Below are 238,613 nucleotides of genomic sequence, written 5' to 3'. Positions count from 1 at the left end.
CCCTAGTGACTCACTTTGTTTTGGTCAGTTCCCTACTCAACCCCCAAAGTCCGTGCACAAGGAGGGGGACACCTCCAGACCACGACAAGGTGCGACCGCTAAAGGAACCCCCAAATTTACCCCTGGAATTCCCTTCCCATGTGAAGATTTAGCACCACGTCCGGGCGCACGAGTTCAGGATCCACTGCTGGGTTCACACTGTCGTCGGTTTCGAGGAAGACCCGCCTTTCTGCACAGAGGAGGCCGAGGCCCGGGAGTCCTGGGACAGCAGACAGTAGAGCTGGGGGGCGGGAGGGGTTGTCCACCACACTGGAAGGCCCGGAGCCCCCTCCGGAGGCCGAGCTGGTCTCTCTTCCAGGAGGAGGAAGTGTGCCCGCGCCGCCCCGGGCTCTTTTCGGAAACAGCGGAGGAACAGGCGCACGTGCCCGTGACCACGCGTCCGCGCAGCACCAGAGCGGGGGCCAAGCCAGTCATGCAGGTCAAGGCAGCGCTCCAGCGGAAACGCGTGACCCTGGCCGGCAGGGCCCTTCCTCTGTCTTCCCCAGCCCAAACGGAAAGAGCAATGTCAGAGCCTAGAGCAGTTTCACAAGGTATCGGTCAGCATTTGAAAAGGCACTCAACTCACTTAAGAGAAAAGTGACACAGCAAAGATGTCCCCAAGATAAGGCTTTAAATGTTGAAATAACTATGCGTGGGGGCTTAGTTGCTCAGTCTTGTCCGCCTCTTTGCGACCCCATGGACTGTAGCCCACCAGGCTCCTCTGTCCATGGGATTCTCCATACTGCAATGGAGAATACAGAAGACTAGAGTGGGTTTCCATTTCCTTCTCCAAGGGATCTTCTCCACCCAGGGATCCAACCCACGTCTCCTGCATCGCAGGCAAATTCTTTACCAGCTGAGCCACCAGGGAAGCCCTCACATAGCTATTTGGATTTATAATGAAGCCCCAGCTCTTGTGCTGCCTTCACCACAAATTACCCGAAAATTTGTCTTCTTTTAAGTAGCCAAGCCCCACTTCCTCTCTGAACCTGTGACTACTCAACAGGGTGATGGGTGACTGCTCTTTTCCTAAAGCATCTGAACTTCCTGCAAGCACCTTTTGGTCCACTGAGTCATTCATTCACTCAAGTTTCTACCATAAGAGCCACTGTGTTAGGGTCAGCTTAATGTTTAGTCTTCAATTAAATTGTAAGCTTAAGGTTAAGAACCATACCTCTTTTTCTCCTTACTAAGCACATACTCTTTTTTCTTTTTAATATGTATTTATTTATTTGGCTGTGTCAGGTCTTAGTTGCATCATGCGGAATCTTCGTTGCGGGGCACAGACTCTCTGGTTGTGGCATGCAGGCTCGGTAGTTGGCCCCCATCACCACCACGTTCTCCTTGCTTTGCCCCATAATGCAACTTGTCTGCTACAAACTCCAGCCGTGTGGAATTGTTTGGCCTCACTTGCCTTCAGTAATACAGGGAGGGCAGATGGGCCTGGGGGGTGGAGGGAGCCCCACTGCTCCTAGGGGGTCCTCCTGCTCTGCAGCCACAGAACACCCTGTCTCCCCCACTTGGGCCATGTTGGACCCCAATGTAACAGCCATCTCCTGGCTTCTATTCAATCCGTGACTTTTTCCTGGCTCCTTAGATTCCCCAGCAGGAGTCAAATCAGTTCAGTTCAGTTCAGTTGCTCAGTCATGTCCAACTGTTTGCAACCCCATGGACTGTAGCACACCAGGCCTCCCAGTCCATCACCAACTCCCAGAGTTTACTCAAACTCACGTTCATCGCGTCATGAGGGATGCCACCCAACCATCTCATCCTCTGTCATCCCCTTCTCCTCCTGCCTTCAATCTTTCCCAGCATCAGGGTCTTTTCCAGTGAGTCAGCTCTTCACATTAGGTGGCCAAAGTACTGGAGTTTCAGCTTCAACATCAGTCCTTCCAATGAATATTCAGGGCTGATTTCCTTTAGGATGGACTGGTTGGATCTCCTTGCAGTCCAAGGGACTCAAGAGTCTTCTCCAACACCACAGTTCAAAAGGAGTCAAATACTCATCCTCTATCTCCCAACCCTCAGTTCTCTGAGTGGTCTCTTTCAGTCCACTTTTCTTTCTGTCCACCCACAGTCCTCGTGGCAGGTAGAAGAGCACGGATGGCTTCTCACCCCCACCCCCACCATCCCTCCTCCGCCTCCTTTGAGTTCAGCTCCCATCCTTTACTCCAAGGCTAGTTAAGGAACCAAAGTTCTCAACTCTCCTGACAGCTTACTCTGGAAAAAGTGATCTGTGGTGAGGATTAGGGTTAGTTAGCAATTCACCTTTATAGATCCAATGTCTGATGTCTTAGAGTACTTACTGTAATTCCCAACGTAACATCTTGCTATGAAGACCACAGTTACAGGTCAGCATCAGAAAGGCTCAGTGGTACCACGGTCAACAATGGGGGCTCCAGAGTTGGCCTGCAAGAGCTTCCGTCTCAGATTCTCCATTCCATACTGTGTGATCTGGACCAGTTAATTCATTCCTCAAAACTTAATTTCTTTTTCTTTTTTTTGCCACACTGTGTGACTTGTGGGATATTGCTTCTCTGACCAGGGATTGAACCTGTGCCCTTGGCAGTGAGAACATAGAGTCCTATGTTCAGACCACTGGACTACCAGGGAAATCCAAAACTTGATTTCTTCCCTAGTAGAATGGGCACGATAAGAGCTCCCTCTGAAGGTGGTTACTGTATTCATTGATGTAATGCCTTGTAAAACACAGTCAGTGTCGGCTGACATGTGTCCACACAGTTCTCCATGGCAGGTCTGCTGTGTGCTTTCCCCATGACCCTCAGAGCCTCCTTGCAGAGCTGGGACGTCATTCTCCCCTCACCCCAACTGAGCACCCGGGACTCCCAGAGGCTGAGGGAGATACTGAGAATCTTGGATCAGAACTTTTCTTTCCAGTTAAGCTGCCCTGAGTTTTACATTTATCCTAAGATTGAATAATGTTTCTCAAAAGATTGGAAATTTGAATTTCAACTCTGAATTTATAACCTCAGGAACAGTCTCCAGGAACATCCAAAGGAATTGCAAGATCCTAGCAAAAAAAGTACCTCAAAATTAAAGATTCCTCTCTATTTCCATAAATCACGTTTATACCCATGGTCCCACGAGGCCTAGGAAAGCTTAAACTATGCTATATTATCCATACTATATAGCATGTGTAATATATTGAAACTGTTATTTTAACAAGGAGTCAGCATTTTAGAAGCTAGAATTTCAAAATATACCCTAGATAATTCTTTTTCCTTTTCTCCACCTGTTAAACTGCATTAGTTCATTTTCACCAATAATAGAGGGCTGACTTTATACAGGACCTAGAGCAAGTAATGAGCCATTTCACACCTTTGTGTAAGTGAGAAAAAGGCGCTTCCTCCTCAGGACACTATATTCCCATCTGCTTAAGATTGCTGTGCTATATTGATTTTTTAGAATAAGATTATTTTATTGCCATCTTCTGGGAAATCATTTTTATTATTATATTTCCTGCTTATTTAACTTATATACAGAGTACATCATGAGAAATGCTGGGCTGGATGAAGCACAAGCTGGAATCAAGATTGCTAGGAGAAATATAAACAACCTCAGATATGCAGATGATACCACCCTTATGGCAGAAAGTGAAGAACTGAAGAGCCTCTTGATGAAAGTGAAAGAGGAGAGTGAAAAAGTTGGCTTAAAGCTCAACATTCAGAAAACTAAGATCATGGCATCTGGTCCCATCACTTCATGACAAATAGATGGGGAAACAGTGGAAACAATGGCTGACTTTATTTTGGGGGGCTCCAAAATCACTGCAGATGGTGACTGCAGCCATGAAATTAAAAGAGGCTTACTCCTTGGAAGGAAAGTTATGAACAACCTAGACAGCATATTAAAAAGCAGAGATATTAGTTTGTCAACAAAGGTCTGTCTAGTCAAGGCTATGGTTTTTCCAGTAGTCATGTATGGATGTGAGAGTTGGACTATAAAGAAAGCTGAGCACCAAAGAATTGATGCTTTTGAACTGTGGCGTTGGAGAAGACTCTTGAGGGTCCCTTGGACTGCAAGGAGATCCAACCAGTCCATCCTGAAGGAAATTAGTCCTGGGTGTTCATTGGAAGGACTGATGTTGAAGCTGAAACTCCAATACTTTGGCCACCTGATGTGAAGAGCTGACTCTTTTGAAAAGACCCTGATGCTGGGAAAGATTGAGGGCGGGAGGAGAAGGGGACAACAGAGGATGAGATGGTTAGATGCCATCACTGACTCAATGGATATGAGTTTAGGTAAACTCCGGGAGTTCGTGATGGACAGAGAGGCCTAGTGTGCTGCGGTTCATGGGGTCGCAAAGAGTCGGACACAACTGAGCAACTGAACTGAACTGACTGAACTGATAAGCACCAAATCTATGATACCCAATATATGATGTATGCCCCTCTCGTGCAGTGCCCAACCTGTACAATCATATGTGACAGAGGCTGTGAGGAGTAAAACATCGTCTAGGGAAATTCATGTACTTGAATGTAGCTCTGTCTGGATAGATTGTAACTCCTTGTCAGAAAGGTAGGATTTCATAACCATTATAATCACTATGACTTGTTTCCAAATGATTTCTGAGTTTACCCAGAGAAGATGTCATTCAGGGATTTTATCTTTGTCTGGGCTCAGGATTCTGGGGGTGGCAGGAGGCTCAGAAAGCTGAAGATAAGGGGCTCAATCAATTAGGACCCTCACCCTGAGTGACCCTTGACTTTACTGGGGTTTTAGAGAAAGTCCTTTGATCTCTGTTCCAAAGGCATTACTGGATAGACACATTTGCAATAAAAACAGATTCCTCTTGCCTTTTGGCTCAGTTCAACAATTCTGTGTACAAGCCACCTCAAAGAGACAAAAGCCTGGGAATTACCTAGTGGTCCAGTGGTTAGGACTCAGAGCTCCCACTGCCCTGTCCTAGGTTCATTCTCTGATCAGGGAACTAAGATCCCACAAGCCGAATGGCTTAAAAAAAAAAAAAAAAATCTTCCGCAAATCACTCCCACTTCCCCCTGGAATTAAACAAACTCACCCAAAACATGAACCAAATGAATGTGATGACTAACAATGTTTCTGTGAAGTGATATCTGTTCTTCACACGGAGAATTTTGAAGAGCACACGTCAATACAACAGTAATTCATTTCTCAACATTATGTATTGTATTGTTATAGATATTTAGCAGAGTTTACTGACCAGGTCACTGATGATTCTTTAGGCCATGTTCTGGGCTTACAAACATCTGTAGATTATTCCAGTTGTTCCTGGTGGTGCGTCAGGTGAGTTTAATGATCTCTGCATCCTGTACAGGTACAGAGTCTATGGGCAGGTACTCCTGTGATGATGGAAAAGTTCTGCACTTGTGTCTCCAGTACACACCTGCTGAATGCAGCCAATGAGACTAAGGAACTAAACTTTATATTTGATTTAATTTTCATTTTAAATAGTCACCAGCAGCTACTGGTTACCATCTTAGTGCTGTTTACACATCCTGCTCCATCTTCCAGGAATGCTTTATTTCTCAAGACTCTCCTACACCTGAATGAATGAATGAATGAATGAAAGAATGAGCAAATGTTACTATTAAACCCTGAACACAACTGACACAGAGCAATGAAAATATTTATGCTGACAATAGAAAGCACTTAATTTCACTGTTTCAGGTCATTAAATATCCTTGTACAATATTCTAAAGGAGTTTTGGTTATTTGAGCATACTTGGGTTTGTGTGTGTGTGTGTGTGTGTGTGTGTGTGTGTGTGTGTGTGATTTTGGATGAGAGAATGAGTGTTTATTTTGGATTGGATAAAAAGTTATAGGTTTTTTTCCAAGCCACGTTCCACCTTCACTGATCCTACTTTGGAGCTAGAAAGCTAAATTCCCGCCTGTTATTATGAAACTGACTTAATTACGGAGTCATGCAAGTAGAAAAAAATCGACATGTTCTACCAGGGTGTGGCTTTTTATGAGCAAGTTGTTATGCAAGCAGAAAGGTAAAGTCAAGGCGAAGGGTATTTGCTTTGCACACATGCTGCACAAGCTGCCCTTTGAGAGCAAGGCCTTGGTGAAGCCTGAGCATCTTGGGTGCATGGTGCGTGTGGCTCCAGCAAGGGCTTTCTGAAGAGACCTTTTCACCCTGGTCCGCTTTGCTCCAAGCTCAGCCTGGACCACGGGGGCAGCGATCAGAGGCACCTCAGTTTGCCTTTAACTAGTTTCCATCCATAAATGTTGTCTGAACATTTATTAGTATTTTTCCACTTTTTTCTGTCTGCCCCACTCCCCCGTGTTAATCAACAATCTCCTTTCACACTGAACACAGATTTGTTACCTTAAATCTAGGGCACTCTACCGACTTAAAAGTGAGAGATTCATGTAAAGGAAAATCTTATTTTTGAATTTAAATATTCATTAATACTAAGGAAATTTCCCTTAACAATAGTTATGTAGTTATTATATACAATTATATATATATATATATATACATACACACAAACACACACACACACATATATATATAGTTAGATGTGTGAGTGTGTGTGTAAGCAGCTTCAGTTGTGTCCAACTCTTTGTGACCCTACGGACTGTAGCCCATCAGGCTCCTCTGTCCATGGGATTCTCCAGGCAAGAATACTGGAATGGGTTGTCATGCTCTCCTTCAGGAGATCTTGCCGACCCAGGGATTGAACCCACATCTCTTATGTCTCCTACATTAGCTGGCAAGTTCTTTACCACTAGCACCACCTGAGAGGCCCCATAGTTACATAGGTATTCTTAATAATGTCATGGTTATTGGCAGTAATTATATTCAGTATAACTGGATGTGAATTATTAAATGTGTTTGAACTCAGATAAACAAGCTTTATGGGTTAGATGAAAGAATGTGCATGTCCGAATATTTTATAGAGGCTGTCTGCAATCCTTTACAAATAAATATTTTTATCTGAGTATTTTTTTTAACTTCTAATTTTCTTTTTATACCACTTATTACTATACCACTTCCGTATTCTCACCTTGAGAACCCCATGAACTGTATGAAAAGGCAAAAAGATAGGACACTGAAAGATGAACTCCCCAGGTCGGTAGGTGCCCAATATGCTACTGGAGATTAGTGGAGAAATAACTCCAGAAAGAATGAAGGGATGGAGCCAAAGCAAAAACAACACCCAGTTGTAGATGTGACTGGTGATGGAAGCAAGGTCCGATGCTGTAAAGGGCAATATTGCATAGGAACCTGGAATGTTAGGTCCATGAACCAAGGCAAATTGGAAGTGTTCAAATAGGAGATGGCAAGAGTGAACGTTGACATTCTAGGAATCAGTGAACTAAAATGAGCTGGAATGGGTGAATTTAACTCAGATGATCATTATATCTACTACTGTGGGCAGGAATCCCTTAGAAGAAATGGAGTAACCATCATAGTCAACAAAAGAGTCTGACATGTAGTTCAGTTCAGTTCAGTTCAGTCGTTCAGTCATGTCCAACTCTTTGCGACCCCATGAATTGCAGCACGCCAGGCCTCCCTGTCCATCACCAACTCCCATGGTTTATCCAAACTCACGTCCATTGAGTAGGTGATGCCATCCAGCCATCTCATCCTCTGTCATCCCCTCTCCTCCTGCTCCCAATCCCTCCCAGCATCAGGGTCTTTTCCAATGAGTCAACTGTTTGCATGAGGTGGCCAAAGTATTGGAGTTTTAGCTTCAGCATCAGTCCTTTCAATGAACACCCAGGACTGATCTCCTTTAGGATACTGAAATTCAGTACTTGGATGCAATCTCAAAAATGACAGAATGATCTCTGTTCGTTTCCAAGACAAACCATTCAATATCACGGTAATCCAGGTCTACACCCTGAATAGTAACACTGAAGAAGCTGAAGTTGAACAGTTCTATGAAGACCTACAAGATCTTTTAGAACTAACACCCAAAAAAGATGTCCTTTTCATTATAGGGGACTGAAATGCAAAAGTAGGAAGTCAAGAAACACCTGGAGTAACAGGCAAATTTGAACTTGGAGTATAGAATGAAGCAGGGCAAAGGCTAATAGAGTTCTGCCAAAAGAACGTAGTGGTCATAGCAAACACCCTCTTCCAATAACACAAGAGAAGACTACACATGGACATCACCAGATGGTCAACACTGAAATCAGATTGATTATATTCTTTGCAGCCAAAGATGGAGAAGCTCTATCCAGTCAGCAAAAACAAGACCAGAGCTGACTGGCTCAGATCAAGAACTCCTTATTGCCAAATTCAGACTTAAACTGAAGAAAGTGGGGAAAACTACTAGACCATTCAGGTATGACCTAAATCAAATCCCTTATGATTTTACAGTGGAAGTGAGAAATAGATTCACAGGACTAGATCTGATAGAGTGCCTGGTGAACTATGGACGGAGGTTCATGACATTGTACAGGAGACAGGGAGCAAGACAATCCCCATGAAAAAGAAATGCAAAAAAGAAAAATGGCTGTCTGAGGATGCCTTACAAATAGCTGTGAAAAGAAGAGAAGCAAAAAGCAAAGGAGAAAAGGAAAGATATACCTATTTGAACGCAGAGTCCCAAAGAATAGCAAGGAGAGATAAAAAAGCCTTCCTCAGTGATCACTGCAAAGAAATAGAGTAAAACAATAGAATGGGAAAGACTAGAGATCTCTTCAAGAAAATTAGAGACACCAAGGGAACATTTCATGCAAAGATAGGCTCAGTAAAGGACAGAAATGTGGAGAGGGAAATGGCAACCCACTCCAGTATTCTTGCCTGGAAAAGTTCATGGACAGAGGAGCCTGGCGGGCTGCAGTCCATGGGATTACATGACTGAGCATGTGTGCACGAGGGTGGAGGGAGATGGGTTGGTAGCAACAAAGTGGTAGAACTAAAAAAAAAAAAAAAAAAAACACAGGACAGAAATGGTATGGACCTAACAGAAGCAGATGATATTAAGAAGAGGTGGCAAGAATACACAGAAGGACTGTACAAAAAAGATCTTCATGACCCAGATAATCACAATGGTGTGATCACTCACCTAAAGCCAGACATCCTGGAATGTGAAATTAAGTGGGCCTTAGGAAGCATCACTATGAACAAAGCTAGTGGAGGTGATGGAATTCCAGTTGAGCTATTTCAAATCCTAAAAGATGATGCTGTGAAAGTGCTGCACTCAATATGTCAGCAAATTGGGAAAACTCAGCAGTGGCCACAGGACTGGAAAATGTCAGTTTTCATTCCAATCCCAAAGAAAGGCAATCCCAAAGAATGCTCCAATGACCACACAGTTGCACTCATCTCACATGCTAGTAAAGTAATGCTCCAAATTCTCCAAGCCAGGCTTCAACAGTACATGAACCGTGAACTTCCAGATGTTCAAGCTGGTTTTAGAAAAGGCAGAGGAACCAGAGATCAAATCACCAACATCCACTGGAGCATCGAAAAAGCAAGAGTTCCAGAAAAACATCTATTTCTGCTTTATTGACTATGCCAAAGCCTTTGACTGTATGGATCACAATAAACTGTGGAAAATTCTCAAAGAGATGGGAATACCAGACCACCTGACCTGCCTCCTGAGAAATGTGTATGCAGGTCAGGAAGCAATAGTTAGAACTGGACATGGAACAACAGACTGGTTCCAAATAGGAAAAGGAGTATGTCAAGGCTATATATCGTCACCCTGCTTATTTAACTTATATGCAGAGTACATCATGAGAAATTCTGGGCTGGATGAATCACAAGCTGGAATAAAGATTGCTGGGAGAAATATCAATAATCTCAGAAATATCAATAACCCCTATGGCAGAAAGTGAAGAAGAACTTAAGAGCCTCTTGATGAAAGTGAAAGAGGAGAGTGAAAAAGTTGGCTTAAAACTCAACATTCAGAAAATAAGATCATGGCATCCGGTCCCATCACTTCATGGCAAATAGATGGCGAAACAGTGGAAACAGTGACAGACTTTATTTTGGGGGCTCCAAAATCACTGCAGATGGTGATTGCAGCCATGAAATTAAAAGATGCTTACTCTTTGAAAGGAAAGTTATGACCAACCTAGATAGCATATTAGAAAGCAGAGACGTTACTTTGCCAACAGAGGTCTGTCTAGTCAAGGCTATGGTTTTTCCAGTAGTCATGTATGGATGTGAAAGTTGGACTATAAAGAAAGCTGAGCGCCGAAGAATTGATGCTTTTGAACTGTGGTTTTGGAGATGACTCTTGAGAGTCCCTTGGACTGCAAGGAGATCCAACTAGTCCATCCTAAAGGAAATCAGTCCTGGATGTTCATTGAAAGGACTGATGTTGAAGCTGAAACTCCAATACTATGGCCACCTGATGTGAAGAGCTGACTCATTGGAAAAGACCCTGATGCTGGGAAAGATTGAAGGCAGGAGGAGTAGGGGATGACAGAGGATGAGGTGGTTGGATGGCATCACCAATGTGATGGACATGAGTTTGGGTGAACTCTGGGAACTGGTGATCTGCAGGGAATCCTGGCTGCTGTGGATCATGGGGTCGCAAAGAATCGGACACGACTGAGGGACCGAACTGAACTGAATTTTCTTTTTATAGTTGAAAAACTAAGGGAAGAAAAACAAATCTACATATCCATGGAGGATACCAAGAAATATAGGGCCTGGCCCCTGTTGATGGAAATAGTGAGTGTGATAGTCGTTCAGTCACATCCAACTCTTTGCAACTCCATGGACTGGAGCCCACTGGGCTCCTCTGTCCATGGAATTCTCCAGGCAAGAATACTGGAATAGGTTGCCATTTCCTTCTCCACCCCACCCCTGTTTGATGAAAATAATCAATAAACAATTTATAATAGGAACAGAAAAGAGCTTTATTTAAGCCAAGCTGGAAGACTGTAGCCTAGGAAACACAGATTCAAGAAGCACCTGTGGGCAGGCAACGGTTATAGGTACAACCTGAAGTGTCTCACGCTGCCTTGTATATTACCTCTTGATATCAACCAGTTAACGAGCCTGGTTTCTGTGGTGTGAATGGACAGAGGGTAATTCACAGTCCGATGTCCATTTATTTTAGAACAGATTGAAATTATTGGCAGGTTCAAGTTAATTTGTAACTCGCAAGTAAGAAATCTTTTGAGCCTGAGCACAAAACGTCCGCCCAGAATTTAGGGTCTAACAATCCTCCCCAAAGGCCCTGAGGTTGACTTCTCTGGCCTTGGCTGGTGCCAGTGAGAGAAGCAGTGCTTTCCATGTTAAGAAATAACACTGAGGTGGCTCTGGAGGGAGGCAGCATAGGACATTCAATGCAGCATGTGCAAAATTAGGCCTACTCAATCCTTCTCTTGCACATTTCAACCCAAAGAGAACCCTGGTAAGACGTCCTGTGGAGTATAGGTCACTAATATGTCTTACAAACAGTAAAAGATTTAAAAGAGTACATGGAACTTCAGTGACTGTATTTTCATGACAGTGAGTGGTGACTAGCCTCTTCGTTGTCGTAGCTCAGTCGTGTCTGGCTCTTTGTGACCCCATGGACTGTAGCCTACGAGGCTCCTCCGCCCATGGGATTTTCCAGGCAAGAGTATGGGAGTGGGTTGCCATTTACTTCTCCAGGGGATCTTCCCGACCCAGGGATTGAACCTGGGTCTCCTGCATTGCAGGCAGACGTTTTACCCTCTAAGCCACCAGGGAAGCCTCCCTTAACATGTATTAAAAAGGATGATAAGCTTTATTGGTCATGTTGTTAGCCTCAGGAAAGACTTGGTCTCAGTTATTTAAAAGATGAGGATAAAAAACTTTGATTTACATTTTCAGGCTAATTGGCTTCTAGCTTTTACGGTTAAAGAAATTGCCATGATAATTTTAAATATTTAACAGGCAATCACTGCATTTCATGGTATTTTTCTGGGCAGAAGAGGTGAAAGGTCTTCACAGTGCCTAATAAATTACTTATTAGATAAACGAAGTGTTGCCAAGCTGGAGTGGGAACCCAGTGGTGATAACACCTGGGGTGTACTTAAATAAACTTTTATGAATAAACAGTAACTATAAAACTGTTATGAGGGACTTCCCTGGTGGTCCAATGGTTAAGAATCCACCTTATAATGCAGGGGTCACAGGTTTGATCCCTAGGCCGGGAGGATCCCACATGCTGCAAAGCACCTAAGCCCATGTGCCACAGCTGCTTAAGCCTGCACACCTAGAGCCTATGCTCCGCAACAAGAGAAGCCACCACGATGAGAAGCCAGCACCCCGCAACTAGAGAGTAGCTTCCTCTTGCTTCAGCTAGAGAAATCCCATGCAGCAATGAAGACCCAGAACAGCCAAAAAATAAATTAAATAAATATGTGAATTAAAAAAAAAAAAACTGTTATGAGCTCTGATACTGGCAGATCCACAGGGCCTCACATACACCAGGTGTTATGGACCAAATCCTGTCCCCCAAATTCAAATGTGGAAGCTCCACCCCCAGGATCCCAGAATGGGACAGTATTTGGAGACAGGGCCTTTAAGGAGGGATTAAGATAGGCCTAAAAGGAGGCCCTGAGCACAGGACTTAATCCAATCTGACTGGTGTCCTCATTTTATTTACTTATTTATATTTTGGGCACACAGTGCAGCCTGTGGGATCTTAGTTCCCTAACCAGGGATCAAACCTGTGCCTCCAAACCTGTGCCTCCTCAATTGTGAGCACAGAGTCTTAACCACTGGACCACCAAAGAATTCCTAGCATTTGACTTAAAAACAGCCAACTTGTGTTCTCATCTTTGACTAAGTGGGGAGGCAGATAAAGGACAGGATGATTAGAAATGGTCCACAGGGGCTGGGACGAAACCAGGGCCCAGTGGGAAAGCAGGACACGCCAGAGCCCAGAGCACAGCTGTGTGACCACGCGTCCACCCACAAGAAGGCAGCTCTCACGGTACTGAGTCAGCAGGAACCCACAGCAGCAGACTAAGTGGGGTGGCCAACTTGTCCTGCTTTTCCTGGGATTTTCCTAGCTTGACACTCGAAAATTCCACATAGGTCCTGAGCAGATGGTGAGGGCAGGTCACGGCTTTAGCCACTCACTTCTGGGGGATGGTTTTGGCTGGGCCTTACTGCCTGATCTGCTGTTGTTTTTCCAAACCTTGCTCCTTAGCTTCTCTGACAATTCCGAGTCACCTGATACCTTTCCAAAAAATTCCTTTTCTGCTTCAGTTAGCAACAATTGATTTTTCTTGGCTGCAACAAAGAATCCTGAGTCCTGACCCCTGAAGGGCCTTAGACTTTGTTCACAGGTCAAGGCCAGGAGGGACAGAGGGCTCCAGAAGGTTCTGAGCAGAGAGGGATGTGATCAGATTTTCACTGCAGGATGATCACGTAGGCTTACACTGTGGAGAACAGATGGAGTGACAGCGAGAGAAGATGGGAGTGAGGAGGCAGTGGGAAGAGTCAGGGGTAAGGAAACTGGGCAGCACGAGATGGCTACCTGGCTTCCAGGTGGGAGGGGACGGACACGAGAATCTGTTCTCTCTGGAGCTTATATTTTAGTAACACAAGTTATGTGACCTTAGTATGTTGTCTGGCGACGTAGGCATGTGCTTAATAAGTAGTAGGGCTTCCCTCCTAGTTCAGTTGGTAAAGAATCTGCCTGCAATGCAGGAGACATGGGTTCGATTCCTGGATCGGGAAGATCCCCTGGAGAAGGAAATGGCAACCCACTCCAGTATTCTTGCCTGGAGAACCCCGTGGACAGAGGAACCTTGTGGGCTACAGTCCATGGGGTCTCAAGAGTTGGACACGAGTGAGTGACTTTCACTACTACTATTACTATTACTAAGTAGTAGCTTCATTACAACATTTGAAACGAAAGATGATCCTGTACACCCTGGCAAGTAATGGTATCCTGCTTAAAGGGTGACCAAGTTGAAAAGAACTTGAATTTGTTTCTGATTTAAAACAAAACAAAGACAACTGAGGGAGCTGGAAATTTACAGCCGGGAGATCTAAAGACACAATGAAAATGGAAACACAGAGACTTGAGGGCTCTGCAGTGTTCAGCAATTAATTCACCAAACATGCCATGAGCAGCGGCTTGAGCCAGGCATGGATACTCTTAAGAGCGCCTCCTAGCTGATGAGCTAAGCGGGAGCGTGACTGCAGCAGAAAGCACCAGCTCAGGGACAGGACCTTACTGTTCACTTACTGTTCAGCGAGAGCCTGGACTTCATGCCCCCTCGGCCCACTCGCCTCCCGAGTCCCAAGGGGGTAGGCCAGTGCTGCTGCACAGGCAGTGAGTTTGTGTCACTGCTAAAGGACCCTAAACGGAGGAAACCTCGGTCATGTGATGAACTACAGGCCAGCACAGGGCTCAGCGTTTGCCCTGGAGGCAGACATGGTCTCTACTGTGCCAGAGAGTACAACCTGCCTTTTGCACTGGAGGGAGGCCATGATCTCAGTCTTCCAGTGCATGCATGTGTGGGTGCTCAGTCGTATCCAACTCGTCGCGACCTCATGGGCTCCTCTGTCCATAAGATTCGCCAGGCAAGAATACTGGGATGGGTTGCCATTTACCTCTCCAGGGGATTGTCCTAACTCAGGGAACAAACCTGCATTTCCCTGCATTGCAGGCGGGTCCTTTATCACTCTGCCTATCTGGGAAGCCCTTCCTGTACAAAATTCTTTCAAAATATAGCCTCCATAGAGACCGAGTAGGAGAGAAATGACGTTAAGGCATCCACTCTGAGGTTATGGGAGCAGCTGGAGGCCCAGGGCAGAGCTGATGTTGTGGCTGAGTCTGAAGTTGACTGGAAGCAGGACTCCCACATTGCCTGGAGATGTCAGTCTTTCCTCGTAGGCCTTTCAACTGATTGGATGAGGCCCACCCACATTATGGAGGATAATCTGCTTTACTCAAAGTCTACTGACCTAACTGCCAGCACACCTAAAATACACCTTCACAGCAACAACTTGACTGGTGTTTGACAAAAAACTGGGTACCACGGTCCAGCTGAAAATTACATTAACCATCACAATGGTCCAGAACAGAAACAAGACATTCGTGGAGAACTGTCTCCCTACATGTACTTAAAGTCTGTTGTTGCTCAGTCGGTCAGTTGTGTCTGACTCTTTGTGACCCCATTGACTGCAGCACACCAGGCTCCTCTGTTCTCCACCATCTCCTGGAGCTAGCTCAAACTCATTTATTGAGACGGTGATGCCATCCAACCATCTCATCCTCCACTCCCTGCTTCTCCTTTTGCCCTCAATCTTTCCCAGCATCAGGGTCTTTTTCAATGAGTTGGCTCTTCCCATCAGGTGGCTAAAGTATTGGAGCTTCAGCTTCAGCATCAGTCCTTCCAACGATTATTCAGGGTTGATTTCCTTTAGGATTGACTGTTTGATCTTCTTGCAGTCCAAGGGACTCTCAAGAGTCTTCTCCAGCACAATTCAAACTTTAAAACTTAAAGTTTAAAAATCACTAATTACTGGTGTCTTTAGACGCCTTCTTGCGATTTATTTTAAAATGTAGGAGAAACTTTAATGATGTGAACCAGTTATGAAGTCCACTCCTCATTCTCTTGCTGAGCATCACACTGAGGTGATGGCCTTGGGCCGACTCAGGCCACCCCCGAGGTGTCCAGGGCAGGAATACACAAGACAGGACCACGACGTGCGGGAGGCCCCGAGAGCCTCCCGGGCTCCAGCTGGACGCAAGGGGAACCGAGGGGTGGGGCTGGGGGTGGGTCCAGACAGCCAGCGCGGCCTTGAAGCTCTCCCAGGGCTCACAGGCTAGTGCCGCAGCCACCGGAGCTATTCACAGCAACTAGCACCACCCGCCGGTGACCGGCCCTCCAGCTGAGTTCATTAGGATCTAGAGGACTGTGGCTTCCTTGCCTTCCGGTACCCCGTGCCCGATTCCACCATCCCCGCCGCCTCGCTAGGACCGCCTCTGTGCGGCCCCTCCTCCTGCCCGCTTCCACGCGACCGGCCCCGCCCCGCCCCTCAGGCCCCGCCCCGCCCTCCAGGCCTATTTCTCTCTAAAGGCTCGGTCCCGCCCTCTCGCGGAGCACTGTGGGAGCGGCTTCCTTGGTTTCGCGCGTGGCAACCCCGCGGACGCGCCGCTCTCTGAAGAGTCCAGCCAAGGCCGCACCCGCCCCGCCGCGCTCGCGGTCGCCCTCCTCCACTCGCGGCGAGGTAGGGGAGGGCCCCGGGGCGGCGCGGGTGCCAGGCGCCCTCTGAGAGGGCCGTGGGGGGTGGGACGCGGTAGAGGGCTCTGCCCTTCCCTCCCGCGCGGCCCTAAACCCCTCACCGCGAGTTCGTGACGGGAAGCACCGAAATCCCCGGGAAGGCTTGGCGGGTGAGGGAGGCGCGAGTTCGGGCTTCCCTCACAGAGGTGGGCGTCCCCGGGCTGAAGTCGGCCCCCGCCTCTAGGCAGCGGGCTGTCTGGTGTCGACCCCGGGGTGCAGGAGGCCGCGGGTCGGGAAGGGGACCCCGGGGGGACTTCCCGTGCTGAGTCCGGGAGGCGCCGTCCGAGAGCAGCCTTTGCACCGGGCCTTGGTGGAGCTCGACCGCCTCACCTGGGCGCCTCACCTTTCCCCACTCAAATTCTCTGCGTTTGTTCCCACCGTGTCGGTTTAGGCCGAGTTTCTCATAGATGAACTTTTTTGGTCTGGTTAGTCCAGAAGAAAGGATCTCCAGTTGTAAAGCAGCTAGTTTTGCTGACAGACATGTCAACTAAATTGACTTAAGTGGAGCTTGTAATCAGGAGGTTCTCCTTGTGCACAGTGGTCCTCAACGTGTGGTCCGTGGACCATATCAGCATCAGCAACACCTGATTAGAAACTTGTTAGAACTTCACTCTCCAAGGAATGAGGGTGATGACTCCCACCAGTGAATAAGATACTGATGAAGGCAGGGAATGGCAATCTTATTTTAAGAAGTCCGTGGGTTTCTGGCAAATGCTAACCTTTGTGAACCCCTGGTTTCACATTACCTGACCTAAAGCTTGTAAGTTAAAATTTTTTATATATCTTCTGTCATTGACTTAATACTTTCCGGAGGTATTTTGGAATGAACATTTGTATATGATTGACATTTGCTCTTGTGAATTTTCATCTCCAAAAAGTAATGCAAAGTTAACTAAAAAGACCTAAATCTAGGACTTCTCTGGTGGCCCAGTGGTTAAGACTCTGTCCACCAAATGTAGGGGGCATGGGGGAACTGAGACCCACATGCCCCGCCTTTTAGCTTGAAAAAAAAAAAAAAGAAAAGAAAAATTCCCTAAAGCTAGGAGCTAAAGCCATGAAACCTTTAGAAGAAAACAAGTGTAAGTCTTCTTGAACTTGGATTAGGCAGTGGTTTTTTAGCTCTAACACCTAAAGCACAACCAACCAAAGAATTATGTGTGTGCACGTGCGCGCTCGGTACTGTCCGTCTCTTTGCGACCCATAGACTGTAGCCCGCCAGGCTCTGTCCATGGGATTTTCCAGGCAAGAATATGGAGTGGGTTGCCATTTCCTCATCCTGGGGATCTTCCCGACCCAGGGATCGAACCTGCATCTTCTGCGTTGGCAGGTTGATTCTTAGCGTATCACTGTGCCACCTGGGAAAGCCCATCATTGAAATTAAAAAGTTTTGTGCTTCAAAGGACAAGAAGGTGGAAAGACAGTGCACAGAATGGGAGAAAATATTTGCTAATTGTTTCTCTGACAAGGTCTAATATCAAGAATATATAGGGATTCTTTTTTTTCTTCTTCTTTTTTTTTTTTTTTGCGTGCCACAAGACTTGGTTTGTGGGACCAGGGAGTGAAGCCCCATGGCAGTGAATGTGCAGGGTCCTAACCACTGGACTGCCAGGGTACTCCCAAGGAATTCTTTTTTTTTAATTTAAGGATAATTGCTTTACAGAATTTTGTCATTTTCTGTCAAACCTCAACATGAATCAGATCAAAAAACCAATTTTTAAAAATGGGCAAAGCATCTGAACAGACAAAAAGTTAAACATAATGTTGCCACATGACCCAGCAATTCCATTCCTGTGTGTGTGTGTATGTGTGTACATATATATATACACACACACATACAGACACACTCAATAGAATTGAAAATACACGTCTACACTAAAGCTTGTACAGATAATTCTATAAAGCAATTATCCTTCATTTGAAAAATTAAAAAAAAAAATGCACAGAACTAAAGAATGCACAAGCTAAAGAATGCACAACTAAAAAATGCACTAAAGAACTAAAGCATGTTCATTGTTTATACTGCAGTAGTTTTTTTTTTGTTTGTTTTGGGGCTCCACTATGGGGCTTGTGGGATCTTAGTTCATCCTGGAATGCGAAGTCAAGTTGGCCTTAGGAAGCATCACTACGAACAAAGCTAGTGGAGGTGATGGAATTCCAGTTGAGCTATTTCAAATCCTAAAAGATGATGCTGTGAAAGTGCTGCACTCAATATGTCAGCAAATTTGGAAAACTCAGCAGTGGCCACAGGACTGGAAAAGGTCAGTTTTCATTCCAATCCCAAAGAAAGGCAATGCCAAAGAATGTTCAAAGTGAAAGTGAAAGTCTCTCAGTCATGTCCGACTCTTTGCGACCCCATGAGCTTAGTCCATGGAATTCTCCAGGCCAGAATACTGGAGTGGGTAGCCTTTTCCTTCTCCAGGGGATCTTCCTAACCCAGGGATCGAACCCAGGTCTCCCACTTTACAGGTGGATTCTTGTACAGCTGAGCCACAAGGTCTCCCACTTTACAGGTGGACTCTTGTACAGCTGAGCCACAAGGGAAGCCCAAGAATACTGGGGTGGGTAGCCTATCCCTTCTCCAGGGGATCCGCCCAACCCAGGAATTGAACTGGGGTCTCCTACATTGCAGGCGAATTCTAGAGTGTTCCGACTACCGCACAGTTGCACTCATCTCACACACTAGCAAAGTAATGCTCAACATTCTCCAAGCCAGGCTTCAGTAATACGCGAACCATGAACTTCCAGATGTACAAACTGGATTTAGAAAAGGCAGAGGAACCAGAGATCAAATTTCCAACATCAGCTGGATCATCAAAAAAGCAAGAGAATTCCAGAAAAACATCTATTTCTGCTTTATTGACTATGCAAAAGCCTTTGACTGTGTGGATCACAACAAACTGTGGAAAATTCTTCAAGAGATGGGAATTCCAGACCACCTGACCTGGCCCCTGAGAAATCTGTATGCAGGTCAAGAAGCAACAGCTCGAACTGGACATGGAGCAACAGACTGGTTCCAAATCAGGAAAGGAGTACATCAAGTCTGTATATTGTCATCCTGCTTATTTAACTTATATGCAGAGTACATCATGAGAAATGCTGTACTGGCTGAAGCACAAGCTGGAATCAAGATTGCCAAGAGAAATATCCATTACCTCAGATATGCAAATGACACCACTCTTATGGCAGAAAGTGAAGAGGAACTAAAAAGCCTCTTGATGAAAGTGAAAGAGGAGAATGATAAAGCTGGCTTAAAACTCAGCATTCAGAAAACTAAGATCATGGCATCTGGTCCCATCACCTCATGGCAAGTAAATGGGGAAACAATGGAAACAGTGACAGACTTTATTTTTGGGGGTTCCAAAATCACTGCAGGTGGTGACTGCAGTCATGAAATTAAAAGATGCTTGCTCCTTGGAAGAAAAGTTAGGACCAACCTAGACAGCATATTAAAAAGCAGAGAAATTACTTTGCCAACAAAGGTCTGTCTAGTCAAAGCTATGGTTTTTCCAGTAGTCATGTATGGATGTGAAAGTTGGACTATAAAGAAAATTGAGTGCCAAAGAACTGATGCTTTTGAGCTGTGGTGTTGGAGAAGACTCTTGAGAGTCTCTTGGACTGCAAGGAGATCCAACCAGTCCAACCTAAAGGAAATCAGTCCTGAATATTCATTGGAAGGACTGATGCTGAAGCTGAAACTCCAATACTTTGGCCACCTGATGTGAAGAACTGACTCATTGGAAAAGACCCTGATGCTGGGAAAGATTGAAATCAGGAGGAGAAGGGGATGATGGAGGATGATATGGCTGGTGGCATCACCAACTCAATGGGCATGAATTTGAGTAAACTCAAGAAGTTGGTGATGGACAGGGAGGCTTGGTGTGCTGCAGTCCATGGGGTCGCAAAGAGTCAGACATGACCGAGCGACTCAACTCAACTCAACTATGGGGCTAGTGGGATCTTAGTTCATCCACCAGGGATTGAATCCAGGCCCTCCGCAGTGACAGCACCAAGTCCTAACCACTGAAATGCCAGGGAATTCCCTTGGTTTTGTTTTTAGATTCCACAGATAAGTGAGATCATGCAGTTTTTGTCTTTCTCTATATGGCTTAATTTTGCTCAGCATAGTGCCTTCTCGGTTTCCCAGGTGGTGCCGTCGTAAAGAATCTGCCTGCCAATGCAGGAGATGCAGTTTTGATCCCTAGGTCGGGAAGATGCCCTGGAGAAGGAAATGGTAACCCACCCCAGTATTCCTGCCTGGGAAATCCCATGGACAGAGGAACCCAGCGGGCTCCAGTCCATGGGGTTGCAAAATAATAGGATACTACTTAGTGACTAAACAACAATGCCATATAGATCCATCCATAATCATAATGGCAACATTTCCTTTCGGGGGCTGAATAGTAGTCCATTGTGTGTGTGCACCTGTGTTTGTGTGTGTATCACATTTTCTTTATCCAGTCATCCATCGATAGACACTTAGGTTGTTTCCATATCTTACTTGTTAGTAATGATACAGCAAACATAGTGGTGCAGATACTTTTTTGAGTTACTGTTTTCATTTGTTTCAGATAAATACCCAGAAGTGGAATTGCTAGATTGTTCAGTAACTGTATTTTTAATTTTTTAGGAACCTCCATACTGTTCTCCATAGTGGCTTCATCAGCTTATAGTCCTACCAACAGTGCACAATGGTTTCCTTTTCTTCACATCCTCATCAATGCTTCTATTGTTTTTTACAGTAGCATTCTAACCAGTGTGAGGTGCTATCTCCTTGTATTTTTTATTTTATTTCCCTGATGATTAGTGAGGTTGAGCATCTTTTCATCTTTTCATAACTATCTGTATTGTCTGATTTGGAAAAATGTATATTTAGGTCCTCTGCTCATTTTTTAAAATATTGTATTTATTTTTGGTTGTCCTGGGTCTTTGTTACTGTATGAGGGCTTTCTCTAGCTGTGAGCCCCAGGGGCTGCTCTTTGTTGTGTTGCATGGGCTTCTTATTGTAGCTTCTTTGTTGTGGAGCACAGGCTCTGAGCTCACCAGCTTCAGTAGTTGTGGCACATGGGCTCAGTAGTTGTGGTTCAAAGGCTTTATAGCACAGGCTCCATGGCATGTGAGATCTTCCCAGACTAGGGATCAAACCCTTGTCCCCTGCATTGACAGGCGAATTCTTAACCACTGGATTACCAGGGAAGTCCCCTCTGCCCATTTTTTTTTTTTCCATTTATTTTTATTAGTTGGAGGCTAATTACAATATTGTAGTATTTTTGCCATACACTGACATGAATCAGCCATGGATTTACATGTGTTCCCCATCCTGAACCCCCCCTCCCACCTCCCTCCCCATCCCATCCCTCTGGGTCATCCCAGTGCACCAGCCCCGAGCACTTGTTTCATGCATCCAACCTGGACTGGCAATCTGTTTCACACTTAATAGTATACATGTTTCAATGCTGTTCTCTTAGATCATCCCACCCTCGCCTTCTCCCATAGAGTCCAGAAGTCTGTTCTATACATCTGTGTCTCTTTTTCTGTCTTGCATATAGGGTTATCATTACCATCTTTCTAAATTCCGTATATATGTGTTAGCATACTGTATTGGTGTTTATCTTTCTGGCTTACTTTACTCTGTATAATGGGCTCCAGTTTTATCCATCTCATAAGAATTGATTCAAATGTATTCTTTTTAATGGTTGAGTAATATTCCATTGTGTATATGTACCACAGCTTTCTTATCCATTTGTCTGCTGATGGGCATCTATGTTGCTTCCATGTCCTAGCTATTATGAACAGTGCTGCGATGAACATTGGGGTGCACGTGTCTCTTTCAGATCTGGTTTCCTCGGTGTGTATGCCCAGGAGTGGGATTGGTGGGCCATATGGCAGTTCTATTTCCAGTTTTTTAAGAAATCTCCACACTGTTCTCCCTAGTGGCTGTACTAGTTTGCATTCTCACTAACAGTGTAAGAGGGTTCCCTTTTCTCCACACCCTCTCCAGCATTTATTGCTTGTAGACTTTTGGATAGCAGCCATCCTGACTGGTGTGTAATGGTACCTCATTGTGGTTTTGATTTGCATTTCTCTGATAATGAGTGATGTTGAGCATCTTTCCATGTATTTGTTAGCCATCTGTATGTCTTCTTTGGAGAAATGTCTGTTTAGATCTTTGGCCCATTTTTTGATTGGGTTGCCCATTTTTTAATTGAGTTTTTGTTGTTGTTGAGTTACATGAGTTCTTTATGTATTTTGGATATTAACCCCTTATCAGATACATGATTTGCAAATATTTCTCCCAATAACCTTTTCATTTTGTTGATTCTTTCATTTGCTGTGCAGAAACTTTTAAGTTTGATTTAATCCCACTTACCTATTTTTAGTTTTGTTGTCATTTCTTTTGGTGTCAATTCCAGAAAAGATATCATCAAAACTGATGTCAAGGCACTTATCATATATGTTTAGAAGTTTTATGGTTTCAAGTCTTATGCTCATTTTGCATTGATTTTTGTATATGGTATAAGGTAGGGGCCCAGATACATTTTTTTGCATGTGGCTGTCCAGTTTTCCCAACACCATTTGTCAAAGAGACTGTCCTTTCTCCATTGTTTATTTTTGGGTCCCTTGTCATAAATTAATCAATATTAAATGCTCACATTTATTGGGCCCTCTCTGTCCTGTTCCATTGACTTGTGTGTCTGTTTTGATACCTAGTTTTAAGAATTTGACACGAAAAATGTTTAAGCCATAAACATATGTAGACATAAATTTGACCAGAAAGGTTGTTAATAGTTACGCTTTATTTCAATTAAAAATTATTTATTTCAAGAATATATTTACAACAGTGATTTTTCACAGGTACAAATGATGCAAAATGTACATCTGGCCCCAGAAACAGATGAAGATGATCTTTATTCTGGCTATAATGACTACAATCCAACCTATGATACTGAGGTAAAAAAAAAAAAATTGTTTTATTGGTTTTTACTTTGGTCTTTGCTAACCAGCTGGTTTGTGAAAATTTTGGATTTGACAGTTCTGCTATATTATGCTTTAGATTAAGTTAAGTTGATTAAAAGCCTAGAAAAGTGCTATTACTGAAGACTGTACTAAATTCTACCAATAGTAATAATCGCAGCAGAAGGGAAAAGCATAGAGATATGAAAAAATGTTATGGAAAAGAATTAGGATCAATTATATTCTTGTATTCTTTTACACTAGTTACCTGAATATGTATGTTAAAAGACTTAGATCCCTTGAGGTGCCTAAAATCGGGTTTTCACTGCTCTAAATTTGAAATGTCATGTAGAGTTACTTTTCTTCTTTGAATTAAATTATACAAGTATTTTATAGAAAAACTAGAGAATAAAAATAAAAAATTAAAATAATTGAAACTGTCACCACCCAGAGATAAACATCAACTAAGTTACAGTGCTTAATGCTAAATGTTTCCCTATGCAGAAATATATGTGTGTATATATATATATATGTACACCATATGTCTATATGTTTTTGGAGAAAATGGTATCATACTATGTGTACTGTTTTGTAACCTGCTTTTTTCCTTTTATGAATGTTCATTTATGTCAACAAGCCTATATCTGCTTAATATTTAGTGGTATAGTAGTTATAGGATGAAATTGTTATTAAGACAATTATTTGATTATTTTAAATCTGTCTACATTGTGAGAATTACAGTTTCCAAATTGTAAAAGAGAAAAACCAGAAGAAGCTGCTTTATAAATTTACCTTGAATTAGTGTGTGAAACAATTTAAGGATGAAGTATGTAAGCATTAATTTTCTTGTTAGTGTGTGAGAATCAAATATTAGCATTCAGAGGACTTTAATTTAAGAACTTACATTCTATTCTCGAGTTTCTCACGTGACTTTCAGTCATTTTTGAATTTTTTCCCTCTGGAGAAGAATGATGGTTTGTGAATTTGAGACCTAGGAAGCAAGAAGAGAAAATAGAAACTATTCATTTACTCTGTATGAAATAAAAATCTAGGAGATATTATTTATCATAGAACATTTGAAAAATAGAGAAGATTAGAGAAAAAAATAAAACGACAAATACTGTTACCTGGTGATGACCTGTATGTAGCAGGTCATAGCACCGATGTTTTGCTGTGTTCCTTGTCTTTTTATATAGATAGGTGTGTCCCTCCCTATATATTTAATACAAATATCTGTATACATGGATATGACTATAGAGACTAGTTTTTAAAAATATGTATTAAAACATGGGCATTTTCCTAAGTTAGTGTTAATTATGAAAACCATTAAATCTTTCCCTTTCTCCCAGTTGTAAAAGTTACATGTATAAAAATATATGTACCCATTGTTGGAAAACAAAATTGTCCATAATTCCACCACTCAGAAATAACTGCTGCTAATGACCATTATATTTACTACTGTGGGCAGGAATCCCTTAGAAGAATGGAGTAGCCATCATAGTCAACAAAAGAGTCTGAAATGTAGTACTTGGATGCAATCTCAAAAATGACAGAATGATCTCTGTTCATTTCCAAGGCAAACCATTCAATATCACGGTAATCCAAGCCTATGCCCCAACCAGTAACGCTGAAGAAACTGAAGCTGAACGGTTCTATGAAGACCTACAAGACCTTTTAGAACAAAAAAGACGTCCTTTTCATTATAGGGGACTGGAATGCAAAAGTAGGAAGTCAAGAAACACCTGGAGTAACAGGCAAATTTGGCCTTGGAGTATGGAATGAAGCAGGGCAAAGGCTAATAGAGTTTTGCCAAGAGAACACACTAGTCATAGCAAACACCCTCTTCCAACAACACAAGAGAAGACTCTACACATGGACATCACCAGATGGTCAACACCAAAATCAGATTGATTATATTCTTTGCAGCCAAAGATGGAGAAGCTCTATCCAGTCAGCAAAAACAAGACTGGGAGCTGACTGTGGCTTAGATCACGAACTCCTTACTGCCAAATTCAGACTTAAACTGAAGAAAGTAGGGAAAACCACTAGACCATTCAGATATGACCTAAATCAAATCCCTTATGACTATACAGTGGAAGTAAGAAATAAATTTAAGGGCCTAGATCTGATAGAGTGCCTGATGAACTATGGACAGAGGTTCGTGACATTGTACAGGAGATAGGGATCAAGACCATCCCCATGGAAAAGAAATGCAAAAAGGCAAAATGGTTGTCTGAGGAGGCCTTACAAATAGCTGTGAAAAGAAGAGAAGCGAAAAGCAAAGGAGAAAAGGAAAGATATTCCCATTTGAATGCAGAGTTCCAAAGAATAGCAAGGAGAGATAAGAAAGCCTTCCTCAGTGATCAGTGCAAAGAAATAGAGGAAAACAACAGAATGAGAAAGACTAGAGATCTCGTCAAGAAAATTAGAGACACCAAGGGAATATTTCATGCAAAGATGGGCTCAATAAAGGACAGAAATGGTATGGACCTAACAGAAGCAGATGATATTAAGAAGAGGTGGCAAGAATACACAGAAGGACTGTACAAAAAAGATCTTCATGACCCAGATAATCACAATGGTGTGATCACTCACCTAGAGCCAGACATCCTGGAATGTGAAGTCAAGTGGGCCTTAGAAAGCATCACTACGAACAAAGCTAGTGGAGGTGATGGAATTCCAGTTGAGCTATTTCAAATCCTGAGAGATGATGCTGTGAAGGTGCTGCTTTTAGTATGCCAGCAAATTTGGAAAACTCAGCAGTGGCCACAGGACTGGAAAAGGTCAGTTTTCATTCCAATCCCAAAGAAAGGCAATCCCAAAGAATGCTCAAACTACCACACAATTGCACTTATCTCACACGCTAGTAAAGTAATGCTCCAAATTCTCCCAAGCCTGGCTTCAGTAATACGTGAACCATGAACTTCCAGATGTTCAAGCTAGTTTTAGGAAAGGCAGAGGAACCGGAGATCAAATTGCCGACATCAGCTGGATCATAGAAAAAGCAAGAGAGTTCCATGAAAACATCTATTTCTGCTTTATTGACTATGCCAAAGCCTTTGACTGTGTGGATCACAATAAACTATGGAAAATTCTGAAAGAGATGGGAATACCAGACCACCTGACCCACCTCTTCAGAAACCTATATGCAGGTCAGGAAGCAACAGTTAGAACTGGACATGGACCAACAGACTGGTTCCAAATAGGAAAAGGAGTACGTCAAGGCTGTATATTGTTACCCTGCTTATTTAACTTATATGCAGAGTACATCATGAGAAACGCTGGGCTGGAAGAAGCACAAGCTGGAATCAAGATTGCTGGGAGAAATATCAATAACCTCAGATATGCAGATAACACCACCCTTATGGCAAAAAGTGAAGAGGAACTAAAAAGTCTCTTGATGAAAGTGAAAGAAGGGAGTAAAAAAGTTGGCTTAAAGTGCAACATTCCAAAAACTAAGATCATGACATCTGGTCCCATCACTTCATGAGAAATAGATGGGGAAACAGTGGATGCAGTGTCAGACTTTATTTTTTTGGGCTCCAAAATCACTGCAGATGGTGATTGCAGCCATGAAATTAAAAGATGCTTACTCCTTGGAAGGAAATTTATGACCAACCTAGATAGCATATTAAAAAGCAGAACCATTACTTTGCCAACAAAGGTCTGTCTAGTCAAGGCTATGGTTTTTCCAGTGGTCATGTATTGTGAGAGTTGGACTATGAAGAAAGCTGAGCGCCAAAAAATTGATGCTTTTGAACTGTGGTGTTGGAGAAGACTCTTGAGAGTCCCTTGGACTGCAAGGAGATCCAACCAGTCCATCCTAAAGGAGATCAGTCCTGGGTGTTCATTGGAAGGACTGATGCTGAAGCTGAAACTCCAATACTTTGGCCACCTCATGCGAAGAGTTGACTCATTGGAAAAGACCCTGATGTTGGGAGGGATTGGGAGCAGGAGGAGAAGGGGACGACAGAGGATGAGATGGCTGGATGGCATCACCGACTCGATAGACATGAGTTTGAATAAACTCCGGGAGTTTGTGATGGACAGGGAGGCCTGGCATGCTGCGATTCATAGGGTCGCAAAGAGTCAGACATGACTGAGTAACTGAACTGACTGACTGACTGAATGTTTTGTTTGTCTTTCCTTCATGCATATACACAGAATTTTCTTTTAGAATGTTTGGAACTGAACTGACCTTTACTTTTCTGTTTGCTTACCTATTTTCGGCTATGTCATAAACAATATCTCATGATACTAAAAATTTAAATATAGTTTTAACGGCTGCATACTACTGACTATATACAGTTGATTACTTTCTTACTATAGAATAGTTATTTATAGTTTTCTGCCCCATTAATAACAATAACACAGTGAACAATTTTATGCATAAGTAATTTTTTACCTTGTGATCAAACATTTCTTGGGTAGAGTCCCACAAGTGCAATTAGTGGATCATCATGATCATTTTTAATAATATCAGATAAACTTCCTAACTCTTCAGGTCATCACATCGTGGCTTCATTATCTATTAATAACTTGAAGCAAATATTCAGAATATCATATACAAAAGTAAATTATACAGTAAAATAAAAATTTGGTTTGCTCTTGGTTTCCTTTTATTTTAATTAATTGGAATAAGTTAATATATAACTGAATTACTTGAAACAGTTGCTAAGGTGTTCATAGATTGTGCAAATTGTTAATCAAATCATGAACAAAGGAAAAGAAATTACAAAAGTTGTGTTAGTTTGGTATTTGTAATTGGAGAATTTGTTGATAGGTTTTAGTTTATCATTTAGTTAGACTTCTTTGAGTTGATTAATTGAATTTTACTAGTAATATAGGAATATTAGACTTTTTTTTCCTAAAAGATGTCCCAAGGGAGCCCTTAGCTTGACTCAGGAAAGTTGCCTGGTTTCTATGGCTGAGTGAGATTTGTGTACTTACTTCATTTTTTTTTTTTTCTTTTGACGGGACTCAGCCGTACATATACATGTATCCATTCTCCCCCCTCAACCCCTCTCCCATCCAGGCTGCCACATAACATTGAGCAGAGTTCCATGTGCTACACAGTAGGGCCTTGTTGATTATACATTTTAAATAGAGCAGTGTTGTACTTACTTCATTTTATGTAGTTGATATGGAAGGTTATAAAGATTATTTGAAGTAAAACTAAAGAATGCTTGTGCATAATCATGTTTAAAGTACATTGTATTTTGTTCATGTGTAAAGTACATCCTGGTTATAAAACCATGTTGTCTCCAGGGTTTTAAAAAGCTAATTGATACTAACTATTTTTTTTTAGTGTATTGTTTATTTTTTAGTAATCGGCAAATATATTTCTGTGGGAAGTAGACTGAAGTGAGTCAGAGGCGAGTGTGAGAAGTGTGCACTAATGTGTATAGAGGGCTGGACTCAGAGCTTATGGTTGAAGGAACCAGAGGCAAAGGTTGGTTACACTGGCAGTTGGAAAATAGCATTTTGTCTTGGAAACCTGGGGGCCCTGGTAACTTGCCCCTGACTAATGTGACTTTCCTCAGGTTCCTGAGGGAGAATGTGAGCACGGGTCAGGAATCAGCAAAGCACAGTAATGTTTTATGTCAGCTGAGCCTTTGGTTCCAAACATGACAGGTTGGACCCAGTGGAGCCTCGGCTGGCTCCAGTCTGGGTCTCAGACTTTACCTCTCCCTGAGATGAAAAACCATTTTCACTTGGGAGATGAGACAAGAGAGTTTGCCCAATTTCTGGGAGAGGATGCAGCTTTTTCTGTCCTCAGCTTCTCAGGTAAGGTTAGTAGCCATGGCCCAAGATATGGAAGAAGAGAGGAGGGGGAAAGGAGGGGGTGATTCTCTGTTCTTGCTGCTCCAGTCACTTGGAAGAGAGAGACAAGAAAGACTTGATCTTGGGACCAGGCATGCTGACAGTACCCATTGAGCCAGTATCCAGTGACATGTCTTTGCACTTTACTAGATTGTCAGTGCTCCTCTCCCCAAGGGAGAGAGGGCCTTCGGTATTTCTTGTCCTGTGAAGGGCAAGTTGAGGACAGGAGTCCTTGAGCCGTACCTGGATGTCAGCAGATGAAGAAAGATGGATCCTAAAGGATCCTGAACACCAAACAGTAGTAGCTAAACATTTTTTAAAATTTGTCACCTCACATTGAATGTTAAATTTGCCTTTTTGTTTTAGGAATTGGAGAATGACACAGCCTTTCAGCAAGCTGTGAGAACTAGTCATGGCAGAAGACCTCCAGTAAGTGAATTTTTTTTGTTATGGTAAAAAAAAAAACAACAAAGCTTACCCTGTTCATTGTTTTTACACATTGGGAGTACACATTGTACTCATTGTACACGTTGTACACATTGGGAGTGCTAAATTAATTCCCATTGTTGTGAAACAGACCCCTAGAACTTTCCATTTTCCCAAACTGAGGCTCTGTCCTCGCTGAACAACGTCCTCCAGCTGCTGGCCACATTTCTACTCTTTATCTTTATGTTTTTGCCTGTTCTAGGTGCCTCATGTAAGTGGAATTGAACAGTTATTTCACTCAGCATAACGTCTTCAAGGTTCATCCATGGTATAGCAGGTGTCAGGGTTTCCTTCCTTTTTAAGGCTGAATGACATTTCATTGTCTGAATGGACCACATCTTGTTCTGCACACACTTGGGTTGCTTCCACCTTTTGGCTGTTGTGAGCAGCACTGCCATGAACTTGGGGACACAAATATTGTGAGGCCCTGTTTTCAGGGTGTATATCTGGAAGTGGGGTTGCTGGATTGTATGGTAGTTCTGCTGACAGTGCACACAGGCTCCAGTTCCTCTACCCCTCACTAACACTTGTTATTTTCTACTTTTTAATAGTAGCAGTTTTAATGGGTATGAGATGGTTCCCATTGTGGTCTTGATTTGCATTTCTCCAATTATTAGTGATGTTATCTTTTCATATACTTTTTGGCCATTTGTATATGATCTTGAAGAAATGTCTGTTCAAATGTTTTACCCATTTTTAAGCTGGGTTATTTAATGTTTTCTTGTTGAGTTGTAGGAGTTCTTTATTGGATATATGCTTTGCAGATATTTTCTCCATTCTGTAGGTAGCTGTTTTTTATTCTGTTGATTGGATCCTTTAACTCACAAAGGGCTATTTGCTTGATGTGGTCCCATTTGTCTGTTTTTGCTTATGTTGCCTGTGCTTTTTGATGTCATATCCAGGAAATCATTGCTAAGTCCAATGCCATGAAGTTGTCCTCTGTTATTTTCTAGCAGTTTTATAGTCTTTTAGGTTTTAGGTCTTATGTTTGGGCCTTTAATCTACTTTGAGTTCATTTTTGAATGCTCTATAAGACTAAGGGTCCAATTTCATTGTTTTGTGTGAGGATATCCAGTATTCTCAGCGCCGTTTGGGAGAGACTGACCTTCCCCCGTTGTGTGTTCTTGATACCCTTGTTGAAAGCCATTCCTTCCACTGGTTTCTTATGCCAGCACCACATTGTTTCCAGTGCAATAGCGTTGTAATATGTTTTGAAATCAGCAGATAGGAGTCCCCCAACTTAGATCTTTTTCAAAATTTTTTAGCTCTCCAGGGTCTCTTAAGATTCAAATGATTTTAGGTTGGATTTTTCCATTTCTTAAAAAAAAAAGATGACATTGGGATTTTGGTAGAGATTGCATTGAATCTGTGTGTTGCTTTGAGTAATATAGATACCTTTTTTTTAAGTAATTTATTTATATCTGGCTGTGTTGGGTCTTTGTTGCTGCACATGTGCTTTCTCTAGGTGCAGTGTGTGGGCTTCTAATTGTGGTGGCTTCTCTTGTGGATTGTGGGCTCTAGGGCATGCGGGCTTCAGTAGTTGTGGCTCATGGGCTTAGTTGCCCCGGGGCATGTGGGTTCTTCCCTGACCAAGGATCGAACCCGTGTCCCCTGCATTAGTAGGCAGATTCTTTTTTTTTTTAAATCCAGAATATATTTTGAAAACTTTTACACTGATACCAAAGCAAGGCAAAGACACTACAAGAAAATTACAAATATCCTTTATGAATACTGACCTAGAAATCCTGAACAAAATACAAGCAAACCAAAGCAGTGTTTTACAACGGTTATACACTATGACCAAGTGGGATTTATTCCTGGAATTTGAGAACGGGTCAACAGACAAAAATTAATCAGTGTGATATGTCACCTTAATAGAATGAAGGGGTAAAAACCCAAATCATCTCAATTGATGCAATAAAAGAACTTGACAAAATCCCACATCCTTTCACAATAAAAATACATAATGAACTAGAAATAGAAGGAAACTCACTATGATAAAGGCTATATAAGAAAACCCCACTGCTAACAACATATTTGGTGGTAAAAGACCAAAAGCTTTTCCCCTAGAATTAGGAATAATGCCCACTTTTGCCACTTCCAATCAATTATAGGGCGGGTGTATTCTTAACCACTGGACCACCAGGGAAGTTCAGTATAGATACCTTAACAATATTAAGGTTTACAGCCTTGAATACAGGATGCCTTTCCATTTATTTCTTTTTCAGTTTCTTATAGCAATGTTTTATAGTTTACAGTATATTCAGTAAGTTAATTTTAAAGTAATATAGATCAAAGAGCTTTTATGCTCTTGAGAATATAATATTATTATTTATGTAAGACACTGCAATATGTTTACCCAAAACATTATTTTTAAAAATTTGTCTTTATAATTTTTAATGTTATGTAAATATTGATCTTTGAAAACACTGGGGCTAAAGTTGCAAATTACACCTCCCTTGGATTAATGACTGTCTGGTAATCCTCCACCAGTGCGTACATGGCTAGAGTGATTGTTTTCAGTGTTATTAGGAAAGTTTTTATATGTCACACAGAGAATAGACTTCTGCCTTTCATTGTGCATAAATTCTACTGAGCATCTTTTGTAGTTGAAAATAAACAATGTTGGCACCAGGTAAAGCGAGAAGTACAGAAAGTTCTATGCCTAATGTTCTGCCCACCCATGGCTCCAGAGCAGTGGTTCTCAGTGCCCACTTGCCCCCCTGCCCTGGCACATGTTTGCCCTGGAGATATTTTTAGTTCTCATAACTTGGACCAGTGCCAGCATCTCGGAGGCAGCAGGCCACCCCACAGTAAGTTACCTAAAAGAGGCCGGCAGTGCCAGGTCAACAGGCTCTTAGGGAGTGAATCCCCTGCTATAGATGGCGTGTCCTCCCGCCTGCCCTCCCTCCCTCTGTCAGAGCCTCTTTCCTCCCACCACACTTAACTGTTCAGCAATAATGAAAGGTCCACATTAAACCACTTCCGGTGGGAAGGACCTTGCCCATCACATTTGTGGGGTTCCCTCCTCGAAGTTAGCACAGCCGTCCACAGGACTGTCCTCACTTATAATTCTAGCTGCAGCCACCTTCAGCATCTGTAAGTTTCTGAAAAGACTCAAAGAACTCACTGAAAGCTATTATACTTAATGGTTTATTTCAGGAGAAGGATACAGATTAAATCTGCTGAGAGAAGAGAGACCTGGGGCAGAGTCTGGGAGGTCAGACGTGGGGGGGTCTGGTTGTCCTTTCCCTGTGGAGCCCTGGGTGGCTTTAACCCACCCTGGGCCCTCTGTGTGGTACTTGTAGAGCCGGCAAGGAGGCCCTCCCATGGCTGATGTCCAAGGTGTTTATGGGGCTCCATCACACACTGTCCTTGTGGCTGCCCATTGGTCTCTAGCCCCTCATGGAGCTTCAAGGTAATATATCTGGGAGTTAGACTGTCTGGTGGCCAAAGCCCACCAGGGAAACAGGGATGTATCAGGCAGGACATTACAGGGACATACAGATCACCTCCCGGTAGTGAAGGGCAAAGCCAGTACTCTCTTTGGGTGAAGTCAGCTCTTGACTACACATTCCATAAGCTGTATTTTGATTTTAAGGTTACCTTCATTATGGAAAGGAAAACTATAGATTAAGTTCTTGCACTTGGCTAATGACAAGACTGTAACCTTTTTGAAGAGGTAAACTGTCTTATTTATTGATCTTTTCTTTGTTTGCAGTGGGTACTCCACAGATCTTTATATCACAACTTAGTGAATAAGTGAAAGTCTTCAGTTTAGTGATTTGGTATATCAACAAGTGATAATGTCTCCAAGCTGGCCCTTCATTGATGTTTAGAAATTAACTTCAGAGTCATGTTATAGACAGGAAACAAGGCTGGGAGGAGAGGTCTCACAGTTACCTGTAACCAGGACAGAAAGGAGGTCTGCACCCCTTTGAATGATATTGTCATCACACCCTACTTACTGTATTAAATGGGAAAAAACTGTGCAACTTTTATAGGAGAGGCCCTGGGCTCATTTAAGAGGGATAAAATTCCAGCTAGCTCCAGAGAAGAGTAAAGTGGACACAGAAATGACAGGGCATATTATAATTTGTGTTTTAAAAAGAGTATAAATTGCTCTGGGACCACAAAGATAAGTTCTTTATCCCTAGTTGGGACAGTCAGGAGATAAATGTACAGTTGAATATTTAAGGATGTGTGCAGTTAAGATCAGCCTTGAGGTATGTTGAGGAAAGGCACTGTGGGTGAGGGTGCAGGGTAAGTAAGGAGCGAGGTGACACAGGATCCAGTCTTTCTAAGAGATCAATCCAGTGCCAAGAGTAAAAATCAGAAGAACAGATCTAGTCATTAGTGAGTGATTAAAAAGAAAAATAGTCTCTTTCCTTCAGTTTGTTCTCACAGAAAATTTTTGCTGGGAACTATATCCTTCCTTTTCATGTTTTTCCAAGACCTGTTATCTGTCAGTTTGGTCAAGTTTGTTAATGATTTTGTTCAAATGTTCAGTATTTTTATTGATTTTTTTTGGGGGGGGGACGCAGGAATTGCAGTTCTATTATTATCAATGAGAAAAATAGATTGTACACTATGACTGTGAATTTATTTGTTTAGGTTTTTGTTTTATGTATTTGTAGTAAAAACATTTAGAATTGTTATATTTTTATGTTGAGTCTTTTATTGTTATGAAATGTCCTTCTAGCTCTAGTAGTGCTGTGTGTCTGTTTTGTCAGGTGTTAGTACATTGCCGTAGAACCCAGGTTCTCTTTTGTCTAGTGCTTGCATTGTATGTCTTCCCCATTTTTTCGCTTCCAGCTTTCTCATATCTGTGTATTTGAGATATATTTCTTAGAGAAATATGTTTTATTAGCAATATGAATAGAATTCTGTTTTTGTTTAAATATTGTCAGATAATCTTATTCTTTTAGTGAAGTATTTCATCTGCTTACATTTAATGAAATTGGTTTCATTTGTTGTCTTAGTATTTGCTTTTTGTTTTTTCCTTTTTCCTTTGTTTTATTTCTCTCCTTTCTTACCTTTTTTTGTTTGATTTTTATTACATTTCTCCCTCTGTTCTCTTGGGAGTTTACATTCCTTGACCATTCTTTTAGTGTTTTAGTAAAGATTACAATACTCATCTTTTAACTTATCAGTCTAGTATAATTTACTATTTTACTACTTTCTGGACAATGCCAAATTTTTACATTATTTTCAGTTATCTATTTTCCGTAGTTTTCAGTTCTGTACTGAAATTGTCAATCTTATCTTTTGATTCACTGAACATGTTGAGCATGCTGGTCAGAGCCTGTGTTTGATGTTTCTTTCCATCATATGATTCTCCTTCTGCATGTCTTTCCATTTTGTTTCTCTTGGATTTTGATTAGGGACCCTTGCTCCTATGTGTTTGGTTGTTTTAGATTGGATGCCAGACATTGTAAGTGAAACATTTTAGAGATAATTTAAGGCATGTGTCTGTGCTGTCTAGAATGATAACCACTAGCCATGTTGTAGCTATTTACATCTAAATCATTAAAAAGTAAGTAAAAATTTTAAATCCAGATGCTACTGCCTGAGCTACATTTCAAATGCTCAACAGCCACGTGACTGCCTTATCAGGGCAGGTATCTTTTACTGGAGAGAATTTACTTTTGTGTATGGCTGCAGAGATGCTTGGAACACTGAATCACCTCAACCCAGTTGAATGTGAAACGTTTCTAAATTGGGCTCAGGTCTTACACAGGCTGATTGACCTTCCAGTCTGAGTGAAGCCTTGTGAGATCACAGTCTGAAGTTTGGAGGAGTCCCAGGGCTACCCCCTCAGCAGACCCCCTCTAGGGTTTGTCTGTTCAGCCCAGTGCGTCTATGAAAAGCTCCATGATCAACTATGGCTACAATTTTGTGATCAACATGCTTTGTATCTTTATTTCAGAGATGAGAACATTTATGTTCAGAGAGGTAAAGTAAACGCAGTAAGTAGAGGGAGAGCTGAGTCTCAAACCCAGGGTCCCTGACTCCAGATTCAGCGTCTGTTGTTAGACCCAGTGTCTGGTGGTGATAATCATGCAGAATTAATAGTAGGTGTGTCCATTGGAGACTCCTGTATCCCACTGACCCACAGGTCACTCTAAAGTTCTTTTCTCCTTTCAGATGAGTTCCAGAATAGACCTCCTTCTCAGTACTTAAAATACTCCAGCACCTTAATATTTAGAATAATTTAAAAGAAATTATTCTAAATGTTATATAAATATTTCCCTATTGATAAGTTTGTATTTTCCATTTATTTTCCAGTTTTCTATTATATAACTTAATCTGAATTCTATTAACTATTTTTTTTTTCCTCCCCAAGATAACTGCTAAAATACCAAGCACAGCAGTTTCTAGACCCGTAGCTACTGGATATGGGGTATGTTTTCTTAAGCTGAAGATATGAAGATACTTTTCTCATATATAAGTTCACTTTAGGCAGTTTTAAATAAGTCTGTCTACCTTTCAGCTCGTGATCCAGATGTATTTTCCATTTTGAATAGTGAGGAATATTATTAATTGTTGATAAATAACTTTGAATATTCTAGTCATTTTGGTTGTAAATAAAATGTTTTACTATCTTTTCCTGTCTGTAAACATTGTGTTTGTTGATTTTCATTTTCTGTATCATATAACCAAGTGTCATGTGTATTACATTCGTATATTTTGTGTGAAGTTAGTGTTATATAAATGTAATGTTTATAATTTCTAAAAATTTACTAAGTAATACATGAGAAAATAAAATTGAAGAAAAATTTAAGAGGCATATATAATTGGATCTTGCTTTTATTTGAGATCTTTGGAGGAAAGATGCTATATAAAAATCCATAAAATCTTTTAAATCTTGCCCAAATTATAAACAATTTGGATATTTTCATTTATGCTAAACAATAGAGAAATGGGAGAAAAATGAAGGAATAGGTGAAATAGCATTTCCTAGTCTTTCTGATAATATTTCATAGGGGTCGTAAAGATGGCTTCAGAACCTAGAGGTCCTGGGCACTGGCCTTCCAGTTATCCCCTTCCTACAGACTGAGAGAGTGGCCTTAACGTTGTATCGTATGAAACATCCGTTTATTAATCAGAGCAGGTATCACTCACGAGTTTGGTTTTGGTGATGTTTTAGAACAGGAGTCAGCGAGCCTTTCTATGAAGAGCCAGACGGTTTAGGCTCTGGGGGACCCAGCTGTGCATCTGTGGAGAGGCAGCCACAGACAGTATGCAGACGAAGGGAGTGGCTCTGTCCCATACAAGGGCCGAGGGATGTAGTTTGCTGATGCCTGTTTTAGAGTTTTATTGTTTGATCCTATATCCTCGGGAGATAAATGAAAAAAAATTAGGTTTACTTGCCAGTAGAATGAAGGGAAAAAAAGTTATAAAGAAACTCTTATACCTTGGTTTATAAAATTAAGTGTAGAAGTATTTTGGAATCATTAAAATGATTAAAACTTAGTTTTTTGTTCACTAGTCCAAGACCTCCCTGGCGTCGTCAATGGGAAGACCGATGACAGGGGCTATTCAGGTATCCCCATATGTGGGTTTGCATCTTGGGCCTTTCTTGTGACTTAGAATATTATTACCAAAGTGTTTTTTAAAGATGTTACTTACATAGTGACCCTGATTCTTTTAAACTGTGAGCTGAAATTTGAACTGCTTGAAATCTTTGGCGGCAGTCTCTGGGTTTATCACTATTTACTCAGGTCTCAGGTGAAATCCCACAGAGGAATGGACATAGGCCTTCTAGTTTGTCTATAGGATGGACTCTGGGACCCGTTTCTCCTGTGCTGTCATTTCCAATGGTTTCTATGGTTTCTCTCATAGGCCTACAGGAGACCAGCCCAAAGTAGGGAGTAGCCAGCCACTAAGCTATATAAGGTACTACTGAAAAACCATGAGAGTGTTTTTCTTTTCAAACTAGGAGTAAGTCCAGTTTGATTAAAGAATTGAAATTTTATAGGACAATGCACAAGTTCAGACAGGTTGACACATGAGGAGGCAGAAGTGAGGAACAGTAGGGAGGGATTATAAACCTCTGTCCAAGACTGGGGCTTTATTAAGATGTGTGTCATGTGCAGAACTGTAAATAAGAGGTAGATCATACATAAGAACACTTTTTAAATGATTCTTGTTTTCCTAAGGATGGAGTTACTAGACCCATGACAGCAGTGAGAGCCGCTGGCTTTACCAAGGGAGCTTTGAGAGGTTTGTTACATTATTTCAGCTATTAATTTTTTTTCAAATCTTTTAATTTTTAAAATGTTTTTGTATGTATAAATATATTACCATTTTAAATAAAACTTAACATGTCATTGATTATTTTAGGGTTAGGGTCAGGAAAGGAAAAGGGTGGTGGGAGTGTTCTGTGTCCCAGTTGAGGTATAGTCACACTGCATGTCATGTTAGATCACGCCGTGCTGCACACTAAAAATTTGTCTGTGAGTTAGAGCTAAAGAATCAAAGGTGAAAATAGTATTTAAATGGATGATAAGTTAAATAATAATTTTAAAATAAAACTACTGTGACAAAATTAATGTTTATAATACCAATAATGAAAATTAAAAAGCCAATACCAGGTTGTTAATCCCATGATTGACAGTTTAGAAGTCATAACAAGGATAGATGACTGTGGGGAGAAATAAGTACTAAGAGTATTTATTTTTGTTTTTATATGGTAATGCAGTTTTATTTACATGGTTTTATGATGACTGAAGTGACTTAGCAGCAGCATGAGTGGTAAAAATCTTACCAGTTTCTTGATATAAAGAATACTCATGTAAGCATAAAAAAGGTCCATTCCATTTAATAAATAGGTGAATTAGATAGTGTGTGCAGGGTTTCACAGTTCCTCCAATTGTGTGGATGCACATTGAACGTGATCTCTTGACTGTTGTGTCCCAGGTTCTGCGTTTGACCCCCTTGGACAGTCACGGGGCCCCGCACCACCCCTGGAGGCCAGGAGTGAAGACAGGTATGCGGGTCCTGTGCTGCTTTGCTGTGGTGGTTGCATGTCTTCAGTTTTTACTTCTCGAATACATAATCCTTACGTATTTTGAAAGTTTGTGTCAGCAGAATAGTAATCAAAGCATTGTCCTAGCATCTAGGAAGAGACTCATGTCTAAGAAAGGCAGCCCCATGTATCTGTGCAGTTTTACTGGAGCACATTGAAGGCGTGTCTCATTTTTATGGGTGCCAGTATTGATTCTCCTGAAGGCCAAGTGTGGTTGTGTGTGTGATAGATATTCTTATTTTAAAAGCATACTTCAAGGAAAAAAATTAAGAAAATGTTTGTTATATTGAGAAATTTAATTTTTTATAGTATTAGTTTCATGCTGGTACAGAGTAGCTAAAAGTACAGCGTAAAATCAGCTGTGTAGCATGTACTGATACCTGAGCACTGTGAATCTATACATTTTACAAATAACATCAGCCAGCGCTCACAGTGTGCTCACCACGTGCCCAGTGCTATGCACATGTGTCTCTAGAAGACCAAGCCCTGTGTCCTCTGTTCAGTGAGAGTGGAGCGTGGAGAGCGAGCTGGGTCCTACAAGGACGTGTGGGACTGAGATTGGAACCCAGGCTGTCTGCTTCCAAGGCTCATGTCTTTAAATTGGAATCCTTAAACCCAGTATTTGGGGTGTTATATAAATTAATTTCCCTTTTTGACTAATAAGGAACTTCTATAGAAATTCATTTTACTTTGTATGCTAGTTAGTGACAGCAAGTTTGCTAATAAATATTAGTTTATTTAAATATGTCATTTAGGAGCTTTTCAGCTGCTGACAGCAGAAAGCATCAGGAAAAACACAAGATTGTTGATTATCTCCCATAACATGAAGTCTGGAGGATGGTTAGCTGCTCTGTAACCTCACGCTGGTCCAGCTTCTCTCTGATTCTCTTGGCTTTTCTCAAGGACTGCCTGTCCTCATGATTCCAAGAGGGTCATGGGAGTCTGGAACCTTCGTGTAGTCATTAACACCTAGACTCAGAAGATGCCCAGTCTCAGGTCCCCTTTGAGAAGCAAAGGCCTTTCTGGGAGATGTCTGCCCTGGGAAGACGTGTCTTTGTTTCTCATTGGCCAGAATCTCAGCACAGGTGTCTGATGGAACCAGATGTTTGACTGGAGAGGGAGACTCTTCTGTAGCCTGGCTTCCGAGCACACGGTGGTAGGCGGGTGCAGGTACCTGTGGAGGGTATCCAGCAGGGTCTGCACACAGGATTCATTCTCCTGGCATCTGGTGGGGATGGGTCAGTTACTGCCACTGTCCTCATGGAGTTCTCTTACAGGTTTTAAATTTTTATATTGACATTTTAGGCTTAAAAGTAACACTCTTTAAGTACTGTTTAAAGACATTTATTAAAGTGTTTCAGACAACTTGAAAATAGAGTTCTGTACTTGGATTCTGAACTTTCTAACCTTTACAAAACCACCGTCTATTGTGTTCATTTACTCAGAATTTTGGAGATCTCTATAATAAAATTTGTTGCCTTAATCCCAGGTTTTACTGAAGAATTTGATTTTATAGACCTAATTTGTTCCTGTGTTCTTTTTAAAAGTCCGTTTGTAGAGAATTAGGAGAATTGATGTTTATTCTGACGTATTTGTAGTAGAAGTTTGTTTAGGCAGTGATGTACATACAGAATGTTGTGGTACCTTGTTGGAAGAAAGTGATAATGAAACAACATTGATGCTGGTTTGAAATGTGATTGGTTTGGAGATACTTCGTGTGCTACTGATGGAGTCAAGATTTTTTAAAATTCTTTACCTTGTTAGAAGTCTCTGTGGGGAGTTCCCTATTGTGGTCCAGTGATTAGGACTCCGGGCTTTTACTAACGTGGTCTGGATTCCGTCCTTGGTTATCCCAAAAGCAGTGCTCCTCGGCCAAAAAATAAAAAAAACTCTGGTATCTATTTGGTAGTAAATCATAATAATTTTTCTCTTTTTTATGGGGGCTTCAGTTATTCCACCATTGATAAAGTTTTCATTTGCCATAGGATCCACTTCCCTTCAGGAATGGTATTAACAATATGATAGCATGGACCCTAGAGTTACCTTATTTGTGTTCAAACCTTGGCTCTGTAACTTACCAGATGTATGATCTCAGGCATAATACTTAGCTTTCTTTCTTTCTTTTTTGGGCCTCTCCACACCACTTATGGGATCTCAGTTCCCCAACCAGAGACTGAACCTGAGCCTCCTGCAGTGGAAGCATGCAGAGTCCTAACTACTGGACTGCCAGTACTTAACTTTGTAAACCTCAGTTTCCCTGTCAGTGAAATTAAATAATGATAGTACTTGTATCAAATATTTTTATGAAGATTAAGTGACATAATTAGGGTAAAGCATTTAGCTCAAAATTAAATTACACTTATGCTGAAAAAAACATTAACTATATTTACTATTATTATGAATATATACTGTAGTTATTAAAAACAGTGGTATATTTATTGTTCATTGCCATTTATGTATTTGTCTTGTCTGTGACCTACTTTTAAAGTTAATGAGCACATGATGGACTATGTTAAAAGTAAGTTAAATTTCATACATTTTATTAGTGGTTGAATGATTCAGAATATACTTGGTTTTTTCTTTAACAGTCCAGAAGAAAAGATCAGACAATTAGAGAAGAAAGTAAATGAGTTGGTAGAAGAAAGCTGTATTGCTAACAGTTGTGGAGACTTAAAATTGGTAAGTCCATAAACTGATTAAGATTCAAGATCATGAAGTGTGTGAGTATGTATCTGCTTTTGTATATGCACCCATACATGCACACATCTAGATAAATATTTTCATTTTGCTGTGGACTGGCCTTGGAGTTTTCACTGAAATAATTATTTTGAGAGCCTACAGTTTTAACTCTGCTTCATGAACTCTGATGTCAAAACAGTTGGCTGATTTTGTAATTTTTCTCTTTGGTCATTTAAGGAGGGGAGAGAATTCTGATCTATAAGTTGACTAAGTTTTGCAGCCTGGTGGATTACTGGATTGATGCACAGCCTGCTGCAGGCAGAGCTACTGTGATCCACAAAAACAGTACTAAGGGCTTTTTTTCTTATTTAAGCCTCACTGCCCTAAAATATTTTGTCCTAAGTAAAACTGCAAACTCATGATTTGCTTTCTGGGACTCCAACTCTGTGGCTTTTTTTTTTTTTCTCTTAGGTGCTTTGTTCACATTACTTTGATCATCACACCACATAAATACAGTTTCTGTGACTTAATTATCAGATTAAGGCATTAATGGGACTGGTCAGTCTCTCCGTGAAAATCAGTTAAAGGTTCTTAATGTTCTGAGTAAAATCTTAGTGAAACTGAGGATCTGTTGTCCTATTGGGTAGCAGTTATCCATGGCTTATCTGTACTTTGAGCATCCCAGAAACCAAACAAACTCACCTAAATTCCTGTCTCATGAGATTGAATTAAAACACCAAAGATTCAGGAGCTGAAAGGAATAAAGAAGTAGAGGGGCATGCAGTGAAAGTTTTAGTCGCTCAGTCATGTTGGATTCTTTGTGACCCCATGGACTGTAGCCTGCCAGGCTCCTCTATCCATGGAATTCTCCAGGCAAGAATACTGAAGTGGGTTGCCATTTCCTCCTCCAGGGGATCTTCCCGACCCAGGGATTGAACTTAGATCTCCTACATTGTAGGCAGATTCTTTATTGGCCGGGCCACCAGGGAAGCCCTAATGGTGGTAGGTCAGACATGTAAGTAGGCATGGTCAGACCTAAAGTTGGTAGGAGGAGAGGTGATGAGAAACTCAGTGTGGGCAGGTATGCTCCAGGTATTAGCCCCCACCCTGTGCTTCCCCTTCTTTTCCAGAGAAGACACATGGACTTTCCATGAGGGATGAGAGCTCACGGTTAAACAAACAGGAGGGGAGTTTATGGTAGGGGCGCTCAGAGCACTCAGGAAGTAGGGGTAATGCATCTGCAGGTGCCTCTGATGCACCAAGAGCTATGTGAGTTTGCAAAGGAGTTGACACCCTGTACACTTGGTTTCAGGCCTTGGAAAAGGCAAAAGATGCAGGCAGAAAGGAGAGAGTCCTGGTGAGGCAACGAGAACAAGTTACAAGGCCAGAGAACATCAACTTGGATTTAACTTACTCAGTAAGTACAAAGTGCCTGTTGAATACAGTTATCTTGGTGAGAATTTATAGATTCCAGAAGTCTTTTTTCTTTGTTGTTTTCTCTTGTTCCTTAAGTCTTACTGGACTTAAGGTGCCCAGAATTCGGTTAATAATGCTCTTCAGTTAATGGGACCACTCTCATCTTTGGTCTGTACAGTGATCTTCTTTAGTTAGTCATTTTAAATAATGCAGTAAATACTAGTAAACCTTCCAGCTAAGGACTCCTGAAAATTACTAATATTTGGACTCTATTCATTGTGGTTACTTTGACAAGATTCCTTTTGTTTTGTTTTGAGGTATAATTGTGATTCAATGCTCTGTTAATTTCAGCTATTCAATCTGATATTTGTATATATTGTGAAATGATCACCACAAAAAGTCTAGTGAACATCTGTCAACAACATAGTTAGATAATGAGGTTTGAATGTGGACTTTTTGGTCTGTGATTTTAGAGAGCTTCAAACTAGATTAATAAGACAGTGTTTTGTGAGGATAGTAGGGAAAAAAAAAACAGCTAGTTTCTAGCAAAATTTATTCAATTCTGAAAAGACACTTCTTTCTATATATACTGATGTTTAAAAGGGTGTATTTTCAGTAGGAGAAATCTTCATATGCTAAACAAGTGGAAAAAAGGACATTGAAACTTGGAGGAAGAAGAATTTAGACATTTACTATTTATAGTTAATATTTTTAGATTCCATAGAATCTTTAGATATGGGAATAATTTACAATGATCATCTTTTTCCTTTCGGAACATACTTTACTGTAGCTCAATTATTTAAATTATAAATTTGCATATAGAGCAGCAATACTCTACAAATTAAGGTTTAAGATATTTCCACATGATGTTTATGTTTTCAAAGAGAATTTGTTCCACTATCTTCCTTACTCTTTTTATTACCAGCAATACTAACAATACACATATATTCTTTGTGGGTCTTCCTGAGATTAAAGGATAGCAAAGCCATTGACCAGAAAGAATACATGGAAAATTAGGTGGAATTTAGAGGATAGCTCCACCTGTCCTAATGTTTTGGTTCATGATGGAATGCAAGATACTCTCTGTGGACTTCATTTCTTAATGGTTTGGGAGTCTTCATAGAGGCAACTAACATTTTTATAGTATTTTATAGTATTTTAATCTCTAGAAAGATAGGCAAAAGGGACCTAAGATGATCATTATATATTTCTTTGCAATATTTTTTCCTTAGGTGCTTTTCAACTTGGCCAGTCAGTATTCAGCTAATGAGATGTATGCTGAAGCACTAAACACGTATCAAGTTATAGTGAAAAATAAGATGTTTAGCAATGCAGGTAGGTGTGTGTAGTTAGTTTTTCTGATAAGTATAGTTCTTTTGTAGTGTTAGTTTACAGTTTCCTCAGTTATTCTTATGAAATTATCTAAGCAAGTTAAATTTGTGATAGTGTCCTGCTTAAAGGATATGAAAATTCACACAAATACAAATGAAAAAATATAGTTTGTATAAGATATATTGCCTAATAGTAAATGAAGACTATGTTCTGTATCACAAGTAGAATTAGCCATAGTAACCCCATGGAACATGTTGCCTTGTAGAATTTATCCACAAGAGATTGTTGTTTATATTTAGCATTTATACTGTATACTTTTTGGTCTCATAGAAAAAGTGAAAGAAATAGGATATTACATATTCATTAATTTTTTTAAAATTAGGACGGTTGAAAGTGAATATGGGAAATATTTATTTAAAGCAAAGAAATTATTCCAAAGCCATTAAATTCTACCGAATGGCCTTAGATCAAATTCCAAGTGTCCATAAAGAAATGAGGTAAGTTTGTAAAATTTGTCATTCTTCAGAAACAAAGTCACTCTTCTGACATGTTGCCAGTGGACTGAGTGCTGTGTGGTATGGGTACATGAGAGGGGTTAGATTTTTCTTATAGGTGTAGTGTTTAGGTCTGACCCTTGCATGCATTTGTATGATGGAAGCTAAAGGTTAAAGGCATAATACGTGATCAGTTGGAATAAAACAGAGCTAATGGGCCTGTATAGGAAATAACCCTCCAGCCATTAGCACTGTAATACAACTTACTGCCCACACCAAATCAGACAGCAGTTGTTTAGAACATAGCAGACTCCAGAGTGCGAGACAGGATACTTAATTCCTTACATTCTTACCGGAGCTCGAGAAGGAAATAGTGGAGGAAGGGTTACTGTTGACTCTTAGAAGAGGTGGACAGGGGAGGTGCTGGGGTATTTCCTATTATAATATTTTAAGAGCAGAAACAGTAAGTTATCTTAGTCTGGTATAACTAGGGGAACTTAGGTTTCTAGGATATTTACTGTTCATAATTTCTCCTGGGCATGGTGCAATTCCCTTGAGAAAGTTAATTTATTTGTAAATGCCACTTTTCGCGGACATTTGTTTTCGAATTATGCAACATATCTCACTATCATCAGCAGTTATCTAACTTATAGAACATAGTGCCCTTGAGGTACTTTTAACCCAGGTGAGACCAAGAATTTAAACATTTTAGAAAAAGATAGTATTATATAGTAAATAGTAAGTGCTTAACAATCCACAGTCAAGAGGTAGTATGATAATTAAGTTGCAGGAATAATTACTGAGAATAGGAATTCTCAGGAAAGGTCAGAAAAGGCTTAGTGAAGGAGGTACACTTGAGTTGGTTACTGAAGTGAACACAGAGATGACATTCCAGACAAAAGGACACTGAGAAAAGGCTGAGAAACACCATGGTCTGATGGTCAGAGAATTATGAATAAAGAGATTTAGTTGAAATGGGATTATATTACGTAGTGGTTGGAAATAAGGTAGAATAGCTGTCATCAAATATAGACAATGATCAGTGCTGAGGAAGATGCAGAGAAATGAGAGTCCTTATGCACTGAGGATATAAAATAGCACAGACACTTTGGAAAATAATAAGGTTGTTTTTTAAAAAAATTAAATGCAAATTTACTATACGGCCAATTCCACTGTTAGGTATATAACCAAGAGAAGTGAAAACATATATCGTCACAAAGGATTGTACATGAGTGTTTGTAGCAGCATTATTCATAATATCCAAAAAGTAGAAGCAGTCCAAGTATCTATCATGTAATCAATGGATGGAAGGTGGTATAGCTGCACTGTAGGATACTATTCAGCAATGAAAAAGGAGTGACATTCTCTTACATGCTGTTATATGGAGGAAGCTCAAAAATTATGCTAATTGAATGAAGGCACAGAATATCACATGTTGTGTAACTCCATTCATATGCAATGTCTAGAAAGGCAAGTCCAGTCCAGAGAGCAGAAAGGAAATTAGCGTTTGCCTGGGGCTAGAGGCTAGACTGAGGAGTGATTGCAGGTGGGCACAGGTGTTCTTTCTAGGGAGATGGAAATGACTTAGAGTGTGATTGTGGTTTCACAACTGTGTTAGTACAGCAATAGTCATTGAATCACATACTTAAAGCAAGTGAATTTTATAATGTGTAAAATAAACCTCAGTAAATCTTTAACAAAACAAAAAGTAACATGGCAAAGAAAAGGAGGAAATTATTTGTGGAATAACTTGATTGCCAGCTGGGGAGTTCAAACTTTTAAAGGGAGTCCATGTGTTTTTTCAGGATTAAAATTATGCAGAACATTGGAGTCACATTTATTAAAACTGGCCAGTATTCGGATGCCATCTCTTCTTTTGAGCACATCATGAGTATGGCTCCAAATCTGAAGGCAGGCTTCAATCTGATTCTTAGTTACTTTGCCATTGGAGATCGAGAAAAAATGAAGAAGTCATTCCAAAAACTGATTGCTGTTCCACTAGAAATTGACGAAGATGATAAATACATTTCGCCAAGCGTGAGTATGAAGAAGACTCTTATGTAGCCAGTTCCTAATTAGCTGTGCTTCTCTGTCTCCAGAAGTGATGAAGTTGGGGTGAATGACTTCAGGTTTCTGCCAGTCCTATATTAATATGTTTTATCATTTTCATTTGTTATTTAGATTAGGTTGACAACAGAACTATTGAAATAGGGCTGGAGATTATGATTTAAACAGACTGCACAATTTTACTCAAAAAACAAAAGGGAGAATCTTATGAAAAATTATCATTCCTTAATGTTATCTTATGTGAAGTTAAATCATGTGAAATTGTCCATGTTGATAGATCGTGATGGTATAGTAATGTCGATTTCATAAAAGGAACCTTCTAGATTTTCTTGATGGATTACAAGGGAATGGCAGTGTGGTGGTCGGCCCCACTGCTCAGTATTTATTCTCCTTGTCCTTTGTTTTTAAAATAGCACTAATTACAACAGCCTGCTGTATAGGGTTGTGAGGATCCAATGAGGGAATGCATGTGAAATGCTTAATCCTGGAACATAGTAAGTGCTGGGTAGATGTTACTTATCATACATAACTTTCATATTGAGAAAAAATAATGTATGTTGTGAAAGAAAGCCGTGTCTTCAGTAGAAAGTAGAGGTCAATGTAGGGTCATACTAAATCACTGATGTCATTAAGGCAATTACATGTGACTTAGGCTTCCACCCATTTGTACTGACAACCATGGCTTCCGTATTCTTGGTCCTATGCTTTCCAGCCTGACCTTGTGTCAGCTGCTAGAATCTGCATTAGTTCAGTGAAGAGTGTGACAGGTCATCAGAAGGAAGAAAGTTCTGCTTTACATGAGAAAAACAGTTCAGAAAGACTCACTCGCTCTCTACTGTGTACAGTGTGGCCTAGTGCTGAGGCTGATTAGCCACCCAGTTCTCAGTGTTTACTTCTGATTCCCTCACTTTCCCCCCAGGATGACCCACATACTAATTTAGTGATTGAAGCTATAAAAAATGATCATCTGAGACAAATGGAACGTGAAAGGTAATATTTTGGGCACTTAATGATTAAATATGGTCTTCTCTAAGAGACTTGAATGTGCATTCTGATTATTCCTTTCAAAACTTGTTGTGTTCAGTATATTTCTAGAATAGTGCTGTTTCACCATTTCTGTCTTTACTGAATTCTGTTTTCTCCTTCAAAATAATCTCAGTCCTCATGTTAATCGCAGTTATTTTTACTCAGTTTCTCTGTTTCTCTGTAGTTTGCTTTCCCTCTGCATCTGGTGCAGTATTAGGACTTTGTTCATATTACCTTTGTTTAAATATATCTCTGTATTTTTATCCTGCCCAATTAAATTACAGCTCCCAGAGACAAAATTCTTTCTCTTTATATCTTTTCTTCCTTTCTCCAGTATGGTACCTAGTCTCTGTCAAGTATGGCTTGAACATTCTAATATTGAGTATGCATCAGGCATCTTAGGAGTTATATCACATGAGAGAAGGCTCAGTTTTTTTAAATTGTGATACAATACACATAACGTAAAATTTATCTCAACCATGGTAGATAATTCTTCATTTCAAAGATAATGTTAAGTATTGGAACATTCACATTGATTTGTGACTGGTGTTCAGAAGTCTTCACCTTCCACACTGCAGCTCAGTACCCACTGCACAACTCCGCCCACCAACTTCTGCCTACCCCCCAGTCCCTGACAGCCACCACTCTGCTGTCTGTTATATGAAATCCACTGCTCTGGGGACCTCATCTGAGTGGAATCACGGTATTTGTTCGTTTATGACTGGCTTTTCATCTGTGCTTAGCATGTGACAGGATTTCCTTCATTTTTAAGGCTGAATAATATTCCATTGTATGTATACATGCATGCTAAGTCGCTTTAGTAGTGTCCGACTCTATATGACCCTCTTGACTGTAGCCCTCCAAGTTCCTCTGTCTGTGGAGATTCTCCAGGCAAGAATACTGGAGAGGGTTGCCATGCCCTCCTCCACGGGATCTTCCTGACCCAGGGATCGAACCTATGTCCCTTAGGTCTCCTGCATTGGCAGGCAGGTTCTTTCCCACTAGCGCCACCTGGGAAGCCCTGTGTATGGAGAGCCCTCAATCTTTAGGAGTTAGTTTAACAGTAAAAATTAAGCTTATCCTTCTGGGAAGATGGAGTAGATATACTTTTCCATGTTCGTCCCACTAAGTACAAGTAAAAACCCTGGGAATTGTATATAAAGCAAAGTGAGAAGAAATGTGGAGACAAGAGGGCAGATGAGCAGGGGCCTTGGTGACTTGAAGAGCAGCCTGACAGTGATCCCCTCATGCTTCCCAGACTGGGAGCTGAATAAATAGGGAGTCAGGAAGCCACGGGCTGCATTTTTTAAAAAGCCTGCTTTCTTTAGCCAAAGGACAAGATGAGGGTCAGAGCAGGCTATGGGGAATGTGGGCATCTCCCTTTATCTGCAAGTGATGAGGTGATATCTCTTCTCTGCCAGCTGGAGTGGTGTCAAGAAAGACAGCTAAAACAGAAGATTTCAATAAAATTCAGTCTTTTTATTTTCTACCTATTATTTTTTTCCCAAATAAAATACAAAAGCATTTGCCTCTTTAAAATACATCACTTCCCAAATCCTTAAAGGTGAAAGTAGTATAGAAGATCCTGAATGAACATTATTTTATTTTTAACTTTTTATTGAAACATAGTTGATTTACTCTCTGTATATTGATAAATAAACACTCCGCATTCCCCTTTGTTTTCTATGCCTATGAGTCTGTTTTGTAAATAAGTTCATTTGTATCATTTTTTTAGATTCCGCATATAAACTGCATATTTGACTTAGTATGTTCATCTCTAGGTCCATCCTTGTTGCTGCACATGACATTATTTCATTCTTTTTTATGGCTGAGTAATATTCCATCATCATATATATACCAAAAATGTTAAAATTTCTTTCTTTTTTTTTGTCTGTGCTGCAGCTTGCAGGAGGTATCAGTTCCCTGATCCAGGGATTGAATGCAGACCATGGCAGTGAAAACCCAGAACCCTAACCACTAGGTTGCCAGGGAACTCCTCAAAATGTCCAAGTTTTGATCAATAATCACTCACCATACCAAGAACCAGGAAGATCTCAGTGAAAAAAGACAGTCCATAGATGCCAACACTGAAACGACAGAAATGTTAGAATTATTTGACAAATTTTAAAGCAACCATGATGAAAATGCTTCAATGAGCAATTATGAACATGCTTAAAATTAGAGCATACATCTGCACAATCACTTAACAAATGTTCATAGTAGCCATCCAAGAAGGGAAGCAACCCAAATGTTCACAACAGGAATGGATAAAAAATTGGTCCATCCATACAATAAAATATTATTTAGCCATAAAATGAATGAAATACTGACATATGCTACAGTACACATAAATCTGACTCCATTTGTATGAAAGGTGAATATTAGGCAGCTCTGTAGAGACGTGTAGCAGTTCAGTTCTAATATTTACCATAGCTTCTTCAGTGGCGGTTTTCACTCTTTGACTTCCCCAGATGGTGCAAGTCCCAGAGCTTCAGCTGCCGAGTCCTGTGTCTGTCTGCTGCGTCCCTTCCTCCCCCTTCCACTCCCTGCTTTCTTTCTTTCATCCGAGGCATCACAGACCAAAAACTGCTGATCTCACAGGTCGTCATTGCCTTCTAATCCCGTTTCCTGGTTGTGGTTTTCAACCTGATTTGTAAACAGATTGCTAGCACAGCTGCCGGTAGACAGTGTTTATGCTTGTTATTGTTGTTCAGTCGCTAGGTCGGTGACTCTTTGCAACCCCATAAACTGCAGCACCAGGCTTCCCTGTCCTTCCCACCTCCTGGAGTTTGCTCAAACTCGTGTCCATTAAGTCAGTGATGCCATGCAACCATCTCATTTTCTGTCGCCCCCTTTTCCTCCTGACCTCAATCCTTCCCAGCATCAGGGTCTTTTCCTATCAGTCAGCTTTTCGCATCAGCTGGCCAAAGTATTGGAGCATTAGCATCAGTCCATCCATGAATATTCAGGGTTGATTTCCTTTAGGATTAACTGGTTTGATCTCCTTGCAGTCCGAGGGACTCGAGAGTCTTCTCCAACACAACAGTTCAAAAGCATCAATTCTTGGTGCTCAGCCTTCTTTATGGTCCTACTCTCGCATCCGTACACAATTACTGTAAAAACCACAGCTTTGACTAGATTGACCTTTGTTGGCAAAGTGATATCTCTGCTTTTTAATACGCTGTCTATGCTTATTATAGCTTTTCTTCCAAGGAGCAGTTCAGTTCAGCTCAGTTGTGTCCAACTCTTTGCAACCCCATGGACTGCAGCACGCAAAGCCTCCCTGTCCATCACCAACTCCTGGAACTTACTCAAACTCATGTCCATCGAGTTGGTGATGCCATCCAACTATCTCATCCTCTGTTGGCCCCTTCTCCTCCTGCCTTCAATCTTTCCCAGCATCAGGGTCTTTTCCAGTGAGTCAGTTCTTCCCATCAGTTGGCCAAAAGTATTGGAGTTTCAGCTTCAGCATCAGTCCTTTCAGTGAACATCCAGGACTGATTTCCTTTAGGATGGACTGGTTGGATCTCCTTGTAGTCCAAGGGACTCTTAAGAGTCTTCTTTAACACCACAGTTCAAAAGCATCAATTCTTCAGTGCTCAACTTACTCTCACATCCATACACAACTACTGGAAAAACCATAGCTTTGACTAGACGGACCTTTGTTGACAAAGTAATGTCTCTGCTTTTTAATATGCTGTCTAGATTGGTCATAGCTTTTCTTCCAAGGAACAAGTATCTTTTAATTTCATGGCTGCAGTCACCATCTGCAGTGATTTTGGAGCCCAAGAAAATAGTCTGTCACTGTTTCCATTGTTTCCCATCTTATTTGCTATGAAGTGATGGGACCAGGTGCCGTGATCTTAGTTTTCTGGATGTTGAGTTTTAAGCCAGCTTTTTCACTCTGCTCTTTCACTTTCATCAAGAGGCTCTTTAGTTCTTCTTCATTTTCTGCCATAAGGGTGGTATCATCTGCATATCTGAGGTTGTTGATATTTCTCCTGGCAATCTTGATTCCAGCTTGTGCTTCATCTAGCTCAGCATTTCTCATGATGTACTCTGCATATAAGTTAAATAATCATGGTGACAATATACAGCCTTGATGTACTTCTTTCCCTATTTGGAACCAGTCTGCTGTTCCATGTCCAGTTCTGTTGCTTCTTGACCTGCATACAGGATTCTCTGGAGGCAGGTAAGGTGGTCTAGTATTCCCATCTCTTAAGAATTTTCCATGGTTTGTTGTGATCTATACAGTCAACGGCTTTAGCATAGTCATTGAAGCAGAAGTAGATTTTTTTTTGGAATTCTCTTGCTTTTTCTGTGATCCACCAGATGTTGGTGATTTGATCTCTGGTTCGTCTGCCTTTTCTAAACCCAGCTTGTACATCTGGAAGTTCTCTGTTCATGTACTGCTGAAGCCTAGCTTGAAGGACTTTGAGCATATTCTTGCTGTCATGTGAGATGAGTGCAATTGTGCAGTAATTTGAACATTCTTTGGCATTGCCTTTCTTTGGATTTGGAATGAAAACTGACCTTTTCCAGTCCAGTGGTCACTGCTGAGTTTTCCAAATGTGCTGGCATATTGAGTGAACACTTTTTTTTTTTTTTTTAGTTCTACCACTTTATTGCTACCAACCCATCTCCCTCCACCCTCGTGCACACATGCTCAGTCATGTAATCCCATGGACTGCAGCCCGCCAGGCTCCTCTGTCCATGGACTTTTCCAGGCAAGAATACTGGAGTGGGTTGCCATTTCCTTCTCCTGAGTGAACACTTTAATAGCATCATCTTTTAGGATTTAAAATAGCTCATCTGGAATTCTATTACCTCTACTACCGTTCTTCATAGTAATGCTTCCTAAGGCCCACTTGACTTCACACTCCAGGATGTTTGGCTCTAGGCAAGTGACCACACCATTGTGGTTATCCTGGTCATTAATACCTTTTTTGTGTAGTTCTTCTGTGTATTCTCGTCACCTCTTCTTAGTCTCTTCTGCTTCTGTTGGGTCCTTGCCATTTCTGTCCTTTATTGTGCCTATTTTTGCATGAAATATTCCCCTAGTATCTCCAGTTTTCTTGAAGAGATCTTTGGTCTTTCCTATTCTATTGTTTTCGTCTATTTCTTTGATTCTTCACTGAAGAAGGCTTTCTTATTTCTCCTTGCTAGTCTTTGGAGCACTGCATTCACATGGGTATATCTTTCCCTTACTTTTTTGCCTTTCATTTCTCTTCTTTTGTCAGCTATTTGTAAGGCTTCCTCAGACAACACTTTGCCTTTTTGCATTTCTTTTTCTTGGGGATAGTTTTGGTCATCCCATCCTATATAATATACGAACCTCCATCCATAGTTCTTCAGGCTGTCTTCCTACCAAATCGAATCCCTTGAATCTGTTTGTCATCTCCACTGTATAATCATAAGTGATTTGATTTAGGTCATAAGCTAGAGGTTTCCCCTACTTTCTTCAATTTAAGCCTGAATTTTGCAGTAAGGAGCTGATGATCTGAGCCACAGTCAGCTAACTCCTGGTCTTGTTTTTGCTGACTGTATATAGCTTCTCCATCTTCAGCTGCAAATAATTTGACCATCTGATGATGTCCATGTCTAGACTCGTCTCTTGTGTTGTTGGAAAAGGATGTTTGCTATGACCAGTGCATTCTCTTGGCAAAACTCTGTTAGTCTTTGCCCTGCTTCATTTTGTACTCCAAGGCCAACCTTGCCTGTTGCTCTAGGTTTCTCTTGACTTCCTACTTTTGCGTTCCAGTTCCCTGTGATGAAAAGGACATCTTTTTTTGGTATTTGTTCTGGAAGGTCTTGTAGGTCTTCTTAGAACCATTCAACTTCGGCTTCTTCAGCATTACTGTTTGGGGCACAGACTTGGATTACTGTGATATCGAATGGTTTGCCTTGGAAATGAGCCAAGATGATTCTGTCGTTCTTGAGATTGCCCCCAAGTACTGCATTTTGGACTCTTATGTTGACTATGAGGGCCACTGTATTTCTTCTAAAGGATTCTTGCCCACAGTAGTAGATATAATGGTCACTGATTAAATTCACCCATTCCCATCCTTTTTAGTTCACTGATTCCTAAGATGTCGGTGTTCACTCTTGCCATCTCCTGCTTGACCACATCCAATTTACCTTGATTCATAGGTGTAACATTCCAGCTTCCTATGCAGTATTGTTCTTTACAGCATCAGATTCTAGTTTCACTACCAGACACATCCACAGCTGATCAGTGTTTCCGCTTTTGCCCAGCTGCTTCATTCTTTCTAGAGCTGTTTCTCTGCTCTTCCCCAGTGGCATAAGTTTATATTTTAAGGAGTAAGTTGAAACTTTTTATACCATATTTCTAAATAAAACTGTTTTGTTTTTTTGATGTAGAAAAGCCATGGCAGAAAAGTATATCATGACAGCTGCAAAGCTCATTGCTCCTGTAATTGAAACATCCTTTGCTGTAGGTTATGACTGGTAAGAGAGAAATTTACTGTGACTGAATGGACATGGTGTTTTCTTTTATTGATTTAAAATTTTGTTATTAGAAAAATGAATAAATAATTACAAATAGTGATTTCTTCTTATGAAGTAAATCATATTATATGGTAAATTAGCATAGGACACTCTAAAAGTTATAACATTTTTAAAATTTATGTATTTATTTATTTGGCTGCACCAGGTCTTAGTTGGGTACAAGGGGTCTTTAGCTGCGGTATGCGAACTCTTAGTTGTAGCATGTGGGGTCTAGTTCCCTGACCAGGTGTCTAACCCACGCCCCCTGCCTTGGGAGTGCATAGTCTTAACCACTGTACCACCTGGGAAGTCGCCTAAAATAACCTTTTTTATGCTTTATTTTATAGGTGTGTTGAAGTTGTGAAAGCCTCTCAGTATGTAGAGCTGGCAAATGATCTGGAAATAAACAAAGCAATTACATACCTGAGACAAAAGGACTTTAATCAAGTAAGTTTAAAAAAAAGTGTTTAGATGCACAGGGACTGCCCCCCCACAGCCCCCCAGGCCCCGCTAGCTCTGACAGCCTAGTGTTTGGATAGGTCTGAATACAATCAGCCACGGAGAGGGGACCCTGGTTGGAGTGGGTGAGATGGAGCTCTGCTGGCCCGGCCAGTTGTCACTGTCCCCTCTGGGTCTGCTCGGCTCGTGCACTGGCTCTCATTTCATGAATAAAACCAGAAAAAAAAAGTGTTTAGATGGAATTTCATGTTAACTGATCAAAGTGATATTGTTATGAAACTCTTTTCTAGAATACTATTACCTGTGATTATTCTGAAGTCTGAAGTAGAGTAATATTTTTATTTCTAAACATAATTTCCTTTAACAATGCTGTGTTTTTAATTTTGACCTGTTACTTCTGTTTCTTTCTTTTTTTGCCATGCTAGGCAACTTGCAGGGATTTAGTTCCTGACCAGGAATGGAGCCATGCCTCCAACAGTGGAAGCACAGAGTCGTAATCAGTGGACCGCTAGGGAGGTCCCAGTGGTCATGTTTATATCAGAGAAAGAATTCCATTAGAGCTACATATGGACAGGGTGAAGGCCAGTGGTGGTAGATGAACACATTCAGGAAAGCTGAAGCCTGTAGCTTCAGACAGTATCAGCCAGGAAAAGAAATGAAAACAGAGATTTATCTGTTTTCCTAATGAGGGCAGGAGGAGAAGAGGGAAATAGAGGATGAGATGGTTGGATGACATCTCCAACTGAATGGACATGAGTTTGAGTAAACTGCGGGAGATAGTGAAGGACAGGGAAGCCTGGTATGCTGCAGTTCATGGGGCCACAAAGAGTTGGACATGACTTAGCAACTGAATAGCCACAACAATTCTTCTTGGAGAGGAAAAAAAAAAACCCAAACTAACACTGTTTATTTTCATTATTTATTTTTCCACTTACAGCTAAATTTTATTAAGTGAACTTTTATCAGTTTCATTTATAAATATGTTTATATTATTTTACTTTTAAAAACAAATGTTGGAGACATTCATAAAACATGTAAAGAACATTATGAAAACTGCCTACTTCAGAGCCAAAAATACCTGAGAATGTTCCTTTTATTAGAATTTAATTATTTAGTCTTTTCAGAATATTATAGAATCTTAGAATATGAAATATGTTTTTATTCTGTCCGTGTTTTTAAGTGGATGTTGGAGGTTCTAAATACTTTTGTAAATTATTCTAAGTCTGACATCCCTTGTGTCCTGCTTGGTCGGGACATCTCAGATTTGCAGAGGGTTAAGAACGTGCTTTAAAGTCTTCTTGCTGCAGAGTGTAGTCACATTTGGATCTGCAGCAGGTCACTTTGTAATGCTCCAGAATTGCTTCCTGTCCCACTTTTGAGGCTGCTCAGCTGTGTCTCCTTTCCTGGGGCTGCAATCGTGTCTGTCCCTCTCTTCACCTCCATCCACAGGGCCCTCATGTTTTAAGAATGTTTCTCAGCTTTTTCTTCCTCTGTGCTTATTTAGGCTCAGTGTTTGCTGAGTCTTGGCTTCAAATTCTGTTGCCTCAGTAGCTCTCCAGTGCCCTCAAAAGTATTTTTAGTGAGTTATCTGACTTTTCTAATTGTTCTCTGAGAGAAGATGGTCTTCTTCAGGTAAACACTGACTACATCACAGGCTCACAGAATCAGTGTCACTGCTCCCTCAGCCAAATCTAATCTGCTGTGGACCCACCAGTTGTGTTCGTAACATCCCTATTTCTTGTTGTTGTTCAGTCGCTCACTTGTGTCCGACTCTTTGCAACCCCATGGACTGCAGCACGCCAGGCTTCCCTGTCCTTCCCCATTTCCTGGAGCTTGCTGAAATTCAGGTCCACTGAGTCAGTGATACCATCCAACCATGTCATCCTTTGTCGCCCCCTTCTCCTGCCTTCAATCTTTCCCAGCATCAGCGTCTTTTCCATTGAGTCAGCTCTTCACATCAGGTGGCCAAAGTATTGGAGCTTCAGCTTCAGCATCAGTCCTTCCAGTGAATATTCAGGGTTGATTTCCTTTAGGATTGACTGGTTTGATCTCTTTGCAGTCAAGGGACTCTTAAGAGTCTTCTCCAACACCGAAGTTTGAAAGCATCAATTCTTTGGTGCTCAGCCTTCTTTATAGTCCAACTCTCACATCCATACATGACTACAGGAAAAACCATAGCTTTGACTATATGGACTTTTGTTGGCAAAGTAGTGTCTTTACATTTTAGTACTCTGTCTAGGTATGTCATAGCTTTTCTTCCAAGGAGCTTTTACTTTGATGGCTGCAGTCACCGTCTGCAGTGATTTTGGAGCCCAAGAAAATAAAGTCTGTCACTGATTCCATTGTTTCCCCATCTGTTTGCTGTGAAGTGAGGGACCTTTGTGAAATTTTAAGTGTTTCTAGTTTGTCCTTTTTCACAAGTCCTGACAATCACTGACCTCCTGACCTGTCACCTGTTCTCCTTAACACACTAGCCACCCCTGGCCTTTCCAGGTCCTCTCTCCAGGTACGCTAATCTTGTCCCCTACTTCAGTCTAAGTGCTGTCATGTTACCAGGGTAACAACTTGCAGATTTTTCATTTCTAGGCTGTGGAGACCTTAAAAATGTTTGAAAAAAAGGACAGTAGAGTGAAGAGTGCAGCTGCGACCAACCTCTCTTTCCTGTATTACTTGGTGAGTTTTGCTCTTCGCAAGCATGTATTGGAGCCGTGTATTTTTATGCTGGTGCCAAGGTGAGGCTCTGGAAAAGCTGGGGGACTGTGACACCAGGGCGAGGTCAGGGGTGCTGGACTGGCTTTGTGGACAGGAGGGCGAGGGCTGTCCTGGAATGAGGACCTTGGAACTGATCCCAGCTGGGACGTCAGGATGAGAGATGGACTTGGCTGGTTGTCTCTTGGAGGTTTAAGCTTTGATAATAGATTCCGTGGACAGGAGGACCATCTCCCCCAGGTTCATATTTGCAGCCCTCATACCCCGTGTGATGGTATTTGGAGGTGGGGACTTAGGTTTAGCCAAGGCTGTGAGGGGATTTGCGCCTTTATTAGAAGAGGAGGAGACCAGAGCCCTGCCCTCAGAGGACACAGCAAGTGGGCACCTGCAGGTCTGGACATGGCCCTTGTTGGACACCAGGCCTGCTGGCCCCTCGATCCTTGCCCTCCAGTCTCCAGAACCGTGAGAGTGACTGTTGTTGAAGGCCCAGCTCTGGTATGAAGACAGCATCTGTGTGTCCAGGGAGCAAGTGGGGCACAGGATACAGAGTGGGGACCAAGGAGGCCAGAGTGCCAGTCAGATGGAGACAGGAGAGGAGAAGCTCACAGCCTGACGACTCTGATTGGTGGGAGGCACGAAGGGAAGTAGGAGTCTTGAGAGTAGAGAGCCAGTGCAGGAGAACAGAGATCCCGGGCTGGAGGTGGGAGTCCTACAGGGGCAGAGAGGGGAGAGGCAGGGCTTGGCCTTCATACCATCACTTGACGCCTCAGCTGACCCTGAGGACCTTTCCTGCTGCGGTAGGTCTGGGCCTTTGTACCTGCAGCTGCTCCCAGGAGGGGCCCTTGCCCGCCCCAGGGTCATGAGCGGGCTGACAGCAAGGCTGGAACCTGGCGTTCCCAGCTGTTCCTGGACGTGTCTCCGCTGCAGTCAGTCCATTAGATTTAGAAAATCTTCAGTGGACTTTGTGAAGATGATTTACTTTCTGACCAGAGTTTTATCAGGTTGGATGAGTGTGCAGGAGGAGACCAAGAAAAACTTACAAGGAGGAGGAGAACTGAGTGGTCAGCCAAGCAGAGCCACTGCAGCCTCTGACCAGTGACTCACTGCTCCTGGTTCTGTGGGAGTGTTTGAGCATTGTGACCAGTCTGGGGTGTCATGTGGGTGACATAGTCCAAGGTATGTGGCTTGTGTCCAGTGTGGGGTCTGTTGCTGTATAATAAGACTTGGTGCTTGAAGTCACCAAGGCCCCCTCACATCCTGCCTGAAGGGCCTGGATTTATCTGGTGCCCCATCACCTGAGGCTGGGAGGTGCTGCCTCCATCTCACAGCTCTGCTTGCTCGTCTGCCAGGGTCCCTGAGAGCAGAGGCTGCTGTCCGCATGGAGTTTGTTGTCTTGTTGGGAAAGGTTTGGAGAGGAGGATGTGAAGGCTACGGTTGTCCTCGAGGCCATTCTTAAGTCTTGCTCTCCCTTCTCCCCTCCCCTCCCCTCCTGCTGTGTGCAGCTGCCCTCCCTCCCGTGACCCTGAGGTCATCCAGCCACAGTATCAGGCTCAAAGCCATTTCCAGCCTCCACTCATGGCTCATGGCCTCTCTGCAGCAGCCCCTCACAGCTCTTCCTGCAGCATAGTCCAGGAGACAGTGTTGCATGTTTCAGTGTGTTTGGCAGCAGCACCCGGCTGATAGGTACTGATTCATGAATTACAGTGCAGGGTCCCCACTGATTCTCATATGTGTGTGCTCAGGGCAGCGCCGCTCTCAATAACCATAAGTGGCTAGAAACACCCCAATGCCCATCAGCTTGGTGGAGACGTCCCTGGGATGCAGCTGCCCCCTCTGTGGTTCACTGCCCAGCCTGGCACAGATCCGGGTCATGTTCATCAGCAGGAGGAAGAATTGGACTTTGTGGCAAGGAGCGAGTGAGGACAGCCTGGGGCCCAGGGGCGTCTCCACTCCAGCCTTGCAGCTGGAAACCTGGAAGAACCTTCACTGGGGTGGGGGAGGGTGGTGCTGCCTCACATCCTGGAGCCCCATAGCCGCTGGACAAGAACCACAGGGGAGGGGAGGTGGGAAGCTGGGTCCCTCCCTCAGCCAAGACGACAAGGCACCACCAGTTATGTGAGAGGCCTGCACGGGGCAGCTGAAGGACAGCCGTGTCCGCATCAGGCAGTGACAGAGTGACACTGGGGATGCAGCGGAGGCCGTGGACTGTGGTGATGCGGGGATCCTTGGGCCATGCAGCCAGGGTGGTGGTGGGGACAGTGGTGCCTTGGTAGCTGTGTGGGTGTTGTAGGCCTAGGGCGCTCACACCTTCCATCCGTGGTGACGGGAGATGGAGCCACTGACTTCTGAGTGGTGGGGTGTTCAGACCATGACTGTGGAGAAGTCATTCATAAGAAACTTCTTGATGATTAAAACCCCTCTGTAGGATGAGTCTGGCAAGACCAGGATATATAAAATGTGTGTTTCTCCTATATGTAATTTCAGAAAGTCCATTTATCATGTCTGTAATCTCAGAAGAGTCAGAAAAGGTGTGAAGAGCTTCAGGTAATTTGTGCATTTGGTACTTTATTTAGGAAAATGAATTTGCACAAGCCAGTAGCTATGCAGATTTAGCTGTGAACTCTGACAGATATAATCCGTCGGCTCTTACTAATAAAGGGAATACAGTCTTTGCAAATGGAGACTATGAGAAGGCAGCTGAGTTCTATAAAGAGGCTCTAAGAAATGACTGTTCTTGCACTGAAGCGCTTTATAACATTGGTGAGTAAAATGGGAAAGTTGCCCTTTTTTTTTCCACCCTCCTGGACTGGGGCTGGGTAAGAGGAGCCAGCAGGGAGGAATGAGCAGTTTTAGTGGCACAGGCAGACAGTAAAGCTGCATGTGAAGGAAGGGGCGTAGATAGGAGAGGGGCGAGTATAGACCCCTTGGGGCAGGAGGTCGCTCACCAGGCACCTGTTTTAGCTTCTTCATGCATTTAAATGTGTCTGCTAGTCCATTGCCTGAAGGAGCTTTATTAGTTCTTCTGTGAAAAGGAATTTTTCTATGTTTTATGTAGTCATATTTGGCTTCTGAAAACTTGTGGCTTATTTGTTTATTGCTTTATGAAGCCCTTCCCCACCTCAAGATTACAAAATCATTTTCCTCTGTTTTCTTTTCATACTTTGATAGCTTTGTTTTTTCTGTTTTGCAAATAAATTATGAATTTATTCGAAAAAGGAAAAAATTCAGGAGAGGACTCTCGATTTTTCATCATGCGTGGTCACTTGTCCTGGCACCTTTATAATTTGTCCCTTAGTTGTCCTCAACTTCAAATGCCCACTGACTGAATTCTGTAACCCAGCTCATTTCTGAACTGTTTGTTATGGCCCTTTCTATCTGTTTCTCATTCCTGTCCCACCCCCCATTTTAAATTATGAAAGCTTTGGGCTTGTTTTGGTGTCTGCCAAACATCAATGGAATTTCCTGTCTTCTCTCCCTTTTTAACAAATTGTGTTCATTTTTATTTTGTCTTCTGGATGAATATTTACCTATGTTTAAATACTCATTCTGTTACTTTGAGAAAATTACTACCAGTGCTAGTATTTATAATTTATGTTTTTTCTTTTCCTTCTTTTCAAGGCCTTACCTATAAGAAGCTAAACCGGCTTGATGAAGCTTTGGACTGTTTCCTGAAACTTCATGCAATCCTAAGAAACAGCGCCCAAGTCCTTTACCAGATAGCAAATGTGTATCTTCCTTAAGGACGGTTTCATTAATTCACTCAGCTGGTGACTGAGTACCACTTACTAGATAAGCTTAACCAATGAAGTAATTGATGGGGATATATTTTAAAATCTAGCTATCAGTTTAATATGTGATGAAAATATTATTTGAGTGATCCTGTTTTAAACGGTCGTGTGCATTATAGGAGGAATTATTTAGAAGTGGCAGCTATTATTAATCTTTAGAAATAATAATTGAAATAATTGGGTGTCATGTCAGGTCCACACAGCTGTTCATTAAGCATAAATTAGACCCTTCAGGGGGCTCCATGGTCGCCCAGTGGTTAGGACTGTGTGCTGTCACTGCCAGGCCCTAGATTTGATTCCTGGCCAGGAAACTTAAGATCCTGCAACCTGTGCATCATGCCAAATAATCAGAAATAATAATGTTTTACATATTGTCTCCTGTTCTTCCGGTAGGGTAGATAAAATTTTTTGGCTAAAAAATTTTAGTTGTAGAGCAGATAGTGTTTGTTACTTCTTTTAGCCTTTTTTGTTTTGTTGAGTTCTTTTCTCCTGAGATGTCAGTGTTATGACCTGCTGGTGTCTGGTTCCTGATCAGTTTGGGTCCAGACAAACAATTGATGTGTTTGAGGCTATTTGAATACATTTCCTTGTTTTTATGTTTTTCTTGTTGTGTCATGTTTGTCATCATTAAAAACAGAAGACTTATTTTTCAGTGAAACTTTGGATTGAAATATTTTCATTAAGGTAGCTATTACAAAATAATTAGTCAGTAGTCCATAAGTATTGGTATGAATAAATTATTTTAATGTATGCAGAGGATTTACAAGGCACAGAGCTACAAAAAGCTGTCTTGGGCTTGTACTACAGTACAATTAGAGAAAAACTCATCGGAAAGTACACAGAAACCATTCTTTTAAAATATTGCTCATGTTAAGAGACGGTGAATAATTGAACACAGCATTCACGTTTCTTTGTTAAGAACAAATTTTGGATAAGATGTACTGTTAATTCTTGTACAAATGTGGTGGCGATCTTAGTGGGTAGTAATGAAGAAGGAAAAGCAAGGTGTACACAGGGACAGAAGTGCTGTTTCCAGTGAGACCCCATTTTTCATCCTCATCCCTGAAGAAAACCTGGAGTAAACAGTGTTACGTAGCACATTAGTATAGACTAAGAAACATTTTTATTGAAATGTTGGCTTTAGGTTTGCTTCTTGATCAATGAATTTAGAAAAATTATGTTATCCTTAATTGAAATTGTCTAAGGTATGAGTTAATGGAAGATCCCAGTCAAGCTATGGAATGGCTGATGCAGCTGATCAGCGTTGTTCCCACTGACTCCAGGGCCCTGTCTAAACTGGGAGGGCTGTACGACAGCGAGGGGGATAAGTCCCAAGCGTTCCAGTACTACTACGAGGTGGGTGTGCAGTCTTGCCTTCCTTCCATGAGTTGTTTTAAAGAAGACAGCAGACCTTTTAAGTTTTAAAAATTAGAAATGCTTATTAGCTTTTAAATGAATAATGATTTAAAATAAAGCATCTGTGGAATATAAAGTTAGTTTTTGATTGATTTTAATAAAAAATAAAAATAAAAAGTTCAAATTCATTTTTCTCCTGAAGGATGATTTCATTCCTTTTGAGTCTATTACGTATTTAATTTGACTCAGGCTGTGTATCAGTACATCAAAAAGATGTTTATAGATAACTGAAAAATGTGTCAAGCGAATCTTAAGTTCTCCAAATCTTGTGTACTTTCAAAGGTTGTACAGTGCTTCTGACAGCTGGTGTGTTTTAATTAAGACATGTCACACTGGATAAATTACTCTGGCCAGTGGGTAAATGCTACAGACTGAACCGTTGTTGACTAGTTCACTCTCCAGTCGTATAGGTATTTCCCGTCCAACATTGAGGTCATCGAGTGGCTTGGGGCCTATTACATTGACACCCAGTTTTGTGAAAAAGCCATTCAGTACTTTGAAAGAGCTTCACTTATACAGTAAGTAACTGTTGTGATTTTGTGTTTAGTTAAATGCCTGAAATCTGATAGACGTGCTGTGCTCCTGAACAGTTGTAGAGAACATTCATGCGTCATTTCCATTTTCTGTGTTTCATTTGACTCAGTCTTTATTGTGATAAATATATTTCCTTTTTATGCACAAGTTTAAAAAAAAACTTCTTTAAGGTACTTTGTGTATTTTTCACATCTCAGCAAGCAACTATTATTTCTTTATCAGTTAGAAAATGACTATCTCAGTCCAAGGGCAGAGTTTAATTTCTGAAAGAGCCCTAATAGAAATGTTTCACTTGTCTCAATTTATAATTGATATACATTATACAGTTCAGTGTCATATCTTTTTGCCTTTTCATACTGTTTGTGGGGTTCTTAAGGCAAGAACACTGAAGTGGTTTGCCATTGCCTTCTCCATATATTATATATTAAGAATGAAACTTTTAAAGATGGCTTTAAGTTCATATCAGAATGTTCTGTACATGTCTGATTCAAAAATAATTGGGTTATATCATGTTCTGTTTTGTATTTGGCCTAATTGAATTTTAATGTTAAATGTGGGGAAAGTGGAGGTGGGGGACAAGGTGGGGAGGGAGTGGTTATGAGGATAAAATAAATAAGACACGATGCCATATTGTGCAGCACAGGGAATATAGCCTATATTTTAGAACAACTTTAAATGGAGTCATTTGAATCACTATGTTGTACACTTGAAACTAATACTGTAAATCAACTACATATTTTATTTGGAAAAATAAAGTGAGGAGAGCATTAAATTGTTCCCTAGTCTTTTATTTTGTCAAATTTTTTCTTAGAAATTTTTAATAGTAGTCTTTAGAAATCCTGGTCATGTTTATTTTAGAAAAAAAATTCATTTAATTCTTTTTAAGGGGATAAAAAAAAGATGAGTAGAATTATTTTTTACTTTCTTTTTAGTAGAAGTCTAATTGTTCAAATACAAGGTCAAAAATTGCCTTTAGGTACTAAATTTGCAAGCCTAAAGCTCAGTTTCCAAGCCTGAGGTACTAAGCCAAAGAACTGGCAAAGGTTTAATATAGAATGCTGAGAACTTTACCCAGATTGGTGAGCTTTATTCTTACAGCTAAATAAAGGTGTGAATTAGGTTGAAGGACTCTGAATCTAAATTTCCTCATATAAATATGGCAGATGATGGTGAAGGACATTATATATATGCTGTTTTTAATAACAAAGATGATCTAATCATATGTCAAAAAGTAATCAGAAGATAGTACAGGTAGGTGGCTTTATAAAGCTGTTTGACCACAGATTATTTTTGTTTCATCTAATTTCATCTGATTTATTTCTTTTATAGGCCTACACAAGTGAAATGGCAGCTGATGGTAGCTAGTTGTTTTAGAAGAAGTGGTAAATGCTCTTATTCATTTTAATATATGTTGCTTCTTTCTGTCATTTAGGTCATTATGTATAAACATGTGTTCTGATTTTGTGTACTAATTAATATTAACTTTTTATAAGCACACATATTTGAGGCATTATATGAAAGACACAGTGGTTGCCACAATAAAGAAAAATGTTATGTTCCTGTTGGCAGTACAACCTCGCTGTGTACACACATTTTATTACATCAGTTGCCTGAACTCACAGAACGCCCGTCTGTGAAGTGTATGTGTGAGGTCCTCTGGTCTGAGCTCTGATGTGTAGGTCAGGAGAAGAGAAGCTGCCTCAGCTAACCCAGCAAACCCGAGCTGGACGCTCCTACTTCACCTCGGTCATTCCCACCAGACTCTGAGGCTTGCAGGGCTGCCCTCTTGTACACGGAGGCCAACACAGGGCCAAAGCTATTTCCTGAGATTTTCCCAAACATCTTTGATCCAAAATTCACTTTTTTAATTCTTTGCTGATATGTGAAGCTAAATTACTTTATTACAAAATAAAATGCCTTCTATAAACTTCTTAATGTTTCAAAATAAAAACTGCAAAACAAGTTATTTTTCATCTTTTCCAGGTGAATGACATTGCAATTAGTCTCTCAAATTATTTTAAGAAGTAGAACTAAGTTTCAGCCATCACTGGTTTACATCTGCTTTTACCCCTTTTTCAAGTTTATCTGTCCATTTTCTTCCAGAGGTTGTATTAAGAATGGTTACTTATGCTTGTGGCAAGCATGAAAGTCATTCTTCTAAACCAATGAAGTGGTGCCAGCATATGGAATTTAAATCAGTCCTTTGCTGAATCCTCTGAATTTCTGTAATTGCTTGTATGTTTGTTTTCTCTTACTTATAGGTAACTACCAGAAAGCATTAGACACTTACAAAGATATTCACAGAAAATTTCCAGAAAATGTAGAATGTAAGTGGGACTACAGTTTATAACTTGTGAGGGTATAGGTTCTCACATTTTATGTCTAAAGGTATAATAATTACCTTTGCTACAGTAGCTGCATATGTAGATACCAACCTATAATTTGTGGTACATGTATTCAAATATGTGATTATAGGATCAGAAAAATTGACTATGCAAGTACCTGGTGGTGCTAGTGGCAAAGACCCTGCCTGCTAATGCAGCAGACGTTAAGAGATGCAGATTCTGTCTCTGGGTTGGGAAGATCCCCTGGAGGAGGGTGTGGCAACCCACTCCAGTATTCTTGCCTGAAGAATCCCATGAACAGAGGAGCCTGGTGGACTGCAGTCCATATTGTCACAAAGAGTTAGACTGAAGTGACTTAGCACACACGCACATATTTTTATAGAATTTAATTGTTGGTGGATTTAAATACATCACTGGAAAATTTCCTGGCAGTCCAGTGGAAAGGATTTCACCCACTCACTGCCAAAGGCCCATGTTCAATCCCTGGTCAGGGAACTAAATTCCACTAATTCCGTAGCCTGGCCAAAAAAAGAATTTTTTAAAAAAGTGAGGCTTTAGTTAAAAACAAATAAATATACCACTTAATTCTCTTCAATAGCAAAGATATCTATATTTCAAAGCTTTATGAAATTTTAAGACTAGATTTTGGTTTATTATTGATTTTTTAAAGTTTATAAACTATGGCATTTTATAGAAAAGGCATTTTAAACTATCCATTTAATGTATCTTTTTGAGATTGAAAATATACCTTTAGAGTTTATGATAATAGAATGCTAATAATCTTGCTGATATAGCAAATGAAGTTTTATTAGATTATTTTTAAACCTTATGGTATATCTTATTTCCCTTTTATAAAGTTGGCTTTGTATAAAATATTTATTTCTTTCAATCTTACTACACAGTGGATTTGATGCAACTTGAAGTAACAATGCAAAGTATTACAGTAACAACAAGACCAGGATCCAGAAAAGGACAAAATAACTGTATCCTATGTGTGTACTCAGTTGCTCAGTTGTGTCCATGCAACTTTTCAGGGAAGAATACTGTATTCTAGGTTGTATATTCTCACTAAACTGCATTTGGCCCTGAGTAGCCCTGGGGCTAAAGGAAAAAGAGAAAACACGGTGGTTTGTATGAATGAAATCTTTACTGTTTATGAGCAAAATAGGAGGTAGTTCTTTTGGAGGAAGCAGATCTGTTCAGCTCTTGCTGCAGTTGTGTTGAGACGCAGAGGAGGGTGGGCAAGGTCACTGAGAGACGTCGGCCCTCCTGCCAGCATCCCTGCAGCAAGTAGAATACGTGTGTGAAAAGACCATTCTGAATGTTGTCCTCCAGTGACTATGTACACAAAAGGGCACGTTTCCTAAAAACGGATCTTTTATGGGCCAAGTTTTCAGTGGCACAGTCCAATCCAGGGGTTAGATATGCTGCATGTTCCTTCAGCAATATTTTTCTCAATTTGGCTTTTGTGAAAAGCAGAGAACTCAGAATTATGGCCTTTGAAAGGAGCCTAGGGGCAAGGGGTTTTGTAATGCTGCTCAGATGTGGGTTCATTAGCTCACAGCAGTTTCCAAACACCAGTCAAAAAATAGGATACATGGGGATTGCTTGTAAAGCCTGTAAAAACCACAAATCTATAGCCCAGCCCACAGAGAGTCTCCTTCAGGTTTGCAGTGGACCTGGATGTCTGATTTTTTCCTGTTTATTTTTTAACAACTTTTAATATAATTCTTAAGCTCAGCCACACTGGGAAACTGATGCTTTAGACATTACATGGGAGCAGTGATAGAATAATCATTATTGTAGTCCCAGCCCAGGTATTGAACCCACATCTCCTGCACTGCAGGTGGATTCTTTACCAGCTGAACCACAAGGGAAGTGCTGGAGTGGGTAGCCTATCCCTTCTCCAGTAGATCTTCCCGACCCAGGAATCAAACCTAGGTCTCCTGCATTGCAGGTGGGATTCTTTACCAGCTGAGCTATCGGGGAAGCCCATTATAGTAGTAGTAGTAATAATAGTAATTCCATTTTGGAAATGGAAACCCAGCAGTCTGCTAGGCAGTTTCCCAGCCTCTGCACCACTGATGTTGGGGATTGAATAATTCTGTTGTGGGGTCGTCCGTGAATTCTGGAATGTCTAACAGCATCCTTGGCCTCCACCACAGTGCCAGCTGCATACCTTCTGTTGGGTGCTGCCAGGTGTCCCCTGGGGACGCACTTGACATGGGTAGAGGACCACCACAGTAGTCACAGCATCTCCGCATTGGACGGCAGTGCGAGCACCTCCCAGCAAGGCCACATTTCTTTCTTTAAAGAGAGTTTAGGATTCCTTGTAAAAGTCAAATGATTATCTATGCCACAGGGAATGTCCAGGACACTTGGGCCTGGGTAACTTTCAGAACAGGTGTAATCAGTAGCCTACCTTGATGCTAGCATAGGAGAAACCCTCACTTTGAGCAGCCTCACTTTGAGCAGAGTACTTTTCTGATGAACGCAGAAAAGTCATCAGGTGACTGCAGTGCTGGTACATGACACTGTTCCTGCCCTATGGACATGGCAGAAAACAAGACAGATGAAAATCATGGCCTTGTGGAGCTTGGATTCTAGTGGGAAGGAAAAGACAATAAATATATAACATGTCAGGAGTCGTAAATGCGTCAAGGAGAAACAGGTGAGGAGCTAAAGGCTCGAATTGTAGGTGTCATGGTCTCCCCTGAAGGGCGGCGGGCAGGTGTGTCTAGTCGCTCTAAGCTCTCCTTCAAGGAGGCTACTTCTCTGAAGGCCAGGAATGCAAACTGCAGAGATTTTTCGGGAGAAACAAACACTGTGAGCATCTTTCCGACTGTGTCCCCGAGGATTGAATGTACTGATTTGTTCTTTGAACACCATGTATATACACGTCTCTGAAAATGTTTTTCATAATTTAGGTCTACGTTTCTTGGTCCGTCTCTGCACAGACATTGGATTGAAAGAAGTTCAAGAATATGCAACAAAACTCAAGAGATTGGAAAAAATGAAAGAAATCAGAGAGCAGGTATCTCACATGAATGAGCTGAAAACTGCTGTCTGTTGATTCTGAAAACATCGGCCTTTTGTGCTCATCTGAGTGATGTCGGGGCTTCTGTCAATAAAACTAAGTTGAAATTAGTTTTCTGCTCTAGCATAAAAGGAGAGATAACTGAAACTGTAGTTTTAGCATACATTTCTGTCAAAACCTTGTTCCTAATCTGAGGAAGTGCATTAGATTCAATGTAGTCCTTAGAGGGTGGCTACTAATAGACTAACAATGGTAATTTTCCTGCTACAAATAACCGCAGATTAATTTATAGACCTGACTTCAGCTGGAGAGTCCATGCCTGTGGGAACCAAGATGCAGGGGCTCATGTGTAGCAGTGGTGGTTTTTTGTTGGCTGCTCTGTTGTATAGTAGGACATGGCGCTGCGAATAGTTCTGGTGCCTGAAGGGTTGTATGTGTTTGTGTTCCCTGCAGTATTTTTGCTTCTGAAAGTGAGTACTCCCTCCTGTGTTTGAGACTAGACTATTTAAAAATTTAACGTTATTTTTGAGTATCTGTTTTTCATAGAAAGAAATATATTCTTTAAGCTTAAATTTTTTCAAGAACTTAATTACCTTAGATAATTAAACCTAAGTTCCATATTTGCTTTCAAAATGTGGTTTTCTTGTGTTTGCTTGGAGGATGTGATCTGTTTTATTCTTTTTTCAATCTGTCCATGGGATTCTCCAGGCAAGAACTCTGGAGTTTGTTGCCACTTCCTCCTGCAGGAGATCTTGCTGACCCAGGACTGAACCTATGTCTGTTACCTCTGCTTCATTAGAAGGCAGCTTCCCTGATAGCTCAGTTGGTAAAGAATCCACCTGCAATGCAGGAGACTCCAGTTCCATTTCTGAGTCAGGAAGATCCCCTGGAGAAAGGATAGGCTACCCACTCTGGTTTCTTTGGTTTCCCTTGTGGCCCAGCTGATGATGAATCCACCTGCAATGCGGGAGACCCGGGTTCAATTCCTGGGTTGGGAAGATCTCCTGGAGAAAGGAAAGGCTACCCATTCCAGTATTCTGGACTGGAGAATTCCAGGGACTCTATAGTCCACGTGGTCGCAGAGTCAGACCTAACTGAGCAACTTTCACTTTCACTTTCTTTACCCCTGCACCACTTGGGAAACCCCCATCAAGCTAAAAGAGCTTTAAATTGGTCTTACAGAGCAGGGGCCCTACCCTATACCTATCCTGGCCCCAGAATTAGATCTCTGGAGTCCAAGAGTCTGTGTTTTATTTTATTTTATTTTATTTATTTATTTTGAGTCTGTGTTTTAGAAACAAGTTCTCCAGGTAATTTTTTAATCCACAGTGTTCAAGAAACACTGGTCTAGAGTTATGCTTCTGAAGGGTTACCTTCAAATGATCAAACACCAGCTTAGGATACAAAGTCTGATTTAAAGGGAAAAGTAAACACAAAATAAATTAGGCCATGGACTTTAAAAACTGTTTTCAAATGAAGAAGGATTTGTGTAGACCTGGGGTGGTTCAGACAGTGAAGAATCCACCTGCAGTGTAGGAGACACAGGTTCAATTCCTGGGTCAAGAAAATCCCCTGGAGGAGGAAATGGCAACCCACTTCAGTATTCTTGCCAGGGAAATCCCATGGACAGAGGAACCTGGAGGACTACAGTCCATGGGGTCACAAAGAGTCAGACATGACTTAGTGACTAAACCACCACCACAGAAGGAAAGGTAAAAGGATTCAGGTTTATTTGGGTCAGGATAATGGATCTCGCCAAGCCCCTAGGTCCTATTTTAAGATATTAAAGCTGGAAGTTTGTTTCTGTGGACTGACTTTCCAGAGGAGCGTGTCCTTTTCTGGAACATTTATGGAGAAGATGACTGTTCTCCCTTTGTGCTCTGGGTTGAGTTCCTTCCTGGGCTTGGAGGGAGCCTGCGCTCTGTTCTTGGGGGCAGTGACAAACAGCTGGGCAGGGTGGGACACTGCAGCCCCCAGCAGTGCTGAGTTTTCAGCATTTTGTGTTTCTGCTTCACTGAACATAAAAACATTAGTTGCAAGAAACTTGTGAAACTTTGTTGTACAACTGGAAAAGAGCAAAATGAGAAGAGCAGGAATTGAGGACTGAGTATTTTAAATACAACAAGGAAGAGGAAAATGTTAGCCCAAACTAGAGAGGAGTAGAGAATAAAAGGGAACGACTAGGAGGCAAAAGAGGATGGGAGAGAGACAGTTTACACAATGCAGGAAGTTTTCATTGCTCATCCAAAAATGAAGCATACTCATAATTTGTTCAATTTTAGAAATTGAATTTCTAAATTCTTACACTATTCAAAGAGAGAACTCTCCAAGAGGGAGGAGTTACATGCATATATACAGCTGATTTATGTTGTTGTACAGCAGAAACTAATACAACATTGTAAACCAGTTATAGTGTAACATTAATAAATAAAGAACTCCTGTCTTAATATTTGTCATTCCCATCCCCCCCCCCACCCCAGAGAAATCAAACAGTTTCAAGAAATTCTTTGTTTTGGCCAACTTAAAATACCGTGGGACATTCAAAACTAATATAAAATGTAGTTGGTACTTACCCCTAAATTTCCAATTATTTCCAAAAGCTATTTGAGCAGAAACCTTTTTGGCTATATTTCTTAAACGGAAAAAGAGTCTATGTGAAGAACTCTTAAAGGCACAGCTTTAAATTGACTGTAAAGGAAATTGTAATAAAAGTGGCAAGCATGTTTTGCATATTTTATATATTATTGCATTTACAAAGTTCAAGAAAGAAAACCAGAGGATAACCCATATGACATTTATCCTTGGTGCAAAGTGTGTAGTGATTCGGGCTGGATGACACTATCCAGGTGAGGCTCCGGTGCATTTTGTTGAGGCTTGGGGGCCTTGTGGGCTTCTGTCCTAGGTAGACGGTGCTAGTCCTAGGTTCACCTGTCCAGGAAACAGTCGAATGGGGAAGGTGCTCCAGAAGCTGGTCACCTGGTGGGAGAATAAAATGAATGCAGGTTGCTTCCGCCCGGCCCACAGACACGCAGTGTGGTCCTCAGGGTGTGGCTGGACCTCAGGGCCCGGCGCAGAGGCGGGAAGGTGTGAGTTGAGGTGTGAGCAGGAAGGTGCAGCCACGTTCATGGGTTTTTTGGGAGCTGAAGCCACGAAAAAATGTCTTCAGGTCTGTTTTCAATAGAAGTCAGTCTTCTTAAGGATCCTTAACTTGTTAACATCCGTTCCTTGTTCTAAGACAAGGCTCTAACTCTTACGGAATAAAAGCCCTGTCATGGACAGAACCCTGGGCTGTTGTCCTTCTTACCCCCCAGTCAGCATTCAGAAACTGTCCACAGTGAAGTCAGGTTTGTCCCAGTTTGTCACTGGCATTGCTAGAAAATGGCCACATACTCGGATGTCAGCAACATCCAGTCACTGGGGGAGTTTGCAGCCCACCCCCCCACCCCCACCCCCGCCGCCGGGTCCTGTGGCCACTCTTGGGGGCAGGCGACAGTGTGGCCGGAGGGCACCACATGGTGGGTCCCTGTGGGGGAGCAGTGTTGTGTGTTCATGGCGAGAAGGGTGCCATCTCCCGACACTCCTCTGTTTACATTCTTCTCTCATTTTTCCCCCAATATGGGAATGGCATCTCTCTCTCTCTTTTTTTTTTTTTCATATTATTGGAAAGACAAGTGTTATTCTAAAAATATAGGTAGATGACTTTTGTAAGTAGTAGTCAAATTAAAATATGTAAAGAAAAAGCTGAAAATCATTAAACCACAACTTTGAGATCACTATTATTATCATTTTGGTATTTATATTCCCAAGCATTTTTACAAATATATACAAACATATATTCAATACGCATTTTAAAATGGGAACTTTTCTTTTCTTTTTTTTTTTACAAAAGTGAGATTTTTACAAAATACTGCTTATACCCTGCATTTTCCCCCTACTTAGCAAAACAACCTGGGGAGCATCCTGTGTCCCTGAAGGCAGACCCCTGTTATTTTTTGTGGCTCTTCTGTCACGTAGCTGTTTCCTTCACATGTCGGTCCTGTATCCATACCTCACTCCCCCAGATCAGTCCAGATTCCCAGGAACTTTACGAGGTGTCGAAACTCTGAGAAGATGGCAGCGTCTCTCCTCCTGGCATCAGCACAGACCACCTGCTGAGAAATAAATGAGACAGGCTTCTCAGTCACTGAAATGTGCCTGTGTCCCTGGGACTGCGTCTGTACCCGCCCTGTTCGCTGTGGGGCTGGGCCCCTCAGTAAGCCATTACTGTTGTACCTGCTCCATTACTGTTCTTCCAGAAAGTTCCCCCAGTCTGGACCTGTCCCTCCTGCCCCCAGGTGTCCCTCTTCCTTCCCTGCTAGGAGGGAAGATTATATGGACATTTGTCTTTACAAGTTTAATTATTTTATCATTGTCTTAAGTCTTTTAAATATGCTGGTAATTATTCATCTATGGGCTTCTCAGGTGGCACTAGTGGTAAAGAATTCGCCTGCCAATGCAGGAGACACAGGAGATGCAGGTTGGATCCGAGTCGGGAAGATCCCCTGGAGGAGGAAACGGGCAGCCCACTCCAGTATTCTTGCCTGGAGAATTCCCGTGGACAGAGGAGCTTGGTGGGCTATGGTCCATGGGATCGCACGGGTTGGACATGACTGAACATCTAAGCACAGATAAACACCAAGTTTCTACAGTCTGAGTATAGATATAAATATTTTTGTTACATCATCTTTGGGTTTTCTTTTGTCTGTGGAGGCAAAGGGAGAGATGGGGTTCCCAGTGAGGTTTCTTTTTAATAGAAACTTGAGCATGTTTACTGATATTTGGAAGACTGGAATTTTAGGAGAGTGTTTCATTATACAGACTTGAGTCTTGGATTATGGAAAAAAAAAGTGTTTTCTTCTTCCTTGCAGACTATATTATCAATAACCCCATCTGTGACCTGATAATTTATAAATAAATTGGAGAGTTGTCAGGTTTGAGGGTGTAAATAATGTGTCCTTTGAGTTATTTATGGAATTATGTTCATGATATTAAAGATCTAAATAAGATATCAACCTTTGTTGAGAAAATTTTAATTCAGTTGTAAATAGTTGTCCAACACTGTCTGTTTCTATTCACTGAGTACTGTTTTCTGTCAATGAACCTTTATATGTACAAGAAACTGACAGTGCTGGAGGCAGGTTCAGTGTTAATTCAAAAATTCTAACTTGGGCAAAACACAGAATAACCGTAAGATTCAGAAAGAAACCTAAGAATGTCACAGTTTGGAGATAATTCTTATGACTTATGTGTGCTTTACATCTAGGAAAGTAGACTGTTGGGCAGACCTTAGGTGTCCTTTGAGATTTAATAGTACCTTTACTGTGGAAGGTGAATTTCAAAGCCCTGCTGTCCTTTTCCCCCTGAAATAGTTCTGGTCCAGTGTTGTCATATGGGGCTAAAGCAGAAACAGCCCACTCTCAAGTCCCCTTCTCCTTCCACCTCTTTAGCTGCTGTGTTTAAAACCTGAGCTTTCACATCTGGAAAGTACTTGGTTTTTAAGTTACTTGCAGAAGCATGGGTGACCCTGCCCTGTTAAGGCCAAGTGCCATCCGTGTGTGTAGTGGGACTGGGGTCTCCAGGTTTCCCACTTCATTTCCAGGACAGCCGGGCCTTCCTCCTGTGGGGCCGGCTCCAGGGCAGGTCACGAGAACCCAGCCTGGGAGGCAGGACCAGTCAGGCCTGGGGTCTGTGTTTTAACAATAAATCAACGCTTGGTTATGGTGGTCCCTGCAGGTATCATCTGTTCTTTTCACTGAAGCAGGACTTGTGTCCAGCGTGTCCTTGTTAACATGTGGTCTTCTTGCTCTAGCGCATCAAGTCTGGTCGGGACAGCAGCGGGTGTCCCCGCGGCCGGAGAGACGGGAGTGCAGGCAGTGGTGAGTGTCCCTGACCCTGGAGAGGCCGGGGTCGGCAGATCCTAGTGCACTGGCTTCTGGAAGCCCCTTGAAACAATCCAGAAACATCCTGTTTGTTTTTTATATACAGCAAACCTCACTCACTTTCACTTTTAGTCACTTACCTCACTTACTTTAAGTTACTTTTCTAAGCATCAGCCTGCTGTATTATGAACAGGTGTTTGCAGGTGTTAGTTGTTAAATAACCAGCCCTGTTTCTGCTGATTGATGAGTAAACGGTCATGTTAGGTAGATCATTGCAGGCGTCCATACCACTGAGGTTTGCTGTGTCACGGTGTTCAGATGGATGTTGTTAGGTGGGGTCTCACAGGATGCTGACGGACTGCTGCACCTCAGTGCAGAAGTGGTGCCCGCCTGGGCACTGAGCATCATGCCTCTGGACCAGCCACACAAACCCTGCTGCTTTGGGTTGCTCCTGAGTTCCTGCTCTGTGACTGCTTGTGACATCGTTGCTTAAAATTTGTTATGTTTTCCTCCCCCTTTTCCCCCGTCAACAGAATCCACCTTCTTTCTCTATTTCAAGGGGTAGTAGAAGTTATATTTAGGGGAAGTTGGGTGGTTTTAAGGAAACTAATTAGAAAACCAAGTGCTAACTTGAGATCCAAGTTGTGTCCACACTTAGCCCCACCATGCACACAGGACTGACTTCATCCTGTTGTCTGCTTGTGGTCCAGGGGACACGACGCAGGCAGGCCTGGCCTGCAGCTTAGGGAGGTCTTCTTTTCATTCCTTCATTACTGTTGGCTGCATTCTGGCTGCCAGCGACATGAGATGGGGCCTTTGCCCTCAAGGAAGTCAGGATCGACTTGGAAGGACGCACGAGCCCTGATCTACTGTGGGCGCTGCCTGGCGGAGTGGGGCCGTGGGCGGGACGGCCACTCCTTGAGGGCGGGACTTTGCTCCTCAGGTGTGTGCAGCCACTGCAGGCAGCAGGGCACCTGGATGCCCTGAGGGGCAGCCCCACTGCTCCAGGGGAACCCCAGCTATGTAATACCCCTGGGGATCACCTCAGTATCAGGTGACATCTCATTACTTTAGTGAAACAGGAATGTTCACACTGAGGATAAATAATGGCCTGGGATAGCTTCAGGCCAAGGCAGGTTTTATTCTTGACATGAAGCCATGTTTCCCCCCAGAAACCTGCTTTAGCGCCATTTGGAATTGGGCTTGTAGATGAGGAACATGGGCCTGCGTGCACCAACAGTTCTCAGCAGCCGGGAAGTTGTGGACCAGCCTGTGCATCCATGAGAAGAGCCTAGAAAGGGCCCCAGCAGCCCTCTCCTCCCACTCCCCTTTTCTTAGGAGGCAGGTTCCTGGGCTGTGAGCGCATTTGAATTGGGTGTCCCTTTAAGGAATAACCCTAGGGGAGCTTCAGTTCTTTACTGAAGTTCAGGATCCTACACTTGGCTCCAGAAATCCTCGGTTCAGAGTAAGCAACCAGTTCCTCCCAAACCCACCACCAAACCTCCTTCCTGGGTCATCATGGGATTGTGCGGTGTGGCTGAGGCCCCACCTCACATTTAAAGTCCACTTTGGAAGCTCCGTCCCGCTAGCCAGGTGTCCTGAGAGCTGGTGAAGCTGAACCAGAGCCCGGAGGACAGTGTCCAGACCCAGAGGGTGTCCCCAGGCCCTGGGATGCTGCCTCAGGCCAAGGAGGGCCAAGGCTGTGTGGAGAGGGGCCTCCTGGGGGCCTTCCTGCCGCCGCTGCTGCTATTTCTTAGCAAATTTTCCCTTCTGTCATCCAGCTCATGTCAGCCCAACACAAACAGGCAGTCCTGGTGCACAAACAAGCTTCTGGAAGCTGAAGCTGGGCTTCCCGATGGGCCAGGTATCAGGGCCTGGCCCTGGGGCAGCACCCGGCTCTCTTGCTTCTCTCTCCCAACACTTGCCTTTTTGTTCCTGGTTTCCTGTCATCGCCGATGGCCCCACCTCCTCCCAGCGCCCCCACACTGTTCCGGAGCCTGCCTGTCAGCACCCCCGCCTCCAGTTCTCTCAGGCCCGGGGCCAGGCTCTCCCTGGCTTTGGGGTCTGAGTCCACCAGGCTGTGGCGCCACCTGAATTCCTCCCCACTTCACCTCCTGGGCCCCTCCCACAGCACCATGGGGCCCCCGTGGACACGGCCCACCCTCAGCAGCGTCCCCTCCCTGCACTTGCCAGCACAGCCTGAGTGTTAAAGGGTGCCCAGTCCTACTACTTCCACTTCTGCCCCGGGAGACCCAGTGATGCATGTTCACGTCTCAGCGTGGACATCTCTGGCCTTTCTGTCTGGGTGAGAATCACAGTTCACAAAGGGGAAAGGGGTTTTTTTCTTGAGTCCAGTTGAGGCCAGACTTGAGCTGGTTTAAGTGTAGTGTGTTGAAATAAATGCCATGCCTACAACTGGATTTTTAAAGTGTTGCTTAGGAGAGAGGACCATTTTGTACAAATAATTCTGATTATATATGAGAGGACCATAGGGAACATATAATCAGAATTATTAGTTTCTACAAAATGGCTCTTTCTGAAATGTTTGAGGGCCTTTGAAAATGGTTCTTTTTTGTGTGTCAGACTGGTCTCATTGTAGCCTTATTTCTCAATAATTTGTTTTATAAACCTCAGTACCCTTCCTTATGAGGGGTCCTCAGGTTTTACTGTGTATCAGAGTCACTAGGAAGGCTGGTTAAAACAGACCCAATCCCAGCATCTCTGAGCTGGCCAGTGATGGGCCTGGGACTTTGTGTTTCTGACCAGGTCCCAGCTGTGGTGGTCCCAGGGCCACACCCGGAAAACCACTGCTGTGTCTTACAGGAACAACCTTGTGTAGGTGAGAGGTTACTGCTGCCACTTTTCCACCAGACCCATGGCCACACAGTGAGAGTCTTTGGCCTCCTAGCCCACTGAGTCTGTGAGGCTGTGGTGGCTCCCAGGCTGCACACAGCTGACGGCGCAGCCCCTCCCCCCAAACTGGGGCACCTTCGCCAGTGTCTCCAGCACCCGGTGGGACCTGAGCCATGTAAAGACTACTCAAGTGATGCTCTCACTATAGTATGAGATTTCTACTTGGGATTTCACCATGGAATTTCTTAGAAATTTCAGAAGACGAGAATTACATCCCTTGGAAATTGGCTGTCAGATGAAACAACCAGCCTGTTTTTTGGCAGATAACTATACTGTAAGATAATGCAGTGTGATGTTCCCCCCGGCATGTTCAACACCTGTTGTTTCCGTTTCCAGACAGTGGCCAGAACTGTAGCGCTGGCAGCAAAGGCGAGCGACTGAGTGCCCAGCTCCGAGCACTGCCTGGCACAGACGAGCCTTATGAGAGCAGCAGCAACAAGGAGCCAGGTGAGTGCCCCTGGCCCATGGGTCTGCTGGGATGGCGGAGGGACAGACGCATGCCCCTGGGGGTCTCTGCGACACAGACAAAGCTTCTCGTGATTTGGGAGGCGTTCCTGCTCACTTTGGATTGCTCACTGTTGACAACGAGTCTAACTGGTTCTACATTTGCTGTTTTTCCTGTTCCTCTAATGTCACCATCTGCTCTGAAACCCAGACGCCTCCTATGTGGATCCGCTTGGCCCTCAAATAGAAAGACCTAAAACCGCAGCCAAAAAGAGAATGGACGAGGATGATTTTGCTGATGAAGAGTTAGGAGATGATTTGCTTCCAGAATAGTACAATTTTAACGTGTTATTTATTAAAGGAAAGAAGTCACCTTACAAGATTATATTCATGTTGAACTTTGAATTAAATATCCAAACTTTAATTTTGCACAGTCAAAACTTTTAATAAGTATATTCTGTTCTGTGAATTTTGGGTTTAGGTTTTGTTTTTAATGGAATAAAAACATGTGAAAATAACACTTAGGCCAGCGACTGACTTACCCTTTTGAAAACATTGATCCACAGTAGGAAGTAAATCTTCTTCCCTAGTGGCTCAGTGGTAGAGAATCTGCCTGCAAGGCAGGAGACTCAGGTCTGATCCCTGGATCAGGAAGATCCTCTGGAGACGGAACTGGCAACCCACTCCAGTATTCTTGCCTGGAGAATCCATGGACAGAGGAGGGGGTCACAAAGAATCGGACACAACTGAGTGACTAATAACAGTAGCAATGAAATACGGACAAGAAGTAAATCTTGCAGCACTACCTGGCACCCACACCCATGTAAGTATCACTAATCGCTGAGGTATGTTCTGCTCTTTTCTGTAATTTCTTAGACAGTGTTAGTAGTGAAAAAACTATATTGACTTAATGGTTTGTGGCTTGAAAAATACTGTGCTTGGATATACCCTTGATGAGTTGTTGTTCAAGCAAGCTTGCTTGGCGTTTGGGGACTGAGTCTGGAAGTTTTGCCTGGCGGAGGCTCCAGCACTAGTGAAGCAGTTGTGTCTTGAAGGCAGGAAGGTGTAGTGACAGGAAATATCAGGTCTTGAGCCTCTCGATCTTTTCTGTAGTCGCCTCCTCCTGCAGCCTCATAGCACCAACCACCCAAGCAATGGCAGCATCAAGGGGGCTTCCCTATCAGGACTCTGGGTGTGGGGTCAAGGCCAGGCCTGCTTGCATCCTCAGCAGTGCACCTGACTGGTTGGCCGTGTCCTGCAGACTTGCATTGGTGGGCAGTCAGGAGAAGTGGCTTGTCTCTAATACCTCATGAGAGAGGAGGGCCCATCTGTCTCATCTTACCTTGTTTCTGCCACATGCACACTTCTGTTAGGTGCAGGAGAGAAACACCTAATTAGAGCACGTTCCCTGCTCCCTAAAAAGGTCATGACCTGATGGGGCAGGTGTTCAGCAAATACATGAGATGTCTGGTGTGTGCGAGATTCTAAGGACACAGTCATGACCAAGAGAGCAACACCCAGTCCTTAAAGAGCTTAAATTCTGGCCAGGGAGACAGATAGTGAATGTAGTTTCAGTGGGCTGTAGGGCAGTTGTTGTTCAGTTGCTCAGTTGTGTCTGACTCTATGACCCCCAAGGACTGCAGCACGCCAGGCTTCCCTGTCCATCACCAGCTCCTGGAGTTTACTCAAACTCATGTCCATTGAGTTGGTGATGCCATCCAACCGTCTTATCCTCTGTCACCCCCTTCTCCTCCTGCCCTCAATCTTTGTCAGCATCAGGATCTTTTCCAATAAGTCAGTTCTTTGCATCAGGTGGCCAAAATGGAGTTTCAGCTTCAGCATCAGTCCTTCCAATGAATATTCAGGACTGATTTCCTTCAGGATTGACTGGTTGGATTTCCTTGCAGTCCAAGGGATTCTCAAGAGTCTTCTCCAACACCACAGTTCAAAAGCATCTGTTCTTCAGCGCTCAGCCTTCTTTATGGTCCAGCTCTCACATCCACACATGACTACTGGGAACACCACAGCTCTGATGAGGGCAGTTAGAAGATGAAATGAAGGCACATCAGGAGAGTGCTGATGGTGGAGGAGATGATCTGGGAACCCCTCTGGGAGGGGCGTTTGTATCAGCATCAGGTGATGATTCGCGGGCAGCAATGCCCTGGGGCAGGAGGAGCAGATGCTAACCCACAAGCAGGGGCGTCTGGGGCTGTTGGGGGCAGAGAGCTAGAGTGTCTGGGGCCGTCGGTGTGGTGGGTACAGTGTGCTCGGGAGTGGGCAAGTGGCTGCTATCCATCAGGGAGGCAGGAGTGGGTCTTTTTCTAGCAACAGCAGAGAGGAAGGTGAGTGATGTGACTTAACTTCTAGAAACAGTGACCCCACTGGTGTCAGGGGGATGGGGGAGGGGACCACTTGCAGAGGCCTGGGTGAGAGGTCACCGGGCCGGCCTTGTTCTGGCAGTGAGAGCTGTTGGGATTGGTCCATTTGAGCCCATGTTTAGGAGGTGGAGCGTGCCCGTGCAGGAGACTCGGGTTCAATCCCTGGGTCAGGAAGATCCTCTGGAGAAGGAACTGGCAACCCACTCCAGTGTTCTTGCCTGGAGAATCCATGGACAGAAGAGGGGCTTGCAAAGAATTGGACACAACTGAGTGACTAAACAACACTATTTACTTAAAGAAATAAACATGTTAACAGTTCAGTCCAACCCTGACAAGTAAGAGAAAGGCACACCTAGAGTCCTGATGAGGGAACCCAGAAGGGAGGCTGATGGCCACTTTTGCGGCTGAGGAGCTGAGTGGCTGCTGGTGTTGCCTTTTATGGAGGTGGGCGGTCCAGGGGGAAGGCCGTTGGTCACCCCAGGCCAGGGTTGCTGCTCTAATTCCCAAGGGAGAACAGCAGAAAATCGTGGGTGTTAGGTCACGGGAGGGCTGGAAGCAGCACGACTAAGAAGTGTGTAGAGCCCGGGGCATGGAGGTGAAGGAGAGCAGAGATCCGAGGATGGATGTGGAAGTTAGTCGTCTTGGGAAAAGTGACCGTGAGTCCGGAAGTGTGACACACAGGGGTGTGGGTGGAGGCCTCAGGTATGTGGCCTAGACAGCTGTGTGTGGTCAGCCAGCTGTGTGAACTGAACAGAGCAGCTAAAAAGGATCAAGGGACTGGGGTAACTGTCGAACGTTGGGGGGAGGACACCAGCACTCGTTGGGGTCGGGGGGCAGTGGTGAAGAGGCAGGGTCAGAGATCAGAGAATTGCAGAAGGTGAGGGAAGAAAGTGCTAGTGCCTGAGGTGAGTCACAGGCCACACTGGGAACCGGTATCCACAGTGATCACACCTGGAGGTGGGGGGTAAGGGGTGTGTGCAAGGGGCGGGGGGGCCGCCACACGCTCCAGGACCTGAGACCTGATGGGGAACAGTGGGTGGAGCCGGGGTAGCCACTTGGAGGCCAGTTTTGGATGACTTCTCGGGTGTCCAAGGTGGGGAGTGAAGAGCAGGGGTGGGACATCCAGGTGCTGACAGAGGAGACAGCAGAGGAAGAGGTGCTGACTTTCACAGGAGGGAAAGAGTTTTGGTCTGCCCTGACCCAGGAAGGTGAGTGGAAACAGCTGCCCCCACAGCAGCTCTGGGTGCCTAGATGAGGGGCCCGGCTTTTGAGAACTTCCTTCCCATTATCTCACTTGTCTTAGGGTGGGATTTGAATTGTTAACATGTTTATTTCATAAGTATGTTCACTTCATAAGTATGTTCTGAGCTGAGGGTACTGACTACTGGATTTTGCACCTGTTAGAAGAGAATTTCTCAACTTTATTTAGTATTGAAAAGATGAATTGTATGTTCTATCAAGTGGGCGAGCATGTTCAGTGTTTATGATCTTTCACAAAATGAAAACTGTTGGAAAGTAAATATTTTCGTTTCCAAGTAACAAGGGAGGAGAGAGAAGTTACTGAGTTATCAGACAGTGGAAGGTATTTCGTTGAATGATGCAGAGGGAACAGTCTGGTCTGTACTGCCTAACCTTTCAAAGTATTCCCACACCTTTACCAAGTTGGGGGAAAAAAAACACAAACAGTATGTTTGTGCATTGATATGTTTATTCCCATTTTACCAGAAAGGAAACAAAGAACACAATTTACCTACTAGTAAAAAAAAAAAAAAAGTAACCTCAAAACGAACGCTTACTCACCAAGCTGTTAATTGCTTAAATTGGCAATTTCTGTGGGCTTTTTAGCAGTAAATAGGGCGATTCCTCTTCAGTTATAGGGTATTCAAGGCATACAAAAGTGTTGTTTTTCTACATAGCATAAATGAAATGTGGTTTCACCAATGATTTACAAGGCAAATACCAAAGCTAGAAACCGTTTAAGGAATCATAAATTGTGTATTTTCTGTACCTTCGGAAACCTTTCAGCTCTTATCATTCTTTTGTTTTTATTGGCGAAGTATGACGGCTGTGAAATGACCGTATTCACCAGGCCGCCGCCTAAAAGCATTAAGGTAGATTTATAGAACGAGCGAGCACGTTTGCTTGTTCTTGAAATAGAATCCCTCGAGGTAAGTACATTGTCTTTATTTACAAAGTATCTGTCTTATTTCACACCACTGCTCGCTCTTAGAGTCCCGGCTTCAGGAGCAGGCGTCCAGACACCGGCGCGCCCAAAGGTGCCGGTTTCCAGCCACAAAAGGGCAGCCTGGGTCGGGTGTTTGGTGCTCGGTTTTCTGAGCTGCTGGGGGGCGGGGGTGGGTGCAGAGAAGGGCCGTTTCCTGGGCGTTTGGGGGAAGGACAAACGGCCGCTCCCCCACCCGGTTCGGAACACTCAAGTCTCCAGTCCCTCAGGAAGGCGTGGTGAGACAGGCTGCCTCCAGGCCCGCGCGCTCCTCTCCAGGTGCCCGTCGTCCCGGGGCTCTTCCCGCGCGGCCGGACCCGCTGACTTCCCTTCCAGCCGAGGCGCCTCCTTCCGCTCGCGCCGCGCCGCGCGGCTCCGCTCGGACGTGTCCGCGCCGCCGCGACCACCGGAGCCACTTCGCGGCGATGCTGGGGCCGCCAGTGAGTGCGCGGCGCGAGCGCCAGGCTCAGTCCCGGGCCCGGGCGGCTCGTGGGGCCCGCGCGCCTCGGACACGCGGGGGCCGCCGAGGGGCCCGGGCGCCGTCACAGGCACTCGCAGCCGGCGGCGCAGCAGCCCGGCCGGCACACGCACACGCGCACCGCACATCCGTGCTCCGCGCGGACCCCGGCTCGGGGCGGCGGCGGCGGGGGGCGCGTGGGCCGGCGCGGAGCAGGGCCGCGGGGTCCCCGAGGGCGACGCACGGGCGGGGAGGGCGCGCGGGGCCCGGCGTGGTCCGCACCCATCCTCCGGGCGGGGGGCGCGGGGCCACGGGTGGGGCGCGGGACGGGGCCCCAGAGGTGGAGGGCGCGGGGCGGGGACCCGGGGCGGGGGGCGCGGGAGGCCGGGGATACGGCCCCTCCTGCGCGCGGCGCTGAGCGCGGCCTGTCCCGCAGGTCTGGGCGTTGGTGGCCGGTGTCCTGCTGGCGCTGTCGCCGGGCCGGGCGGGGGGCGCCCCGAAGGCGGGCCGGCGGCCAGCACGGGCGCGGGGCTGCGCGGACCGGCCCGAGGAGCTCCTGGAGCAGCTGTACGGGCGACTGGCGGCCGGCGTGCTCGGCGCCTTCCACCACACGCTGCAGCTGGGCCCGCGCGAGCAGGCGCGCAACGCCAGCTGCCCGGCCGGGGGCAGGCCCGCCGACCGCCGCTTCCGGCCGCCCACCAACCTGCGCAGCGTGTCGCCCTGGGCCTACAGGTGAGAGGGGCGCCGGGAGGGCGGGGGGCGCCAGGGGTCTGGACCCGGAGCAGGCCTTCCCGCAGAGGCCCTGCACCTTCCTCCGAGGGGACCGCGTCCTCGGGGGAACTCGTCTTTCTGCCAGACGCCTCAGGGTTTCTTGAGCACCTGCTCTTTGCCAGGTACGTGGTTAAGTGGAGTCCACGGGGGACCGAGCCGGGTGGGCTTTTGTTACAGAGCTTTGCACCGGCGGCCCGTGCGGGTCTTGCAGATGTTTTCCGGGTGCCTGTGCCCTTCCAGGGACAGCTGGGCATTGGATCTCAGTAGCGCATCTTCTGAGTTTTCTAGCCGGTGGCCAAATGGGAGGGGCGGTGGGGGTCACCAGAGAGTAACCGAGGCGGGAGGAGAAAGGAGCTGAGCGTGCGGTGGTTGGCGGGGTGAGGATGCGCGCGGGGTCGGGCACTTTGGAGGTTGGGAGGCTTTATGTGGCTTCTCAAGAGGTCGGTCACCTCGGAGGAAAGGAGCAGCACGCAGACAGGACCAGTGTGGCTGGAGTGTCCTCAGCACACGTGTGACTGTCCCCTTTTTTCCCCGCCATCCCCGTGCCAAGGCGCTCATAGTCAGACTGCAGAAGGCGGGAGCCTTCACTCCGAAGCCTCGAGAAAGGGAAGGGGTGACCCAGAGGAAAGGAGGAGAGTGAGGGACCCAGGCCTGTGTGTATGTGTGTTTGTGCGGGTGTGCATGTTTGTGGTGGGAGCGCAGGCCTGGGTTTGACTTTAGCAGGGCTGCAAAGTTGACATTTATCCTTGAGGGTGTTTTTCAATCAAGGAAGCTGTCCTCGAGCAGGGTAAACTGGAAGAGAACAGGGACACTCGAACTGGGGCGTAGAGGAGGTGAAGCAGGACCAGTTTGAACAGCGTTGCTTCAGGAAGTGAAACTGACCGGGTTGAGTGGAGGATGGTTATTGCCAGAGGTAGGGGCTCACGACAGACGTCCCCGCTGGGGTTTGTGTGCAGGGAACCTCTGAAGAACCCCAGGCTGCTTCCCTGGTCTTTGCCCCACCTTCCCGCCTCCCCTTGCTCCCCCTTTCTTCTCCGTCTGATGCTCTCAGGACTCATCCTGGCCTTGGTCTCTGCCTTCCCTCCTCCCACCACGCTCAGGGCCCCAGAGGGTGGGTTCTTGTCAGGCCCCTCTTCCTGTAGCCTCCTATACAGCCTTGGTGTGCCACGTGTCCTCGTGGACAACACACTCCTCTCTGCAGGCGGGTAGTTGCTTCCCAGGCCAGCGGGACCGGGGACCACGGGACCATGAGGGGCCTGTTTGCCACGCAACTGGCTTGTGTCGGTGTCTTCTAGCAGCAGCACGAGGAGATGAGTTTTGTTGTTTGCGAGGAGATGAGTTTTCAGAGCTGGGCCTGCTGGTTCTCATCCCTGAGACTGGGGGCATGAGGGTGTGTGTGTGTGTGTAGACCGAGCCCCTGTCTCCCCGGGGGAGGCCTCGGAGGGGAGAGATGATTGTTGAGAACAGCAGTCAGTGTCCCGGGTGCTGGAAAGGAGCAGGAGTTACACCTGCGTGGTTTTCATGCGTCTCGAGGCGGGTGAGAGTGTGTCTTGTGAGCACTCACGTGGCGGCCGGCCCCACCCTCTGCAGGGGGTTGGCTTCTGGGCGGGGCCTGGGCTGCAGGTGGCTGGCTGCTGGGGGACCCCTCTCCGCCCTGCCCTCAGATCGCCTCCCAACCTCCCGAGTTCCTAGGAAGATTAGAAAAAGTCGTGCACTTGGCAGCCAGGAACCTATTCTAAGCTGTGAGTGGTGGGGTCGGCTTCTTAGGTGTTCTTGCCCGGCAGGTCTTGAGCAAAATAGTGGCCTTACCTGTGTGGTAAGGCACAGAGCTGTGTGGCAGCTCAGACTCAGAGTGGTGTTTAAGGCTAGAACAAAGGGAACTGGATGAGGAAGCCACTACTTGCCAGACCAGAAAGGACCACTTTAGGTGAATAAGGTCGGCTTTGAAATAGAAATGTGGACTATAAGGTAGCTTTCAGTGTCTTTAGGGGAGAGACAGGTCATTCGATAAATAGTGTTGGGACTGGGTAACCAGCTTGGAAAAGATGCAATTGGATCTCACCCCTGTATGAAAATGAGTTCCAGATGACTCAAAGACTTAAGTGTGAAGAATAAAACCACAAAAACACATAAAGAGCGTTAAGTTATATTCATACTCTTGAGTGGAGAAGGCCTGTTTAGTAGTTTCCAGACCCCCAGTGGGCTTCCCTGGTTGCTAGGTGATGGTGAATCTGCCAGCCAGTGCCAGAGACCTGGGTTCCATCCTTTGGTCTGCAAGATCCCCTGAAGGAGGGAATGGCAACCCTGTCCAGTATTCTTGGCTGGAGAATCCTATGGACAGAGGAGCCTGTTGGGCTACAGCCCATGGAGTGGCAAAGAGCTGGACACAGCTGAGCAACAAAGGACATACACAAGAGACCCCCAGAGTCACAAAAGAGGAGAGCGATACATTTAATTGCATAATAATATGCCATTTCTTCTTGGCAAAATTGAAAAAAAATACAAGGGCAAACTGGAAGAAAATATGGTACAAAATCCATGTGACAAAGAGCTTGTTTTATAAAGAGTGCTTACAAACCAAGAAAAAGATGTGATGAAAGGATGACAGAAGCCATGGACTGTCCTGGACAGACCTTGCCTTCAGGTGTAGTGTTGTACCGAGAGAACTTTCCTGGTGGGGCATTCATCAGGCGGGGCTGCAGGTGTGTGAGGGGAAAGGGTCTCCCAACACAGTGTCGGTGTGACTGGTCCAGCTTCCATGGAAGAGAGTTGGGGAGTAACTATGACAGTTTCAAATCCCTACTCTGTCCTTCCGTGATTTCCTCTCCCCATTGGCAACCAGCCACTTGTTTGCTCTCTGTATCTGTTTCTGTTTTGTTTTATTGCTTCTTTTCTGTTTTTTTAAGATGCCACATACAAAAGGGTAACAGTGTTTGTCTTTTCCTGAATAATACCCTCCAGATCTGTCCACAATTCTGCAAGTGGCAAAATTTCATTCTTTTTCTGTGGCTAATATCCCCTTATATATATTTACTATGTCTTCTTTATCTATTTGCTTGTTGATGGACACCTGAGTTGCTTCCATGTCTTGGCTATTGTAAACAACGTTGCTATGAATTTTGGGGTACGTGTGTCTCTTTTCATTTTTTCTGGATTTATATCCAGGAGTGGAATTGCTGGATCATATGGTATAACAATTCTAGTTTTTAAAAAATTATTTATTTATTTTATTTTTGGCCGTGCTGGGCCTCTGTTGCTGTGTAGGCTTTCTTCTGTAGTTGTAGCAAACAGGGGCTACTCTCTAGTTTCAGTTTCTGAAACATAGGTTTCTCATTGCGATGACTTCTCTTGTTGCAGAGCACAGGCTCTAGGGCACGTGGGCTTCAGGGATTGCGGCCCCCCAGGCTCTAGAACACAGGTTCAGTTGCTGTGGTGCATGGGCTCAGTGGTTCCGAGGCATGTGGGACCTTCCTGGACCAGGGATTAAACTGGTTGTCTCCTGTTTGACACCAGTTTACCACCATTGTTTACCACTGAGCTGACAGTGAAGCCCTATTTTTGTTTTTTTGAGGAACGCGCACAATTTTCCATAGAGGATGCAGTAATTTACACTCCCACCTACAGTGCACAAGGGTTCCCTTTACTCCACATCCTCACCAGCATTTGATTTTTTGTGATCTTTTTGATGATAGCCATTCTGACATGTATGAGGTGATAGCTCTTTGTGGTTTTGATTTGCACTTCCCTGATTAGCAGTGTTGAGCATCTTTTCATGTGCTTGTTGGTCATCTATATATCTTCTTTGGAAAAATGTGTATTCAAGTCTTCTGCCCTTTTTAAATTTTTTTTTATATTGAGTTGTATGAGCTGTTTGTATATTTTTGATAGTAATTATTGGTTTTAACAATTGCAAATATCTTCTCCCATTCAGTAGACTGACTTTTCACTTTGTCATTAGTTTTCTTTGCTGTGCAAAAGCTTGTAAATTTATTTATTTTTGCTTTCATTTCCTTTGTCTTAAGAAAAGAATTGAAAAAATATCACTATGATTTATGTCAGTGTTCAACCTGATCTTTAGTTGTGAATGTATAGAAATGCAATGGATTTCTCTATATTAATTTTTTTGTCTACAAATTTACTAAATTCATTTATGAGCTGTAACAGTTTTCTGGTGGCATCTTTAGGATTTTCTATGTATAGTATCATGTCATCTGCAAACAATGACAGTTTACTTCCTTTCCAATTTGGATCCCTTTTCTTTTTTCTTCCGATTGCCATGGCTAGGACTTCCAATAGTAGTATGTTGAATGAAAGTAGCGAGAGTGGGCATTCTTGTTTTCTTTCTTTCTGTCTTGAATTTTATTTTTCCACATTTTTAAGAAAGTCAACTCTCTGTTTTAGAGGTGAGAGTTCTATTTTTTTCATTTTATTTTTTAATTGAAGTATAGTTAATTTACAATGTAGTGCTCCAGGTGTACCATAAAATGATTCAGTTATGTGTGTGTGTGTGTACACACACATATATCCTCCCACTTTCCCCCGGTAACCATAAGTTTGTTTTCTACATCTGTGACTCTATTTCTGTTTCTTATTTACAAGTTCATTTTACATTTTTTTAGATTTTCCCATATACGGGGCATCATATATTTGTCTCTCTCTGTCTTACTTCACTCAGTATGATAATCTCTAGGTTCATCCATGTTGCTGCAAGTAGCTTTATTTCATTCTCTTTTATGGTTGAGTAATATTCCATTGTGTATATGTACCACATCTTTACCCATTCAGCTGTTGATGGACATTTAGGTGGCTTTCATGTTTTAGCTATTGCAAATAGTGCTGCAATGAACATTGGGGTGCATGTATTATTTCAAATTATGTTTTTTTTTTTACAGGGTATATGCCCAAGAGTGGGATTGCAGGATCAGATGTTAGCTCTGTTTCCTGCATACTGTTTTCCATAGTGGCTGCACCAATTTGTATTCCCTCCAACAGTGTAGGAGTGTTCCCTTCTCTCCACATCTCCTCTAGCATTTATTGTTGGTTGACTTTTTTATAGATGGCTGTTCTTATGAGTGTGAGGTGATGCCTCATTGTAGTTTTGATTTGCATTTCTCTAATAAGTAGTGATGTTGAGCATTTTTTAATGTGCTTTTTGCCCATCTGTATGTCTTCTTTGGAGAAATGTCCATTTAGATCTTCTGCTCATTTTTTGATTGGGTTGGTTTGTTTTTTTTTTCTTTTTTGGTATTGAGCTGCCTGAACTGTGTCGGAGAAGGCAATGGCACCCCACTCCAGTACTCTTGCCTGGAAAATCCCATGGATGGAGGAGCCTGGGAGGCTACAGTCCATGGGGTCGCTGAGAGTTGGACACAACTGAGCCACTTCACTTTCACTTTTCACTTTCATGCATTGGAGAAGGAAATGGCAATCCACTCCAGTGTTCTTGCCTGGAGAATCCCGGAGATGGGGGAGCCTGGTGGGCTGACATCTACGGGGTCACACAGAGAGACACGACTGAAATGACTTAGCAGCAGCAGCAGAACTGTTTGTGTATTTTGGAGGTAGAATCCCTTGTTGGTCGCATCATTTGCAAATGTTTTCTGCCATTCAGTGGGTTGTCTTTTCATTTTGTTTATGGTTTCCTTTGCTGTACAAAAGCTTTTAAGTTTATTCGGTCCCATTTGTTTGTTTTTGTTTTTATGTCCACTACTCTAGGAGGTGGATTCAAAAAGATCTTGCTGCAGTTTATATCAACAAGTGTTCTGCCTATGTTTTTTTCTTAAGAATATTATAGTATCCAGCCCTACATTTAGGTCTTTAATCCATTTTGAGCTTATTTTTGTGTATGAGGTTAGAGAATGTTCTGATTTCATTCTTTTATATGCAACTGTCCAGTTTTCCCAGCACTTACTGAAAAGACTATTTTTTATCATTGTTTATTCTTGCCTCCTTTGTTGTAGATTAATTGATCATAGTTATGTGGGTTTATTTCCGGGCTTTCTATCCTGTCTGAGCTAATATGTCTTTTTTTGTGCCAGCACCATACTGTTTTGACTACTGTAGCTTTGTAGTATAGTCTGAAGTCAGGGAATATGATTCTTCCAGCTCCGTTTTTCTCAGTATATGTGGAGGTATGTTCCCTCTATACCCAGGACTGGAGAGTTTGTTGTTGTTGTTTTTTTAAATCATAAATGGATTTTGAATTTTATCCAAAGCTTTTTCCTGCATCTATTGAAATGATCATATGGTTTTTATTCTTCAGTTGGTCAGTGTGGTGTATCACACTGATTGATTTATTGATACTGAAAAAATCCTTGCGTCCCTGGGATAAATCCTACTTGATCATGGTGTATGGTCCTTTTAGTGTATTATTGGAATTAGTGTGGTAATATTTTGTTGAGGATTTTTGCATGTGTTCATCAAGTGATGTTGACCTGTAATTTTCTTTTTTGTATGATATCCTTGTCTAGTTTTGGTATCAAGGTGATTCTGGCCTTGTAGAATGAGTTCAGATGCATTCTTCCCTCTGTTTTTCCTTTTTTAATAGTCTTCAGAATGATCAACTCTTTTCTAAGTGTTTGCTGAAATTCACCCATGAAGCCATCTGGTTCTGCACTTTTGTTTGTTGGGTGTTTTTTAAAATTATTGATTCAATTTGATTACTGGTAATTGGTCTGTTCATATTTTCTATTTCTTCCTTGTTAAGTCTTGGGAGATTGTACATTTCTAGAAATTTGTCCATTTCTTCTAGTTTTGCTATTTTATTGATATACAGTTGTTTGTAATAGTCTTTTATGATCCTTTGTGTTTCTGTGGTATCAGTTGTTAACTTTTCCTTTTTCATTTTTGGTTTTAACCAAAATCTCTTTTGATGACTCTGGATAAAGACTTATCAACTTTATCTTTTCAAAGACCAACTCTTAGTTTTATTGATCTTTTTATTTTCTTATTTATTTTTGTCTCAATTTCATTTATTTCTGCTCTGATTTTATCTTTCCTTCTATTAACTTTGGGTTTTATTCTTATTTTTTCTAGTTCATTTAGGTGCGAGTTTAGGTTGTTTTGAATTTTTCTTGTTTCTTGAGTGTGTATCACTATAAACTTCCCTCTTAGAGCTGTTTTTTTTTTTTTAATTTTTAAAAAATACTTATTGAAATAGTCTTCATACTTTTTGTTCAAATTCCCTTAGGTATTTTTTAATTTATTTTATATTTATTTTTTACTGTGTTGGCTTTTCGTTGCTACATGAGGGCTTTCTCCAGCTGCCAGCTCCAGCAAGCAGAGGCGGCTCTCTGGTTGTGGTGTGAGGGCTTCTCATTGCAGTGGCTTCTCTTGTTGTGGATCACGGGCATGTGGGCTTCAAGAGTTTCAGCTCTTGGGCTCCAGAGCCTGGGCTCATTAATTGTGGCACACGAGCTCAGTTGCCCCAAGGCATGTGGGATCTTCTTGGACCAGGGATTGAACCAGTGTCCCTTGCATTGCAAGGCAGATTCTTAACCACTTGAACTACCAGGGAAGCTCCTTTTTTTCTTAATTGAAGTGTAGTTTTGATTACAATGTTGTGTTGGCTTCTGGTGTATAGCAAAATGATTCAGATATAATGTACATACACATATGTGTGTATACATATATATATTCGTATTCTTTTCCATTATGTTTTCTTATGGATATTGAATATAGTTCCTGTGCTATAGTGTAGGGCCATGTTTTTTATGTATTTTATATACTGTAGTGTGTATCTACTAATCCCAAACTCCTAACCTATCCTTCCCCCTTCTTTTTTGGTAACCTCAGATTTATTTTCTGTGTCTGGGAGTCTGTTTCTGTTTTGTAAATAAATTCATTTGTGTGACATTTTGGATTCTACATTTTAGTGGTATCATATGGTATTTGCTTTTCTGTCTGACTTGACTTCATATGATTGCCTCTTGGTCCATTTATGTTGCTGCAAATGACATTATTTTATTGTTTTTCATGGCTGAGTAGTATTCCATTGTATATATGTACCACATCTTCTTTATCCATTCATCTGTTGATGGACATCTATGTTGCTTCCATGTCCTGGGTATTGTAAATAGTGCTACAGTGAACATTGGGGTGCATGTATCTTTTAGAATTGGAGTTTTCATTTTTTCCAGATATATGCCCGGGAGTGGGATTACTGGGTCATATGATAGCTCTGTTTTTAATGTTCTAAGGAACCTCCATACTGTTCTCCACAGTGGCTGCACCAGTTTACATTCCCACCAACAGTGTAGGAGGGTTCCATCTTTTCCACATCCTCTCCAGCATTTGTTATTCATAGGCTTTTTAATGATGTCCATTCTGGCTGGTCTGAGTGGTTTTGATTTCATTTCTCTAGTAATCAGAAGTGTTGAGCATCTCTTACGTACCTTTTGGCCATCTGTATATCCTCTTTGGGCAAATGCCTTTTAAAGGTGTTCTGCTTACTTTTTTAATTGGGTATTTTAGTTTTCTGTTATTGAGTTGTATGAGCTATTCGTGTGTTTTGGAAATTAAACCCTTATTGGTTGCATTATTTGCAAATATTTTCTCCCAGTCCTTTTGTAGGTAGTCTTTTCACTTAAAAGCTTTTTAAAATGAAAAAGGATTTTAAAAGTAAAACCTTATAAGTTTGATTAGGTCCCATTTATTTATTTTTGCTTTTATTTCTATTGCCTTGGCAGACCAACCTAAGAACACATTGGCAAGATTTATGTGATAATGTTTTGCCTGTGCTCTCTTCTTAGAGTTTTATGTTGTCCTGTCTTATTTTTTTTAGAACTGTTTTTGTTGCATCCCATCAATTTTGAATCATTGGCCTTCTGTTTTCATTTGTATCTGGGTATTTTTAAATTCCTTCTTTGTTGTTTTTTGGCCACACTGCGTGGCATGTGGGATCTTAGTTCCCTGACCAGGGACTGAACTCGTCGCCTGCATTGGCAGGTGGATTCTTAACCACTGGACCACCGGGGAAGGCCCACCTTGAAGTCTTATTAAGGAGATTGCCTGCCTCCATTTCACCTAATGCTTCTGGGTTCTTATCTTGTTCCTCACTTTGGAACGTGTTCCGCTGTTGCCTCATTTTGCCTAGTTAGCTGTTTTTATTTCCATGTATCTGGTAGGTTGGTTGTGTGTCCTGACCTTGGAGAAGTGGCCTCTTGTAGCACACAGGTCCCCTCTGGTCACCAGAGCCATATGTTGTAGTGAACCCTATGTGGGCTGCCTGTGTCTTTCTGTTGTGGTGGCTGACCACTGTGGGTAGTCTGGGAGGTGTTGCGGGGCCCTGGTACAGTTGGCTCTGGTACTAGGCCTTGTCTTGTGTGGAGGCTGCTAGAACCCTTGTGGGGCTGGGCCACAAGGAGGATGGCTGCCGGGCCTGCGGGTCCCAGGGACAGTGCTGGCCCATGGCAGGCTTGGTGGGGAGCAGTTTCAGGGTGGGCTGCTCTGGGGCCAGTGTTTCTGGATCTTGTGTCAGCTGCTGGGGGATGGGGCTGGATTCTTAACACTGCTGCTACAGGTTGCAGGGTGTCCCAGAGCCAGTGCTGGCCTGCTGATGAGTGATGCTGGATCCTGGCAGACTTGCTGAGGGGTCCAAGATGTTTAGAGCTCATAGTGGCCTGGGGGTGGAGGGGGGACTGGAGCCTGGGGTGGGGCCTGGGGCAAGTGCTGGTTTAGTGATGGGTGGAGCCAGGTCCCAGATCAGTGGTGCTGAGCCTTAGGGACCTGGGCTGGTGCCAGCCTGCTGGTGGGGGGGTGGGGCAGCTGGCCGAGGGGCCCAGGCATCTCAGGGCTGGCACTGGGTGGGCTGTGTCCTGCTGTGGCAGACCTTGGGGCTTCCGTGGTCCTGGGGCTGGTGGGGGCCCAGGGTTCGGGGGGCTGGGTCCTGGGCTCCCTGGCTGCCAGGACCTAGGACCCTAGAGCTGGTATCAGCCCACTTGTGACTGGTACTGCTCCTGAGGGCACGGCCAGGTCCAGGGGTTCTGGGCTTGGTTGCCGGCTCACTGATGAGTCTAGGGGGGCTGTGGACCCAGGGGTCTTAGGGCAGCCTGTCTGCTGGCAGGTGGGGCTGTGTTTCTGCTCAGTTAGCCGTTTAGCTTGAGGAGTCCCGGTACTGGGGCCTCAGAAGGTGGCCAGGGCAGGGCCGGGTGATGCACTGGAGAGGATCCACAGTGGCGTGTGCCAGCGCCATTGTCCACGTGGTTGAAGGAACTCCAAGGAATGGCCATGCCCATGACTGTGGCCCCCAGAGCTTCAGTCGCCAGCATCCTGGGAAACTCACCAGGATCAGCAGGGGAGCTGACCTGGGCTTCTCTCAGATTACTGCTCCTGCCACAGGCCCTCAGGGATGCCCTGATGTAAGCCCTACTGGCCTTTAAAGCCAAACATTCTAGGGGCTCGTCTTCCTGGCTCCGGATCCCCAGGCTGGGGAGCCAGGAATGGGCTCAGAGCTCTTGTTCCTTGAGTGGGGGAACCTCTGCAATGTAGTTGTCCTCCCATTTGTGGGTTGCTCACCCTCTGCCCCCCAGGGGTGTGGGCCTTGGCTGTGCTGTGACTTAGCCCTTCCGGCTTGTTTCACCATTGTTCCTTCTTTACATCTTTAGTTGTAGAAGGTCTTCCCTGGTAGGTTCTGGTCTGTGTTATCAATAGTTGCTCTGTAAGTATCTGTCATTTTGGTGTGCCTGTGAGAGGACGTGAGCTTGGGGTCTTCCTGTTCCCCCATCATGGCCGAGCTCCTGAAAACAGCTAGAGGAGGGCAGTGGTGGGCAAAGCATCTGAATCTTTTTCATATTAGCATGTTGTTGGTTTACAGTGTTGTCTGTGTACAGCAGAGTGATTCACTTATATATGTATATACATTTATCAATTCTTTCTCAGATTCTTTTCTTATTTAGGCTATTACAAGATACTGAGTAGGGTTCCCTGTATCATACAGTAGGTCCTAGGTCCTTGTTATCTATTTTATATGTAGTGGCATGTACATGTCAATCTCTGTTTCCCAATTTGTCCCCCTACCCTTTCCCTCCGGTAACCATAAGTTTGTTTTCTACCTCCATGACTCTACTTCTGTTTTGTAAATAAGTTCATTTCTACCCTTTTTTTGTTTAAGATTCCACATATAAGTGATACCATATTTGTCTTTCTCTGTCTGACTTCACTCAATATGGCAATCTCTAGGTCCATCCATGTTGCTGTAAATGGCATTATTTATTCTTTTTTATGACTGAGCAATATTCCATTGTATATATGTACCACATCACGTTTATCCATTCATCTGTTGATGGACATCTAGGTTGCTCCCATGTCATGGCTGTTGTAAATAGTGCCACTATGAACATTGGGGTGCATGTATCTTTTTGAATTGTGTTTTTCTCCAGATATGTGCCCAGGACTGGGATTGCTGAGTCATATGGTAGGTCTGTTTTTAGTTTTTTAAGGAATCTCTGTACTGTTCACCATAGTGGCTGCACCAGTTTACATTCCCACAAACAGTATAGGAGGGTTCCCTCCTCTTCACACCCTCTCCAGGATTTATTATTTGTAGGGTTTTTTTGATGATGAACATTCTGACCAGTATGAGATCTCATTGTAGTTTTAATGTGCATTTTGTTAATAATTAGTTATTATTAGATGATAATTCCTGATGCTCCTGATGCTGGGAAAGATTGAAGGCGGGGGGAGAAGGAGATGACAGAGGATGAGATTGTTAGATAGCGTCACCAACTCGATGGATATGAGTTTGAGCAAGCTCCGGGAGTTGGTGATGGACAGGGAAGCCTGGTGTGTTGCAGTCCATGGGGTCACAAAGAGTTGGACATGACTGAGCGACTGAACTGAATTGAATAATTAGTGATGTTGAGCATTTTTAAATGTGCTTTTTAAGCTGTCTGTATGTCTTCTTTGGAGAAATGTCTGTGCCAATCTGCTTATTTTGTGGTTGGATTGTTCGTTTTTTTGATATTGAGCTATCTGTTGTTCAGTCACCAAGTCACGTGTCCAACACTTTGCAACCCCATAAACTACAGCACACCAGGCTTCCCTGTGCCTCACTATCTCCTGGAGTTTGCCGAAGTTCATGTCCATTGACTCAGTGATGCCGTCCAACCATCTCATCCTCTATCACCCTCCTCTCCTTTTGCCTTCAATGTTTCCCAGCATCAGGGTCTTTTCCAGTGAGTCAACTTTTTGCATGTGTGGCCAAAGTGTTGGAGCTTCAGCTTCAGCATCAGCCCTTCCAAAGAGTATTCAGGGTTGATTTCCTTTAAGATGGGCTTGTTTGATCTCCTTGATTCCAAGGAATGCTCAAGAATCTTTTCCAGCACCACAGTTCGAAATAATCAATTCTTTGGTGCTTTTATTGTCTAGCTCTCACATCCATACATGACCACTGGAAAAACCATAGCTTTGACTATATGGACCTTTGTTGGCAAAGTGATATTTTTGCTTTTTAACACAGTGTCTCGGTTTCTCATAGCTTTCCTGCCAAGAAGCAATCGTCTTCTAACTTCAGGGCTGCCGTCTGAAGTGATCTTAGATCTGCAATGATTTTAGAGCCCAAGCAGAGGAAATCTGTCACTGCTTCCACCTTTTCCCCTTCTATTTGTCATGAAGTGATGGGACTGGATGCCATGATCTTAGTTTTTTTAATACTGAGTTTTAAGTCAGCTTTTTCACTCTTCTCCTTCACCGGCATCAAGAGTCTCCTTTTAGTTCCTCATCACTTTCTGCAAATAGAGTGGTATCATCCATATATCTGAGGTTGTTGATATTTCTCCTAGCCATTTTGATTCTGGCTTGTAACTCATACAGCCCAGCATTTCACATGATGTGTTCTGTGTATAAGTTAAATAAGCAGGGTGACAATAAACAGCCTTGTTGTATTCCTTCTCAATCCTGAACCAGTCAGTTGTTCCATACAGGGTTCTAACTGTTGCTTCCTGACCCGCATACAGGTTTCTCAGGACACAGGTAAGATGGTCGGGTATTCCCATCTCTTTAAAAGTTTTCCAGTTTGTTTTGATCCACACAGTCAAAGGATTTAGCATAGTCTATGAAACAGAGGTAGATGTTTTTTTGGAATTCCCTTGCTTTCTCCATGATCCAGTGAATGTTGGCAATTTGATCTCTGGTTCCTCTGCCTTTTTTAAACGCAGCTTGAACATCTGGAAGTTCTCAGTTCACTAATGTTGAAGCCCAGCTTGGAGGATTTTGAGCATTACCTTACTAGCATGGGAGATGAGTGCAGTTGCCAGTGGTTTGAACATTCTTTAGTACTGCCCTTCTTGGGAATTGGGATGAGGATTGACCTTTTGCAGTCCTGTGACCACTGCCGGGTTTTCCAAATTTGCTGGCATATTGAGTGCAGCACTTTAATGGCATCACCTTTTAGGATTTTAAATACCTCTTCTGGAATGCTGTCACCTCCACTAGCTTTATTGGCAGCAGTGCTTCCTAAGGCCCACTTGACTTCACACTCCAGAATGTCTGGCTCTGAGTGAGAGACTACACCATTGTGGTTATTTGGGTCATTAAGATCTTTTTTTTGTACAGTTCTTTTGTGTATTCTTTCCATCTCTTGATCACTTCTGCTTCTATTATGTTTTTACCGTTTCTGTCCCTTACTGTGCCTATCTTTGGATGTGATGTTCCTTTGATATTTCCGGCTTTCTTGAAGTAATCTCTAGTCTTACCCTTTCTGTTGTTTTCTTCTATTTCTTTGCATTGAAGAAGGCCTTCTTGTCTCTCCTTGCTATTCTCTGGAACTCTGCATTTAGTTGGGTGTACCTTTCCCTTTCTCCCTTGCTTTTTGCTTCTCTTCTTTCTTCTATTTGTGAGGCCTCCTCAGAGAACCACTTTCCTTCTTGCATTTCTTCTTCTTTGGGATGGTTTCGTTCACTGCCTCCTGTACAGTATATGGACCTCTGCCCATAGTTCTTCAGGCATTCTGTTTACTAAATCTAATCCCTTGGATCTATTCCCTATTTCCACTGCATATTCATAGGGGATTTGATTTAAGTTGTACCTGACTGGGGCCTAGTGGTTTTCCCTAGTGGTTTTGCTATGAGAAGCTGATGATAAGAGTCACAGTCAACTCAAGGTCTTGTTTTTGCTGACTGTAATGAGTCTGATTTTGGTATTGACCATCTGGTGATGTCCATGTATAAAGTCATCTCTTGTATTGTTGAAAAAGGGTGTTTGCTATGATCAGTGCGATCTCTTGGTAGAATCTTGTTAGCCTTTGCCCTGCTTCATTTTGTACTCCCAAGGCCAAACTTGCCTGTTATTCCAGGTATTTCTTGACTTTCTACTTTTGCATTACAGTCCCCTGTGATGAATAGGATATCTTTTTTTGGTGTTAGTTCTAGAAGGTCTGGTAGATCTTCATAGAACCGTTCAACTTAGCTGCTTCGCCATTAGTGGTTGGGGCATAGACTTGGATTACTGTGATGTTGAATGGTTTACCTTGGATATGAACTGAGATCATTCTGTCATTTTTAAGGTTGAACCTGAGTACTGAATTTCGGACTCTTTTGTTGATTATGAGGGCTACTCCATTTCTTCCATGGGATTCTTGCCCACATTAGTAGATATAATGGTCACCTGAATTAAATTCACCCATTCTCGTCCATATTAGTTCACTGATTCCTAAGATCTCAATATTTACTCTTGCCATCTCCTGCTTAATGACGTCCAGTTTACCTTGATTCATAGACCTAACATTCCAGGTTCCTATGCAATACTGTTCTTTACAGCACTGAATTTTACTTTCACCACCAGACACATCCACAACTGAGTGTCATTTCTGCTTTGGCCCAGCTGCTTCATGCTTTCTGAAGTTATTAGTGGTTGTTTATTAGTTATTAGAGGTTGCTCCCCTCTTCCCCAGTAGCACATTGGACACCTTCTGACCTGGGGGGCTCATCTTTTGGTGTCATATCTTTTTGCCTTTTTATACAGTTCATGGTGTTCTTATGGCTAGTACACTGGAGTGGTTTGCCATTCCCTCCTCCAGTGAACCATGTTTTGTCAGAACTCTCCACCATGACCCATCCAACTTGGGTGGCCCTGCACGGCATGGCTCAAAGCTTCATTTAGTTATGCAAGCCCGTTTATCACGACAAGGCTGTGATCCATGAAGGGGAGCTACCTGAGCTGTTTGTATATTTTGGAGATTAATCCCTTGTTGGTTGCATTGTTTGCAAATATCTTCCCCCATTCTGTGGGTTGTTTATTCCTTTCCGTTGCTGTGCATAAGCTTTTAAATTGAACTAGGTCCCTTTTATTTATTTTTGTTATTATTTTCATTACTCTAGGAGGTGGATTCAAAAAGATATCACTGTGATTTATGTCAAAGAGTGTTTTTCCTGCGTTTTCCTCTATAAGTTTTATTGTATCTGGCCTTACATTTAGGTATTTAATAATCCATTTTGAGTGTATTTTTGTGTATTTAGTTAGAGAATGTTCTAATTTAATTCTTTTATATGCTTTCCCAGCAGTGCTTATTGAACAGACTGTCTTTTCACCATTGTGTATTCTTGCCTCCTTTGTTGTAGATGAATTGATCATAGGTGTGTGGGTCTATTTCTGGGTTCTCTGCCCTGTTCCCCTTTGAGCTATATGTCTGTTTTGTGCCAGTACCATACTGTTTTGATTATGGTAGCTTTGTGGTATAGTCTGAAGTCAGGGAGCGTGATTATTACAGCTCTGTTTTTCTTTCTCAAGATTAAGATCGTTTGTGTTTCCATGTGAATTTAAAAAATTTTTTGTTCCAGTTCTATGAAAAATGCCATTGGTAATTTGATAGGGATTGCATTGAATCTCTATATTGCCTTGGGTAGGTAGTACGGTTATCTAAAAAATAATCTTCCAATCCAAGAACATGTTATATCTTTCCATCTGTTTGTATCATCTTCTATTTCCTTCATCAGCATCTTATAGTTTTCAGAGTACAGGTTTTTTTGCTTCCTTAGGTAGGTTTATTCCTAGGTATTTTATTCTCTTTTGATGAGATGGTAAATGGGATTGTTTCTTGAATTTCTCTTTCTAATCTTTTGTTTAGTTAGCTTATCAGTCAGTTCAGTTGCTCAGTCGTGTCTGACTCTTAGCGACCCCATGGACTGTAGCACGCCAGGCTTCCCTGTCCATCACCAACTCCCAGAGCTTGCTCGAACTCACGTCCATTGAGTTGGTGATGCCATCCAACCATCTCATCCTCTGTAATCCCCTTCTCCTGCCTTCAATCTTTCCCAGCATCAGGGTCTTTTCCAATGAGTCAGTTCTTTGCATCAGGTGGCCATATTATTGGAGCTTCAGCATCAGTCCTTCCAATGAATATTCAGGACTGATTTCCTTTAGGATTGACTGGTTTGATCTCCTTGCAGTTCAAGGGACTCTTAAGAGTCGTCTCCAACACCACAATTCAAAAGCATCAATTCTTTGGCACTCAGCTTTCTTTATAGTCCAACTCTCTCACATCCATACATGACTATTGGAAAAACCATAGCTCTGACTAGATGGAGCTTTGTTGGCAAAGTATGTCTGCTTGTTAATATGCTGTCTAGGTTTGTCATAGCTTTTCTTCCAAGGAGCAAGTGTCTTTTAATTTCATGGCTACAGTCACCATCTGCAGTGATTTTGGAGCCCAGAAAAAGTCTGTCACTGTTTCCATTGTTTCCCGATCTAGAGTATAGGAATGTATATTTTGTGTCTGGAAACTTTTAAAATTTTTTGTTTAGTTATTTTATAAACTTTTGGCTGTGCTGGGTCTTCATTGCTGCCCAGGCTTTTTCTCTAGTTGTAATGATGGGGCTATTCCGTAGTTGCAGTGTGTGGGCTTCTCATTGCAGTGGCTTCTTTTGTTGCGGAGCAAGGGCTCTAGGGCGCATGGGCTCAGTAGTTGTGGTTCCCGGGCTCTAGAGCACAGACTCAGGAGTTGTGGCCCCGAGGCATGTGGGATCTTCCCAACCCAGGGATTGAACCTGCATCTCCTCCATTGGCAGGCCAATTCATTACCATTGAGTCACCTGGGAAGCCCTGTATCCTGACACTTGACCAAATTCACTGAGTCTAGTAGTTTTTTGGTGGTGTCTTTAGGAGTTTCTATGTATAGTATCTTGCTTGTGTGTATAGGCTGAGTGTCATTATCTTCAGTCATAGAGCATCTTTCCTTGTAGGTTCTGGTATGTGTTATCAGTAGTTGCTCTGTAAATGTTTGTCATTTTGGTGTAAATGTTTGTCATTTTGGTATAAATGTTTGTCATTTTGGTGTAAATGTTTGTCATTTTGGTGTGCCTGTGAGAGGATGTGAGCTCATGGTGTTCCTGCTCCACCATCATGGCCAAGCTCAAAAAAAAGGAGTGGGGGTTGGGCAAAGCATCTGAATTTTACAGTGGAAAGCAGAAAGGGAAATTTACCAGTCATGAGGAAAGGGTAGATACTGGAGAAAGGAGCTTCAGTGGGTCATGACAGCCTCCCATTTCCCAGGAGCCTTGGCTTGGAGGAAACTGTTTGCTCTCACAGGCTTCACGGAGGTCAGACCCCTGGGACCCACAGCCTGGGTGTGCAGGGGCCAGGGGGAGACCCAGCCAGGAGACAGGTGCAGAGGGTGCTGTTTTCCCCACTGTGCTCCCACCGATGGGCTCTTAGAAAAGCAACATTCAGCCTCCAGAATATAAAAATATTTTCTCATTTACTTTGTGGTATCCTGTTTATTTCTCTTAAGCTTAGAAACAAATATGACAAAAATAAAATCAGTGTGGTTGCTCAATAGATATTTTTAAGCTACACTGACATATTAAGGAAGCTATTGTAAGAACACAGAGGTTTATTAGGGTTTAAAGATACACATTGCTGTCTTGACTCCCCAAAGATAAATACCCTCCAACACGCTGTGTAATTTTTACTTGTTTATATTCCTCAATTTTGGGTAGTAGTCTAAAGATAACTTTCCTTTGGGATTTATATTTTTAGGCTTTGCTACCTTTCTTTGTCAATTCCTCCTGGACCTTTAAGCGACCACACCTATGTTGATTGTGTAGTAAACAAGTGCATGGATCACAGCAGCAGCTTGGGAATAAATGGAGGGAAAAAGCAGCAGGACAGGGAGGAGTGGGGCGGACCAGCAGGGGAGGTCGAGGACCTGATGGGGGGGTGGGGGCCACCATCTTGTGGGGCCATGGGGATGTGCCTGCTTGGGGGACCTGCACGGGCGTCCCCGGGTTAGGGGGCGGCAGAAAAGTGGCATTTTCCCAAGAGAACTCAGTTGGCTCTGTTCTCTGCACCCCAGACTCTGTGCAGGTGACTCTGGGGAGCAGGGGTGGAGCAGCAACAGCTTGTGGAGGGGGTCACCCCTCTCCCAGCCAGGCCAGCGGGGTGCCCACAGGGGTCACCCTCATTCCCACAAGCCCCTCAGTAGGTGTTTGGTAATGTTGGTTTCAGGAGGTTGAAGCAGGTGCCCTGCTTCCCCCACCCCCACCCCCGACCCCGCATCAACCATCCTCCTTGCAGTGCGCCTTCGTCAAATCCACTGCCCAGGGCTATGCCCTGGACATCATTTTTTCTTCATTGTAAAAGAATTATAAAATTGTAAAGAATATTTTTTAATTTTCTTATTTATTTGGCTGTGCGGGGTCTTAGTAGTGGTGTGTGGAGTCTAGCTTGACCAGGGATCGAACCCAGATCCCCTGCACTGGGAGCATGGAGTCTGAGCCACTGGATCACCAGGGAAGTCCCGGTAGAAGAATATTAATTAGAGAAAGTAGAGAGGTGAGGAGCCTGACGCTGGAGACAGCCTTCCTCCTTCTTAGTCTCCCTGCTTAGCTTTGTCTCTGTGACCTCCCTCCCCTAGTGCCGGGTCAGACCTGTGTTCAGGCCCCGAGGGCCCAGATGCCCATCGACAGGAGCGGGGCTCCCGGCAGGGGGGTGGGGGTGGGGGGTGCGGGGGGGCCGCTAGGGGGCAGCACCGGCCCACCTGCCCTCAGCCCTTGCGTCTCTGAACCTGGGGAGCCATGTCTCTGTCTCCTTTGCAAGTTCACTGCTGCCTGGGGCTGCTTCACTGTCCTAATGACTTAGAAAGGAAGCTTTCAGCCCTCACGGGGGTCTATGTGTTGTCTACACATCGTCACGGGCACTGAGTCCTTTCTGTTACAAAGGGCAGGGAGGGAGGGAGAAAAGGACCAGGCGGATGGCCTCCAGCCACAGCATGTGACATGGGGGTGGGGGGGACATCGTCAGACTCCGAGGTAGAGAAAGGACAAGCTCATTGTTTAAAGCTGCTTGTTAAATGTTGGTGTGTCTCCCCCACATATTTTTACGGGTAAATGACTTTAATAGGTCGAGGTCCTATATAGTTTTTCTTTTTCTCCAAGCTTCTCAGAACACAGTAGGCTTGGCTGCAGCCACCACTGTTTGAGAATAAAAATACAAGTGTCATTGGGAGCCTTGTCACGGGATGAGAGTGTTGTGCCTTAAAGGTTGTCTTCTCCGACTGCTGGGTCTTGCTCTATGTGGTTTTCATGGAAGGTACGTGACTGTTCCGTGGAGTGGTTGCCTCTCAGATCCCGACATCCGGATATAGTGTCTGTGCTCTTCAGGCTGACACGGGGCTGGGCGGGGAGAGGGTGGACAAGCTCTTGGCATCCATCTTCCAGAGCCGCCTGGTGAGGCTTGGAGGAGGGCGGTGCGAGCGCTGCCCCCAGCTGACGAGGTCAGGGAGACAGTAACCTTCCAGAAGCTCCTCACACGAGGGGCTGGCCTGCCCGCTCACCCCGGGGACAGCGCGAGAATGTGGCTCCGACCCCAGATTCTGCAGCTTCCTTGGAGCCTCTGTGGCAAGAGTTCTGTTTTCCTTTGAAGAGACCTGCTGGCCGCCCGGAATGCGTGGCATCTGCCCCGAGGGAGGAGAGGGCTGGGGACTTCTGGCTCACCCGGCCCCTTCTCTGTCCCTGGGCAGCACTTGGTCCTCCAGTGTCTCCGGGCTCTTCCCTGACCTCCAGGTGGGCGCGTCTGCTGTGGCCTCAGGGGGTTCACCCTTTCCAAGACCCCTGGTGGTGGGGCTGAGCCCCTGGGGGCCTTGGGTCCCCCTGCAGGGGTGGGAGTGAGACCAGCCTGGCGGGCAGAGGACCCCGTGGGTCTGGCTCAGCTTCAGGATGGCAGTGCGGTGGCCTCGGCTTGGGGTGACTGACCCTGGTTGTCCTCACCGGCATGGGGCCAGGTGCTCCCAAGGGGTGGCCTCGGGGTCTGAGCGGGTCAGGCCCGCTCCCCTCCCCACGGCCCTCCCCTGGGATGCACTGCGCAGGTTCCTGTCAGGCGGGGCCAAAGGCCCGTCTGCCTTGGCCTAAGTGCCGGTGCTGCGGTCTTCTGTCCCCTCGTCCCCTTTCCTCCCCCCAGCTGTGGGGCCTGTTCCACAGGGAACCACAGACCCCCGTCTCGGTGCTTCATGGCCTCAGACCTGGGCCCGGTGCCCTCCTCTGGGCTGGGCAGGGTTGTCTAGGGGGCTTTCAGGCCTGGCCCTGGGCTGAGCTCCAAGCCCTGGGGAGGGCTCAACTGCCTGGCTGCGTCTGGCAGTGTCAGCGCCACTCTGTCCACGCTGGGTTAGCAGTGGCCTCGAACTCTAGTTAGACTCCTCAGCCGGGGCGTCCCAGCAGGGGGTGGGGAGCATCCTGAGATGGAAGTGTATCGGAAAATGCTCCCCACCTCCAAGGTGCCTGGGGCTACAGCCCAGCTGGGGGGCTTCTGTCCTGGGCCCCCTGGTGGCCAGAGGGCTGAGCTGCTGGGTGTGGGGTGAAGGGTGAGAAGTCGGGGCTGTCACAGGCCCCTCGTCACCACCCAATTCTGGAAAAAACAGTTTGGAAGCCTGGTTTCTGCCTCAGTTGCACCCGTGCAGGAGAAGTTCTAGCTCTTGGGAAAGGAACGTGCCCCTTTAAACTTCCCCAAGGGCCACTGCTGTTACCAGCTGTTATCTTGACGGCTAGTGGGAGGTCCCCCTGTCCTTCCCCACGATGGTCCAGACTATTCTGGGCCCTTTTTTGCCTGTGTGAATTTTAGGGTCAGCCTGCCCAGTTTTAAGAGAAATCGACAAGAACTGCACTGACTTGACAGATTACTTTGGGCAGAGTCTCTGATACCTTGGAACCTCGGGATTACAGACATCTTTTTTAAGCAGAAAACATTGATAAAAGTGTCACTTTATCAGTCTTGCCTTCAGGAAGCTGGGGGACCTCCACTTTGCTGAGAACCAGTGGGGGTGACACGCTCCTGTTGCTGGTCGGTAAGCAGGTCGGAATGAAATTGTTAGGTTCAGGACCTTCATTCCAGGCTGCCCCTTTAAGAAAGTCTGTTGACCTTGGGATCTGGGGACCCCGGGCTGTTGAGGCCACTTCCTCCAGTGCTTGTGGCGGAGGGCCTTTCCCCACTTCTTCCTGGCTTTGGGGTCTGGGGACTTGAGACTGACTGCCGTGGAAGAGACGATCCCACAGCCTCTACTATTTGTGGACTGATTTGTGCTTTGCAAAGAGGGAGGGTGGGTTTGTGCGCCGACTCTGCAGCTCTGTCCTCGACCTGCTCACCGTCCTCGTGAGCTGCTTCAAATTGTTTCCTACGGTCCGGGGCCCAGCGGCTTTTCCTGGCCCTGCCGTCACCCACATTCCTCTGGGCTCGGTTTCCATCCCCTCCTCACGTCCTTTGTTCCTGGATTAAGCCGGCCAGCTGTCACTGCCTCCGGCCAAGCTTCACATGTGGGTCCCAGCAGAGGAGACCTGGCCCGGTTCCCATTCCCCTAGGCGGGCGCGCACGCAGAACCGTCCACGGTGTGTCCTTGTTGGTGACAGGGACAACCCCTCTGGCGGCTCTTGATGGCTGTGTTCTTCACAAAGTGCTCCAGTCGAGGGTCTTTCCAGGATCTTGAGGCACGAGGTTGGGGGGGATCAGCTTGAATGTGCATCTGTCCTGTGTCCTGAGGCGTCTGGGTCCCTCCCCTCCTCACGCTGTGGTCCCCACAGGCCCCCCGGTGCTGGGTGCCATGGCATGGATGCGTGGCGCCCCCTCCCTTGCCATCATCTCTGTGTTTTGAGAGAAACCCCGGCCATGAACCCAGATGCTGCACGATGGGCGGGGGTCTTGTCCCAGTGCCTTGGCCAGCACGTCCCCAAGGCCGACTGGTGGGAGAGGGGCAGATATTTTTAGTCAGATGAGGCTTCTGACCCATCGTCGCATCCAGGCAACCGTCAGGTCCACTAGCCAGTGACACGGGGACTGTCACCCGTGTCAAAAGAGAAACCCCAGCTGCAAAAGGGACCTTTGTGCCCCGAGGTCAGACTCAGGTTACAAATGCGGCAGCTGTGCAGGGCCTCTCTGCCAGGCCGGTTCTGTCCCACCCGTGGTGGTATCCACACCGCCTGAGCGTCCCCGTGTCGCCCTGAGCCAGTCTGCCACTCATAGCCCCTCGTGGCTTCCAGGGCTGGAACTCCAGACTCTGCTCTGGGCTTCAGGGCTCCTGCCAGCTCACAGACTTCTTACAGGTCCCTGTCCCACTGCACACATGTGTGTACCCACACACACACAAGCCATTCCCACAGGTGTGCTGCTCCCTGCCCAGCAATTCTCTGTCCTCACCTCACCCCCGGGCCTCCCTCAGGGCCTGCATGAGTGTGTCCTGACCCCTGGCTGACAGGGTCAGGTTCAGAGGCACATGGTCACTGTGTGTGTGTCTTGTGCGTGTGCATGTGTAGACACTTGCAAGTTTGGTAGTTTCTCTAAAAGGTAAGGACTCTGTTAACAAAACCACAGTACCACTAATACACCTCAAAGTGAATACTTCCTTAATATCTTCAAATAGTCCAGTTCAGATTTTCTTGATTGTCTCATATTTTTTAAAAGTTAAAAATTTTTTCTCTTATTATTTAATCCTATGCTTTGAAATAATTTCAAAGTAACAGAAAAACCTGTGAAACTTGCACAAGGAAATCCCTGTGCCCTCTGCCCAGAGGTCAGCATCACCGCTCAGCACGATGAGGACGTGTGTGGAGGCGCTGCCGTGTTCTGACCTGTGACCAGCAGAGGGTCCTACTGGTGCCTCTTTACCGCCTGGGGTCCAGCCTAGGGGCAGCTCAGGGCCCTCAGTCTGTGATGGTCCCTCCATCCTTTATCTATTGTGGCACTCTGTGACACTTTGAAACAATGCTGGAGTGTTGTTTTGTTGAATGTCCCTCTCTAAGGGTTTGATGTTTTTTTAAGCAATCATATAATTTCTCATCCAAATGAAAACACTTGTTAATTGGGACTCAGTTCCTCACTGCACCTGATCTGGAGGTGTAAACCAGGTCAGCAATGCTCTGGCACTTAGTATCTCTGCTCAGGCTCTTAGTTTGTTGAGATATAATTGACAGGTTGTGTTAGTTACAGTTGTACGGTATAATGACTTAATATCTGCATATATAACAAAATGATCACCACAATAAATCACTATCTCCTAGAGTTTGCTCAAACTCATGTCCATTGAGTTGTTGATGGTATCCAACCATCTCATCCTCTGTTGCCTCCTCCTCCTCCTCCTCCTCCTCCCTTCAGTCTTATCCAGCATCAGGGTCTTTTCCAATGAGTTGGCTCTTCCCATAAGCTGGCCAAAGGGCTAGAGCTTCGGTATCAGTCCTTCCAATGAATATTTAGGGTTGATTTCCTTTAGGATGGCTTCCCTAGTAGTTCAGTTGGTAAAGAATCCACCTGCAATGCAGGAGATCCCGGTTCAATTCCTGGATCTGCTGGAAAAGGGATAGGCTACCCACTCCAGTGTTTTTGGGCTTCCCTTGTGGCTCAGCTGGTAAAGAGTCCACCTGCGATGTGGGAGACCTGGTTTTGATCCCTGGGTTGGGAAGATTCCCTGGCGAAGGGAAAGGCTACCCACACCAGTGTTTTTTTCAATTTATTTATTTTAATTGGAGGCTAATTACATTACAATATTGTAGTGGTTTTTGCCATACACTGACATGGATCAGCCATGGGTGTATATGTGTCTCCCATCCTGAACCCCCCTCCCACCTCCCTCCCCATCCCATCCCTCAGGGTTGTCCCAGCGCACCAGTCCTGAGCACCCTGTCTCATGCATCAAACCTGGACTGGCGATCTGTTTCACATATGGTAATATACATGTTTCAGTGCTGTTCTCTCAAATCATCCCACCTTCGCCTTCTCCCACAGAGTCCAAAAGTCTGTGTCTCTTTTGCTTTCTTGAATATAGGGTCATCTTTACCATCTTTCTAAATTCCATATATATGTGTTCATATACTGTATTGGTGTTTTTCTTTCTGACTTATTTCACTCTGTATAATAGGCTCCAGTTTCGTCCACCTCATTAGAACTGATAAATTCTTTTTAATAGCTGAGTAATATTCCATTGTGTATATGTACCACAGCTTTCTTATCCATTTGTCTGCTGATGGACATCTAGGTTGCTTCTATGTCCTAGCGATTGTAAACAGTGCTGCGATGAACATTGGGGTACACATGTCTCTTTCAATTCTGGTTTCCTCAGTGTGTACGCCCAGCAGTGGGATTGCTGGATCGTATGGCAGTTCTATTTCCAGTTTTTTAAGGAATCTCCACACTGTTCTCCATAGTGGCTGTACTAGTTTGCATTCCCACCAACAGTGTAAGAGGGTCCCTTTTCTCTGCACCCTCTCCAGCATATATTGTTTGTAGACTTTTTGATAGCAGCCATTCTGACTGGCGTGAGATGGTACCTCATTGAGGTTTTGATTTGCATTTCTCTGCTAATGAGTGATGTTGAGCATCTTTCCATGTGTTTGTTAGCCATCTGTATGTCTTCTTTGGAGAAATGTCTGTTTAGTTCTTTGGCCCATTTTTTGATTGGGTCATTTATTTTTCTGGTATTGAGCTGCATGAGCTGCTTATTTTCTCCCATTCTGAAGGCTGTCTTTTCACCTTGCTTATAGTTTCCTTTGTTGTGCAAAAGCTTTTAAGTTTAATTAGGTCCCATTTGTTTATTTTTGTTTTTATTTGCTGGGAGGTGGGTCATAGAGGATCCTGCTATGATTTATGTCAGAGAGTGTTTTGTCTATGTTTTCCTCTAGGCCACTCCAGTATTCTGGCCTGGAGAATTCCACTGGACTCAACTGAGCAACTTTCACTTTCCTTTAGGGTTAACTGGTTTGATCTCCTGGCTGTTGAAGGGAGTCCTAAGAGTTTACTCTCTTATTAGCTCTCAAATATGCACACAGCATTGTTAACTAGTCCTCATGCTGTACTGTACATCCCCACAATTTATAACCAGAAGTTTGTGCTGTGGACTCCCTGTGCCATTTTGCCCACCCTCTACTCCCTGCCCTGGCAAACACTGGTCAGTTCTCTGTATCTATGATTGTGTTGTTTTTTGTTTAGATTTCACATATAAGTGAGATCACACAGTGTGTATCTTCCTCTCTCTGACTTACTTCACTTAGCATAATGCCTTCAAGTTCTATCCATGTTGCATATGGCAAGATTTCATTCTTTATCATGGCTGAATGATATTCCATTGTATGTATACCACATCTTCTCTATCCATTCATCCATTTGTTGTTTCCATATCTTGGCTGTTGTAAATAGTGCTGCAGTGATCATATGTCTTTGAAGGTGGTGTTTTGTTTGCATTGGATAAATACCCAGCAGTGGAATTGCTCTATTATATAGTAGTTCTATTGTTACTTTTTTGAGGAATCTCCGTATTATTTTCCACAGTGTCTGCACCAATTTACACTCCCACCAAGAGTACATGAAGGTTCTCTTTCCTCTGTGTCCTCAGCAATAGTTATTTCTTGTCTTTCTGATGACCGCTATTCTTCTTCCAGATGTAGGTGACATCTCATTGTGGTTTTAATTTGCATTTCTCTAATTAGTGATGGTGAACATCTGTCCATGTGCCTGTTGGACATCTATATGCCTTCTTTGGGAAAATGTCTGTTTAGGTCTTGTGCCCATTTGTAAACCGCATTTTTATTTCCTGGTATTGAGTTACTCTTGTGTGTGTTGTGTATTACCCCCTTGTATATGATTTGCAAATACTTTCTCCTGTTCGGTGGGCTGCCTTTTCATTTTGCTGATGGTTTCTCAAGGCTCTTTTAATATTTAGTTCCCCTGCCTCTTTTCCCTCTTGGAATGAAACCTGTTGAGTTTCTCTCTATATGCACTTCCATGAATGATCTTATTTAGCTACTATTCATGTGCTAATAATGTAAAAGTCTCCCTCTCAGCCAGGATCCCTCCTGGGCTCCAGACTGTCTTCCACTTTGTACCCTGAGGGATCTAAACTCCACGAGACTGGGTCACTTCTTCCTGTAACATCCTGCTGCCTTCAGGGTCAGACCCTCCAGAGGACTCCAGCCGCACCAGTTATCCTGGGTGGCACCTCCTAACTGACGTGGTCCTGAGTCTAGGCTCTGACCTCTGCCCAGAGGCCCTTCCTCCCCTCCATCTGGACCAGTCCACCCCGGCTCCACTTTGCCAGGAAGTCGCCCGTGCTGCCATGGCTGGGTTAACTGTTTCTTTGTACATTTATCCCGGAGAGGGTGAGTCCTTGGATGACCGATGACTGTATTATTTCATCTGTATTCCTACTGCCTGAAACATCCCTGGCACTCAGGTGTTTGTTGAATGTGAGTGGAGATATTATAATAAATTCCTTGTCCTTCTAATGCTAAGTTGTGAATGACAGGAAGCTGAGGGGTCCAGAGTCAGACCCACCCTCTCACCATCTGCTGTGCAGGCACTGGGTGGGCTTTCTGGAGCAAGAGGGGAGGACAGATGCAGCCCTTACCTTTCCCTCCCAGGGGAAGGTAAGGAAAAGGTGCAGTTCTGTCTGAGAGGCCCCAAGTGTTACAGGAATATGGGGAAAGTGAAGGTTAATTTTGACTAAGGCAATCTGAAAACTCTTAAGATACTGACTTGCATTGGACCTTAAGAAATGAGATTGGTTTTGGGGAGAGTTCACCTTGAGCAAAAGCTCAGCTGTGGCCCCCAACAGGTGTCCCACTGTGGGGCCGGGGAGCCTGCCCAAGCTCGGGGAGACAGGCGGCAGCAGCAGGTTGTGGAGGCCTTTGAAGGCGAAGCTGAGGAGCTGGGGTTCTTCCTGACATGACCCCCACCCCTGCCTGCAGGGGTTCCGGGGAGGCTGTGCCCTCACTGAAGGATGGGAATGAGGCGGTTCAGGGGGTGGAGAGCTGGAAAGGTAAAGCTCTTGCAAAGACAGGACTGACCATAAGTGATGAAAATCCCGTAACATGTTGTCAGCCCTGTGTGTGCACGCTGGACAGGCTTGGTGTGATCTGAGGTCCTGGGGCACACGGGGTGCTGGCTGACTGGCTCTGCTGCCCTCCTCCTGTTCATCTCGACAGATTTCTGCTGCCACCCTCCACAGCAATGAGAAGGGAATTGCTGGAGGTCCACACCTGAGTTGGCTCTCCCTCTCCATTGTGACGCCTGTCTTGGTCACCTGACCTTTCCTGACCTTATCCCCACATCCATGTGGTGGCCAAGGACTCGGACATGTCCCTCTGGGCACTGGGGTGCTTGGGGGCAGGTGCGTGGCCCCTGAGTTTAAGCACCCCCTCCTTCCTTGGAGCCACAGATCACCCCACACAGACCGTCCTAGTTCTTTCCTGCTGTATAAGTGGCTTGTACGCAGCGTTATCAGGTGGACTTGCTGCCAAGATGCCATTTCTGGGTCTTCCTGCTCTGTCATCTGCTCAATCAGTGTCTAAAGATGCTGGACCCAAAGGAGGAAGCGAGCCATGGGCCTTCCTTCAAGTCAGGGGCCATGGCTGCCCCCCCGGCTGTGGGCAGTTAGCCTGGCTGACATGGTCTCCTTCCTCCAACGCTGACAGCTGGTCAGGTTCTGCCTCCCCACCCTATCACTCATCACGTGCCTTCCCGCATCTGTGCTTCCATAACTGGTTGTGTGAAGATCCTTCTTAGTTGGACACTTCTTAATTCAGCTGCTGCCCAGCAGTCCCAGGCACTGCAGGCCAGGGAAGACCAGTCCACAGAGGTCCCCTTGGGCTGATCTCCTTTGGTTTATTTCTGTCCTGTGCTCCCGTGGGGCTAGCATTCTAGGGCCTTCCCAGGCGTGACCGGCATAGTGTGTCCCCCATGAGGTCAGCAGTCACAGCTGTGACTCTTGAGACTTCAGGGTCACAAGGGCTCGTTTCTACAAGAGGGCAGATGAACAGCGATGAGAGTCTGGGGTCATGGCAACCTTGTGACGTGGGGGACGTTAGGGAGGAGTGCTGGCCCCCACCAGTGACCTCCTGGTTTCAGGGAGGTGGGGTCAGAGTCCGCCCACAGCTGCAGGCCCATCGTGGGCGCTGACGCTTGGATTTTGGCGTCTGACCAGAAAGTAGGGTGACTTGGAGGAACATGGAGTGGTCAGGTTTAGGTCATGGAGTGGTCAGGGTCTCCTTCACTTTCCAGGTCCCGGCCTGCCCACCCCACTCCCCGTGTCACTAAGCCCCTTCCCGCAGACAGGGGGTGCGTGGACCTTGATGGACAGAAGGACCTGGGTCTGGGCCTCCTGAACGGGTCTGGTGGCTCGGGGTGGGAGGCCACAGGACCCTTGGAGGAGCTGCAGGCTCCGGGCTGAGAAGGGGCATCTCCCTTTTCGGGGTGTGCAGTAGACTCTGGGCGCGGTTCAGGGAGCATGGCCCGGGCCCCAGCGCCGCCCTCTCCCCGCAGGATCTCCTACGACCCCGGCCGCTTCCCGCGGTACCTGCCCGAGGCCTACTGCCTGTGCCGGGGCTGCCTGACCGGGCCACATGGGGAGGAGGACGTGCGCCTGCGCAGCGCCCCAGTGCTCGTGCCCGCGGTGGTCCTGCGCCGGACCCCAGGCTGCGCGGGTGGTCGCGCTGTCTACGTCGAGGAGTACGTCACCGTGCCCGTGGGCTGCACCTGCGTGCCCGGGCCGGAGAAGGATGTGGATGCCGCCAACTCCAGCCTGGACAAGTCGGCCCGGCCCTGACCGCCCACCCGGGACCCCGGGCCCGAGGAAACGTGCCCAGCGGTGGACTGGACCAGACCGGACTGGACCGCGTGGTGGGCCGCCCCGGATTTCCTCTTGAGCAGGCACACAGGGCGGCCGGAAGGTGATGGGGACTGAGCGGGGTGGCCCGCCTCGCCCCCAGGACCAAGGGAGGGGCGAGTCTCAGAGGACAGACGGATGCTTGCAGTCTTTTTTAAAAAGTAGAGTAAACCGTTTATTCAGCTATTTTTTCAATAGGGGCAGGAACAAAATATTTTCATACTTGCCGTTTTGAGCAAGTATATTGTTTTTACCTGATCTGTAAACATTTTATAAACATTGTTTTCACTTCCTCAGCAGGAATTTTTAGAAGTTCAGGTAGGCCGACTCTTGCTTCAGTTGGTCACCAGTGGACACGGCTGGACAGGACCTGCCCTCCCAATGGGCAGCTCAGCTCACCCCAGTCTCACTTTATTCATGAGGATATAAATCTCCACAGGTTTATACAGGGAGAAAGTTTTTTACTTTTCAAAGTCAGGGGCCAGTTTATGGACAAGAGGCAGTGAGGTCAGCACGTGGTATGTGAGATCTGTGCCAATTCCCAGGTATCTGGCTAGTTTAAGGGCTTCAGGAGCTATTAAGTGCGCAGACTTAACAGTTTCCAGAACGCCAAGAGTGGAGCCTCTTCTAGCACTGCAGCTAAAGACCAGAACTATCTGTAAATGTGAGACCTTCTTAACTCGATTTATGTAACACCTGTAGGTAGGTGAAGGGCATGCTGCCTGTGGTTTTCTCTCTGGACTCCGCTTTGATAGGCTCAACTAGTTCTTAGAGGAAATGATGTTTATTAAGGTCTTATCTTAATTTTATGGTTGAAGTTTTTAAGAGCAACTGTGAAGTCAGCCTGTTTATGTGCTCTCTTCCCCACTTAAAATCAGCCTTGGTTTGATCTGAATGGAAGCTTTACTGAGAACTTCCAGTTTGTATTATATATTGACAGAGGTTGTACATGAAAAACATTGCTGAGCAAAATTCATATTTTCCAAATAAAAATTCAGAACTGAAACTGATAGCTGTGGGTGGTTCTATACAGCTTGGGGCAAATGTTACTTCCCTGCTCAACCTCTGGAAATAACAACATAAGATTAGACTAGTGGTGGTATATCTGAACCTTTCAGAAGGGTTCAGGTCAAAGAAAAAGAACTACACAAAAAGAAAAACTGCCTTTCAAACCTTGGGTAATTATTTCAATCATCGCTACTACTGTGTAACATTTTCCAGCCACTCTGCAAATATAACTAGTGCAAACATCAGAGCACTGGACAAAGAGTAAATGGATTGCATGTGGAAATACTGCAGTTCCATTAACCGTGTTCATCAGTTTAGCTCACCTTAGCTGTTAAAGGCAGCACATTCCCAATGGAAGAACTGACTTTCCTTGCCAAGATCCAGAAAGGTAACCTTTATTTGCACTTTTTCTCTGAATGGAATTCATTTAACAAATATTTACTGAGCACGTGCCCTCCCTCTTCTGAACACAAACTGTGTCCTCAACTACAAATCCCTTGGCTGTTAGAGCCAGGGGCTGAGATCTTGGCTGGTCACTACATACTGCTCTTTACCTGTGTCAAGTGAGGAGAGCAGACTAGATGGGGTCTAAAAGTTCTTCCAGATATAATTCCACAGACTCAAGTCGGCAAAAGCACCCTGAGCTCCAGGGACATCCTAAGGAAATCATGATGTCTTTAATCTCGAAAATGAGGACTGGGGAGGTGGTAGTTTTTCAGAGGGGAAATGTCACTTGGGTCCTTCCTGCCCTGGGAGCTGCAATGACAGATCACGGTCCAGCTCAGAGTCATAATTCACAAAACATCGAAACTCGTTTCCCAGGGTGCGAGTGTGTTCTGGAATAAACTTGCACATCTTCACTCCAAGCAGTTTTGCTGCCGCCTCCTCCATGACAGCACCTGAAGAGAACCACCAGACAAGCCTCAGCGCCACGCTGGCTGGGGCGAGGAACGGTGAGCTGACAGTTCCACTTAGCAATAGGGGGAAGGTCACTGCTTTCTATCCTTTTACTTCCTCCAACATTTTTGCGAAGTTCCTACTTTTTTCTACCTCTACAAAGCTGAGATACTTAGAAACTTTAAAAATTGCTTATATTCTACAAAGTAACAAAAGATAATTTTACTAAAAACTTTTCCAACTTGGACTCAGAGGCCCCTTTCTCAATAATATCGAATTGTGCAAACTCATACTGATACATTCGTACCAGCCTCTGGCTGATGAATGCTCTTCTCCTTCCAGCCCCTCCTTAGGACCTACTGCACCATGGGGAGCAAGGGGCTGCAGGCCTGGAAGTAAGGGGACCTACAGTTCATGTTTTCGTTTTGAAACACCAGGATAATTCCCCTCACCAGTGAGAATGTCTTCTGTTCTGGTAAACTGAACCTAATGACTCACTCTGTAACCTCTGACATCCAGTTTAACCCCAGAGGTTGCAAATTTCTTTTATCAGCTGGAGAGGCTGAGTCAGACATGTTACTAGAACTGACACTGCTGAGTACAGGTAGCACTCCTGGTGCCCTCACCCCATGCCAAACCCCACTTCCTGGGCATTGTGCCACAGAATTCTCAACAGGCCCCGAGAGGCAGCAGCACCTCAGCCCCAGGGTGCAGGGAGTTAAGTGGAATGAGGTCACAGGGTGTGTGTGGTCAGCCAGCACCCACCTGTGCACAGCAGGATCTTGCCCCGGGTCAGGAGCTTGATGGTTTCCGACATTTTCCTAAGACATTCCTCCGAGAGATAGGGGGGATCTGCTACGACAATGTCAAAGCTGTGTGTGGCGATCCTCTCAGGTAAGTCCACAGGGCTCTTGTAGTCATAGTAGACAAAGTCCTCTCCGTATACGGCAAACCTGCGGTCGTACTCAAAGATGCAGACGGAGACATCGTCTCTGTGCCGCTCTCTCAGCTTCTGGTAGACGCTGGGGGCGCTCACACACGCTATTCTGGGACAGAGACCCAACTCATGAACGAGCTTTGTGATAGTGTTATAGCAGCGAATAACCACTTCACTAAAAAAGTATGGCGTGCATTCAGATTTTCTTAAAACAACACTACAAACTAATAACAGCAGTGAATTTTGGGAGGAGTGTGGTGTTTACAGATCTACAACTCATAATTTTTAAGTATGAAATGTACTTTTCATAGTAAAAAATGTGAAACATTAGGTACAAGAGTTACGCAGCCCATGACCTGAATTTACCTATTATTTTCCTGTTGGTCTCTTTTAACATTTATTTCAAATACTTTTAAGCCTCAAACTAAATATTTTCAAGTTATTTTGTGATATTCATATATTTAATATATAAAGAAAAAGAAAGCCTTAGGACTTTCAGATAAAGATGCAGAGGGAACACATTCATTTAGATTTGCTTCTTCAAAGCAAATAAATCATGAGAAAGAAACCTCCAACAGCAAGACAATGAGGGAAGACAAAGGAAACACACTCAGGAAGCTGACAGGCAAGGGTGTGGGCTGGGTGGTTTCTGACTCTGCAGGCCCAAGGGAGCCAAGTCCCAAACTGGCAGCCAGGAAAGCTGAGAGAGGGCCTCGCCGACACCAAAGCACCTGCAGCTCAGGAAGCTGAAAACCAGGTAACTCAAGAAGTAGGGGTGAAGGGGCGGCAGGGGGACTGTTTTTGGAAGGTCTATCGAAGAGGAAACTTCCCAGGATTCTCATCTCTGTGCCAAGCCGCCACACTGTGGGAGAAAACGGGAAGGATGTTCTCCGGATGGGGGTGGGGGCACAGCTAGTGGTGAAGGGCCGTGTGGAATGGCAAGGATCACATTAAACCCACCAGATGTTGGGACCCCTGACCTATGTGCCTCCTGGAATGAGGTCAACGAGATGCGTGACTCCCCGGACGGAAGTTCACTCTTTCTGGGGCTTTTACCAACCCACAAGAAAAAGCCTGGATATACTGACCAGGCATTCCCGGGAAAACAGCTGATCCACAGCAGCCAACTGCAAACACCAAAGAGAAAGCCTGCCCAAGTATCAGAGCTTCCAGCCTTAGCATGCCCACCTCAACTAGGAGCACACAGCAGAGGGTCAGCAGACAACTCAGAAGAGTCAGCATGTACTACAGCCAAAATATTAATAAAACACAAGAGGCATGCTGGAGTCAGACTTCGAAGAGAAGAAATCCTGTAATGTGATATCCTCAGAAGGATGAACAAGATACCATGATAAATATCCAGAGACCTAAGAAATTACAGGTGATAAAGTACGTGACAGCAGAAATGGCAAACTCAGTGGAAATTTTCAAAAATAAAGTTGAATTTTCCCAGAAGGTCAGGTAAGACAAAATATGTGAAAAGGACAGAAAGAAAAATGAATCAGGTAAAGATAAGAATAGAAAAAAAAAAAGACAATTTTCCCAAACTGGAGGACCCGAGTTATGAGACCAGAAAGGCTTCCACCCCGTTCAACAGATGAAAGCACCATACCAGGACACACAGAACACTGGGGATCAGGAGAAAACCCTAAGCCAGCAGGGGCCAGGGACGGGAAAAACAGGTTTCGCATAAGAAATCAGAACGGCACTGTATTTCTCAATAACTAACACATCAAGAGAATGGGTAGAATAAAAATATTTTCAGACAGGTTTTAAAATTTTCCCTCTAGTGAAAAGTGTTGAAGGATTTACCCAACCAGGATAAAGCTGTGAACTAAGGACTGGGATACTGGATACAGGAAGATCAAAACGAGAGAGATAAGAGGACACTTGGTAGATGGTGGAGGGAAACACCAAGAACAGAGCTGGACATCAACCAGTCCAGACAGAAGAGATGGCAAAGTCGGGGTGGGGTGGGGCGGGGGGGGTATTTTTTCAAGGAGTTGAAATATGTGTGAGTTCGTTGATTGACATTTACGCCACTGGGGAGAATTTGAGGATTAGTGATATGGATGTATAAACCCTATTTAACCAAGACAGGATATAACTAACACCAATTCTACACAATCACTTCCAGAAAACAAATACAGTAACACTTCCCAGGTCATTTTATGAAGCTACTAATATGAAACCCAAACCAAGGGAATAAAAAAGGAAATTTCAAATTAATTATCACTCAAAGTTGCTGAGTCATGGCCAACTCTTTGTGACCCCATGGACTTCTCCATGGGGATCTCCAGGCCAAAGTACTGGAGTGGGTAGCCTTTCCCTTCTACAGGGAATCTTCCCAACTCAGGGATCAAACCCAGGTCTCCCGCATTGCCGGCAGATTCTTTACCAGCCGAGCCACCAGGGAAGTATGTAGAAGCAAAAGCCTCAACAAAGTATTACCAACAAGTCCAACCATAAAAAAAAAAAAAATGGGTAGAACTACTGGGAGCGTGGACAGTAAGGACGTGTGCAGTGGAGGATGAAGGAGCTAAATCCTTAGTCTCTTAAGGTGAGATGTCTGTGAGTGACAAATGAACAAGTGCCAACATAAACAGCCTTAAAGATGTAGAAGAGCTGAAAGGCAAGGGGGGGACAAGGGGAAAATTAACAATGGATTACTTTTTTCAACAAGTCTTTCAGGTCCATTTGACTTTATATGCACACAAAGTTCTGATAGAAATAAAAACCAAACTAACAAAACCTGTAATTCTTAAAATTTTAGAAAGATCAAACATTAAGATTTTTTTTCTTTTAAAGCAATTCTAGGGGAATAAAAGTAACAGGTTAGAAAAATGTTAAAATAAGAAACAGATTAAGATGACTTATACGGAACAGCATTTTGAGTGTGCCCCTAGATGTGACAGGAAACCATTCTTACTTCCTTGTGGTCTTCAAATCATCAACCACAGGTTTTGTAGATTACAGTTGAACCTTCTTACGAACCATCTCTCATCCAGGAAGGACATTTAAAGTATTACTTTAGATTAAAAGGCAAAAGAGAAGCAAACCTGGTATCTCACCTGCCGCCCTCCCCGGCAGCTGCTATGGCGTCCTCAGCAAGGCGCAGGGCTGTCTCCGGGCTGTACCAGAACTGGCTCAGCTGCTGTGACAGGAACGAGTGAATTATATTAGACCTGGCATACACTTGTCCTTTTAATTCATATCTACTTACCAATATAAACTCTATCAACAGCCAGTGTCACTGCTGGGCCATGCAGTATATTCTGTGCTTCCTTCTGGTATGGCATCTCCTATTCTTCTAGAGTTAATAAACAAACCACTGTTGCATTTGCTTGGGTTCTTCGAAACTATCCCTAATTCTCCCAACATCATCCTGTAGCTCCTGAAAAGTGGTGCATGGGAAGTCAATGTTGTGAGACTTACCATGTCTAATACATTTAAGATTTTTATCCTCAACACATGAAAAGATGCTCAACATCACTCATTATCAGAGAAATGCAAATCAAAACCACAATGAGGTACCATTACACGCCAGTCAGGATGGCTTCTATCAAAAAGTCTACAAGCAATAAATGCTGGAGAGGGTGTGGAGAAAAGGGAACCCTCTTACACTGTTGGTGGGAATGCAAACTAGTACAGCCGCTATGGAAAACAGTGTGGAGATTTCTTTAAAAACTGGAAATAGAACTGCCATATGACCCAGCAATACCACTTCTGGGCATACACACTGAGGAAACCAGATCTGAAAGAGACACGTACACCCCAATGTTCATCGCAGCACTGTTCATAATAGCCAGGACATGGAAGCAACCTAGATGCCCATCAGCAGATGAATGGATAAGGAAGCTGTGGTACATATACACCATGGAATATTACTCAGCCGTTAAAAAGAATTCATTTGAACCAGTTCTAATGAGATGGATGAAACTGGAGCCCATTATACAGAGTGAAGTAAGCCAGAAAGATAAAGAACATTACAGCATACTAACACATATATATGGAATTTAGAAAGATGGTAACGACAACCCTATATGCAAAACAGAAAAAGAGACATAGATGTACAGAGCAGACTTTTGAACTCTGTGGGAGAAGGTGAGGGTGGGATGTTTTGAAAGAACAGCATGTATATTATCTATGGTGAAACAGATCACCAGCCCAGGTGGGATGCATGAGACAAGTGCTCGGGCCTGGTGCACTGGGAAGTCCCAGAAGAATCAGGTGGAGAGGGAGGTGGGAGGGGGGATCGGGATGGGGAATACGTGTAAATCTATGGCTGATTCATATCAATGTATGACAAACGCACAGAAATAATAAATAAATAAAGGAAAAAAAAAAAGATTTTATCCTCACATTTCATTGGTAACTCAGCTGGGCATAGAGTCCTAGACTGAATGAAATTTTCACTCTAAACACTGAAGGCAGTGCTTCACTTTTTTCCTAGTTTCTAATAAAGCTATTGAGAAGTGCAACGTGACCTGTCCTGAGACACTGGAGGTGACATGCTTTTCTCCAGAAGGTTCTAGAATCTTCTTAGTCACCTACATCCAGAAGTTTCACACATGCCTCCTGGACTTGCCCTCTAGTTTTATAATGTATTCTTTCAAACTTCCTGGGAGATTTCTTCATTTTTATGAACAAACCAAAACAAGTGCCAAACATATACAATTAGTTAATTCAGGTAGTGAAATTATGACTTGTTTTTTTTATTCATGTTTTTACCTATCTTCTACACCAACCATAGATTACTTTCAGAATCAGAAAGAAAGTACACAGTATTTAAATAAGCAAAAGGAAAAGACAAAAAGATTACCTTAAGGTGGACTTCAGGTTTCTAATATTTATTATTCAAAGCATCAAGCTAAAGATAAATACATGAAGAAGGAAAACTAGAGGCATCTGAGTAGGTGGAACATTCAGAGTAAATATAAAGAAACATTTCTGTCACAGTTTCAAAGAGATGATGAATTTTATATAAAATAAACTTTATAACTTAAAGAGATCTAAACTTGACACAAAATGTAAAAGACTGCACACACACACCTCCCAGATGCAAAGTGATGAAGAGAGGCAGATCCATGATCAAGGTAGTCAAAGAAATTTCAAGCCTCATCTATCTCTAACTATGCTTCAAAAAAGGTAGATTTCTACGATACAGTTTAGGTTAGCTTTCCTCAACTCACTTTTAAAAATTCCTATTTTTATTTGGCCCATAGAAATACAATTAAAATACATACTGTGCACCAGGAACTATTAGTATCTTCTTTAAAAACCCCTTTCATCAATTTTTCACTACATGTTTGTAACACCCCCATTACTACAGTTGCCCCATTACTACAATGATCCCTTCCCACAAGGAATGCTGGGCTCCAGTAAAAACCGACAGAAGGAACCTGTCTACGAGAAAGAAGTACAGTCTGTGTTGGACACGGTGATAACGCTCTTCCCCTATCTGAAACGTCCCCTCCTCTGACCACCAAGTAGCCCGGGTCAGAATGAGGAGAGTCTGCACTCCCAGTGTCTTAGCTACTGAACAGGCTATCAGCTTCCTAGTGACAAGTGAGACAAACTGGGCTGTTAGGTGGGGTAAAGACCAAGAGTGGACTAGCTACAGAACACGCTCCACACTGCCAACACGTCCGCGGAGCTTGTTCACTTACCCAGTTCTCTTCTATTATCCCGATGTTATACTTGTCGTCACCACGGAGGTCAGAGTGGTGCTGCTGCTGCTCAGCATAAAATTCCTGCAGAGCTGCGAGGGCGTAGGAAGAAAGCTGGGGGGGGCCCTCGTCTTCGGAGTCACTCATCTCACACCTGTGGGGAATGAGTCTAAGTGATGTGAGTGTGTTTTTCCTTTCCATCAAACAATTTAAAAAAATTAACTCACAGCAGTGATCCAAACTGGAAGTGAGTTGTATAAGGAAAACAGGTATTTAAAATTTCTGAGACCAGGAACCTCCCAGGTGGTTCAGTGCCCAAGCCCACACTCCCAGTGTAAGGCCCGGTTCTACCTCTGGTCAGGGAACGAGATGCCACATGCCATTAACAAAGGCCTGGCGCAGCCAAACACATGCATACATACGTCTGCAGAGATTTTCCCCTGAACTACAGCTGAAAAAATAAATGCATGCTTTCTCTATGTATACAGATTTTACAATAAAATTTTTCACATTTTTATGACTCCTTGCAGAATGAAATCTGTAAAGATGTTTTGCTTTCTCCTGGTACCCCAGTGGTCACATGCAGATAATTCACAGTAGACTCTCTGAATCAGAGCTTTTTATGTGTGAATGTCATTGTCAAGGTGACCTAAGGCTCCTAGGTGTTATGATGGGATAAGTGAAGGATTGGTAAAGGAGGGGGAGAGGAAGAGATAGGAAAATTAAAAGGGATGAGAGAGGATGCAAATTACCATCACAATGAGATATAACTATATACCTACCAGACTGACTACAATGGAAAAGACAGGTAACACCAAATGTTTTGGGGGGGGGGGGGTGTAGAATAATAGAAACTGCCTACTTTGCTGCTGAAATGTAAACTGATGAAAACATTTTGGATAACAATATTACCTTACCTCTGCTTTAAACTCAGTAATTCTGTATCATATAACTATATGAAACTCCTGTGATTCACACAGATAGACATGGAGATACGTTCAAAGTGGGAATGTGTACTGGCCACAACTAAAACTACTGAAGTGTCCACTCCCTGGATGTTACCTAATATACTGCTGTATATTCCTACAATAGGACACTATATCACAATGAAAACATTTCCTTTTCTCCTTTGCGGGCTTGCCACCTGTAACTATTATGTAAGTAGTTACTTTAAGGATTACAGGTTTACAGGATATCTATCATGGCACACATTCAAATAACATTACACCACTTCCTGTGTTATACAAAAACCTTACAATTTGTATATAACTTCCATTTCTCTCCTCCAAGCCTTTGTGTTACTATTGTCCAACATCTTATTTTTATATTTGATATAAAATAAACACATTACAGGCAAATTTGGCCTTTGAGTAATGAAGCAGGGCAAAGGCTAACAGAGTTTTGCCAAGAGAATGCACTGGTCATAGCAAACACCCTCTTCCAACAACACAAGAGACGACTCTACACATGGACATCACCAGATGGTCAATACCAAACTCAGACTGATTATATTCTTTGCAACCAAAGATGGAGAAGCTCTATACAGTCAGCAAAAACAAGACAGGGAGCTGACTGTGGCTCAGATCATAAACTCCTTATTGCCAAATTCAGACTTAAATTGAAGAAAGCAGGGAAAACCACTAGACCATTCAGGTATGACCTAAATCAAATCCCTTACGATTATACAGTGCAAGCGACAAATAGATTCACGGGATTAGATCTGATAGACAGTGAGTGCCTGAAGAACTATGGATGAAGGTTTGTGACACTGTACAGGAGGCAGTGATCAAGACCATCCCAAGGAAAAGAAATGTAAAAAGGCAAAATGGTTGTCTGAGGAGGCCTTACAAATAGCTGAGAAAAGAGAAGTGAAAGACAAAGGACAAAAGGAAAGATAAACCCATTTGAATGCAGAGTTCCAAAGAATAGCAAGGAGAGATTTAAAAAAAGCCTTCCTCAGTGATCAATGCAAAGAAATAGAGGAAAATAACAGAATGGGAAAGACTAGAGATGTCTTCAAGAAAATCAGAGATACCAAGGAAGTTTTCATGCAAAGATGGGCAAAATAAAGGACAGAAACAGTATGGACCCAACAGAAGCAGAAGATATTAAGAAGAGGTGACAAGAATACACAGAAGAACTGTACAAAAAAGATCTTCACGACCCAGATAATCACGATGGTGTGATCACTCACCTAGAGCCAGACATCCTGGAATGTGAAGTCAGGTGGGCCTTAGGAAGCATCACTATGAACAAAGCTAGTGGAGGTGATGGAATTCCAGCTGAGCTATTTCAAATCCTAAAAGATGATGCTGTGAAAGTGCTGCACTCAGTATGCCAGCACATTTGGAACTCAGCAGTGGCCACAGGACTGGAAAAGGTCAGTTTTCATCCCAATCCCAAAGACAGGCAATCCCAAAGAATGTTCAAACTACCGCACAATTGCACTCATCTTACATGCTAGCAAAGGAATGCTCCAAATTCTCCAAGCCAGGCTTCAACAGTACATGAACCGTGAACTTCCAGATGTTTAAGCTGGATTTAGAAAAGGCAGAGGAACCAGAGATCAAATTGCCAACATCCGCTGGATCACTGAAAAAGCAAGAGAGTTCTAGAAAAACATCTACTTCTGCTTTATTGACTATGCCAAAGCCTTTGACTGTGTGGATCACAACAAACTGTGGAAAATTCTTCAAGAGATGGGAATACTAGACCAACTGACCTGCCTCCTAAGAAATCTGTATGCGGGTCAAGAAGCAACAATTAGAACTGGACATGGAACAACAAAGTGTTTCCAAATAGGAAAAGAGTTCGTCAAGGCTGTGTACTGTCACCCTACCTATTTAACTTATATGCAGAGTACATCATGAGAAACGCTGGGCTGGATGAAGCACAAGCTGGAATCAAGATTGCCGGGAGAAATATCAACCACCTCAGATATGCAGATGACACCACCCTTATGGCAGACAGTAAAGAACTAAAGAGCCTCTTGATGAAAGTGAAAGAGGAGAGTGAAAAAGTTGGCTTAAAGCTCAACATTCAGAAAACTTAAGATCACGGCATCTGGTCCCATCAGTTCATGGCAAATAGATGGGGAAACAGCGGAAACAGTGATAGACTTTATTCTGGGGGGGCTCCAAAATCACTGCAGATGGTGAATGCAGCCATGAAATTAAAAGACACTTGTTCCTTGGAAGAAAAGTTATAACCAACCTAGACAGCATATTAAAAAGCAGAGACATTACTTTGCCAACAAAGGTCCATCTAGTCAAGGCTACAGTTTTTCCAATAGTCATGTCATGCATGGATGTGAGAGTTGGACTATAAAGAAAACTGAGCACTAAAGAATTGATGCTTTTTGAACTGTGGTGTTGGAGAAGACTCTTGAGAGTCCCTTGGACTGCAAGGAGATCCAACCAGTCCATCCTAAAGGAAATCAGTCCTGAATATTCATTGGAAGGACTGATGCTGAAACTCCAATACTTTGGCCACCTGATGCAAAGAACTGACTCACTGGAAAAGACCCTGATGCTGGGAAAGATTGAAGGCGGGAGGAGAAGGGGACAACAGAGGATGAGATGGGTGGATGGCATCACCGACTCGATGGACATGAGTTTGAGTAAACTCCAGGAACTGGTGATGGACAGGGAGGCCTGGAGTGCTGCAGTCCATGGGGTTGCAGAGTCAGACACGACCGAGTGACTGAACTGAACTAAAACACACCACACTGTTAAAAAATCTTTTATATTTACCTACACAGTAACCACTTACATTGCACTTCATTTTGTATTAATACTGCCATCACCTGTCATTCTCCTTCTGCTTGAACGAACGTTTCTTGTAACGCAGTTCTCTGGAGCTCCTCCTCTGGTACTCACTCTGCCCTGCCTGCTTCCCATGAGGCTTCCCCCAAATCTATCAGTATTTCCTTGACTCAGAGTGGTCCCTGGGTTCCCTTCCCTGCATAGCAGCCTAAAAACTCTCTCAGGCAGTAAGATGGAATAACCATCAGGCACAGTCTGTTCATTTCCCTTTTTCAGGGTCCACTGACCTTTGTGGCCTGGTTCCTGTTATCTTCAAAGGCATTTTCCCCCACATATTTTACCTGTTTTTCTTTTTTTTTTTTTTCAGTTCTATCAGATGGGAGGGGAAATTTAGTCCTTGTTACTCCTAGTGGAAGTTCACCACACGGGGGGAAAAAAAAACCCTACAGCCATATATCCTAACAAGAATCAATCTTAAGAATATGTTAAATCACAGAGTTACAGAATACATATAGTATCAATAATTCTATTTCAGTGAAGTTCAGAAACATGGAGATAAAAGCAATTAATAAGAAACTAAAGATTAAAGATAGTGGTTACCACTGGGAGTAAGGAATACATAATTTTTAAAATGTTTATTATATTATCTGCAGAGACCCATGGACTTGATTCTGTAACCAAAAAGTGTCTGAAATGGCTTCTAAACACTTTGAGCCTTCCCCAAGTAAAAATCTTTTTCAAAGAACTTAGAATAAATCCCATGACTCATCTATTTTTCTACCTGCATTTTTCACACTGTACAATGATTTCCATTAAGGTATGAATTCAACATAGGAAAATATAAGCTTTTTTAAAAACAGAAAAAAATGTATCCAAGTACATGTATGGCTTATAGTAGAAGCCAGTAGTGCTCTATGAAATGTTTTAGCAAAAAATACACGTGAGTATAGGGTCGTGCATCACGACAAACTTCCTACTGCAGGCTGTAGTCTTAAATGTTTGGAGTTTTTCACTGTAAACGATCTATAATTTTTGCACAGACTCATCTCAAGACGGAGAAGTTCTAATACTTTATACAAACAGCTCTTATCTGAAGCAGATACTTGGTATTTTTTATACTGATTGTGAAAAAGCATTTCTGCTATTATTTAGACATTCAGAAAAACAATATAATACTGGATTAAGAGCCAAGAACTGCAGCCGAACTACCTAAGCGTAAATCATGGCTTTGCCACTTCTTAACCACATAGCTTTAAGCAAGTGTTTAACTCTTCTATGCCTTAATTTCCTCATCTATGAAATGGAGATAATGTTAAAACTTACTTAATAGAGTTGTTCTGAATTAGATGAGTTTCTAGTGACAAACCACCTAATCGGCCTTGGCACACAACAGGAACAGAAACAATTACCTTCAGTACTGTTCACGTTGCAGCATCTCACCGAAATATGGAATCTGTGGCAACCACGAGTTTAGTACCTTCATATGACTATCTACTTGGCAGCAAAGGGACCACAAGAGATCAATAATTAAAGAACACTACGAAGTGTGACAGGAAACGATGAGCATGGTGAACGCTGTGTGCAGGGAGCAGGATTGGCTCTGGCTGACTTGTCACATGTCACCTTCACAGATGTAAGATGGACTGATGCTGAATACTCTGGCCACCAGATGTAAAGGGCTGACTCATTAGAAAAGACCCTGATGCTGTAAAAGATTGAGGGACGACAGAGGATGAGATGGTTGGATGGCATCACCGAATCAATGGACATGAATTTGAGCAAACTCTGGGACAGTGAGGGACAGGGAAGCCTGGCATGCTGCAGTCCACGGGGTCACAAAGAGCTGGACACAACTGAACAAGCTATCACTGTATCACTTTTAGACAAAACACAGATTAACAGATCTATGATCTCATAGCACAAAATAAACTGGTCAGGGAGGTGAGACTGTTCAGAAGGTAGACATCATCAAGGTGGGATCTAAAGGTGGGAAGGAATGGTTAGTGTGTATCAACTTATTAGAAGGATCTGGGAAGACTGTCTCCATACTGAGATAATTGTACTGACACAGTCTATCTGATGAAACTACTTTGGATTACTAGTCTATTCAAAGGTTTTCGACTCCCAGGAGAAGACTTAAAATGTCGTTAATTTCAGTCAGTTTGGGCCCTTAACTCAGCAGTGGCTTCCTATCCCCACTTGCCTCAGGAAGGTTTTGTGCTCAGGGGTTAACTTACACAGCTGAGTGAAGACAAAGACACAGCAAGGTCAATGCCACGGAAAGTTTGCTGTTCCCAGTTCTAGAAATCCAAGTCACAGCACAGCGGGAAGGACCACCTAAGACTGGTCACATGCAGGAACAAGGAGGCAGGGAGAAAATGGGGACAGTGTTTTTACTGCGTATGAGGGCAGAGATGACTTTCCTGTGCACCTGAGAGCGAAGCTGCGGAGAAGACGTAAGCCCCTCCGGCCCTGAGAAGAACAGATGCCAGGCAGACAGATGTGCTCGAGTCTCAGAACGCAACTCCAAAAGCTCTAGGAGAAGCTTCTATGTAACCAGTGGGAGGGAAGTGGGCAATAAAGACCCAGTTCTTCAAATAATGGGAATCTGGATTTTGATTGCTGATGGTACTTCTGATCATGGAGGCAGAGGCAGGCACCATTGCTGCAGCACTCCACCCCCACACCCCCAGCAGAAGCAATTCTGAGGGGATTTAATGTGCTACCACTGCCCCGCCCCCTTCATGGGCCACACATTTAAGGACCAGACCGTTATAAACAGCAATCGCAAACATGGAGGGATTTAGAAGGTCCATGTGCATGCCCAGGAAAAGGTATAGGCTTAGAAAGACCTTAAGCTTCCTCAGGCTGATCTTTAGCACAAAAACAGACTAAAATAATTGCAATAACAACAGAATGAGAGAAAAAACAAATCTTGGAGAAGGGGGAGAATCTGATTTCCAGCACTTTGAACAAAATCATACTCTGAACAAAGTATGAACAAAATCATACTTTATGAACAAAGTATGAACAAAAGCACTCTGAACAAAGCATACAAAGAGACAGCAAAGTATGGCCCACTGAAAAGAAAACTGTAAACCTACAGAAGCCATGTCTGACGAAGGCCACACAGCATACCTGCTAGACAAAGGCCTCAACTGTCCTAAATATGCTAAAAGAACTAAAAAGTATGGACAAAGTTAAAAAAACAATAAATGAACATAATGCAAGTATCAACAGAGACAGGGTACACCTTCAAGTGAACCATGCTCACTGTCCCAGAAGAAAAAATAAAGGGAGAGATTATTAGCTTTTGTGTAGGACTAAGAGTTGAACACTGCAAAGTGATCTGCAAGGTACAAAGAGGCTTCATTCTGGTCTTGTATTTCAGGATTCAGAATCAGGAAAAAATTTTTTAATGCTTTAAATGTAAGTTTTTTTAATAAATGATGGATATAAAATCTATCAGATGTTTTCAAATATTTTTGCAAAAAAGGTAAATCCCTGCCTTGTTCCCCCTCCCCACAAGATACAGAGTAAGAATTTGGACAGACTTCTACATGAAACATAAATATGAAATTCTCATTTATCAGTTGATCCTTAACGGCTCCAACACTTAATATTTTTAGTAAAGGTCCATTAAAATTAAGGAATCAACAAACCACAGGACAGTTGCTTTCTACTGTCATTATGATGCTCACTGAAAATGCTGAAGGACAAGAACAGGCAATGTGAGATTGCATGTGACAGATATTCAAAGGGCATGGATCTACAAAATCACAAACAATCCAAAGAACACTGTGGGAGAAGTAAATGCTGACTTCCAAAAGAAATCCAAGGAAATCTACATGTATCATAGCCTCTGGCATCTGGTCAAAAGTGATTCTTCTTTATAGAGACATCATTTTGTCCAATCTGTTAACCAGATCAAATCAACCTTAACACATGTCTCATCCGACATGGACTGTTCCCAGTCAGTTTCAAATGAGGCAGATGGGTTGTTTACTGACACTGTGGTGAAACTGTCATGACACAGGGGACTCATGCATCAAACATGCCACGAGACTGGCTCATCAGCTTTCTGGGAAGCAACCGAATTACTTCCAGGTCACCCTTCTTGTCATCACCGACTCCATACACATCTATAAACAGACAGAATCTGTGGATGGGATCAGCTTTGCAAGGGTACCAAGCATCCCCGGGTGGCTTGTTTGTAAAGTACAGGGAGGAGATATTGACCACACTTTAAAATTTGTAAAATAGACAGGACGGCCCTTAAAACAAGCATTATCTCTTTCTTGTGTTCTCAGGTAGCTTAACAGAAAACATTTGTTCACCATGAAAGAGAAGTGATTAAAAAATGTAACCAAAGAATCCTGAAAACTTGCTCTGCAGAGTAGTGCCTGTTTCTTCTAAGCAAAGTGGAGAAGATGATCACCGCCTGCATCTGACGATCATGTCACCGTGCCCCAGGGGCCCCGATGCAGCAATGCAACAAGAAACCACACAGGTGGCCTCGGGACACAGGTTCCTGCCTGCTTGAGGATGGGGCTGGGACATTTCCAGAGGGGGTCTAGTGAACAGTATGTCCAAAGAACTGCTGAAAGAACCAACACCCTTGTAACAGATAAGCAGTCTTAACATACCATCAGACAGCTAGTGGATATTTTAATGTCACTACTAGGCATCCCTGAGTGAGCAACTGCAGACCACCAAGGGCCGCCCAGAAGCAGAGTGTGTTTGGAGTTAAAGCAGTATCTGTGCACATCACAGGGACAGGAGTCGCCAGACACTGACACTAATGTACAGACTCCACAAGATCACAAACAGCAGGGAAGCCAGGCCCTCCAAGACCAAACACGTGAGCTCAGCTAACAGAAGAATGACTTAAAGTATACTGTACTTATAAACTCTAAAGTTTTATAATTCACCTTAAAAAAAAAGAAAGATGAGGGCAGGGAAGCTGAAGAGTTATAAAACCCACAACTCAAATCATAAGCGAATGATTTTAATCAATGATTCAGAAATGCACGCTCATGTAACCAACTTGTTATAAGATAGGGTTTTTTAGTAGGAAAAATACAAGGAAATGTTTTCTTCCACAAAGTTTGCAAAATCACATCTTCTTGTATTGCTCATGACCCTCTGACTCTCCCTACTGACTTAAATGGTATTTCTTCACACAAATACTTTTCATGATCAGGTTATTTCCTTAATAAGTTATTTCTTGCTTCAGCTCTTTTACTTCAAAATAAAGAAAAGTGTAATTTACTTATTGGTCTCTACCAATATTCCTTAATTAAAAACTTTTCTTAAAATATAAAGTTGACAGCCTTAACTTTTGGCATGTGTATGTGTGCATACATGATAAAAGAGAAGACTGCAAGCCTTTCCAGCATCACCCACACAATAACAGCTCTAGATGCTACACACCAGGCAGTCACCTGCTTTAGAGCTACACATGGGAACACAAGTTCTTTAAGAAGTGACTGCAGTCTGGGAGGGAAAAGAGATTGCCCACTGACTGGGCACCAGACCCTGGCGAGGGCTGTCCAAAGGTCCCACATTTGTGCTAGAAGCTGCTGAGAAATGGAGCAGAACTGCTAAGGGGGTGGATTTAGTGCTCCGATGAGGGGCACTGTTCACAATCATCAGTAACAGGACAGCAAAGCTGCAGGGCTGAACCAAGGAGTTCAGATACTCTCATCATGGAATATGACATCTGGGGCAGGTTTACGTTCAGAATGACATGCACATAATGATGACAGGGCACCTGACGCTTACACATCCCAACGAACACTGCCTTTCAAAGTCAAGTCTCTGGGGACTCACAGGCTTGCCATTCCACCAGCACCACTTCTACAGCTCCCTGCAGAGCTGGATCGAGAGGTGATAAGATCACCTCCATCTCAGTCACAAGCTGGTTTCCTCCCCAAAAGGTGTCCTTCTAACTTCACATTTTTGCGAAGATGAGCTCTAATGAATCAAATGTGCTATCACTGAAAAGATTCTGTCTTGTTCAGTTAGCCAAATATACATTAATCCTTCCTAAGTGGAAGGCCGAGCTTCTACTGTGGGGAGAAGTATGGACGTGATGAAAGTACGTGTACCCAAGTGCCTTCTGAGAGGTTGTCCAAATGCTTACTAGCTTCCAGGGACACCCACAAGACACATCATCTTTTCTTTTCCTTCAGGATCTCTCTAAAGGTTACTACTCTAGACAGGGAATCCTAAAAATGTCTGAGCAAGGTGATTATTCTGCCAACAAACATACTGCCATTCTCCCATCCTCTGTCATTGTCAGAGTAAAAGACAGCTTAGAAGTCTCAGGAATCTTGGAAAGCCTTGACTATCTTTTCTCTTTGTCCTCTTCTTAGACAGAAAATGAAAATTACCACAAATTATGACTGTAAGTAATATGGAGAAGTACAGTAGGTCCAGGAGAAATCTCTGACTGTGCCAGCTTTGGGTCAAACTGAATTTGTCGAGTACGATGACAGTTCAATTTTCTTTGAACAGCTTTACACATCTTAGGTAAACTTAATATGCTCCAGTGAGGAACATACCTATCAAAAAAATTACCCCCTTTTGGGACTTCCCCAGTGGTCCAGTGGCTAAGACTCCGTGCTCCCAATGCAGGGGGCCCAGGTCTGACCCTTGGTTGGGGAACTAGATCCCACATGTTGCAGTTAAGACATCCCATGCTGCAGCTAAATATGACACAAGATCCCAAACGCAGCAACTGAGCCCTGACACAGCCAAACATGAACAAAGACAAACACAGACTGCGCTCAAGGCTAAAATAATTCTTAAAAATTGTATTTAAAAAACCTTTACCCCTTTCTGTAGGTTTGGAAATAATGTTTGTAGATAATGTAATTTCTTCAACTCACTCAAGCTACTCTGATCAAATACCCCAGATAATATGAAACCTTTCACCCCGAGAAAACTGGATCATACACTCCAAGGCAGCACATGCATAAATGTGAAATGGTCACACTGAGTAGCTGCCTGTGCATATTCAGAGCCTCGGTGGAAAATCTGAGGTATTTCCAGGGTGCCCTCCTGTCTCCCAGAGACCACACCAGTTCAGCGGAGGTGATGGGGGGCCATCAGCATTTGCTCAGGATGGTCTTACTTCACAACGCTTACGATCTCCTGGGAGCATCCCTACCTAATGGCCTAGTGTGCGTTCATTCAAGGTAAAGCAAAGGCGGGTGGCTTTCTCTCCTTCCCTTTTAGGAAGCTCTGTCAAGGGCAGAAAGTCTAAATTATCTCCCAGTCCCGCCATCATGTTCACTGGCCAGAGAAGGAGCCACAGATTACTCGTGGGAGTGGGGGAAAACAACACACACGCCTTGGCAGCTGCCAACAGCAAGCGCTAAGATAAAAAACAAGCAACACCACTTTAGCAAATATTAAAATCCAACGTCTCCTGCGAGACTGCAGGTACAGTTGGTTCCTGATTCCAGCTGCATGACGACACTGCCTGGAAGAGCTGAAGGGCAAGGAAAACTGAGCGAGTCCACATACTTTCCTATGTACACATATGAATGCATAAGGATGTTTCCACAGCTGCATTTGCGGATGGAGAATGGCTTTCAATTTGCAACCTGAAATCTGTTAGCTAATTATTTAGAAATAAAAACATGAAAACAAAACAGTTGGCTTTAACTTCATGGCAAATAATTCCGAAGGGCAGCTTAAGAAAACTACTTGCATGGCTGACAAAGAAAAAAAAAAAAAATTCCTGCGGAGGGTGGATCTCTAAATTGTCCGTATTTCCAGGATCCGGGCCTCTACGGGGACGCGGGCTCGGCGGCCGTGGCCGGCAGGCTCCCCCATGACCCTCCACAGAACCGACGCCGCCCGCGCCCCCGGTGTCCACACGGACACGGCCCACCCCCACCGGCTGCCCCCACAACCGCCCCGCCTCCCGGAACCGCGCCGCCGGACGCCGCCCCACCCTACCCCCAACGCCTTGGAGACGGCCCTTACTCCACACACTGAGACACCCGCTGAAGCTCGGCTCCACGCGCCCGGGCCCGGCCCGGCGGCCGCCCTGAGAACACCCGAGACGGCAGCCCCTCCCAACCCCTTCCGCCCGGCCCCGCGGACCAGAGCCTCTACCCTGGCCGTGTCGGGAGACGCGGACGAGCGGAGTCCCGCGGAGCCGGCGCGGGCTGCTCACCCGGCTCGCCGCTCGAGTCCACGCGTGCTCCGTAGGCCGCGGGGCCTGGTCGGGCAGCCGACTGCGTCTGCGCGTGCGCAAGGCGGCGCCAGGCCGGAAGCGTGCGCGGGGACGCGTCCGCGCCAGCACAGCAGTCCCGCGGGGCGGGGTGGGAGGCCGTGGTCGTGGGCGGGGCTGCGAGCCTGCCCGGTCCGCGTACGCGCAGACGAGCGCTCCCGGGAGGCCCTTGGGCCCCGCGCCGCGTGCAGGGCCGCCTCGAACTAGGAGCTGCGGGGCTGAGCACGTGTCCTCGAGGACAGGGGCAGCAGAGACTCGACAGGTTTTAACGCGCACCAAGAGACCTGCCGTTTGCACTTCATTGTATGTTTCACAAGCAGCAAGGCCCCGTCTGTTCCGTCTCCTCCGTCTAATGGAGAATACACAGACATAAACCGAGGCTTCGCGCCACCGCTGCGTTGAAGTGAAGTGAAGTCGCTCAGTCGTGTCCGACTCTTTGCGACCCCGTGGACTGTAGCCTACCAGGCTCCTCCGTCCATGGGATTCTCCAGGCAAGAATACTGGAGTGGGTTACCATTTCCTTCCCCAGGGGATCTTCCCAACCCAGGGATCGAACCCGGGTCTTACGCATTGGAGTCAGACGCTTTAACCTCTGTGCCACCAGGGAAGCCCTAACCGCTGCGTTAGAGGCCTTTAAAACCCCGCACACGGGCCCCTCCGCGGTGCGTCTGCCGGAGCCACCGTAGACCCCCTCCTGACACCGAGGGCTCCGGCGATCCGAAGATGCGGTCCCCATGCTGAGACCGCCTACAAGCTGGGCAAGCCCTCCCCTCATGAAGCAGCAGCGCTGTGTGCAGCGACTCATGGGTGGGAGCGCGCCGTCCCCGCTGCTGGATCAGAGCCGACCCCTGCGTGCGGACAGGAGGCGCTTGCAGACCCCCAGCAGTGTCCTGACTGTCCTCCCCCAGGGCCACCAATCCATGCAGCATCCTTGCCTGCCTTCCCCTCATCCTCCTTACCAATTCCGTCATCTTCCCACGTTACCTTCTGTTGAATACCTTTAATCCTTTCTAGTATAAGGTGAGGATATAAATTAAAAACAGGTTTGTTACTGTGGGAATACCGTAATTTCCACTTTAAATACGGCTCCCAAGCTTAGGGCAAACCATGCTTTCATTTTTTCTTTGATTGCTTGGATGACAAGTCCACTAAGCCGGATATGTCAAAACCAGCTATAACTTAGGAAAGCAGCAGGAAAGAAAACATATACATCAAGCTAAAAGAATAAATATGAACCGAGAGACAATAACCGACTTTTATGGCAGTATATTTTTTACAGAGGTAGTAGTGTTCCATACATAGGACACACTGCCTTGGCTTATTCAGCAGAAAGGCTTATTTATGTTAAAGCAAGTTATTTTTGGATTAAACAGATCTATAATATTTTAAGCTTTCAAAGTTTCAACTGCTTTCACCATGAGACAATAGTTATCTGCCATTTAATGTGTATTACTGTTATTTTTATAATTAAAGTGACCACAGTTGTCAGAAGTTCAGATAGTTTCACCTCCACCAACAGTGCTGACTGCTAAGACAGCGTGTCACATAATACATACATTAAGATTAAACTCTTCCAGCTGAAACGCTTGCATTGTAATTTAAAAGCTTTTGCAAATCATAAAAAAAAATTTAAGATACCAAGAGGCAATTTTATTATCATTGAAACAAAGGGGAAAGAAATTGCAGGAATTCCCTTGGCAGCCCAGTGATCAGGATGCAGCGCTTTCACTGCTGAGGCCGTGGGTTCAATCTCTAGTCAGGGAACTGAGATCCCACAAGCCATGTGGCCAATAAATAAATAAAGGGAAGCTACTCGTCAAGTAAACTGGACTAGAAAGATACGTTCAAATCAACCTCAATTCAGGAATTACTCCCTTTGTGTGGCCCTGTGATACACGACAGACCTGTGATCAATGAAAACCCTAAGAAGCTTAGTCAGAGACTGAGTCTGTGTCTCCAGCCTGTACTCTGCCAGTCCCAACAGCTTCGCCAGGTCAGTCCTGAGAAAGGACCACCCCGGGCACTGCAGTTACAAGCAGTTGTGCAAACAAAACTGCAGCCCAAGAGGCAGGGCTTACTGAGAGGAGTATCTGAAAACTGACCTGGCAAAGCAATCAAGAGTGAACACTACCAAAACTTAAAACTGCTAACTACCACAGGAATAAAAGTATTTAGCACGTCCCTGTTTTAAACTCTCTGCAGGACTTCCCGGGCAGTCCAGAGGTCGACTGTGCTTCCAAAGCAGGGGCGAGGCTCCAATCCCACATGCTCCACAGCAAGACCACAACATATAAAAAACAAACGAACAAACAAAAATCTGTCTTTCCTTCAGGTTTTTTTTTTTTTTTTTTTTTTCATTTATCAGCTCTGAGAAGCATCAGTGACTTAATCACAGTTCATTCTCTTGCTAGATGTTAAAAATAATTTACACTGAAAGAGTTCAGCAGGATGTTGACTTATGTGCTAGAAATGACAGTGCTTGCTGCCATTGGTATTGTATGGTGTTTCCAAGCAAAAGATTTTTTCCTTGGTATCACCAAATACGCCCTTTGCTTCCACTTAAGTTTTAAAAGAATTACCACTTGAGATTACAGAAAATGCACAGGACCCAATCTGGGATCTTATGTTTAAGAAACATACAAAAATGTTTCATAATCTAATTAATTCACCAAAGTCATCATTCATAAACCACACACTATAAACACATAGTACTTTAAGAGAGCACTAGGATTTTAAAGATGGTATCTAAGAAACAACACCAGACTTTTACATTCGTGGCCTCTAAGACCATCTACAGCTCCCTCAAATGCCAGGTGATGTACACAGGTTAAGGCCCCCCCCTTCAGAATGAAAGAACTCCACTGAATTCCTAAACAGCCTAATGTTTCTTTATCCATCCTTGGAGTAGAATTAAATCTCAACATAACCTAAGAAATCAACAAACATTCAAAGCAATATCAAGTTTAAAATAAAAACTTTACCTTTCACTGAATATGTCTACAAGATTTAGGATTAGGTAAAAAAGAAAGTCCACCTAACACCCAGCAGATGGTACTTTTCCATCTTCCCTGAAAAGTCAAGAACAATGATCCAACTACACTTACTACAAATATGCCTCCACTCCAGTGATTTAACTAATAACTCTGAAATTCTTTCTAAAAGTGTGAGCTGAGATAAAAACACATCTACTCAGTACAACAGAATATAAATGAAATTCTGATTTTCTCTTTGAATCCTGGACATTCTATTAATATTAGGGTTGGGTATTCTCCCAGAAGGTAATGCAACTCCCTATTTTTAACTGTGCAGATACGTCCTCATGGTTTTTATTTAAAATTATTTTGACTCTTTAATGTCCCCAGTGTCAGTCATCCTCAGCTTGGCTGGTCAATGAAGTAGCACCATTCCGTAAGTTTCATATGGTAGTCTAGCTAAACTCCCATGAACAAATCACACATGATCAAAACAAAAATGTAATAAAAATATTTAGTGAAGACATTTTAACTCCCATTTATGAATTTAAAAATACAAATAAAATTTTATCAATTTGATATTCAGCTTATAACTGGCTCAATACACAGCCTTGATTTAATTCCTAGAATTGTACTATAGCATCTTTTGAAAAATTAAATGCAACTTTATATCTTTATTAATAATGTTAATAGAGGTGAATATTTAAACAGTATACTCATCCCTGGGTCTCTTAAAAAAACTGAAAAGTCAGTATAAGTTTAAAATTTTAATATTTATAAATTTAAAAAATTTTACACATGCTGAATGGTAGCAGTGCTAACATTTTGTGACCATTAAACCAGAAATGAAGCCAAAAAGCTCACTGCATGGAGCTTTTTCCTTTGTACAGAGAACCAAATCACAATACCAGTATTTGCAATCTGTCACCATCTTACGTGGCAGATGACACCACACCAGGCAGCCTGGCTTGAGACACTGTGGGCACACCCCCCTCAGGTACAGAGCGCAGATGCACTGCTGAATGTCAAGCTGGGACAGTCAGCCATCAGTACATTCTGACCGCTCCTAACAGCTGAGAGCCTAAGAACACAGATTGAAAAGAAAATCCAAGGCCAAAAGCTCTCCAATGCTGGAAACTCTGGGACGAGGTGAAGGGCAGATCACAGAGGGCAAGCGGGACATAGTTGGTTTGGGGTGAGAGCCGCGGGGGCTGACATGCGGACCACATCTCACCGTCACCGTGCATCCACCTTTACAAAGACTCATGCGCACAGAGCTGGAGACAAGAAACAGATCACGTCATCCATCCTCTGCAGGACATAGAGGATGCCCATCATTAGGCTTTCATCTTTACCTGAACCAAATACAGTCTTTGGCTAAATGTCATGGATTCCCAGTATAATTGATCAGGAATACGTCACATTTCTTACATCTAAATTAAAATGTTTAAAGTTCAATTTGAACTACAGCACTTCAAACTAATTTCAGCTCAGCAATATACCTAAGTTGGATATTTTAAAATTTTAGAGTATCAATTTTTAAAGAGTTCTTAGATGCAGTGTTTTCAGAACATAGTTATTACCAAGTCAGAGAATATCCACTTACATTTAAAAATAATTTAAAACATTATTATCATATCCTCAAATCACCTATGCTGTTTTACAGAGAAATTTACAGAAAATTATAATATTAAGAACTCAAATTCCAAATTGGTTCCTTATTCTCTGGTTATGAAAAACCCCTAAGAAGTACTGAGGTTTCTTCTTCTGAACAGTTAATATTTTATTCAGGAACTTATAACAAGAATCATTGTCAGAGACAGCTAATTACTAAGATCTAATGACAACACCTCTAACAGCAGAGGTGACAAACAGAAACATGTAAAATTATGAAAATAATATTTTAAGGGTGCAACAGACCCTTCAGATTAAGACACTCAAACTTGAAATCCTTGAAACTGACAACTCATTTCCTTCAGTACTTGAGGGATTTATACAAGTATTAACAGACATGGAGAATATGGTCATATCAGAAATACAAAGACTTGACATTTTTGGTAGAAGAGAAAATCCAGCCAAAGAAAGTAAGGGAAGTTAAGTAAAGCTGACTGGGGGAAAGATGTTTGGTTGTGAACTGCAAGCTGTGAAGGAAAAAAAAAGGTAGTAACCACCTCCTCTGAACAGAGTAATGTAATATAGTTAGAAACACTGTTTACAAGGAAATAAGACTAAATTGTTAAAACTAGTTTGAAAAAAACTGCAAAGTTTGGAAATATGCCATGATTTCCCAGCCCATGAAGACCCAAATCAGTGTTGAAAAGACGCTGTCAGGTGTGCCCCAGGCAGCCAGCCGCCCAGGACTGCACACAGAACCTGCACGCTGACCAGTCCTTCCCACAGAGCTGCTAACGCTTGTCAGAGGTTGTCACAGGAATACACACTGCAAAGATACACAGAGTCCGCGGGGACTGCGCCTCCAGACACAGAAGGGCCGAGGAAAATAAAACCCGAGAAAGAGAGCTGACAGCGGAGGTGAAAGGACGCCGTCCGTGAACCAGAGAAAGTATAAACACACTCATGTAGGAACTCAAATACGCAACGGTGTCCCTTGAATGTATAAAAACAGGGCACAAATAATGTTTTTGCTTTGAAAACTCCTTTGACAACAGTTTTAACAGTAAAAATCAATTAACTAGAATTAAGCCAGCATTCTTCACACCCACTCAGCCAAGACCGTAACAACAGAACCCTCCAAAACTGGGAAGCCAACAAACATAGCAAAGTAAAACACAACACCCAAGCTAAACAGGTATCCAACCAGGAAAACACACACACAAATGCCTGGAGAGAGCCTGGCTCCGACCACCCAGACATGGTGGCGGCCGGTCCTTCCAGTCTGCCACTAACCCACAGTCTTATGATACTTTCAGTACCATTTGGTCCAAGCTGAAGAAACTCTCATTTCAACTGACTGGTTCCTAATGAAAACACAGTATCATGACAGAATATGGGCAAATTTAGCAAAGACATCTCTGTCCAGATGCCCTGTTGTTTACCAAGGCAGTCCTTTCCACTTATCTTTCTTTTTTTAATAACAACTTGAGTACAGTCTTGTCACAGTCAGAGGACTGGCCCGGTCGGCTGCATCTTGGCACCCTTAGGCAGAGGGACAGGGATGTATTTAGATCACAACTGCTGGGCCCGAGGACACTTGGACACTGAAACACCAGAACAACACAAACAGAAACAGAGTGACTCCTGCTGCCTCTGACGTCAAGTTCTCTAAGGGAAGGAAAGAGAACACTAAAAGTAAATGCACTGTCCCAAGTGTCTCAGGAAGGTGGTCATACGTGTACTTCTGGAAGAGGACACCAGCTTCCCCAGATGTCTTCTGAGATGTTTCTGTTCCACCTCAGTTGTTAACCAGCCATGATTGAGTAAGAGAACATTCCACAAAAAGCTGAGGCTTTGCTCTGTGTCCAGTGGTGCCTGCATAGGCTGGGGGCCTGTAACTGACCAGAGCACAGGGCCCTGCACCGCACACGTCCTCTGTGACCGAGCTGTGGGTCCTGACCCACAGGGGCCAGGGTCACACGCCTGCAGTACACAAATCCCGATTAAAAAAATCAAAGGAGATCAAGGTGAACTTTTTAACCTCTTAAGTTCATGTGGCTTCTGTGAAATGAGGGTGATTAGTGCTCTGCCATCCCCACGTTTAAGTGTATGTATGAACCAGCAATTCACATCCTTAAAAAGAGTTATTGCTTAAGCAAGCCATTCAGAGCAGAGTATCAGCCACGGGCCACAAGGGTGGACAGAAACAGAAACGTACTCAGAAAGTTAGACTAGGTATGAATGAGCCTTTCATTTCACCCATAAAACCACAAAAACACAATTGAACGGGCCCTGGGTTCATAGCAGCCAACACCCTAAGCCACCTCTGAAGCGTCAAGACTTGATTTCTCACTAAAACAATCTGCTCCTTTTTGTAATTTCTTCTGAAAATTAAGGCAATGAAATGGCTACAGTTCCTAAAGTTATTTTTATGGAACAAAAATAGACACACATTTCCCTCCTCTGGTTCAGGCATCAGAGCAGGTTCACAGGACCTGCAGTGGTCAGGCTGCCGTGACCCAGCAGACAGGGGGTAACAAGAGGCCACAGACACCCACCCTGGTGCCCTTCTCTGGTCGGAGCACCTGCCCCTCCCAGGGAAGGACCGGACCGGGTTGGGGGGGCAGGGCACATTGCTAGAAGCGTTCGTGTCTCCCGCACTGATTGACAGCTACGGCGTGGCAGAGGAGAGGAGCTTGTTAAAATGAAGAATCCAGGGTCCAACAAACAAACTCTGAGGGTCCACGGTTGGGCCCCAGGGTCTACCCTTTCAACCAGCTCCTCGGTGATGTGCCGTCAACAGCCAGTGGCCGAGCAGACATCCAGCTGTTTGTAATGACAAGACTGGACGCTGGTGGCCACCTGATGCTCTGTCAAAGAGGGAAAAGGCACTGGGGATGTACTTCCTGGTGCCCACGTGTGTTTGCACACAGACTGAGTTTCATTTGACAAAGTACAAGCCCTACGCCGCACGGCGGCTGACGCCTACAGCAGACGCCGATTTGAGCCGACTCTCCCCGCATCACACCCCGAGCTGGCAGGCTCTCCAGAGTCCGAGCGGCTGTGGGATTGATGAACAGGACAAGACTCTAGTCAACTCTCAGCAATTCAGTGCACTTCGCAGGAAGGGTCTGGTACAGCATAAAGCTCTGTTGTTTATTTTACACAAAGGAGACCACCAACATTTGCCATAAACTCTTCTAAACTCTTCAGGAAAGCCATCTTCTGCTTCCGGTCCAGCGCAGGGGGCGTGCTGCTCGCGGTCAACTTGTTGAAGGCATCAGCTAGCCTCTGGTAAATGACTGGGTCTTGCTGACTCGACAGCAGTGTTTCCACCAGTTCAGAGTACTCTGCCTGTTGGAGAGAGAAGGGCACAGAGCATCCGTAAGATAAGTACATAAAAGCATGACCATCCTCAGACACTACACAAAACACCAATCAGTGGGCTGCAGTGTCCAAAAGGCAGGCCAGCAGCTCTTCTGATCCTTGACACTTCCTGCTCTGAGCTTTTCCACTGGTAACTCACTGCTGTGTAACAAGCCTATGAGGCAGACTCTATTAACACCCCTGCTTTATAGACAAAAGCTCTCCACAAAGACAGTCGAGGACATACCCGAGACCAGAGGCCTTTGAGCAAGAAAGATCCAAGAACCCGCATCCAGAGCCCAAAGGATCACCTACCTTGTGCCGCCACCTCTCCCTGCTGTTTCAAAGCACTTTTTTTTGCATTTTACGATACTCTTGGTGGGTAGATTTATGGTGGACTCCTGGGCCCTACATCTTCAAGCTGACTCCCAGGTTTCCTCGAGGTCGATGCAGAAATCCTACCCGTACAGCAACGACAGCGCATGCACAAAGTGCAAACAGAAGCTGGGCGGGGGCGGGGAGGGGCATGGCCCCGCCTCCCTTGCAGCAGAAGGGAGGTGTGCTCCAGGCTCAGTGGCGTGGGGCGGTAGTGGGCATGGCTTCCCTGCCCGTGACGCCCTCCACAATAAAGCCTAGCACGGCCAACAGGGTGTGGGTTAAGGGAACGCATGCAGGGCAGCTTTCTAAGATAAGCGCCATGAAAAAAGCTGCTTTTACTCCTTCTCCTGAGTTTCTCAGGACATCATGAACCAAAGTGGGGAGGCCAGATGCTAAACCCATCTGGACAAAGAGGAGTGAGGCACACACCCCACCCCCCGCCCCAGCATGGAGTTGGCCTAACTGCCCCCAGGAGGCAGGCCTGTGCACAGGGATTAAGTGTACACACACACACACACACACACACACACACACACGTCACTTCCCCAGTGGATTAAGTGTACACACACACACACACACACACACACACACACGTCACTTCCCCAGTCACAGGAATAGCAGTGGCTCTAGGGCCAGACCAGCCAAGCCTGAGGCCCTGCCCTCTTTTCTACAACATGTGCCTGTGTTTTCTAAAAGGCCACCAAGATGTAATGGCTTATGTCCAGGGGTGGAGGAAAGACGGTGGAGGGAAGTAGGTGATGGAGGAGCACCCCTCCCCCCAGCTGGGCACCACGCATGGCAGAGGTGAGAAGTCCCTGAGGCCCCTGGAGCCAGGAGCTGCAGGAAGGTAGTCTTTAAGTAGCATGTGAGGCTCTTCAAAACCTACCCTGGGTCCCAGGCCCAGCAAATGCACAGCCTCCGTACCTCCCCCACACCCACAGGCACCTCTCCACTGGGAAGGGGGACAGGGTGCTGTGGAAAATGGGCGGGCCAGTCAAACCCCTGCACTCCCCCCATCCCCGCCCCGTCAAGGGGGTACTGCACATGCCCTCCAGGCTCCAACCGCCCACAGCTGTCCACCCTGTCCTAGGAGACAACACACTGTGGCTTTCCAGGCTTCCTGAGGGCAGACTCCTCGGGGTTCCCAGGCTCCTGTATCTCATTTCCTTGCAAAACTGTGAGTTTCTCAAGGACAGAGACCATGTCTTTCAGCACAGGTGTTCAGGACAAGTTTTAGGGTAGCCATCAAGCAAAGGATGGTCATGACAATGGAGAAGGGAAAGTAACTACTTATGAACAGTTTGTCAGATAAACACAGAGAATGCCTGAGCTACTGAGAACAAGGCTTCGAGGAAGGAGCTGACGCATGGACGCCCAGTCCCTGAGGAACAAGCAGCCCATCTGTCCAACACCCCCACCCCCGCCTCATGAGCCAGGAGAGGCCCAGGGACACACCAGTACCTGATGCAGGCACACCAGCGTGTAGAAGGCCTCGCCGGCCGCAGTGGTCATCTCCGTGCTGTGCTTCTGCAAAACCAGCATATCAAACACCAGCTGGAAGACAGAGGAACACCTCTCAATAAAGACATGGGATGACCGTACCACCCTTCAGTCCCTCCCCATTCCAAGAGGGAAAAAGAAGGTGGTAGTTATTCTTATTAAGTAACTCTAAAAAGTGAAGAAAATGGTTTTCTAAAAACCCAAGGACAAATGTGAAGATGTTACTGCTTGCTGTAGTAAATAAAGTTATTTGATTATCGAATTCCTGGTACAGTCACCATGTGGAATTTCAAGAACACAAAGCGACAGAGGAGTGGTATCCGAGGAAGCTAGGAAGCTGAGCTCCAGAAACCGCAGTAGAAAGAAAGATAGCCTTGTCAGGAACAAAGCAATCAGAACCGCCTGGCAGGAAGGCCCAGTGCCTCACCTTGAGGAAGTGCCGCGTGGCGAGGAAGAGGGGCGCATCCGTCTCCTGGGCTTTTGCACACTGCTCAGCTAATGGAGTCAAAGCTTCCAGGCAGAGCTGGCAAACTTCCGAACTCATTCTGAGCACCACGGTCAAAGAACAACGAGCACAGAGAGCCGTGACTCAGAACACAACACTTAGAGCTGTCAGCCAGTGGACGGCTGTTCTAGAAGTGAGCGCACTGAAGTGAGTACATGGGAGTCTGCTGAGTGAGGTGAGAGACGAGGATTCCCCACTGTGTCCCAGCCTGCCCGCATGGCCTGGGGCCCAGGACTAGGGGTCTCCATGTGCTCTGACTGCAATGCACACAACCGAGTAGGGCTAAGATCAGAGGCCAGCAACAGGGCCCAGCTCCACTGACTGGGCTCTGTCAGACAGGACTCTGGGACCAGGGACCAGAGACCCTGGGATCTGTGAAAGGAAGCCAAGGTGAGGCAAATTCACGAAGAAACACAGCATCATTGTAGCTAAGAGACGCTGCTTTTCAAGAAATAAGACTGAACAACAAAAGGAAAAATACAACTCCTGAAAATGCTTCTTCAAGCACCGTCTTTCCCCAGTGCCAAGTGCTCACGACACACATTTAAAGGATATGATGTCATTCCTAGTTCCAGCGAGTACATCAGACTTTTAAAAAGATCTTCAGGAAGCTGTGGTATTTTCTCAGGAAAAATCTCACAGATAAATGTGATTAATTTGTAGTATTGATTACACAGAGTTGGAAACTGAAAAAGAAATATTAAATATTTAGATGTTCAATATCTGTTTTCATTAGTGGAATAAAGCATTAAGCACCAAGCTTCTAATGGTTTGTTTAAAACACATACAGGATACAGAAAACACAAAGACACAAATAAGATGTTAAAAAAAAGTTACAATAAAGCTAGTATGTTAGGAACTAATGGATCCTGTGCTGGGAACTAACAACCCTCACCCTGACCCTCAACTGCACACGTCCCTCAGGGTCTCTCTCCACACCCATTCTGTATACACACACACTCCTCAGGGTCTCCCCCACCATTCTGTGTACACACACTCCTCAGGGTGTCCCCCCATTCTGTGTAGCACATGCTCCTCAGGGTCTCCCCCCATTGTGTGTACACACACCCCTCAGGCTCTGCCCCACATTCTGTGTATGCACACGCTCCTCAGGGTCTGCCCTACCATTCCATGTATGCACACGCTCCTCAGGGTCTGCCCTACCATTCCATGTACGCACACGCTCCTCAGGGTCTGCCCTACCATTCCGTGTACGCACACGCTCCTCAGGGTCTGCCCCTCCCCCGCTTCTGTGTAGCACCCAGCCCCCTCTTCCTCTCCCTCCTACTCCTGGATGGTTCTGGGGTGGGCGGGGCAGAAGGGGTGTGAGGCCTCCTCACCAGCACACCCTCCACACAGACTGGTGAGAGGAGACAAGGCCCAGTGCAGTCAGACAGGGAGCGTGACCAGCTGAGTTAGCCCTGCTCTCTCCACCTGTCTGTCCAGGAGCGGTTGGGATGGACCCTGATGCCCAGCCCCTCAGCCTGGGCATGTGCTGGGGAAGTACCAGAGGACACATCTACATATACAACTACACACATACAACGTACTGTATCTGCTGAACACAAGCGACCAGCGAACACTAGCATTCGGTCTCTAGAAGACCCAGTCTTTCCCTGCCACCGAGGGACCGATGGGCACCGGGCTGGGGCAGGCCCAGGTGTGAAGGACACAGCATAGCAACACACAGGCTGTTTTCACGCACACTTCACAGGTACTGGCCCCTTAATTAAATCAGACGTGCACTTGTATCCCAAGTATCCTGAACCTTCACGTTCAAGCACGCATGGTTTCAACGTTGACATTCCTCTCTTCACGTGCCTTCAAGAGGTCCTGTGACATCAAAGGCAGGATCAGGTTCACTCCATATAACACAACGTCCGCCGCCGACACAGATCTGCTCGCTGCCGGCCCAGGCTCCTGACCTCTGAACACTTCATCTGCAATGTGACAGCAAAGCGGTCTTACAGCTGCAACATCAACAGACAGATATGCTCTCCCGCCTGACAGTGAAAGTGGAGTCACGCCCCAGGACAAAACAAATCCACGGGAGGATGACACAGACACCCGGGTCCTCCTTTCCTGCTTCGCTCTAAGGGTCTGAGCACTGGGTGCAGGTATTCTGTGTTGACATTATCATTCTACAGTGATGAAAGTAAAACTAGTGCTTCATCAACGTTTTTTGAAAAGTAATGGTGACTCCACTGACACAATGGTCATATTGTGGAGTAAATTATTTCCACAGCAATATTCATTTTTCTCCTAGGTACATGGGATTTTTCTAAGCTGAAAAGGAAGGGAGAAAAATACTGGAATATTACATAAAATAGAGGGTTTTTTTTTTAAAGTTGCCAATATGACAAAGAATTATTATTCTTAATCCAAAAATGAGGCATAAAAGTGTTACTAAGACTCCTAAGACCTAGATAGATAAAGGACCAAAATCCATAAATAAACATCTAAGAAACTGTATTTCAAATGTTCAATATTAGGAAAACAGGTGGGTTAACATGCAGCCATGAGAAAGTCATGAGATGTGTTAAAGACAAGGGAAAAGCTAACAATGAAAAAGGCAGAATATAAAATTACATTTGGACTATGACCACAAAAAAAATTGTACAAAATAACCTAAAGAGAAATTAACAAAAAGCAACTGAAACAGCTGACTCTGGATTAAGTCAAAGTATGGGTGGTTTTTCAGTCTATATACTTCACATCTTTTCTACTATGAGATGTTACACTTACAACAAGGAGGAAAAAAAAAATGGGGTTAAAAAAAAAAACCTACCTCTACTTAAAAACCACGTTTTCAGTGTAATTCTGTCCTTCTCTTCAGAGGCTCAGCTCTAGCTGGGAGGATCCTACTGTCCACAGTCGGGCACTGCTGAACCTCAGTCCCACTGGTAGGAAGCCTGGGCTGCTCGTGGGGCTCCCCGCGCCCCACACCTGCTCACGGGACAGGCTCTGGGCCCGGACTGTGGCACTTGGCTCTGCAGCCGCCGGTTCCCCCAGGAACGTCGCTCAGAGGTTCACTTTCAAATGTGCTTCGATATCTCACCCAGTGTGTTCATTCTTTCTAATTTTACCATCTGTTATATCAGCTAATGCGGCTGCTTTTTCATTTTGTACTTTAACTGTCTTCATTTTTTTTCCTTCTAGATTTCAACTCTACCCACCTTTTACTCTATTCTTTTTACCCTTATTTTATACTTTCAATCCTGAGCATTTTGGCCTCAATTTCTTTTCTAACATGTTAAAATGATTTTAATCCTTTTGCTTTTTTATTCTGAAAACCTGCCTGTCCACAGTGACCCATAACCTCTTTTCCACGGCTCACTCCTGGGGTCTGCTGGCCCCTCCGAATGCCCTTCACACAAAGCTCTCTGTCCCTCCCAACTTCTCAACTCCAGTCAGGGCTCAGGGCTCGCGTACTATGGTCCACACTCCCCTCAGATGTCCACACACCAATGGGCACAGTGCTAGAACCTCAGCAAGTCGTGTCACACACACCCTTCAAGGGAAAGGTCAGAACAGTTTGAGGTGTTACAGGGTCACCTGATCTAGGAAAGGTGACGCAGTGCCAGCCTGAAGGAATCAGGAACCCCAGGACCGACACCCACGTGAGCAGCCAGGCCTGGAGACAGTGGGCAGTGGAGCTCCATCATCTCGGGGCCCTGACACAGGGCAGAGACTGCCAGAAACCGCTGGCGAGTGGACAGGAAAGTGACCAGTGCAAAGAACAGTGTCCAGTGTCAGGTGGGCTGAGCCCAGGGGCTGGGAGGTTTCTGAGAAGAGGAGACAGCAGTACTCACGAGGTCAAATCACCCAGATGCACTGGCCTGTGACAGCAGAGGTGACGAGACCGCAAGTGATGAGAAGAGGTACCAGAAGTACCTTGTAGCTCATCGTTAACCCACCTGAAACCCACCTGACTAGACAGGCACTGACCATCACACCCCCTCTACAGTGAGGGAGGCCCAGCGGAGCTAACAGACTTCCCCCAGGTCCTGCTGGTGGGGAGGCCCCAGCGCAGGGCTTCACAGAGTGGTGTGCCAGCGCCCAACTTCAGTGGCTCCCAAGCTGCACTGACCAAGGCTCGGGCTCCCTAGGCATACCTCAGAGGACACAGAGGAGAGAGTCAATTAAACTAACTCTGAAGACAATGGCCTCTGGAGTCCCATGTGGGGATGTGAGCACCAGCCCTGCTACCTGCTGGCTGTGCACCTTTGGGCAAGTGGCACAGCCTCTCTGTGCCGTTTCCTCCTCTCTCATGTGAGTGAGCAGTGGTACCAGCCTCATGCTGCTGGACAGGAGCATGCCTGGTACCGACTGGAACCTTATGAAGGGCAGACACCAGCACTGCCGTCCCTGGAAGAGGAGAGCCTGGCACACAGAGCGCTGGGCCCTCCGCCCCGCCCCCACAGCCACAGAGACCAACTCTGCCTACCATGTGAACGGAGCTTCCCGGGGAGGCCACACCGAAGCCTCGCACACACTACCTGTGTCGCTGAAATCTATGAACTCTTTGGACAGAAGGTTGGTCAGAAGCTCCATGATGAGCAGAAGGTCCTGGTACTGCTCCTCCTCAGCTGTGACATCGATTCTCTGCCGCCCCAAGTTATTCTTTGAATACACTTGCAGCAGAGTGAGGCAGGCTTCATACAAGTTCATGGCTTTGGACTGGAAAAAAGCAGGCAGAAGTTATGCTACGAGGGAGAACCTGGCTGGGAAATAAACATAAATATCAAAGAACATTTAAATTTGGATATAATAAATTTACTCTAAATTCTGATAGTTGCTCTAACATTTGTTTTAAATTATATTAAAGCATTAATAAAAATGGAAAAGCATAAGACTACAGTTGCATTTAAAGTATTAGTAGTCTAACATAAAATTTGACACTTTGTGTGAATTTGATAATACATACGAGAAAGACAGTATGATTTTGGCAACAGAACTGCTTTACTACTTCAACTTCTTCTATGACAAGTTTTATTTTAAGATTGAAAATGGTTTAACTTGCAGAAGCACAGAGTACCAAAGCTTAGAATAAACAGCCCTGGCCTAACCACTGAACAACACACCTGTGATGACACTTAACACCATTTACAAAATGAAACCTCACTTCTGAGCACTTTCCTTTGATCTAATGGAGAAGGAAATGGCAACCCACTCCAGTATTCTTGCTTGGAGAATCCCACAGAGGAGCCTGGCAGGCTACAGCCCGTGGGGTCGCAAAGAGTCGGCCACAACTGAGCAACTAAACCACCACTTTGATCTAACAGCAACAACAACAAAACACAAATCGGGAACATCTTTGCTGACTGAATATAAAAGAACTTAGTCAGTCTAAACATTCATCTGATTACAAAACAAAGACACAAATCGCCACCTAAGATTCTAAGTCCTAGGGTTCCACCATAGAGAACTTGGTTACAATTTTCTACCATAATCCAACAGTTTTATCAAATAGTCTTCATCTGAATAAGGAGTAAAATACTAGTCAAAAGAAATGACTGATGATTAACATTTTTAGGGCAAGAATTTACATTCATTCCATGAGCCATCCTCTGAACTCTTTTGAAAATAATTTTTTTGAACAACGCTTTGGGGGCACAAGAGTATTATTTCAAATAATTGTTCACTCAGTGGGAAGGGTCTGTTACCCTGTTACACAGCTCTCAGGAACTCTGATCTGGAAGGGACCAACGACTCACCTCTCCAAGATAGCATATCTGCTTATGCGCAACTTCAACGAAAACTTCTATAATGAGGTTGACTGTCTCTGGTGTGTTTTTGTAAACTTCCATCAACCCAATGCAATTGGTAAGGAAGTCCATAAGAAAGTTAAAAAGGATGGCCACATTGTCCACCTGGGTGGCCTCAGCAATGCCGCACAGGGCCTCCAGCGTGGCCGTGATCTCCTGCTTCACCTCCTCCTGCTGGCATGTCTGTGGGAAGTTCTCCTGGTTTATCACTCTCAAAAACCGCTGCTGAAGCGGCTGAAGAACCTAGAAAATAAAGCATGAGTTTTCTAAACGTATGACTCACAAGTTTTTTCAATTTGGACGAATACTCACTTTCCACGACATTTCTAATTGCTGGAGGCAAAAAAGCGCAGAAAACAAAGGTGATCCTAACTTCTAGCAAACAAATCACCCAGCGGCACATGGAAAGGTGCTCACATGATGAGGCAACAGGAAAACCAAGTCAAAACTCTGTGAAATACCTCACACCTGTCAGAGTGGCCATCCTCAAAAAGACAAGAAACAAGTGCCGGTGAGGATGTGGAGGAAAGGGAACCTCCATGCACTGTCAGTGGGAACTCGAGTTGGTGCAGCCACTATGGAAACAGTATGGCGGTTCCTCAAAAAATTAAAATTAGAATTCCCACATGATCCAGTCATTCCACCTTGGGTATTTATCTGAAAAAACAAACACTAATTCAAAAAGATACACGCACCCAATATTCACAGCAGCACCACTTACAACAGCCAAGATGAGGCAGCAACTAAAGTGTCCACTGACAGATGAATGGGTGAAGAAGGTGAGGGACACACACACAGTGGAATATTACTTGGCCATAAGGACAAGGAAATCATGCCATTCATTCATGGAGGGAGGAAGACGGTCAAAAGCACAAACTTCCTGTTAAAGGAAGCACTGGGGGTATAATATACATGACTCGACTACAGTTAACCACTGCTGTAGGAGATGTGGGAAGGTTAAGAGAGGCAATCTCAGGAGTTGTCATCACAAGAAAATAAATGCTCTTTAATTGCTTCTTCTTTTTCGTTACCCATGAGATGATGGATGCTAACTAAACTTACTGCAGCAATCCACTTCACAACATATGTAAGTTAAACCACTATGCTGCAAACCTTAAAGTTATACAGTGATGTATGTCAATCACGTCCCAGTAAAACTGAAATAAAGAAGTTAATGTTTATGAAAAAGCATGTAAGTCCATGCGATCATCTTACTTCCTTCAGTAATTTAAGAAGAAAAAAAACATGACTTCCTCAATGCCATTCACAGAATTCAGCTACTATTCTCATCTCTTTTCAATTAGGGGGAAAAAAAGATACTTTATAAAGGGCCAGAGTGTAGATATTTTAGACTTCATAGGACAAACTATCTCTGGCCTAACTACTCAATTATGATTTCACTGTAGTGCAGAAGTAGCCGAGGAAAAGATATAACTGATTAAGCGTGACTGTATTTCAATAAAACTTTATTTATAAAATCAGACAGCAGTCAGATTTGGCCTGCGGACTGCAGGCCAACCTCTGTCCTATGGGTGAAGACCAATGAGCTCTGAGTCTGTCTCTTTCCTTCCCAGCTCCTCTTGGCACAGACCATAACTCCAGATACTGAGGCCTGCCCTGGGTACAAGTAACTATGAGTAACCATGAAGAGGATGTCTTAATACTATTTAAAGCTGCACATACAATAATAAATTTAAATAGAAAACATGGGACTGGGCTGGTTTTCGATCCTGTTCTAAAACCAGACTATTGCCTATTTCTGTTCTTGTGCCCTTTCTCAAGCACTGAGAGCATCCAATCACAGAGATGACAGACTGCTAACTCTCAGTGCCAGCTGAAACCTTCTTATATAAGACACTGTGTCGTTAATAAAAATATGGAGAAGTGAAAAAAAAAAAAAAAAGACACTGTGTCCAGGGAGGCTGCTATGGGTTGAATTGCATCCGAGCTGTGCTCAGTCATGTGTCCAACTCTTCACAGCCTCAAACTGCAGCCCGCCAGGTTCCTCTGTTCATGGAATGTCCCAGGCAAGAATACTGGGGTGGGTTGCCATTTCCTCCTCTAGGGGATTGTTCCAACCCAGGAATCAAACATAGGTCTCCTGCATCAGCAGCTGGATTCTTTACCACAGCACCACCTGGGAAGCCCATGGGTTGAATTACATCCCCCCAAATGGAAATGCTGATGTCTGAACCCCTAGCACCTCAGAACACGACCTTATTTGGAAACAGGGCTATTTCAGAACCCCCACAGGTGACAAGGCTTCCCTGGTGGACACTGAGACACCAGGGCTTCCCTGGTAGCGCAGCTGGTAAAGAATTGCCTGCAGCTCTCTTTCAGCCATCTTGGACCCTGTGAAGGCCTGCTGGGAACGGGACTTCTAAAACGACAAATATGTCTGGAAGGCTGTGGTCCAAGGCCATTTTTGCTGGCTATAAACGGGGTCTACGGAACCAAAGGGAACACACTGCTCTCCTGAAGATTGAAGGTGTATATGCTCGAGATGAAACTGAATTCTATCTAGGCAAGAGATGTGCTTATGTGTACAAAGCAAAGAACAACACAGTAACTCCTGGTGGAAAACCTAACAAAACCAGAGTAATCTGGGGAAAGATAACTCGAGCTCATGGAAACAGTGGCATGGTTCGTGCCAAATTCCGAAGTAACCTTCCTGCTAAGGCCACTGGACACAGAATCCGTGTGATGCTGTACCCTTCGAGGATTTAAACTTCTTGAAAATAAATAAAAGTGTGGATTTGTAAAAAAAAAAAAAAAGAATTGCCTGCAATGTGGGAGACCTGGGTTTGATCCCTGGGTTGGGAAGATCCCCTGGAGATGGGAATGGCTAGCCACTCCAGTATTCTGGCCTAGAGAATTCTATGGATTGTATAGTCCATGGGGTTTGCAAAGAGTGAGACAAGACTGACCAACTTTCACTTTCACTTCATGGGCGACACAGAGATGCCATGCAGATAAGGGGGGCCGTTACCTCTGTCCAGTACTGCTGCTTGGTTTCTGTGTCCATGTGTGCAAACCCTCCCAAGACAAGCGCCTTCATCAGCGTCCTCTGCACAGGGCTGGACAAGAAGTTCAGAGGTGGGCTTCGGCTTGCAAACTGCTTGGCTAAGTTCCACCAGTTTTCACACTGAATGACTAAGTTTGCCCTGTAGGGAGAAAGGACAGACATAAGATGCATTACTTACTTACCCTGCATGGACACGCAGTAACAAAAGTGGAAAACAACTGGATTTAACTACTTTTTCAAGTCCAGCACGGTAAACTTGGTACAGACTTGCAAGTCTTGTATTCAAACCCAATTAGCCGTTTGTCAAGGTAAAATTTATTTAATCTCCCTTAATTACCAGCTTCCTCATCTGTAAAATAAAGATAACAAGAATAACAGCTCTGACCCTCATGACTGAGACTGATGAGACGTGCAGATGCCGCACGTGCAATGTCAGGAGCAGCACCTGGTAAACTGTGAGAACTCAACAAACAGCAGCCAACGAGAGGAGTAACCACAACCACGGACCCACAGAGTAAGAAAACTGAAAACATTTCCAGAATCTGTTGTAGAACACACTAAAAATTTTATTCTGTAAAATTAAAGTAATTGTTAAATTACCAACTTTTCTCATCTGTAAAATGGAGTAATACTAATGGGATACCTGAAAATTCAAATTAGACCACTCTACTCCTAATGTGGGAGAGACCTCTCTGCATTTGTACCAACAGTTTAATACATTTTCTAAAGCAGCAGTGCCTAACCATTTTGGCACTAGGGACCAGTTTCGTGGAAGACTATTTTCCCATGGACAGGGCAGGGGTGTGGGGTGGTTTGCGGATGATTCAAGCACATCTCACTTGTGCTCCTGCCCCCTCATCTGACAGGAGGCAGAGCTCAGGCAGCAGTGCCAACAATGGGGAGCGGCAGTAAATATAGATGAAGCCCGCTCACCTCCTGCTGGGCAGCCAGGTTCCCAACAGGACACGGACAGTACCCATCAATGGCCCGAGGGCTGGCACCTGTTTTAAACACTGCTCCAAAACTGCAGGGTCTCCCTGGACCTCAGGACCGGGCGACTGTCCGTCAGTGGGAAAATCTCTCCTGACCTGACAGGTGGACCTCAGACGGCAGTGCCTGAGGTCAGCATCTGCTCACCTCTCCCTTCTCTCCACCAGCGTGACAAGCAGCTGAACCGTGTCATCCGCGAGGCCCTGCTCGCTGCTGCACACCGAGAGGTTATTCAGGACCTTCTCTAAGAGGTAGCCAACAATCCACTGAGAGCCCTCTGTGTCTGCTCCAAACGCTGTGCTGAACGGCACACTTATCTTCAGAGAGAAAACAAATGTTTTAAGGTCAGAAAGATCTGCTGAAAAAGAAAGGAAGAAAAACCCACAGAGAAATCAAACTGAAATTAGCACTAAACCTGAAGTACCTTGCACCAATTTTCTACTATAGGTATTCATTTCCTGAAGTCCAGAAAGAACACTCTTAACCCACTCTTAACCCATGTTCCCCACTGTGGCTTTTCTGTTAGCATTAACTATTCTCATAACAGGAACATAGGCAGGTATTTACATCAAATGCAGAGCATGTAAATTAATCCATTCCTAAATAGTATTCTGAACGTCACAGAGCTTAAAGTATGCAGAATCACACGATGCTCTCTAGGAAAAGTTAATAAAACAGCACGCTGTCCACACAGTGTGGAAGATGCTTGGCTATTACTCACATGCTGATAAGAAAATCACCAAGAAAATTGTTCTCATTTCTCTAACTCCCATCCTCATAAACGCAAACCCAGTCAAGCGGTGCCACATTCTGACCTGATCGTACAGCTTCTCATCCACCAGGAGGTAAGTCTTTGCCCAACGCTTTAGAAACCAGACAATGTCTTTGCCCATCTGAGGGCTTAGCAGGTGTGTGAGGTGAGCCCTTATTGCCCGAGACTCAACTTCTGAAACTCTGAGGACGGCAGACAACAGCCTGTGGGCACAAAAAGGTGGTCATGTATTTATTTATTTATTTACTGGCTGTCTAACCATATTTTTTCCCCTAAAAGCCCTTTTCTGTTTCTCAACTCTCTGAAACTGTCTTCAAGAGGGTTGGAGACACATCTGTGTCTCTTATTGCTGACCTTTCAGGAAGCAGGAGGAAAGAAAACATAGAGTCATGGCTAGAGACACCTTCTTCAGGGACAGAGCACACGTGAATCTACCATGTACAGATTCAAGATGGAGAAGTGCATGAAGTTAACCGCACAGAGTAAACGCAACTTAAAATTCCCACTGTTGGCACTGCTCTATTTTCACATGCTGGCTATTTTACGGTGTACACGGGCATAGCTAAGTGACTCATCTGAATATTGAGTACTGTCTCTAAATCTGACAGTCTTGTTTACTTTCTAACAAACTTGATTAGTAATGGCATTTTTCAATAAAAATGTTGCACGTATGATCCTTTCTGAACACTATGGGGTTCAGATACTACACATACCCTGTGTAGTATTAACATAGCAGGATATGTGGGTAAGTAAAAAAGTCTTTGTTCTGCGTTTGGGAGGGGACACAAGTTATGTCCATTTAACTTGACTTTGGCTAAAAGGCAAAGTATCGAAGGACTGAAGGAGAGGAGCCCATCCTGACACCACTTCAGCAGCTTCAGTGCCGAGGCAAGACCGCTCCTCTCGGGACAGAAATCCCCTCGTTACATGGAAGCTCACAGACAGTTTCGGCTCCTGACCCAACCAGCTACTGAGAAGCACCTCCTGCCATGGCTGCTCCCTGCTGCCCGGCTCCTTCCAGGCCTGTGACACCACCCCCACCTCCCACACCACGTGGGTTCTAACGACCTGTCCCCAGAACCTCTTATGTCTCGCTATATATATATATATATATGTATATATATATATGTATATATATATATATGTATACACAATGCTATGCCAACAGTGCTAAAAATTAGAGTTTATGAACAAAAATAACCCAACAATTTCACAACCCATTTTAAGCTGGCATATCAGATTTTTTCCATTAATTGTTTAAATGATATAATTTGCAGCTTCACAGAATCTGAACTAAGTAATTACAGTGGCCACCTGAATGTATGCATTGGAATGTAATAATCATAGAATTCTGACACCACCATCATTCATTTGAAAAATAAACAAATTGTTCTTTTAACAACTGGAAACTTTATATTCTTTTTCTCCTTAAATTTTTATTTCTATTTCATTCCCCATAAAATATTATCCTAACACAATCAATGTTTATACTCACTTTATTGATCATATACCATACACTTCTCTGAAACAAGTATATAAAGATATTAAAATACCATTCTTAAAAATTTCCCATAAGACTGTGCTAAAGATGTCCTCTGGATTAAGTTATCATTACAATACTTATTAGTACACAACTAAGCAAAATGTAATGCCAATTTAAATAAATTAAACACATTTATTTAAAAATTTCTGTACAAGATAGCCAAAATCTCATAACTATGTTACATAAACTTTAAAAATTGTGAATCACTATATTGTACAGCTGTAATTCACATAATATTGTAGGCCAATTATACTGCAACTTAAAAAATTAACATACACAAAGATGTATGTATCTGAATAAGATAAATGTGGGTTTTCTTTTTCTAAATTAGCCCATATTATGTTTGATTCCTGCTTTTCATTTCAATGGATGTAAGCACTGAGAACACACATTCATGTAAGTAAATAGAAGGTATTTCTAAAACAGCAGGGCACCTGGTGCCTCTGAGGTAAAGCCCACGTTCGTGGCATCAGGTGACATCACGTGACATGACAGCGCCCGTGGCCCTGTCTGCTTCCCGCAGCTCCTATGCTGGCTAACAATTCCCCCGCTTCCTACTTTTCCCTCTTGCCCATGAGGAGCTGGAAGATGGGAGCCTCTGTTTGCTTTGGCTAGACCAGTGTCTGGTGCATAGTAAGGATTCAATAGTTGTCAAATGACCAATTCTTCAAGAAACATGAACTACTTTTTTAATAAACAAGGCCTGATTCTCCCCTACCACTCAATTTCACACTAATTCTTTGGACTGAAAAACAATAGCGATTCTTTGTTGTTTCACCCCCACCTCAACCCTCCATAGTCTGTGCTCTCAGATACCAAAATGTTTTGCCCCCACACTGATACCCAAGAGTGGTAAGAATCGAAAAAGCACTGAAAATACAAGGACAGCATTCCTGAGGGTGCTGCCCAGACAGGGACAAAGGCACGGAAAATAACAGGACAGCACCATGGAATTAACACTCCCCATGAACCAAACCAATCCAAACCAGTTGCTCACCTAAGGCCTACAAGCAACTCCAAAGGGAAGAAAGAAGAGTCTTCTAGTAAAGGGTTGGTATTTTATTCCCAATGAGAGAATGCAACAATAAAGGAAATAAATTCCCAAACGTTTCCTTGACGTCTGTTTAACAGTTTAATGTTTTAAAAATCGTATTTTTCATTGCACAGGTTTAAGTGGTATCTATGTATTTTGCACTAAAATAAAAAGAATGAGGGGGCAGCATCTTGAGTTACTGATCTTGCAACTGACAGACGCAGTATTATTTCATTATTCTCTCTTCCAGCCACCTAAATTTAAAGATGCTGAAACTTAAACTGCTGTTTTCAAATCTGCTTTCAGGAGGATATTTAGTTGAGGTTCATCCCACCTTAACCTCACCATCAAGAATTAATGGAAGATCTGCCACTGCTCTTAGAAAGATCACAGTGAATTTTCTCTCTGGAGGCTGCTGCCATCTTGTAACAGGGCTCCCAAGGGTCACATATTCAGGACAAACACTTCTGCTTTGAAAGAGACGGGAACGCCCCTGGAAAGACGTTCCAGCTTCCTGAACAGCAAGGATGTGCTCACGTCCACCTGGTTTCCAAGAACTCCCCAGTCCTGGTGCTTTCACTCGGGTGCCTGAGCCCACATTAGCACTGTTTTCTGGTGGGCAAGGGATGTGTTTGTGACAATCAGCCCAGATGTCCCCCCAGAGCCTCGCTGCACCCGGAGTAAGTTCACGCTGTTTTCCTCAGCCCTGGACATGCTGTCCGTTCCCAGCAGAGTGACGCTGCTCAAATGCACAGAGTACCTGCATCCTTGCTTGTTTCAAGGCTTCTCCAAGTTTTATCTTCTTTCATGTGTCAGCTTTAAAACAACCTGTCTGTCACTCGAGTCATCTACCCATCAACTCAGAATTTATAAAACAGAATAAATTACAAGAGCACAGCTATAGAGGTCATATTACCTAATCACAGAATCTGTTCTGTTGTACCCTGGGATGGAAGAAGCCTTTTCTCCTGGAGATCCCAAAATTTGAAGTGTTGTATTAATGTCAACTTCAGATGAATGCTTAATGGAATATTCCATTATTTCTGGAGGTATTAGCGGAGTCTCTCCCTGAGTATCATCAGCTAAGAGGTAGCCTTCAGTTTAAAAAAAATTAAAAATGAACACTTAACAATCTACATTTATCAAATTGCACTATACACGCGTTCAGTTTTGATTTATATACATCATATAAATTGATGTAAAAGTAAATAATAAACGTTAATATGTTAATTTCAAGCTTGATGAGAAGAAACTTTCTATTTCTAAGATAATTAATCCTCAAAAATACAGGAAAAGGACAAATGTTTTATTCACCAATTTTAAAATTCATATATTGACATGTAGGCTTTTTACTCTATGACCTTTAAAGAATTTCTGGTAATATATTCTGCAAAATTAACATGAATTCTATTACCTCAATAAAAAGTCAATATTTGGGAACGCCTTTCCAAACAGTAAGGTCTTTTCCCCTTTGATTATTTAAAATACAGAAACACTGACAACATGGTTACAGAAGACCCTAAAGGAAAGTCAGACTGCCAGGACCAGCACTCTGGCTCCAAATGTTAGCATGGCCAGGGCCAGTCTCCAGGTCTCAGCTTCTTCACAGATAAGACGGGGTGATAATTAACAGCCAGAGTATCAATAACAGCAACAAGGACACAGTGAGACCTAGTGACGGCACCAATGCAGGGCCGCACTGAGCTCCACACAGAACATGTGGTTCGGGACCGGTAAGGACACTGCCCCTGCTCTCGGACACACGCAGCTGTGTCCAGGTCTCAAGCTCAACCCTACACGAGAACTGCTGCTATTAACACAGGCCAGGAAACAAGCAACTGACCTGTAACTAGAATGAGCCAGTGGATGTCCTCGTACAGGTCGTCTAACGTCTTGCTGTCGGCGGAGCCTGAGGCGGGCGAGGCGAGGAGCTGCTGCTGCTGCCGCTGGAGCTGCCCATGGAGCCGCGTGACTCTCTCCTCTAACAGACTACAAGAGGGAAGACACCAACGCCTTCATGAGGCTCGGAGAGCAAAGACCAGAGCGACTTATCACTCCCATTTACTGACAGCGTGGATTCAGATGTTAGCACAGAGCACATATACAGAAATATTTATTATATACACAATGTTCTCATGGCGCTATAAGAATTGTGATTTATTGTTTACGACATAGTATTAAAACATCACTTTACAAACAATCAAGGTTTACAACAGGCATTTGAAAACCAGTTATTCCAGGTGTTTATTGATATGGGTCCAATGTTTCTCATACCACGTTTTCCATAATCTGTCTGCCATCTATGCTGTGGTGCCTGGGCTCCAAATGTACAAGCCAAGGAACGCCACCACGAGTGCGTTTCTGTCCACTTGTTCCATGTGCTGTGCCCGGGGCGGGGGTGTTTACAGTCTTTAAACACTTAAAGCTCTCCGGGGCATGTGACTACAGGGTGTTTGCTCCATGGGGTGTCTTTGGACCGTGTGTACCTTGTCAGGAGAGGGATACAGTGCTCTGCAGCAATGCGTCCTAGCATTCCTACACTGGCTAGCTGATCAGAAAACTGGTCTCGGTCGTCCTCCTGGAGTTCACTGATCTCTTCTTCCTCCCGAGAGGCCACTCCGTTGGCAGTCTGTTATTGACAAAAGAAAGAAAATACTGAGCTGATCTTAGGACCCAGCCTGTTGCTGTGCTGAGGAACAGAACCTCAAGACCTTCAAGAAGGAGCACCTTCAAGTGCAGCTACTAGGGATGCCCACCTGCCTGCCCAGTTACTAAAAGGGGGGAAATTCGAAGAGAAAGAAGTGGGGGTCTGACCACTCCCACCAATCACAGGTAAACATGGCCAGTGCACACCTACACTCCACTCCCCACACGGAGTGGAGTTCCTGTCATCTCTGAGGAGCTCTGACATCACTAAGAGCCACCACCCCTTGGGTGTCACTGGACAATCAGCAAGACACAGCAGGTGACTGAGAACTGAAGAGAAATGGAGAACCAGAAGCCACAGCCCATGAAACACGAACCTGCATAGATGCCTGCTCTCCACCTGGCACTCTCAGCAAGTCCTTGGAAAGAGCTCACCCTAAATTTCTAGTATCATGTGTGATGGGACAAACAGACCAACGAGAGCCCACAAGGAAACAGGTTTTTAACTACAACCTGGCTTAAAACTCACCAGATTCCTTGTGCCATCGGGTGCAGCGAGGTGGCACTGAATGTAGGAATTGAACACCTGGACTGCGTGCTGGGTGAAAAAGCCTTTATGGAAGTGCTTGTCGTCTTGTACCAGCGTCAGCCAGGATTCCAGCAGCCTGTCGTATGCCTCCATGTACACCATGTCGTCTTTGTCCAGCTAGGAGGAAGGGGCATTCACAAGACAGACACCAGTGAGACGAGTCACCACAGACAGGTCCACGCGTTGGCCTTCAACAAAGTTCCCAATCAGCAATCAGCAACTGAGCTAACTGATCTCATCTTCAAATTAACTGATCAACTCAAACACTGCAGTAAACATGTACAGGCTTCTTATTACACTTTCTAAAAAGCTTTCTAACTTAATCAAATTCTTAGGCAAATAGGAATTAATGTTCATTTCTGTAAAAGACTAACCGTTCGGCACTTTGTAGATCATGTATTTTTCAAGCAAAGATAACTGACATTTGTCTATGTCAAGAAGAGAACTGTTCGGGCTTTGTACATACTCCATGACATTGTATTAGAAACTGGAAAGGCAAGAATGGGCCTCAGAGAACCCGGAGGAGGGCCCTAAGGAGAAGCATGAGTGAGGACGCATGGGGAGGCCAGTGGATGGCGAGCAAACCTGGGGGCCAGGGGTGGGTGTCAGACTTGGATAGCATGTCCCCAGCGTGGACAGGCTGGGTTCTAAGATCACTTCAGAGCAGAGGGTTTCTCGGTAAGGAAGAGTCCACACTGAGCGACTCTGGGCAGCTCTGCGAGCGCAGCGTCTAACACTTTACTCTTTTCACGTGCCAGTGAGAAACCACGCCTGAAGTTTGCCATTAATTAGTACGACTGTATACAATTCAGTCTTTGCATTGATTTGTTCATCCACAAATTCACCAGATCACCAATCAGCGAAAACCAGAATACTTATGTATCAAGCACTATGTTCAAAAACATAAATAACAGCATTCAGAGACTTTCACATTGTGTCCAATGAAAAAAAGGAAGAAGCGAACGAACAATCGCAGAAGACACACTAAAGGTCACAAGAGAGAAATGCACATCACGGGGCTGGTATTTGCTGTGATAATGGTGTCTCTCAGGTTTGGTCTACAGCTCGTCTTCTAGCCTCAAGCTACAAACACAGAGGTCTGGAACCTCCATCAGAGGACAACCACCTCAGACTGTTATCCCAGCAATCTGTCAATGACTCAAAGAAGGAAGTAATGGGAGATCTCTTTCAAGAATTCCAAATAAGCCAGACGTCAAATACCACCTTCAGACGGGAGTAGGTAAGCACCTGAAGAAGTGCGTCCAGCAATGGTGTTTTATGTCTTTAGCTTTTACTAACCTAGGGAATACAGAGAAAAATGGTCATTTTCTATATCAGATGAAGCTTTAATTTTTTGAAAAAATATTTAAAAGTAATCTGTGAAAACTTCACAAAAGAATAAAGGGAAAGTAAAAAAAAAAAATCTTCATTAGATAACTTCATAAAGAATTTAAAAATAGCAAACCCAGAGCTTCCCTGGTGGCCTAGCTGTTAAGAATTCACCCGCCAACACAGGGGACAGAGTTCATTCCCTAATCTGGCAAGATCCCACATGCCTCAGAGCAACTAAGCCCGGGAGCCTCAACGGCTGAAGCACACGCAGCTGGAGCCCCTGCCCTGCAACAAGAGGCCCGAGCACCTCAACAAGAGAAAGTTCTCTTCAGCAACGAAGAATCAGCGCAGCCAAAAATAAATCAGTAGAGTAAATTATACAAATAATTTTTTAAAATAGCAAACCCAAATTTTATTCCTATTTTTCTGATCGTGAAGGTGTTTTTACTGAAAACGAGCAACATTATTTGAGTACAACTAACTAGGACATACTCATGTTGTAAACAGTCAATTCTTAGTATCTGTGATATTTACATCCTGTAAAGTTGACCCAGCACTGAATCAGCGAACACTCTGGTCACTGCAGTTACACTGTGCAAAGGTGGACAAACAGATACATCACCTTGTTTCACATGTGTTTCTGTGCATAGACACCTTACTTCACATACAATGTTGATTCATGGCCAGCAGCCTGTTCAACAAAGCTCATCTAACACACACATCTTCTCCCTAAGGCATGCTCCAGCCTCAATGCACTTGGGCACAACAACTGGAAGCCATCTGAAATAGCAAGATCATCGAATTGTTAAGTACTTCAGTATTTTTTGACAAAAATTTGGGGAACCCCATTTCACACAAAAATGCAGCACTGGAGATGGTAAGAAGGACATCTGTTTGTAGTGAGAACAGGCATGCTGGGTGGATCATGGTTTTTGTCACTCTCTTGCATGCACATGTCCATAAATGACCAAGAAAAGTCACACTAGTGCTGATTTTGGGGGTCACAAAGAGTTCTCAGCAAGAAAGTGAATCTGCAAATATGGAATCCACATTCAACGAGGACCAACTGCACTTGTAAAGTCTAACTCCAGGAGGTCCTAGCGTCCTACTCATGCTGGTTCTTCCTGCTCACGCACCATCAGAAGGTGTTTTTTCAAACCTTGACAGCTCGTAATTTTGTTGAAGGACAGCCATGTTCTTGGTTCCATAAAGGCAGTAACATATATTTGCTTAATTTCTAAATACCAATAAAAATGATCAATTCAGTCAATTTTTCCATTACATCAGTTATTTCCTTCCACACTGCTTTCAATGCAATTATAAACCCTATTAAATAAAGTCTTTAGCACAAACATCAAAAAAGATGAAGGAGTACCGTCAGTAAACTTTAGGAAACTTTAAACTCATAAAATATTGGGTGAAGCTTTTCCATGGAATAACTGACTGGATGGGAATGCCATATTTTCTTTTTGTTCTTGGAAATAAGACTGTTGGCTCATAAATTGTTGAGCTTGGGAAAACTGATTGCCTAAAACTGTCTCAGATTTCACTTACACATCAGTTTTACAAACATTATTAGAGCTCAGAGAGCTGCTGTCTCTACATTCATCTTCTGCTTAGCACTGTGAAACATCTTATTCTGAAAATTTCTCTCTTTGATACTCTGGGCAAAGTGAAAAACTCTGAATTTAAAATAGCATCCAATGAAATGTTAACAACAACGACATAACATAAAAAAGATGGCATCTCAAGACCTCTTGAAAGACTGTACCATATTTTAGAAAATGCAATCAGGAAACTGAAGTCATAAAGAGTATTTATTCTATTTGTGATGATTAATTTCACTATTCCACCAACCTTGTAGGTGATTCCATCATTCTTCCATTTTCTTATTCTTTTAGTCTCTTTTTTTATTATAGATGGGAATTGATGAGTAATGGTGAACTACTTTCTAAGATTACGAAATAGCAAAACGCTTCAAAATATAAAGCAGATCACTAAAATTCCACAATGCATTTTAGCCTTATGTTAAGATAATTACAAATACTCTTTTTGTTCTAAGGTCTCTAAGGAAGAATAAAAATAATGAAAAACTGATGATTAAACAGAGCTGTTCAAAAAGAAGTCCAAAAGCTAGACTCTGGTGGAACACTGAAGGTTAAAGAGTCAAATAAAACCTATTCAGACATCATCTGTTGCCATGGGATTGAGGATCCGTGTCATTCACAACATGAAGCTTTGCAGGAGATCATTTTCCATCTTTATTTTTACCAAATATTCGGGAGCATTCCTCTGAGGAGCAGGTGTGCTTCCTCTTTTTCCCCCAAGAGCCTTCTAAGGATCTGGTTATCTCCAGCCCCTTCTAAAAAGTCAGGCTTGCGGGTACAGATACTACAGCCTGATTGTTCAGATTGCTCCTTTTCTTTAGGCTTGACTTTCTACTTTCCTCTTTCATCTAATTGCCTTCTGCAAGTTCTAAAAGATTATCTCACTATAAACGTTCTTTTTATAAGCCATCAGAAGTTTTGTATGAAACAAAGAGTTACGAAAAAATACAATAACCTCTGTTATAGTTTTAATGACTAAGTTCTTTCTCTCTAGGACACATCCACTGTTAAAGGCTGCCTAATTCATGAAAGGGAAACCTTACCGAGAACAAGACACCATTTGAGGGGTTATGTGAAAATGGAGCTGATTTAAGAATGTCTGTCTAACCGGGGAGTCACTTGTGATTTGTGCATGAAAGTATTTGCTGCAGCATTACTGAAAACAGTACAAACTAATTCACTGAATCATTCCCTAAGGTTCTGCATTAAAAACGATTTCTAACTCCAATTAATGACATTAGATGCTGATTATATAAAGGTATTATATAGGTCTGGATGTGAATCAACAGATGCCAAGAAAGTGATAAATGATGGAATGTTGGAGAATTTTAATTTCACGTACTATCTGAATTGCTTTTACCAATGACCATATACCATTTTCACATTAAAACTGTATTCTGAAATAACAGTAGGAACAAAATTATAAGAAATAGGCACGTTTCATTCTAATAAATGTATTAATAGAAAAAAAAAGTGTCTTCATATTTGGATCAAGGAAAAAAGGAAACCTGAATACTCCCATAACTAACCAAACAGAAAAAATTTTTTTTAATTTTTCCCCCAAAGAAAATACCAGCTTATTATTAAACTTACAGGTGAGATCTACTAAACCAGCAAAAAGCAAAAACAAAACAACCAATCTTACAGAGACTGATCCAGAGAAGAGGAAACAAGAATGAGAAAGACATAACTCAGAAAGTGATGTGACCCTGACACCAAACAAACCCAGCCATTCACAAAAGGCCATGACACATGGTTGAGCTGGTTTCAACTCAGAAATGCAAGGGCAACTTTAACAAAAGAAAAATCTATAAAACCAACTGATCACACTAACAGATCAAGTAGAAACACAATTAATGACATTCAATACTCAACCATGTTTTTAAAATCTATTAGTGGGGCTGCCCTGGTGGTTCAGTGGTTAAGAATCCATCTTCCAATGCCGAGGACACAGGTTCCATCCCTGGTCAGGGAACTAAGATCTCACCTGCCTCGGGGCAACTATGCCGGCAAGATGCAACTACCGAGGCTGCACTCTGCAACAAGAGAGGCCCCCATGCAAGCAGAGAAAGCCCACACATCACAATGAAGACCTAGCAATCAAAATTTAAAAACAAACAAAAAACTTATTACTCATTCTGATAAAGGAGAGCTCAAAAATGGTTAGCAAACATTACTCCTAATGATGAACCAGAAAACATGTCTTCTATTACCAAGTGATTCAACACTGCGCCATAAGAAATGAATCATACACTAAGCATCAGAAATACAAATGGTGAAGACTGAAAAAAACAAGACTGTCATTATTCAGATGACACGATTGTCCACAGAGGAAAACTGTTAGAATCAGTAAGAATTCTGAAAGGTCAGTAAATATCAGATCAACATACAAACGCCAACTTCAATTCTCCATGCCAGCAGCAATCTCAAAAATGAGATTTACAGAAGATACTATTTACAACAGCAACAAGAATGAAAGGCACTAAAGGAAAACTTATTCCTTATTGAAAGGTAATAAATTATACCTTAATTAATATGGAGAAATACCACATTTATGGGCAGAATTAATACAGTAGAGATGTCTACTTTTCACTAAAGAATCACTATAATTCCAAGCACAATCCAACTTGAAAAACTGACACAATTTTTACAGAAAATGAAAAAGCCAACACAGTCAAGATTCCTCCTGAAAATCCAAGGTGCAGTGGGAACTGACATTACCTTAAAACAACACAAAGGTGCAAAAATAGACTAACTGACCAATGGAAGTGGTTAGTGCTCAGGAAAGATGAACTAGTATGTGAACACTAGATATATGACCATAATAGTCTTACAAATCATTAGGAAAGGAAGGGCTATTTGATGCAAGTTGCTGGCAGCAGAGGAAAACAGCAACAAAACAAAAAGACAATCTAACAAATGGGGAAAAAATATTTGCAAACCATATATTTTGATAAGAGGTTAATATCCAAAATATATAAGAAACTCTTGCACTACAACAGCAAAAAAAAAAACAGATGAAAGAAACAGCTTAAGAATCTGATTAAGGCTGAGAGATTAACATGGTGGAAGAGAAGGACTCGAAGCTCATCTCCCCGCCGTAAATTCATTTAGACTACATCTCTATGTGGAACGATTCTCACTGAATACCCATTGGAAGCTGGCAGAAGACCTCATACAATCAAAACTGCCAGAAAGCTTATCATGTAGCTGGTATGACAAAAGAAAAAAAAAAAAAAAAATCAGGGAATCAGGATGGGACCTGCGCGACAGGAAAGGTGCTCTCACCCTTCACCAGCTGGGGGAGCAGCATGGACTGCGGTGTGCAGGACAGAGAGAAGCGCACACAGGGTCCTGGCCACCACCCTGCAGTCTCCAGTCTTAGTGCAGACAGATCTGGGGTGAGCACAGGGTGGGCTGTGTGGAGACAGGCCAAAGGGGCTGGAGTGTGGTCGGAGCCACAATCAGGGGTGTGGGGTATGTGTGCGGCCCTCAGCCCAGGTCCACCGCAGGAGCCCCCCATCAGGGCAGAGCAGCCTAAGAAACTAATGAGCGGGCTCTGCGGCAGGACACAAGAGGGAAACACTACATTAATGAAACATCAGAAGAAGGTTAAAAAAAAAAAAATTCCTTTTAAAATCACATACAAAAAAATAAAATACTTAAGAATAAACCTGACCAAGGAGATGAAAGACTTATATGTTGACAACTATAAAAAGATGATAAAGACATATATCTGGAAAAGACAAATGTGTTCATAGCAGCAGTATTCACAATAGCCAAGACATGGAAGCAACCTAAATGTCCATCGACAGACAGATGGATAAAGATGTGGTACAGATGTACAATGGAATATTACTCAGCCAGTAACGTTCTCAGTTGGGCTGAGAGCTCACCTGTGGGCATTTTGTTATTGTTTATTTTTATCTGTATCGTATATGCTATAACACAGTTGTGGATGCTGGTTCTCAGGACTCGAGAAAGACACATAAAGCGGCCAGGTAAGTGCTGGATCTGCTTTGAGCAGCAGCAGCAGAGCAGCTGGCCATGGGCCTTCAACACAAATCTCTAACCCAGAGCCAACTAAGGATGGAGGAGGGAGATCAACAAGACAGTCTCCGCCCAGAGAAACATCTGCGGCCTGTCAATACACTTCACGAAGCATGTGCTTTGCAGACATCATTTGTTAAGTCTTAACACAATTTATCTTGCCAAAATAAACAGACTGGTAACATATCTTAAGAGGAACAGCATCCTCTGAGCCCATGTCTCAGGAGGAAGAAGCAATGTTCCTCACTGTCCCTCAGCATATATGTGATGCACGCTTACCGTGTTTAATCTGAAATTCTGACACAGAGAAATACAAAAAAACTGTAAAAGCCTTACTTAGAAGATGTTTACTCTTGGAAGAGCATTCCACAGGCCATCTTACAAAGCCCTGATGTGAGACAAACCAGGATCACATCGGACACTCAGCCCCCTCCCTGAAGCAGATCTAAAATAAGCACTGCAAACTTCCCAGAGCCTTCTGTTCCACTTGGAAACCAGCACAAGTGACTCATCAGGCAAAGTGTGAGAAATCTGGCTGATGACAATTGGCAGCTAAACTTTTAGTCTAATCAGAGAACTGAAACCCGGCCCAGCACTGTCTCCTAATGCTTTGGCCCTGCTCCACCGCCCCTCTGGCCAGCACCCAGCAGCCGAGCCAGAGCACGTGCCCAGGGCTGACGAAGGGACCAAGCTGGACGCTGCTCGCGCCTGGGGGCCCTTGGGCCCACTGCCAGCAGAGCTCTAGAGAGGCCCTGGAGCTTAGGGGGGTACTTGACCCCATTCACTTCGTCTGGGAACAGAGGGTGGAGAACGTAATTAAAACATGATATCAGCACTGACACGTCAACACCCATAATTAACTTGCGAGTGTACAGAGGGGTGAACTTGCAGCTCTCCAGCCTCAGGAAAACAGTCTGCTTTTATATCTGGTAACTATTTGAACCCATTCATGGATCACAGCTTTGTCACAGCAAGGGGCTTCCATAACCCAATGAAGCCATGAGCCATGCCATGCAGAGCCACGCAAGACGGACGGGTCACCCTGGAGAGTTCTGACAAAACGTGGTCCACTGGAGGAGGGAATGGCACACCACTCCAGTATTCTTGCTGCAAGAACCCCATGAACAGTATGAAAAGGCAAAGAGATATGACACCAGAAGGTGAGCTCCACCTGGTCAGAAGGTGTCCAATACGCTACAGGAGAAGGGCAGAGGCCAATTACTAATAGCTCCAGAAAGAATGAAGAGGCTGTGCCAAAGTGGAAACGGCAGTCAGCTGTGGATGTTTGGTGAGGAAAGTAAAGTCCAATGCTGTAAAGAACAATATCACATAGGAACCTGGAATGTTAGGTTCATGAATCAAGGTAAACTGGACATGATCAAGCAGGAGATGGCAAGAGTAAAGATCAACATCTTAGAATCAGTGAACTAAAATGGATGGGAATGGGTGAATTTAATTCAGATGACCGCTGTATCTACTACTGTGGGCAAAAATCCCTTAGAAGAGATGGAGTAGTTCTCATAGTCAAACAGAAGAGTCTGAAATGCAGTACTTGTGTGCAATCTCAAAAAATGACAGAATGATCTCAGTTTGTTTCCAAGGCAAACCATTCAATATCACAGTAATTCAAGTTTATGCCCTAAACACTATCCTGTATGATTATACAGTGGAAGTGACAAATAGATTCAAGGGATTAGATCTGATAGAGTGCCTGAAAAACTATGGACAGAGGTTCGTGACATTGTACAGGAGGCAGTGATCAACACCATCCCTAAGAAAAAGAAATGCAAAAAGGCAAAATGGTTGTCTTATGAATTCCTGAAAGAAGAGAAGTGAAAGGCAAAGAGGATAAACCCAATTGAATGCAGAGTTCCAGAGAATAGCAAGGAGAGAGAGAGCTTTCTTAAGTGAACAAGCAAAGAAATAAAGGAAAACAATAGAATGGGAAAGACTAGAGATCTCCTCAAGAAAATTGAAGATACCAAGGGAATATTTCATGCAAAGATGCACTCAATAAAGGACAGAAATGGTATGGACCTAACAGAAGCAGAAGATATTAAGAAGACATGGCAAGAATACACAGAAGAACTACACAAAAAATATCTTAATGACCCAGACAACATCAATGGTGTGATCACTCACCTAGAGCCAGAATGCTGGAGTATTAAGTCAAGTGGGCCTTAGGAAGCGTCACTATGAACAAAGCTAGTGGAGGTGATGGAATTCCAGCTGAGCTATTTCAAATCCTAAAAGTTGATGCTGTTAAAAGTGCTACACTCAATATGCCAGAAAATTTGCAAAACTCACCAGTGGCCACAGGACTGGAAAAGGTCAGTTTTCATTCCAATCCCAAAGAAAGGCAATGCCAAAGAATGTTCAAATTCCATACAATTGCACTTATTTCACATGACACCAAGATTATGCTCAAAATTCTCCAAGCAAGGCTTCAGCAGGACATGGACTGAGAACTTCGACACGTACAAGTTGGATATAGAAAAGACAGAAGAACCGGAGACAAAATTGCCAACATCCACTGGATCATAGAAAAAGAAAGGAAATTCCAAAAAACACATACTTTTGCTTCACCGACTTCACTAAAGCCTTTGATTGTGTGGATCACAACGAACTGTGAAAAATTCTTAAAGAGATGGAATACCAGACCACCTTACCTACCTCCTGAGAAATCTGTATATAGGTCAAGAAGCAAGTTAGAACTGGACATGGAACAACGGACTGATTCCAAATCGGGAAAGGAGTACGTCAAGGTTGTATACTGTCACCCTGCTCATTTAACTTATATATGCAGGGTACATTGTGCAAAATGTCCAGTTCAACGAATCACAAGCTGGAATCAAGATTGCCAGGAGAAATATCTACAACCTCAGATATGCAGATGATACCACCCTAATGGCAGAAAAGTGAAGAGAAACTAAAGAGCCTTTTGATGAGGGTGAAAGAGGAGAGTGAAAAAGCTGGCTTAAAACTCAACATTAAAAAAACTAAGATCATGGCATCCGGTCCCATCACTTCATGGCAAACAGAAGGGGCAAAGAAGAAAACAGTGACAAACTTTATTTTCTTGGGCTCCAAAATCACTGTGGACAGTGACTGCAGCCATGAAATCAAAAGACACTTGCTCCCTGGAAGAAAAGCTATGACCAACCTAGACAGCATATTAAAAAGCAGAGACATCACTTTGCCTACAAAGGTCCGTCTAGTCAAAGTTGTGGTTTTTCCAGTACTCAAATACAGATTTGAGAGTTGGACCATAAAGAAGGCTGACCACCAAAGAAGTGATGCTTTCGAATTGTGGCATTGGAGAAGACTCTTAAGAGCCCCATGCACTACAAGGAGATCCAACCAGTTCATCCTAAAGGAAATCAGTCCTGAATATTCACTGGAAGGACTGACGCTGAAGTTGAAGCTCCAATACTTTGGCCACCTGATGCAAAGAGCTGACTCACTGGAAAAGACCCTGATGCTGGGAAAGACTGAGGGTAGGAGAAGAAGGGGAAGACAGAGGACAAGATGGCTAGATGGCATCACTGACTCAATGGACATGAGTTTGAGCATACTCTGGGAGATAGTGAAGGACAGGGAAGCCTGGCATGCTGCCATCTTTGGGGTCAAAAAGTGCCTAAAACATGACTTAGCAACTGAACAACAAGAAGAACCATTTGGACATACAGAAACAGTGGTTAATTTTGTTTATGAAAACACTGCCAAATGAAGTTTGGGGAAGAAAAGTTTCAGTATGTGAATCTGGTCTCCTTTTAACATGCATGTGAATTTCAGATTAAAATCTAGCATTACTGTACAATTTCAACTATATGACATTTAAAGGCCACACTTTGCAGACAAAGAAAAGATCCCTGGTTGCCAGGGAGGGGTGGGCTGGGGGCAGTAAGACTCCTCTGTGTGAAACCATAATGGCGGATGTACTCATCACACATGTCCACACCCATGACCCATACAACACAGGGAACCCTGACAAAGACATGGGCTTTGGGAGCTGGTGACAGTCAAGGTAGACTGACTATCAGGCCAGTAGTAGTCAGGTAGTCAGACAGACAGGTTCATCAACTGTCACACATGCACCCTCTGGTAGGATGTTGATGGTGGGGGAGGCTGTGTGTTGGGGGGGGGGGGGGGGCTGCGGTGGAAACTGTGTTTTCACTCCATTTGTTAGGAATCTAAAACTCTGCTAAAAAAATAAAGTATGCATGTGTGCCTAATGTCAGATACTGTAAAAGTATACCAGATAAAACCTGATGCCAGTGTGCTTCTAACATTTGACTGCTATGCTGCAGACAACTCCAGCAGACCTTTTTCTACAAATAGCAAAAAACCAACGTGACAACTCCAAATCATTTTCACAAAACTGGGAAACTCTCTCTTTGCCTGGGAGTATTGTCTTCATATATAAACGTGAGTTACCTGACTCAGTTAAGAAAAGCATTATGATCCACAGACATAAAGACTACAGTAAGTGGCTGTGGGCCATCAGTTCTCACATGGAGCCGCACCTCTAATGAAAAGCCTGCTGAATACTTGTTTCCTGTGCACAGCCAGGGGCTGCCTTCCTGCTCTCAGGAGGACTTGGGAAGGCGAGCACGCAGAACTATCGAGGTCACAGAGGGTAGAAAGGAGCCAACAGCACGGCCTGGCACCCTGACAGTGCTCATTAGCAAACACGACACAAAATCATTTGGCAGAAGTAACTTGCGCAATATAAACTATGCTTATGACAACAGGGGGAAACTCCAGGTAGTTGGAAGGGGGAAAGGCACCAGGGATATGCTGTAATATCTGCATGGCTGGCACAAAGCTGTTCATCTTATTATTCTTCACAATGTTTAGACACACACACACACACACACACACATTTAAGTTTTTACTTGACATGAACAAAATACTTCACAATAAGTTTAAATTTTATAGGCAGTGCCATAGCCCACAAGTCCAATGACAGATAATACATGTGTAATACATGTATCAGATACAGTGTAAAATAGCAAGCAAGGACATATGAAAGATTAAAGATGGAAAGAACTAAAACAGTCTGTGCCGTTGTTCATCTGCTACACTCTTTCTGGTATGCATGCATGCTAAGTCACTTCAGCTGTGTCTCCGTGACTGCATTCTTTGTGACTCTACGGACTATAGTCTGCCAGGCTCACTAGTCCATGGGATTCTCCAGGCAAGAATACTGGAGTGGGCTGCCATTTCAGCCTCCAGGGGATCTTCCCAACCCCAGTGTCTCTTACATCTCCAGCATGGGTAGCTGGGTTCTTGAGGTTCTTAACTACTAGCTTAACTACTAGCCCCTAGAAAGGGGCTTTCCAGGTGTAGCAGCGTATGAAGCAAAAATCACAACATAGAGAAAAAACACAGAAATGTTACAAATAAAAAGTCATGATCTCTCCATTTTAAAAAGAATTTAGGGACTTCCCTGGTGTCCAGTGGCTAAGACTCCATGCTCCCAATGCAGGGGGCCCAGGTTCAGTCCCTGGTTGGGGAACTAGATCCCTAAGGCTGCAACTAAAACTCCTCATGCTGCAACTAAAGATCCTGTGGGCTGCAACTAAGTCTAGGTGCAGCCAAACAAATATTAAAAAAAAAGAGAGAGAGAGAATTTAGAGAAGTCTCTGAATATCAAATGTAATAGAAATTAATTCATTCTCTTGTTTTTCTAGCCAGTCCTTACAGCACAGAATTAATTTGACTCAGAGCACCCATGTATATGACAGTGTTCCTGGCCTCTGAATAAATAGTCTGAATTATAACTTTTCAGAGAATTTTTAACGTTACACTCTTAGATTAACTTTTTCCTTTTGGAAACATACATGACTTTCCAAATTCTTAACGCTAAAGAACGTATTCATCAAACACAGTGCCTGGTGAAATGCAGGCGACAGATAAACGTCCACAGAACTGGGCTGACCCAGCAGCCCTCCTAAGGGCCAGTGTCGCTGGGACTCGCCCACCTGCCCTGAGGTGGCCAGGCCTCCTTACTCGAGTGTTCCCTTATGAAACCCTGGCCATTAGATCTAGTTGTTTCCAACAATAGTCTTGTAAGCAGTACAACCCTTGCCAATTTGGTTGCTATGAGTCATGGAAAGCATGAGACAAATCTTTTCCCTCTGCTTTTTTCAATGGATAACCAACTGTTTCTAACACCATTTTTTAAACGTCATAAACAGGTTAAAAGAAGTCGATTTGTTAAAAGGAAGGAAGACAGCACAATAAACATCCACTCTCTGCAAGGGCAGCCAGGCTGTCTGAGTTCCAATACTTCTATGTCAAACCTTGGCAGAAATAATGTTTTCCAAGTTGTTAGTCCCCTAGGAAAAATAAATAAATGCTCAAATTAAAAATCTGCAAACCAAAAATGTTACGTATCTTCCAACAATTCCTCTGTAAAATGGTTAGAAGATTCCTCAACCCACAGACAGACACTAAAAAGCAGCTGTGTTTCCCACACTTTCCAACACACAAATGTCCTCCTGGCCTGGCTCCTTCCCCATCAAACCACGGGGCGCCCACGGTGCAGACACAGCCACATCTGGGTTCTTCACGCTCTGACACCTCCAAAAAGGGACACTAAACACTTCCATGCATGTTGCCAGATCTCCAACAAAACAGCCGTTAGGACTTAACTTGAAATTCTGTCAGGTTCACAAATATTCTTACCCTTACAATCTTTGAAAAGGATTTACATTTCATAAAAAGAAAAATTAGTTTCAACAATAACTACTTTGCAGGGAAAAAAATCAATTACTTCCCAAGATTAATGGAGTTATTCACAGTAACGATTACACACACAGCTTTGCTGTCAAAAAGTTTAGTACATGTTTTCTAAATTAAATATAAAACTCGGAAGATAAGCATTTAAAATCTGTACCAAGAAACATCTCTGAGTACTGAACTGGTCTTCATTTTAATGTAAATTAAAATTTACTAAGGTATATTATTAAACCATAGCACCAAAAAAATTTTCAAGAGCATAGTCTAATCAAAATAAACAGGGTTACAATTATTTGAACCAAATTATATTTATGCAGTTTTCAGGTAAGCCCAAGATTTTTAAATTCTCAAGAAACACTTAAAATTACATATAGTCACAACCATACCATAAAGCTCACAGCACCCTTTGAACTTAATCAAATAGCTTAATATTAAAATGGGCTTTCAGCATACTATTTAATATAAACATTTCACTCCATCTCCTATATTCATGTACTAAATTATCTCAACTTAAAACCTTTAAACCAGGGCTAAAGTGGCTCGGTGGTAAAGAATCCTCCTGCCAACGCAAGAGACACGGGTTTGATCTCTGATCAGGGGAAGATTCCACATGCCGAAGAGCAACCAAGTCTGTGCACCAGAACTCCTGAGCCCTGTGGTCTAGAGCCCAGGATCCAAACAAGAGAAGCCATCACAATGAGAAGCTCAAGCACCACAACCAGAGAGAGGCCCCCACCTGCCACAAGTAGAGAAAAGGCCTATGCAGTCAAAAACAAATAACTAAAATTATAAGAAATAGACGAAAGTAATTAAAAATAATTACTTAGACCAATAAGGGAAGCCTGCGTGCTGCAGTCCATGGGGTCACAAAGAGTCAGACACAACTGAGCTGAATGTGATTTTAATCACAAATGTTTTAAAAGTCCTGTTTCCAAGCACAGATCGCCAAATAATTTGCACATATAAACAAGAACGCACGCCTTTAAAACAATGACTCGCTGTGAGCAGTGCTCAGCGGCCCTCACTGTGAGACGGACACCATGTGATAAGAGGAGCCACTTACCACTTCCTCCAGTGCAGCGCTGCGCCCGAAAGAGCAGGTGAGGTGCGTTAGGCAGTTGACGAAGGACGAGAACAGCTCTCGGGGGATGGCAGTCAGCACATTGCGAGGGAACACGGTGATCAGGTTGCTGATGATGCTGGAGATGCCCACAGCCTCAGAGTCTTCTATCTCGATCCTACGACCCAAGGTGTGGGCACCAGCGTTAAGTGGAGCAAGGGAAACTGGTTTCCATCCATTCACTCCAAAGGCACGTCTGTGTGTGCTCACTTCACATATAACTCTACTTCATAGGGTTAAGGGAAATCACTGGTTTCTCTTCCCCTCCACCATGAACCATGCAGGATAGCCAGGGCCGCTCCCAGCTGGGACACCTACCCGTTGATGGTGCCCAACAGGCCCTCGATGAAGTGGGAGAGGTAGTCCACCTGAGCGCCCTCATCAGGGAAGACAGGCCCGTGCAGGGACGCCAACTGCGCAAGGCACTGCAGCGAGTCCTGGGCCATGTCAGAATCCTCTCTGATCTTTCGATGTACCTGTTGGAAAGATGAGCTAATCCATAAAAATAAATTCCTCTTATTTAAGGGTCACGCCAAATGAAGGGAAAGAAAAATTCACTGCAGCTGATTATTTCTAGAAAACTGATTCCCAAGTTAAATTTGAAAATTGTGCCTCAGTGCACTGCTTGTTACAGGCCATGATTTTAAACGTATCAGTTAATCTTCAGTGGAGGGCTACCTACATTGTGAAAACTGAACTGTCTCCAGCCTATTGTGACAAAGAGAGAAACAGATGCTGTCCAGTCAGGCACACTGCTCCTTCTAAAAACAGCAAGGACGACAGTCGTCTGTATTATGCTAACTATGCCTCACCCAGGCTCCTGCTAAAGTTAGCGAAGTTCAGGCAGGAGTGTACAGATGGCACGCCGGTGGACACAGACAGTCACACTCAGAAAACCAGCGCATCCCTCCAACCCTAGGAGCGCGCTCATTCAGACAACACATAAACAGTCTTCCATTAACTCTGAGACTGCCTACAAGTTGTCCCAATCTCATTTTATGCTACATCACTGCAATTAATAAATTTAAAAAAATTTTAATTTTAGATTATATTTAAGTTCACTTTGAACCTCATCTAGATTTTACTTCAGTTCTGCAGTACTTATCTGAAACACCTGGCATACAGTATTCCAATGAAGGTCATTAATGTTCTCAGACTTAATAACCAAAACCACCCAGGAAAACGTGTTCAGAGAACTCACAGGAAACTTCTCGTCTTAACCCACCACACTTACTATGGCCATCTTCTACTTTCCACAAGCATTTCACTTTTCCAGCCCCCTTTCCCCTACACAAACCTCTCTGCTTTCTGAATGTCACAATGTATACATTTATTCTCCATGGGTTTCATGTTATTTCACTCTGACTCTACAAATCACTTACAAGTTATGTGAAGGCAGAATGTTTCCCAAGTATGCACTGGTGCAGGGTTGGGACACCGAGCACTTACACAACCCCAGTTCTCAGATGGATTCCACTAGCCTTCAATTCCCGAGCTTCTTAAGGTTCTAAGAAACTTAAAATATTAGAAACTTACCACAAGTCACAAAATTAATTTATCTACTGACATGTTACCCTCTCTGGTTTAGAAAAGGGGTTGGCAACCCACAGCCCATGGGCCAGACCTGGCTTCCTGCCTGCTTCTGTGTGGCCTGTGAGGTAAGAATGGTGTTTACCTTTGCATGTGGCTGGGAAAAACAAAACTGAAGAATGATACAGTATTTCAGGACATATGAAAATTACACAGAACTCATGACTTAACAGCTTTCAGGTCATTTTTGCTGTGTGCTTGTCTTCGGAGGGTAGAGTAGAAGCTGCCTTGGAGAACTCACGACCTGCGAAGCCCAGCAGCTCACCTGGCCAGGCCCTCCCTGGTCCAGAGCAACACAGTGTTTTTAGAAGTATATCCGGTGTTTTATATAAAGTTGATTAAAAGTACGATGCACAAGGGCATATATAAACTCTTACTTCAAGAACTTCTGAACACAACTTTCTCAAGCGCCTTATCTGAAGGCTGTAACTACATTTCTATCACTGTGTTTTTTAACCTTATCAACATTTAAATGTGACAGACAGCACAGTCTGGGGCCCCAGAGGGCTGCTTCATCAGCCAAGTGGTCGCTCGACCCTGGTCTAGAGCTGAGGAAGCAAAAGAAATAACCAATGTGGACCATGTCATGAAATAAATAAAATAAAATAAACCATCCTCAGAGCCTGACTTCACTGTTCGGGCTTATCTTTCCTGAAACATGAACCACATGTTCATGTAAAGCGCATGATAAATCAACGACTGATTCTTATGGAAGATGTAGATTCCTGCCCTTCTTCCATCACACAGGAGCTCTACCATATCTGAACTACGTTACACAACTTAAGACCCGAATCCAACACCTGAATAGGGGAAAACAGAGGGATAAAGAAAGGCTAAGTCCAGCCAAAGACCCAGAGAGGTGAGTGGAGAAGCAAGACAGGAAATACAGAGTAAAGAAAGGCTCATGAGTAAGACGCTGGGCTCTGTGGAGACACAGGCAATCAAAGATGTCTGTGGGCCTCCGGTCAAGTGCCTGGTGAGGCATGGGACCAGAAGGCTCTGGGACTGAACACAGACAAGGAGTGGGGCGAGACAGGCGATGAGCAGAAGACAAGTACGAGGAGATCGCACACGGCTGCAAAGCCGAGAGCTGAGACGGGACCACCAGTATCCACACAGCAAGCAGTGTGAAGAAGAGACCACGTGGAAGATCAGAAAGAAAAAACTAAGGAGAGGGGCTTCTCCAACACCTAGGGGAAAGGAGAAAACGGGATCAGTCGTCAACCTGCAAGGGCCGGAAGGCCATGCAGCCCCCTGAACCCAGAAGGGCCACATCCAGGTCTTGAGGCTGTGACACAATACATGCAAGTGCAGCAATCCAAACCTAGAGAAAAGGGACAACCTGTGGAAAAACGCTGGAAAGAGGCAATAAATTCACAGAATTGAAACTTAAAAAGTAACCTTAAAAAAAAAAAAGAAACAAGATTAGTCACTGACATTTTTCTAACAAATGACAAAATTACAATTGTTCATAAAGTGCATACTGTGAAAGTAACAGACCACAGACACAAAACTGTTAAAATAACAAAGCAAAAGGGTTAATTCTCAAGGCTGAGTGATTGCCCGTGGTGGCTCCCAGCTGACAGGGGCAGCTGCCGCCGTGTCTAGACAGCTGTTCAGGCCAGGAGCCACTTCCAGCACTGCCGGAAAGTTTTCTACCTTTTCAAAAACTGTTTTCAGTCAAATGAATAATACAGAGAATTGAACTTGGATCCATATCAAAACAATTTCTGCCCGAGGAGGCAGGCAAAAGAGTGTTAAAGTGTAGTTACAATCACCTTTGATACTGATACTGTTTTTACCCATTACTTCTCGGATTTAGAGGATAAAATGCAAGGTAATACTCAGTTTGAACATTTCCACAGAAAAATATTTTTATGTACACCGAGGGACGAATAACCTTGTTCTCGCTTTTTTAATATATACTATATGCCTACAATATTTTAAATGCTGTATAAATAGGCAAGCAGTTGTAAGGCTGGTGACTAGCATTTTTAAAACAAATGAAAAGGTAAACTATAATTAATGGTTGGGATTTAGCAAAATAGCTTATCATTTTTTTAACTGGTCTTTATTTGCACTTTTGTCCCAGTTGCTATAACTAATGTGGGTGTTTGCACTGTATCTGCAGACCGTCAGCATCCAACACACACACACACACACACACACACACACACACTCTCTCTCTCCCACACTCTATCACACACACACACACACACACGTATTTTCCCCAGCTTCTGCCTAGTACACTGGGGACTCTCTCGGGCAAAAATGGGAACACGTTCCTAACTTCGTTATTTAGCAAACAATAAGCAGGACTACTTAAAGCAGGGGTACAGCCGAAGTGAACTACTACTCAAGAACACTGACTTAGCCCATGGCTGGCAACAAAGTGCACTGCTCCAGGGAGCTCTTCTCATGTGGCCCACGGTCCCCAGGACTTCCTTGATTCTGCCAGGTCATGAGGTCAACACTCCTCTCAGCGCAGTGAGGGCAGTGCCTGCCTTCTCCACTCCCACTGCCCAACCCCCGCCTCCAACACACACACGTTCTACGTGTCAGTAATGTGATGGCAAAGCTGCAACCAACTGGACAAGGAGCAGAGGTGAGGGTTGGGCTAGGATGCCAGACATCAGCGCCATCTGCAAAAACGTCAACTAGCCACTCTCCTCACTAAAGGTTTAATTTGTTTTTAAAAATGTAGCTATTTGCTCACTGAAATGTTATTTATGTTACAATGTAGTCTGATATTGCTATTTTTAGGTGAATTAATAACTTATATTTTAAAGTTCTCAGTTTGAATTTTTAATATGGGAAATATAAATACTATTAGCTATAACCCACATAAACAAAAGCTCTTTGGGGTTCTCGATAATTTTTAAGAGTGTAAAGAGGTCCCAAGAGCAAACACCTTGAGCCCTATGACATTAAACCCATCCTAATTATATAACATTTTTATAAACCAGCAAAAACATATGATCTTTGTTTAAGCAGTATACTGATTAGAAGAGAACGCTTCGAAGGAGAAAAGCCATCTGTCTTGTTTCACTTAAGAGAAATACAGAAGCTGGCATTTCCATGGAACCCTTCTGGCAGGGGTGAGGGGGGAAGGACTTACGGTAAAGAACAGCTCCATGACCTTGCTGTTCAGAAGGGCCTCCCGCCAGGACTCTGTCGGCTTCAGGAGCACGTTCTGTGAGGACTCAAACATGGCTATATAATGTCTGCCCAGTGATCTGGGGTCAAGGTCAACCACAATAACATTCCGACTTTGTCTAAAATGTAAGCCTAAATATAACAGAGCCATCCAGAAAGAATGTAATGGAAACAGTTTAAGCCTCTTCACATATGCTACACAATTCCTGCCTGAAGCTAAGGAATAAAAGGCATTAAGTGCTGGAAAAAAAAGAATGCTACAGGAATGCAGATAGCAGTTCCATTATAATTATATGTCACGCTGCAGGGATAGGCGATCTGAGTGGTGGCAACAGAAGGAAACCAATGCAAAACAGATGCCAAAACACAGGCAAAGAAAAAAGAAAAATCAACTTCTGCATTTTTATCCCATCACTTCCCTCCAGGATTTTACAGCAGCTAAAACTACTTATACAAAGTGCAAGTCTCATACAGTCTGCTTGGAAAAACAGCATTTTCCCCAAAGAAATACATTTTCTGGGAAACAAAAAAAGAGCATAGTAAGAGCAAATACACGTGGTGCTGAAGGAGAACAAGTCCCACACATCAGAGCATTTGACCTCACACAAAGAAGTTATCTGTTTACACAAACTCTATCTCAGGCTAAAAACCAACGTTTACAGTGTTCAGGCGTTCACTGTTGGCTGCTTCACACAGAACCCTGTCCGCGCCACAGAGTCACCACGACACACCTGCAGGTGTCTGTGAGCAGAACTCACTTGGTGACACGGACAAAGTCACTGAGGGTGTGAGAAAGGAGAAGGCTGTGTGGGCACAGAGACAGCGCTGCACCCCGTCTGCACGAGCTAAGTGCCCACAGACGTATGTCAATTAGGCCACATGCTCATCGCCCAGTGAGAAACTTCAACAGGTTATCCAAAACTACAGGTTGCAAAAATCAGATATAAGTTCAAATGCTGTATTTCCATTAAAGCCCAAATCATTAACAGAGAACATTACAGGCAATGCTCTGGAAATGTTTTAGAAGATTTTTGCTTAATAAGTATCTAATCTCACTCTGTATCTTAAGAGCAAGGAGGGGCACTGAGAGTTCCTTCAGAAAAGAAGCCATTGCTTGCTTCTGAAAAGTCACCCCAGAAATGGTCTGCCTTCACGTGACTGCTGAAAAGTGAAACTCAAACCAGGTTCCGTCCAGCTCACTTTCCCCTTCCTCTGTCTGCCCCCTCGTGGAGTCGGGAGCAATGGGGACTCTGTGCATGGTGGGGAAGGCACCACCTCCTCCACGACCTCGTCCTCTCACAGAGCTCCCATTTGGGGTAAGGCTCCACCAGAAGGGAACACAATGACTGAGCACTAGGTCTCCCCACGAGCTGTCTACAAACGGGGCTTGATCGCCCTTTAGAGAAACACACTGACATGTCTGTGGTGGACTTATCTGATGTCTAGGACGTGCCTCACAATAATCTGGGGCTGGAAGAGCACACATGAAATAAAGCTTACAGCTGTTGAAGCTGCGTGTTCTATTTCTGTGCATCTTTGGAATTTTCCACAATAAAAGGTTGGGGCATAAAACAAGGAGGCTCGAACACATGAAATAAAGCACCTGCATAAGGCAATAAAGTTTTTGTACTTTACTAAAAATACTTCACTTACTCTTTTCCAAGTTAATTTCCTTAATTTGCAATGTCCCATTTTTGCCAACTAAAGGCAATTTGGGGGTATTTAAATTGTTCAATAATGAAAAATATTTATTAAATACTTACACTGAGGACTATGTTGAGCAAAGATGCACAAAAAAATTACAACAATTTCATTTTATTTTTTTAAGGAGTCACAACCTGACATTAAAATGGTAATAAACTGGTATCTGTTGGATATCCAAATCTAATACACAAAATATATGTGCATAATCACTATACACTTTCAATTAGGAAAATAACAGAACTTAATATGCTATATGCTAAGGTGTCAAGATTCTACTTCACATCAGGGGAGTTGTGCGACAGACTCACTGAGCCTGATAGAATGGTCAGGTCACTTGCCCTGGGTTTTATTCACACAGCCGCCCAGGCAGAACAAACGCATGCAGCTCTCGGGTGAGGAGTAGTGGAGGTCCCTGGAAGGCCCAGCACAGAGTGGGAGCACTGGGGGCAGAAGCAAAGAGGGCGCTTGTGGACTCTGATAGCCCTGGACACATGGAAAAGCTCATTTCAGCCTGCCAGTTACAAACCAGCAAGGGCTTCATCCAGGTCCTTTGGTAAGTGAGAGGTGATAACGTGAAAAATAAGTATTACAAAAGCAAACAAGACCTAGACCAAGACAGCTGTTCAAGTCTCCTTCCTATCTTTCAATTACGAAGAGCGTATGCTCCATAAATAGTTGTAGATATCAGTTACTCATATTAAGAGGAAACAGGTAAAAGTTTGAGAGAGGGCTTTTTTCCAGATATGAAATGGAATTACATGCAATGGCTCACCTAAACATCAGGTGCAAAATAATCCTCAAATCTTTTACTTTCAGTGTTAGCTTCTCTTGATCTTAGCTGGTTTTAAACACACTGATTCCTGAACCCAGTCTCTATGGGAAAATATCCTTAAAAAGCTGACAACCAGGCTGGTTTTAGAATTGTCATTTCTTACATGTTCTCCACAGCACAAGAAGACCTCAGACTTTAATATCGGGCACCATCAGAAAATACTTTTTCCCAACAAGTATTTTAAAGTTCCAGGTAAGTTTTGTTTTCTAACTCCAAACCTGGAAAGGCTCTTTATCTCTGCCGTGATTCTTGCCTTCTGCTGAGAAAGCTCACTGGTAACATGCCTGGCCAAGAGGCAGGCTGACTGTTCCCCGAGGAGTTGCTCTAGATCCCACAGACTAACCTACCTTCTCTCTACTGCTCAGCTGAGCACCACCACCTAACACCAGGTGTTCACAGAAGAGTGAACATGTGCTCCAGTTTGTACAACAGGACACAATCCTATGACTCAGTTATAAACAACATCTCTACTAAAATAACATAATTATCCTCAGACACATTTTAACACGAACTTAAAATAAAAACAACAAAATGAAACAAATTTTTAAAAATGCTATTCTAACAAGAAACACATTCTTAGCACACTGTCCTGTGAAACGGCTGCAGTTGCTGCCTGTGAAAGCAGAGAATAGGGACCCCTGTGCTGCCTAAAATACTGCTATTAAGAATGTGTACTCACACCACAGTTCAACTAAAAAGCCAGTTAGAACCGTATCACAGCGTGAACACACCAGTCACCCGTAGATCTGGACCGTAACTGCAGACTCAAAATAACATAGAGAATTAAGGTAATTCAACTTTTAATTTGGCATTACCAGTTACTTATGTCTGTATCTATGTATAAGTGACCCCGAAATACACTTCTCCCAGATAATTCTTAATGTAGAATACTTTAAAAACAAAAGGAGAAGACCATCATTAAGGTTCAGAAATCTAGCACTTTTCCTCTTAAGAAAGTAATTTTAAATGATTTAAAATTTAAATGAAGCAGTATTTCCCCTTCTTTTCCAGTTTTGTGCCTTTATTCTTCCTCTTCTGCGACCATCATACCCCTTCTTTCCATGATTCCAAAATCTTTACCTTTTTCAAGTTCTTGTTTAATAATTTGTGATTCTCTTCAAACCTAGTCTATGATATACAAATGGTAATCACACTTTTCTTTTCCTGATAGACAAAAGTAAGTTTTCCCAAAAAACTATTACACAAAGCAAGAGTCTCTAACAGTTTTAGCAAAACAACAGGTTCCTTAGATAGGAAAAAGTTGCAAAAGTCTCAGTTTACAGCACTACTTTAACAGCTGTGTCATAATATCAATATTATATTGCTTTATCTTTTTATTTAAATACATTATCAATAAAGAGAAGTGTGATAATGAACTGATCATTTACTAAATGATCGTTTATTATATACCAGTCAGATTTTAGGAGACATACAAGTCAATCTGGTGATTAAAAACATTAAATAGCAATCATTTACCAAAATTCAAATCAGATTTTAAACCAAGAATTTTCTGGGGCTATGGCTTTACATATTTTTTTAAAATAAATACTAAACTCAAGTAATTAATATTTTGTATCAGAACCATTCATTTGTGATCAAATAAAATTCAACCCACATGACAGACACAGGGAGCTGCTTTCAGCTTTTAATAATCCCACATTAAAAAAAAAAAATCTGTCATCATGTCAATGTCACTTCACCTTCCCGTGTTTTCACCAACTTTGCAAACAGGAGCTACAGTACAAGGAATCCCGTGTCCTTGGACACACTATAAGCCCCTCTCCGAGCAAGGCTGCAATGCTGAAGTGGAAACCCAGTGTCTTCCAAGCTCTGCGCTCTCAGTCCCCTGGAAATTGGTCACAGCTGGAGGCTAACTGCGCACACGGTGTAGAATTAACTCTCCGACTCCTGGCCTTCCTCCCGCGGAGAGTTTACAGAGCTCTAAAGCTCTCCTCGGGTGAAGCTCACCCGTCCAAGCAACCAGAGGCACCAGCACCTGGCCGGCCCCGGGACCGCCGGCCAGAGCCTCACACACCGAAAAGCCAGGGGCACAGAAGTGTCAGCAGATAAACCAGTCACGTCTTCTGCCTCAACCACACAGCGTGACCCTAACTAAGTACAGGCTCTTAACACAAAGGGAAGGTCACCCTGGAAACACACATGCAAATGAGGTCCTGTTCATCTGCGGACCCCTTGACTCCTTCTGCACAGAATCACCACGCAGTGGGGACCAACAGCAAAGCAACAACTCCACAGCTCACACCACAGCGACAAGTTACCCTCCAACAAACGTGGAAAGGCTAGACTCTTAGCAGCTTGGCCGTGCAAGCACCTCACAGCACAGGGAGCTCTCGCAGCAACCTCATGCACATCTTACAGAAGGAATACCTTAACTCCCCCATCTGCCCGCACTCTTTGTCCCACCTCATTAGTAAAATGAAAAATTTCAGAAGCAAGGGGAAGCCCAGTTTTTCTCCTGACATATTTAATCTCCATTGGTACTACTTTTTCTAACAACAAAAACTGCTATTTCTGGCACAGCACAGAACCATGGAGCCCAGTCTCACACAGCACTTAGTCCAAGGGACCAAAGTCCTTTGAAATAAAGGAGAACTGACCTCACCTGAAAGTATTCCAAAGCCTTGCCTCCAAATAGCAACGTCGGCTTTACTGGAAATCCTAGAGTAGGGGAAGTTTCTGTACCCCGTTACTATCTTATGATCCAGTTAGCTTCCCCAAGAGCTTGAGCCGAAAAATTTTACCAAAACCAAATCGGATCCACAAAAATAGAATACCAATAAAAGGCAGTGTAACCAAACTAAAAAAAGAATGACTACTTATGCCAACATACCACACATACCTGCCAAGCATTCTTATTACAAAACGACATTGTCATCTCTGATGAGCGTTGCCAACACCCGAGCGTTTATGGACACTAGGTGAGCTGACGGCTAAACAGTGTCAGCAGCAGAGAGAGACACCCGAGGCCTGAGCGAAGACTGTTGAGCTGCCCGCTCAGTAAGCAGGACGCACGCACGTGTCAGGCATCTGTCACCGCAAGCTGGACGCTGCACGGAGCTGACCACCCAGCAGCAGGACACAGCCGCGCTTCCCTGCGCTCCCAGAAAAGCAGCAGACAGGCACTGCTCAACACACTAAGGAAAGGAACGTGACACCTGAGAAGTGGGCCAGTGGGAGAAAAGCACGCACAGTGTGCACGTCAAAAGCCACAGCAAAGTAAACGTGGCACGACCAGGGTGCGGGACGGAGGGACGGTCAGGAGGCAGAGAACTCCACGTGCAGAGGCCCAGGGCAGAAGGAGGCAGGGCCCACGGGGGCAGCGCATACTTTTCAATGGGGGTGGAGGTAAGACAGAGGACCCAGGACAAGGATGCTCCCTTTAGAAAATAATAATCCGAAAAAACGAAAGCAGGTGGATTTCACCTCAGATCTTTAAAGACAGTGAGCCCAGAGTGGCTGTCTGTGACATCTGCCAAACTGCAGGAGCTACAGGCCTTGCACCGCCAGGCCTGGAGTGAGGACACCTCCATAAACCACTTCTGTGCATATGAAACCTACATGTAAATCCTTAAAAAAAAACAAAAAAAACAGTTTGCAGAAGACATGTACACAAAAAATCCAAAAACAATCCACTAAAACTATTTTTTGAGCTAATAAGCAGGTTCAGCAACGTTATATGGTACAAGATCAATATACAAAAACTTGTATTTCTATGTACCAGCAATAAACATCAGCTATTTGTAACTGAATTAAAAAAATTAAATACTCAGAATAAATTTAACAAAAAAAAGTATAAACTTATACTCTGAGAACTATTAAAAGAGAGTTGAAAGAAAAAAAGAGACCTAAAAAGTAGAAAGACATCCCATGTTCATGGATTTGAAAACTTAATATTTTGCCACTTGTTAACATGGCAACTCTCCTCAAACTGATCTACAGATTTAACATAATTCCTATCAAAACCCAAGCAGGCTTTTTTGAAGAAATTGATAAACTGACCCTAAACTCCAAATGGTTACAAAAAAAGACACAGAGAAGACAAAATAATCTTGAAATACACTATTACATTTACAGTCAGGTGATTTTACACATGGAGACCAAAGAATTCAACTGAGAAAAAAATACCTTTATAATAAACTATTCAGGAACAACAGGATATTACATGTAAAATCCCATTATACCTTATATTAACACCTCCACAAAACTTAAAATGGATAATAGACCTCATGCATGATAGACCTACACACAAGGGCCAAAACTATAAAACTCTTAGAACAAAATAAAGGATTGAATCTTTGTGACCTTTAGAACAAAGAACCGACACAACTCAACTTATTATAAATCTACAAAAATCAAGACAATATGGTTTTGGAGAAAGAACAAATAGATCAATAGCACAGAACAGAGAAACCAGAAATAGACCTACAGACACATAGTCAAATGATCTTTGAAGAAGACTAATACAATGAGGCAAAAAAAGTCTTCTACAAAGGCTTAGTTACTGGATATTCATATACCAAAAAAACAGAATCAAGACACAGACCATATACTTTTCACAAAAGTCAACTCAAACTGGATCACAGACCTAAAGGTAAAAAGGGAAAACTGCGAGGGACTTCCTGGCAGTCCAGAGGTTAAGACTCCATGTTTTCCACGCAGAGGACACAGGTTCAACCCTGGTCGGGGAACTACAATCTCACATGCCGTGCGGCGCAGCTGAGAGAGAAAAAAGAGAATCTTACAAAACTCCTAAAAGACAATATAGGAGAAAATCTAGATGATCTTGTGTTTGGCTGAATAACAAGGCATGATCCACGTTAAGAAAGAACTGATATGCTGGACTTTACTAAAATTAAACATCCCTGATCTGTTCAACTCAATATACTGAGTTAAATGTGATCATTAGATCTTTTACAAGGTATAAAACTAACCATTCAACTCCTGCTCAGTTTCCTAAACAGTAGATCTCCAAGAAATGGCCAAAATTAGAAATTATGTCAGAACTGGGTTCCTTGCAACTAATTTTCTTAATCAGCACTGACAATATATTAACAATTAAGATGTTCAAGCTGAATTTAGAAAAGGCAGAGGAACCAGAGATCAAACTGCCACCATCCACTGGATCATCGAAAAAACAAGAGAGTTCCAGAAAAACATCTACTACTGCTTTATTGACTATGCTAAAGCCTTTGACTGTGTCAATCACAACAAACTGTGGAAAATTCTTCAAGAGATGGGAAAACCAGACCACCTGACCTGCCTCCTGAGAAATCTGTATGCAGGTTAAGAAACAACAGTTAGAACTGGACATGGAACAACAGACTGGTTCCAAATCAGGAAAAGAGTACACTCAGGCTGTATATTGTCACCCTGTTTATTTAACTTATATGCAGAAATGCATATTAACTTATATGTAGAAATGCATGAGAAATGCTGGGCTGGATGAAGCACAAGCTGGAATCAAGATTGCCAGGAGAAATATCAATAACCTCAGATATGCAGATGACACCACAATTTATGGCAGAAAGCTAAGGAGAACTAAAGAGCCTCTTGATGAAAGCGAAAGAGGAGAGTGAAAAAGTTGGCTTAAAACTCAACATGCAGAAAATTAAGATCATGGCATCCAGTCCTATCACTTCATGGCAAATAGAAGCAGAAACAATGGAAACAGTGACAGATTTTATTTTGGGGGAACTCCAAAATCACTGCAGATGGTGACTGCAGCCATGAAATTAAAAGATGCTTGCTCCTTGGAAGAAAAGCTATAACAAACCTAGACAGCATATTGAAAAGCAGAGACAGTACTCTGTCAACAAAGGTCCATCTAGTCAAAGTTATGGTTTTTGCAGTAGTCATGTATGGATGTGAGAGTTGGACTATAAAGAAAGCTGAGTGCCAAATAATTGATGCTTTTGAACTGTGGTGTTGAAGAAGGACTCTTCAGAGTCCCTTGGACTGCAAAGAGATCCAACCAGTCCATCCTAAAGGAAATCAGTCCTGAATATTCACTGGAAAGACTGATGCTGAAGCTGAAGCTCTAGTACTCTGGTCACCTGATGCGAAGAACTGACTCATTTGAAAAGACCCTGATGCTGGGCAAGATTGAAGGCGGGAGGAGAAGGGGACAACAGAGGATGAGAAGGTTGGATGGCATCACCTACTCAATGGACATGAGTTTTAGTAAGCTCTGAGAGTTGGTGTAAGCTCAGGGAAGCCTGGTGTGCTGCAGTCCATGATGTTGCAAAGAGTTGGACACGACTGAGCGACAGAACTGAACTGAACTGAGTTTCATTCCACTGCCATAGTCTTTGTCCTACATTTGGGCTAATCCACTCAAAGGAAGAAATGCTTGACTGCAGTTCCTGGGCCAGCGGACGGCTGTACAGGAACACACAGGCAGAGAGGCACCCCTTGTGCGTCGTGACAAAGGATCCCGTCCCGCAAGACTGAGGCTCACTTTTCTTGACACAAGGAGAGCTTGCCTTCAGCGACACTGCAGTCCTGCTTATCATTTTCAGATGACAGGTCCTCCAAAGCCCTCACTACACTTTATAAAAACATTTTCTATGTGTGTATTTTTAAACAAATTATGTTTCCAAACTCCCAGAGCACTATTTCCCCGTACAAAACAGTTATTCTTCAGTCAACTGAATTTTCCCGTAAAACAGAGACTTTAAAGTTGGCTACAATATACACAGCGTAACTTTCCTTGATTTTCCCACATATCATTAATGTTTTGATAGTTCCATATGGCCTGTTACTTTTTCAATCTGTCCCAAAGTTTTTTAATATCTTTCGTCCTCTCCACCAGATCTTCCTGGTGGCTCAGACAGTAAAGTGTCAGCCTATAATTCGGGTAGACCTGGGTTCAATCCCTGGGTTGGGAAGATCCCCTAGAGAAGGAAATGGCAACCCACTCCAGTATTCTTGCCTGGAAAATCTCATGGACAGAGGAGCCTGGCAGTCGCAGGCTCCTCTGGAGCCCATGGAGTCGCAAAGAGTCAGACACGACTGAGTGACTTCACTTTCTTTCTTTTCCCCTCAACCCCCAATAAAAACTGGAGCAAAACTTAAGATTGCAAAACACAAACGGGAAATGTTTTTCAAAGCAAACCTAAGGTAATACATGCCCCCTAACAATCAAAAGGAAAATACTGAAAATATAAAGCTGATTATTAGGAGAAAGAGGACTCGAGACTAGGATGGTAAGGATTAACCTCCCTGTGAGCTCTGCCCCGCTCACTGTGACCCACTCTGGGCAAGAGTTCTGGGGACTCATTCCCCTTCCCAGCATCTGACAGCTCGCATTCTGTCACATAAATGGAGTAGCCCCCCCACCAAACTCCCAGTTTACAGCCCAGGGGACGAATGAGTTCCCATCTGTGCAGAGTCCCCAGTGCATCCTCATGTCTGAAATGGTTGGTTCTCTACGTCCGTCTGCTCTTTTCTCCTAAACAGACCCCCATCCTCCAAAAAGGGACTAACACACGGAGAACAGGTTAAATGAAACACCGTGTAACTTCCTGTACTGTAAGGAACAGATCAGATCAAGGAAAAGAGAGCACAGCACAGACAGACAGCTGATCAAGCAGACGCCTACGAGCTCAGCAAACATGTGCTAGCTACCAAGAGTGCTGTAAATGCATCCTCTTGTTCACTCATAGCCCATGTCCCCATTCTACAGGTGGATACAGTGAGACTCAAAGGAGTAAGTAACAGGCCTGAGATCGGCTGAAACTCGAGCCTGGATCTGTGACTCAACTAGGATGCATGTTACTGCTTTGTCTATCAAGTGAGCAAATGTGCTAGAAAAGCAAATCAAACTCTAAGGAACAGCAGCAACTCATTTAGAACAGTTCTAATAGCAGTTCTAACACACAAGTATCTCTACTTAAGTAAATAATTAAAAAGCAGATACTTTGTGTCTATAATATAGTCCATTTAAACTCTGTACTACTAATAATGTGCTGTGCTTAGTCCTGTCTGACTCCTTTCAATCCCATGGACTGTAGCCTGCCAGGTTCCTCTGTCCATGGAATTCTCCAGGCAAGAATACTGGAGTGGGTTGTCGTGCCCTCCTCCAGGGGATCTTCCCAACCCAGGAATTGAACCAGGGTCTCCTGCACTGCAGGTGGATTCTTTACCAGCTGATCAAGTGGAGAACTCCCAACTAGCCTTAAGGAAAGTCAGCCACAATCTGAATGGAATCACAGGTTACAGGAGAAAATGACTGGGTTTCTTCATAAAATCCCTCCCTACCAAGGTGTGCAACTACCCCTTGGTTAGCAACAGCCCGGTGATGTACCACTCTTCCATGTATTCAACCCTCTTCTACAAAGTCATAAATGAAACTTTAAATGTCCTAAGTATTCCACTGCACTGTGGTAACATAAAGTAAAATTCCATTTCTAAAAGGTTCTTCTTCTCTTTCAAAAACATGTTCTCTTGACCTACAGAGACACAGTGCCCTCAGCTACAAAAGTCATGCATGACCACGGCCACATGTCAGCCTGCAGAGGCTGGAAGGATATGGTTTGGAGGCAGGAAGTTCCAGCTGAGGACGTGGTTGGCCAGGGCGAGGTAGCGCTGGAACACAGACGACATCTGGGCGCTAAGGTGCTCCCGCTGGCTGAACTCCTGCAGCACCTGCACCGTCAGCAGGAAGATCTGGCGGAGGTCTTCCTCCTGCAGTCAATTAACCACACGTGCGCTGGTCAAACGCTTATACAAAATACATTCCCTTTTAGAACCATAAAAGCAAACAAACAGAAACCTTAAAATTTCCAATGGAAAGCATGACTTCTTTAAAGACACCTTCCATTTTTAGGCCTGCCTGGAAGTTACATCGCAGAATGCTCTCAAGTGATGCCATCTGAAGACACCACCGTCACTTACAGGCCACTCTCCAGAGAAGCAGGTCTGAGGTGAGAGCCAGTGGCTTCAGCGTGAGCCCTCCGACTGAAACCAGTGTCTTCACATAACTCACTTTGGAGTCAAATAATACACACAAAACAAAGAGCCCACGCCATCTGCAATAACACTGAAATACACAGCCCTTTCTGGCACACTGCCAGGCCTATTTTTAAGACCAGCAGAATCCCACCAACTGAATTAGTTCTATCTAAACACAATACGAACAAAATTAATAAGCTGAGGATCTTAATAGTAGTATTTCTGTTTTAAGACTAGAATTAAACAAATAACCTTAAATCATCAACTACATTCACCAAAGCTATCGCTTTACTGTATCCTATGAAATCACAACACAAATTTTCACATACAGGCTATCATTCAACTAGATAAAAGAAACATTCTCACTCCACTAGAAACAAATTGACTAAAAAGTGAATGATCTAATGATTAAAACATAAAAACAAAAATAACAGTACCTGGAAAACTCTTTTGCAGTTGCCATGGAACTCCATACTCAGTCCAATGTTGCTCGTTTTACTTGAACTTGAGAATTCACTCAACAGTGCAGTGAGAATTGAACAGGCCAAAGTTTGCTGTAAGTATTCGATAACAAATGATCGTGAGTCACTGTTTTCCCATGCTTGGTTTCAATACAATATCTGTTCAACATAATGAAATGCTTTTATCTCTGGAGCACCCATTGTATCTTCTGCCACGAGAAAATCACACACAACAGGGTAAAGATGAGCTCGCCGCTCCCTGTGGCCTTGGAATTGTGGATACATCAGCTCACCCCAGTTATGGGAGACACTGAGCCTGGCACTCAGGACGCCCTCCTACTGCTCCTCAACCACAGTATAAATGATTGATATTTAATGCATTATTTCTTTTGATTCACACAATCCATATCCCCATTTGACATTTGAAAGAAGTGAGAGTCAAAGGGCAAGTCATCAAGGCCAACTGAGTTTTGAACCCAGGTTTGTCTGACTCTAAGTTCTGATGACTGTAACCTGTATTTCCAAACAAAAGAAAAGTGAAACAGATTTTAGAGTCTCCAAAATATTAACCAGGTAGTATTGCTGAGTTTTTGTAACTGAAAACAAAGATTTTCCTTCTCGGTAGCTATATCAACAGGCCCAACTATCAGCTCACTGCTTTTACTCACAGTGTCAAGGTACCATGACAGGGACGATACCACTTACTCTGGCAAGTTTCCAGAGGTTACACAGAAATATGCACACTACCCACAGAAATATGCACACTACCTCTGAACAACCCAAAGATTAAAGTCAGGACGATACTATTTATGCTGCTTATACAACAGCTGAGCACAGTCCTACCCGCCCACCAACTGCAGCATCTCTGCTCAGAAATGCTTCTGATGTCCGTACCTTGACCTTACAGATACTTGTTTCGGCAATCTTAGCAAATACACATAAAATTAAATTCCTAAAGATTACCACACATTGATACTTGTTGAAGATGAAAGATGGCTACACAGGTGACCACTATACTACCCATAGTGTACTTGTACACTTTTGTAGTATTGGTATGTTTTTGCACATGTCTAAAATTTTCCTCAAAGAAAACGCAAAAAAGAAATAAATTCCTATTGGCCTCTAAATCTTAACTGGTAAGTATGATGTATAATTAACAATTATGATAGCACACTGACCCAGAGATTCAAGCAGCTTGTCAGACTTTTCCATACCAGAAAGCCCTAACAACATGGATTACGTGTGAATACCCTCAGGAATCCCGGGGTGCACACACCCGACTGCCTTTGACAGTAAGTCCTCTGACTATAGATATAAAGCTTAAAGACACACACATTCACTTTGTAACTGTACTTCAAAATACACTTATGTTATAACATTAAAATATCCCCTTTTACCCAATCTTCAAGAAGAGTGTGTAAGTTGGACTGCCTTTGCAGGGACCCAGGCACAGGGGAGAAACGAGCGTTCAAAGCTTCTCTCAAAGCGACAGCTGACCACACTCCCTTCATCTCACAGTTGAAAGGGGCACAGACATGCACCAAGTGCAACCATCTTCATGTTTAGCTAACAAAACTGGTTGAAAAACTGGCTTTCTTTTAAAATAGTGATTAATGATCGAAGTGCCAGCAATCAAAAGTTCACAGATACATTTAAGTAGCATTGGGATCAACGATGAATGTAGTTTTTAAATACGGCTAGGTTCTGGTAGGGAAAGTGGGTAGTAGTATTAAATACAAATTAATGAAATTCAAAAGGAAAAGTTAACTTACAAGGATGTATCATGATGAGTTACAAGATCCTATGATTCTGAAAACAATTTTCCCCCATACTTTCCACTTTTCTCTTACCCCTTCTAAATAAGACTTCAGTACACAGAAAGAACACTATGAACAGAAACCTAAATGTTTAAGAAAACATGTCTTACTGAAAAACAGAAAGTAATTTTGGAATCTCAGGTGAAATAATCAATCTACTGAAAACAGGACTGATGCACAAGTTATTCAAAAACATGCAAACTGAAAAGAACCCAGAAGCACTCGTTAAATATAAACTTATCATCTTTACAAATTATCTATATTAGTTTTGCACAAGTAATCTACAACTTGCCACAAATTGTTTTTTAGTGCCAGATTATTTTGTTGTTCAGCTAAGTCCTGTCCAACTCTTTGCAACTCCATGGACGGCAGCATGACAGGTTTCCCTATCCTTCGCTATTTCCTGGAGTTTGCTCAAACTCATGTCCATTGATTCGGTGATGCCATCCAACCATCTCATCCTCTGCTGCCCACTTCTCCTTCTGCCCTCAATCTTTCCCAGTAACAGGGTATTTTCCAACTGAGTAGGTTGGCTCTTCAAATCAGGTGGCCAAAGTATTGGAGCTTCAGCTTCAGTCCTTCCAGTGATTATTTAGGGATGATTTCCTTTAGGATTGACTGGTTTAATCTCCTTGATGTCTAAGGGATTCTCAAGAGTCATCTCTAGCACCACAGTTCAGAAGTTTCAATTCTTCAGTGCTCAGCCTTCTTTATGGTCCTACTGTCATGTCCATGCATGACTACTGGAAAAATCATAGCTTTGACTAGATGGACCTTTGTTGGCAAAATGATGTCTCTGCTTTTTAATATGCTGTCTAGATTTGTCATTGTTTTTCTTCCAAGGAGCAAGGGTCTTTTTATTTCATGGCTGCAGTCTCCATCCACAGTGACTTTGGAGTCCAAGAAAATAAAATCTGTCATTGTTTCCACTTCTTCTCCAAACTATATTCACCTCAAAACAGCATAAACTACAACCATATATAAATGTTTAGTAACATAACTCACTTTGTTTGAGTACATGCTGACTGAGCATGTACTCACAATAAAGCTTTATTTTTATGTGAAATAAGCACTTCCTGGGAGTACGAGCACGGGTCTGTGGTAAGCGAGTGAAGGAGGCAGGAGCAGGGAGAGGTGAGGACCTTCCTGAGGCCACTCCAGCAGAGGAGAAGGAAGCATGCTTAAAAGTCAGTCTCCTTTAACCACAAGCCTCAGCAGACACACAGGGAGTCCCCAGTGGGATGGTATTGCTTTTGCAACATCCCAGCACAACGGAGACTTTCACACCAATAAAGTACAAATTCACCCATAAAGGAAAGTGTATTCTTAACCCTGGATTGGCCAAAAAGTTCATAAGATGTTACGGGAAAATGGGAATGAATTTTTTAGCCAACTCAATACATAAGTAAAAACAAACTACATTCTTATTGTAGACTTAAGTTTGTTGACCATAAGAATATTTTGTTTTTAAATTAATTTTTCTTCCTACAAAAATAACCACTGAGAGGTTACTACTGTAATGTGTTTACTGCTTTCTAATTTTTAAGTGCAGTTATACATTATTTATTATAATACATTACCATTATCCCAGTGTATTGTTTTATATTCTACCTTTTCCACTTTACAATTATGAAACAAAAGGACGAACTTTCAAAAACAAGTGGGTCCCTAGCAAATCCACCATTCAAGGACTTAAGAAATACATGAAAATAAATCATGCAGCATGGTCAGCGGTGCTACCAGAAATCAAATATCCTGGCTTTGACCTACCTAAAACAACCAGCTCTTTAAGAACTAAAGTTAAGTGAGATACTGTATCATTAAAAGATAACTGAGCAGTTTTATTCGCTCCTTAATGTGGAAGCCCTGCAAGGCTTCGAGGTTGGCATCATTAATGAGAATACTGTGGCCCAGAAGTGCCAGTTAACAGAAATCCCTGGAGAATGATCAATGTGAAGCATGGACTGCACACGGAATAAGCGAGGTGCTCTGCACAGACCAGCAGAGCGCTCCTCCTGTTCACAGAGGACGCAGACACTTCCTGGTGTCTAAGACAAGTCACTTGTCTCCAGACCATCTACCAACCAGATCCCATGAACACAAAGCATCGTGCAAGCAGGGCAGGGCACTCAGGAGGCGGCCAAAGAGCCTCAGAGAAGGGGAAGCTCCTTCTCGGGGAGAAGTGGAGGAAGTCCTCCCCTCTGCCAGCTCCAGGGGTCCCCCGAGGGCATAACCCCTGAACCCCCACAGCTCAGTGCCTTCCGGGGCTAGGTCTTATTTCTGTTCTAGAGACAGCCAGGGCTAGGTCTTATTGCTATACTAGAGACAGTCGGGGCTAGGTCTTATTTCTGCTCTAGGGACAGACAGAGCTAGGTCTTATTGCTGTATTAGAGACAGTGACTCCAATATTTCGGGGGCCAGAAACAGAATCTGTGGTCACTACAGTGGGAACCCCACTGAAACCAGGTCAGAGGTGACTGGCTGACTGGCAAGCAGTGTACCGTGAGGCTCGCACTGAAGTTATCAATCGGGATGAAGCTGGTATAAAGGACCGTCAGTACAAAGAGGTGAACACGGCAATGCTTCATTTATCCAAAATCATAAAGACTAAGTATCTGTTGATCTTCCAAATGCAGCAAGCAAATGCTTTTAATGAAACTTACTTCATGTAAAATTTTCCAAAACAACCATTCTAAGGCAATTATACATGGTGTGGTGACAAAGCGAGCACCAGGAATCCACTAAAACACACAAGGCGAGTTCCCAGCCCAGGACACTGGGGGCAGAGCCCAGCCCTGCTGGACAGACGTGTGCCCACGGCTGTGCCCAGGCGCCGTCTGTGCCTGTCACTCGCTGCTGCTGGCAGTGTGATCAGCACTAACAAGCAGCCCCAAGCGACAGAGTTCATTTCCAATAACTCAGAAGCCAAATAATAATATTCGTTACAACTATACCCCAAATCAATTCCAAATGAAAACCCTCCGCGGGACTCCCCCAGTGGGCCAGGACATGGACTTTAAACCCTACTGTTTCACATAAAGAGGTCAGAAAAGCTGGGCCCTGACAGGCTGAGACTCAGCACGTCTAGTGACTGAACCCAAGCACTTCATCTGTTCAGCCTCGACTGTCAACCATGAAACGGCTATACCTTGTCACCACAGAGGTCACATGACGGCCCTGAGGTTCAGACTGGATGATGGGGGGAAAATGCTACATAAATGCAGCAAATATGACAGGATAAAGTCAAAAGGCAACAGCATCCTCATGATCATAAAAATAGCCTGTGTTGGCTTCTTTTGTCCTACTTCCTGACTGTTAACTACAATCCACCAAATTAAAATCACAAGGTAAGTTACCAATTTAAAAAAGAAAACCAAAACTAAAGCATCGCTCGTCCAACAGTGCTTGCTCACCTAGGTTAGTAAGCCAACCTGTGCCTGACACAAGGGAAGGAGGAAAATTAACATTAACACAAGGGAAGGAGGGAAATGAGTGTTCCCAATTTTTTTTTAGCTACTGATGAATGTCAAAGACAAAACTTAATATGTAAAACAAGTAGAGGACATTCAATGAGGTTTGAAGGTAATGAAAGAGTCTAATATGTTTTCTTTCACTGAAGTACTAAAACTCACAAGTCGATTCACCAGCTAACAGCTGAAGTAACTGCAGCCTTCATATTAGAAGTCTTAAAGCAGAATTCTCATTTCCAGTAAAAGACACTAACTTCACAGAAGTGGAAAGAACACCCTTCAGGGACAACGTGCCTCACTCTCCAGCTTACTGTCACTAGAACAAGATACTAGCACACTAACCAGCTGACAAAATACAATACTCTTGTTCAGAGAGAACTGTCTCTTATAATAGCCTGGCTCTTGCCCCTAGAGCTTTATTACCAAGAATAAACTTTATGAAAGGTTGCCATACATAAAGCAGACCTCCAGCTGCTCCTCTAAGCAAACATCAATGAGACTTGTGATAAGAGAGATTAAGTTGCTATCACGTCCACCAGCAGCCGGGAATTTCTCACCCTCTTCTCTCTAGCATGGCAAAGAGGAAGAAAGGAGGCTTAAACCACACATTCAACAGCTTTAAGAGTGACTTACATAGGCCAACTGCTTTCAAAGGAAATAAAACAAACATGAAATAGGTTAAAAATTTAGTCTGAATGTTAATTAAAATACAACATTTAGCCACTTTCCTTGGGAAGCGAGGACTCCTATTAACTCCTCCAAGGGGTGACCCCCTGCCCTGGGGACAAAGCAGCCCAGGGGGAGGCCTGTGCACATCAGGAGGGGACGGCACAGGACAGAGACCCGCACACACAATGCCCGCAAAGACAGCACAACACACAGACAACTGTGTGGTCTCAACAGGAAACTGTGTTAACTCACAAAATGCAGAGAACAAAGACCATAGGGCACTCTTCAAGTGTTTAAAGGAAACATGCTGATCATATACTCTTAAAATACACAAATAGTTTTCATTCATGGATAAGAGCAGAAATACTTTCTTCTGGTTTTCAACACTTAAAATGCCATTGAATAGACAAAGATGATAGCATGTCCTAAGATCCTGTAAAAAAAGGGGTGTGAGGCCACGAGGGACATAGCATTTGCCAAGTGCTCTTAATGCTGTCCTTCCAATAATGGTCAATTACCACCCAGAGAAGTTAAAACAATTTCTCAAGTAAGAGAGGTAGTTTACCACCACTGATAAATGGCAAAGCTAGGATGTGAACCTAAGTGTGAATCCAAAGTCAAAATCCATGCTGTAGCATATGATCCTGCCCCAAATGCGTTCACACTTGCAACTTGACTAGCATGATGCTGGACCAGAAGCTACACTCAGAAAGCAAGGGGGAGAGCCAGAACTAAGTTGGCTAATAGTCAGTTAGCCAAACTGACTACTTTCCAGTCAATTAGGGACAACAGGAAGCATCATTCTTAAAAGGGTAAAGTTAGTCAACTAACCTACAAAATCATGAGGTCAACCCTTTCTTTCATCCAAAGAAAACCGGTTACCACTTCAAGTATCTCTAAAATCACCTTTATACCAAAAGTTTCTGGCCACCATCATCAGTTTTCCGATTTTATCATTTTGCTTTCTTATCAAAGTTTTAAACCTCTTCCTCACTGCTATTCATGTCTCCAAGACTAAGAAAATCTCATGCAAACTCTTGAAGCACTCGCACAAATCCTTAGCAGCTGAGAAGACGGGAAGACAGACTAAAACGTTTCCTGGTCTGCAGCCTCATCTTTAAACCTGCTGAAGGAACAGGAACGGCTCCAGGCACACGTCTTGAACTTGAATTTGCCATATAAATGCGGGAATGCTTTCCAAGACCACACATTTTCAGTGTGGTCACCAAAACAAATTCATCTAGCAATCTTGAAATTAAGTTCTACATCCCACTACTGACTTCCTGCTACTATAAAAGTCCTGTTAGGAGAAATTTAACTTTAAAAAACTCCTCCTGTTTTGGAATAGTTCCTGAGAATATTAAATTTACTCATTCCTCTCAAAGGGAATGTACTGTGAACAGCGCAAAATCTTCTCTAACTAAACAGCTACATCTGTTTCAATCATTCTGGAACATCGGTTATTTCAGTGGCTCTAAGAACCAATCGCCATTTGCAGTGAGCCTACTTTCCGGGGTGGGTCAGGGTTGGTTACCCAGGGGGAGAGAGAGGAGGGCACAATTCCCAATTCCCGGCGTGTGTGCATTCCTGACAGCAAGGGCTCCAGGCCTTCGTCTTCAGCATCCAGAGACTACCATGGTGAACGAGAACAGAGTAGAAATTCCACCTCGACACTGACACCTCAGCCGACAGGATCACCAAGGACAATCAACAACAATCCCAGAGCCACTGCTAAGTTCCTCAAGTTCACCTCCTGGTCAGTCACAGTGAGCTGGAATCCTGTCCTGCACACAAGTCACCTGAGACAGAGAGTCGCTAAGTAAAATCAAAGTTACAAAGAGGAGCCTGTTCAGAGTTGGGGCTGGGATGATATTTCCAAGGGGCAGCCTCAGCTCCAACCTTTTCCCTATGAGTTCCAGCCAGACAGGCTGCCACATGACTTCCCCATGACCATCAGCGAGGTCCTTGCTGGACTGCCCACATGGCCAAAAGTGAGGCAGGAAAGGTTAACAAAATCCACGCCACTGTGGTACTCTGGACACACAATGAATGCAGGCCCTGAGGTGCCAGTGCCTCAAGAGCAAAGCTCTTCACCAGAAGTGGGAGACTCCATCTACCTACAGAGGGTTTTGAGAGCGTATTCCCAGGTATCTTCACCTTGGAAACTGTTAATGGAATCTTATCTGCAGACTATTTTCAACAGAGCTCCTCACTACACCAAGTCAAAACAACTCATAAAATGTAATGATTCAAACATGCACATCTTTGAAGTTGTTAGCTTTATATAAACAATTAAACTAGAAGACTACAATTAAGTGGAAGGAACACAGAATAGGATTTTTAGACTACAAAGTCTCTAGACTACAGGGTCCAATTCAGTTGTCTTTTGTGGTGTGTGGCTATCTTGAATTCAAATAAAATTTAATTAAAATAAAACAAAAAATTCAGCTCCTCAGTCACACAAGCCACATTTCAAATACTCAGAAGCTGCATGTGCCAAGGCTGGAGAGTGAAGACAGAACATCTGCATCAACACAGTGACTTCTACCGACAGCACGGCTCCTGGAAGAAACCAGCCACAACACAACACACAGGACACCATCTACACAGCCAACCTCAAACGCTCTGCGTCTTGACTGTGTGGTTGTTCACTGGCACACAGAACTGTCACAACTTGATGGATACAGTAATGCATGGAATTTACTCAATAAAGCTGATAAGAAAAACTCCAAAGGAAAGAAATACCTAGGGCAGATATAGGAAATTCCTTTGGTGGAGACCTCACTGGGTCAGTCCCAGGAGTGGGAGGTAAGCGTGCACACACATATGTTGTGTCTGTGTGTGTGTGTCAGAAGTGGCAGAAGACACCCCAGATACTGTAGAAGGGAAGGGACAGGGCCTATGGTCCTCCTAAAATGATCTCACACCACAAGTCACATACCACCACCCTGCTCGCTGGGGGACCACTAGACACCATCCATATAGAGACGTAAGGGGCAGAGCCTCAAAGACACCTTTCAAATGATTAAGGAAAAGGAACTGGGAAAATGAAAAGATGGCCCAAAATACCGAAAGATTTAACACCTGAGAATCAGCTGAGCCAGGTACTGCCAACCCCAACTGGACACAAACTAAATCTCCCCCAGCTGATGAAGTCAGCAACTCCAGCCAAGAACCACAGCTGACCACAGCCCACCACTCTCTAGACTGACCGGTTCTCACAGGCAACAGGAGATGGAAAGGTAAGAACCAGCCAGGCTCCCCAGAAAACTCAGGTGTGCAGGCACACCTGGTGGTCATAGCACGCCTTCACCTATTAGTATTGCAACACTTAAGAATTTTCATGTCAGATATCATTTTTGTATTTGCCTCACACATTTCCAAATCCTTTGAAAGGTTTATTAAAAATGGGGGGAAATGTTCAACAGAAGGGTAATGGTTAAGAATATTATGGTATATTAGCTTGTAATACTGGACACCATTAAATAGGATTATGAAAACTATACAAGATTTATGAACTTATGATTATGAATCTTGGTAACACAGAAAAACAGAATCAAATGAAAAAGCAAAGTACACTCTACCCACAGTATGTACACATATAAAAGAAAGACTAGAAGAAAACATGAACAAACAGAAATTGCTTGATTTATCAGACTGTGCCTTTTTTTAATGTAGATACCCATTACTGTTGCTGTAACAGTATTAGTGTAATACAAAATAAAACTTAAATATTTACAAATAGCACACTTACCACAGTGGGGTTGCCACTACTTATCAACTGGCTGACTTCATGAAAAATGCTTTTGCAGTCAATTGATTTATCTAATGATCCTCGTTTTACAATTACTGCTACTGCTAATAGAATCTGTTCCCGAACATACTTTTGGAGGCTGTAAAACATAAAAATCATTGTGAAAACTTTTACACAAATCCAATATAAAAATACTCCCAGATTCCTCACTGTGCCTGCAGCTGCTAGCAGCACGGCTCACAACTAAGGTGGCGTGCTCCTGGTCACACAATGGTCTACTGCAGAGTCCGGGACTCGAATCCACACTCCAGCAGCAACGGTTATGTGACCCTGGGCAAGCTCCTTCACACCCAGAGCCTCAGTCTCCTCATGAAATAGGGGTAAGAGTAACAGGGTTGTCACAACAAGGACTGCCCACTCTCAGCTTCACAGTCCATGCACACTAAGCGCCATGGCAACTCCGGGCAACCCTGCAGACGGACATGCTGCAACTTCGTCTCCATCTCCATCACTGCTAACATGGAAAGGTAATGTGCCAGCTAGCCAAGACACAGCACCATAAAAACATACACACTCTTAAAAACCTGTTTGTACAGATACGAACACGAAATACAAAAGTCTTTATATCTAAGTTCTGTTCCTCAGTGTGGTGGCAGAAACACCTGTTTCAGATGGAAGCCTCCTACAAAGCCCGTTGGGCCACAGGGACATACAGACTTAACTGCCTTTTCACAACCATTTCTTAAAAGGAAGGCTTGGAAAACCTAACTCTGAACTTCATAATCCAGCCTCTAGAACGTCACACAGATTCAATAACCACGTGCCCCTGGGACAAAACCCAAACTCCCCAGCATGGCTCATGGCAGTAGGAGCCACCCCAGACTCCCCATCCCTTGCCGTCCAGCACAAGAACAAACAGTGCCTGCTTTACTCTGAATGGTGTCCCCATGCAGACATAAAAGGTAGAGCCCTCACTTTTAAGGGGGTTCCTGGGCCTCCCTCCATCTCAGCCCCTCCACTCACTCTCACAACTGCAGCTGCACTGAACCTCCCTCAGGGCCTGCCCCCTAAACACCTCTCTCTGCACCTGGCTGGTCATCCAGAGGAGGGTTCCCCATACCACACACAACACGAAGTGTCTGTTTCTGGGGGGTTAACTGTGTCTCCCAGGCTGGTTGCCATGCCGAGCATGCTGCTGTAGTCCCATGGAAAAAGCACACTGCCTGCCACACAACAGGCATTTACCAGACATTCATCCAAATGAACAAACATGACTTGCTCTGTCAAGAATGAAGAGAAAAATATTCCTTCAAAATAGACCTGAAGGATTCATTAAGCAAATAAAAGCAAAGACCCTACTGTGTGTAAAAATGTGAGGTGACCAGGGGGAATGTTTGTACTTCTCAGGGACACAACAGTTTGAAACAATGACTGCCACTAGAAAGGTACACAGAGCTAGTTTTAAAGATCACTACTGGGACTCTTTACGACCCCATGGACTGTATGCCACCAGGCTCGTCTGTCCATGGAAAAATTCCAGGCAAAAATACTGGAGTGGGTTGCCTTTCCCTTCTCCAGGGGATCTTCCCAACCCAGGGATCAAACCCATGTTTCCTGCACTGCAGGCAGATTCTTCACCATCTGAGCCACCAGGGAAGCCCAAATCACTGGAGAACAGTAATACCTAAAATTCATTAAGTGCTTATGATCTGTCTTTATATAAACTAACTTCACAAAAATTAATACATTTAATCCTCACAATCTTTTGAGTAAAGTACAACTATTCACTCTATTTAATAATGAGACAACTAATGCACAAAGACATTAATTTGCCCAAGGCCATAGAGTTAGTAAGGGCCACAAGGGGGATTCATAGTCCAGTTCTCAATCACTATGCTATACTGCCTCTAAAAAGTGTACCCTGCATTTCACTCACAGATTGGAGGAAACAGTAGAAAAGAAAGGAAAACTTTGGTGTCTGCCATGGGAGATACACAACAGTATGTATGTATTAGTCTACAGTCCCTAACCTGTAGCACTCTACCCATGTGGCATACCAAAATCTTTAACTTGACTCTGATCCACTCACAGGACATTCTACAAGATTAAAACTTATCTGTGCCATGAAAGTCCAAAAAAGGCAGAACTGTTTTAGATTAAACGAGACACAACAACTAAATACATATAATCTATGGTTAAATCCTGGATCAAAAAGTAACCTACAGAAGATAAAAGGGATACAAGCAGCACTATTCAGACAACTGGGAAGGTCAGAATTATAGTGAATAATGTAAATACAGAGTTATATCAAGAGCACTGAGATGATCTGAGGAGAGCTGCACTGCAGGATTTAAGGGGTGGGAGTCACTCAATCACTGGCTGAGCCTCTGCCAGGGAGAAGGCACATGGCATGGTCACAGCACTCCTCTTTCCACTTGGCTGAAAACTTTTTTCCCAAAAAGTAAGTGTGGGAGACAATATATAAGTGAACTATTTCCATGTGGAACCTGACAATCAACTCTAAAATAGCTCCTAAACTCACTGGAATTATTATGGTGAGATGATTTTTGGATAACACAAGAGATGACATGCACACAACTGAACTCTGCCAAGCTGAAAGGCTGGGTAAGTAGGCGCGTACGGGTGGGGATGGGGAGACCTGTGATAAATGAGCAGCTCCAGGTTGGTGGGGGAGTGTCTGTGTGTGTATGTGGCGGGGGCGGGGTGGGGTGGACTGTGATACATGAGAAGCTTCAGGGCAAGTTGACAGCAACATCCAAAAGGGTTCATTAAACAACAAATTTAAATAAAGGAAGAAAAACAGCATGAAGGAGAAGAGAAAGGTCTGAAACAGGAGCAAGTTTTCCTCATGCTGTTAAAACTGAAACAAATAAGCCACACCCTCACTCGGAGACAAGCTCCTTTGCTCATCCCTGGAACACTTTATCCTTCCAACCTGTGATGCTAACAGGCTGAGTCACAGCCTGTTGGGATTTTTCCCTTGTGCATTTTTCTACATGAAGCACTTACTAGCACTTTACTGAGTGCTAAGTACTGTGAACTCAGAGACTGCTAGTGAACCAAGCAGGAACAAAGCCACACAGAACACTCTGACATATCTTTAAGGCTGTGTGCATCTCTGTCACCACGACCAGCATCCTTAATCACCAGCAGTTCTCATCACGTAACATTTCTACATCGAGTGTGAAAATAAATATCTGTGCAGAGAGTGTTCAGCTGCACAAACTGCACACAGACAATGTACGATGCCTCTCCTTAGAAGACTTGGCATTGAGGGGACTTAAAAAAAAATGGTACAAAAGTATACAGTAAATGAATTTTCCCCAAAACCTGTATAGCCAGTAGTTTTCCTCATTTGTTTCTAAATCATACAGGAAATGAATTCACACAATCTTGTAAAATTTTTAAACAACACAATGTGTATAATATAAAAAGAAAACTCACTCTCACCCCATTCCTCAGACCTGACCCCTCTCCACAGGAAACTTAAAAAGAATGCAGTGTTTTCTGCTCTATGACCTTCCCAACATGTACATGTTAATGGTGCCTGACTTCCCCCAACCCTCATGGCTACTCACCTATTGTAATACACACCAAGAACCAAAAGAAGCATAAGTAAGTACAAAGGATTTTCGACTGAGTCAAAGATCAACTTTTATTTATAAACAAAAGCCTAGAACTAAACAACAACAAAAAGCCCTAACATCCAAGCATAATCTATTCAAAGAAATGAAACCCAGTGTCACAAGTTTATAGTAAAAAATCTTCTTTCATTAAGTTTCAAAACAATCTACAATCACATGTATGTGAATTTTTAAGATACGAGCCACACACAGAGCTTAACTATAAACGTCAGTGATTGAAAAGCAAAGGAAAACCCAACCCGAGGAAGAGTTGAGAGCAGGTACTCACTGAGGCCTCTGCAGGACATAGTTCAGGAGGAAGGTGCGTAGGGACTCGATAATGCCCTTCTCCAGGAGAATCCACTCTCGGACCACGGCCTCCATGATGGCCGTGGCAGCTTGGAAGAGGACATAGTCCACTTTACTTGTTTCTGGGGAGGAAACCAGACACCGTCGTTAAACAGCAGACCACCTTCCCCTGCGCACTCTGCATTTATTAATTTTAAAGAGAACTTTCAGACAAGGAAGGAGATGGTTACCTGTTCCTTTTTTATCCAGTGACCTTGCTCTAGCACCACAAAGAGGTTAGTTCCTCTCAGAAGACACCTCAGGCAGGTGGCAGCTAGTCACCGATCACAATTGTCACAAACTTTCCTCACCTCTCTTCAACTGTTACTTCCAAAGCATGAAGAACTAAAAAATAACACAGCTTTAACAAAAATAAAATAAAAATAGAAAGCAATCAGAAAATGTTCTAAGAGATTCTCACCCTATGCAAAACAGAACTTTGTATCTGCAGAGAATCTGACAAATGAGCCTCTGAACATTACTATCTGTGATGAGCCATGCTGTCAAGACATCTCAAGTTTGTTAGGTAATTAAGCTTTGAGCAGAATGGCCCATCTCCAATAGCAAGTTCAGAAATGAGCACAATCACATTCAGGTTCTTTTCCTCAAAATGTTTAAGAAATAATAAAGTCACATTTACACAAGGTGAGAAGTTCTTGTGAATTTTCTGATTGCAGTAGTGATCAAACTGAGTAAAATCCCAAAGCTACACTCAGAAAGATCCAGCTTTAATGAGCAAGTTACAGCATTTGCACTGAACTCGCTTCTGAGGGGAAACCAGACACCATCTTTAAACAGCAGCTCACCTTCCCTTGCGCATTCTGCGCTTATTCATTTTAAACAGAACTTTCAGACAAGGAAGGAGATGGTTACCTGTTCCTTTTTTACCCAGTAAACTAAAACTAAATCAAGAAAGTTTAAAAAAAGAAAAAAATAGAAAATTAACATACTGAAGAAACACTTTACATTAATTTTCTATTTTTTTCTTTTATTCATCAACACCACTATTATCGGTTTCCAAAGCAGCATTATCAAAAGGGAGAAACAGTCAAAATGAAGTCAAGAAAAAGTAGAAATTTTCTGAAGCTCTACAAAATAACCATCATGTGCAACCCACACGGAGTCTGATCCGACTCCGGGTTTCTGCCTAGACCACTGCACAGGAGTGCCTGAGGCCCGAGAGACACCTGTAGGCACAGAAGAGCACCTACAATGACTTCTCAGAAGAGAATGAAGACATGAGCAGGCACATCATATTCTCCACTTTTCAAGTGCAGACCATTTATTACAAGTGATCTAGACACAATTTTCTATAGAAGTGTTCGAAGAAAGGTATGCCTACGTCAATTTCTATTATACTAGGGTACAGTGGGGGCGGGTTTGAAAATATCAAAACTAGTAGGGGAATGAATCAATCTGGACCTTTTTCTTTTTTTTTCTTTTTGATTAGTCCATGCCATTTTAACATGAATTCTAACAGAAATGGTAATCAGAACTCACAAAATTTTAGAAAACTTAAAATATAATGAATAAAGCAATAGTCTCCAAAAATGTAAACCGATCCTAAAAAGATGCATTTAAAGTTCTAGTAGGGAAAAGAAAGTGTTTTAGTCAAAGAGGACTTGAAACAGAAACCAGTGCTATTATCTATTTAGCTCACTAAGGAGAAATATGGTACTGCCTCATAAAAGTAATTCAAATCATCTACTATAAACCTCTTCTTAAAACAATGGTTATTTGCCTATCTGCACTTTTCACTGCAACGTAAAGTTTTTAAGGACCTGTAATCCTTAACCTTGGATTTGAACAGGGAAGTAATATTGTAGGGACTTACAGAATTTTAGAAACAGAACCCTAAAGATCCCCTAATCCAATCCCTGCATGACACAGCTGAAGAAGTCGCACAGAGAGACAGAGGAGACTGAGGCCCGCGTGGCTGGCCCTGTCTGTTGGGTGATGTGGGCCCGCCCTGAATGCAGGCGCCAGCAGGGGGCCTGGCAGGCACTCCCGCTTCTCATGACCGCTGAACATGCTCCTATCTAACTGTGCTTACAGTCTAGCCTTTTTCCTCCCTGTCCCATTCTTTGCAATTGTAAGGGGACAATTACAGAAAGTAAATGACATACAGAAGTTTTCAAGAGAACTCTTTTCCTTGTACTACTATTTCTGTAAGAAAATGTCTCTTTTAAGAAAGGAGGAATCTGAAAAAAAAAAAAAAAAAGTCAGATTCCAAATTTAAGAGTAGTTTTCCTAACTTAATAAAAAGTTCTTTCTCATAAACACTGCCATTGGCCTTCCTAAACTGCACTTAAACGTAACAGAAACATGCAGAAGACGGCAGCCAGAACTCTGCAAGCCTGCCAGTAGCAGGTGAGGCCTTCGCACACAAAGGAGCCTCTGTCTTCTCTCTGCTGAGATGCTCAAAACTGCAAGGTCCCTGTGCAGAGCTCCCGGCTCAGCTGGAATCACCAGCACTCTCAGGGGTGACTTCCCACTGACTAGGACACTGTCTGAAAGATGACAAGTTAATTTAAGCCAGCTTAGCAGGAAGCTCTTACTTCCTACCATGGTAACTCACTCTAATAACAATTATAAATAAAATTCAGGTGCATCTTGTCGGCCATCTGAAACCAGACAGAGACAGGAAGACTAGAGAGAGAGCAAAGCTAAGGGCTGGGAGCACAAGCACTGCCTTCCAGCATCCAGCAACTGCACCGCCCTGCCCGCTGGGGCTCCCGTCCAAAGCAGAGGCCATGTAAGCCGCATGGTGACACACGCACACCAACAGTATTAAGGCTCAGATTCGCTCTGTCTCGGCTGTCTCTGAGATGAAAAACGAGAAAAATCCTCTTCTCTCGGAGAGCTCCAAAAGTGCTGGTCTGGGGGGGGAATTTCTTCAACAAGAGCAGAACGCACAGGTTTCCTGAAGGAACATCTGACCCTACAAAACTAGTAAGTTCCTAAGTTCCAAAGACTTCTGAGGCGAAAAAGTCAGAAAGTGCCCTTCTAACAAAACACAGAAACATGCAACATGCACACACTCAGAAAAGAGCAAAGAAATTAAAGCTACAACGAAAACAAAAGCTTAAGACCAGAAAGAAATGAGGAAAAATAAGAAATAACAAAACTTAGAAGAGAGAAGGAAGAATTTTAAAAAGTCAGAAAAAGGAAACATCCAAGAGAAAGCCTCCCCTTCGTCAGAACCTATCACCCAGACACTCCACACAAGTGACCTATATCCCGAAACAAGAACGTGAAAACCCTGGATTGCGATCGACTGCCACATGCGTGAGAAGTCTTCTCAGAGGAACTAACGTTTCTGGGCTGGTGGCAACTGGGTAAGGAGTTAAGCTTTCTGTGAAGTTCAGAGGTCAACATTAATGTAACACCAGGCTTTGCAGTACATTAATGATTATGCTTGTACACATGCACCCAACTTTTAAATAGTTATGTCTCAAAACCCAAAATGCTTTCAGTAGCGTAGCCAGAACTAGCAATACTATTCTTTAGAAATTTTTATCAGGAAAACAAAAGTATTCTAAAACAAGCTCAAGTCATAACAAAGCAATAGTTCTTCATAAAATATACATACTCTAAAAAAGAGAGTGGTAAACAAATACACTCTAATATCATACTTATCACTGAGACCGGTATTTCCCAGCCAGTACAGAATGACAACCGAGTCGTGGCCGGAAGTCGGATGAGACACCGCGGGGACCTGCTGACGCAGTTAGGCCGAAGCCTCAAAAGCCAGGCTCAGATCATCTGAGCTTTTCTCCCTCCACTGACTCTGACAGCTTCAAGGCCGTAAGGATGAAGAAGCAAGGCTCCCTCCTACTCTTAATGATCTTCAGTTTTGCTTCTTTTAATACTGAGTTAAATATTCTCCACATGGTAACAAGTTTTCTTAGTGTCAGAAACAAATTCAACCAAGTATAAAAATTGACTACTCAAAAAAAAAAAACCTTGCCTCATTTAGAATTAAAGGTGAGTATTGGACTGCTTCTCTAACTCAAGCTCTAACTCCTGGAGGGGACAGGGCCGCCTTTACCACCGCTGCCAGCTCCGCACAGAGTACTTTTCAAAGGCCGTCTGACATATGGTCACATAACAATGACCTTCATCTGACCTCTCGCCAAGTGCTTTCACATGTTGCTATATCTGCGCCTCACTACGACTTAACATGGTCAAGTCCCTTTAAGGAAATGGCATCATTATGCCCATTTCACAGATAGAAAAGGCTCTGAGGGGCAATGTGACTTCCCGTGCTGCTTCCAGGCTGCAGGGACCCCAGCGCCCAGCCCTTCCACTAAAGGCCCTGGACCTCAGCCCTGACCCGGAAAGCACTGCGCACACAGAGACCGACTGTGGGCTATTTACCAGAGCGCTGGGGGCCAGCGGGTTAGCCTTCCTAAAGCACAAGAACACACGGCAGATTCTTCAGCTCCTAACACTCAACTAACCAATTCTGTAGCCATGGACACCTCAAAAGGCTTCCTTTCAGAGCCCCCAATAGGGATTACAAAAAATGATTCCAAATAAGAAAAAAAGCCTACAAAAATCTTTCTTATAATAATTGAAAAATATCTAAGAGGCAAAGAGAATGCCATCTTTGAACAAGTTATAATTGCTGTTATTACTTTTAAAGGAAAGAGATCACTCTGTACGTATGTCAGATATAAAGTACAAACAAAACATTTTTTACAAGAGTAAAAAAACTCAATGTTTCATTTTAGGACATACAATGAAGAACCTACACAGAACTGACTAATATTCACTACGTGAGCTGAGTACAAACTATTATATACGGTTTTTAAAAAACTGAAAAAACAACTAAAAGAAACTGTAGAAATCTCCAAAAATAATCTTAACTTTAAAACACTGGGATGAATTACAGTGCATTTCCTGTAAGTGATATCATACTTGAAAACAATAGAAAAAACATTAGATTTTCCTCTCACCATTATCAGCCTTGACATTATGGCCAATAATGAAACAACTTATTGAATGCGACACTCAGCGAAGAAAAATCCAAAGCAAAACCAAAGTTTTCTCTCTGGCCTTATGGAATATCTTTAAAGTCACTCCAGTGGAATGACTAATGGAAAATTTAACTGTACAAACCTGCTTATCTTTAAATGCATTCAAACATCTAAAGTTCAAGATAGAAAAATTAGGTATTTTTAAAGTAAACACACTTACCCAAAATATGCTTGCAAACGGCAAACGGTGACTTTGACTTCCTGAATGACAAGAATATGTGCTCGGCATGCTGGCGCTGCTCGGTGTTAACCATGGAAGGTGGCGCCTTGAGAGTCAAACACACACAGAGCACACTTGTTTAATAAAGAGGCTTCAACAATAGCAATCCTTTTATCCACAACAAGAGAAGATATTTTCACTTTCGGGGACAACAGGAGGACAAACACTTGCTTAAGGAACTACAGTATTAAATATTATAATAGACACCTAAAATACATCTTCAAGAAAACAGAAGAAACTCCTGGCAAGGTTTGGATCAAGTTGCCTAACATTTTAGAAAGGCAGGTATTTATTTAAAAATTTTTGGTAAACTTTAAAAAAAACATAGCTAATATTGTCTCTTATTCCCAAATATACCATTCCATTTAAACTGATGAAGTTCAAATCACTTCTAAATTCTTAGGCACTGGTGAAACTGAATCCAAAGTTACTAAAACTTGATTTCTAAAAATGATCTTTTAATATAGTCTGCCCAGGTCTTCAAGTTCCATTTTGTTTTAACAATATTTCTTTCAAAGACAGTATCTTCTGAACCAGCCCAACCTAAAACATACATTCCCATTCCACGGTTCAGTTATCTTTGACCTCACTGAGACCCATCTGAAGCTTAGAAGGAGAGACTGGCTTATACAGCATACAGATTAAAATATCAGATTCCTCAACTGGGGGGGTGGGTGGCAAAAAAATAAACCTTTGTTGCTGTAACCAATATAAATTAGGGAAATCACTTCAAGTGTATTCAAAGACCTAGGAAGATGAAAAACATTTTGCCAGATACATTAAATCGATACTCAATATAAAGTCTATCCACTATGCAACATTAGTCATTATATCTTCAGTTAAAATAGTTTTTAAAAATCCAAGAAGTCAACTAACTTTGATTCTCTTGCCTAAAGGAATTCTAATTAGCTAAAGCCAGTTCAGACTACTATTCCTAAAGATATAGCACCCTCTACAGCTCTCCAGGTAAAAATGAAAAATTTCCACTAAAAATCTCCGGTAAACAGAGAAGAAGAATCACACTGCACAGCACAGGGAACTACGGCTCTTACCCTGTAATAACCTACAATGGAGTATAACCTACAAAACCACTGACTATACTGTACACCTGAAACTAAGACTGTAAATCATCTATGTGTCAGTCTTTTAAAAAGAACTGTGTTACATTCAGTTCTGTTTTATAATTTTGGCCGCACCAGGTTTTAGTTGCAGCACTCAGGATGTTCAGTTACAGCAGGTAACTTAGTTGCAGCATACAGGATCTTAGTTTCAACCAGGGATCAAACCCACATCCCCTAAATTGGAAACACAGAGTCTTAGCCACTGAACCATCAGGGAAGTCCCCTTGAATATTTTTAAAGGCTTTATTAATAAAATACTGTGAACAGCTAACTATGCTAAATATAAATATTTTTTCATTTGCAAATTCTTCATTTCCACCATTTTCCCTAATTCAACGAGTTGAGTCTGTGCTCTCATAAGACCCTTCATCTACTGACTATGACCTGAATACACTGCATGCTAAACACTACCACCACCTGCTATACTGTTTATGAACACAAGTTCTACAAACAAAACAGTTCCGAAAGTTAATGATACTGGGACAGCCTAATGTCATACACTTAATAACATACACGTCTGAATACAATTTTAATATAACATAAAAAATGAATTTCATTTTTAAGTTCAAATGATGAAGTATAAACTAAAAGCTTGTGTTAACCACCTGGTTGAATATCATACAAACAATAAAATCATCAAGTCAATAAGTTAAGGTACAAGATGGTATTCACTTTAATTTCTCAAAACTAAACTTTCAAATTCTTTCTCCTTGAAAATGAGTTTAAAACGGTTTCCAAGTAGCAAGTTATTATAAAGTCCTGAGAAACTTCATCTTAAAAAAAAAAAAAAAAAAAAATCCCCAGTGCCTGAAGATTCAACAGGCTGGGAGTCAAAACCAAACACACGCATCTCCCTTCCAAGATCCCCAGGCAGCTCTGACCTAGAATGCCCTCCTCTTCAGAACGTCACCCTTCACAGCTGCCTCAGTCCCGTCCCTCTTTACCAGCCTCTCTTGACCTTCCCCTAGATGGAGCACAAGAGACGTCTCTACCCCACCTCACACCACCAACACGTGAGTTCCCAGTACCCACACGTGTGAAGCCTCCATCACCCGACTCATCACAAGGTACTGCAGGTATTCATTGCCCTCGTTCCTTTCTCTACTGTTTCTGTGACACCAGAGCCATCCTTTCACTCATCTCTAAATTCCTAGAGCCGAGCCCATGCACAAGGGAGAGGTGGGAAGAGCACTGACATTGAGTATGGAGCACGCAACACAGTTTGCACTAGACAGGTAGACAGGTCTTTCTGCTTACAACAGGTCAACTCTCTTAAAAATCCCTTACAGCCATCAGAAAGACCTGGTTTCTAATTGTTTATCTGTGCAGCACAACAGCTGGGAAGCCTTGGGCAAGGACCCCTCTCTGGCCCCCCCATCTAATGATGCTAAGGAATGCACCTTATAATTATAAGAGAACTGTGGTTAAAAACGTGCTTATGGACCTCCCAAAATCCACCTCCAGTAATTAAACCTTATTGAGACTTAAACTGGAATTGTACTACCTCAGAATATGACAAGGTGACCTAGACACATCTAAGAAAAGACAAGGAACAGTCAAAATAATTTGGAAAAGGGGCGCTTTAGGGCCTTATGCTAAATGAAATAAGTCAGACAGAGAAAAGCAAATACCTTATGGTCTCGCTTACATCTGGAACCTAACAACAACAAAATGCAAAACCCTAAGCATAAGATACAGAAAACAGAAATTGGTGGCTGCCTGAAGCAGGAGCGGGGAGTGGTCAAGATGAATGAAGGTGGTTAAAAGGTACAAACTTCCAGTTACAAAAGAACTAAGCCTTGGGAGTGTAAAGCACTGCGTGGTAACTGCAATAACCATTCTGTTGGCTGTTTAGTCACAAAGCCGGTGCGCCTCTGCAACCCCATGGTCTGTAGCCGCCAGGCTCCTATTCCATGAAATTTCTCAAACAGGAACACTGGAGTGGATTGCCATTTCCTTCTTCAAGTGATCTTCCGGACCCAGGGATCAAGCCCAGGTCTTCTGCACTAGTAGGAGATTCTTTACCACTGAGCCACCTGGGAAGCCCACAATTAATTATACTGAACTGCTTATCTGAATATTGCTTAGAGGACAGATCTTAAAAGTTCTCATCACACACACACACACACACACATTATAAAAATATTTGGCGATAGATGTCAACTAGACTTATTATGATGATCATTTATCAATATATACAAATCATTATGTCTTACATTTGAAACTAACGTTAACTCGGGTGGCTTTTTTTTGGTTGCTTTTTGTTTGTTTTGTCTTTAGCCTCATGGCATGCAGGATCTTAGTTCCTGGCCAGGGATCAAACCCTCACCCGCTGCACTAGAAGCAGAGTCTTAACCACTGGACTGCCAGGGAAATCCCTGAAACTAACAATGTTAAATGTCAATTACACCTCAAATAAAAAGCAAATCACACTTGAAGTTCAAAAAAATAGCCTTTTAAAAACATGCAGAAAAAGAATGATAAGAAGGGAGTCTTATCCAACCAGATATAAATACTTAAAATAATAATTTAAGTGTCAACACTTAAGGCATAATAATAATTTAAAACACAGTATAAGAGCAGGAAAAAACAAACAATGGAACAGAGAGAATTCCCAGAAACTCATGAGATGCAACAAATTAGTGAAGACTAAACTTTACAATACAAGGCACTAGAACATTGGCTATTTATAAGCAAAAACGTAAGATTAGCTCTCCACCCGTTTATACACAGTAATAAATTCTAGGTGAAAAGTGAAAAGCAAAACTTTAAAAAAACTTTTAACAAGACACAGGAAAACACCAGGGTAGGGCAGGACTTTTTAAACAATAAATAAAAGACACAGTTTTTTAAATTAATCAATTCAATTATATTAAAATAATTCCTAAACGTTAACCGTAAGTAAAAGACGATTAGGAGGTAATAACTGCACTGCATGTAATTAACAAAGGATTAATCATAAAAACCCCACAAAAGAAAGGACAACATGCAGCATGACGGGCAGCGCGTCCTCTTCAGTCCCAGAGCTCAGGCACTGTCATCGGCGTTTCCTGTTACATGCGGCCAAACCCAATCCCAGTGGATAGGCAACTCAGCAGAAAAATGGCCAATGGACAGACAACTCACAGAGTAGAAGGAAAACTGCTCGATAAACAAGGGGACATACTCAGTCTCACTGGGAACCTCAGAAATGCACGCTGAAACAATGAGCTGTCTGTCTCTGAATGCTGGACAGAAGTCTAGTACAAAAACAAGAGCCTGGAGAGCTCGGGGTACTGCAAACAGTTATAAACTGCTGATGATCTAAGATGGGCCATTCACTTGAAATTCACAGTTCTCTAGAGTAAGTTCATGGGCCTGAACAGCAAGGTGTGCACCAGTCCACTTCTGGGCACTTATTCCTGGAGAACCTCTCCCCTACACTCAGACATGCCTACGGGACTACTAACAACAACGACATTCCCACCAACCGGGAATATGTGCAGTACCACCGTAGAATGGTTTGTAAGAGCTATGTTTACCAAGGAGATAAACTCTGAAAGTTATTCTGAAGAAGCAAACGATGAGACATATACAATGTATCATTTATGTAAAAACATTTTTAACTCAATATACTATATTATTTACCTTTGTAGGCAAAGTGTACAAACACAAAAAGGAAACAACTTTAAAACCGTGGTTATCTTTGTGGATGAAGAAGCAGGGCTGAAGAATGGTATCTAAAGGAAACCCAACGGGGCCTGAATCATATCTGTGATTTTTTTTTTAAAGACGGTAAGTAAAATGGCTATTAACATGTTACCCAAGGAGGTAGGTACAGGGGTGTGATTTATATTGTTCTATGTGCTTTCCCACTTATTTAAAACATGTCCTTTTTTTAAATGAGTGGGCATTCAATCCTGATAGTAATGATGACCAGATACCATGAACAACTCTTTTGCTAAAACCAAATTAAAATAGTGAATAAAACACTTCTTTAAAATTTTAATATACTGCTGCACTTACAAGAAATCAAGGAATCCCCAGAAGTGAGAAAGGAAGCAAAAGCAGGGATCCAAAGATGACATGACAGCATGTTCTCATGGATCCACCCTGGAGACACCTACCAACCCTGAGTCACCTCAAGCTCCATCTGGATAGCTGCCCAAGATGTAGAGGACAGGAGAGATAGCCAGGGCCCTCCTGAGACAGGGACACATTCCACAGAAAGCTAGCATCCTCCAGACAAGGGTAAACTTAAAAAAATCAGAAGGAGGAGGAAGGAAAGGAGGGAGAAGCTTGCCAGTCTGGCCCCCAGTGGATAAAAGAGGGAAAATGACTCCAGACAGCTGACAACCAGAAGCAGGTCCACAGACAGAGTTCTTGTTCCATTTCAACAGGACCCATGAGGTCTGGAAACTTTTACCCGAGAAACATAAAGTAGTCCTGTGTTCAGGCATTAGAGTAACACACTGAATACTGGCTTTGGAATTTACCACAAACACTTCCAGAGCTGATATTCGAACTCCAAACATATAAAGACACAAGCCACCCTAAGTTTGCAGAACAGCAAATCAAAGGATCAAACTAGCAACACTCGTAGACACTAGAAATGCCAGAAATGTAATATAAAATGTTTGAAAGAAAAATTTAAAACATATGAAGCAGATGTCATCAAAAATAAAAACCTTTGTACATCAAATGATATTATCAACGGAGATAATGGCAATTCAGAGAATACGAGAAATTCAGAAAATTATTGAATATTACACGTCACATTTCTGATAAGGGATTAATAGCCAGAATCTATAAAGAACTCTTACAACATCAGCTAAAAATAAAAAACAATTTTAAAATGGGCAAAGGAAAAGATCTCTCTGTCCATCCAGGGGTTAACATTCCTTGCTCCTAATGCAGGGGGCACGGGTTTGATCCCTGCTTGGGGAACGAAGATCTTACATGCCACACACAGCATGGCCAAAAAAAGGGGGGGGGGGGGGGGGGCAAAAAACTTGAATATATGTTTCTCCAAAGAAGATAATACACAAATGGCCAAAAAGCACTTGATAAAGTCTCAAGATCACTAATCTGGGAAACATATCAACATTGCAATGATATAGCACTTGATGAAACACAACAAAGCAAAAAAAAAAAAAACAGAAAATAACTTGTTGGCAAGGATGTAAAGAAACTGGAACCCTTGTCCACTGTTGGAGGGAATGTAAAAGGTGCCAGGTTAAAAAAAATACACAGCCACCATGGAAGACAGTGGCAGTTTCTCAAAAAATTACACACACTATACAAGACAGCATTCCACTTCTAGGTATATATTCAAAAGAACTGAAAGCATGACTCAAAAAGATTGTATACCAATGTTCATAGCAGCACTATTCAAAATGGACAAAAGGTAGAAACAACCAAGTGTCCACTGATGGACAAATGGATAAATAATATATCCACAGGATGTGATGTATTCAGTTTTATAAAGGAATGAAATTCTGGCACATGCTATAACATGGATGAATCTCAAAAACCTTATGCTAAGTGAAATAAGACAGACACAAAAAAGACAAATACTGTATGATTCCACACATATGAGGTACCTAAAATATAAAATAGTTGAATTCATGGAGAAAGAAAGCAGAATACTGGTACCAGGAGCTGGGGGATGGGGAGAATGTGGAGTTAGTTTAGTGCAACCAGTTTCACTTTGGGAAGATGAAAAATTCTGGACATAGTGATGATGGTTGCACAACAATGTGAAAGTACTCAAAATGGAAAATTCTATGTTATATTTTACATATAACATAAGTAAAAATTTTACATTTTAAAAAAAAATATATAAGAAGGAAGACAACACAACAGAGCCTTCCCAGGTGGTGCTAATGGTAAAGAACCCACCTGCCAATGCAGGAGACTAAGACACAGGTTTGATCCCTGGGTCGGGAAGATCCCCTGGAGAAGGACATGGCAACCCACTCCAGTATTCTCACCTGGAGAATCCTATGGACAGAGGAGCCCGGCGGGCTACAGTCCATGGGTCACAAAGAGTCAGACACAACTAAAGCTACTTTGCATGCACATGCACAAGACAACAGAATTTTGAGGAGCAGTGAGAGAAACTTGAATATTCATAGACATAGACCTTGTTTGGATGGTAGTTACAAGGGTATATTCAACTGCCCAAACTCCTCAAAATAGACACCCAAGATTTGTGAATTTTACTGTAAGTCAATACACCACAAGCAAAATATTTCAAAAACTCAATGGGCAAATTAAAAGACAGACTAGATACATTGAGAAGAAAACTGAACACAGATATGAAAAATTATTGAGAATGAAGAAAGGCACAAATATTAAGAGTCTTAGAGGACAAAATGACGGTCAGTTCTCTGCCCTCCATGGAGCCCCAGGAGCTGACCCACAGAGACCAGGCCCTCCAGCCTCCTCACCTCTTCCTGGCCCCAGCACCTCCTTTCCCCACCAAAGCCACAGCTCCCACAAGGCTGCTTGCCCCTCTAGCCACAGTCCTTTCCAATTCTTCAGTCTCCCTCCCTGCCCTGGATGTATTGCGGGAGAAAGACATTATCATTAAAAAAAAAAAAAAAAATGCAGAAACATGTTTATTAAGATCAATGACTAAATTTTTAGCAAAGTAGGAATGGTTAGAGATTTCCTTAACCTGATAGAAAGAACTTTAAAAAAAAACTACAGCAGACATCAACTAATGTTGAAACAAAAAAGGTATTTCCTTGAATTGTCAGTAAACTATCAGTAAACCATCAAGGTCCACTGAACTCAGAAATTTTGGAGATTTCTTTTTTCTTTTTAAAGCAGTTTTAACTAATTGCAAGGCTTGATATTTCATGATTTTTACTTAGAGGTCTTCCAAAGAATAAAGGCAAATTCTATTTTTAAAAAACAGAATAAAACTCACTGTAATTTGAAGTCATTTATGGATCCAATGGACCCTTTTCTAAGACATATAAGATGATCTTGATGATCATATTTTTTCTATATCTTGAAAGATTTTGTTATTTCATCATTCTAAGGATTATTTCATCAGAACTCATCAATTATTTCAAATTATGCTAAGGAAAAACTAAAATAATAACAAAATTTTAAAAAAAGAAATGATTTTAAAGCCACCTAGAAAAGTAATACAATAGTAAAATAAAAATAAATCAGCACTATTATATTATCCTCAATTTTTTTTACTACATTGCTCAGAGTGTAATATGATCTTCCTAGAAGGTAAAAATGAAACCTGGGAACACCATCTTTGTAGTTTTTTTTTTAAGTTTCATTGAACAGTGTTGAGAATTAAGAATTTTTCATTTTCTACCCATAATGACAAAGAGAAAAAAACTGGTAAGGAAAGGCATTTCATAACTGAAATATAAATCAGAAGATGAATGCAAAAAGACATACAGCAGCACACTAAACCTACACTGTCTAAAACAGCAGTGACTGGCCACATTTGTTGAAATTAAAAGAAACTTCAAGAGGAAGGGGACAAACACATACCTCTGATCCATGTTGATGTAGGGCAGAAACCAACACAATATTGTAAAACAATTACCCTCCAGTTAAAAATAATTTTATAATTTGTGGACAAAGACTTACAGACAAGTGCAAAAGTAAGTCCTCTTTTGCAACCCACAACTCATTGTTCAGTATGAGTTTTGATACAGATAAGAAGGAACATGATCCATAAAATGGGTGTGTATTGATGAGCATGAAGATTGCTTCCAGGGCTATAAAGTTAAATAAGCTTTTAAATTACCAGCTGTATTGATCCTAGTACTCAGTTTTAATGTTGACATAAAACAAACAAAGATGGGCCCCTCTTTTTAGGCTTTTATCTTCGGAATACAGTGTCTGGATTTTCCAAAGGTATTGTCATATCCCAATGATCTCTGTCAAGTTCTAGGGTGAGATAACTTAGGAATTAATATCATTTGAACTTGATAAGCTTTTAGAGAACTAAACATCCCATCTCCTGACCCTAAACAGGAACCTATAGTGAACTGCTTGAGGAAACTGGATCTTAAAGATTACAGGTGGCAAACTTTGAAGTGCACTCCACTGAAGATCAGAGAGGCCCAACTAAAACAGCTGTGGCATCACAGCTGTGGATTGAGCAGAACTTTTTGTAGGGCTGCCTTGAAGATGACGACTTTGGAGGAACTATGGTGACTGGCAGTGGAAAGAATCAGGACGTGTGAAAATCCTTAAAAATTTATTGACTTAAATAACTTTGCCTATGTTATGAATAAAAAGAAACCTTTGTGCAGAAAAAAATAATAATAATAATTTTAAAAATAGATGAAACGTAAAATTCAGTTCCTTGGCTGCACTAGCCACATTTCAAGTGCTTAACTTAACACCCTGTGTGGCTGGCAGCTACCACACTGGACCACACAGAACATTCCTATCACAGCAGAGAGTTCTAAGGGACAACTCCACTAATGATGATAAAACTGATCATATAAGTGTAATCTCAGCCCTCGTCTTGAGATGGTGATACTCGAAATCAGTTGTTCTCAGCTGAGGCCACTGTGTGCCCTAGGGGGCAGCTAGCAGTGTCTGGAGACACGTTTGGTTGCCACAGCTGGGAAGGGGTGCTGCTGGCAGCAAGTGCAGAAAGAGCAGGGATGCTGTTCAAGATCCTTCAGTGCACAGCCCAGCCCCAAACACCCAGAGTGACAGGGCTGGGAAACCCCACCCCAGGTGGATTTTCTCAGACTCAAGAATCAACGAGCAAACATCATACCTCCAAGGACAAAAAGGCAATTCAGAATTCTCATCCATTACACAGAACTACTTCATTACCCAATATTCTGTCACCAAGAACCTGAACCAACATGTTTTGCTAAAAGGATATGTGACAATGTCTTCTCTCTTATGATGTCTGTGTAAGAAAATCTGCTTGATACAGTTCATAAAATGATTCTACAGCAAGAAAAAGAATAATAATCTAAAACAAATTAAAGATGGCTTCCCAGGTGGCTGAGTGGTAAAGAATCCACCTGCCAATACAGGAGACATGGGTTCAATTCTTGGGTCGGGAAGATCCCCTGGAGGAGGAAATGGCAGCCCACTCCAGTACTCTTGCCTGGCAAACCCCATGGACAGAGGAGCCTGGCAGGGGTCACAAAAGAATCAGTATTTACAGAGCAGAAGGTGAAACCAAAGAGATACAGTCACACTTTACACCCGAGCTGCCCAAAATGGTAGCCACTGCCCCCATACGACTGTTTTAAAGTAAAAAACTCAGTTCCTCCTTTGCACAAGCCATCTTTCAAGGGCTCAACAACCACCTGTGGCTACTGGCTACCTCACTGGAGAGTGCAGATACAGAGGACACTTGAAGAGAAGACACTTGAAAAAATTTAATTAATTCAGCAAATATTTACTAAGTGGTTCCTATGAGATTACCTAGATTCACATGATTTCATGCAATGTTATTTGACAGATTAATGTACAAAATAACAGCTATCACTTCTAGAGCACTTATTATGTACCAGGTACTGTATTAAACATGTTTCTTCTAAAGTAAATGAAATCACTTAATCTATACATTAACTCTCTGGAAATAATATATTTTCCTATTTTGGAGATGAGGAAACAGACACAGAGGTTAAGTGACTTGCCAAGTGTCACATGTCTGGTCATGGGTGGAGCCAAGAAGAATCCAAACAACTTGGCTCCAGAACCTCTGTGTTTTCCTGCTGCTCAATTCCTAAGAGTCAGTACTTATGCTTCCTGGTCTAGCAATGGGATGACTTTCTAACATCTTATCTATGTCACCGTCATAATAGTATTATTTCCCAATTAGCTCTCTAATCCCTGCCACAAAGTCACAAACTATAGATAGACCAGCAGGAATGGGGTCAAAGAATTTTATATTTGGACATTTCTATATTTCATAAAATAAATATATTTTATATTTATTTATATGGATATATTATGGACTAAAATAAAATTTCTAAGATAAAAACTCAGAAATTCTTAGCTTATACAAGCTGTTCAAGCTCCCCAGCTTCCCTCAAATACACATGCACTCTCTTTTACCAAACAAATCATCCTGGCATTAAAAAATTTTTGGAAGAATATTAACATATCCCTCTTCCATCCTAGCTTTGCGCAGAGTCTCATCCTCTCTTTGCAGAACAACGTCGAAAGCCTCCTAACTGGTCTTTGAACTTAACCTCTTGCTTCTCTCAGGCCGATCTTCACATTGCTGTCACCCAGCGAAACCACCGAACTGGTGTGGAATACTGCAGGGCGACCTTAGATCACCCACCCTGCCCATCCGCCTGGGCCCATCTTCCTTCCCTATTTACTCGTTCCCTTCCTTCAACAAATATTACCAACCAAATATTAAGTGCAAATGAAGTTCCTAAGCTAATACATATTAGCATCCAGCCAGTGAGACCAACAGAGAAGGCAATGGCAACCCACTCCAGTACTCTTGCCTGGAAAATCCCATGGATGGAGGAGCCTAGAAGGCTGCGCTCCATGGGGTCGCATAGAGTCGGACACGACTGAGCGACTTCACTTTCACTTTTCACTTTCATGCACTGGAGAAGGAAATGGCAACCCACTCCAGTATTCTTGCCTGGAGAATCCCAGGGACAGTGGAGCCTGGTGGGCTGCCATCTATGGGGCTGCACAGAGTCGGACACGACTGAAGTGACTTAGCAGCAGCAGTGAGACCAACATTCATTCATTAATCACACAAACAAATGTAAAATCCCAGATGGCACAGATGTACCTAAGTTCAGGACAGGTGAGTCTCACATTTCTGGGAAGCTAAGAGGGCATTCCTGAGACCTGAAGGATCAAGTGAGAGTGAGGAAAAGTGTTTCAGGCAGAGTGACCAGGAACGAAAGGCTCTGAGACAGGACCAAGGACAGGATGGGAGATGGAAGGATGGAGAGAGCTGCTATGCTGATTCAGAGAAAAGCGATGGGAGAAGGGTCCTCGGAAGCTGGAAAGATAGAAACTTATCCAGAGCCTTACAAACAGAAAATGTAGTGAAACTTCAAACCCAGGTACTCTGTCTGGAACCCTCCCCTACAACATATTTCTATCCACAAATTACAATCAAACGTCCACTCTGTGCTGGGAAATGTGCTAGATGCTTCAGACACAAGTCAGTCAATGATAAGCAAAAACAAATAGAATCCGTGTTTCCCAGGAGCTCACAATCCAGCAGAGGAGTCAATTACATAATCGACAAGTAGCATAAAACTGGAGGTTTTATCACTGTTACTAAAGCAAACAGTGATATGAAAAGAGCATTAAATCTAGTCCAGAGTGCTCAGACTTATTTCTGCCAAAGTGAACAACTACACTGAGGTCTGAAAAGCCAAACATCCACTAGGTACAAGCGGGAGAGGCTGTTGCAAGCCAGGGGCGTACCTGCTTGGGAGGCTCAGGGAGGAGGAAGCTGATCCAATGTGACAGACAGGTGCCAGTCTACAAAGCCCCAGGCCAGCTTCCCCAGTGTGTGACCAGGGCGGTAGCATCGGGCCCAGCTCTCTCCAAAGGGCCTCGACCTTAATGTGACACTCTGTGGTGGCCATCCTGAAATTCTTAACCATTTTATCTTTGAACCTGTGTTTTCTAAGTGAAGCCCAACAGGACAATGGAAAATGCACAGGAGTGGTGAGGACAGAACTCAAGAACATGCCTCTAGGAGGCCTGGGGCAACCGGCCAAGGGGGCTAGAGCGGGAGCTGGGTCCAAGCGGCAGCAGCAGAAGGGCGCCACCAGCCTGCTGGTCCACCCCAGAGCCTGTCCCTAAGGCACCCTACAGATACTAAATGCTTCAGACTGAACCTAATGACAGGAACTCTGTCAAGACTTAAATCTTTTAAGAAAAAACTTTGTGCAAGAATCATCAGCTCTAAATGTACTGCAACTTATACTTGTAAATAACTACTTTCAGCCCTGTGTATCCACAGATTCAACCAACTACAGATCAAAAATATTTAGGACAAAATTTCAGAAAGTTCCAAAAAGCAAAACTTGAATTTGGGACTTCCCTGGCAGTTTAGTGGTTAAGACAGCATTTCCACCGCAGGGGCTGCAGGTTCAATCCTGGTGGGAGAACTAGATCCCACAGGCTACAACTAAGACCTGGCGAAGCCAAATAAATATTTTTTTTAAAAGGTCTCTTTTCTCCTGTTTCCTCAGCATGTACAATTCATGCCTAGCAGACGTGTACTGAAGACACTCTGTAGAATGAGTGAATGGCCAGACACTGAATTTCAGAGCCAAACCATCTGTGTGACCGTGGGCATACCAGTTACCATCTCTGAACCTCGGATTTTCTCATTTATAAAGTTTAAGAATAACTCTTCTCCCATCCACTTCACAGGGCTGATTTAAGAATGGTGGACTTCCCTGGTGGTTCACAGGTTGAGAATCTGCCTGCCAATGCAGGAGACAAGGGTTCAATCCCTGATCCCAGAGGATCCCACATGCTGCTCCACAACTTCTGAGCCCGTGGCCTAGGGCGGTGCTCCACAGGAGAAACCGCCAGTTCACTACAACTCAAGAGAAAGCCCACACGCAGCAGCTAAGTCCCAGTGCAGCCAAAAAGAGAATCAAATAAAATGGAAAGAATTGTTCTACAGCACTACATTTTGGCCAATGCTTTTAAAATGTTAACCAAATTCCATAATAAAAACCAATCATGAACCCTTCTCATTAAAGTTCCATTTAGATTCATTAAAACCTATTCCAGCTTTAAAACAAATATAAAGTATCAATTAATGTATGTGTTCTCCATTATTTTATATTATCACTGCACACACTCATTAAGGACAATCACAATAAACTGTGGAAAATTCTCAAAGAGATGGGAATACCAGACCACCTGACCTGCCTCTTGACAAACCTGTATGCAGGTCAGGAAGCAACAGTTAGAACTGGACATGCAACAACAGACTGGTTCCAAATAGGAAAAGGAGTTCGTTAAGGCTGTATATTGTCACCCTGCTTATTTAACTTATATGCAGAGTACATCATGAGAAAGGCTGGGCTGGAAGAAGCACAAGCTGGAATCAAGATTGCCGGGAGAAATATTAGTAACCTCAGATATGCAGATGACACCACCCTTATGGCAGAAAGTGAAGAAGAACTAAAGAGCCTCTTAATAAAAGTGAAAAAGGAGAGTGAAAAAGTTGACTTAAAGCTCAGCATTCAGAAAACTAAGATCATGGCATCCGTTTCCATCACTTCATGGCAAACAGATGGGGAAACAGTGGCTGACTATTTTTTGGGGTTCCAAAAAATGCAGATGGTGATTGCAGTCATGAAATTAAAAGACACTTACTACTTGGATGAAAAGTTATGACCAACCTACAGCATATTAAAAAGCAAAGACATTACGTTGCAACAAAGGTCCGTCTAGTCAAGGCTATGGTTTTTCCAGTAGTCATGTATGGATGTGAGAGTTGGACTATAAAGAAAGCTGAGCGCTGAAGAATTGATGCTTTTGAACTGTGGTGCTGGAGAAGACTCTTGAGAGTCCCTTGGACTGCAAGGAGATCCAACCAGTCCATCCTGAAGGAAATCAGTCCTGGGTGTTCACTGGAAGGACTGATGTTGAAGCTGAAACTCCAATACTTTGGCCACCTGATGCGAAGAGCTGACTCATTTGAAAAGACGCTGATGCTGGGAAAGATTGAGGGCAGGAAGAGAAGGGGATGACAGAGGATGAGATGGTTGGATGGCAATACCGACTCAATGGATATGAGTCTGGGTAGGCTCTGAGAGTTAGTGATGGACAGGGAGGCCTGGCGTGCTGCAGTTCATGGGGTCACAAAGAGTCGGATGCAACTGAACTGAACAGTAAGTAACTGAAGGAGGTTTGACAATCTTCAGTTAAATTGCTCAGTCGTGTCCAACTCTTTGTGACCCCATGGACTTCAGCACACCAGGTATCCCCAAATAATTAGTTCACCTGCTTTCTATTCTCACTACCCCGAAGGCTAAAAACCACACATTGGTAACAGATGAACCTGCGCTGGATTCCCCACTCTACCACTTTCTTTGAAAATTTAGGTAAATTACTTAACATCTACATATTTCAGTCCCTTAGTCTTTCATGAAAATGAAAGTAATAACTACCTCACAGTTACTGATGATCAAATAAGGTAATACATGTGAAGTAGCTGGCATAGTACCTCACACACAGTGAGCACTGGGTAAAATGTCAGCTGTCACTCTTAAGATGAACTGCAGCTTCCATCTGGGAAACCACGCAGTCTCTGCTACATATCCACACTGTCAAACAGTAAGTGGACTTTCCAAAAAGAAATTTTCTATTTTAATAACACTTTTTTCAATACTCTTCTCCTCTGGAAAGATTTCAAGTATGTAAACAGATACCAATACAACACACAGGAGAGGTGGTGAGGCAGAGCAGAAAGAGACCCAGCTTTAGAGCCACACATGGGAGTTGTAGACCTAATTCAGCCACAAAGTAATTATGTAACCCGGGCCACTTAAGCTCTCTCTCAACCTTGTAAAGGCGTTGCAAGGATTAACAAAGTATGTAAAGCATCAAGCACAGTGTCAGGCAGGTGATATACACTCAATTACTAGTATTTACTCGGACTCCTCCCCCCTACTCCCTTACAAGTGATAAGAATAGCTTTGCCAGGAAGAGAAAAGGTCCTAGCAAGCACAAATACTAACCAGTACTGAGACCAACTATGAAGGACAATTATTTTATATTAGTTGCCATGAGAACTAAAGCCGTGTTTTTGGGGGGAGGGGGTCACATACTCCTTCCAAAGTCTAATGAAAACGGGGCCTCTGCCTTATAGAAAATTTCCAGATATCTCAGGAAACGCTCTAAGTCAGAGATTTTAAGAACATGGTATTTAAGGGAAATAATAGCTAGTTTTTTTCTGGACTTAAGTTGCCAGAGTCTGAAAACGTTCCCTAAGTCACTTTTTGTGATAAAACGATTCACCTAACTTCGCTCATATTGCGGCAAGTAAACCCTGCTTTAATTAAACTTCTCAGCTTCATAAGCTAAATTTCATAAGCTATCTGGTGTTGGGTGTGAAAACTTGATAAAAGGAACTACGAACTATATGAGAATTAGTTCAAAAGTCTTAAAATGTGATGCCTGAACATATAACCCAAACACCTAGCCAAAAGGGGGTAAAAGGTGCAAAAAGGTACCGAAGATTGCTGCATCCAATTCTTAATAAGGCTGTTTGTCAATTCAAGGAATCAAGCCTCTTAACTTCCAGAGAAATCAAAAACACGGAAGTCGTGGTTTACAAAAACAAAACTGAGCCAGCAAGTAGTTTATTGACTAACTAAACATGGTTTATCCTTGCTTCTACTCTGTGAGTGGAATGCCTTATTCTGACTCGGCCTCACCTTCTCGAGTAGGTAATAACCTACTGACTAAATTGTTGTGTTCATTGTACTGCAGCAGGAAAAAGTCCACGACAGCTGCACACCCAACTCTCCCCAACGCACGACCCACACGGAGCTCGGCCCCAAAGTTGTGCCCCAATGACCTTGGTCCTAGGATTCCCCTCCCTCCCTCCCGCCGCTCCTTCCTTGTGCGGCCGGCTGCGGCTGCCCAGCCGTGGTCGCAGGTGGGAGAAAGCGCTCGGGGACCCAAAAGCACGAGCGGAACCACAGGTGCAGACGGCACCCGGGCCATGCCAGCCCTCCGCCGGCACCCGCTCCCCAGCGGCGCGCACAGCCCCGACCTAGCGCCAGCCTCCCCCCGACCCCGAGCGGAGGGCCGGGGCGCACGAAGCATTCCTTCGGCCCCACTCGGTGGCGCGGCTGGGGCGCCGCACAGTCACGGAGCGGAGAGTCCGGCCAGGGGCGCCGAGGCAGGAGCGCAGGCGGATGAGAGTCCTGCGCCACGCCACCGCCGCCTGCTCCAGCCCTGGGCTCCCGGGAGGCCCCGGCCGGTCACCAGTCCGGCGGGCGCCAAGGCCGAGCACGGCAGCGCCGGCAGAGACCGCGGGCGCGGGGCGCGGGGGCGCGGGCACTTACCATCAGAACTTTGGCCGCGTTCTCCAGCTGAGCGATCACTTCTGGGGGCCCCAGCGCCGCCGCCATCATGGTCTCTCTTCAATGACGCGCCATGCGCTGCATTCTGGGAGTGGGCGCCCGGCCGGCCAATCGCGAGATTCCTCGGGCTCGCGCGCTCCCGCCCGAGCCGTCGCGGCCGCCGACGTCGACGCAGGGTCGCGGGGTCACGGGTGCGGGTGGGCGAGGGCTGTGGGCAGGCGAGGGCTGTGGGCGCTCCCCCGGGACCGGCTGCCTCCCGGCCCGCCCGTTCGCTCGCCGCCGGCCCCGGGGGCGCCTCTGGCCCTGCCCTGTCCTCTGTGAACGCGTCCCTCCCAGGCAGGGCGGCTTGCGCCCCGCGAGAGCGCGTGCCCCCGTGCGGGGCCGGCGCGGGATCGGGCCGAGGTCGGGGCCAGCCCCCGCGAGGCCGACTTCCGGGCGGAGCCGACGGGCAGGTCTGGCAAGGGCTCAGTGCCCAGCTTCCCCACCCGAGCCTGAGAGCGCCCTGTCCGCGCTCGCGCCGGCCCTCAACTGCTGGAGACCAGGCTCTGTTCTGAGCGACACCTGCGTACCTGCTACTAGCTTCCACCTCTTGGTGCCGGTCTGCTTCTTGGGGTACACAGAAAGTCAGTTTCGTTTCAGTGTAAGTTTCCTCTGTTAATAACTTCATTTCCTCTTCCAATTGTAAATAAGCCATATTCGCGGAGTTTTCCCTTTTTTATGTCCCTGCAACAGAATTGCATTGTTAACTTCTTTGAGAAACGAGTTATTATATTTGGCATCTCTACAACATGAAGTTGAGGAAGTGAATTAACAAGGTTTTTATTGCTTAAGAAACAAAGGAAGTACCTCTTATTTCGTTACAAAAGGGCAAAGTGAGTGCAGTTAATGGCTTTTTAAAAAATTGTGTGAAATTGGTTCACATAGTGCCTCACATGTAGAAGGCATTCAATAAATATTTCACTAAGTACAAACGTCTGGACTTGATTTTACGACTACTCCATGGTGTGAAGCGATACATATTCATTAAAAACTGTACTTCAAATTTTGATCTCTTCCTGGACAGCAGGTGCGGTCTGATACAGACGTGGTGCACAATCAGGAAGGTGAACAACTGATATCTTAGAAACATTCTGTTTTTCACTTTCAGTACCATGTTCACTAAATTAAATGAGACAGTCAACACTATTATAAAATAGACTCGCTATTAGATGATTTTGCCCAGCTGGAGGCTAATATAAGTGTTTCGACCACCTTTACTGTAGGTGAGGCTTGGTAGGTTAGATGTATTAAATGCATTTTCAGCTTATGATGTTTTCAACTTATGATGGGTTTATTGGGACTTGACTCGATCATAAGCCAAGGAAGATCTGTATAGCAATCTGCAAGATTACAGTGTCTCTACCTGCTACCAAGAGTTATCACTGCAGATCAAAGATACATCTTCAAAAGTGTAGACAAATGAGTATTTTATGACATTAAATGTTTGAGGCTTATAATGCTTCAGATTGTGCCCTGTGTTCCAGAGCATTTGTTTTGTGCAGCTACACAAGAGCTTTGCATCAAGATGCTCGTTAAGAATGAAGAAGAAAAGGTATTTTATTAAATGTGAAGATGAGTATGCTTCCTTTCAAATTAGCTTAGCATTTTGAAGTTACATCTCAACATAATGGAGCCATAAATTTTAGGACAGGGTTGTAGACTCTCACTGTTGAAAGATACTAGAATTTACCTACTACTTTAGCCTTCTCTCCAGTGTCTGACTCTTGTTATTTCTTGACTTACTATTCGACAGTAGCACTCTCCTGGGGTGGGGCAGAGTAGTGTCCCTGCCTACCCACATAACGCTTCACATCCTTAAGTAGAAGAAAGTTGTCAGATTGCAATTTCTCACTTGACACAAAAGAGAAATATTTATGGTCTAAGAATCTGCTCGAAATGTTCCTGAAATCAAGAACAATTCACAAATACTACATCTCCTATACTCTTAGGGTATGCCTTTAACACTTGTGATGTCATGGGCTCCAAAAGTGATTAGTTGAATATATTGTATACTTTTCCTTGGAAACAGGTTTAGTTTGGGGGATGTGGGGTGGTTTTTTGGTCTTTGTGTGTGTGTGTCAAGCCATAAACATCTTGTCAACATAAACATGCTGATTGAAATACCTTGGAGCAACAGTTCTCAGAGCGTAGGCTAGGGACACTTACTAAGTCCCAGAACATCAAGGAGATCCCTAAGATCCTATGAGAGGATCTTGGTCAAAACTATTTTCAGATGGCTTTAGTCCTATAGCCATGGATGGATGGCATCACCAATTCAATGGACATGAACTTGGGCAAACTCCAGGAGATAGTGAGGGACAGGGTGGCCTGGCTTGTTGCAGTCCATGGGGTCACAAAGAGTCAGGCTGAGTCATGACTCAGACTCAGTCATGACTGAGCAACTGAACAACTTAGTGACTAGTCCTATCAGTAACTACTTTGAATTGATGTAACCCCCCCAATCAAGACACAGATTAGCTAAATGGATTAAAAACACAGGATCCAACTATCTGTTCCCTCTTACTACTTCTATTCAACATACTAATGGATGTCCTAGCCAAAGCAATTAGGCAAGATAAATAAAAGGCATCCAAATCAGGAAGAAGGATTATCTCTGCACAGATGACGTGATCTTATTTTTTTTGTTGTTAGTTTAAAATTTTATTTTTTTTTAATTTTTTAAAATATTTTTATGTAATAAAAAGTAAAAGTCCTTGTCCAACCATCCTTGAGGGGCATGTCTGTTTCTCTTACGCAGGTGACTCAAGTTAATGGGGAAGAAAGAACAGGGGGCCCAAGGTTATAAATAATAGAAAATAAAAGATCTTCGTCTCCAGCGGGGAGAGGGGGGATAGATGAGAGGACGGGAGGGCAAGATGGGGTGGGGATGGGCAGGGGCAGAGCAGGAAACCCCCCCCCACCCCCGCTGGACCCTGGCCCTACCCACTTTGAGGCCCTTCCCATTCAAGGTGCTTGGCAGGAATTCCCCAGCTCCCCAGGGGCTGGGAAAGGGGGTGGGGGGCTAGGACTGGTCCGAGCTGCTGGGGGAAGAGACATAGATCACTCTTCCCTCCACTCGTGGAGGTCGACGTGATCTTATATACAGAAAATCCTAAAGATTCCACAAAAATCTGTTAGAACTAATCAATGAATTCCACAAAGTTACAAAATATAAAATGAATTTTAAAATGTCAGTTGCATTTTTATATACTAACAATGAGCCATCAGGAAAGGAAATAAAGAAAACAGTTTCAGGGAATTCCCTGGTGGTCCCATGGTTAAGAACCCACCTTCCACTGCAGGGGACTCAGGTTCCATCCTCCCCGGGGAAGGAAGATCCCACATGCCTCAGAGCAATTAAGCCCTTAACCTGGCAAGCCGAAACTACTAAGCCAGCATGCCACAACAGAGAGCCTGGGTCCCACGTGCTGCAGCTAAGGCCCAACGCAGCCAACTAAATATTTGAAAAATTTTATCCAAGTCAAAACTACAATGAAGCCTTACAAGGAACATAGATAAAATTATGCAACAGAGTGAGAGATTATTCTATTTTACTTGAGAGACTCAAGAACAAATCTCTTTTTTAAAAGGCATTTCTAAACCCAAATTAAATGGCCACACTTAATAAAAATAATTCTATATCAATAGAGGACACCTGATCTAGAAAGTGTTAAGGGATCTTATGACCCAAAGTTCTGAAAACTTTGAAGGCAGCAGTATAGAACCGAATGTATTACGGTATCAAATTTATAGGAGCTTAATGTATTTGTCCAGAAATAAAAACATAAGACCAAAAGGGAACTATGTCTTCAAAATATCTCCTTTGTACAGAAAGTATATTTCTGTACATATGATACGTCTGTGAAATGTTACTATTTAAAGTTCTTAAATATTAAATACTTGATTAACATAGCACAGTTCTGATGTCTATCAAAGTAACTGTAAACAGCAGTGCTTTATCCCTCCTGTTCTCACAACGTATCATCTTGAAATTTACTTCTAAACCAGTTTAACCAAGTACAATATTCCATCTTCCTTATAAAGTTGAATGTTATAAGGCATCCATCCCATTAAAAGTTTTGAGACCGGGATGAAGACCTCTTTTCCAGAGAGGTCTCTGGAATTCCGACAACCCAGCAACCTAAAGGCATGAGATGCATCAGATTTCCAAAGGCTTTACCCAAGCCCCCTGCTGCTGGGGAGCCTCCGGGTACCCAGCCGGCCAGAGGCTCAGTCCAAGGAGCGACCACCTAGAGGGCTACTGTACCATCCTAGTGCATGATGTCATGGTGGGAAAAGGCCGCCCGAGGGTGGGCCTGGTTTCGCCTGGAAAACAGAAATTATAGATGCATCAGGGGCAAGACAGAAGATGCCATGGAGAGGCGGCAGAGGGATGCTGTAGTTTGTCAGGGTTCAGAGCCTGGAGCTCAGGCAGAGTAGAGGCAGGGGTCCAGTCGGGGCAGAGGGGAGCCTCAGCCTGGGACCAAGTTCCTCTCAAGCAGGCCTGATCAGGCTCTTCAAATGATGCCACAGGACTGACATTTCAAGATGTCCTTTGCTCATGGAGAAGAATCAGAGCCAAAGCTGCTGGCAGTGGACAAAGGACTGCCCAGCTGGGCTTCTGCTGCGAGTTCTTGGGAGTGGGGCCTGGAGGGGGCCTCCCATCCCAGGGACAGGACTGGCTTGTCTGAGAACAGCAACTAGGACTTGGTTCCTGCCTCAGTCTCGGGCCTGAGCCCTGTGACCAGGAACTGACAGTGACACCTGCCTGGGTTCTGATAGAACAGAGGCTGGTGGAGGTGGTTCCTGATGGACACCCCAGGAGTCCATCACTAGCCCCCAGAGATGATCTGGGTGGTTGTCAGTAGAGCTCTGCTTTTTTCTGAATGCCTTAAGACAACAGGAAATTGGCAAAAGTGGGGCTTGATTTATAAATGTCCTGAAGCCGCTGCTGTCCCTGTTCGTGGTGTCTGTCCTCTGACCTGTGGGCAGCCCTGGGCCTGCACAGAGGTGTCCTGCCATCCCCACCCAGCTGTCATCTCACTTTGAGCCCTGAGGGCATCCTCCAACAAGATACAGATGTCACAAGCAATGGCATTTGGATCCTCTAATCTGAATATTCTGGGTCATTATTGATGGCAACTTTGCCAAATGTTCCAAAATATTCTGATTCTTCTAAAGCCTCTGATAAGCTGGGCAAGAGGAAGACTCACAGCAAAGATGATGTTTGTGCAGTGCAGACACCAGGCAGTCTGAAGCCGTGGCTTCTGTCTTCTCTTGTTTTGTGTCTGTTTTCCTCATTCTTTATCCTCCTCCACTCTTCCTGGGAGGGTGGGCTGTTACGGCAGGGGCTTCTGGACTGCCCCTCTACCTGCCGGACCAAGCCCTGTGTTGTCACTGCAGACCTGACGCACCCAGCAGCCACCGGGGTGAGGGCCTGCCTCACAGACGCCCAGAGGAGAGCAGCCACTCCGCCCGCCCGCCCAGACGGCCCAGCCGGCTCTAAAACAAGACTTCAAGAACCAACCTGCTGCTCTGGCAAATGCACCCACCAGGAAGAGCCTCCTCTGACACGTCTGGAGAGAAGGAACAGGGTATTTGGCAACTGCTGATTTGCCTGCTTTTTTGACAGCCTCGGCTAGCTTGGTCCCACTGTCTCCAAGACCAGTTGCCCCACTGCACCTGGCCTCGGCCCTGCAACTGCCGCCCTCCCCCCAGCAGCCTTCCGGCCTCCTGCTGCGACTGCAGGCCTTCAACACAGCGCAAGCCCTCAGCCTCTCAAAGACTGTCCTGGGGGCCCTGTTGGCTCTCCTGACTCTTTACCCTGCATGTTTACCTAAAAGGAAGAAAGGGTCCTGGGTCCTGGTTTAAGTAAAACTGTTCTTTCTGTAGCCTTAAATAATTTTCTCTCCAAGTTCGATGAAAGTAATGACTATGGAACTTATTCACAGAATCAGCTAATCCCATCTGTTTTATAGTTGGTCCTGCAAAAAATCTGATAAATTTATGTAGAGACTAGGACTTCCCTAAAGATCCTGCATGCTGCAACAAAGATCCAGCACAGCCAAATAAATAAATACTTTTTAAGAATTTCTGTAAGACTTCTAGGGCTTTTTAAACATTCAAGCTTCCACTTTAAGGATTTAATACGTTCCACGTGGTACTCAATTATACACACTAAACACAGTGCTGCCCAATGTATTTTTGACTCAATGTGTACTGAACAAATAGTAGGTGCCCATAATGATTCAAGACCAGAGTAAGCCACACTATTCTGGGATCCCTTGACAGTCCAGTTTTTAAATTGGGGGGAGAAGGGGAGAGGAAGGAGACATACTGTAGATTTGCCTTAAGAAAATAGAAATCTGCACTATATTTATCGCTTCTAAGTGACTGAGTAGGTTCAACAGCACCTTCCTGGAATATATAGATATAAAAAGAAAGAACACATTGCATGAATAAAAAGAAAGTCCTACTGTAGAGCACAGGGAACTGTATACAGTCTCCTGGGATAAACCATAATGAAGAATATATATAATATTCTATACAGTATTTTAGTATTTATATATATAGGGACTTCCCTGGTGGTCCAGTGGTTAAGACCCTGCACTTCCACTGCAAGGGGAATTGGGTTCGATCCCTGATCGGGGAACTAAATTCCCACAAGCCTTGTGGTGTGGCCCAAAAAAAGGAAAAAAAAAAATGTGTAAGTCTCTTTGCCATACAGCAGAAATTAGCACAAAACTGTAAATCAACTAGACTTCAACTATAAAACGTGAAAGAAAAACACTGCAATTTGTGGGTGGTTTAATAAGAATCCCTCCCTACTTTCCGCTCCCTAGAAAGGACCTACCAGGACATTCTGTGAGTGCAGATCTTAAAAGTGCGTGCAGATCTTACTTGCAAAAGCACATCACCAGCTCCCTCTGCTGTCTGTTGGTTGGACTTGGAACTCAGAGATTCAGAATCTGGGGTACTTTCTGGACTAAAATACTGTACAGAATTCAGGATAAGTTAAGACTGGATTAGGCACAGGCAGGTCTATTCTGTATATATTACATATTCCAGAGTAAAGGAAAGCAAACCACCAAATTTGCAGAAGGGATTCCTACATGTATTTTCACTATAATAATGTCTGTTTTTGCTTCAGCTATGACCATGTAACCTCTTGCTGTGAAGAAGACAGACTTGCAACATTTATGTGTTTATTTAGCATAAATTACACGGTCCAGAAGAGAAACATGCAAAGCAAATTGACTTAAGACAATTCAGATGATCTCATGAAGTTACTTGTGGAAGATCAGAGCAGAGCAGCCAACACCCACCGAGAGAGTTCCGAAGCCTCTGGGTGTGAACTCCACTGACCCAAACAGCTAAACACCAACAGAAAATTCCAAAACTGCTTGAGATGGCACCTGGGCCACCTCTGCCTTGAACTGAAGCTTTCCTCTCCAGTTCATCAGCTCTTTAAGGTCAAAATTCTGGGGTGGGGGGGAACAGACAACTAATTAATTAGGAAGAAACCCTGAAGCTGTATTTAGGTTAATTTTATTTTCTTTTCCTGGCCTTAAAGTATTTTTCATTCCAAGTATTAAAGCCTTCTTGAAATCTCCAAGATGGAAAGTGATTATAGAAATAGTGTGGTTCACCGGGGATAACATTTACATAGTTGTAGTAAGAAGGAAAGTTATGACCAACCTAGACAGCATATTAAAAAGCAGAGACATTACTTTGCCAACAAAGGTCCTTCTAGTCAAGGCTATGGTTTTTCCAGTAGTCATGTATGGATGTGAGAGCTGGACCATAAAGAAAGCTGAGCGCTGAAGAATTGATGCTTTTGAACTGTGGTGTTGGAGAAGACTCTTGAGAGTCCCTTGGACTGCAAGGGGATCCAACCAGTCCATCCTAAAGGAAATCAGTCCTGAATATTCACTGGAAGGACTGATGTTGAAGCTGAAGCTCCAGTACTTTGGCTACCTGATGCAAAGAACTGACTCTTTGGAAAAGACCCTGATGCTGGGAAAGACTGAATGTGGGAGGAGAAGGGGATGACAGAGGATGAGATGGTTGGATGGCATCACCGACTCAATGGACATGAGCTTGGGTAAACTCCGCGAATTAGTGATGGACAGGGAGGCCTGGTGTGCTGCAGTCCATGGGGTCACAAAGAGTCGGACACGACTGAGCGACTGAACTGAGTAACATGCTAATTATCAACTTTACCAAAAGTCTGACAGTGTGTATCAGGAAGATGGGAGTGGGAAGGACAGGCCTGGGCAGGGGGGAAGAGGTCTTAAAAGGAACTAAATTCTCATCTTCTGTAACAACAGGAAGTTAAGTACATCATGCCAAGATGAAAAACTCAAAAAAGATACTGCTTTCCAAGAATACAATCTGGATACGAGTCCTCTGTCAGATCTGTGCACAGATAATATTCACCCGTTTTCATAATGGTGACTTTATTATTTTGAAAAAGACCTTTATTTGCTTTGTGAAAGTTGCTCAGTCGTGTCCGACTCTTTACAACACCAAAGACTGTACAGTCCAAGGAATTCTCTAGGCCAGAATACTGGAGTGGGTAGCCTTTCCCTCCTCCAGGGGATCTTCCCGATCCATGAATCAAACCGGGGTCTCCTGCATTGCAGGCGGATTCTTAACCAACTGAGGTATCAGAGAAGCCCTTATTTGCTTTACATAGCAGTAAAAATTATATATTATACATCATGTATATCTGGGCTCAGTCACTAAGTCATTCCAACTCCTTTGTGACTCCTTGGACTATAGCCCATCAGGCTCCTAAGTCCATGTAATTTTCCAGGCAAGAATACTGGAATGGGTTGCCATTTCCTACTCCAGTGGAAAGTCTTAATTTTTATGAAGCCAAATGTATTTTCTTTTACTTTTAGTGCTTTCAGTGTTCTATTTAAGAAGTCCTTTCCTTCTTCACGATGGTAAAGAAATTTTTGTTTTCATCTAGCTTTTTAGGTGTTTACATTAAATCTATGATCCCTGTCGAAGTATTTTTGTGTATATTGAATTAATCATTGGCTTGTGTTTTCCATTTACTGTTTTTTATATCCTCCTCCCAAATCCAATCCCAAACTGTTCTCCAAGCACCAATCTCCTCTAAGGCAGGTAAATTACCTCTTTCCAGCAAAGGTCATCTCCTACACCCTCTGACCGAGGATCTGAGCAAGCAGCCCACCCCCCACACCTGGGGCACAGCTGTCCTTTGGGACCCCCAACAGCTCCCAGGAGCCCCCTCACTCCTCCCCTTTGCTGGATCCATTTCTTGGAGCCCGTGTCTGCCTCCAGCTTTCTGGGAAAATATATGGGAAGAAAATATTCTGAATTCTTGAATGTCTGAAATGTCTTTATTCTACCCTCATACTCAACTAATGACGTGTCTGGATTGAAAACAATTGTGTGCTCAGTCGCTCAGTCACGTCCAACGCTTTGTGACTCCATGGACTCTCTAGCCCACCAGGTTCCTCTGACTGTGGGATTTTCCACTGGAGTGGGTTGCCATTTCCTTCTTTTCACACAATTTGAAGGCCTTGTTCCGTCATCCTCTAGTGTCTAGAATTGGTGTTACCCTCAAAGTCGTTCTGATTCTTTTTATCTTTTGGTTCTGATTCTTGATCCTTTGCATATGAACTGTTTTATCTCTCTGAAGTTTGCAGGACTTTCCCTTTGTTCCAAACATTCTTGAATTTTCTGATGACGTACATTTATTTGTATGATTCTATTTTTACCCATTAGTTCTGGGCACCTCAGGTCCTTTCAATCTAAAAATATACCCCTGGGACTTCCCAGAGATCCAGTGCTCCCAATGCAGGGGGCCTGGGTTCAATCCCTGGTCAGGGAACTAGATCCCACATACCACAACTAAGAGTTCACATGCCATGACTAAAAGATCCCACACACCGCAACTAAGACCCCAGCACATCAAAAAAAAAAAAAAAAAAGTGCATTAGTATATAATGGAATTGCCAGAAAAAATAACACAGAAGACATGAGAGAGGCTGGGGATCAGGAGATGGCAAGAGATGGACAGAGACTCTTTAAAAAAAAACAAAAAATGTAATTTTGGGACTTCCCAGGTGGTCCAGTGGTCAAGACTCTTGGCTTGCACTGCAGGGGGGCACAGGGGGCAGGCTTCTCTCAGTCCTGTATCTACAAGCTACTGTGATCCTTTTGAAGACACTAGTCACCAGCTTAAGAAGGCTAGAAACTGGCGATTTTAGGAGGGTCCGTGTTTGGAACAGCAAGCAGGAAAGGAAAAGGGTGAGATGCTGCTGAGTGGAAGGCAGTGCTAGACTCTGGATGGTCAGGGGACCTGCTTCTCCACTACCCAAGTGTGAATGACACAGGAGAAACAGATGAAGGCCAACTGCTCACACTAGTCCCCTGATTCTGCCAGATGTCAGTACCAGGATTAATGCAGAGCCAGAGGACCCTTCTCAGATCCCAGCTATCCAACATGGATCCTGGCTACATGTGGCAATGAGTTTGAGACACAAGGCTGGTGTGACTGAGGAAGTGAGCTGTGAATCTTCATTAGTTAAAACTGAAATTAAAACCCACTTCGAGACAAGAATTTTCTTCTAAAACTCCTGGACACTGTATACAAAATAGATCTTGAAAGGCGGGGAGGCAGGAAAGCTGGGCCCCAGGACTACAAAGCACTAAGTTCTCTCAGTATTGTCTTTGCCTCCACATTCCAGATTTGGAGCTAAAGCCACCAACCTGGAAATGTCAACAAGCCCAACCCCCTGGCACTCCTGCCAGAGGTGAGGGGCAAACGGGCAGTAACTGCTCCACTCCAGCTAATCAGACCAGAAAACTCTGCCCCCCCCCATGCCAGCAGAGCTCCCCAAAGTCCCTGCTGGGGTGCTGGGCAGGATGCTGAGATCTCCAGGCCACTTGGCTGGTGAAGCCTCCCCAACATGGGAGACTAAGAGGAAAGCTGTGCCCACGTAAGCGGAACCCTGTCTCCACAAGGACAAGGTCCGAGATGGCCTGGTAGAGTGGCAACTGCCCAGTGGTGACCACGTGACTGCACCTTTCAAAAGAACAATTCAGAATCAACCAATGACAGCTTCTGGAGCTCTTAATACCATTGACCATTCTGAAGCAAAGGT

The 238,613-nt window shown here is 43.6% G+C and overlaps 6 protein-coding genes and 1 non-coding gene across 15 annotated transcripts; 5 read left to right on the top strand and 2 right to left on the bottom strand.

Moving 5' to 3' along the window:
* Nucleotides 1–16,061: 16,061 nt before the first annotated feature.
* On the top strand, nucleotides 16,062–78,129 carry IFT88 (intraflagellar transport 88). The gene is made up of 26 exons (XM_061133131.1): nucleotides 16,062–16,183; nucleotides 23,089–23,184; nucleotides 29,377–29,439; nucleotides 35,843–35,899; nucleotides 36,989–37,042; nucleotides 37,659–37,722; nucleotides 38,419–38,488; nucleotides 41,116–41,206; nucleotides 42,519–42,623; nucleotides 43,855–43,957; nucleotides 44,337–44,451; nucleotides 46,254–46,485; nucleotides 47,435–47,505; nucleotides 53,923–54,009; nucleotides 54,396–54,495; nucleotides 57,094–57,180; nucleotides 59,790–59,976; nucleotides 60,835–60,943; nucleotides 62,210–62,360; nucleotides 62,823–62,938; nucleotides 64,284–64,336; nucleotides 65,216–65,281; nucleotides 68,227–68,333; nucleotides 74,185–74,251; nucleotides 77,504–77,614; nucleotides 77,823–78,129. The coding sequence occupies exons 2-26, from the start codon at nucleotides 23,095–23,097 to the stop codon at nucleotides 77,942–77,944; spliced, it is 2,478 nt and encodes an 825-aa protein (XP_060989114.1). The 5' UTR covers nucleotides 16,062–16,183; nucleotides 23,089–23,094; the 3' UTR covers nucleotides 77,945–78,129.
* A 113-nt stretch (nucleotides 78,130–78,242) lies between these two features.
* On the top strand, nucleotides 78,243–113,506 carry IL17D (interleukin 17D). Of its 2 annotated transcripts, XM_061133136.1 has the most exons (5): nucleotides 80,541–80,645; nucleotides 82,047–82,157; nucleotides 82,490–82,650; nucleotides 83,104–83,399; nucleotides 112,158–113,506. In XM_061133136.1, exons 3-5 carry the CDS (start codon nucleotides 82,636–82,638, stop codon nucleotides 112,438–112,440), a joined length of 594 nt encoding a protein of 197 aa, XP_060989119.1. In that variant the 5' UTR covers nucleotides 80,541–80,645; nucleotides 82,047–82,157; nucleotides 82,490–82,635; the 3' UTR covers nucleotides 112,441–113,506. The 2 variants fall into 2 exon arrangements, with proteins under 2 accessions (XP_060989118.1, XP_060989119.1); XM_061133135.1 differs by lacking the exon at nucleotides 80,541–80,645 and adding an exon at nucleotides 78,243–78,434 and having other exon boundaries at nucleotides 82,047–82,650.
* A 659-nt stretch (nucleotides 113,507–114,165) lies between these two features.
* On the bottom strand, nucleotides 114,166–133,073 carry EEF1AKMT1 (EEF1A lysine methyltransferase 1). 3 transcript variants are annotated; one of them, XM_061133133.1, is made up of 5 exons: nucleotides 132,967–133,073; nucleotides 121,012–121,165; nucleotides 118,414–118,496; nucleotides 115,171–115,451; nucleotides 114,166–114,407 (listed from the first exon to the last, which is right to left on the bottom strand). In XM_061133133.1, the coding sequence occupies exons 2-5, from the start codon at nucleotides 121,156–121,158 to the stop codon at nucleotides 114,238–114,240; spliced, it is 681 nt and encodes a 226-aa protein (XP_060989116.1). In that variant the 5' UTR covers nucleotides 121,159–121,165; nucleotides 132,967–133,073; the 3' UTR covers nucleotides 114,166–114,237. The 3 variants fall into 3 exon arrangements, with proteins under 3 accessions (XP_060989116.1, XP_060989117.1, XP_060989115.1); XM_061133134.1 differs by having other exon boundaries at nucleotides 132,906–133,041; XM_061133132.1 differs by lacking the exon at nucleotides 132,967–133,073 and adding an exon at nucleotides 132,747–132,886.
* A 1,201-nt stretch (nucleotides 133,074–134,274) lies between these two features.
* XPO4 (exportin 4) lies at nucleotides 134,275–227,552 on the bottom strand. Of its 5 annotated transcripts, XR_009691305.1 has the most exons (24): nucleotides 227,413–227,552; nucleotides 210,201–210,306; nucleotides 204,940–205,081; nucleotides 201,007–201,145; nucleotides 191,273–191,389; nucleotides 190,416–190,568; nucleotides 179,289–179,402; nucleotides 174,899–175,056; nucleotides 174,524–174,698; nucleotides 159,665–159,841; nucleotides 158,976–159,118; nucleotides 158,333–158,478; nucleotides 157,406–157,583; nucleotides 153,957–154,116; nucleotides 153,289–153,458; nucleotides 152,116–152,290; nucleotides 149,076–149,369; nucleotides 147,858–148,038; nucleotides 145,180–145,298; nucleotides 143,914–144,044; nucleotides 143,281–143,398; nucleotides 142,815–142,907; nucleotides 141,291–141,433; nucleotides 140,825–140,963 (listed from the first exon to the last, which is right to left on the bottom strand). XR_009691305.1 is itself a non-coding variant. In XM_061133369.1 (23 exons), exons 1-23 carry the CDS (start codon nucleotides 227,479–227,481, stop codon nucleotides 140,766–140,768), a joined length of 3,456 nt encoding a protein of 1,151 aa, XP_060989352.1. In that variant the 5' UTR covers nucleotides 227,482–227,552; the 3' UTR covers nucleotides 134,275–140,765. The 5 variants fall into 5 exon arrangements, 4 of the variants coding, with proteins under 4 accessions (XP_060989352.1, XP_060989353.1, XP_060989355.1 ...); XM_061133369.1 differs by lacking the exon at nucleotides 141,291–141,433 and having other exon boundaries at nucleotides 134,275–140,963; XM_061133370.1 differs by lacking the exons at nucleotides 141,291–141,433; nucleotides 227,413–227,552 and adding an exon at nucleotides 205,190–205,343 and having other exon boundaries at nucleotides 134,275–140,963; nucleotides 210,201–210,312.
* LOC133049642 (large ribosomal subunit protein eL33-like) lies at nucleotides 151,447–151,881 on the top strand. The gene has a single exon (XM_061133789.1). The coding sequence runs from the start codon at nucleotides 151,521–151,523 to the stop codon at nucleotides 151,851–151,853; it is 333 nt and encodes a 110-aa protein (XP_060989772.1). The 5' UTR covers nucleotides 151,447–151,520; the 3' UTR covers nucleotides 151,854–151,881.
* LOC133049762 (small nucleolar RNA SNORA40) lies at nucleotides 218,945–219,069 on the top strand. Its single transcript, XR_009691451.1, has one exon. It is a non-coding gene; the product is annotated as a small nucleolar RNA SNORA40 (small nucleolar RNA).
* LOC133049392 (junctophilin-2-like) lies at nucleotides 227,497–237,414 on the top strand. 2 transcript variants are annotated; one of them, XM_061133374.1, is made up of 2 exons: nucleotides 227,497–228,070; nucleotides 234,620–237,414. In XM_061133374.1, exons 1-2 carry the CDS (start codon nucleotides 227,504–227,506, stop codon nucleotides 234,623–234,625), a joined length of 573 nt encoding a protein of 190 aa, XP_060989357.1. In that variant the 5' UTR covers nucleotides 227,497–227,503; the 3' UTR covers nucleotides 234,626–237,414. The 2 variants fall into 2 exon arrangements, with proteins under 2 accessions (XP_060989357.1, XP_060989356.1); XM_061133373.1 differs by lacking the exon at nucleotides 234,620–237,414 and adding an exon at nucleotides 232,873–234,610.
* The last annotated feature ends 1,199 nt before the right edge of the window (nucleotides 237,415–238,613 follow it).

This window comes from Dama dama, chromosome 30 (genome assembly GCF_033118175.1).
Source record: "Dama dama isolate Ldn47 chromosome 30, ASM3311817v1, whole genome shotgun sequence".
Lineage (NCBI taxonomy): Eukaryota > Metazoa > Chordata > Mammalia > Artiodactyla > Cervidae > Dama > Dama dama.
The sequence above is the reverse complement of the archived record's forward strand: the minus strand, read 5'-3'. Positions and strand labels throughout refer to the sequence as shown.

Coding starts and splice junctions, on each gene's coding strand:
- IFT88 (XM_061133131.1), top strand. CDS start 23,095: ATGATGCAAAATGTACATCTGGCCCCAGAAACAGATGAAGATGATCTT. Junction 47,506..53,922: donor AGACAAATGGAACGTGAAAG/GTAATATTTTGG, acceptor TTTTTGATGTAG/AAAAGCCATGGCAGAAAAGT. Junction 62,939..64,283: donor GAAAGAGCTTCACTTATACA/GTAAGTAACTGT, acceptor TTTCTTTTATAG/GCCTACACAAGTGAAATGGC.
- IL17D (XM_061133135.1), top strand. Junction 83,400..112,157: donor GTGTCGCCCTGGGCCTACAG/GTGAGAGGGGCG, acceptor CTCTCCCCGCAG/GATCTCCTACGACCCCGGCC.
- EEF1AKMT1 (XM_061133133.1), bottom strand. CDS start 121,158: ATGAGTGACTCCGAAGACGAGGGCCCCCCCCAGCTTTCTTCCTACGCC. Junction 118,497..121,011: donor GGATAATAGAAGAGAACTGG/GTAAGTGAACAA, acceptor TTCCTGTCACAG/CAGCTGAGCCAGTTCTGGTA. Junction 115,452..118,413: donor GCTGCCGGGGAGGGCGGCAG/GTGAGATACCAG, acceptor TCTCTGTCCCAG/AATAGCGTGTGTGAGCGCCC.
- LOC133049642 (XM_061133789.1), top strand. CDS start 151,521: ATGTCTGGAAGGCTGTGGTCCAAGGCCATTTTTGCTGGCTATAAACGG.
- XPO4 (XM_061133369.1), bottom strand. CDS start 227,481: ATGATGGCGGCGGCGCTGGGGCCCCCAGAAGTGATCGCTCAGCTGGAG. Junction 159,119..159,664: donor CCGATGGCACAAGGAATCTG/GTGAGTTTTAAG, acceptor TGTCAATAACAG/ACTGCCAACGGAGTGGCCTC. Junction 152,291..153,288: donor CTGGTGGAGAGAAGGGAGAG/GTGAGCAGATGC, acceptor TTCTCCCTACAG/GGCAAACTTAGTCATTCAGT.
- LOC133049392 (XM_061133374.1), top strand. CDS start 227,504: ATGCGCTGCATTCTGGGAGTGGGCGCCCGGCCGGCCAATCGCGAGATT.